Source organism: Bradysia coprophila, unplaced genomic scaffold, assembly GCF_014529535.1.
Source record: "Bradysia coprophila strain Holo2 unplaced genomic scaffold, BU_Bcop_v1 contig_232, whole genome shotgun sequence".
Lineage (NCBI taxonomy): Eukaryota > Metazoa > Arthropoda > Insecta > Diptera > Sciaridae > Bradysia > Bradysia coprophila.
In genome coordinates, this window is record NW_023503493.1 from 5,347,475 (window position 1) to 5,635,832 (window position 288,358).

General features: G+C 35.5%; 3 protein-coding genes and 3 long non-coding RNA genes across 7 annotated transcripts; 3 read left to right on the forward strand and 3 right to left on the reverse strand.

Annotated features, from left to right (window-relative positions):
• Window positions 1–37,093: 37,093 nt before the first annotated feature.
• Window positions 37,094–188,490, reverse strand: LOC119076040 (hemicentin-2). Of its 2 annotated transcripts, XM_037182664.1 has the most exons (16): window positions 187,818–188,490; window positions 178,129–178,844; window positions 109,723–109,850; window positions 108,434–108,632; window positions 93,370–93,513; window positions 92,520–92,714; window positions 89,795–89,943; window positions 89,612–89,723; window positions 85,704–85,790; window positions 85,117–85,150; window positions 84,727–85,049; window positions 84,481–84,654; window positions 82,916–83,029; window positions 81,857–81,890; window positions 66,911–67,037; window positions 37,094–37,398 (listed from the first exon to the last, which is right to left on the reverse strand). In XM_037182664.1, the coding sequence occupies exons 2-16, from the start codon at window positions 178,181–178,183 to the stop codon at window positions 37,357–37,359; spliced, it is 1,917 nt and encodes a 638-aa protein (XP_037038559.1). In that variant the 5' UTR covers window positions 178,184–178,844; window positions 187,818–188,490; the 3' UTR covers window positions 37,094–37,356. The 2 variants fall into 2 exon arrangements, with proteins under 2 accessions (XP_037038559.1, XP_037038558.1); XM_037182663.1 differs by lacking the exon at window positions 37,094–37,398 and having other exon boundaries at window positions 66,842–67,037.
• Window positions 38,295–49,222, forward strand: LOC119076198. Its single transcript, XR_005087567.1, has 3 exons — window positions 38,295–38,305; window positions 40,652–40,658; window positions 49,080–49,222. It is a non-coding gene; the product is annotated as an uncharacterized LOC119076198 (long non-coding RNA).
• Window positions 132,414–150,258, reverse strand: LOC119076192. Its single transcript, XR_005087561.1, has 3 exons — window positions 150,247–150,258; window positions 145,712–145,715; window positions 132,414–132,451 (listed from the first exon to the last, which is right to left on the reverse strand). It is a non-coding gene; the product is annotated as an uncharacterized LOC119076192 (long non-coding RNA).
• Window positions 156,877–159,025, forward strand: LOC119076177. Its single transcript, XR_005087545.1, has 3 exons — window positions 156,877–157,089; window positions 158,541–158,733; window positions 158,841–159,025. It is a non-coding gene; the product is annotated as an uncharacterized LOC119076177 (long non-coding RNA).
• Window positions 188,491–221,492: 33,002 nt separating the features above from the next.
• LOC119076151 lies at window positions 221,493–222,370 on the forward strand. Its single transcript, XM_037182835.1, has 4 exons — window positions 221,493–221,637; window positions 221,700–221,846; window positions 221,912–222,103; window positions 222,165–222,370. Exons 1-4 carry the CDS (start codon window positions 221,545–221,547, stop codon window positions 222,312–222,314), a joined length of 582 nt encoding a protein of 193 aa, XP_037038730.1. The 5' UTR covers window positions 221,493–221,544; the 3' UTR covers window positions 222,315–222,370.
• Window positions 222,371–227,765: 5,395 nt separating this feature from the next.
• Window positions 227,766–229,816, reverse strand: LOC119076060 (uncharacterized MFS-type transporter YhjX-like). Its single transcript, XM_037182697.1, has 2 exons — window positions 229,227–229,816; window positions 227,766–229,125 (listed from the first exon to the last, which is right to left on the reverse strand). The coding sequence occupies exons 1-2, from the start codon at window positions 229,538–229,540 to the stop codon at window positions 227,856–227,858; spliced, it is 1,584 nt and encodes a 527-aa protein (XP_037038592.1). The 5' UTR covers window positions 229,541–229,816; the 3' UTR covers window positions 227,766–227,855.
• Between the last annotated feature and the right edge of the window lie 58,542 nt (window positions 229,817–288,358).

Sequence of the window (288,358 nt, forward strand, 5' to 3'; positions counted from 1 at the left end):
TTTTACGAACTATTGCGCAAAATCAATTACGGCGTGAATCGAAAAACAAAAAATTACTCGTTTACATTCTGAAAATATATCTTAGCACAACATAATTGGGACAATTGGGGACATTAATATTTCTCGTTACGAATAACGATTTTCGAAACAATTTTTGTCGTTAAATTAGATATTTGATTATTTTGATGGTGGATATGATTGGGTCTAGAAAACTTATACTTATTAGATAAATTATACCAATTATTAGACAAAATAGCTTTACCAACAACACTCACCGAAAACACATTTTCGGCAAATTTTTTCCAAAACTCGAAAATTTTACTCACGTCGATTTTTCGCCATTTTTCTTTTAAATTGATTTCTGACATCTGTGGAAGACAAAAATTGTTTTTGTACCCTTTCCGTTCCATTTCTCGAACCATCGCACACCCCTATTGTGTAATGTACATCGATTGTAAGCACATCAATCAAAACCAGTTTAATATTGGATTCAGGTTAATACCTACCACCAGTGTTAGTTTGACAATGGATTGTAAATAATGGTCGAACATTCTAAGAAAGTTTGTACAATTCAAGTGAACAAAACGATTCAGCAAATTATCAAAATATTTTACCGAAGTGGAATATGGCAGAGTGATATAGAATCTAACTCGCATAAAATCGGAAAAAAATTATTTTACACTTTCTTCGGTGCTTTGCTTCCGATATTCTTAGCAACCAATGGTTTTCTATGTGCCGATCGAAATGAATCTATTTTTTCTGCTCAGACTGCAATTTTAGACGCGGTTGTATACCTGAAATTTTTGTACCTTCTGTTCAATGAGCAAAAAATCCTCGCATTTTTATATGATCCAATCGTTGTTCATTCAATTGAAAATCGTGACGAATGTGAGCAAACAAGCAAAAGAATAAATAAAATTATGGAATTCGTGCGGGCATATTGTTCCGCAATCTTTATAAGTGCCGTTTTGGTTATTGTTTTTAAGCTACCAGTATTCTCCTCCAAGAAGGGGCTGCCTGTTTTTATCAGTTTCGCGTGGAACGAGTCCGAAATCGTTTATTGGTTGGCGTATTTGTTCTTATCATTGGAAACTCCCTTGTACGTAATAGTTAACTTAATAACACCCTTAATTTGGTACATAATGCTGAATTATTCCATCGAGTACGAATTGCTGGGAAATAAAATAAGAAAATTGGGAGTGGGAAAGAAAACTGTGGAGACAGGAGCCAAGAACCAGAAAGTTTTCAGATCGAACCAAAGAAGTATGTTCATTGAAGATTTAACTGGCTTGATAAAAGCTCATCGCAACGTGACGCAGTACGACTTTTCACCATTGGCCATAAATTTCAAATAATTTTTTTTTGTCCTACAAAAAAGCAGAACAATCGAGCGATTCAGATCCTGTTTCTCAATATTGTTTTTGGGTCAAATCATAACCAGTGGCATTGCTATTTGTACTTCAGTTTACAGTTTAGCCTTTGTGAGTACAACTGAAATACTAAAAGACATAGAAATGCTTAACTCGCAGTCTCATCTCAATTGAGGTTTCGAAGGAGAATATTGTTCAAGCAGAAGTGCATGTTGTTATATTGCTCTATGGAATTTTTGATATATTTTTGGTCACGTACCTGGGAAACGAAATTACCATCGCCAGTGACCGACTGTCTTACTGCTTATTTGAGTCAAATTGGATTGAGCAGACAGAAACAAATAAAAAGTATGTTCTCATCATGGGCGAAGTCTTAAAGCAACCGCAAGAACTGGTGGTCTTGATATACCTAATGAACTTAGATACTTTCATAAAGGTGAGTGAAAGTCTGCTTATTTTTGTCAGCCTATAAATACATTTCTCCGTTACGAACAGATAATCAATGGTGCCTACCGCATGTTCCACATCTTAAAAAGCTTTCGGTGAATTACCAACACTTATAATGTCGCACAACATTCTCTCACTGCATTGATGCACTGCAACTGCACATTCCTAAAATTCAAACTGTCGAACTTACGATGCCTAAACGTATAAAATAACCGAAAATCGATTACAGTTTGTGGAATATTCGAGGGACCACATCTTATTTTTCGTCAATTTTGTGATTTATTTATGGATTATGAATTTTTGCATAAAGTAACTAGGTCCCACCTGTTGGATGGGGTAGATCCTTGACTGTCAGAACTTCTCAAAAGTTTTCTTTTTTAATTATGATGATTTATTGGGTAATTTCAATCAAATATAATCATTCCCGCACGTTAGTAAGCGGACGTGACGCAAGTCGACTACCAAATTTTTTGGGGACGACAGAACATATTTACAGCAACTTTTTGACTTCTTGCCTTTGGCTCCAATGGCCCTCAAACTAGGATATCTGGAATCTCGGAATCCATACGAGTTCAACGAGCTATCAGAGCTGCAGCTTCAAAATTGGCCGAGATACTGAACTTCAAAATATTGATGTTTGTACGAAAATAAGCAAAATTTGGAATTTTCAGATAATGCAAATCACCAACGTTAGTTAGTTAGTTCCTATGGAAAAGAGGATCCAACAACTCCTACACGTTTCGCTGAATTTTCCTGAAACTTTGGTTGTAGGATAATAATGGCCCAAAAATAAGAATGGAATTTTCAAAAGTTGGAAAAAATCCATATCTTGGGAGCTGGACCTTCCCAAAGTCATATAGCCAATTTGTATGTGTGTGTGTGTTGTATATTTTTGTGCTTGATATGGATGGTCATGTGGTGAAAGGCGTGTGTTGTTTTGGGATGTGTTTCTTGTTGGAAATTGTGGGGATTATTAAGTTTTACCTTCCACTACGTTTGTTTCTAAAATTTGGGATGACAGATGATTCCTCTGGCGCTTCCTAACTTCCGTCTGTTATTTTGATGGATTTGCATTGTTAATCGATAAATCGTTACAAAAACTATTGAGAAGTTTAGAAAGGCAATGGATCTGACAACCCATTTAGACAGTCAATGAATCTGACAACTCATTTTCTACCCATAATATCGTTTATGAAAATGGACGGTAAATGCATTCAGTAAGTAAGTTACCCTTGGCAGAAGTCAGTATTTTCTTCTTTTTGCTGTTTTGTTGAGGCAGGGGAACCCTTAAAAGCTCGTTGATGTAGTTGTCGGGAAATATTCTGAGCAATATCTGAATCTATCATCAAGCTTCGGTATGGCATTGCTGCTTTGTGTTCAAAAACCTTTTGGTGTCGGGGGTTCGATTTCTGGTCAATGCAAGATTTTTATTTATAAAAATTTAGACTTCGTTGAAGGTAATAGGTTCCTTAGCGTGCGAAAAAAAAGATGATATCGCACTGTGTCCAGGAATACAGTGAAATAAATACCTTCAAAACGACATTAAATGGATGCATGGAAAGGTGATGATTATGGACCGGAATTGCGAAAAATGAAAATATAACAAAACACTATGTTCAGTATGAGTGGGGTAAAATCGAAAATGTAATAAAGGTCTGTGGGGAAGAAGCAAACCAAGAACTGCGAATACCTGATGTGAGGTCCTGAGGGGTCCCTCCATCGAGAACACCAATCATTTTTTGGGTTCATTTTCATAAAACTTCTTTTTGGTTCAGGACCACCGTGTTTGTTCAATTGATTTTACGTATCTGTTGATTTAAACGTAAACATATTGGAACATATTGTAAACATATTACATTCAGAAGAATTCCTTTAAGTATCAGTACCTCGCTGAAATTCCGCTCTGCTTCAAAATAAAACTGCTGTGTTTAGTAATTGAATTCCTTTTTTTATTTTTTTTTTATTAATTAATAAATTGTTTTCCAGTTATACACCTTTTAATGATTCAACATTTAATTATATTAAATTCACATTCATTTAATCATTTTAATTGTTAATTTTATATGAATAGATTTTTTTTACTTTTTTTTAGGTTTAAATTTTTCTTCTTTTTCTATTTTATTAATAAAACCCAACATAATTATAAAGAGAAACTCGTAATTAAAATAAAAAATATTTTTCATTATTTTTTTGGTAAATTAAACATACAAAAAGTTAGTAGAAACAATTTGTTCTCAATATATTTTGTACATGAACCGTATGTGTTCAATAAAAAAGTTTTTTTTGGTAAAGAAATTGTCATTTTCATAAAATTTCAAAAAATGGCAGTTGACCCGATAATTTTTTTATTCGTTTTGTTTGATTTTTTATTTATTTACTTAAAAAACCCGTTGACCCTGTAATTTAAAAAATTAATAAACAAAATTCACTGCGCTAATTTCCACTGTTTTATTACAAAATGTTGACAGAGATATTATTTTTGTTCGAGATAAATGCAAATGTTTGTTTTTTGTGTGTAATTATTTTTTACTTTTTATTCAAATCAATGTTTTTCAGCACAATTTTCTGTTTTATTTTAATGATAAAAATAAATACAAAAAAAAAATCATTTCGGTGTTTCGATACTTAATGTGTTTGTTTCATATTGTGTAAATAATGAGCTTATTAACATCGTTATGGGCTCTTAAATATGTTTGGTATATTTTAACATTTATTTTTGTTTTTATTTTAATGTGAATATTGAAATTTATGATTTTCAATACAATAATAATAACATTACATCGAACAATAAATATTATTAATCTGGAGAATTAAAAACCAAAAATATTTTTACCAAAATTAATTTCCTTTTATTTTTGTTCTCATCATTTTTATGCTTTTATAATGCACACGTCCATAGGTAAAATACTATTTTCCGGGTGTGCATTTCGTTTCATTTTATTATTATACCATGTTTGAAGAGAAGTTACATTTTATTATCATAAGTATCACAATTAATATACAAATCAAATTTTCATTTATTATGTCGGAAAAACAAGTTCTTTTCGATATCTCCATTTTCTTTTCTTTCTTCTACCCATTCATCCGCCAACAACACATCCAGTTCATTTATTTCTTCGTTTGCTTTGTTATTTTTCTTTTAAATCTTTATCATGGTACACCAGGGCTCATTTTTCAAATTGATTTTCTAACACGAGGAAAGTAAAAAAAAACGAAAATTTGAGTGGCCAAAATAGATCTTTTAAGTTCAAAAATCACTGAACGCACACCTATAATAGGCAGCAGTCCGAAATTCTCATATATTTTTTTTTCCTTTAATGATGGTATATGCCACTGCGCTACTGGCGTTCCGTACAAAATAAAAGGCCTAAAAAAATCGGTTACTCTGTTCCTGTTATTGGAATGGGTTGACTGGATGGTCTGGGGGATGAATTCACGCCGTAGGCGCGGTTGAAATTCAAAAACTTTCTCACACAAGTCTTTCTAACGCAGCGTAATTTCCATACAAGAAAGGGTTGAAATGTGATTTTCGGTTCACTTTTTCATCGACTCGTTCACTTGAAATTCAAATTTTAGGCACACTTACAGCATGAGTTAACAGCTGACAGCTGTAATCGGTTCGCCTACTTTCGTTAAGTTTCGTTGAATGAAAGATGATAAGTGAACGAAAGTGATGAAAAGCGAACCGAATACAGCTGTCAATTCATCCCTCCAGACCATCAAGTCTTTTTTTGAACTTAAAAGGTCTATTAAAGTTACATCCTTTCGTTCGTGAATCACGTGAACACGAGACAGTGTCCTGGTTATAATGAGACTTCGGTTGTTTTGAAACTTTGTCAAATTTTATGGGTCAAACACAAAATTGTAGTACGAAAGGATCCAAGTTCATTACTGGCCATTGTAAGAATTTTTATTGTTTGAACTTATATGGTAAAACTACCAAAAACGAGCCCACTATCTTCTTCGAATAATAAAAAAAAAAAACAAATGCTAGAGCGCTTCGGATACAGTAGGTGGCCGTATTCGGTGGTTTCACCCGATGTTTTCCTACTTTCAAACTTAATGGTATTTCCCCTCCAGTTGTAATTAGTTATATTCTGGATTCAACTGAATTAAGTCGTTATTGTCGTCGAGACTTTGATTTTATTTAACAATCTGATTTTTCGGCTTACTCACAGCTAATATTTCTATTAAAAAACATTTTAAGTAAACGAATTTTACAAAAGGAAATAATTTTCAATCCGATGTCGTACGGTTTTATTGGGAAAAACAACAAAGTTTCCCGAAACAAATTTGAAAACAAAATTATTTGCTTTGCATCGAACCGTATAAAGTGTTTAGAAAGTTTTTGATAACTTTCCCATTTACAATGGCTTATTAAGTAGCGTTAGCGCTACTCTATGGAAAAGGTGTCGTTGTCCGTCTACGGTAACGCTTCAACAATAATCTATGCGAGAGCTACTCGCCTCATCGTATCCTTTTTCCAAAGTTGAGAGACAATTTTGATGACTTATTGAGAGTTGTGAGTGCTAGAGAGTAATACACTTTTCCAGTGACTATTTTTGGGAAAATATTTTACTCTATTTTCATACACTTTTCCTCTTTTTCTTAAATTTTCCGGCAACTTCCAAAAAAAGCTCACTTATTTACTGAAAAACATTTTCCAAAATTTCCCTAATTTTCCAAAAAGAAAATTTTTTTTTTGGAAAGTTTTGAGAAATCTGAGTAATGAATCTTCAAGAAATAGGAATCTTCGAAAAGAAGAAGAAGAAGGAATCTTCGAGAACTGCTAATGCTCGAATGTCTTTGATGCTTTTTTTAAAGAATCCTCGAGAGTTACGAATACCTAGCGTTATTTCAAAACATATTGATCTCAAACATTGAAAATGAAAAATTTACGGTACCGCTACTGTTCCGACGAGTGGTTCAATTTGAATAGACAATATGACAAAATATGCAGCACGTGATTTTCTATTATTTCCACTCGAAACACAAGCTTTATTAAAACTTGTGGGTTTCCACATTTATTGTGCTGAAGTTAATCTTAACCTTCCTCAACCAAAAATCTACTTATTGTTCGTCCACTCCTTTGCCTGTATATAAATAAACAAGTGTGAACGTAAGGGTGTAGTAGGTAGCTTTGTACAGATTTTCTCGACTAAATTACCACTGAAACCGCACAATATTAAAGCGAATTCACTTTACACCTTGTAGAAATGCTTATTTCCTTTGTAATAATGCGGTGGCGGAGAGTGTGTTTGTTGGATCTGAACGTTTGGATGGGTTAGTCCCTTGACAAAAATTTGGTTTTTCGCCTTTTCAAAGAAAATCCGTAGGAAATTACGTACACAATCAAATGAAAGGAAAACGATTCACTGGAGAATCATTAATAGGTCAGCAGACTTATTGTGCTCAGCTGGTTCGATTAAACTTTCACAAACGGCAAGCTTATTGGATCTATTACTCCTCTTGATGTTAGCATTTTAAAGAGAATGAAAGATAAAACAGATGATATCCGTCTGTAAGAGGTATAAAAGCATTAATTTTTTGATGACATTCCGAATGATAACAAACGTTTCAGTCTCGAATGATTCGCAAAAATCATTTTCTTAAATTGAACTCATCTAAATGCACAAAGGGGATGTGTCTAATTGGCGAATTATAGGAAAAATGAAATTTCGCTTGGATCCGTCTGACGACGTTAATAGACGTTTTTTGATACTTCAGACTAAACACAGACAGACATTCTATTGGGAACGAAACTAAATCAATGAAGTTTCATTTTTGTTATAATTTGCTAATGATGGACATATCCCTTTAGATATTAATATGACGTGAATGCATATTGAATGAATTCCAGCAGTCGCAATTAGCCAATCCAGTTAATGAAACGACTATTTTTTGCTCAACTTCCATTTACAAGTTGTAATAGCCCAATCGACCGTTAAATACTATCGAATAGTCTGTGTCATTCACCCTATTGTAATGACGACGTAAAAAGAATTTTCTGAAAGTCTTTAAAAACAGTTTTCCAATATTTTTTCTTCATTTTGTTGTACGTCTATACATACACTCACATTCAGCTCATTGAATTTAGAACTTCAAACAGTTTGCGATAAAGACAAAGTATATTTTCTTTCTGTTACCAAATTCACTCGAATTCACTCGTATTCGGCGTTGTTTCTACGACGAGCAGCAACACAAAAGAGGATATTGAATAACTGTAATTTAAAACTTAAATGTCAATGGAAAATTGGCAAAGTTTTTTTTTGTTGTATTTCAATTGTACGAACTGTAACAAGAACCGGCGTTTGTAATGGAAGATAAAAGAATTCTCTTTTTTCTGTGGATTAATTAGCATGAGAAGGAATTTGTGGTTGAATGGAATTGTTTGCAAGGATGAAATCAATTTTTTTTTACTCGAAAGGTTTTGCCATTTTATTTGCTCAATCAATTAAGGATTTTCAGAATAAACGTTAAAAATGAACGGAAATTCAATTAATTTTGCACGAAAATGAAAAACATAGAAAATGATCAAAAAAATGCGACCCACTACATCATTTGGCTCAATTAATGCGTAAGTACCGAGAATTCCATCGCGTTTACGTAACCCCCAACAATTCAACAGGAACAACAACAAAAAAATATTAATTCACATACACCTCAATACACGTCTCTTCACGCAGCGAAGAACAAACGGATATACAAAATATTTATTTAGTAGCTCGCATGTTGTGGAGGAGTTTTTGTGTGTTTCAGTTAATTACGGGACGTTGCAAAATGTTCTCGTCGTTTATTATTGCCGGTATTAATTTTATGATGAAAATGTTTAATATCAAATTTATTGTTCGGCATGAACCACACTGTTCTGTCTAATAATGATGCTTTTGTTGTTGGGGAAATTGGCGGCGTTTTACGTAATGAAGGGTAATCTTTAATAACATTTCGCCTTTCGCTAGAACGGATTTCGTATGTCGCTTCAGTAATTATTTTCTAATTTATGAAAATGATTTCCAGCGGCACACTGGAATTACCTTAAGAAATTTTAATGCAAATGTTTTTCCGTTGAGGAAAGTCTGCATCTCAGAGAAATATTTTCTTAATTTTCTTAAACTTTTCCCAAACTTCTTTAAACGAAATTTGTTTGGGTAGTCTCTTCGGTAAGTCAGGTTAAAATCAGATTATCTCAATCGATTTGTAGAGGTCTTAGCAAGTGATCGAAATTAGTATGATTTCCCCAGAGAGATCCTCAATTTGTCGAAAGAAGAAGTGTGAAGATTACATAGATTTGCACAATCTGCAAAGGTTTCTCCAAATGACCTAATGTATCAACCACAAACCAGTTTTTCCTTTAAAAATAACGCACTTTTGTGTTCCTTAACTGTTTCACTTTATCAAAAAAAGATTTTGGTTCAAAGAAATCATCAAAAAACTAATATTTCTCCGTCTGAATGTAGGCTACAAATTTGCAAAAGGTTCATTTTGCTTAAGGACCTAACTTTCCTCAGAGAATTTGCATACAACTAGGCGTGGTTTGGAAGTTAAGCTAATTTGGTGGTCCAGACTACACTATTGTTATTGGCGGTTAGTGAGGTCTCTCAACGAACAAGTCAATTGATCTGATTTTCATGACCAAAATTCAACATGTTACAAACCTTACCCTCTGCCTTACCTTCTACAAAAGGTAAGCAATAAATGAAGTAAAAGATTTGAAAGCATTCTCTTGAAAATATTTAAATAAATTGAAGTAATAGATCCGATAGCATAATTTGATGATGGGCTTGTCGTCTGTGAAATGTTAAGCTTATGAAACGTACACTTCAATAACATTAAATTTTCTCAAGTTTTTCTCAATTATCTAACATTTTTTCGAATTTTCCCATTCTCTCAAAAATAGTCCCTGTAAAAAAACGGTTCGCCATCACATCGACGAAGCTTTAAGAACTGCTCGTTTTGAGTTTAAAACATCTATAATACACAACACAACAACTCAAAACTCATAAATTTCTAAATATCTCTCTAGCATATGCTTTCGTGCTAAACGCTGTTTCCATTCATATTCGATGGCAAATCGACAACTTTTTTTTTATATCCCCGATTCAATGCAAAACTTTTAATGTTTTTCAAATTTTATTAGAAAATTTTCCGTCTTATGTTGGAAGAATGTAAATCATTTCCTTGTGAAAAGTTTAAATAAACAGCAGGAGGAAAATAAAAATATGCAAAACTTTGACTTATAACAGGGTAGATGCGGTGTAGGAGAAATATCTTCTTTCTCTCTCTCTCGTTTCTTAATAAAAATAAATAATTCGAATTAATTGCCATTTACGGTCTCATATTAAGAAGAATTTCTTTTTTAAATTTAATTAAATCAACTTGTTTTGAACTCAGTTCGTTTCTAGTTGAGAGAGCCCTTCAACTGTACATGTAATCGTTTTTGCATTCATCTCACTATTTCAATTAATTCCTGTTTTCAATCTTACAAATTCAAAAATACCGAGATTCTATTTACAGTTTTATTTTTTCGTAATTATATTTTACGTTCATTTACTTGCTAACAAAATTTTTTATTTTTTTTTTATTTTTTTTCTACATCAAGTCTTTCACATTAAAACTGTTTGGTAATTTCTTTTTATTTCTCTAATTTTAAATATTTTTTTTTTTTTTAATTTTATTTTCCTAGTTGCATTCATTCCATTTACTAGTTCATCAATTTTATTGTCGATAGCACAGAACGTAGTCAGACATGTTTTTCCTTTCAATTTCCATTCGATAAACAGTTCTTTAGCTCGGAGGTTTCGTATCAAATATTTCTTTTTTTTTGTTTGTCATTTGTTTGCATAGCAATTTGCTTTCTTCGTTTGTGTGTATAAATTGCAAACATTCAAACAAAATAGAGGAGATTGAACCCACCCATTCTATGTCATAGGCAAGCTGATAGAACTTTACCTCCACACTTATTGGATGGTAAATCATTTCATTAATTTCTCCAACGAAAACTGTCGTAATTATTTCAACGCAAAAAGGAACTACTCTGGATGAAAAACGAAAATTACGAAAATGATGAAAATTTTTGTTACTCAAAGGCGACACGATTTTATTTTCATCTGGTGACTACTTTTCGACTAAAATCAAGAACGATAATCCAATTTCTGTTTTAACAAAATTTAATTAAAAACTTTCATTTGCCGTTTTTTAAAGATGAATTCATTATAATGAACGTCTAAATGCAGAAAAGGTGACATGTCCAAAGTTAGTGAATTATTTGAAAAATGAATTTTGAATAAACTTTCGTTTTTCCTATAATTCACTAACGATGGACATGTCCTCTTTTTGTAAATAGATTTTCAAAAGCAAGTGTCTTTCACTGAACATTTATATGTATTTTTCACCTGTGATTCTTTTACCATTATTTTACTACTTTTGTATATCCACCCATCGACCACAAGTATCTGTTAATCCGGTCAAAGAAAAACTTCTCGCGGTTTATATTATGTACACTGCTTGATTACACTTGTTACCAATTTGAACAAAACGAATCAAATTTTCGATGTCCTTTCAATGAGTATGTGTAGTACACCTTCGCTAACCGTAAATCTATTTTCTGAAGGACTGGATCGAAACAGTCCCTCGGGCAAATATACAACTCATTTGTAAAAGGCCCAGAAATGTAACATTTTTATACAAAAATCCAAAAAGCCTTACTGGAACCCACCCGAGTTAACAGTATGGCTAGTCCGAGCTATTTTCATTCTCGTTCATTGATAGAACGTCAAAATAAACCAAATGAAATTTTTGTTCTTCTTTTGACCCATAATAGTTAGTTCTGTTGAAGCAATTATATCACTCGGATATATGTGAAAGCTCAACGGAATTTCTTTTAAATTTTAAGCTTTGGCGATAGTCGGAAACTTCGTGCGGTGGTTAAAGTGGTTTTTTAGGATATATGAATTGACGCTTTTATGCGATCACAAAAATGGCATAGCATTTCCAACGAAACTGCCACTCGAAAAGTTACCTAACGAAAAATCCACTTCTACGTTGCAGTCACTGTTTTCCAGCTGTGTTTGAAAAACTTGGTCTATAGTAATCAGACTCAGGTAATTATTTTTCGTATTCCACCAAATTCACCCAAATTAAATCAAATTTTAAATTAAATGCCAAAACCGCAAGCGAAAAGTTAAAGTAACAACGAAACACATTCAATTTTTACGAATGAAAGGGACACTTTTCCCTTTGAATTAATTTAAACTATGCTCAGAGGTTCACGAGTGTAAATACCAACAAAAGTCGTGAGCGCTGTTTTTTTTCCGTTTTGTGTGTTAGTCGTAATTCTGATTGAAATGCAGTTTGTATACTTCGAGCAATCGTATTACACTAAAAACTCAATTAAAAATTCATAAAATACTCCTGGATGGCGGGAGATGTACGAACGTTTTCATTTATGTTTGATTGTTGAAGTCCATGATTCGATGATTATGCACGATACGAAGGAAAGTTGTTCTAAAGTTTCGTCGGAAAATTTGAACCACATAATTGAATCAGAGGGAAAACACGGTTTGTTTGTAACATTTCATCAACGGTGGTATATAAATATAATTCCAACAAAAAGAATAAGTTGTTCGAGGGGGTTACCATTGGAAATGTGAAATTATGAGAGCTTGATGTATCAAAGGACCGTTTGGTCGGGGATTTACGATTTTTTTTGTATTATTAATTGGGCGAAATATTACATAAAATGGAAACTCAATTTGTTCGAAATAATTATCATTTTTTTCCCTACCGTGTACTCCGAACTTCAAAGAACAAACGTTACAATTTCGATAATATTGCGGCTGGTTTTCCGACAATTATCCGAAAATAATTGAGGCTGTCGCTATTATCAACGAGTACACGAGAGATATACGGTAGCGGAAGCCGTTAAGCTGAGCGAATATATTTTGCAAAATAATGGAACGGTTCGTTGAATTGCTAATTGAATTTGTTTTAATAAATTTGAACATATCAGTTACCATAAGATAAGTGCTAGTCGCACATTGTGCTAATATCCACTTTATAATACTTTAGCTATTCGCAAATTAGTCTCGTCTTTCGCTATTCGCACATTCTGAAGAAAATAGTATTGTCTCAAGTTGGAAAAAACGTTTAGGGAGTGTCCAGTCCATAACAATTACCACGTTGATAACTCGAGAACAACTGATTTTTATCAAGTGAAATGTATGACCAACACTTCAATAGATCCCTAATCTGGAGGTAGACTTAAAATGTAACACACGGCAAACATATGACCAGTATTATTGTCGGGTCTATTACTTCTATCGATCAAAATATTTTCAATCTGTTGATTTCAAAAATCTTGTACTTCAATTTTTTTAACATGTATTTTACTACATAAAGGACCATATAGATCTCTTCGTTTGGTGAAACTGATGACAGAAACGTGAGGAATATTTGGAAAAGTGTGCAAACTAATCGAAACTTCACAATTTCACAAAGTAATGAATAAGTGAGTGCGTCCAATTCTTTGAAATGAATGCAAATGAACTAAATACGGGGAATTCCCTTAGAAGCAAAGTTTGCACACAAAACCGAACCGTCGATCATCACGCCAGCGGTCATTTTAGTGATCTATTGCCCAGAGCTTGTCATTATTTTTGTCGTCGTTATCGATAACAGCTGAATAGCCGTTTTTGACAGGTTTATACATCTTTTTTCATGTTACTGGTGATTTAAATGTACTGACAACACTGACAACAGTGACACTTTGTCAACGGCTACTAAATTCAATAAGATCGCACCCAATGTCTTCCCTACAACATTTGATTTTTCGTTGCTCTATAACGTTTCTGTATTTAAATTTGGAAAAACCAACCAACTTCTCTTACAGCGTGTAAATGACAAAGGAGACACTATTACGAATGGCCTCTTCTTTGATATTCGCCCACTGTAAGAAAAAGTGCTGTTGAGCGAATAGCCAAAGTATTATAAGGTTGCACAATGCGAGAATATCATTGTCGTTAACATAACGCCTGGATGATAGACAAGTTAACGGAAAAGCGGTGTATCATTATTGTTGTAATCGACAACACACCCAACAGAAACCCAGAGTAAATCTATTTCGAAATGATATAAAAACAGAAAAACATCTCATTTCGCCTGTTAATATTGTCTTTATACCATTTTCACAAACACACACACCAACAACGAAAAGTTGTGCCGCTTAGGGGTCGATGTGAATTTGCATTTAAAGTGGAAAGTCTTGTTATATTGTACGCTAACATACTCAAATGTTTATAATCGTCTTGAGGTACATGTACTAAACATTTTGCGTTATATTATTTACCCACTTGTTTCTCATGCACTCCACCTTCGCCGACGAAGAGAAATTCTGTGAAAGAACCTCATTTCCATTTGGGAGTGAAATGCGCGAAACTATTAAAATAATTACAACCAGTTACTTTAGGAGTTCCTGCCGTACACCCAGAGATTAGTCATTCCATATTATATCTAGATAGAATTGTAACAATGTTTTCTTCGTGCAAAAGCAACCCCCGGTGTTATATAATAAGTGTATGTTGTACGTTGTACATCTCAACTCTATCTAGTGTATATGCACATCGTTAATGCGCTATACAAGTAGGAAATGGTTTCAAGATAAAGTCGGAAATTGTTTTCCTCGAAACAGAGATGTTTTCATTGATATATATGTATGTTCATGCCACACTCACAGCCTATAGTTTATTGATTGTGTCCTTACATTATGCATACAAATAAAATTAATTAATTTATTTATGGGCAATTAGTATTCAAAACATTTTATTGACAACCGAATTTCAGACGAAGGCAAATTATTAACCATAATTTATGAGCGCACATCAAACGCGCTAGTAGGTAATACACTATACCATAAACCATTCGCTGGAGAATTTATAATTTTAATTGATTCATTATTCATAAAACATTTTAGGAGTTTAATTTGCATGGATCCTGCCAGCTGGATAAAATGTTTTATTAAACCGAAAAGTAGGACGATAACGACGATAAATTTGTTTGAAGATGTTCGGGTAGGTCGGTTACGGGAATTGTTACGATTCTTGTTATGTATTTATTTACATAGGGAGTGTATATTATCTCTCGCATATCAATAAAAATTCGGAGAAAATGGTTTTTGAATGAAGTAAAAGAGGAAAGAAAAACATTTCCATTCATTCGACTTTTAATGACTTTTCTCGGTGAAATCGGCCGAAATCAAAGCACCTAGCATAGTAGTGGGAATGGGAAATAACAGTAGAGTTGAAAAGTCGAGTCTTCGCAATGAGGTCTGTTCATCTGAGGCGAAGCCGAGGTCAATATTGTGACTTTTCATTATAATCACGAGTTATTTCACTGGGAATATGCCAATAAATTGTTCGGAACTTTTTATTTTGCCAAATATCAGTGGTGGCAGAGCCGTAAGGCTGAAAAAGGACTACTATTACGTAAGTTGTTTACTTACCGAGACTTTGGTTTTCCACTTTTCTACTCATTTTTCCAAAACAATTTTCGGGAAAACAGAGAAAATTCTAAGGAAAATTTGGAAAATTCGAGTAAAATTGATTAAAATTGGGAAAACGTTTTCCCGAAAATAGCTCCTCAATGGTGTGAGAATTTGCAAGAAAAGTAAAAATGTTATCGAGAGCAAGCGGTTAACTGGAAGTTTATATGTTCAAATATAATCATCTCGACGACTCCCTCACTTAAGAGTCAATTCGCCAATTCGTCAGTATAATTTTCAATTTTTGAAACAAGCTATCTCCGATATTATTGAGTTATAGCTCATTCGATTCGTCGTTCAATTCTAGCGAACGGGTGTCTGCCATTTAAAAAAAAATAAAATCCATTTTGAGTGTAATGTGTCTAAATGTCATGTGATGTCAGAGGGTGGTCAAAACATTTTTTTAGCATTAACTTGAGGAAGGAGCAACACAAAAAGTTGAAACTTTGTAGGATTGTTGGCCTATCCACGGCCGACAGTTTGAGCCCACTCTGACGTCCGCACTCACCACCCATGGCCAGCCATCAGTCAAAGTATGGTCAATTTTCAAATAGTACTGTGTACCTCTGCAATATCATTGTTCTGATGGGCCGACCACATATTATGTTAGCTGACCTCAGCCACTATCACATATCAAAATATTACCTCTGAAGTTTTGTGTTGCAGGATTTGCGGACCATTTGAAAAAAAGTTGACCTTTACGGCTGGAATAAAAGAGTAGAAAGCTGGAATTGAACGACGAATCGAATGAGCTATAACTCAATAATATCGGAGCGAGCTTGTTTTCCAAGTGGTCAAAACTCGTGATAAAACTGGCTTTATTTGACATACGCAACAATCTACTACTATGCTAGGTGTTTTGCCGAAATTCTTACGTATGAAGGCAAAACGATTTTCGGAAAATCATAAAAAATTTCCACGAAATAAAATGGGCGAAAAAAAAGGTTTATCACCCACACATACAATGTCTGCCATACGAACACCGCAACAATTTAATATATGTGCGACAAACCATACCAAATATTTATAGTGAAACCCCCCTGACAATCTTCCGCAACTCATTTGAGCCTTGCTTCATATTTTTTTTGGTTCTTTCCATATTTAAGGAAAATTAAAGATTTTCTTATCTAAACATTATGTGTCATTCATAAGCGTTTGTCGCCTTTCCCATGAGAATGAATGGTGTGTGGAGAAAAGAAAAACGGGAAATTCTTTTTTTTTTTGCTAAATAAGATAAAAACAGCCATGGCATATAAAGACCAAAATGTGTATTCTCTTGCTTTAAATTGCTCTAACCCGATTGTGTGGGGATTGACTCGGCATATATATATATGTGGTATGACACACACATAGAGACGAAACAACCAACAACAATCTTAATTTTTTTTTTCTTTGCGACGACGTTTTTTTGATGACTACAAATTTAGATATTTCGTCTGATAAGTCAAAATTGCATAAAAGAAAGTATAACATCAGAACATAAGGTCTTGTTGGAACGTACACACAGCAGACGAACGATGAATATTTTTTTTGCTTCAATTTTTTTTTTCGTTCGTTCGTTCGTTGAACATTTTCCACTGATAAAATTTATTCCCAACATATTATTATCATATAGTTTATGCTCCGAATAGAAGGGAATAATAAGTCTATTGGGATTAAAGTATTTTCTTCTTCTTCTTCTTAAAAAAAAAAGAAAACGAAAAAAATGAGAAGAATAATTTGAAGTAAATTCCCGTTTGTTTTGCGGTGGGTTCTGGTGTGCGTTTTTACTCTTTGTGAATCGAAATTCTCCTATGGGGAAATGGTTGCCATTTATTTTTTCTTCTTTTTTTTTACAAAAGGCATATTGTGTATAATATTCCATAAAGTTAATGTAACCGCATAGCTTTGTGCTTCATCATAATGGAATATATTTTTTATTGATAATGCGATTTTGAAGCTTTAATTTCGGTATGGCAGAGAAAAGAAATTGAGACAAAAATGGAACTTCGTACAAGCGGAGCTTTTCTCTATTTTTTTTTTCATCCTTCGTCTTTTTTGTGCAAGATTTCGAATTGGCACAGGGATAATATAATTTGTATGCATACGTAGCAATATTATCTCGTGCTTCATTTGCATATCGCACAGAAAAATAACAGCCCCGGATAAATGGTGCAATTCGCCATGTTTTCTATAGCCATTCACCTATTTGTGAGAGTTAGAGCAGGTCATTTGAAAACATGAAAAACCTGACCTGAATCCGTACCGGAAATTTCGTTTTTTTCCAAAAAGATTTGTTTGAGTTGTGGCAACGTCGGATTTTCCTGCGTTCGAATTGAATTTGACTCGCTTAAATTCAGATCTGCTGATTAACACACAACTTATCGACCGAACGATTAATTTTGTTTAAATAGATTTAAAGCGATTGCAGGTTATTCCCTTATCGATCACCCATACCCAATACAGCCTTGAATTTTCATCAATTTTCTTTAAATTTAAAAAATTTTCTTTCGTTCAATTTTTCGTTGAAAATTCGATGTTCTAAATTTTCTCGTTGAATTTTCTCAACTTCCTTGGTGTTATCAAAACTGTCCTAATTTTATCGATTTTCTTAAATATGCTAGGGAAAATCAAAGAAATTGAAAAATTTTCTTGTTTTTTTCGAAGTATTTTCGATTTTGTTGAGAAAAAATTTCTCAAACGGAGGCAGTGCCTGTCTCAAGTTCGGATTTCAAAAATTGTATTTCTTTTCGGTTACAATTTCTCGAATTTCTCTCGGGTTCGTCATATTAGCAATTCAAAAATTTGATCCGGGATCAGACTTCGAAAAAAGACCGAACTCTATAGTTTTCGACATATTTCGACTGCATATTCCCCGTTTTCATTTCATGCTATAAAAACAATATGAAATCGGAAAATGCACAAGTAAATTGATATGAGAGGAACGGTTGTGCATTGTTGCTAATAATAAGTTTGAAATGAGATCGAAGTCGAATTAATTTCACTTAATCGCAACATTTCACATTATCCAAACGTTTTATCGATATCTGCGATTTGACGATATAATGAACACAAAGTTCCGACAGTCTTTCTATATAAGTGCAGTCTGACACAATTTTTGTTCATAATTCGTTCGTCGCTCGATGAAATGAACGATAAAACTTTGCGTTTGAGTTTGAAGAGGAAAAAAAATGTCGTTCTACAATCTGCTGGATAATATTTGAGTTACGAATGTTTTATCATTGCTATTGACATTTTGTGTTTATCTTACTTTTATGTACTGAGTCACAGAAACAGACGAAGTAAGAAAAATAAATCTCTTCCCATAATGAGAACGTCTTCTTCAATAGTGAACGCAGAAAAGAGAATCGAAAGTCAATGCACGTTTGAGTTTATTCCCCATTCCCTTGTCGTCTTTTTATTTGGAAATTTATGCCGCATATTAAAGCATTTTAACCAAAGTATCCCCCCCAAACAACACAATATCCAACGGAATCAATTTCAATTGATTTTAAACTCAAGAGAATTTACGTGACGTTTGTTGTAGCGCTCCCACCATTCCAATAAAATGGTATACGCATTACTCATTTTTATAAATCTATTTAAATCGGAAAACGGCTGGTCGATGCGAAACAATGCCACGTTATTATAAAGGACAGGGAAAATAGGAAACCGAAGGGAAAAAGTCTACAAGGAATTTAGACGGGTCCCTCTAAATATACAGAAGACCAATTGAATGTAGCGAAAAGAAAGGGAAAAGGAATCGCAAGATTTTTTTTTTGATTTAAAATTAAGAAGAAAAAAAAATTCGAGGAAAATTCTATAAATTTCTGTGCATAACAATTCATCGCGTAAATCGGGTGTATTGCGAATGTTAGTTGATGGAATATAAATTGCTCCATAGAAACGTAAATTTTCATCATTAGACCCCCTTCTATATAAGACTACGAAGAATGTAAAATAAAAAAAAATCAGAACAAACACAATGAACGAACGAAGTAGTGGAGGGAAATAATTTTAATCGTTCCGTTCGATTCGATTTTCCTTTAAAAATTGTTTGTTTTTTTCTCTCTAAATGTAAACAGCCAAATAATTCCTTGTTATACGAATGGGACACACCATTTTCCCAACCGAAATAAAAAACCGATCCAATAAATCTTTTGTGCGGTTCTGCAGACGATTTATTTACCCTCGATGAATTTTGGAATGTTTCAGCGAAATGAGTGGCCTCTTCACTATACTAAATAAATTGTGTGTGCATGTTTTGGCGGGGGTGGGATGGGAGAGAATATGTTTCTGGATAATTAATATAAAATTACAGGCAAAAAAAAACATTTTGAAAGAACGGCAACGAACTGAATTGGATACAAATTTTCACATAAATTAAATATTTTAACGAAAAACCTATGGGTGGTCGTATCTTCAGGAAATAGTCTTGTGTAAGTAGTGACAATGCATTTGAATTGTTTCCATAAACTGCATTTAAAATGAAATTCTTTAAAGTTTGGGTACTGTCACGGAGGAGATTTGTTAAGAATTGTACAGGGTCTCGGGCTGGTTATAACATATGACAAAGGCTTGTTAGGTAATTTTCATAGCTTTCAAATGACATCAATTGACATTATTTGTCACTGCAACTGGACTTGAAGAATAATTTTCGAATGTTAAACCTCTGACTTTGTACAGCCATAAAAGTTCAGAGGGAAGTCGAAGCATAGCAAGATGGGGCTCTTTTGAAAGCTTCTGCAATTACCTTTCGATTGACACTATAATGATGACATGCTTAATCTGACTGACAGATGGGGACATTTTTCGTATTTTCGAAATATTTTTTGACTTTGGGTCAGTGCCGGTGCCGTGACGTGAGGAGTATAGTGTTTCGAATGTGATAGGTGGACTTTTAAAAAGTTACAGTGCGAACATCACGGAAATTTTCAAGAATTTTGGGCAATGTCCTCGCTGTTGGAATTGCCAATATGATGAGGAAAACCTTTGTGAGCTCTTTGTGAGACAATTTCAACAAAAAATGGGCTGAGTGCCTGAAACAGTTTGTAGGCGCGACCAAAAAATGACTGCCCGGAAAATTTTGGTCCATCCTTACTTTGTAGCGTCGGGCATTGGTCAGCCTGAAATTATGGGCTCACCTCTAGTCAATGTCATTTTTGGAAACTTCCCGGAAGAGTAGTGGTAGTAGGTACACTTGTTGTTTATGGTTTTCCGGTGCGTTTAAAACAAAATAAAATTTGCATACTCTGGTTTTCCCCAGGGTCGAAAGTGACTTATTACAACCCTAGTGATGAAAACTAAAGTGAATTTAAGCTCAAAAGCATGTAATATTATGCTAAAACTACATGTAGTAGATAACGAGACGTTTACGAGGGCTTACCCGAGTACATTTCGAGTAAAATACTTCGTGACATTTCGGATCGAAAGTTGTTCTATTCCAACTGTCAAAGTGACGTTTTAAACGTCAAACTAAAATAAATATGGGGTACACCGCTAATCGTTATCGTCAAATTAATAGAAGATTAAAATTGACGTGGCCACCCTGAGCTTCACAAAAATGTAATTGCTAATGCCAATCAACAACTACAAAACTGCCGAACCAATACGCGCGATTATTGTATCAAAACTGTCCGATTTGATATGTTTATTTTGCGCATTGGTTGCAGAAATCATTTTAGATTTCAAATTATTGCCCAAAACATTTCGTTTCGTTTATATACAAAAAAAAGTTATTATTTTGATTGTGCAACGTGTATGCGGTTTCATAATGCAATTTATTTATTTTATCGAAATTAAATATTCATTTTGTGTGTGGCTTTTATCTTTTAAAACATTTTTGTGCAGCTTTTTTCCTCTCTGGTCAAGTCTCTGGACTGTGTCACCCAAATGCGTGTTTTAGCATGTGCAAGAGACGTCGATTATTATTAAGTATAAATGTTATGGGGAGATTGGGCGGGCACAAAAGTATTATTTTCGATATAAAGTTAAACTGGGGGTGATACAGTTCTGTGGCTTATTGCATAACATTTTGTTCGGATGAAAATATTTTGTGCATAAATTTCGGGTGCAAAAAGTGACAAAAATATGCGGAAAATTGTTCAAATTTTCATGGCGCCACGTTAGTAAGGCGCCGTGACGCAAGCCCACCCACAAAAAATGTAAAAAACATTTTTTAGGGACGGAACTTTTTGACTTTTACTTCTTGCCTCTAATGACTCGCACAGTAATTTGAGCTTCAGTACGAGTTCAACGAGCTATCGCACGTCAAAATTGGCTAAGATTTGGTCGAGATATTTCAAAGTTTAGCTTTTCGTATGAAAATGGTCAAATTTGACCCATTTTGCGATGATGATTTTTATCAACCTTTGTTTGGTCAATTTCATCTCGAGATTTGAGCAATCAATTTTGATGAAATTTTGGGCGGAGTTCGGGCTTGATTGTAAGACATTTGGCAAAAAAAGAAAATGAGGGTCTACAGGATCTCGTTTAAGAGTTAGGGCTCTCGGACGTTGTCATAGAACCCTTGTAAATACATGTAAAAATTAGGTGACTCAAAGAAGTAGAACGATTTGCCATTCGCAAAAAATGTCGGGCAATTTAGAAAAGTGTTTCAATTTGATGGCTTTAGGTTATTCTTGGAACTATCGCAGCTAGAGTATTGGTTTCTTCGACAAAGTCTCAGAGGTTTGATAGTAGAACGGTGTAACATTCGTGAAAAATATCGTTCAGCTGAAAAAGTGTTTTAATTTTAGACAAACACCCTCAATCACCACAAACTTACGAAAGAGATGAATAATCTGCCATTTGTGACCACCTAGAGGATTTATTACCCGAAATTCATTGAAAAATTATATCACACACACCCACCACTAATACGAAAACGTCAACTTTGCTTTGCTTTTGACGTTATGAGTCACTTTACTTTTGACATTAAGAGTCCCTTTTTACTGTCTGTAGTGTACACGGAGCCGTCACACACACTTTAAAATATATGATTTTTCATTTTAATTTGACAGTTTGTTCTATTGAGAGGGCCCTAGTGCCTGGTTTATTTTTCTCTGCCGTGTTTATGACGTAATCTTTGGTTGTAAAGCTAAATTTTCGCGTATCTGAGCTTTTGAGCGTCACACTTTCTGACAGCATTGCTGTTTTTAAGTGAATGACTTGCGTCACGCTTTCTTCTTCCAAGTGTTTTTTGTCTGATATGCAATATACGCCAGATTGTGATATATACGACGAGCGCATTGTTCATTATATTATATGGTTTGGCATAAATAAATATGTCAATTCATTTAAATTTGTGAATATTTTACATATTAAAAAAAGAGGCAAACTGCAACCGAAACTAATTTCCATGACCAAAAAATAAAAATTGGTTTTAATAGTTGAACTGGAAAATAACCCTTAAATGCAGTTATATGCTAATTAAATGAAAATGAAAAAAAAAATGGTACAGTTCCATGTACACGCAGATATGTGTGTACAGTAAACATTTCCAATAAAAATTTAAAATTGATGTTACATTTCAATTTTATGCACCAAACTCAGTCAATTGGATATTGTATTTGCACGGGGAAAAAATTTATTTTATTTTTTATATTGCCAATGGCAAATATAGTCCAACTTATATATTCATGGCTCCACAGTCAATTCTAAATATTGATTTAACTCGGATTTCAGTTTTTGGTTTTACATGAAATATTTTTTTTTTTGATTCATTATGGGAACGCAAATATTTTCGTCGTTTTTAGTCTACTTTCCGCGGAACCATCAATTCATTATAATTTGTGTCAATCCGGAAAATGTCATATTTACTCGGAACATCGATTTTTTTCATCTACATAAAAATGACAATTAATTCAACCCGCTAATCAACAGTCGAACATTGATTGACATATATTTTAACGTAATAGCTCTCGAGTCTACAATCGAATAGGCATATAGAACAAGCTAATAATAATGATCCTGCCCCGAATCCATATCGTGGTTTTGACAGGTAATTCTGTTTGTAAGGAAAAATATGGATTGATCCGAACCTGAATTAGGATTTTAATTTGGACTTGAATAAGGCCTGTACCTGAATTTACAATGTCTCGGGTTCGACATGATCTGGATCAAACCGACCTTAAACTGATTTTTCAATTTCTGGTTTAACCCAAATCTGACGAACGCTGCGTGACGCAAGTTCTTATGTCTAACTAACAAATATCTAATATTGCTATGGGTAATGCATTCTGAGTCTGAGTTACGCAGGAAGATTTTTCAACAAAGAAATTGCGTCAAAAGTGGCAGATGAACCTCTTCTTAAAGTTTCTTGAAAGTACTGAGGATTCAAAAACATCTGCCGCTTCTGACGTAATTTTTTGAGTCAATCATAGCGATATTAGCTATTTTGTGAGTTAAAACACAAGGACTTGCGTCACCTTACTCGGTAAGGCTTACCGGAACGATCATCAGCTCCGACCGTTTCGACACTACAAAACCTAACACTGGTCTTCAATTACGTTTCGTGCAACTTAAACCGAAGAGAAATCGTTATGTCTACTTAGCGGATCGATTAGTCATAAACTAATCCGATACTGTTGTCCACTTCAATACAATTAAATTAAATGTCACCTTATGGCCGCCGTTAAGCTCTTCAAAATAACTGACCAACGTAGTAAACTCTCCATAACGATGCCAGTTAAGTTTATCTCAAGATGCTCAAACATATCGTTTACCAGTCTCCGGATGTTATGGCGATATCATTTATAGAGTTTCAGATGAACACACCATGAGAACACATTTGAAAATGAAAACCGTCCACAAAGGACAACTTACAAAGAAGTTACTTGTTAAAACTTACGAGCTCTCTGGGCGATAAAAATAGAAAAAAAATTCAAATTCTTTTGCAAAAACTCGAATGAAATTCAAATGGAACACAAAGAGCCACATTTCTATTTAAAGGAACAAAAAAAAAAACTTTTTGTGGAAACAACAAGACAGTCAGTCGTCTTTCTGACGTTATAAATTCTTTATTAAGTTTGTGCGACCATATAAATAACACATAAAATCGGGTCAATTACAACGAAACCACATATTCCCGCCATAACCCAACAAACACCATAAGTTTATGTGTTGGCTTGGCAGTTTTTTTTACTTCTCCTTCTTCCTTTTTTGGTGTGGTGGAGCAAAATATAAAACTTTTTATTTATCCCTTTTAAACGGGAAGACGAAAACTATACGGAGATGAAGAAAAAAAAATTGTTTTTTTCGTGTCGTTTTTTTACTTGCACACATCATCGTAAAAATTTAATGGCATAAGCGGAAAATATTTATCACACACATTTTTGCTCCTTGAAGAATATATTAGGTGATGGTATATTGTATTGCGACTACACAATTTTTCTTTTTTCGTAAGTGCGGTGTGATTACCTTTATTTTCTCCACTCAAAATGCCATGAGAAAACGATGTTTTGTTGACGCTTTGTCTGATGACAGTTCGAGAGAGAAAATGTCTATTTTCTCACCACTTTTCTTAACTATGGAGAAAATAGATATTTTCTTCCCCGAACTAGAGCTGTACTTCGGTCAATTTTTTTTTACCGACGTGAGCCTCGACAATGGTTCTAGATGACTGTTTAGAGCATTCAAGTCTTCACAAGACTTGTGGGTACACAATAAGGAATTAATTTTTTCAGCTTACACTGATCATACAAAATTCAAAAGGTATAGATTGGGGCAGGTCATTTTTGAGGAAAATCTCAAAAAATTGCAGCCAATCAGGGTAAGCTGAAAAAATAAATTCTTTAGAGCACTTCGCACGAGCTTTCTGAAGACTTGAATGCTTTAAACAGTCATCTAAAAACATCGGAAGCTAGATTTTGAAAAAGATTTGACCGGCTCACACCTCTTCATCGAACTGTCACCTTTGTTTTTGTTTTGAACGAATCTGCAACAATCTGATTGTTTCGAGAAAGAAACGACTAATCACACTTCGAACATACGAAAAAACGTTGTGTTCGCCTCTCGCTCCGCCCTGTCAACACTCTGGTTGGTATTTCCATTTTTCGTCCCTCGGTAAACAAATAACTATTTTTCGTTGTGTTCGCACACAAACAACAGGCAAGAAGAAACTTTTCTGAATGTGCCATTCGTCCCGGTCCTGATATATTTATTGTGGATGAACGGATATAATCTTTTGTATGGTTTTAAGTTCATATATAAACTGAATGGGTGTTTGTGTGTGCGGTGGCTGTGACTGTCTACCGCAAACGGTAAACAGCAAACAATAATTCGTTTGAAGAAGTTTTAGAAATTTTGCTTACTTTTAACAATATCCAGTCGAGAAGCTATGGACGGAAATGGGAAGCGTGTGTGCGGACATAAAATACTGTATTATCATCACCTAATACATTTTCCCATTTTCGTAATGTTTCTTCCCCCCGAACCAAACGTGACGGCAAAAAACATAAATATTTTTTTTTATGAAGTTATTTGGTCTGACTGTAATATCGTTTTTTGCATAGATACGTCCGTGTTCGTTTTTTACTCATCATTTTCGAAGCCGAGATATTATATCACATCCGATGAATATGCATAAGTAGAATGTGTTCGTTTATTGCAAAACTTTCTATGATTCCATCTCGGAGTGAAGGAAGAAAAAAAAGATACCAACAAATGACAAAGCAGAAAAAATAACGAAATAAAATCCAATTTTACTCGTGTACATGTTGGTTCGGGTTAAGGGATAGTAAAAAAGTTAGAAAAGCAAAAAAAATCCGAAAATATATTTTGGTGTTTACGAAAGGATTTTTTTTAGTTTAAATATTTGCATACACCGTACGACCGTATACTCAGTGTTAGCTGTGTCGGTACAGAGTCAAAGTCAAAGCTATACAAACAAGAGGCTTTCATTTATAGTTGCGTTCTCGTTCTCTACTCTCTTTGAATTGGAAATTATGAAGGAGCTTTTCATCGTGTAATTGGATTGAACGGCTTTAATGGGCAAATCTACTATAGTCTAGCAAAAACCATTCAAAATGATGATTTTGAACACAACGAAAACGTTGATTTTGTCACACAACTCTATCGATATTAAGTATATCTGTGAGACGCAGGACGTTTTATCGTATTGACTGTTCACACGCGTGTGCTAGTCAATTGAAACAATTCGCATAGATGTGAAATTAATGAAAGATTTCGTGGAGATCAATGTCTTTGATACGTCAGTAAAAGCTCTTCATATTAACTTCGTCACAAAAGGAGCTTCTGTAACAAAAGGAGCTTCTGTAACAAAAGGAGCTTCTGTAACAAAAGGAGCTTCTGTAACAAAGAGGAGCTTCTGTAACAAAGAGGAGCTTCTGTAACAAAGAGGAGCTTCTGTAACAAAAAAAGCTTCTGTAACAAAGAGGAGCTTCTGTAACAAAAGGAGCTTCTGTAACAAAAGAAGCTTCGGTAACACCAGGATCTTCAGTAACACAAGGGGCTTCGGTAACACAAGGGGCTTCGGTATCACAAGGGGCTTCGGTAACACAAGGGGCTTCGGTAACACAAGGGGCTTCGGTAACACAAGGGGCTTCGGTAACACAAGGGGCTTCGGTAACACAAGGGGCTTTTGTAATAGAATGAGCTTCTTCTGCTTTACAAAATATTGTACCAACTGAATATTGACGAGCGTGTTCCAATAATGTGTAAATTGACTATTCGCACGCGGGTGCGAATAACGACGTCTAAGTTCTATTGCAATACTTATTTTGCAATGCGATAAAAGAATTATTTTTTTGTCAGACATTATACAACCATGAAGCTCTTCATTTCCCATCCAGGAGAAATAGGTCAAAGAAAATTAGAATTCGAAGAATTAAAATACAGTTCCAGTGCATCAAATGCCACCAACAACAACTTAGCTTAGTAGTACTCCGAATTTCAAATAGAAATTGCTTTGGGAATGAATGGACCCAAGATGTTTTACTAAGAAAAATCTCCTTTTCCGCAACAGAATTAACATCACAGACGCACAGTGTTCACCAATCAGAGTTAATCAAACTGTGCCTGAAGATACAATAAACTTTACATTCAAATACAAAGTAGCACAATGGGACATTTTCTCATTTTTTATTGTTAAACGAATCAAAAGAATCCAATTATAAAACAATATACCCACCCAATCCAGGCTGATCTTTTATAGATTTTAATAATATAAAATCGAAACGACATTCACTACGATTTTTATTGAGTTCACGTGTTGTGTGTGGTGCGGTGATGGTATTATAATGGTGCACATTTCCGTAGAAAAACCGAATTAAAATTTAATGTTTTTCTTTTTGTTTATTAATATTGGATAAATGGATTGCCCGAGGGAAATAAACAGATCGACGACTTAATAACATTTTCATTTATTTTTCCCGAGTTTCCTATTTAATGGAATGACATTTCGGTCGTCGTTTTATTTTCATTCTGAGCAGACACATTTTGTTGAGGAGCCATAGAAATAAATCGAAAACGAAGACATTCCGGTCAGTTTATCGAATGGCTAACGTAAGTGACAATGTACGCTGTTACGATTTAGAGTTCCGATTTTCCAGATTTTTTGACGCTCTGTCACGTTTCAGTACTCTGTTTAGAGTATACCACTCATGTTTGAAGTGCGTTGCTTACATCCATCCATTTATATGGTCTGGCTAACAACGTCAAAAAGTTAATCACATAAGTTGCTTGAAACGTATCCGAAAACTAATATCTGGGGTGAACGGAAGCATATCTGGACTGAAATTGTGATAGTACGGGTAACTTAATCGGTAAGACGATGAACTCACTGCATTTGTGGCTTGAGTTCGATACCAAAGGTGGAACATGATCATATTGTTTTCCTACTGATGGATGGTTAGTAACATCAAATTGGCTCTACTGACTCTGAAAGGTCGCACAAAGGAAATTCAGATTTTTCGACACCATAATGAACACCACGTCATTTTCAACATCTACATTAAACGAACTTTCTACTTCAAAAAATGAAAAGAAATTTTCTATCTATGACGATACACAACAGGTTCATTGGTGACCTAGGTGCCAAGGAAAGATTGCTTTCCTTACACACTAATTCTAGGTGGAATTAATAGGCCAAAGTATGCATTTCAAGCAACTTAAATATTTAAATTGTACAATTTCTTACACAATCGTGTACCGAACAAAAGTACAGTTTAGGTAAATCTAGCTCCTCATTTGTTTAAAGAACATATCTAATCCACAACCATACACCACACTACAGTTATTCTGTTGTTTTTCACAATTTTTCTCGTATTTCCAATTGTTTCTGCCCAGATCCATTCATTCCACCTCATGTGTTTTTGATGTTACCAATGTGTACCATACATATGTCCATTCCCCTATCTTTAATATGAGGTATGTAATGTGTTGGATTGGTATGTATCTGCGATTCCACAGAATATTGCATAATGACAATAAAAACCTGAGTAATACCAGAATAAATTTTGTAGAACAATAACATCTCTGATCCGTCATATATGAAATAGATAACGAAATGAGGAAGAAGAGTATGCATTTTTCGTGCAGGGCATATTACTGAAATTACTGACAATATTCTGGAATTCACTTAAAAAAAACATTTTTGTGCTGGTGCTTAGGTTAAGATTGTAGAATGAAATTGTAGTTTGGTCAGAATTGTCCAATTTCAATGGAAAGAGAACCCATTCTATCTTTTAAAAAATTTGTCGATAAATTTTCGTTAAATTGTCCGGTTTTTCGTTAAATTTTCTGATAATTTTTCGTTAAATTTTCTAGTAAATTTCTGGTACATTTTTCTGTTAATTTTTCTAGTAAATTTTCGTTAAATTTTCCAGTAAATTTTCTGTTAATTTTTGTAGTAAATTTTCGTTAAATTTTCTATTAAATTTTCGTTAAATTTTCTAGTCAATTTTCTATTAAATTTTCGTTAAATTTTCTAGTAAATTTTCTATTAAATTTTCGTTAAATTTTCTAGTAAATTTTCGTTAAATTTTCTAGTAAATTTTCGTTAAATTTTCTAGTAAATTTTCGTTAAATTTTCTAGTAAATTTCCGGTACATTTTTCTGTTAATTTTTCGCAAATTTCAGTATATAATAGTCCTGTTTTCGAAACTAATTCACGTTTCTGTGCACTAACTGAATCCATGGCTTGATTATTATTTTGGAATGTCCATTGGTCTAATTTCGTATTTCGAAATTCAAATTATTTTCCAGCTGAGCATCAAATTACGCTTTTGTTCATTATAGCAGTCCACTGTTCCACTACAAATAAATCAAATTTTCAAAACAAAATGATTGGGAAAGCATCTCGAGAAGCATATTAATCTCAGTACTAATGTGTCGCATCAATACTAAAAAATGAAATCTTTACAAACAAAATTTGTATTTTCTGTTTCTCAAATCACGTTCCAAAATTTTCATTTGTCAGTGTATGGTTGTCGGAGGAAAATGCGAATTCTTCGAAAATTAAATTTACCATTCAGCAATGTGAAAGCCATTTTATCGAAGAACGGTTGCTATACTATTGAATCGAACGAACGACGTGGTGTGTTTTTTTTTTTGTTCTTTCTTTAAATAAAATTTTCATTTAGCTTTCAGAATATTACCACAAAACACACAGCAATGAAAATAGTAGCTTTAATTTGCACGTATACCATTTGTGAAGGAATGAGTAGCAGAATAGACTGAATGGTCACGTATCCATTGGAAAATTATTATTGTGGCAAGTTAATAATAATCTTAATGGCTTCTGTGTGTGCCGCCGAGCGCGCTCTGTTGTATCTCGTCTCTCGTTATATCATTTTACTGTTTTCGCCTAAAGTACACGTATAATTACGTCTGCATTCCGGGGCGTTTGCAGTGCTTTTATTATTGTATAGATACAAAAAGTTGTAAAATTATTAATCGACGAAAAGTTTGCGTATTATTATTGATGGAACGGCGATACAAACTAATATATTATACAAGTAATTGGTAGACGCTCAATATCGAATGCTTTGCTACGTTTTGCAGTGAGTGAAATATTTATCAGGGGTGTGTGCGCTGGATTATGTTAGAGAGCTGAAACACCATGTAACATCGATATAAGCACACGGATAACATTCCAATTTCATCCATAAATCATAAACAGAAATTCAACTATTTATTGAGCAATTTAATTAATGTTTTGTTTGCAGATTAAATTTGGTTATACATTTCGTATACAGCGGGCTGTGCGTACGTAACTATATGACTGGAGTAAACATAAAGAAGCAACAAAAAAACGTAAAAAGTTTCGCTTTTATGATGTCTCTGGATCTTAGTCCAATCCCTTGTGTCACAAAAAGTCGACTCCCCCGACTCCCTCGCTCTAAGGTTTTCAATTATTTTTTACATCTCATGTGATTGAGCATGGAAAATTGGGGAATTTTGTTCCGGAAAAATGGAAAATCCCGCCGGAAAAGCGGTTCATATGAAAATATTAAAAGTGAAATATCTACCGAATGTGACAGCTTTTTCGATTTTTTTTTCTCTTAAAAGCCTGATCAAGTACCAACATTCCGTGGAACATTTTGTTTTCATGTGAAACATAATGGCGTCGATATGGGAATTCCCCAATAAATGACCGGAAAATTCCTAAACTTTGAATTCACTTCACCTCACACCTCGTCAGTTCGAAACCAAATTTATTAAATGAATGCTTGTTGGAAAGCCGATTCAGCCTTTTGAATGCTGCGACTTTGCGCCGCCGTTTCCTGAATGTCGAGATATAAGCGAGGATTTCCACCGGAAAACCGAATTTTCGTGTTCCAGAAACAAAATTCAGAAATACTGAAAAGCACGAGGGACCCGACTATCTACCATAAAACTCAATTCAGAATCGCAACAACGTTGATCCTATTTTAATACTCTCAAACACATTGCTCTTCCAATGCTACCAGCCAACGAGCATTATAAATAATGTTTAAATTACATAAATCGTTTTATATGTGGCCCGATCAGTAAAAGCTAACGTACGGTACCGTTTCAGCGTTCATTCAGTGAAGAGATGGTGTTAAAAAATGCAAAATCAAACCGCATTAAGAGTTAAATGTTTACCATAAAAGTTAAATTCATCATTTAACGGTTAAACAAAATGGATTGGAGGAAAAGCGAAACGTGTGCTTCATTCACTCAAGTGTACATTACAAACACTTCAGCAGAATTAAATCGTAAGCACTTTTTCGTGCATACATTCGGCAATCGATGTTCCGTTACAGTGAAAATTTAAATGCGAAATTTAGAGTTTCGTGCGGAGCTGGTATATTCAGAAGCTTTCGGTTGAGTTTTTTTATCTTGTTTCTATTAATGCAGTCGATGTAAGCTTTCAAATGAATAGTATTTCGTACCTGGGACTAAAAGTCTTTTTTAGCGTGTGAGAAGTGAGAAAAAGTGCTTTTGGTCCCAGGTATGAAATAGAACATTTTCTCGAGTTAAACAGTGTGTTCTCGAACGGTATCAGTTGATGCATTCACAATTCCATCAATAGCCAGACGGAAGGAATCGTTTAGCTCTATATTTTACGAATGAGTTGCTTAATCACATCTGGAAAATGCACGCTGGCAATTCTGGAAAGGTTAACTTTTCAACTGCATGTGAAAAGTGAAATAAAGTAATTTTGCATTTGGAAAAGTCGTAAACCCACTCTGTTACTGGTGTTAAATCGAGCACGGAAAAGGTAGCGCAAAAAATGTGTTTGTAAGAACATAATCCATAACAATTACGATTTAATTAACGGGAGAGCTTTTAAATTTTATATAATTCTCAAAAAGCACTGCCACCTTTCATAATAATGTCTACATTCGGTTGTTGTTGTTGTTGTTTTAATGTACACCGATTTTTCTTAACGAAAATCACGCTACTTTTAACCTGTGAGTTTCTAACGCAATTTGCATTTTAACAGCCACTCACTATGTGCTCTACACTAAGACTCTTAAAGTGACACGCTTTTTTATGTAAATTTCTCATATTTTTTTGCGTTGCGTTCTCGTTGTTGTATCCCAAATGCAAACACCAAAAGAATATCATTTCAGTTTGTTACGGTAAATTAGCACCGAATTATAATTGCAAATTGTATTCCAAAGCTGTACTGTGTGTGTCGCTTTAATGCAACGGTGTACTGTGAGGATTATTACAAATAAAAAGATTTTCCACATTTGGCAATGTTCAGATGGTTGTTTGTTTTAGGTACGGACAAACACGAGCTAACTTTTGAATTAAGATTTTAATTGGGGCGAATTTGTTCGTTATTAATCAGTAATTAGTTAGTCTATAGGAAACCAGACAATGCTTTTGTGGCTTCATTAAAATTGGATTACACAAATAACTCGCACGAACATTTTTCGGGAAATTGAGGAAAATTTCTAGATTTTTCTCAAAATTTTTCCTATTTTCCAGAAAAATGTTTTATGGAAAAAAGCGGAAAAAAGAATTCAAATAGTGGAATGTGGCCCGAATTCAAATAAAAAAAAAGAAAATCTTTTCTATTCAAACGATGATGTCGTTGCTACGAAACAATCAAATGTCTGACTCTCCACGCACTTCAATTTCGTTTGAAAACGAAAAAGAATTCCGGCCTAATTTAAAGGAATGTTTCCGCTGCGGTGAGGTGAGAATCTGTACAGCAACAACAATGGTATGACTGGCAGTGTAACGGAAGGAGAAAAAATTGAGTTAAAAAAGAAATCTGAGACTGAGACAAACACCATGCAGCAGATAATTGAATTGTTTCTAAGCACCACCAATTTAATCGCTGTCTCTGGTGTGTATCAAATAGCAGCAAATGGTGAATGGTATGCCTCCTGTGTATAAATGGAAAACAGACGAGACATAATTTCGTCAAAGAACATCTCCACAATTTTCAATTTGAATAATAATTTTCGAGCGGCAAGAAATAAGGAGACTTAAATGAGTTTTGAAGTTACGTAGTCCCTTACAGCGAAACAGCGAACATCATATGTATCCATTCGTATATCGAACAATTGAAAATCATATGTCTACGAAACATAACATGAGTGGAATGTTCATGCAAAATGTTCCATAATGATAAAAGATTATTCATCATTGTCGAGGACGACGACGTCGTCGTTATCTTTTCATCTATACACAGAGATATACATAAAATGCCAGTTTGTGCACCAAATAATATGAATTCATCTGAAATTTCGCAAAGCATCAAATACCTTTAAACATTAATTAAATTCAAATTACGGCCCTATCAATGGTCCTTGGCTTGAACGATTGTCGTTTCGTTGAATTTCTTCCATCGAAATTCTCATTATAATTATATCTTGTCTTCCATTCATCCGACAGCTCATTAGCCGATTTCTGTCGCTTATTACTTTTACTATGATTGCTATTGTTCGAACTATTGAACATTCTATCGTGCTTGAAACCGTTCGAGGTGCTTGACGTCGACGAAATTGGATTATTTTTCTGATTTTTCACATTTTTTATGAACGACTGACTCACCGTCGAACCCCGTAAAAACGTTGGATCGTCATCATACTCGTTAGTGAAATTAAAATTGTCATTGTAATGGTCGTCGTGCATCAGTGCGGACTGGGGACGTTTTTGCGCCGGTTTGCCATAAAACACTTCCGGATTTCGGGAGTGTTTCTGGCGCGATTTCGTTTCAATGGCCGAGAATGGCCGTTGATTCTTTGTACGATTCAAATCAATGAAATTAACAATATCGTAATTGCCATTCGTCTGGCTATGAAATATTCTACCGTCCACGTTGGTCACAGTTGGATGGTTGCCAAATAAATTTTTGCGATAATCGTCCGTATTGAACGAATCGAAATTGCTTGCATCATTTTCCAATTCAGGATGGTAGAATATTTCACCAGTCTTTACATACCCGTCTCCAGTTGTTAGCTTTTGCCGTTGTTGCAATGTGCCACGACTTTCCGATACGGGAATGTTAAATGTATGGCTTTGTTTGGATGACGGTGGGTGGATGTGGTGATGATGGTGCTGATGCGGCTCCAAGTTGTACTGGGAAATGGTATGGCGTTGCTGTTGTAGCTGCTGCTGATGCTGTTGTTGTTCAAACTTTTCGGACATAATTTTGTGCATATTTTCACTCGATTTTTTCGGTACATTACTACTACTACAACTGCTCGTATTAATACATTTCCGTTGACTAGAACTATTTACGTTTGGACTTTGAAAACTTTTATTCGTAACACTACCAAATAATTCATACGGTTTTTCGCCCGTCTCCAACACGCTACTACGGTTCTGTGCCATCGACTCGAATGCATGTATAACACTTCCGACATGTGTCGTAACATCAGGTATACCCAGACCCAGCGACCCAGTGAACAGATCACGATGATGGCGCTGATGCTGTCCGACCAAGACCAGATCTGCTGATGATGCATTGCCGTTATTGGCGTCATAGTTGCTGTAGTTGGGCAAACCAGTGTTGATTGTATTCGGTAGACCGTTTTGTGTGGTCGACTGCACGTATTTATTTTTGAATATTTTACAAAGTTTATTTGTGTAATGAAGTCAAATTTTTTGTTTTTTTTTTTGGGCTTTTTGTTTTTATATATAATAGTCGAACAACAACAAAATAAAGGAGGAAGAGAGGAGAAGTAGGACACACACCGACACAGAAAATAATAATACATTTTTTGAATTGCTCCATCAGAAAGCATAAATATTTATGTAGATTTACCATTTAGTGTGTGTAGAGAGTACATGAATGCACAGAGAGGGTTTTTACATATTTTTTTCGTTCGGAATTTATAATAATATCACATTGAACACACAAAAAATAATGAACCAACTTTGCCATATACAGCTCTACAACAATATTTTTGATTATTATTTTGCTCTTCTTTTTTCTCGTTTCTCTTTCTCTTCATTCTTTCTTTGTTCATATAAAAACAATTATTTAAATTTAAAAATAATTTATGATACAATTAAAATAAAAAAAGAAGTTTCTTTGTGGAATATATTACAAGTGTATAGATGTGGTGGTGGTGGTTGGTTGTTGTTATTAATGCTCAGGGGGTTGTATGTGTGTAGTATAGGTATTTATATCGTAACTAAAAACGTTTAATGTGCAATTTTGTGTGGATATATATTTCACAAACCGAAAAAGAAAATTTCCATTTTTTTTTCAAGATATTAAAAACTTTAAAAAATAATAATAAGAAAACCAACAAAACCAAAAATAAAAAAAATAACCGAAGACTAATGGTGATGATGGTTTTTTGTGTTATATATTGAAGCCATAGCGACACACAGTGTTTATAATATAATAGTTAACACGCGATTCTCCTTGCACATGTGTATATACAGAATAAATAGTTAATTGATGACTGATATATGAAGTGTCAATAATGGTTAAGTACCTCAAATTTTGTAATTTTTTTTTACTGCACCCCTGGAAAATGAGGCAATACTTCATTGAGTGTTAAGATTCATTTCCCATGGGGTGACTAAAATATCTTACGTCAGTGTTTCGAACTTTGTATTTTGCCAGAGAGTTGCTAATATGACGACTGGGTCGTTCCGTCGAAACGACCCAGTCATCATATTAGCATCTCTCTGTATTTTGCTTAGTATGATTGCAGCCCTTACCTTTGGTTCGGGCTTCAATCGTCACACTTGACCAAAACACCTTGCATAGTAGTGGAATATCGCTGATCTGTTATTTGTCTTTATTGTTTCGTTAGATGAGAAACAAAAATTTCAAAAATAATTGTCACAAAAATAAGTCTGTGTGGAACGGCTGCATTAGACGTCGGCTTGGAAATGAGACACATTTGACATTTAACAGTTGGGCGAAAATTTTGTTTTCCAAGTGATGATAGAGTCACGCCTACAATTATGCAAACACACTCTGAGCCAAGTACGGTGCTCAATTGATTCGAAAATATAAAAAAACAGAATGATTTGAAACCTTTATTGAATTAAAATTCCCACAAATGTGTCCTGTACTCTATGAGGAAAGTTCGGTGCTTCATTGATATCTCGCCTAAATGTAGGCAAGATATATTGCACAAAAAATTCATCGTGTTTTGGGTTTCGTCGTAAGATTCACTAAAGCCGCTGCAACTTTTAAAACTGTGAAGCTTTGAGTAAAACGTTTTGGTCGTTGCTAGACATCATCGATGGGAAAAATTGGTACGGTATTCGAACCAGTGTATGGTTAATGTACGCAACCATTTAGCCATTTTAAACCGAATGTCAAAAAGAGCAATAAATTACTCGATAATTTGCCATTTTTACACTGTTTCAAGATCATGCTGTTATGTTTATAGTTAATTGCTTATAATTAGCGAATTATAAGAAAAATAAAATTTAATTCCTTTTTAGATCCACATCAATTAGGCTGGTAAAAGAAGTTTTTTTTAGTTAGTCAGCAACAAAAGATCATGAACCTATTCGAAACGGGACTAAAAGAAGAAAATTTCATTTTTCTTATAATTCACTAATGTGACACGAGACGTTTCTGCATTTATCTGTTCAAATATTACTCTATTTGACATAAAGTAATATTCTACTACCATGCTAGGTGCTTTGACCTGGCCAAATAAAAAGTAGTGAACAAGGACGTAATCTACTAATTTCGTTTCAATCCCAATCAAATCATCATATACTGTCATATCGTCAGACTATTTATTTTTCTTACTAGGACATTTAATTAATAAATTTGTTTGTCAAAGTTAGTGGGTGACTAATAAAAATGTTTTTTTTTTTATCTTTCTTGTATTATATACAAAATATGTCTAAAAAAATAAATAATAAAAAAAGAATTGGCGCATATAGTACAACGAGGCTCTGATTTCTTTGTTTCTTGTTCGTTTTTTTTTAAAGGAGTTTGGTTAATTAAATTAAATTAATTTTTCTCTTTCTTTTCAAATTGTGAGTGATGGTCTGTTTTTAGTAAAGTTCAGTAGCACTTTTATTTGCAGTTTTGTTAGGTTGATTGTGATGGTGGTATTGGTGATGGTGGTTATTAGGTACGCGTTCCCGCTACGCTACGTGGTTGCCAAATGTACGCAGAACGGGTACAGTCTACGGTGAAAAAGCAAAAAAGAATGTGGGTAGAATAATAAATGTTTATTTTGTGAGAGTATAAAAAGAAAGAAAACCGAAAAAAAACCGTTTATGTGTCGGAAACGGAAAAGAATGGAAAAATAATAGAAAAGAAAAGAAAAATTCAAAAAAAAAAATCAAAAAACTGTGCGAAAAAAATCATTGGAAAACTATATTTGGCAAAAATGTGAATACGATGTAAAGTTTGGATAATCAGAGAGAGAGGGGGGGGGGGAGAGCCATAGAAGTTATTCCCGATGTACAGAATTTTTTTTTCGATTTCAAATTCTTTACGCTCGGTGTACACACTGGCATTATATCGCAAAAATATGAATTTTGAAAACTAAAAGTCGATTGTTCCCTAAAAACAGCAATGTACATTGAGTTTGAACAAATCACACATATTATGCATGGTTTTTACGTCTCTATGTAAAGATATGGGAAACGCTGGTGATAACACAAAAGCAGCAATGTTACAACTCTCTTTCCACACACGACAAAGAAGAATTCCCTGTTTTACACATACGGGTCGGGGTGTACGTATATGCACGGGATATAGATGTAAGTATATAAATCTGATATGGAACTGCTTTTTAAATATTTGCATATTGAATGTCGGATTTTATGTTGTCGATTCCCGCTCTCTGTTGGAATAGTTTTTAATAATTTAGTGGGAAAGTTGGATTCGTTTACAATGGTTCTTGATATGCCATCACATGAATTTGGATGTTTTGCAAAGACATTGGGTGCATAATGGTTTTCGAACGTACGAACCGTTTTCCTCTGGCTGAAAGAGTTTCGAAATCCGAATACTTTAGAAATTTTGCGATTCATTCATTTTTCGCCGCCCCTCCCCCCAGGTGCAGCTGGTTTTGGAGTTTTATTTGTTTTTATTGCAATTTGTTTGGAAATGGAAAGAAAGTTTAATTAATTGCGAAACAACTTTCAAAGGGCAGTTCAGATTTCAGAGCAAAACTATCCAGGGAAACTTGTGAAGCCTCATGAACAATTGGATTTAATGAATGAGTAAATCGACGAGAGATGGTTCAACGTATTTCCACGGAAAATTAAATTATGTGCGGGGAGATACGTTACACGGTTGATTTTATTGGAATTTTTACGTTTACAATTGAATGAAGTGGAAAATTCAAACGTAAATTCAAACGCTTGAAGGTAGTAGCTAGAGTGCACTTGGCAACGCGAAACGATTTATGATGCAAGATTATGTTACCGAAAACATAAATTTCCCAACACATCTTAAATATGTCATGGGACTGTATTTTATTACAATCATAATAAATTTGTATGCAAAAATACGACGTGTCGTAAATGTTTAGAGACATAATATGGAGGTGTTCCACTTGATGTATGAATAAAACGGCAAAAAAAAACATATTTTATTTAGCGTTCAGACTAAGTGAATCAGTTGGATAATTTTTGTTTCTTTTTTGGTTTATTCAATTTCGAGATTTCAGATGTGATACAGAGATTTGGATGTGTTTAAAGCGCGTGTGTCTATGCAAATAAAAAATGAAATGTTGCCTAACATTATTGCCATAAATAATCATAAAAAATTGAGTCTTCTGTGTGGGTGGTAAACTCGAAGGGTGTACACTTGGAGAAAATGGTCCAACAGATGCTAGTTCCATTTGAATTGAAGGTAAATGTATTTAACCATTTGATCACATAGATTCATAACATTTTTGATCAAATTGTCATCATAGCAGATAAAATAGGATAAAGCTGACACAGGGTAATTGGCGTTCCACAACAAACTGAGACTATTTCTGGGAAAACGTTCTTCAGTTTTCTTCTATATATTTTCCAAAATTTTCCACATTTTTCCAAAAAAAAAAAAATTAGAAAAATAGTAAAAAGGTGGAGAATCTTTTGTCTAGTTCACTTCAGGTAATGTTCTTCTGTAGAGAAAAAAAAAATCGAATTCTGCGCATCAAAATCGAGACACTATCACTATATCTGTTCCAAAGAGCGTACTCTTGCGTGGTAATGCAATGTGTTCCTGTGTCATTGCTTTAGCATTCCGAATAACATACTGAACATTTCCTTCACTAGTTTCCGTTGTTGTCCTTCCATTTTTACCAATTCAACAAGTAGAGTGAATTGAAGTTTCTATATTGAACAATTCGTTTGGGGATTGCAGAGTAGATGGTACGCTAACAAACTAATTTGAAATGTCAAAGTGAAAGGTCCTGATAGGGTTCTGGTTAATCTGTCATTTAGTTCAGGTTAAGTCGAAGCCTGTTCTTGCACTGAATCTGAGTTTTCAATTTCCAAATTTGATACAAAATCTTTTACTTCGTTTGCTTTCATACAGATTGACAACAACAACAAAAAAACACCAACCATAGAGTCTGTCGTTTATTTTGTTGATAACATATGATTAAACTCATTCCTTCATCGACCATAATTACTGTGTCAGACGCTATCTACAGTGAGTTTAACGACATCATAAGACATTAATACAATAAGCTTTTTATAGGGAATCGTTCATAATAATTCTGCAATAAAACTGGTTTGGAAGAAGATCTTCATAAACTACGATAAAATTTGTTTAAAATGGAATTAACTCACAAATTGACTCCCGCTACACGAATACAGTTGCCTGTTTTACGTGTATATAAATGTGTGGATAAAAATGAAGCAATTTAAAAGTCCAAGATATGGAAAGTTGATTAAAATTGTATGACATTTGTTATAGGTATACCACCACCATCCTCTATCCCTTCTATCCCTTAATGAGTTCTTATTCATAATTTTATACCAATTTTCTCTATTACGGTTCGTAAGTATATTGAGTTCTCGATTTGATGGGGATTCACGGTGGCAATTCTGTCAGCTTTTTTCTTCTTCTCCTTCTTCGTTACAGTGATTCAATAATTTGGAACAGATTTTTTTTTTTTTGTATATTTTTGCAATATTGTCAGAGATAAAAGTTTAACAGCAAAAATTTAAAGTTCTGTGGATTAAGTGGATTCATGTGTTCGAAATTTGTCCGACTTTAGCGAATTTAATTGCAAAATGGAAAAATCAAGATTTTGTTCTATTGCACGGAAATAACTTCTGCTCACACTGTAGCACCTCGTATCTACCTATCAGTTTGAGAAAGAATAAAAAAAAACGAGAGAAAATCTAAAAGGACTGACGGAAACTTCTCGCAACTTTTTTTTTTCTGCGCCAATTTAAGTGCACATTTTTGCAACAACATTAAAAGTGAAAAGGTCTTTTAAGTAATTGAAAAGTATAATTATAATTGTGCGACGAACATAAAATGTTTCTCGAGTAAAAAGACTTGAAAGGCTACAACAGAACTCTCCAACTTTGTATACTTGAACTGTGCAACATAATAAAGGTAAAATATTACGGAATTCATTAAGTGAAGTTACGGCGAAATATTGAAATAAACTGTTCCTCTATTAAATGTGAACAATTTCAAAATGTTGCTCATTGCTCATGCTCACGTTCTGTCTATTTAAATAGCAGATGGATGTAATTTTGTGCATACATTAATGTGAGATTTGAATGAATTATCATATCGAAAATATTGATAAACAGCAGGTGTGTAAAGCTCGCAATGGGTAATTACCAAACATCGCTAAGAAAAACCATATTACAATACTAGGGAGGTAATGTGGCATTTCCCTCACAAGTGAAAATCGTGGATCTTGTCATGTGGATAAGTAAGGCAATGAGGGAGACCTGATCCTGAAACTTATCAGTTCAAATTACTTAAACAATGTTGGTTGAAAACTTTGGTTGAAAACTTTGGTTGGAAACTTTGGTTGGCTAAAACGTTACTGAACGTTACTGAAAGCTACAAGTCGTCCTTCGTTTCAGTTGTAGAACCACGAATTATTTTCTATCTGAGCTGAGGGAAGGTGTGGACATTTCTTTTTCTACGATGGGCTAACTTCGAGCTATGGACACAAAAATGTGGTACGCCCATTCATCTCTATCAACCATGACAAGATCTGGACAAGAATAATGTTAAAATAAGAAATTTGATGTTATGTTGAATGCAGGTCCACATCTAAGTGGTTGTCTCACAGTTCAATGCTCTTTTTTACATGCAAATATGATTAAGCATAAAGGCAACACAACATGTAATGTGCGACCCTGTGATACTAGCCCGCCCTGTATGGGGGAGTAAAATGAAGGCTAGATATTCTGTTAACATCTATGTGGGATTGAATGTGGGAACATCAACATTTGTCTACGACACAAATATATGCAAACATTTAGCGTGAAATTTATGTAATGAATGAAAACGATTTCTCTAAACTCTCCTATGTTATTTCAAGTTTTTGTTGCATTATTTAGCAGAATTATAAATATCGATTTAAGTCACAACGGTCTTCAATGAAATATGTTTTCATATGTCAATTGTACATATGACATGATATCTACTACACATAGTGAAAGTTAGAGATACTTTCTCCGAATTCGTCTTGAAATATTCTCAGATAGGTAAAGACGTCAATCATTTTAGAAACGGTTAATCAGCTGCTGTCAATACAAAACGGCAAGATAAGCAAACGACTTCGGCTATCCCTTCTACCTACAAGTAGTAAAAGTGATGAAGTAAAAGATTTTGTACGCCTAGAAAAACTGCATTTGAAACTTTTTCTCGTTTAACAGATTCCACAAGTTCCATAGTGTGGAATTTACACATTTACTGGTCTTTCTTAGTCATTGAAGTAGTAGATCAGCTATTTACTCATGTAGACTTACACTGTACAGTGGACAGTGTCCACAGAATTTTTCTAAATCTAGTACTTCGACGACAATAATATTTGTGGATTGAAAAAATAAATAGATTAAGCAACATAAGAAACAGATTCAATGATTGTACCATCATCTCTCTTCTTAAACAGTTTTTACAAATTAAATCTAACGACATTCACAAATTTCCGCTATAATTTTAGAACTTTTCCATCATTTCAGTCAAATACTTTCCGACCGGACATGTCACATTATCAAATTGTAAGAAAAGTGAAATTTCATTAATTTTGCTACGTTTTGAATAGACTTGCGATGTTATAGTTTCAGCTTATAAACGAAGGAAATTTCATTTTTCTTATAATTCGCTAATGTGCCATGTTCCGTTTCTGCATTTAACTATTCATGTTATTTAGAACCGCGGAATTTTTAGCCAAAGGGACCGAGTTAAAAGGTTTATTTGGAGCTATGGTAACAGAGATTGATGAATCTGATCCGGCATCGCATTCAAAATATTATCAATGGAAGCAAAGGTACTGCGGTTTTCTCTAATTTCAAACTCGATTTTAAATAAAAACAAAAAATTAGTTTGTGTTTGATGTTGATAAATAAAATCGTAATTTCACTAAATAAAAAATAAAATCAAAAAAATTCGGGTTATGTAAAATAGTACAAACTCAAAACGTATCTGTTTCGGTTGGAGGATTTATTCCCATTATTTTTTCTGTTCAAAGCCAAAGTTGTAATTACATTTTTCAGTTCAAAGGAATTAAATACCGAATACGAATATCCAACAGAGATAAATTCAACACAAAATGAAATAAAAAAAAATCGAGAGAAAAGTTAATTAAAAAAGTGGTTGGAAAAAGCGTTTTTTTATTCGGGATTAATTGAAAAGCATCAAAATAATCATTTTATTGACTACATGATGACACTGTAAATATGTGTAACATAGGTAGACAGAGAGCCGGTGTCCAAATCTGTTCCCCATTATGTTACGGTTTGGGTTACGGTTTGGGTCATCGTGCAACGTTAGAACGGCCCTGTCAAGCTAGGTAGCTTAATTTAGTTACTATTGATGGAGAGTTGTTATGCCAGATGAAAGTTAGACGTACATTCCAATTGAACTTATCTTAAGCTAACATTTTCCCAAATATTTATTTAGGAAAAATGTGTCACAACCATTACAATGTGTTAAAAATCATGAAAATCTAGAAAATTCCATGAAAATTCAGGAAAATCTGTAAAAGTACAGGAAAATCTGGAAAATGTCCGAAATGTTGGAAAATCCAGAGAAATGTGGGACAACCATTACAATGTGGGAAAAATTAAGAAAATCTAAAAAAATCCATGAAAATTCCGGAAAATCTGGAACAGTACAGTAAAATCTTGAAGAATCTACGAAAATGTTGAAAAATCGAGGAAAAAAGATGCAGGAAAATGGTTTCCCAGATCATGAACACAATATTTCGCAACATTTGTGAATCAATTGTAATTAATGTGAAAATTTCATACTGCATTTTGTCGTTCCTTTTGTTATTGTAGAATAATAAAATTTATTTACAAATAACCATAACGCTTCGAGAGGTACTTACACACTCTCTCTGTGGAGCTTTTACCGTTTGGTGAGAGTGTAATAAAAGCTGAAAAATGTCTGTGATAAATTCCACTTAGAAGTAGAAAAGAAAACGAATTAACCAAAGAAGTGAAAATGAAATAAAAAGTAAAAAAAGAAAAAAAAAAGAAAAAAAAAAAGAAAAAAAAACGGAAAACGTAAAGCATAAAAAACGAAAACATTTTAATTGAGAATGCGTGACAGTTTGCATTGTAATTTATTATAATTTTTATTAATAGCATATTACTCGACGTAGACTCATTAAAAACAAAATGAGAAAAACGTTTTATGCGTCGCATTGTTTGTAAGAGAGAACTATAAAGAAAGTGTGTATATACACCACCGACAGAGACATATAATCGTAGTCAATGTTATAATAGTAAGGGGGATGAAATAATGTGATTACCGCACGAAAAAATGCAATAAATTTTCTCTTTAATTTTGCCATCAAGTTTAAGGCGAAGACAGTAAAATTAGATGTATTAAAACAAAGTGAATTATCTCGATTGTTTCGACACATTATGGAAGGGAAAATTATTGTCATTTTAATTAGTTTAGTTCGTCCTGTTTTTTTTCAGTTTTTTGCTTTCTTCCTTTCTTTTAAATTAATTAAGTTAATTGGGCTAGAATTTATGTTTTACATCAAACGCACGGAAACTATTCAGTACTTTCCAAGTGAAATCATATCCTATTCAACCAGCAACGGAAGGCTGATGAAAAATAAAACGAGTAAACGAAAACCGATTGGTTGGTGGCTAATCAAAGGGACATTTGTAACCTGAATTTGATCCATTTCTCTTCGCAACACTTTTTCAATCGACCGGTGCATTTGATTCGAAAAGTTGTCTATAAGCAACACGTACATCACTTAGACCGAGGGATGAATGACTCTGACATTATTGTGATTCTAAGAGAAATTCTTCGATATATCCTTAATTTAGAATCATTCCAGTATTTTCCGGATGTGACGTCCATTTTTCCTATGATTCCCTTGACTCCCAATGATTAAGTATTATTGTCCTCCATCTCAGGGCCTAATTTTGTAAATTTTAATTTCAAATAACTCTGAAAAAGTTCCGAAAATTTTTTGAATCTTCTTTTTAGCAACTTTCAGGAGTTTTTCAGAAATAAAATTCTTAAAAATGGTCTTCTCCTTCTTCATCAGATAAAATTTCGGATATAATTTTCAATGCTCAGAAATCGAATCCTGTCTGGAAAATCCCGCCACCTTTGTTTAGAAAAAATGACGTAACTTTTCAGGTAGATTGATCTAAACAGCCTCGATGAAGCTGTTTAGATTGATCCACGAGGTATTGATAATACGAACGAACATGAATTGATATTATTGAGATTTTTTTAATAATTCTAAAACTTTAGTGCTTTTCACATGATTCTCGCGATTATCGTGATTCTAGTGATGCTCGTGATTCTAGTGATGCTCGTGATTCTCGCGATTCTCATGGTTCTCGCGATACTCGTGGTCCTCTAGATGCTCGTGATTCTCTTGATTCTCATGATTCCCTTGATACTCTAACTTCATCTGTGATTCTTACGACTATTTTCTAATTCTTTCTATATTGTGACACGATTCTCCGGAACGGCTACCCCTCAGCCTAGACATAGGCTAAATTTGAATGTTGAGATAGTTTGATGATTTCTTGTTAGTACTACATTACAGCAATAATTTCTTCTATACCACAACCAAACAACAAAATTGTTTAAAGCAAATTCTTCTACCTAACTTCCAACTTGTTATTATATTGTTGGTAGAGTTTGCCAGGCAAACATTGCCCGCAAATAATACTGCCTGGGATAGCAAAAAACCTGTTACCACATTTTTTTTAACGAAACAAATTCCGTAAGAAATAAACAATCAAAATTATCGAACATACCCTACGGGACGTCGATCGACGACCGACATTATTCCGTAAACTTTATCATAATTTCTAAATTTATTCGCCCAAATAACTTCTTGCCGATGTACTGTGTTCGGTAGAAGGCAGCAAATATTTTCGAAATAACTTTGAGTTAGTTATACTGATATTTATGCCCATAATACAAAATGAAAGGCTAACAGCTTGACCGAATTGCATATTTTGAGGCAATGATTTGCGATGAGTGGTACGGAAATATTTTCTCATAAATTGCAATTCCAAATCGAACACAAGAAAAAATTCTAAATATTTTATTAAACCCTCGATAAAACCGCTAGACGTTAGACTATACCTAACATGGAAATAAGGTCCGCCGATTGAAACTGCTGCGGTAATAAATATCGAATTTCACTTAAAGCTGACCATCAGCAAACTTTTCGTCCTAAATCGCTATCCTAAATTGTTCATTAGAAATTCTAACTATTCTTACCGATAAACAGGCGAATTATCCACAATGAATCCATTTTCCGGAAAATTATTGATGAAAATTTCCATTGAAAACAAATCTTTTTCTGATTATCCCTTGCACTGAGTCGTGACTATTTTCATATATTTAATCCTCTTAACCACTAATCGCTGGGCTGATGCACATGCAAAATTTAATTCGCGTTTGTATAACCACGGTTCGAACGAAACATTATGCTTAAATCTGCTTCGACAGATTTTATTGTTTTGTAACATCCATAGACGATCGAACTGTAAAATTGTGTGAAATAAAGGGAAACACATCAAGTAATCCAAAAACCGAAAAGAATGGATGAATTTCCAGCAGCCATACAGAAACGTAAGTCTCCTCACTACAATTTTATGAAATATTTTCCGCAGGTTTTTTTTTGTGTCATTGCTGGGATACTTTGCGGTGAATTGAAGTGGGAGATATTATTCACACTGCAGAGGCAAGCCATTTTATAATATGCAAACTTTATATCCCATTATTCAATATACATGGAAGTGGTTATACACCCTATATCGGAGGCAGATAGTTTGTTATAATATGACAAGAATTTGGTGTGAAATGTATAGAGAGCCTGGGCTTTGTTTCAAACGCTCAGAATTTTCCATCTTTTTTTATAATATATTCGAAATGATCGATAATCAGAATAATGTGGAATTTCTGTCTTCGGAAATATGAAATCGATTCGGGCTACTCTCTGTTCGTAATTTAGGTTTTTTTTACGTTTTCTATATACAAAATAAAAGTCATTTATTCGGTTGGAGAGGGACTATTCAACCGAATGGCATGAGAAAAAAACCTTTATATGGATCGGCGTTTAAGTGATTCTGGCAGTAATGGATATCCGGTTATGAGAACAACGGAATTGTGCTTTATGTATTGTAATGTGATACAATATGGAAACTATTATCTACCGTCAAGTTTGCAATTTTAATAGCTGTTTTCAGTCATGGCTTCTTTCCAGGGACTACTTTTGGTACAGAACTTTCACAGATTTTCCTAGCTCTTCCCATAGTTCACAAAATTTAAAAAAAGGAAGAAATTCCGTAAAATGTGGAAAGCTATGTAAACTATGGAAAGCTAGGAAAATGTGAAAAAGCTGAGGAAATGTCGGAAAACGTTTTTTTTTTTCAAAAATAGTCCCTGTTTCTCTCTGAATAATGAAATTTTGAACATGTCGGAGCTCATTAAATTTCTCGTTAGGCCATGCAAATTTAATGAAAATTTGAAATAACTTGGAAAGTATACATTAATGGATCCATTAGATGATCTGACCCGAATCACCGACAGTGTCTATATTTGGAGTAAATTATCCTGTACAAGAAGTTCGTTTAAATAACTCGAAATCATCTGAGCAAATCATCTGGTACGTTTTCCAATGCATGCTTAGACACGAACTCGGTTTTTGTTTTCACCATACGCGTTTTACATTTATAATACTATCACTTAGAATGTGCGCTCGTGAATCAATAGCTCAAAATTGGATACCACTCACTTAATCTTAAGAGCGTACAAGGGTTTAGCTTCGGACAAGAACCAAAATTGCGCGAAAAATAGGGAATGTTTAGGAACATGATTCTCAGGATGCAAAGAGATGGAATACAACAAAAAATCGATGAACGGTTAATTTGACAAAAATGTGTTTTCACATTTATAATATTGTTTCATTTTCACGAATATTTTTCACAATTAAAACACGTCTGCAAGGCAAAAATTTGTACCACTTTAGTTACATTTTTTCGGCAGTACATCGATAATAACTACATAAGTTGCTATATCAAAACCGTTTCTTATGTCACGAACCACGAAATTATGTTTTCAATTTTTTGAAATAAGTTTTTTTTCCAGAAATTAACCAAAAACAATTTTGTTTCTATCACGGCGGCCCAGAGCCTAATATTTGGGAATTAATTCTCTAAATTCCCAAAATTCCCAAAAATTCCCTAAAATTCTCAAAAATTCCCAAAAATTCCCTAAATTCCCAAAAATTCCCAAAAAACCCAACAAATATTTCAGAACATATTGAATATAATATATCCAGTAAATTGAGCTTAAGCGGCATATCGCCAAAACTGGAGGTGATGGTGATAGGGGAACAAGTGGTCTCCGATTTTAAGGAGTGATAGATTCATCTTCAATTCTAGAGAATCGTATCTTTAATTTTTTTCGAACATTTTTTTAAATTTTCGGTTAAAGTGTTCAAAGGTGAAAGCATGTCAGAGGGTACCGAAAACCTTTTTGCGGCTATAACTCAAAAATAATTATTTTAAGAGCAGTCTACACTCCGACCTTCTATGAAAAACATTTTCGATGATAACTTCTTCTTAGAATATTTTTTGAAAAAAGTGGTTTCATCGTTTGGTGCCACAACATATAAAGTTTCGATAGCCACCAGAATAAACCACGAGCTTTTTTTTAATAAACGTTTATTTTTGTTATAAAAACTTTTTATATTTTTTATAGAAATTAATTAAAAAAATCACTGCCATGATGAACTCACGTGCGGAAACTCTAAAGAATCGAAATGTGAAATGTGATATTAGGTATTTGTCAGCTGATAGGAATATTTTGTTTGTTAGTGTTGGTTTTTTGGTTATCTCGGTGATCACAATTAAAACAAACTGTCAACAAATAAAACATCCCAATTTGTTAGGTCACGAAATTGTTTTTTTTTCAAGCGCGAGATTTTTTGAAAATTGGAGCGGCTTTTCAAACTGAAATTAAGAATTTCAAATATCCACTTTTCCAATATCAATATACAATTTCAGTGTGTTTTTGATGTGTTCATTGAAATAAAAATAATATGGACTAACGCTCGCGGTTTATTGTCAAAATTGATGCAGTCTACGCCGAGAAAACTCAAAAGTCCAAAAAATATCACAAAAAACACAAATTTTAGGAGTTTTGAGTCTTTTCTCAGTACACTACATCAATCTGGACAATTCCAGTGGCTATCGAAACCTTATATGTTCTGGCACCAAACGATGAGGCCACTTTTTTCAAAAATAATTCGAATAAAAAGTTATCATCAAAAATGTATTTCATAGGGGGTCGGAGTGTAGATTGCTCTTAAACTATTGTAGTGTTGTACTAATGTCGGCTTTGGAGAGACCTACAAGTAGAGTATACGCCCTGGCTGGTGCGAGTACATCGACAAGAATTATATCCTTCAGAGCATAATATTTGGGAACCAATTCTCAAAAGTTCACTAAAATTCCAAAAAAAATCCAATTTTTTTTTTTTGCTTGTTCATAGTCTTTAAAGGTTTTTGAACTTTTCCTGATCTTTTACGAGCATTTAATTATAAAAATGCAAAGAAAAGAAATTTTTTGGGAATTTTAGGGAATTTTTGGGAATTAATTCACAAAAATTCCCTAAATTCACGAAAATTCCCCAAATTACCAAAAATTCCCTAAAATTCCCAAAAATTCTCAAAAACGATTCACAAATATTAGGCTCTGGCGGCCATTTTGTTTTCACTATATTTCTATGATGGGTGTCTTCGATGTTCGATTTTCTATTGTTATTGAAGACCCAACACAAGTTTCATTTCAGTTAAACGAGAGTATTTTGTTTTTGTCCAAAGCTAAACTCTTGTACGCTCTTAAAGAGACTCTCTTTCGTCGTAACGATTTTCAAACTACGCTTAAATGGTGACTGGAATCGCTTTAGATCAAGCGCAATTAAGTTTAGCGAGGCTTGCCGGTAGGGACATTGTTGAATAAACCGATATTCGATTTGTACTACAGTGTGTACATCTTTAAAAACAGTGCCGCCTTTTACATATGGGCCAAATGGGCAAATGCCCGTGGCGCCCGAAGTGGAGCAGCTTTACTAAATTGGCGCCTATTTTTCTAATTGCCCGATGGCGCCCAAAAGCTAAAAGCGGCACTGTTTAAAAACCACAATTTTAGTTTTATCAGAGTTCTAAAAGTCATCGATCGATGTTCCCAGTGAATTAAGTGATTCCTAGTCTTTGATATTTTTGAACTATTCGGAATCTTCAGAACTAAAACTACAAATAATTCTTAAAGTCAATGGTCTGACGTCAGAAAATATGTCTTGAAGTTCACTATGAACGATTTTATAAAAGGTACGGAGTGCTAGGGAAAAAAAAAACGGAAAATCCCGAAATGTCTGTGATGGAACGATAACTTGAGTAATGCTTAACCGATTTTAAAAAATTTGTCTTCAATCGACGAGGAAGATTGTCTTCAATCGAGAATAGAGATCACGTTCGGCGTTGAACAATATCGGACTAATTACGTAGGACTTCTAACAAGAGTGCTAAAAATGTTCCTTATTTTTTAATGATCATCCACTTCCAGTGGTAAGACCTCTCAATCTATGCCCTCGATTGTGTTGTTTCTTTTTACAGTCCATTTAAGGAATAAAGATTTGGAGTTAAAATTAAAGGATGTTTCAATGTCTTTTACTGTCAAGGGACCTGACCGACCCCATTGAGTAGATTCTGCGTTTAGCTTACCACAGTCACATCAAAATATCCCGGTAAAAAATGAGTCTCAAAGAGTAGAACCACAAGCAGCAAAACTAATATAGTACATGTTATCTCAATCGGTTGGAGCATCACCCCGACAAGGTGAAATAGAGTGATACATAGCCTTAAGCCAATTGTGGGTTATTAAAGCAGATTGCTATTTAAATCAAACGAAATTTTAGAGAGAAATTTTGGAGAATAACAACTTTTCGCGTAGCTAGGCTCTCACGTTTTTCCGATTATTTCATTTCAATTTTCGAATTGACAAACTGAAAACACTTCACGTTCTATGCACAAACCAGCCTCATCATTTGTCCTTGCTTAACATTGCGTAACAAATCTGCCGCTAATTATTGCTGTTAAATCAAAACTTTGCCAATCATCATCCAGCTAATTATAAATGATGAAAGGAAATTCAAAATTTAAATTAAAATTCAATGCAAAATTCATTTAAAAAAAAAAAACTTTCATCACCTGTGACAAGCCGCACAAATATTATTAAATTGAAATCTTTTACATTGTCGCGGGCGGTGTTAAACAACATAGTAAAATGTTTGATCGATAATTATTTTTCAGTTCTCTCTCGTAATGAGGTTTTAAAATTTATAATTTTTCGCATTTAAATCAATTAAAAAATTATGGAAATCATGATTCCCTTGAAAATAATTTAATTCAATGTAAATTGATGAATCGAATTAAAAATTAATCAATTTCATTCGCGTGTCATTTCTTCTCTGTTTTTTTGGTGTTTTGTTATGAGTTTTTAATTACAATATTTTCAGCTGGATCACCGGTCTGTCGGTGTATATGTTTGTTTTTGTGTGCATTATCATCTGAGCAATTTAACAAGCCATAGACGAAAAACGTTGAGACTTGAGACGGAAGCGCTACAACTTTATATAATCATTTTGCGCGAATTTAATGAGTTAAGCAATTAGGCTGGCTGTATGCAAAAGAACATTTTACTGAGCCAATTATGAAAATATTGATTTAATATCCACGAAATTTTAAAATAATTTTTTGGCACGGATTGTTCATCAACGAAGGAAAATTTCATTTTGTTTTATTTTCATGGTTATATAATGGTATTTAATACGTTCCCAACGTAATAATTACGGATAATTCATTAATAATGCGTGTTTTGGCTGATGTAATCGGATTTGCAATAAATGCAGCACAAACGAAATTCACTAGTTCGTCGAAAGTATTTTGTTTTCGGTTAATTAATCGTCTATTGGTTCAAATAGAAATGTTAAAGCCCCTTGTGTGGTGCTGACTGAAAGAGGACTAAATGTAAATATATTACAAAATTGGGCTTTCCATTAATATTAAATATAGAAAATGGCTCAAATAACCATCCGGTATCAATAACAGTCCGTTGCCATCGTACATCAACGTTAATGGATTAAAAAGGCGGTATTTCACATCAATGAAAGTTTCATCAGTTGCCATTAACAGGTATGGAAAGATTTAATTTAACGAATTTCATCATCGACATAGAATCAAGAGAAGTACGAGAATCTCTAGAATAGAGAATAGTTATTTATGCTAGCGAGTGCCTGCGACCTCGAGTGATAATCTACACATGTAGTGCCTAATAAAGCGTTTATCACAACGTTTCTTTCTCAAAAAAGCGAGCGAAAGTTTTACTTTTCGTCGCTCAGTTGAGGTGTTGAAGAAACGATTTCTTTTACACGCGCTGGATCACGAAAGCGTCAAAAGTTATGCGAAACAACACATTTTTATGTCCTTCTTTTTATGAACGCTGGGACACTTCTAGGACACTCGCAATGCCTGAATATTAACATTGCGAATATCCAAACGAGATGGATGTGACAGATTTTTTTTTCTCGAGCTAAAGGCGAGACTTTATGTATGTGCGCATGTAAAACTACGTAAAGTCGGATCTGTTGAAGGCTGGGTACGGAATTTTCTCTAATTCGTACCCAAAATCCCGTTTTGTCTCGGTGAGTCTTTAATTGAGAATTACTCTCGGAGGGAATTATTTCTTTGCCGGAAAAAATTGCCTGTGGACCAAGAAGTAATCCAGAAAAGAAATTATTGAAATCATCGAAAATCTATGCCATCATGCCCTACTAACCTAATCATTCCAATTTGCTGTTGGCTTTGAACTTTCACTCGTTCGGTCGTTATGAACAGAAATATATTCGTAAAAGACAAACTTTTCATTCAACGCAAATATCGTTTCTTATCTTGAATTGTAAAGTTTAACTCGACTTGCAAACTCTTGCCACGCTCCAAAAAGTACTTTTCGTTATGATTCTTGTGTAAAGTAAACAACAAAAAATCAGTCAACTATGAAACTATCCCAGATCACAAATGTCCTCGAGATTAACTTACGAAAAAAGATGAATTATTCGAATTTAAACTTTCATTCTTCTTCAATTGCAAACAAAACTAATTTAATTAAATAGAAAAAAAAGATTTCGGTAACGAAATCGGTTTTCATCAAAGTAAAAGCCAACAATGAAAAGATAAGGGTATGTGGACGAACGAATAGATTTTAGTTATGGTAAATGGAACTTTGGTAATTTGGCTGCGAAAAGACTGCTTCTGGTGTGTCATTCTAATATAGAAACGAAGATAATTTTCGTCAGCGATTAAATAATTATTGTCTCAACTCAGTGACGAAAAAGAGCCATCACTCAGTTGCAAAATAACTATTTATTTTTGACCTGAACCTAAATATTTCACATCTGCAACGTCAGGTTTCAGGTTGACCTGAAAATTTCATACTTTATTCAGGTTTCAGGTAAATTCAGGTCAGGTCATAATTGGTCGAATCAGGTCCAGGTGAAAATAGGTCGAGGTATTTTCAGTTTAGGTTTCAGGTAAACCTGACCTGTTCCGAACTTTAGTTTTACTTTTTGTCACTGAGTTGAGAAAAGAACGTTTTAATGCTACAGTCCGGATATGAAAAGGTGCAGAAGTGCTGTGAATGCTTTTGCTCTTTTTTTAACCAACAACTAGTTCTTTCGATACACGGAACATGAATGAAGCTACTTCGACGAATGTGTCGAAAATAGTGGTAAACTCACTCACACATGGCGTTTTTAGACATTGGTAACATTATAGTCATACGAAGAATCTAACACCAGATCGATAACTGTATTGAAAGTAGCTATTAACCAACTTAGCGAACTTACATTATGAACCGGCAAATTACACTGCCAAGTGTTATTGGTGTCGTTACTGAATGTAGCACGTAATTATCCAACATGGAACATTTAAGATAATTGATGATGATATAGTCCGGACACCGATTTGAAATATTTGATAAACATAGAGAGAAATACGTATTAATGAAGAATAGTGATCTTAAGGGTGTGTCGTAGGGACACACGTCCCATAGTCATTTACATAACTAGAACACAGAAAATGTTTAATAAGTTCAAATTTGTATGAAGTTTGTTATTGCGAGGCGAGGCGAAGCCGACATCAATAAGCACACGAATACTTGTCCATTCTATCCCGAGTTGTGTAACGAATTTTACATGCTGTGGGTCATAGTTCAAAATTCGGAGGCGATTTCCGAACGATATCCTTCGGAAAATTTTAGTTAATTAGCTATTTTCGACCGCAGGGCAAACTAATGGCATGTTAAAGACACTTTCACAATGAATTTTTCATGAATCATCATGCGATTAATGGATTTATTATTTTCGAATATGTTGTGAGCGGCCGTTGAAAAATGTCGGTTAAGTGAATATCAACAGTCGATGGTGGTCAAATGAACCATAAAATTTTAATTGAAAAATCCTATTGCCAAAACGACTTTCAATTGCAAACAATTAATTGTAGATGTTGGCATTCATCCACTTCATAGATTTGAGCGGCAGCTCTTTTGCCCTTATAACCGTCTTTCAGCTTATAACAATGGTGAATAACTGGAAACTTGATTGAAAAGTTTCTTTAAAAAAAAAGAAAGAAAAAATATGAAAAAAGGAATTCACCCGTCGATTGTATGCACTAGTGATCATTTAATAAAAATTCTAAAATTAATAAAAACTGAAAAATAAATTTATGAAGAGGATCTGAAGAAATCAGTGAATAAAATCAGATGAAAATATGTTAAAAAGGTTGAAGGAATTTCGAAACACATAAAATATAATAGGGAAATGTGTATATAGGAAACGAAAACAACTTTTGCTCGCTCCGTTCTGTTGCCCATATTATATTCGTTATAAACAGAAAACATTTCATAGTAAAAAGGATGAGAAATTATCACACGGCTGTACGTAAACGTTAAATTTTATGTAGAAAAATGAAAATTGTAAACAAAAAAAAATCATTTTTTTTTTATTCTACGAGAGGCAGGTTATATATGTTGGTGCAGAAAAATGCAAATTGTGAATATATATATAAGTATGTCTTGATATACGCAAACACTCATTTATCATAGATATAAAAAAGTGCAAAAAAAATTGTTGGTTGTTAAGGTGCATAAATGTTAAACATTTCTGTTGCCTAGAACATTTTTTATACAGTGCTTCCATATAAATATTAGAAATTTAAAAAAAAAATATTTTTTGCTTAGTAATATAAAGTTATAGAGAGAAAATATGATAAAAAAAAGGAAAAGAAAATGTTTGTGCTCTTGTATATATAGGTACTGAAATGTAGCGAATCAGTATAAGGAAATACACTTGCATTGCAATAAGAATATTTTTTTGTTGTTGTTGCTGTTGTTGCTGTTGTTGCACCCTCAATGCAACGGAGGAATTTTTTTATTTTTATTATTTTCCTTGTTATTTAGGAACTTAATGCTCTTACAGAAAACCATTCAAATGTTAGTCATTTTCCATTTTATTTACCATATTTTTTAGCATTCACTTGTGTGTTTTATGTTATTTCACTCGACTGTTCACTCGCGGCTTTTCTTTCAATTTTTCTTTTTCAAAATATACTTGTCGTATGACTTTGACAACATGATAAGTGACTTCGCGAAAAGTGGCTGCGAAAAGAGAGTACGAAGCGGTTGCTTACATTTAATACTTTAAAAGCATGGAAATACGAAAAATTGGGTGACTACAATTTTATTTGTGTCGGAAAATGGTTTGCATTCGAGAATTTGATTTTTTTCTTTTTTTTTTATTCGCGTAAGTTATTTGAATGCACTTGTTGGCGGTTAAATGAACCCATCAAAATTCAGACATTAATTTCGAAATTGCGAACAAAAACGAACATTCTTAATGTAGCGAACAAACATTTCCGCTTCGAAATTCATATTAACTTGGTTCATATCACTGTTTGTGTGACGAAGTGAGAAAAAATATGAATGAAACCGCGTGGCACAAAGTAGACGTGTGTAATTTGCAGGAAAATTTTGTGGAAAATGTTTTATTTTTTGTGCATTTATTCACATTTCGTGGATTATCAATTTTTCCGATGAAGTGGAAGTTGATGATACATCTCTAGTATGGGGCTAATCGCAATTTTATTTTTGATTGGTTCGATTGATTCGAGAGTCAACACCGTATTTCATCGAATTCGGTATGAATTACATTTTGTTAATTTTCCTGTCGCTTTAAAATGCATTTATTAACGGCGATTATGATCGACGAGTGGACTCTGTAAATTGTTCAAAATCCACTGACAGCAGAAAAAGGATTGAAAATTTTCCGTTTTTTTTAAACCATTTTTTTCGGTTGTTTGTTCATTCATTAAATGATGGAATTGAGGCCTTGAAGACGTGACCGGATCAAGAATTGAAATATTTGTGTAATACCGTCACCGACTGTGGGAGAGAATTTTATGCTGGTGAAGCAAGGGTTTGCTTATCACATGAAAGCTTTTTCTTCAAAAACTTTCATAAGTCACACATTCCCACGAGAAGGAAGCTTTTATTGTTCTATCTATAATATACCACTGCCACCACACACTAGCCACGAGTTAGCAAGTTTATTTAAATTTAATTTCAACTGTGATTCGCTAGAGTTGTTGGCGTGCAAAATGGTATAGAGCATTGTACCGATACATGCTATGAAATGGTATTTCTGAACGGCACATTGTTTCAAAAAGTCAAAGATCGAAGCAGTGGTCGAATGTCTAACCGGTACGTATGTGCAGCGAAATACACCATCAAGACTTGTCAGGACAAGAAAATTTAGCATGCTTCTAACAATTGAGCACTGATCGATAGGAAGGGAGCACTAGTCTTCGGTCATGCATCAGTAGTCTGTTCTTTTATAGAAAGCGATCGCATCGCAACTTTCCAGAAGTCATGTTACAATAACCCACAAAATGCATTTGATCAAAAACCGCACAGGTTTATTAACCTGTCACATTCATCTGTTATCGATAACGACGACCAAAATAATGACAGGCTCTGGGAAATATGGTCCTTTATAAAGTAAAATGCATGTTAAAAAAATTGAAGTACAAGATTTGAAATCAACCGATTAAAAATACCTTGATAGATGGAAGTAATAGAACCGATAATAACACTTGCCGTCTGTGACAGGTCTGTGACTACTTTGAATACGAATCTGATCTGAATCTGAAAGTTTCAGATAGGGTTTCTTCAGATTCAGTTCAGAACAATCTGTTCCGATACCTAATACAGGTGGATCCGAACCTGATTTCGACCCGAACCGGAACTAAAATGTTCGACCCGAACATTTTTGTGAACCTGAAATTTTCGATTTCGGGTTCAATACAAACCGGAGCAATTCGTTAAAAATGTTCTTCTGGAAACTATTTAGACATTGTGCGTTTATGTTTCGATATTTTATTTGGCGTCAATCATATGTGTGTTTGTCTATACAATTTGTTAGTTTTATTTTAAATAATTATTTGACTGACTACATTAATCGTAAATCGTTTCGATGCAATTTTATCCATCGAATTATGTGGGGAAAAAATAATTCCTTCGAATGAAAGTGTATTTCCATCTAAAAAAAATTGGGTAAAAACACAAAAAAGAAAGGAGTCAGAATTAATGTGTGTGTGCGTTATTAACATGAATAACAACAATTCGGTTGGTTAAACAACATAAAAATAATTTGCTTCAAATAACAATTGCAATTCCAAAATGAAAAGAGAGAAATTTGAATTTGAACAAAAAAAGAGAGAAACACTACGGATATAAAAGAAATCATTCATCTTACAAGATATCAATAATTGGAAATTAAAAATTAAAAAATGTGCAATTTGGTGCAGTCAACAACACACAAAACATGTTCTTTTGGTTCCCAAATACTTTGTACTTAAAAGTTTTTTTATTTCTTTTAAATTTATTTTCGGTTTTTTGGTTCGGTTTTAATATTTTTTTTTTAGTAAATTCATAGCAGAAACTGGTCGAGGATGACATCTTTGGTTATACAGAATAATTTTTTTTTGGTTTTTATATAAGTAAATGGATAAATTTAAACAGAAATCAAAATCAATGGTTTGCTGGGTGATTTTTAATTGGTAAATAACAATTAAATATAATAATGAAAATTTTAATGAATGAATAAATATTAATGTAAATATACCGTCAGCCTTTAGTTGCTTGCATTCGTTAGTCAATAAAACACAATAATTAAAATGTAATATTAAAAGGTAATAAGTAAAGATACACAAAAAATAAATAAATAAAAATAATTTTAAAAAACAAACAAAAATTTAAAACAAAAAAAAAATATTTATTTTCTCTAAACAAACGCTAATGCCTTTTGAAGGCACACAAAATATGAGAGATCAAACAATGTGTATTTAATATTCTAAAGTGAAGTTGCCAATTTATTTCCATCTTTATTCTATCGTTTCATAAAATAAAGTTAGTTGGAAATGTACGACACACACACACGACAAGACAGCATAGCAGAACATATTTTTTTCTTTCTCGATTTATTTTAACCGGAATATACTTCAGAAAATGCTTCAAAGTCTCTTGATATGTCGTCGCACAAGAAAAAAGCGCCACTTTTTATGAAACATCAAATAAGCTTTAAGCTTATTTTATCAAGTACCATGTCAACGTAAAGACTCGTTTCTCATTTTTTATGTATTTCATTTTCTGTATACGTTGATTGTGTCGGATCTTTCTGGTTGCAAAACTGTATCCTTATGAGGACAGTTAACTGAGTGGTTGGAGTGGCAGTTGAAAAGCATCTTTTTTTCATTCGAGATGATTTAGTTACAGGTAGGAATCGTGAATGGAAATGAAAGTGGCTGAGCTTTTGCATTTTTACGAAATACTTCCATTGTAGGTTGTTTTTTACTTGAATAAAACACCGGGCTGTGATTCTCGGAGGAATAATGGAGAGCTCCACAAACAGTCGAAGAAAATACAAAAATCGCTTCTGAGCTGTGACCGGATCCGAAGCCCATTCTCTCGAAATTTCTATTGTGAAAGTTGATGGAAATTCTCGAAATTCACGGAAATTCGATCTTCATGGATATTCTAGAACTTCTTGGAAATTCATCAAAAATCCTCTAAATTTTTGGAAATTCTTGGAATATTCCGAGATTCATTTCAATTCTTGCAAATTCTAGAAATCCTTGTAAATTCTAGAAATCCTTGGAAATTCTAGAAATCCTTGGAAATTCACGAAATTATTTGAAATTATCGAAATCCTTGAAAGTTCTAGAAATCCTTGAAAATTCTAGAAATCCTTGGAAGTTCTAGAAATTCTTGGAAATTATCGAAATTGTTGGATGTTCTAGAAATCATTAGAAATTCTTGGAAGCTCCAGAAATCCTTCGAAATTCTAGAATTTCTTGGAAAATATCGAAATTCTTTAAAGCTCTAGAAATTCTTGGAAGTTCTAGAAATCCTTGGAAATTCAAGAAATTCTTGGAAATTATCGAAATTTGTAAAAGTTCTAGAAATCTTTGGAAATTCTAGAATCCTTGGAAATTATCGAAATTTGTAAAAGTTCTAGAAATCTTTGGAAATTCTAGAATCCTTGGAAATTCTAGATATTCTTGGAAATTGTCGAAATTTTTAAAAGTTCTAGAAATCCTTGGGAGCTTTAGAAATCCTTTAAAAATTATAGAAATGCTTGGAAGTTCAAAAAATCCTCGGAAATTCTAGAATCCTTGGAAATTGTCGAACTTCATTGAAGTTTTAGAAATTTTTGGATAGACTCGAAATTCTTGACTCCAAGCTTCCAACCACTATCCTCAATTTCTAATTTGAATTGTTGACAACCACTCAATCAAACGCATCAATCTATTATTCCGATCTCCACCACCATCCTTCCTCCCATCAAACATGAACCCGTCAGTCACTCTTTTATGAAATAAATTGAACGAATTTATTCAAAGAAAAAGATTATCCCGTAGACAGTCTCTAATGACATGACATCACAGCCACTTTGTTTGCATACATAAAAATAAAATTGTCCCATTACAACGTGATATTCCGCCGCATATAGCTGGAAAGCTAAAGCTTAAATAGCTTTGAACTGTACCCGATTAACCTTTTTATTTTGATGAATCGAACTCTGGGTGAACATTTTGCCAAGCCAGAATGTGATATCCGACTCAGAGGAAACGTATATAAACTTTGAATCTTGCTGAAGCATATTCCGTTTAAAATAATAATAGAAAAATTACCGCAAAATGTGTCGGTTGTGACGGTGTACTTTATTTCCGTGTGTACTCGTTTCACGTCTCTCTTTTTTTTTGGGAAATAATTTTTTGTTTTTGTTTTAAAATGAAAAGGCACACAACAATTTTTTCCACCCATAAAATTCGGTGCAGTTTTTTTCCCCCACATTAAACTTAAATAAAAACAAAGTTTAGTTATAAGTATAAAATAAACAAGTTTCAAAAAAAAATCTCATTAAAAAAAAACACTCGTGCAGGAAAATGCATGATAATGATATCCATTATTCGCAAGGAAATGCATTGTGAGAGAGATATGTCATTTCATATATTTTTTAGACGTTTTTTTTATATGTATGCGAGAGAGAATGAATCAAATAAAAAAAAAAAGAATTGCACTAGAAGACACATAAATCTTCTTTAATGGATTTTTCGTTGGTATATATATGAAAATGGAAAATATAAAATTGGATATGTAGATTCTTTTGCGTTGCATTGTAAAAGTGGTCATAATGTGAAGCATTCTCGTTTGTTTGTTTTTTTTTTTTCTCGCAATTCCTTTTCCCCCATTTTTTTTCTTTGTAATTTTATATTTACATTAACTATAAAATGCGATATTATGAGTTGAATCTTTTTAAAAGGTCAGTTTAATGATAAAAGGTTTTTTTTTGGTTCGAATTTTAAATTCATTTGCGAATGGTTTCTGTGGTATTTTCGGGACGATTTATTTTAATTGATTTTTTTTTTGGTTATGTTAAATTACACATCTATATCACGATCCAACATTTATTTAAATAGTTCAACGAGAAAAAATATATGTTTTTTTGTCACCAATTAAATTTATGTTTCTACACCCAGTAACTATTTATATCGACATCGATATGCCATTGGTTTATCGACGTTTTTTTTATTTATTTAATTTTTTCATTATTATTGACCAAAATCGAATAAAATTTCTTTTTTCTATATAACAAAAATCCAATCGACATTAAAGCACCATAATTCACCATTCTACATATTCGTCGTTCAGATAACTCCATAAATCGATTCGATTTTCGATTTTATGCACACACTAAAAACAAAACGAGAGATAGAAATCTGTTCACACCACCGGATGACGGTGATATTCGTAAATCGAGTTAAATGTCGCCCATAATGTGGGGCCTTTTTTACAATGCAGCAAGAACAGCAATTTCTAATTTAATTTAAATTTATCAGTCGATTCTTCTTTAACTGTATCGTTAAGGGCATTCGTGTTTAATTTACTCAGTTATTGAAAGGAAGACGGAAGAGTTCATCACAAAAAAAAACGAAAAACTGAATCAAAAACGTCATTTGTGTTTACTCTGAATAAGAAATTTTAGCAGAGACTCTAATTTTCCACAATTTTCCGACATTTTCCTAATTTTCCAAAAATATTTTTTTGATAAAATTAAGTAAAATGTTGGAAAACAAACTGTCACTGACTACAAAGGCCTTCAATGTTGAAATTGTCAATTATACTAGGCCCTGAATATGGAACACACCTCCGTTCGTTCCAGTGACGTCTGTGTTCAGAGGTAACCAACTCGAATATATGACAATGAAAGTCACAGATAGGTGAACGAGACCAATGGAGTTGTTATTTGAACTCAGGAGGTCCAAATACCTTACCACACCAACGACCGACCGGATCGGTGCACTTTCATTGTCATATATTCGAGTTGGTAACCTCTCCACACAGACGTCACTGGGACGAACGGAGGTGTGTTCCCCTTGTGTCGTCAGATCTGCAAGTGGAGTGTCAGTAAAAACTTAGGTACAGTCTACCGAGCACAGATATTTCTCCATGATCTTTAGATGGTTTGTTGGAGGAGCCGTACTCCTCAAAATTCAGAGTAATTGCTCAGATCTGAGAAAAAAACTTTTTTTTTGTGACAAAATTCACTCACAAAGGTTTTGAAATGGAGTATCGATTATCTAGGAAAAGAAGTCGCAGCGGTAAACTATGTTAAAGTTAGTAACTTTACCCTGCCGCCACGGTATATAGTAAATGTTTGCGTTTATTAACATTTGTATCAATCGACATCGATATTGTTCGCCGCAAAGTTGAACCAATTATTTCTATTAATAATTGAAGAACTGAAGCAGCCAGACTAATAGTCTACCGTCGTGACAGGGATATCTATACCAAATTGCTTTCAGTTTTCATATTTTGTGTAATGTTTGTTGCATACCATAGTTGAGAGATGGCTTGTTGGCGTTGTCATTTTTAAACATGGCTGACCGACGGGCTGATAAAACGTCGAAAATTCTTTTGCGCTCAAAGGAAAATCCTTTGTTAAAAATCAAAGGCAGAAATCTTTGAAAGTCAACTCCTTGATCCAGGAAGATCAAAAGAAAATTCTTTCTCTCTGCAGATTTTCGAAAGTCTGACCCAAAAGCAGCCCGAATAAATTTTTTTAAACCAGATAACCCAAAACCCGATGAAACTGAAACCCGACCCGAATTACATTTTTAAGACCCGAGAACCAAAACGCACGGTAAAATCAAATCGGATAGGGTAAGGTTTTTTTTACCGAGTGCGGGTAAGTCACTCTTCTCTAGCAAAACACTGATAGAAAAGAGTTGAAAATCTTACCTGTTGCAGGTAACTTTTTCTCCAGGTAACCTAAAATAGCTGCCACAGCTGTAGCTCTCCATACGAAAAATACAGCTGTAGCAGATAACTTAGATTACCTGGAGACAAAGTTACCTGTAACAGGTAAGATTTTCAATTCTTTTCTTTTAGTGAGACTCATCCGATTTTCAATTTGAATAACTTGTAAAAGTGAATGCTCTTAACGTCACAAACCTAATTTACCTACGTCTGCTTGATGCGAAAACTTATTCGTCCGGTTTTCTGCATAACTTGTTTGTAATTAACTATATTCTCCTGTCGTCGTCGTCGAACCGATTAACATTTAATTTGGTCTTTGATTTATAATCTCAAAAGTATTTTCAACATTTAATTATCTATTCACATCCAACCCCAACGCTATATAACCACCGAAAATACCACAGAAAGCTTAAATGATCGAGACTGAATTCCAAAGATTTTTTTTTCTCTTTTTCCGTAGCTTTATATAAATTGGGTTTCTAATAGACTCTGTAAAACATGGAAGCTCAAATTTAATTTCGTATGATACGTTCTCTCCGATAATTTTTTTTCATTTTTAATACTTAAATCTAATTTACAAATATACTTACGGTTACCGTAAAAATTCCTCTCTTTATACTCTGCCTCCCTCTCTCCCTATATCTCTCTCTCTCTCTTTCTCTCTCTAACACAATTATTGTCATCATTATTATTACAAGAAATTTTTTACAAAAATTCAGTTTGAATTAGTCGGAAAATTAGATTTTATCTAACCTCTCGCTCGCCCTTCCTTCCAACAACTCTACTGGTTGTCGGTGTATTGTCGCCGTCTTTTTATCGCTGTTTGTGCTGCATATTATATTCACATTTATTTAACAAAATCGTACATGGAAATGTCGCCATGAATCGAATGAATCGAATGTTGCAAACGTTAACATTCATATTCCAATACGACCTCACCCCGTTGCTTCCTCGACTTGGACACAATCACCCGATGTGCATAATTCTGATTCGGTGTTGGCGTTACAACTGTTGTGCCCGTTGTGGTCGCATTCGTTTGATAATGATGATGCTGATGATGATGGCCATAAGATGAACCATTGCTCATTGACGCATTTCGATAATTTGTGTACGAATTGTGGGACGGAAAATTTGTTATCGATCCGACTGTTGATTTGGACAATTGCTGGTAGTGTTTCAGATAGTCTTCGTGATAGGGCAGTTGATTTTCGTATTGATATTTGATTTTGTCATGGATGTCCGGTTGAGTGATTTCGAAATGGTCAATGGAACGATGGTTTGACGAATGGGGTAGTGGTGTGGTTGCGGGTAGAAATGGTTTGTCGATGTTAAGGAAATTATCGGTTGAATTGGTGAGGGACCGTTTCTCGTAACGTGACGACGACGATGATGATGTGGTCGCGTTCATTTGTAATTGCTTTTCGATTAAGTCCAAGCGTTGCTGGTCGTACGACGTTTTCTGACGATGATCGGCGAACGGATGATACGCGGAACCGGAGGGACTGTATACGGATGCGTAGTCACTGCTCAGGGAACTGGATGTCGTGTTACTCTTTCCACTTTTGTCGCCATTCATTATTTCCATCGAGTAAATCATTTCCTTGGTCGGTTTCGTGTGGACTTTGGATTTCTTGGAGTTGTACGTGCTGAATGAGTCGCTACTGCTGACATTATTCGGTGGTTTCATTCGCAGATTATTCGGTCTGTAATAGTAGGACGAGGTTGTGGTTGAAGCGGGAAATGTTATTTTCAAATTGTCCTCGTCTTGGAAGCGAGTGAATTCTGTTTGCTTCGGTAACACAGTCGGGTCAGCAGTGTCCGATAGATCAACATCAAAATTGATGAATTCTTTGTCAGAGTCCATGTTCTTCGAACACGATTTGGCGCGCTTATGTCCGTACCTCTTTCTGCGTGTAATTTTTCCAATCGAATAGCTGCCCTTCGGCTGCGATATTTTGTCGAAATTTTCGTTCAAAAATGCGTCCAAATAGTGAAGATTTCGCGTTAAATCAATCTCTGATTTATAGCTTTTGTAAGCGGCTTTCGTGTGTGATTCATTGGCCTGTGTTGTGGTGGATGATGTTGATGTGCTTGCAGTCGCATCGAAATGATTTTCCACGACTTTCGGCCGATCGAATAACTTTTTCTCGGGTGATTTATTCAGACGCAAGCCACACTTCTGACCTATTTTGATTAAGCTTTTCTTGAACAGTTTCTTATCGACATCTCTCACCGACGTGTCGTCACTGTTTTTCGTCTTATTCGGTAAACCGATATTGAATTTCTTTATACTTGGCACCGCTTTTCCGCCACATTTATCACGATGCAATGAAAATCCGAACAAATCTTTTCTCTCTCGTTTCGATTTTTTCGTTGAATTAGCGTCAATGTTATTGGTATCGATTTCTGTGTCATCGTCGGCGGGCTTTGAATAATCTTGTCGCTGGAATGGACATGTCGGTATACCACCGATAGTCGAATAGCTTTGATGATGGTGCTGGCGATAATTATTGCTGCCATTCACAATCGTCTTAATTGCATCGCTGTCGGCGATAAGACGACGATTGAATTCGGTGATGAATTTGTCCAATTTTTCGTTTTTCTTATTTTCATCGTTTATCGAATTTGTCTCATGCTTCGGTGAGTGCACAGCACGACGATGATTTACATTGCTTACGGTTATGATGTTGTCGGTGCTGGTACGAAATTCCTTATTTCGGCTGTGTTTACGTGTTCGATGTTTGGTTGTTTTTCTATCTAAATCATTTGTTGGAAATAAACTCGTACAAGATTTATGATTGTGTGATGGATTTGTCGTAAAGTTATTTCGGCTACTGTTCTGTACCAATTCCGAACAACATACATCATCATCATCATCATCATCATCATCGTTCAAAGACAATGAATCATCGGCATGTGTACGAACGATTGAAATTGCTTTTTCTACCTCGATTGGCAGCAAGATTTTATCGCTCGGTTCGGATTTTTCCAAATTGAAGAACACATTGCCAACAGGAACTGCAGCCGACTCATTTCCTATGTATTCCGACCCATTGAATTTGTGATTTGAATTTGTCGTTTCATTCAGTTCCAGAAATGGATTCGTATTCTTCGACATGCTGAAATTACTCGACGACTTTCCGATTACGGTAATGCCATTGTCACCGCTATTGCTGCGGGCTGTTGTCGCAGCATTCGCTAAATTTATGTCGCATTCGGTGTTATCGCCGATATAATTCACCTTCCTAATAACTTCCGTTTCGTTTACGTCTAATACAATCGTACATAATGTGTTGGGCGTTGCAAACAACGACGAATTTTCGCCCGTTATGCCACCATTACCCCGACCACCACCACCACCACTCGCACTGCCATCGTTGTACGTCTCATCCACTTGAATTTCATTGTCCAAATTTATTTCGTTTAAGCTAACTAAATCCACTCGGGTACTTGAATCTTGTGATAAATCTTCTCTTAAACTTTTAGCTTCGTTATTTACACTAATGCTAGCCAATGTCGTTTTGCTTTCGTTTGAGCTTTTAAAATTTTCCATTAAATTACATACTTGAAACGACCCGTTGCTTATACCCGTACTCGATTTCGACCTACGAATGACTACAGTCTTCTCATTATCATTATACGCGACATTACTACTACACGAGCTTAAATGTACCAGAGAATTTGAATTTCGAAATGTTTGGAATTTTTCATATTTACAATATTTTACGGTTGAGCAACGTTTCAATTGAAATTCAACTCTAATGTCAACATTTCGCGATTTACCATTACCGTTTACGGTAATGTATTCAGCGTTAGCATTGCTTGTCTTACAAGCACCACCACCACTGTCGATGATGCTATCGCTCACCCCGATTTCTTTTAAAATGTCATCCATTTTATCTACATTCGCATCATCATTATGACCACTTTTCGGGAAAGTTTTCTGATTTGATTTGTAAATTTGATGGGACGTATAATCGTTACGGTTATGTGTCCCACTAATGGGTGCCTGCTAGACTCGCGTCGGTGGTTGTAAAACCATAGCAGCCATTCTTACTTTCATTGCCTCTGGTGAGTGGCCCTGTGCATGTCCCTGTGTGTGGAAACCAGCTGGTGTCGTATAAATGGAATCCAATTGAGGACCGTTTGTGCTATCTGAACGTGATTTTAAATCAGCCTTTTCACTGCAAAAAAATTGAGAGAAATGTTCGTTACTGTTAAAAGTCTCGTTTTATTAGAGGCAGTGGAAACATTTTTATTTTCATTTTTGCTATTTAGATATATAAATGTGGAAAGGAAGGAAATTTACTTTTTTTTCTTCAATTTTTGTACATTTTAAAATGAAAAATGATTTTTCTACCTTTGAAAGCATTTGGTGTAATTTGGAGAAAATTTGCATTTTTGTCGCTACGACGATGTATACAATAATGTTGATTGATAATGTTGTACTATTATTTACGACGAATGATAGAACGTTTACTGTTGATTGGATACAGTTTCGTGTGGAATTTTTACAATAAAACAGAAATTAGGATGAAGCGCAAATGACGATGTCCAATGTAGTATTATTTGGTGTGCACTGTCGCTCGCATGGACTTACAGTCTTTTTCATGTGCGTGGTTTTGTATTAACCTTATTTTCTTCAATCAATAGGTCATGAGAAAATGACGTTTCGTCGACACTTCGTCTGATGACAGATTGGGTAAGAAAATGTTAATTTTCTCCACTCTAATTTTGGCAGGAGAGAAAATATACCTTTTATACCCCGAACTGCCACCGTTGTTTTTGTTTTGAAAAATTGTGTAATTTATGAAATACGTTGTGTTCACCTCTGGGAGGAAAGGCAAATTTCAACTCGAGTGATACGTGGCACTCGTACAATTTTGCTCTGCTAGAAATTTCGTATATACTTCCTTACGATTTCTGATAATTATTGTACCAGTTCTAATTACTTTAACTAACCATTAGTCAATATATATATTCTTCCCTCGTTAAACAAATAACTGTTACGGATGTCAGTAATGCATACGATGGATTCTGTTGAAAAACAGTCTACTGAAATCGGACGCATTTTCTAGTGGAATTTTCTATGTGTACATAGAGAGGACTTCGACCCTAGATACCAAAAACACTTTTTAAAAAAATTCGAAGCTTGGTTGGTTAGCGAGACGTTATCCAAAACCGAAAACTTGCACTTTTCTTTAAAAAAAATATCCCCAATCACACGAGCTGTACAGGGTCGTGTGGGGTGTCATTAGAAAGGTTCAATACTTTATCCCTAGCAAGGGCAAATATTCAAGAAAATCTTAAAAATTATAGAAAATCCCTAAAAAGGCTCAATAAAATCAAATCAAAAGAAGAAAAACCTTGGAAACCTTACATCACAATAATCAAATCCCAATAGTAAGTAACTTGCTACCAACCTGCCTTCTTGGATTTTAAAATTTTCAGCAGTGTCGATGAATTTTAAACACAATAAGACCCTATTCGGCTCAATAGTACGTGTGATTACCTTTCTAATGACACCCCACACGACCCTGTACGGCTCGCGTAACTGGAGAAATTTTTGTAAGAAAAGATCAAGTTTTCGGTTTTTGATCACCTTTCACCAGCCACACAAACTTCGCAGAATTTTTTTGAAAGTGGTTTTGGCTTCTAGGGTCGAATGAATACCTTTCTAGACACATATAAAAAAGTCCACTGGAAAATGCGTCCGATTTCGGTAGGCTGTTTTTCAATAGAATCCCTCATCATAGTTCGGAGGTGCTTCTGCATACATCGTGATGATGTTGTGTCTAAGTTCCCAAACCTAAGAATAAATGGAAGCAGCCTAGTTCCAGGATGAAAACTACTTTCTCATAAAAAGTTTTACTCGCTGCTCTACCAGAAAATGAGTCATTACTTCATTGACTTGAGCGTTAAAAGTCAATCCTCTAAGAGAGTTATTTTACACAGCAAGGGATAAAAAGAGGAAAAGTTGAGTTTTCGTGTGTATTTTGTTGATCCGCGGCGAAGCCGAGGGTAATAAACACACAAAAACGAGACTCTGTTAACCACCCCCTGAAGATTGACTTTTAAAGCTCAAGTCAATGAAGTAATGACATGACTTGAATGTAATGTTTACAAGCTGAGGGCGTCAAAAGTGTAGTGCTTGAAACATGAAAAGAACGATTTGCGACGCATATAGCGTGTGAATTAACTTACGTATGGAACTTTCAAACAAGAACGTAATCTAAAGATTCCATCATTTCATGCACTACATAAAAAATGACTCTTGTGCATAAAAGACACCGGCCTCGGCATCTTCGTATTTTCACGATTTTGTTTTGACAAAAAGTGAGTAGCTTTTTTGCGATAATAAAATAATTTCCGAGAAACGGATTCTGAGCAATCTTTGTCTCTCAGCCAGTTCAAACGATGAAGAAAATTGGAAAAATTTACTGTTGATGTTGATACTGACGTGAAATGAGTTTTTATGATTAAAATTAACAGGAAAATGATAAATAAAAACGTAAAAGAACCGGGGAATCTCAAAGATAAACTGTAAACAAGTTAGAAGTTGTGCAGTGTCATGTTCGGTCTTATATAAATACTCCAATATCCGCTGTTGACAGCACCTCCAGAGATAAGGTATGTTACACACACGGAAAATATAAAATCCTCCTCATTTATCACTTGTTATGATCCGGTTGGCTTGTTTATCATCTCGAACTATTTTTATTTCTTCGTAAAGGAAAACGGATGGGGATGCGAAAGCAATGCTTCTTGTTGGCGAATTAAAAAGACTTTTTTTTTGCCTTTCTCGTGAAATTGCTCCTTTGTAAAACAATAAATCCTTTCAAGTCAATGGCACACATGCTTTAATAGATCGCATATTTTAAACCATCTGCATCCCCATATATGCTGGCAGATACAAAGCATTTTGCTTGAAGCAATGACACATCGAAAGTATTAGGACGATTTGTAAATGTCCGCTCCGAATGCAATGGTCTGTGCAAAGCTTAGAAAAAATTGCATTTTCTCGACAAGATTTTCTACATAATTGTTGTACACATTCTGTAAGCAACAGTGTCTCTGTCTTCTACATATATATTGAAGAAGAAAGCTCTCATTTCGTTCGTTAAATTTCTTCAATTTCTAAAACAAACAATTTCTCTTGATATAAATTCCATTTCACTCAGCACTGGTGTGTACATTATACTATATGACGCCAGCGAACGGTGGCAATATTACATGTGCTTGGTCTGACACATTGACACATTCAACTATAAATCGTGTGCTTTATAATTACGTGTTCTATTTGAACAAGAGGCAATGCACATTGCACATAAACACAATACAACATGACATACCATATATGGCATGGCATCCATCCATATATATATATGAATGTTGCACTTCTGTACACATTTTCGAAAAGTTTATGGTGGCAATGCATTATGTGTAGTTTAAGGTAGCGAGCTGTAGTTTTTTTTCTATTTTTCTTTTCTTTTTTTAACTTCTTCCGTTTCCTTTCGGTTTGTAATTATCAGTCACGAAAGGTTTCCAATGTAAGAAGTGAAATATTTCCTGATAAAAGATATGTTTAAACAAGGGAATTTTAACTAGGATGTAGAGGTAGCAATATCATAATCGATCTAAAATGGTGTTTAACATGGTAAACATTTGCAAAATGATGGTGAAAAAGCAATTACAGTGAAACGTATGTGACGTGCGTTGTCAGTTGACCTCGTTGTGACATTAATTGACATGCGACGCTGTTTGTCATTTCATTCAAGCAGTTTTCATTCGAATGCTAAGCAAGATATGGTCGGTGATAAATCGCTGCTTCATACGTATTTGATAGAAGTGATGCGAACAAATCAAGGGAAAGTACTTTACTTTCTTGAGGGGAAGGTAGATTAGCGACACCTCTTCAATCCTTACTTCGGAAATTCCTCAAAATCGAAGAAAATCGTTGGAAAGTAAAAAAAGTCCTTGGAAATCTAAGAAAATCCTCAAATCTTTAAAGGAAACTCCGAGTGACAAATATTCAAAGAAAATCATTTGTCAGTGCACCTTAGAGCTACGAAAGAAAATCCTTCAATCAGTAGAAAATCCTTTAATTGAAAATGAATTCTGGTGGAACGTTATCATCAAAAGTAAACTAAAATCCAGTATTTAAAAAACGCCCGAATGTATGCTTTTCAGCAAAGAATCGATGTCCCTTAACCTACTTGGACTTGGAGAAAAATGTGCAGTCATAAATTTACACAGTCCGCAAAGATGTCTCCAATTATATAAGTTATGACCAAAAAACCAATTTTTCCTTTAAAAGCAACACTTTTTTGTGTGCTTTAAAACCGTGAAAATGCTTTTAAAAAAAATTTGGTTCAGAGAAATCATCCAAACCGAATATTTTTCCGTCTTAATGTAGGCTACAAAATTGCAATGCTCATTGCTCTTAAATAAAGCTCAAGTTTTTTTACTGCAAATTTTAAGGTTAGTACGATGAGTACACAGTTTGTAAAAAATGACTGAAAAATCAACACTCTGCAACAGTGCCTATATTCGCGACAATATTTTCACAAATTTTCTCAAATTTTCGCGACTTTCTAAAATTTTCACAAAAAACTTTTTGCGAAAATTCACGAAAATTTGAGAAAATCGTGAAAATTTGAGAAAATTCGTGAAAATATTTTCGCGAATATAGGCACTGCTCTGCAAAATGATTAAAAAATTACGGTGCGAACTTTTGAACATGCGAAATAAAGTTTCTTATGTAATTAATTGATAATAATTTCTTAGTTGATGTTCAATATTTCGCATCCCAGAACGAAAAGCAAACATTTTCAACTAATAACTAATCAATAAAACAGAAATTTTATTTCGAATGTTCAAAACTTTGCGCCGTAATTTTTCGATCATTTTGCGGAGTGTTGATTTTTCAACCATTTTTCACGAATTGTGTACTCAACTTTACGATGAACATTTTTCCTAAATCGGAAAGTTAGCGACTGAATTTCCTAGTTTCTCCACGAACTCTCATGTCACAACGAAAATTTCGTACAAAATACAACTGACATAGATATAACAATTCGATATTCAACACTGTTAACACTCAGTAATGATTCTATGTTTCAATTTGCCTTCTTATTAATATTTTGCAGAAAATGCAGAGGGTCCACTCATAGTTTGGCGTTCTTATATTTAAAGAAGAGAGAGAGAGAGAGAGAGAGCAATATTTCGTGGACAAGAAATTCTAGCTTTTATCCTAATTTCCCAGGGTGTCCTGGATTTCCCAATTGCAATAAGTTGTCAAAGAAATAAGGTGACTTCTCCTCGCGAGATTTAATTTTGTAGGTTGAATTCGTAAGAAAATGATAGTTTTCTGTAGTAAAACCGGTAATCAAAGTTTTATTTACCGGGTAACAGCCATTACCGGTTTTTTCATTACCGGTTGCATTCACTAACAAAAAACTTTCAAATTGAAAAAAAAAACAACCGTCAAATCCATCCAGAATCAGTATAATAATCCTAAAAACCAATATGAAAATTCTTGAAAATCGTCAAAGGATTTTCTTTTTAAAAATCCTTTGTCAACAAAATTGACAAATAATTGCACCTCGGAACCGTTCTAATTTGGCAGTAGAGATATAGCCAAATGAGAAATATATGATTTTATAAAGATTTTTGGAGAAAGGAATTGGAATGGTTTGGAAGCCGTGGAACGTTTGGAAACAGTGTCATTGAATTTTTCCGCGAAGTGAAGATCGAGTTTAAAGAAAATTTGTAAAGAAATATTGTCAAAGACAATACGTATTAACAACCATGCTTATGGTACATGACGAAGCTAATATGCAGATTCAATTTTGCAACTTTGTTTTCCTGTCAAACAGGATTTGATCTTTATGTTTGTATTGACGACATACGAGGATTGTATGAATATGCTCTGTATTAGAGCAACACTGAGCGAAATTTCCTACGTGCTATGCGTATATCATTCGTGCCCCCTGTTAAAAAGTGTGGTAGGGTAGTTATACAGCGGTCTCGAATATAATACGTGCGAGACGTATTTTGCTTTGACAGAGATTTAAAAATATGAATTTTATTGAATTCACCTACGATATACACACCATATTAACAGTTTACCGTTGTTATTATACATTTTAGAAGTTATTAGTAACAAATATTTGAAATTAAAAATTGACTTCTTCGGGAGTTGAACCGGGGACCTCTGGATCATGAGCCAACGATCTTTCTAATGTTGCAGTACAGTAGTGTTGGTTGACATTTCTTATTGTTGAAGGGTACTTTGAAAGTCATAAACGTGTGTGGCGTTTAAGTTACGTAGAGCACGTTATAACACAGCGCACATAAACAATGATATGACGTTTGTACGCCCTCACTGGGAAGGGCTGACATTTAGGGTTTAGCAAAATGTCAGGATTCGGCACATTTCAAGTGAATGCGTTCATAATTTATTTTAAGTTCATAAAGAATGAGGAATTGTTACGACTTGATGGCAGGATAGTTAAGGACCAGGATCAATTATAATCGAAAGGATTTTGTCGAGAATTTTTCGAATTTACAAAAATATTTTTTTTTGTAGTTTATCTTCTTCGTGTTAAGAAATATAAATATGGTTCCAATTCAATATTCAAGACCAACATCCACTGTATACGTTTGACATACGTGATCAGCGTTTAACTTCTGTCCCACTCGTAAGTTATTCACATTCCAAGTACATGACCACAATACGTACCACATGAATATTTAAATGTGACAATCGAAATACGTAACTACGTTTTCAATGTAGCTCACGTATAAGGAACAGTGCCCATGTATCATATACGTCAGTGAAGTATATTACACCTCTCCGAGAAATTTTACACATGCCCGGAGTATTGTCTGAATTTTCTTTTTCTGGGTGAACTTGCATTATGTAAGCAATAGTGATGGTAACACATATAATCTCAGTGTCTTCTGAAATTCCGAGTGTACTGAGAACACTCTCTGTGTTAGAGGTGCCATCCCAGCAAAGATTTTTTATAATAAGAAATACACGTCCTGAAGCCCGAAAGATGTCTGCCCGATGAAGTGCACGAAATCTGTTGCCAGCCCACCCGAAATTTCCACTGACATGATCGTATCAAATACATAACACGTGTCAGAAAGGGTATTTCATACGGGTCTAACGAACAAAAATGACTTCGTTCTTTACCTCTCTCCAGTATTCTGCTTTTCACCGTAATTCGGGTCACTGTTTTCGAGCTCGTCAACTTTTCTACCTCAACAACCTGCCTGCAAACGTTTCTCTGGGACATTTTGATGAAGTAATGTGAATTGGAAAGTATATAGTCACAGACATTCTTCTATTTATTGTACTGTTCTACACCCACCCCTACAACTTTTCTTGTCTTTTTATTCTAAAATCAAACCAATGACAATGATGAATATGGAGTATATGAATAGAAGCGCAAAGTAACCCGAAAATAATTCACCTGTGTAATTCAATTCTGAAATGTTCGTCGTAATTTATGTTGTCATACCATTAAAACGAAACAAACTTTCCCATCGAACTTTGAATTATTTATCACAAAAAGACTTAATCCCTTAAAAACATTCTGCACAAAACTAAACTAACTTTCAATCCCACTCGTCTCTATTTTATGTGCTGTGTACGGCGACGTATTTATAGATGTTCTTGTCTCATACTCTTCAGCATAATATTGTATTCTGCTTTATGCATTGACCCAAAAATAAGTTAAATGATTTGTCTTATCTAAATACACAAACAGTGAGAGAGAGAGGATGAGTCAAACAAATTATTATTTTGTTTGTGCAAAATTTTCGAAATTCAAAAAATAAAATTTATTTTCAACTCAAGCACACAATCATCATATTCAATCGCCAGATAAAATATTTTCACTAAATTTGAAAGTGATATTCTACTGCGCTCAGCAACTGATCTCTAAACTGTGTACACACAACATAATCGGAGGAAGAAAAAAAAGGAAATTTGAGCAAACAAATCCTTTACATTTTCGGCGATGAATAAACATTTTCTGTGTTTAAAAAAACGTTTCTTCCATTTTTCACGCTCAAATTGAATCCTCAAATTACTTATCGTTTCGGTTTGATTAAATATTTCTTATTTTCGGATCAGCTAAAACAATGGAAGATAAGAAAATCGGGTAGGGGGAAAAAACGGTTTATATAGATCTGAATCCGACGATGTTTACTCTCCCTTCCAGACGCTACCAGTGCAAACAATAATCGAATCACCACAAAATATCTTTGTTTCGGCTGGCGCATTTACAATTTATTTAGAGAAAAAGAAAAACCAATTCACGCAAAAGTAGTTCAAATGAAAGCTCAGCTCGGCTGAACATTTGCCCAGTGGAATATATTTATTGGAAGGAGTCAAAGTTCAACAATTTGTTGAAAGTAAACATTAATCAGACCGTACACAACGATCCGTATTGAATATAGGAATCCTTGTTATAATGAAATGGTAGACTGTTGTAGGAAATATTGCGAACTGGCTAACAGTTCTTTGAACAAACATCATACGTAACCGATTCATTAGATTTATTTCCATGCATCCTATTCGTTAGCTTCATTTCGCATTTACGAATTTTCATATCTTATTGAATCCATGTTGGAAATATGGAGTGGAACATTTACAGGAGACGACAACGAATTTTTGACATGACTTTGCTTCAGCTGTTTTTCAACTGGTGCACTCATACAAACAAAACTGTTCATACGTTTTTAAACGGTTTTACCATTACCTTGTCGTTTGTATTAGTGGACCAGCTGCAGCAAATTCATGTCTAAATTTCACTGACGTCCTTTGTATGTGAAAAGATGCACAAATGCACGAATGGTAAAAAAATTGCTTTCGGCATTTTACCGGAATCTTTACGTTTTTGTAATTTTTATGAATTAAATTGAAAGAGTTGGAACTTAAAGGAGTTTTCACCTATTAAGAATGAAGAGTACCAGCACAACAATATAAGATATCAAACAAAAACATCAATACGAATTCTGTAAATTATACGAAATTTTCGTTAAACATGTTTTTTCCCGTTGTTTGTTAGACTCGAACGATACGGAGAATCGTAACAGTCTATGAGGTGTACGCATCATCGTGTCGCTTTGAGGATTGACGTACGTTTTAGACTAAATGGAATACGTAAGCAGATAGCAGAGTGATATTGAAAATCTGATTTTATCGAAGTGGATCTAGTGTCTCACACTAATTTTCAACTTGACACCAATCTATCCCTACCCTGTACATTATTCGGTCTAAAATTAAAGAAAGAGGCTTGTTGGAAACTAGACATTAAAATAATTTCGAATCATATAGTTTCAACCGAAATGGAGACCTTCGCTTTGATAGCCCATGTTTAACCTAACAAAAAATTGTCTATTCTAAAGCTCACTTCTTCTAAAAAGCACAAAAGCTCACTTCTTTACTCGGGTATAAATTGCAGATTTTGCATGGAAAACTTACCGATAGTGTCGGTTTTTCACTAAAATATTATTCAAATCCGATTATAATCCAATTTTCTTTTCAAAATATAATTGAAACATTTGGTTTCACTCCAGTTAGTTTTGAAATTAGTTGGTTTTGAGGTTACTAAGTACTAAAAGCACTAAAAGTTGTGCGAAATCGGTTCTTACGACTTTTAGCATACGATTTTTATTTAGTTCAAAGTTATGTAAACAGTCCAAGGATCGGAAACGACATTTTCCTTAAGAGGGCAGACTAGGTGTGAAGTAGGCTATATATTGAAAAATTGGTTTTAAAATTAATGTAGACCATTTAATGAAAATCTGTTCCAGCAATTAGATGAGCAATATGTTTATCTATCTCTAAAAAATGAAAAACGATTTACAATAAGCAACAGTTGAAAGAAAACCGTTTTCCAAAAAAATATTGCATAGCCTAACTTTAAGCGACGTTCATATTTTGGAAATCGGTTTTCTTCCAACTGTTGCTTATTGTAAATCGTTTTTCGTTTTTTAGAGATAGATAAACATATTGCTCATCTAATTGCTGGAACAGATTTTCATTAAATGGTCTACATTAATTTTAAAACCAATTTTTCAATTACAGCCTACTTCACACCTAGTCTGCCCTCTTAACTCGCTCCTTGTTTTGAATAGATTCTTCATACTTACGAAGGCGGAGTTAAATCTCTCTCACCCACACACACACAAACACACAAAAAGTACTTCGTGTGAGAGTTGTGAGAGAGCGAGCTATCAAGTAAACAAAGCAAAAATCAAAAAATTCAAATTTTTCTCTCGCACGACTCCGACTTTGACTTCACTATATCCAACGAGTGTTCAAAGTACACATCCAAAGATCTCTATAATAGAGACTCTATTTGAGATTTACCGTCATTTTGGTGTCAATATTCTCGATAACCCGTGGGAGATTCACCATGGACATGGACACATGTGCAATTATGCAAAAGTGACAAAAGAGATGGGGAAAGGATCATTCGTATACAAATCAGCATCTAGATTACGACTTCCAACCTTTGAAAAGTCCATCAGAATGTCCACTAATCAATTTTTTCTCTCAAACGGAGAATTGTAAGTGGAAATCAAGCCTCAGAGATCATTCATAAATGATCCGCTTTTTTCAGTGCTGCCAGCAGATTTAAATCACTAATAACTCGCCTAATATGCGCTCCGAGAAGTCGAATATGTGTTCTACTCTCCAATTATGGGTCTATATGTGGGGTGGAACACATATTTGACTCACGAAAATGTATTTTTATCGAATTATTAACGATTTAAATCTGCTGGCAGCACTGAAAAAATCGGACGTCATTATTTATAAATGATCCCTTATGCTGCAATTACGTGGTTTTCCCCTCTTTACGATGCCAAATGACTAGTTATTTGCATCACAGGATTGACACCACAAAATCACAGTATACGTGTGAGTTTCAAAGACCAGTTAATTATAAGTTTCCTTGGGGTAGTTGTCATTGCATATGTTCATATAAATTTTTTAAATATTCCGCAAGGCTAGTCTAAATTATATTTTCATCCTGTAACAACATTCTCATTCTCTCACCAAATTTAGTTCCAAAACAGCAACATTCTCCATCATTTTTTCCCTTTTATGTCATTTTCATCATTTTTTCCCAGATGTGTCATGTCGTTGTACTGCCTTTGGCATTCATACGGTGCTTTCGGCATCCAATCCATACAGTTTTTTGGCATTCATACCGAGGGGGAAACGACTAGGGTAATTGACTACACACCCTTAAAGGAATTGCCGGAGCATCCGGTAAATAATTGTAATTCAAGGAAATGATAGAAATTGATGGAATTACAAGGAATTGACTGGAAGTAAAAGAAATTTATAGTATTTGAAACTAATTACGAGGAAATACGGATGAGTATAATGATCAAAAGAAAACCAATCCTAAAAAAAATTGCTCTTCTCACTCGCCGCACGTTTCGCGAATAACGATCATGTCGATTTGGATCGTTGAGCTTTTTGAAACGCTAAAACGGAATCTGATTATCGGCTTTGGTATTTAAAATTTAAAGCAAAAGAAAACACAGTTCAGTCGCTGGTTGTTTCGTTCATCATATTTATCCGAATTTCTTTTCATTTACTTGCAATTTCTATTATTTCCAGTCAATTCCTTGTAATTCCATCAACTTCTAATATTTCCTTCAATTGTGATTATTTACCGGATGCTCTGGCCAAGGTAAATATAGTGAGGAGGTAATGCCATATATAACCGAATGAGATGTGCGGTGACACGAAAGTTCGATACAAACGCCATCTCATCCCTTCGTTGAGAGTAAAAAATGGAAAAGAAAGTCGGGCCATCTGTTGTGAGATGGCGAAAATATTTTTGTGAAATACAAGTAAATCGTAGTCAACCATTTAAAAAAAAGATGTCATTGGCATCGAACTTATGTGCTAGGCCGCACGTCTAAATGGCATTACCTCCTCGCTATATTTACCTTGGCTCTGGCAACTACGAAACTGCACTAAATTCGATGGTTTTTGTAAATTTTCTTTACATTTGAACGGAATTAATCCGTTAATAAGAAAATAATCTGGTAATTGAATGAATTGAAAGAAATTATTAATTACTTGCCACTATTTTGGTCGGTGAGTTTCTCCTCGATTCATTCTAATTGCTTTCGCACTACTCTACAATATGTTTACTGGTTACATTAGCAAAATATTCAGTTCGATTTTAAGTTTTTTGGAATGTGACTTTTTGGTACTCTAGGATGGAAATTAGTATACTTCGATGAAATTTGTATTTGGCGCCCCTAGCATAGGCCTATTTGCGCCCTTTTGTCGATATGCCCACCCACAGAAAAATCCTTAGGTTAGTCCCTGGTTTCCGGTAACTTTTGACGCGTGATATTCAGTGTTTTCATGGTTTGGCGAGTGTAAAGGCTATTTCGTGCGAGTCCATCTTGCAAACACTAGGCATTTTTGCCTTCTCAAGCTTGTTCTTTTATTGTTATTTCGCTGCTTATAATACTTTTTAATAATCCTGTTTGATGCTAAGCAAAAAAAAAGGAAAGAAGATTTTCATGAGAAATCATCTTTCCCATGTATACCATAAATTTTACAGTTCTTTTTTACGACTGAACACAACATAAGGGGTGTGTTATATAATCATGTTCTACACTATAATGGAAAATGCTAAATAAATATATTTTTGTTTCGTTTCGTTATTTTATGGGTAGAAAATTCTTGCCTCTTGCATAAAATCGAATAAAGGAAAATATTTATAAAATGTCCAGTGTGCATGTATATACAACATATAATGTATATGCACAGGGCAATACAATACAACGTACAACATATGAAAACGAAATGGCTTTTGTTATAACGTAGACGAAAAACCCAGAATGCATGTATTATATCGAGAGTTGTATTAAGCGAGAACGGGAACAGGGCTTTTGCAAAAGTGCACCATAATATTAAAATGATAAAAAAAAAGAACCGGCGAAGAAAAAGAGTGTACGGTTGGTGTAGCATATTCAGTGTGGGTAATACTATAAGTATGTACATATATAGAGTGAGATTCATGCATCTAAATACTTTATGTATGTACCAAAAGAGTACATAAATAATGGATAATATCTTTCCATATAATACACAAAGTAGATCCATTATTATGTATTTTCCCAAAGCGCCAATATTCCGATAAAAATGAGAAAAATATCTTCTTAAATTGCTGCCATTAGCTTATCTGCATACAAGTCGTACACATACACACACACATCTACACAAATATGTATGTATCCGTAAAAGCGTAACGGATAATAGTACATAACGAGCACCAATTTATAATATCCAACTGATCTAACTATAAGAAAAATGTTTCCCATTTATTCGCCATGAATCAGTATCTGTCATGCTCAAGTTCAACGTTGAATATTTTGTTGTTGTTGGTGTTGTCAAAGAAATAATTGCATTGACTTGAAAGCGCATTACATCATAGGGAGCAATATTTTTTCGTTGACAATGTCATTATGGGTGCTTGAGCATTTCGTCGGAAGAAGATTGCATGAAAAAGTAAATAAGAAAGTAACTCTTTGACTATCTTATCATATCCAACGTTTAACGATATTTCCGTTTAAATAAATTCAATCAGTCCACCATTTGAATATTGTATAGGAAGCAGAGACAAGTGGTGGTTGATGAGTCGCAGAAGTGTATGCAGAAATGGATGCAGTAGGTAACAGTTTAACAACTGATTTTCGTCTCATTGAATAGTGTAATAAGTCGGAACCTCCACGAACAATTTGACGCAAACTCAACGGATGAAACCCTTTCTGGCCCGTCAGGAGAAGAAGGGACTGTTCATAAATGACATTGAAAAACAGAAGGTTTGGAAAATGTAGAAGAGATGCAAACTATCCAATGTTTTCGACCGCTGGAGTGAGGGGCAGATATTTGTAAATTTTGATGAGTAGGTGGTCGTGTCGCATTTTTTTTTTTGAATTGATGAGGACATTCAGGGATAGAGAACAGGAGACACAGAGATGATTTTGTATAATCGAGTAACTTAGTGCCAATCAGTTAATTTTAAACTTTCAACGAAGAAACGTTGATCGTTTATACTTCCGAACTTTTTTTCAATTTTTTCTTTTTTATTAAATTTTTGTTGAAGAAATCGTCTTTTATTTGAATGATTGAACGGCAGAGAGATTACTTGATTCTACATTACTAATGCGGCATTTATAGTAATCTACTGACTGTAATAAATCTATCACAATTAGTCGTAAACTAATGGCAGTGCTCTAATCTCTTATGCACCAACTTTACTGCTATTTCATGGATATTTACCAGAATGAAGTTATTTAACCAAAAAATAGGGAATGAAGTACCGGAAAAAAAATGTGGTGCCTCTACAGGCCAACGGAGATTTTCTATTAAATTGATGCAAAACTCTGCGATTATGACTACAACTAAGAAATCTGTTTTGGAATACTACAGACGACTGTCATCTGTTATCGACAACGACAGAAATAATAAACGACAAGCTCTGACTAATGAGGTCTTATATAGCAAAAAGCATGTTCAAAACAAGTGAAGTAAAAGATTTCTGAAATCAATCTATGAAAATCTTCGATCAAATGAGTTAATAGATCCGATGGTAAAACTGTTAATATGCCTTCCGTCTGTGACAGATTAACATTCGCTGAACACACCTAAACCTAACTACATCTAGGCCTCGAGGCCAATTCTTATAAAGTAGGTAGAATGGAGAATGTTTACATTAACATCGAATCAGAATAGCAGTTCAAAGGTAATTTCGTTAGATGTATCTCTTGTTTTCTTCGTCTTTCTTTTTAAATCTCATCCAATTTATAAGATACTGGACTGAATAATAAACTTAAGTGCTCCATTACAATCAAGTACTTTCAAAGCTTTCATTTCACTGACTAAACTTAAACAGTAAACAGAAAGGTAAATAAAAACAACTTAAAGTGATGGTGTACGTACCTATCTTTGTCTGATGATTTAAAGTTTCCTCTACCTGTGAAGGGAAAAGAATTTAAATTAGTTTGCAAATGGATTTTCTTTCGTCGAATTCAAGACTCGGAAGACCAGGTTTATCATTATTAATGGCCGAACATCAAAGATTTTAATAGAAAAATATTGGTCAGATGTAAAACCTTTGGCCAGCGACACGGACTCCGGATGAATAAATAAAGAGAAACACAAAAATGGATGCATCAGTCAACTTTCTTAGAAATTGCACAAAAGATGGAGCTGTTCAAAATGCATTCAATCGTGATTAACAGCGCCATCTGAAGTCATTTTATATTTTTTTTAAATAGCGAAAGACATCTTGAGGAAATGAAAATGAATTTCGTTGAATGAATTTTAGTTGTACGCATCATCTTTAGTAACTAGCGATCCGCTTGCAACACCTGATAAAATGTCCTCTGTTTTAGGAATTGACGACAAAAGTGAGAGGATATTTTTGGCAAATGCGGTCTTCAGATTGAGACACATCTGAGTTGATCACGAAGGCAGTGGCACCCAAATGTTCTAGTGACACCAACACAAAAACTTAGACAGGAATTTTCTGTGTACTAAAAATGTGATGGAACGTGTCACTGAACCGTAAAAAACTGCCAGCTAGCTGTCCCGGTTCTTTCAGAACCTAGAAAATTTGACGTTGAAACTAGTGAAGTAAAAGATTCTGTTTCAATCTTTTAAAATTACTTCAATCGAAAGTCGCATTGGATGTTTATGTAGAAGATATGCTTGCCATCTGCGACGATTTATAAGCCAATTACAATTGACTCAACTGTAACGAACAGTAACGAAAAAAGAACTCATAATTGGATACACATCTTTTGTGGCAGGGTTGACGAGTATAAATACAAATTATGAAAACTTGCTCTGCCTTTTCATGTTCTACCGAGAATTCCACAACAGAACGGAACAAAGAATTTTTTTTTTAAATAACAAAATTGGTTTTTTCATCTCTGTTCCATTTCAATGTATTTAAAGTTTCCCAACCCGCACATTCAGACCGCTAAATTTACTTACTTCTGAAACAGCATTTTCTCGTTCGCACACCGTAAATGCATAAGCAAATGAGTATTAAAAGTGCAGCCAGACTACCAACAGCGATTCCCATGAGGTAGCTCAATTCTAACGGATCTGTTTAAGAGAAGATAGTTTTTACTTTTGGTATTAGGAAATAAAAAAACGGGAAAATTGTGAATGTTGAATGGGCGGGAAGTGAATTTTTTTTTTCATTTAAAGTTTGTATCAAAAGACTCCAAATTCAATTAACGCAGACTTGATGAGAATTTCACCATCATCATCATGCACACTATAAACTACAATCCACTACCAACATACTTTTCTCTCGTTTTAAATACGTTCGGTAGTTGAGTTAACCTTGTGAACGAGACGTGATTACAATATCTTTGAAGCATTCCTTTGCATATGCATTTAGAGTCTGATTAAAATGTAAAACCAATTTTCCGGTCTTCCCTTGATGGTTTAGGGATATTTTAGACAGGAATTTTCAATGAAAAAAGAATATTTTAATGTTCACGTCCGTCCACCAAGTTAATATCAGCTGTTTCTCTAATACTTAAAGGTATAGTTGGAGGGTGCCCTTCTCGGAACGATTTTAGTATTTTTCATACAAAAATAACAGCTGACAAATGTGCGAGAGTTGAATTAAACTATTTTTAAAATTTTACTAAATTTTTAAAGTCGTTGAAACAACGCTCTACTGGTAATAAACCAGACGGAAACATCAATAAGTAAGAGAAAATTTGTGTGTAGTTTTAACAGTATATATGTCGTTCGACACACTGTCCGACTTCACTCAGATGGATGCTTTTCAGAAAGGTATTCGACCCTAGAAGCCAAAACCACTTTCCCAAAAAATTCTTCGAAGCTTGTGTGGCTAGTCACTAGCCTAGTGGGAGGTGATTTAAAACCTTCAACAGGCACTTTTCTTACAGAAATTTCTCTAGTTACACGAGCCGTACAGGGTCGTGTGGGGTTACATAACAATGGTAGTTTTATGTTGTTTCAGGGCATGATGTTTCTTATGGGGGTTTGGAAGCATCTACGATGAATTATGAGAGGTTGAAGTGTTTCTGTGTTCATATTTCATCGGATATGCTCATGTGACTGGAGAAATTTCTGTGAGAGAAGTGCATGTTTCCGGTTTTCAATCGCCTCTCACTAGCCACAAAAGCTTCGAAGAATTTTTTCGAAAGTGATTTTGCCTTCCAGAGTCGAATACCTTTCTGGGCAAATATAACGAATTCCACTGGAAAATGCGTCGGCTGTTTTTCAAAAGAATTCCTCTCACTTGACATGTCAGTCTACCTTAATGCCAGCAGTTCGTTGGTTGAAGTTAAAAGTAAAATTCAATGAAGTAGGGTGATGTCAATGCACCCATGTTTCGCAATCAAACCATCATTATAATCGTTATGCATAGAATATTGTGTTTGTGTACTTACGTCACCAATTTTAGCTTTTAATACTTTCGAAAACTATGAACACTATTCCTACTATATTTACGATAGCTTATTTCAAACAAATGTTGTGTATAAAAAGCGAAAAAAAACTCTGTTTAAATGCACCTGTGAACGTACCCTCCACACTCAAGTGAATGGCATGCCGGTCAATACCACGATCATTTTCTACCACCAAATAGTAGGGCCGTGAATCATGCGAATCGGTTGCTTTTATATGCAATGTAGCCAAGTAGCAATCCTCACGAGGATCTTGTGTTACGTCATCGACACTGTAGCGGTCTGTTAACAAAATTAACCAAAAAAAAACTCGTTTCAAGGACGAACTCGATTTCTACGGTCATCACATCTCACCAAAACTGTTACCAGCCTCCAATCGCATTGAACCCCATTCCCATGCGATGTGACGTGGTCGCGGATCAGCGCATACTACTAACGATAAGTTTGCATCGTCACCGCGGCGCACCGGCACATTATTCGTGCTGGGATTCGATCGTAGCACCAGAGGAGCACCAACCACTTGCAACGATATCGGATCGGAGGCTACATGACGCTCTTGTCCGTTTATGATGTTCGATGCGCGACATTCGTATTCGCCCTGGTAATCGTACGTAACATTGTCGATGACAAGACGAGATTCCCGGCCTCGTTCGAGATATGTGGAGCCGTGGTTGAATCTATTATGAAATGGAAATTAATTAGGTGATGGGTGACTGAGAGGATGGAGGACAAAATTTTAATTACTTTTGGACCCATTTGTATGTAGGTGGTGGATTGCCTGCAATTGGAATTGGGGAAATGATTAGCGAAGTTAGTAAAACAAGAATTTATAGCAAAAGGGCCTAAATTAGTGAAAATGTTGTCTTGAATTTTCACGACTTTTCACGAATTTGCGTGAACTTTTCACGAATTGTTCATGAATTTTGTGAAATTTTACGAATTCTCGCCAATTTTTGTGGATTCTCACGAATTTTCAAGATTCCTGTGACTTGTGAAAATCGCTAAATTAAAGAAAATCCATGAAATTTCACACGAAAAGACGGAAGTCGAAATTCCACCATCGAAAGAAGTACAGTCAAAGGCAGTCAATTTTCAGCATGAATTTGCTTCAGCTGTTTTTCAGCTGATCCACACAAACAATCACAACCGTTTATAAGTCTTTATACGGTTTTAACACTACCACGCGCGTGCGTGTAGCAGCTTCAACCGTTTAAACAAGGAAAACCAGTTTTGATTGTATGTGTGGATCAGCTGAAAAACAGCTGAAGCAAATTCATGCTGAAAATTGACTGCCTTTGACTGTATAAAACAAAGCTTCAAAAATGATGTACCTTCTCCTACACATTCGAATGCTGCCGGACTGAATAGCGGAGCTGTGGTCAATCGATCGGGTCCTGCTGACAATATTCTTGGAGGATCTGAGGAAACAAATGTTTCAATGTTAAATTCATCGACAATAGAACGGTATGCATCCAGTACAATCAAACAAAATCGTAAAGCTAAAACGAATTGTTAATTAAACAAGAAACATTCGTCTCTCGAACAAGTGCCAGGTAATTTCATAATCAAAAACAAGCGACGTAAATTGTTAATACCGTTCCCGAATTAGCAGGAAATGCTGTGCATCCACGGCTAGAAAACCTACTTCATTCTGACTAAGCTCATAATTTCATTATTTAACTCGGCGTTTGTTTATTAAGCGCTTCAATTGTACAATCCATTCGGTCTCTGGTTCAAGTTTCCGCACAACACCGATAAACAATTCAATAATTTGATTTATCACATTTCTCACTGACGACGAGTTTATTAGATTTAAGTGCATTGGGGAAACCGGGAAGAAGGCATACAAATAGAACCGTGTTTTTGTTGGCTTAAGCTGAGAAATTAAAATTTATTTAGGAAATTAGCTAAAGAAAGACGAGTAAACAATTGGTCCTTAGTGAAAATTGAATTGCAGAAATTCAAAAACGTTTTCAAATGTAAATGGCAAGGAAATCAATTTCGTTTGGAGAAAATACGGTTTTTAACTCCATTATTAAAATATGCCACTCGCATCGTATCACCAACGGAACACAATTAGTTATTTATGAAACAAGAATCGTATGAAGTATGTTCGAATGAACTCTTCCTATGCCAAGACAGTGATCATTATACGACAATACTGGTTTGGGCACCGTTGCATTCCTGAGAGAATAGTGTGCAATACAAATGTTAGCGACAAAAAAAATCGTAAGCATTTGTCACATCTCAACAGGCAGTGGCAAAAACAATTCACAATATAAGGTGACTAGTTCTAGCTTTATGCATGGACATGTTAAGAGGGATTCTTTTGAAAAACAGCCTACCGAAATCGGACGCATTTTCCAGGGGACTTTTTTATATGTGCCTAGAAAGGTATTCGACCCTAGAAGCCAAAACCACTTTCAAAAAAATTCTTCGAAGTTTGTGTGGCTGGTGAAAGGTGATCAAAAACCGAAAACTTGCACTTTTATTACAACAATTTCTCCAGTTACACGAACCGTACAGGGTCGTGTGGGGTGTCATTAGAAAGGTAATAACATGTACTATTGAGTCGTATAAGACTCTTTGGGTTTAAAATTCATCGACACTGAAATATGTGTAGTTGAAGTTTTCAACCGAAGACTTACACTGTTCTTACTGAAATTTCTCGAGGTACACAAAACGTATATGGTCGTGTGGGGTATCATTTGAAAGGTAATTTAATGTGCTTTTGGGCCAATTAGGGTCCTTTGACGTTTGGATGCATCTATGATGAAATATGTACACCTAAACATTTCAACTTCTATTTCATCGTAGATGCATCCAAACCACATAAGACCCTATTTGGCCCAAAAGCACATTAAATTACCTGCCAAATGACACCCTACACGACCATGTACTTTTTATGTACCTCGAGAAATTTCAGTAAGAACAGTGTAAGTAAGGCTCGGAACGGGTCGGGTTCGGTCAGACCGGAACCCGAACTTGATTTAACCCGAACCTGAAAAATTATTTCGGGTTCAACCCGAACTTCACCCGAACTTGAATTTTCGATTTCGGGTTTAACCCGAAGCTGACCTGAACCCGAAATTGTTCAACCCGAATTTGATCCGAACCTGAATTTTCAATTTCGAGTTCGACCCGAACCTGAACTGAACCCGAAATTTTAAATTTAATCAGGTCGGGTTCGGGTAACCCGAAATTTTTGACTTTTTTTAGTGTAATAAACGCTCAAAATTTCGGGCTACCCGAACCCGACCTGATTAAATTTAAAATTTCGGGTTCAGTTCAGGTTCGGGTCGAACTCGAAATTGAAAATTCAGGTTCAGGTAAAATTCGGGTTGAACAATTTCGGGTTCAGGTCAGGTTCGGGTTAAACCCGAAATCCAAAATTGATGTTCGAGTCAAGTTCGGGTTGAACCCGAAATAATTTTTCAGGTTCGGGTCATGAATCCGGTTCAGGTCAACCTGAACTAAAACAGGTCAACCCGAACCCGTTCCGAGCCTTAAGTGTAAGTCTTCGGTTGAAAACTTTAACTGCACATATTTCAGTGTCGATGAATTTTAAACCCAATATGTCCCTAATCGGCTCAATAATACAAGTGATTACCTTTCTAATGACACCCCACACGACCCTGTACGGCTCGTGTAACTGGAGAAATTTTTGTAAGAAAAGTGCAAGTTTTCGGTTTTTGATCACCTTTCACCAGCCACACAAACTTCGCAGAATTTTTTGGAAAGTGGTTTTGGTCTCTAGGGTCGAATACCTTTCTAGGCACATATAAAAAAGTCCACTGAAAAATGCGTCCGATTTCGGTAGGCTGTTTTTCAAAAGGCGTTATATGTAGTAAAAGGACGCATACCCCTTCACTAACTTGTAGCCTACATTTAGGCGGGAAAATATTCGTTTTTTGATGATTTCTCTGAACAAAAATGTGTTACTTTTAAAGGAAATATTGGTTTGTGGGTGATAGCTAATCCCACTTGGAGAAACCTTTGCAGATTGTGTAAATTTGTGTAATCTTCACATGTTTTTCCAAGTGGGATTAGATATCACCCACAAACCAATTTTTCCTTTAAAAGTAACACATTTTTAAGTGTTTTAATGGTTGTACTTTAATGGTTTATCAAAAAACGAATATTTTTTCGCCCAAATGTGGGCTACAAATTTACAAATGGTCCGTTCCTCTTAATGTGAAAAACGTTGTGTTGACCTCGCCACACTCTGGCCACAAACACCACACTCGAAATAAAATTTCCAACATTTTTCCCCTTGGTTAACAAATAACTATTGACTTTCTATGTAAAAATGTGTTCCATTTTTCTTATGATTCGCTTAACATTTACGTGTTCTCTTAATACTGTACATTTGAGCACATGGTAATAGTTAGGAAAAAACTATTTTCCCACTTGTGCGGAAAACGCTTTTTCGCACTCTAAAGGAACACTCTTTTTTCCGTGTACTATAATAATCCTCCTCATTGCGATGTAACAAAGAGGCAAGAAACAGTTCAATTCTGTCACTTCAATTAAAAAAATAAAATTAAATCGGCGACTGAACGATGATCCAGCCGAATTTAATTTCATATTAAATTTCCCATTTGAATACGACGGAGATGAGACCCCCGATTATGGAATGGTAAAATTCATATAATAGGTCATTGTTTGTTTACATTGAGTGTTTATAAACTCCCCGGTGGATTTATGGGTTCTATTTAAAATGTCCATTTGAATTATTCATCAAAAGCATGCATTTTGTTGCAAACATTTTCGTTTTATTTTTTCTCTGCTCTGGATTTTTTATTCCGTATTTGTTTTTGTGTACTGGGTATATTAGTAGTATGGGCACTTTTGATTAAATAATTCTCGTTTTGTTGCATTTGAAAACCACGCGCGTTCACCAGATTATTATAATAATGTACACAATGCATAACACTCACACACACACACACCCACCCAAAACAAAACGTGGTGCATGTGAAATGTGGATCGCTCAAGCGGTTCATATAAACTACCAAACAATAAATTATGTAGATTTATGATATGATGGCGAGTTTAATTTTATTATTTTAATTAAATCATAAATTTTGAAATGAGAGAAATATAATTAGTTTAGGAATACAAAACAATGTCGTTACAGTGTTATAATAGATGTTGTGTTGCATAGTGCAGCCATGCATTTTATACTCATTGAATACAATAATATTGTTGCATGTCGAACACTTAAGGCGATACTCACATTTGATGTCCAATTGAACGGATAGTTGTTCCGACGATCCAACCGAATTTTGTGCTTGGCATGTATACAGACCAGCATCTCGTCGGCCAACTGGGCGCAATTGGAGAGTTTCCTATTTTTTGGAATATTTTTTTGTTTTTTTTTTTATGATTTCAAATTAATTGGCGCCAAATATCTTCTCACCTGTAAACTGGCTATTTCCGAGCGACCGGCTCGTCGCCATACTATACTTGCAGGTGGATTGGCGTCAGCCTCACACCGAAGTATCAACGAATCCTTGCCTTCCTCTAAGTCGATTTGTGGGGCACCGAGTAAACGGATGGTAGGAGCATCTGGAAATTGTATTAATTGCTAGTTGAATGAAATGTTTTACGGAATTTTGATAGTTCGAAATCATTGACATTTCGAATGATATGGCCAGAATCAATGATTTTCAACAGGAACGCCGAATTGTGTAAAATTTTCACTTAACAGCATGAGAAATGACATGGGACACTGTTGTAAATTATGACTCTATTTGACATGAGCGATATTCTACTGGTATGCTAGGTGCGTCGGCAATGCATATCTTGTCATATTGATGAGTACTGTCTTTTGTTTCACTGACCTCATGAATTTGGCAAACTCTATTAACATTCATTAACAGTTTTCGCGAGCTTTAAGCTTGGCTTCCAATTTTCCTATCGACATCCAAAATAATCCGAAAAATCTAGTGTTTATTTGTGGAAATCACTTTGCCTTATTTTCTTGAATTTTCCCGCCTTTTACTAAATTTTCCTTTATTTAAAGGCCCGTCATTGGGAAATGACAGGACAGTTTCCCGAAAATGTATGTAAAATTTTATCACAAAAATTCACCGAAAAAATTCAAAGAAACTCACCCATGATGCTTTCCATTGTATTCGTGCACCGTCTCTTTATGTCCCCAAGGCATATTTAAACACTAAAACACTTTTTACTCGATGCAAAAACAAAAAGTTTTTTTTGTTTTGTCGTGACAAAAACACAGAAAATATTTCGACACAACTGTGACACTCCGCTACTATAAGTACTAGAATCAATGTTTGCTGTGTTCACTTCGGCGGTAAAATATTTTCATTCAAAAAAGTGTCGGACATTTAAAAACAATCATCAAACGGTTGACAAAGGGTAGCGTATACATTTAATAATGCTCATCGACCATTTTTTAAAGCTTTACGAGAGCTCAGCGGACATTCTCTCAACGATGGGAGAGCATTTATTAAAAATGTAGCCTCTCGTAAGACTGCGCTGAGCGTAAATAAATGTTCGTTCCTCTTTAGTAAGCTAAGAAGACTTCGCGAAGTCTAATTATGCCACCTCTTTGAATAAAAATATCGGCTGAGTTCTAATAATTCTCCGCTGAGCTTTAACAAACCTCCGCTGAGCTCTAATAATTCTCCGCTAGGCTTCAGGAAGTGTCCGTTAGGCCTATGCAAGTTGCAGGAAGGCTTAATGGAGCGAATCGGACACTCAGCGGAGATTTGGCTAAGTGGAGTCTTATTAAATCATAGCAACAATTATTAGGTATCCGCTGATGCTTATTGACTGTTCGCTTAGCTTCATTGCCTTACTACAACGTGCTAAGGTCTGACGGACTCTTACTGAAGCCTAGTGGAGAATTATTAGAACTCATTAGAGGTTTGTCAAAGCTCAGCGGACAATTATTCGACCTCAGCCGATATTTTTGTTCGAAGAGGTGGCATAATTAGACTCAGCGAAGTCTTGTTAGCTTACTAAAGAAGTGGGAGAGGTTACAATTTTAATAAATGTCTACCATCGTTGAAGTGTCGGACACTTTTTTGAATTAAAATATTTTACCGCCGAAGTGAACACAGCAAACATTCATTCTAGTCCTTATAATAGCGGAGTGTCACAGTTGTGTCGAAATATTTTCTGTGTTTTATCGCGACAAAACGAAAAACAAAATTTTGTTTTTGCATCGAGTAAAAAGTGTTTTAGTGTTTAAATATGCCTTGGGGACATAAAGAGACGGTGCACGAATACAATGGAAAGCATCATGGGTGAGTTTCTTTGAATCTTTTCGGTGAATTTTTGTGATAAAATTTTCCATACATTTCCGGGAAACTGTCCTGTCATTTCCCAACGACGGGCCTTAAGAAAATTTGAAAAAATTTGGGAAAATTCAGGAAAAAATCGGGAAAATTTAGGAAAAATTTAAGGGAAAGGAAAATTTTGGGAAAGACTGGTTCACTGAAAAGCTAGCAAAAGTAACCTACATTGTTCCAACTGAAGAAACAAATTAGTAGATAAGTGTTCGCTACATTTAGAAAGTAGAATTTCCAACAGGACCGACCGATATGGGTCGAAAAAAGCTCTTTGGGAAAATTTGTAATTTACCTTTCATTCATACAAAAAAAAACCTTCGAGCATCGCCCAAACACCAATAGAGCCAGATCGTGCCTGATTCCAAAAAAAAAATATTTTCATGAAATATCACTGAAAAGCCGGATTCTGAAGAAGTTACAATAAAACACTCAATTATTAATGGGACAGACGAAGCGAGACAGTTTCTACGTATGAAGAACATTGCCTTGCACGGTCATAACGCATTTAACCTTAATTTATGGCGTGCACATGACTTCTGAATCGAATTGGTCGGAGTATATTTTACTGAGTGTCTGGGAGAATGAAAATTATTGGCGCAAATACAATGGAGCTAAAACAGTTTGTGTACGTACACTCATCACTCAACTGGAATATGAAAAATAAAAATGCAACAAAGGAACAACCTGCTAATAACGACGTTCTCGAATGTGTAATTCACCAATGACCCGGCGTACATAGTAAAACCAACTTAATATTCTGATCCTGGCCGAATCCTAAAGCCCTTAAAACCATATATCCATTTGCAATAAAATAACACTCACACTTGACATCCATTTTCGCTTCGACCACAACCGATTTTGCTGCATATGACTCATGTATTGCCAAGCACTTTAATATTTCACCATGTCGTTCTCTCGTTGTTGGAATTTGAACAACAGATGCAGCTGACCATGTTCGCGGATTATCTGGTTCTGTTGCGTTCGTTTGCGGATGAAGTGGTGATACTTCTTGGTCGCCTGGGTATAAAATTGTTCAAAATTATCTGGGCACAATTTGCATGCAAATTGAAATATGAAACGGAATAAATTTGTTGGAAAATTAATTAAATTTTATCTCTCACACTTTTTCCCAACAATAATAATACCGACGACGCGGAACGCATTTAAGCTTACAAAAAAAAAGGGAAAGAGCTTACTGAGGATATTCCTTTCGGCCTTTTTTTATTCCGTCTTTATTTGCAACGTTAATTAATATATTCAAGTGAAAATAGGTCCGACACTGTATTAGGGACTTATTATTGGGGGATTATATTTCATTTTAAGTACACTTTCGAGTGTCTCTCTCTCTGTTTTAATTCTAATTCGCGATTCTGTTTGAGCGAACCATATAATCAGAATGATACTCGTCGCCTATTTAAGAGCTTCAAACACAATTTGTTTACAGTAAAAGAATGCTAAATAGGTAGACAAGAAAATGGATTTCAACGAGAAAAATAATATTTGAAAAAGTCCACTTTATACAGTCAATTTATTGTGGGAAGTATGTATTTGCACAGATGCTGTGCAGCACATACTTTAATAAATGATTCGAATAATAAAAGCCAAGTTATTTTTTTATGAAATCTTAATTGAGTTGAATATATAAACACAGCACAGACGTAGAAACACTTACCCAGAAACCATCGAAGCAAAGCAGGTGGATTGCCGTAGTGAGAAACACATTTTACCGTAGCCATTGCCTTTGATTCAACAGTTACATTATGTCCGGGAGGCACATGTACACCCTCATGTTCTAAACGAGGACGTTGCGGTGCCACTGAAATGAAATAAATGAAAAAAAAAAGTGAATCAATGGAATAGTTTATTGGATTTGTCGGTGGGAATTAGTCTGGTTTGAATTAGGAGCTTATTGGGAATTCATTTTTCTAATTTGTTCGATTGAAAGCTCAAACAAAGAATCCAATTTTAAAGGATTTGAACTGCTGTTGATGTGTTTAGTATAAACATTAAACCGAAGTGACTATTTGCACCTGAGTACAAATAGTATTATTGTAGATGCTATTTGCACACGCTCTGTATGTTTTTGTAGAGAGCTGCGGGAAAGGAACAAGAAAATCACATCACAGACCATTATTTTCATATGTGACAGTGCCACAAAAATGATAAACTTGAGAGAAAATCTCCTCTTCATCTAAATCATTTAATTTAAACAAATGGAGGTTCTTAGGAAAGCTCTCGAAGAGCTCTGGGAAATATCATCATTTTTAGACCCGTACGAAGTACTGGGGTCTTATAGGTTTACGCTTACGTTTGTAACACGTCGAATTGGACTCCCTGAGTAATGGGAAACCTATTGTGGTTGTCTAGAGATGCCAAATCAGTGAAAAAAAATGTCCGTCTGTCCGTCTGTCTGCACGATAACTTGAGTAAAACGCATCCGATTTTGAAAATTCTTTTTCGCAATTCCGGTCCATAATCATCACCTTTCCATGCATCCACTTAATGTCGTTTTGAAGGTATTTATTTCACTGTATTTCTGGACACAGTGCGATATTAACTTTTTTTCGCACGCAATGCGATATCAACTTTTTTTTGGCACGCTAAAGAACCTATTACCTTCAACAAAGGCTAAATTTTTATAAATAAAAATCTTGCATTGACCAGAAATCGAACCCCCGACACCCAAAGGTTTTTGAACACAAAGCAGCGACTACAGCCATTCAGCTATAGAGTCACACAATTATACCGAACGTATTGTTGAAGCGTATACACAAAGCATTGACTAAGCATCTTCGAACTTAGCCTGTCTTTTGACATTACCAAACGGGAAAAAATAGTTATTTATCTACCAAGGTAGGTATGCCGGTATTTTTTCGCACACGACGTCTTGTCGACCTCGGCTTCGCCTCGGGTCGTCAATCGACATCTAGTGCGAAAAAATACCTTCATACCTACCTTGGTAGATAAATAACTATTTTTTCCCGTTTGGTAATGTTAAAAGACAGGCTAAGTTCGAAGATGAGTGATTTTGGATCGACCCCTCCCGAGCTGTGGCCCAATAAGTGCTTCATGGTTTTTCGAAGATATCTCCGGACATTCAAACGTTACACTTGTCAGTGATACGTCAAATAAAAGGTATTTACAATACCGATCGACAAAAAAAAAGTTTATGGAAATCGGATGACCGACTCGTGAGTTAGACCCCTTGGTGTGAAACAGGCACAGGGCGGCAAGCAGTTTTTGCTTGTAGGTCGGCCACATTTGAACATATTTCGTCTGTTTAACTTAATTAGATAGGTATTGACCGTACCAATCATGGAAAAATTTTGTTCTCCGGAGCGTGAGCTAGGTCTCTTGGAGTGAGCTCTTATCTGGCTACTCGGCCGTACAGTGAACGTGGAGTATTTTGTCAATATCTCGAGTAAATTTTGACCGAATTTCATGATTTTTTTTTGTTTGAAAGGTATTAACGAATGTAAAGCGTCGGTAAAATTTCCGGTCTCCTAACAAAATGGCTGCCGGCGGCCATATTGGATTTTATTAAAAGTGATATAAAGTGGGAAAAATGATGCTTAGAGAGTTTCTGTTAACATGGAAATAATGTGTTAACTGTGAGGGGTTTCAGGGATTCCATATATGGACATCTATATATACCTATATACAGCTATATTGAGCTATATACAGGCATATAGAGCTATATAATAGCATATTCATCTGTGAAATGTTTATTTATAGTGAAATATAGTTAAATATAGCGGTATATAGCTGTTTAAATAGGAATTTATGAAAGTTGACTTCGTACGGGGCTGTCTATATTGCCTCCGGCAATTTATTTGTATATGATAACAAGGCAAAGAGTGGATAATGCAAGTGATTTTAAAGCGCAAATAGCTTTTCAGTAGAGAATAAAGTAAAAGAAATGAAGAGTTTCACAGTAAAGGCTTTTGATACAAATAAGTGTTTCGTACGGGTCGGTGTTAGCTATGTTTTATACTATTTTTAAGCGACTATATCTTTGCACCTATTGGTCGGATTTCGATTTTTTTTTTGTAGGAGCTGTCGACATTTGTGAGATTTGTGAGTGCTATATAAAGTCAATCTAACCAATGGTTCGAAAGATATATTCGTTTAAAAAACGGTAGGATCAGTGATGTTGCCGACGATATGTCAAAAATATCTGAAAGTTTTCAGAGTTTTATAGGTGAGGAATGTACAGATACGATGTTATCAGAGTACAGAGTTACAGTGCTGAGGGAAGCATTATGAAGATATTTGTTCTAGCGTGATGCATTCAATTCTTAAGTGCAATGGACCCTTGCAAATTTGTATCCTACATTTATGAGGAAAATATTCGTTTTTATGAGTAAAACCATTAAAGCACGCAAAAATGTGTTACTTTTAAAGGAAAAATCGGTTTGTGGGATAACTTATCCCACTTGGAGAAACCTTTGCAGATTGTGTAAATTTATGTAATCTGCACAGGTTTCTCCAAGTGATGAGTTATCTCCCACAAACCGATTTTTGCGTGACTGAATGGTTTGACATTTTCAAAATATGATTTCGGTTCAGAGAAATCATCAACAAACGAATATTTTTACGCCTAAATGTAGGCTTCAAATTTGCAAAGGGTCCGTTGCTCTTAACTTGTTTTAATTATGTTAGTGAAAGTGTACATAAGACATTGAAATATGGCTCTGTTATGTAAGAATAGAATAATGAGAGAGGAGCATCACATATAGACATGAATAGCATGGAGATTCTTCAGTGCACTTCCAGTTGAAGGATTTAAAAAAAATGCGAAAACATTAAAGTGATGGTCTAAGGTGGTTTGCTTGGTATATTCCCGCAGGTCAACTCGATATATTTTTCAGACGATTATTTCGCATTCCTGCGACAATTTACAACCGGATACAAATCTACCAAGTGAAAACTGGTACGCAGCGGACGTCAGATACAAATAACATTCAAGGTCACACCGCTAAGGTAGAACATATCTTACAAAATTTCTGTCCAAGAGATCCTTCAGCTGTTCAGTCTACGCAGACTGGTGTTGCATTATTTACTGGTAACGCAAAGCTTACTAAATTTTTGTAGGTGAATGTTGCTCACATGACACAGAACAATCAAAGTTGTTTAATGGCTGTACACAGCACTGGGAACTATAATGTTTCCGTTTATCATCCAGCAGCGATCTGAGTAACCTGATTACATAAGACCTTGGGCTATCTGCATGATTTCCTCCATTTCCTCTGGAACATCACTTGCTACAACTACATGTAATGCAAATGTTCATTGTGCCTTTGTTGTGTAACAGCAAAAAGGAGAAACACGAAAATCGCGATGGTAAGTGATACTCGTGTAAATTTTTCGCTTTACACTCGTGAGCAATTTTCCATCAATTTAATCGTTTTATGTATACAATGTATTGTATGTGCCTTTAGTTGATGCATCAAATTTATGTGATACGAGTAGCGAGCTTTTTTTTATGGCATCATATAACTTGCGTATAGGGTAAAACCACCAAATACGGGCCCACTAGTGTAATACGATCCATCAACACACTTCAACGAAGTCCATCTATGGTCTTTTCTTTTGTTTGTTCGAATGAACAAACGAAACGACAATAAATGTATCTCATTACAACAGGGAGCTCTTATTTGGTAGTTTTACCCTATATGAACAACACTTTCGTTCGTATAATTTGGTTCAAACACATTTATTAGAGAGCTCCATCAAAGCGACGAGAAGTAGGGAATAAAATGTCGCGTAAAATGAGTCGTATGCTGTTGATGTTAATTATGGAATTACTGATGAGCATTCTTTCCAATTAAATTCCTTTTTGCAGGATCCAGTGAAAATGTGAAATGATGACTGGGAAATTGAAAAAAGTTGCAAATTTGTGATACGATAGAGTGGGTTGCTAATTCATTTATGACTTCTGTTTACGAAGGAAGGGTAGACATTTTGATTGATTTAATTCGAAAGGTAAAATTGACTTATCGGTTACATTGTCACACAGAACGGCCAATGCGTGGTAATAGAAAAATAGAGTAGCACGTCATGACAGTGTACGATGTAATTACACATTTTTGCAGTGTTTCAAGATCATGTGATTAGAGTAAGAACTATTTTATGGACATAGGCAATATTTTGTTAGTATGCCAGGTGCTTTGGCAGGACACAAATGTTTCTTCAATTTCTTTCTAATTGAAAATTCATTGGAGAAGTAGTAGATTCTCAAGTTATTATTTTGATGAGACTTAAAAATCGGCCTACCAACTACTTAGGAAAAGTTCGGATGAGCTCTGGAAGGATGTTCGAAACACCATTCTTTAACCGGGGAAACATTTTTGAAAACGCATGAAATTTTTACGCGCGAAAATATTTAAATATTTCGTCATGATAGTCATCCCGAGCAAAGCCGGTGACACCCCACTAGACAATAACAATACAAATGATTCGTTAAAAGATTCTCCTTTAAATGTTATTAATAGGTCTGACAATCGAAAAACACCTACCAGATTCAAGTTGATGTAATTATAGACATGTGCACAGCCTTCAATCTACCCATTAGTTTAATGACTGTATTCCGTTCCAGATATATTAAATTGTAGTGTGACAGTTATAGTGTGAGTATAATCTAATATAAAATAGACAAAACCCGAAATATATTTTAACGTCGTCATATCAACTTAAGTTATCGTCAAGGCGATGTACGTTCTGCTTGTTTTTGTTCGAAGGAATATTTTAAGCGACCGATAAACCATACAACAACAAAAGTATTTTAGGATATTCTTTTCGAATCCAATATCAACCGATAAATGTCTAAAGCTTATACGGATAGGCTAAAAAATAGGATTTTTTTTAGCTCGATTTGGTAGCCCTTGAATTTAACAAAGGAAATATTTCCTAACAAAAGTGGACTGAATGAGAAGTGTTTGGTCAATTGCCTTTGGTCTTTGGCTACATAGCAAGGGAGGGTGAGGATTCAGACTCAAATTAGGTAGCCCTTAAATTTAACAAAGAAAATATTTCTTTACAAAAGTGGACTGAATGAGAAGTGTTTGGTCAATTGCTTTTGGTCTTTGACTGCATAGCAAGGGTAAGGACTCAGACTCAAATTAAAGTTACATTTAACTGAAGCAGATGGAGTGGCAGTCCGATCAGCTGGATCTTCTTGGACTTTATTGCCGATATTGCTTTTCAATAGGTCAAGATACGCAGTCAATGTCAATATATTATTTACAAAGATTATAGAACTCATGAAAAACGTTTAAATTTTTAAATTTTTAGCCCCGTACGAAGTACAAAGGGGCTTATAGGATTACGATGCCGTGCGTAATTGATGGAATTCGAAGCAGACGGTAAGGGCAAAGTGTTTGCCTATGTTCATATATAACGAATCCGCAATAAAAATTTTGTCTGGCCGTCTGTCCGTCTGTCTGTCCGTCACGTCGATATCTTGAGTAAATCAAATCCGATTTCAAAATTTTGAGTGGACCGTGAGTTAGGGCCTTAGAAGTGAAATGCTTCTAGGGCCCTATGTGTATTTTTCATAGAACTCGAGTAAATTTCATCCATTTTTCGTAATTTTTGTTCCATTTGGAAATGTTTTCAATTTACTTTGCCGTGATCGCACAATGTTTTCTTGTTGACCTGGGATATAGCGGCGGATTGAAAAGACAGTTTTAATTTTGGTGCAATATTTCGCTCTGTTTATTTAGAGCTTCTTCAGGCATCAACTTATTTACTAAAAATTTAACTAACTGATTGCACTTGCATGAAAATATCACAGAGTCATTTCGGTTTGTAAACAAAAACATTGACAACTCCTGAGTTGCCAGGAGTTGTCAATGTTTTTGTTTACAAACCGAAATGACTCTGTGATATTTTCATGCAAGTGCAATCAGTTAGTTAAATTTTTAGTAAATAAGTTGATGCCTGAAGAAGCTCTAAATAAACAGAGCGAAATATTGCACCAAAATTAAAACTGTCTTTTCAATCCGCCGCTATATCCCAGGTCAACAAGAAAACATCGTTCCATTTGGAAGGTAATCAAAGGCCGAATAGAATGTTGTTGAAAAAAAATTAAATTTGGGTCCTTGGACTAAGGCCACTACTAGGGCCCTATGTGTATTTTACATAGAACTCGAGTAAATTTCATTCGTTTTTTGTAATTTTTGTTTGATTTGGAAGGTAATCAAAGGCCGAATAGAATGTTGTTGAAAAAAAAATTAAATTTGGGGCCTTGGACTAAGGCCACCACTAGCGCCCTATGTGTATTTTACATAGAATTCGAGTAAATTTCATCCGTTTTTCGTAATTTTTGTTTCATTTGGAAGGTAATCAAAGGCCGAATAGAAAGTTGTTGAAAAAAATTAAATTTGGGTCCTTGGACTAAGCCGCTACTAGGGCCCTATGTGTATTTTACATATAACTCGAGCAAATTTCATCCGTTTTTCGTAATTTTGGTTTCATTTGGAAGGTAATCAAAGGCCGAATAGAATGTAGTTGAAAAAAAATTAAAATTTGGGTCCTCGGACTGAGGCCGATACTAGGCCCTATGTGTATTTATACACAAAAAATTAAAATTTTAGGGCTATTTGAAATTTTTGTTTTATTTGAAAGGAACGTCGTACGGGGCTTCGTAATTGCGCTATGCGCAATTTTTAAGATGTACACATTTCATAATAATTTTACTTTAACTACATTAACCGGCGCAATAGGCTTACGGTCAAAGTAGGGTGACAGACGCACTAGGGTCACGTACGCAATAGATATACGGGTTTGTACGGGGCTCAGTCGCAGCAAACGCTCCGACTGTTCTGATGGCTCGTTTTGAACTCCTTTCCTCCGCTACGAGTTTTTCAACCCATTGTCCAAAATTGTTAGACACTCCCTCCCAAAACTAGACGAAATTTGTTTACTGGGCGATACATCTCATCTCATCTATTTGTTCCAAAACAACCATCCTGATGTATTTCTCTAAATTGAGATCTTTCATAAGAAAAAGTCAAAAAGTCACTAAAGACCAGTTCAATATGAAACCAACTTTCACCAGACGATGAAAGTCGAATTTAAGGTTAAATTTTGATACAAACTTCCCAGTTGTGACTATTTTTAAGAAAACATTTTCCAATCTTTCGTTAAATTTTCACATATTTCCTTGAATTTCCCAATATTTATCGGGATTTTCACAAGTTTTCCCAAATTTTTTTAAACATTAAGGAAAATATGGGAAATTCTAGAAAAGTTTTCCTCAATTTTTGGGAAAATTTGGAAAGATTTAGGAAAATGCCGTAAAGTGGCAGATATTTGTAAGTTTCGTTGACAAAGGATTTTCAAAAAGACAATCCTCTGATGGTTTTCCTATAGTTTTCAATGGATTTTCAGATGATTTTTTATTGATCCTGGATCAAGTATTATATTCTTTTCATTTGATTTTTTTGTTCATTTTAAAGTATTTTCTGTAATTTTGTGGGTTTTATTTTGGATTTTCTACGAATTTGAGTATTTTCGTTCGTAAAATTTTGAAAGACTTTATAAGGATTTTCTTTTGGCTGACAAAGTATTTTCTATTAATTTTTGTACCTCTAAAAATTCAAAGAAAAGATGAGAAAATAGTCCCTGATAGCCAGTCCAGCCACTTTTCTCAGCTTGGATATATTGTAAAAAGCAAAAGAGTTCATTTGAAAATATTAAGATTCTTTGAGACCACCAAATAACTGAAACAATCGCCCATTCCCTGTTTTCGATTTTGTGGCCCCACATAAACATATGGACAAGGACATCAAAACTTCACTAAATAATCGTAAATCAACAAACAGAAAATAATAATATCATCAATTTTGCTTCTGTTTTTTTTTCTATTCTTTGTAGATTATAGATCCGTTATTTACATATGATAACTCAATATGGATTTGTTGTTCTGATATTATAATACATCGTAGAGATATATAAAGGCTGTTGGTGCTTCAAGGAAATATATTAGTCGTATATTTCCCAGCCATAGGATTTACGTGTATTACAATACCATGTATAGAATAAATCAACCCAATGAATATATTTGCTGAAAGAGGATTTTGCTTCGTCGAGGAAGAATGTCGGTTCATATTTCAAATTTGAATGGAAATGAATTTTTTGGGGGATTTTTCTTGTTGCCATTAATTTCGAAAAGTTTTGGCCTTAATTCAGGCTTTTCATTTTCGTAAAACGAATGTGTCTGCTCAACAAAACATCACCTGGATTTCATACATTTAATTCCAGAAGGTGGTGTCACACAAAAGTGTCTTCACTAGTGGTCTAACGGTTTTGATTATAAAGGCCGTTGCGTACGTACGCCAGAGATTTCGCTTACGTATTACCGCCGGTATTCTACTCCTACTAATTTCGCTCCCAGTACACTAGATGGCACTAGGTCTGTCGCATAGCTTATCACTGAGCACTGTAGTAGAACCGATCCGGTATGAAATAATTTCACCGAAAAAAATGTTTCGGTCAAACACTTTGGCTTTTCACGCATTCCCTTGAAATGTGCCGAATCCTAACATTTTGCTAAACCCTAAATGTCAGCCCTTCCAAGTGAGGGCGTTAACTGCGTTGAATTAATTTTTCTGTCAGTTAGGACTAAGTTCAATTTAGGTGCACTTATAGAGGGACCTCATAAGGTCACGATTGATGAAGGTGGACCTTGTGTATATCTCCGCCGTGACACATCGCAGAAAATCCGAATTGGTATTAAAATGAACGTGTTAGAGCCGCATGAAGACTGCAATTGAAAAGCGAAATTTTTGTCAAATTTCAATACGTCCATTTTGGCAACAATTAGAATTTTCTGCGGTGTGCGACGGCCAAGATGTCTCCAGGGCTATTCTCGTAGAGATCGTTAGAAAAGTCGTGGGACAAATGGGAAAGGTGACAATGTGGCATCGGTTTCAGTGGTAGTATGAGGGACTGATGAACACACAGGCTCTCAGTCTATTACCATATGTTTTGTAATTCAAAAGAAAATGTATCTTCGCCGTACCCTGCCAATTTTATGATAATCCTTAGGGAGAGTCGCATAATAGCAAAGATTATCTGCTTTCAACAGAAACGAATAACTTTCATATCTCATCTAATCTTCACTAACTACGCCTACTCTGGAAATATGATTCCGCGAGAATTAGCATGCCCTTTATAGAAAAACCAATAGTTTCGGGTTTGATCTTATTTACTAAACTTTCCATTACATTACCATCATTTTCTACTTCAATTCTCTGGAATTGAATGGGTTTATAACACGCAACGCCCAAATTGATAATCAGCTTTTGTCGAAATTGGATGCTGTGTGTTCCGTTGCTTTCAGTTAATTTAAGTTTATTTATTCCCACTCATTTTGCGAAATTCTTTAGAACATTTATCATGAAGGGCATTTGAACGCAATTGGATCGTTGATGGAATGAAACCTCTAAGCTATCACCATCAGATCATCTTAATCAAAAAATAATTTTTTTGTTTTGCATTTTATGCGTTAAAGACGACAATTTGGTTTTTATAGTAAATTTGGGTTAGAGGATAGACGTATATACAATCTCTCGTCACTGTCGAACCACTTCAATCTAAATAATATTCTCGATTCCTTTCCACACTTATTCTTTGTGTGTGTCTTCTTCGTCTCTTACTTCGTCTAAATAGAAAACATACGGAAAATCGTGCTTTATCCACATGTTTACACAAACAACCGGAATGGTTATAAAGATAAATTTACTTATCAAATTACATTGCGGGCGGAGGAGCAGACAATAAAACAAATCGCTGAAAATAGTCATGGTGTATTGATGTTGGTGTGTGGTTCTATTAGAATAAAAGCGAGGTAGATGAAGTGGAGTTTTATGGGTGAAAATTTTTAGGGTTTCTCCGTTTATATTCGCATAAAACACATCACAGACATTTCCCATTCGAATAGAAATCTATATAAAAGCGAAAAGCATCTTCTACTCTTCATCGTTGGGTTGCTGTTTTTTTTCTTCTTCTTCTTTCGTTATTCCTTCTTGCGGAGGGTCGATGTGAATCTAACAACGTTTGCGAAAGGCAGAAGAAAAAAAATGAATTTTAGATTCATGTCGTTTCAAATTCGGCAGAAATTCCTTTGCTTATTGAAAAACTTTGTTAAACTTTTGCGAAAACTTTTTGAAAACGGAAGTCACACCACATTAAACAATGTTGTTAAGCATTTTCCTTGATTTTTATTTTTATGTAATATCGGTCGCCTACGGGTATTACAGCGGCGAGAGCAAATAAAATTTATTTATAATAATGAGGTTATTTAATCACACACAAAAAAGTGGATGATATTTTAAGGATGGGAACGCTTTTCGGTCGGAGGAAACGATACGACGAAATGCGTAAGGATTCAATGGTTAATAATTTGAACGAATAGAACATGCTGACGCTATAAAAGATTATGCCTTTCGGAGTGGAATAAGATAATGAATTTATAGATACAAATTTGTTTAACAAATAGGGGTTCGGGAATGGCAAGAATAGAAAATGGGATTTTCGTACATATAAAAATGATTATTCACAAAACCGAGACATTGGAAAAAGGTCAAGTACAAACACAGTGTACAAAAATGATTGTGGGGGTGTGGGCGTGACGGGTTGAATGGAAATTGTATTATCGATAACTCCAAAGAAAAACAATTCAAATTGGAAGGGTAATCCGTGTATTTAAAGGAATCGGTAACCATTTCGGTGAAATTGGATCGAAATCAAAACCAGTCGAAGATTAATGCTTCCACTTTGCATGGATCTTAACGGTTAGGTGATTTTGAGCGTTCAGCTGGATGTTTGTAAATTAAATTAAATTAACAATTCGTGAACAGCTAGCGTATCGAGAATCTATTACTTCTTTTGGTGAAGTACATGAGTAGTACATGAAACCTCGTAATATTGTGTTGAATATTGTGATTTACCTACACGTATATCTTCATGTAACATCGATATGCATCGGCATATCTCTCTATCATTGTTATCAGTTAGTTCTTTAGTTGACACTGTTCAATAAACATCTTATTGAGATCACCACTGGTTTTACATATTTTAACAGGTTATGGGCCCAGTTCACGTAAAATAAATAATTTTTCGTCGGTGAAAAACATTTTGTATAATTAAACAAAGTCAAAAGTTTTTTAGTTTGGATAGATAGTTTTGGACGAAATTATTATTTATTCATTGCCAAAGTGGTTGATAAAACGTTATTGAACGGTTGGTTTTTGTCTGTATATTGTGTAAAGAACCTGTTTGGCTTGATTAATGGAGGATTGTTGAAATTCAGGACCGTTGGACTCGTGAAAGTCAGGCTATTTGAGATCGTGAGATAGAGAGATAGTAAATTACATCTTGGTACGTGAAAATAGTGGATTTTTGATACGAAACGGTGAATTTTGGTTGCACGAAAATTTAATTGATTTGGTGTATGCAATGGAAGTTTCCGGAGGCAACAAATAGCGGCAATCAAGGACGTTTGGTTCGCAATTAGCAAAGAACAAAGAACTCAGTAAAGCTCATCATCAAGGTCACTCGGACAACACGTTGCTGAGTATTGAAAGCGTCATCGACTATTTTTTTTCATCGCAGTTCATGTAACTTCATAGTCTGGAAGAACAATGGTTTTCATAGTCTATCCGCAAATAACATTAGACGATGTGGTGTATGGCGCTTGGCTCGTCATAGGTGTACAAAATGGAACGTTTGTCAAAGTGTTGTTCAACATTGGAAACGCTGGCATTTCGGACAACATTTTGCAGGAGATATGTCCAAGATTGGAAAACAGTTCATGGGAGACTCGTGACGAAGTTCGTACAATTTCATTGGCTTTAGTCACATTAAATGAATCAGCTTGGATGCTTGGCATTAAGTACGCAGAGGATGTTAGTGTGCTGTTCGAGAAGGATTCAGAGGACAAATCAGGGAAATCTGGCGAGATTTTAAGGGTGAAGTCCAAATGAATGAATCAAAAGCGATAAGTGACATCGAGTACGAGAAATATGCAAGTGAAATGACTGATAAGGATTCAAAAGACAAAGACAAACGGGAATTTCAGTTTTCAATGTTTTGTGTTCCTAAAGTTGAATATTTTTTTTATATTTTTCCGTTAGATAGTGTGCGATCAATTTGTTTTTTTCTTTCGTAAAAGTTTTTTAATTGATGAAGAAGGTCAATAAATAGGGAGAGTAAAGGTAATTTAAAATTTATTTGACCGTACGTTGTTTGTGTAATTTTTGATTTATATAAGTGTAGATAAATAGGGAGAGTGTTGAATATTGTGATTTACCTACACATATATCTTCATGTAACATCGATATGCATCGGCATATCTCTCTATCATTGTTATCAGTTAGTTCTTTAGTTGACACTGTTCAATAAACATCTTATTGAGATCACCACTGGTTTTACATATATTAACATATTGGAAAATCGAATCTGGTACTTCATTTGATTTACTATACGTTTTTGTATAAGAAAGAAACCCCAAGCTAGAGATCGTCATTCATTATTGAAGTCGTTATCAATAACAGATGATTAGCCGTTTATAAAGGAATAGGTTGTGACGACGGGAGTCAGACTGGCGTTGGCATGTGGACTTTTTTTAATTTTGATTGCGATTCTATTGTTCGCATGTTCAACGGCTTTCTGAGTGCACTGTATATTTTACTGAAAAAACTGTAGCGCGTCAAAAACATAACGAATGACAGCTGGATTGTTTGCGAGAGTATCAATGCATTTTCTATAGATTTTTGAGATAATACTCTTTCATGCAGCTAGAGGTGTGCGCCGGTCAAAAATTCTCGGCGGCGGCTAGCCGAGTGTAGATGTGTCGGCGGCGGCGCGCTGAAAACGATATTTCCCGGCGGCTCGGCTCAGCCGCGGCGCGCCGATTTATTTTGAATAATTTAAAAAAAATTTAAAAATTCATAGAAAAGTCAATGTTTTTACAGTTACTCATAAGAATACCTACTTCATCTCTAATCTAATACAAGATTTATGAGTTCCTGTGAACTCTGGTGGAAAACCAACAAAGTTTAATTTTTATTTAGTGAAACATACTAGACATCAAAATCTGAAGTGAAAGCATTTTTGCTCATAATGTCCACAGCTGGGCTTGAACTAGCAACCTCTGGTTTATAAATCCAGCGCCTATCCAACTCGACTAACTTCATTTCTTTCAAATTTTGAATCTTTGAAAATTTAATTCGAAGATACCAATAAAATGGGTTTGCTAATAGTCGAAAGAACAACGAAACTTCTAAAGTTCGTTGTTAAAAACTAATTGCTTTAGTGGTACGACTCGAGTTTATTTTTCAAAAAATGCAGAGGTAAGAGGAAAGTAAGTAACTCGAAAGAGTCACAGGTAGGTCTGGACATATTGTTACAGATAGTGCAAAATATTCAGAACTATATGGAAACTTAATTACGAGATATAATGATAAGTCTGGAAAATGCAGATTTTGTGGATCGCCCCAGAGCTTTAAAAAGTTTAGTTTAATTTACAATCCAATCGACGATATTCATTCCACATACGATTTACACGTTATAATACATACGTAAATGTCATAAAGTTGGAAATGCATGTGGAATGAATAGCGCTGATTGGATTGTAATAGTTACTTCTTATAATTCCGAGACTGTCCTATGACTAGTGACTCACTAGAGAGTAAAAAAAACTCTTCTTGAAATGCAAGGTGAGGTAAGAGTCGACTAAAATTTCTTTTAAAAAAATACAGATTCAACACAAGATATTTGTAATATGACATTAAGGCAGATTGCGATTTCTATTTAATTTAATTTAATTTAGTTTTAAGTTGACGTAAAACGAGGAAATTATAAGGAATTTTTCCATACAAAATGTATTGTCAATCGACTTATAAATCGATTATAAAACATTTACGTCAAATTATAATAATAAGTAAAAATCGCAATTTTCTTATCATTCCACGTGGTTTCTCAGAAGGAAGTTTACGTTAAACATACATGATGTTTTACAGCACTCATCGAACCCTTTTAAATCGATGGAATATTCCATATACCTAAACAATAATAGAAATTATGCTTTTAGAAGACATTACGTGTTAAGAACGAAGATTTGCGATTGCTACCATTCAAAGAAACGCTAAGCTCCATCGGAGAAATTGAAAATAGTGATATTTAGTGGAATGAGGCCCTAAACTTATTTTGTTGTCCAGCCGATGAAAACAGTCGGCGGCTGGCGGCGGCTGATGTCATATTTTTGTATCGGCGGCGGCGCTCGGCTGAGTACCTCCAGCCGGCGGCGCGCCGGCTGAACTCGGCGGCGCACACCTCTACATGCAGCCCAGTTACGATTCATAGGATAATGATGTTTAGAAACTGAGAGGAAATGTAATAGAGTTTTCCCATATTTTAGTACATTATGCCATAAAATTACTGCTGTCACAGCGCTTATTTTCATGTGAACCAACTTCATATGGTGACATTTGTTCTGTATTGACAAATGTGAAGTTGGTTCACATGAAAATCAGCCGCAGAGAATGAAGTACTATGAAAAAAATGTGGCGCCTCTACAGGCCAACCCACTTGTCCCATATGCGCGTTCTACATTGCAGAAATAGAGAGATGTTATGACGGCTAATTTCACGATATCATTTATCTGAATTACGATGATTGTATGTTTCGATAATAATTAAAATGAATTTTTGAATTTTTCGATTTCTTACCTCTAACCACCAGTCTGACCGGTTGACTGGTAAGTGCATCTTGTGTTGTAAAATCGCTAGACGTCACCTGACATTCCCATTGACCATCATCGAAATCTAATGTTGCCGAACGAATCCACAGTGAACAGTCGCCGCCAACGTGCGGTGAATGTATCGATCCACCAACCCATTCGTATTTCTTTGGGTAGATACCAACCGGCTGGAAAAAAGAACGAATTTAGATTATTGAGTGACACTATGTCTGGACATTGTAGGCAATTCATTATTTAAGTGGATGGAAATGGAGTGGGGGTATTTGATAACGGTTCGTTTTATCCCTTTTACAGGTTTTTTATGCAAAACATTTCATAGTACGTGTTCTTATGAACATCCGTGAGCTGGGGAACTTATCGACAATTTGACAATGGGATATGATACCAATGAGAGAGGGGTAAAATTTGTGGAACTAATTTTTTTTGTGGGTGTCGCGAACCGGTAAAATAACCGGTTGAGCGTAAAACTAACTATTCGGGAACTTAAATGGGGTCGAATTTTTTCATACTCTTCAGTACCATTCGGTCAAACTTACCGACTACACAGACTATAAATAGCTAGTATGTGTCGCGTATCGATCACCTATTTCATCGAAACACTCCTTATCACTAAAACCAGCTATGTTTGCGTGCAAATATAAGCGCAATTCGCCAATATTCCAAAAATTTTAACGAAAACAATTAATTAGCGAAGCCAATAAGGATTTCCCGAATAACTTTTTCATTTAAGTTTTAAACCCCATTAGACCTAATCTAATGCCATCCAAATAAAACTTTTTTTTTTCGTTTCCTATATTACGAGCCTGAGCGTAACCGTACCTCCAACATAATTGCCAGAAAAAATTACTTGAGCGCTGAGATTGAATAAATCGATAAATTATTTGAAATACTTTGCAAAACAAACCTAAACCGTGATATCAATCAAAGTCAAATTTATAGATGAACGACCCCTCTATATCGTCAAGTTTATTCTTTGGTGTGTACGCTAGAGGAAAGTGCATTTGCAAAAAAAAATGTCGAAAATTTACAGAAAACGTAGAAGTAGAAGACAATCTAAAACAAATTTATGATGTAGGTTCAACCCTTGGTGATTTATGTTTGTGGTGTCAAGGCACAAGATAGAATTTTGATAAAAAAAACAACACAGAACACTAATAATGCTTTAGGGCTTTCGCTTTCTTATATATCATTGAGAAACACAAGTTTTTTTTTCACAGCCTCCACACGCACTCTGTTCGTTTGTTTGTTAACATTTACCTTATTATCCTTTTGCCACGAACAAGTTCCTCGTTTGTCAATAATTTTACATGTGAGCAGGGCATCTTGGCCGGGATTTACTTCGGTGTATTTCGGTTGTTCGGCGAAACGTTGAAAGCATAGAGTGTCTGGAAAAGTAAGAAAAGTTAAAGGTTAAAGTGGTAGAGATGAATCGTTAGTACTATGGGAGTTAATCTCGATTTATATGATCTATATGGGACTACAGTCAACTGTCTACTATCTAATCTATAAGAGAACGACGTAGAGATGTTGCCTCGGCTGAAGACGGATAGTGAATGCTCTATTGTCGCAATGTACACGGTATATATAGGCTGGAGCACAGGCTACTTGATGGTTGACAATTCAATGGTAAACTGTGATCACCACAGTACTTTAATGTTCGTATGATGAACACAACAACTTTGCTTAAATTGGAATTTGTCAATCGAAGTTCACTTACAGATTCCTATTTTACATGCTTATGTATTCCCTAGAGTCGAAAGTGGCTTAAAAAGTAACGTTTTCGTGTGATTGTTGACCACGGCTTCGCCTCGACTTTTCAACTTTTTATCCCTTGTCATGTGAATGACTATTAAACGCTTCTGCACTGAAAATTGTATATTTCATCAATGAAGCATTTTTTCCCTCGGCAAGTAAAATATTGTACGTAACTTGGACAGAAAAGTTGAAAAGTCACGTTTTTGATTGATTATTAACCTCGGCTTCGCCTCGGATCAACAAACTTCACGCGAAAACTCGACTTTTCAACTTTCCCGTCCTTGTGACCTCAATATCTATTTCTCAAGTCAGTGACGAAAAGTAGCAACTTTTGTTGTATGCAACAAGCTGCGAAATTGAGCTTTTTTGACACACGATGTGGTTATCAAACGAACGAAGCGACATCTAGTGACAGAGACAAACCAATTTGGTAACTTGTTGCGCTAAGAGGTTTTTTTTCTAGTGATTGAGAGTTTTCAAGCACTACCCAGCGATGAGTTCAGTAATAGAATTTCCTTAAAAAAAACCTCTTAGCATGGGTTAGAAACAACATTTCCTCTCACATGTTTCACAATATGAGTGAAAATTTCTAGGTAGATTTGCCTTTTGATAAAGCCATTTCTTAGATCAATTTCTGAGAAACTGAAATTATAAGAATTAATCCTTCGGCAAAAATATAACGTTTGCAACGAGCTTCCTTTCCTCTAAGATAGTAGGTAGCTTAACCATTCCATCAACACATTGTTGCGTAAATTTCAAAGTGAAATTCACTTTTACGTCGACTCTGATACAATAATAACTGTGTTCGCCATCTTCTAAGATCTATTTTATTTCTCGGTAATTAGATAATTAATAACAGAGCAACACCTTAACGTATTTACGTACAGGAGCATTAACGAACAGTAAAAGTAAGCGAATCAGTTTATTTGTATAGAGCAGGATCTGTATTCACAGGTATTTTAATCACGAGTTGGTTGGATTAATTTTCCGTATAATTTTCATAAACAGCTTGAGAGCATAATTTGTTGTTGTTGAATGGAAACGAAGAAAAAGTGAAAAGGATTTCCTTTGTGCTGAATTTTTTTATGAAAAAGGTATGCCGTTAATTAAGTATATTGCGTCGTGGCCAACATTATTTTATAGTTTGTCGGGAGCGAAAATGGTCCATTATTTGTCGAATACCTTTGGTTTATTTTAAGTGAATTCGTTTATGATATTCAACGTTCGCGATAAATTCATCATAACAAAATGACAATTTTCAGCCCATGAGCTATGGACCTCTTCGAAATCTCGAGATGAATTAGCTTTAGAGTAATGACGTTAGATGGCACTGTCCATCATTTCAGCTATAATTCGCTAGACCCAGTTTTACGGAGACTGTACATATAGTAAATCAAAACATCTCGGTTCATCATCCCCCAACATATCAAGTTGAATGACTTGACTGACGATTGGAAGAATATTCCAAAATGTTGGCTTTTCTGATATGCTCTTCAACTCGACTGTTCTAGTTGAGTTATATCTGTCATTACAAACTAATTCCATTAAAAATTATCTCTCAAGATCTCAGCTTGTGCTTTAATTGACCGCTATGAAATTGCTGTTGTCACAAAATTGTTTCCTCATGTTAACGAATTACGCAGCATCCATTGGATGCCAGCCAATGTTATCTACTATTACATTCGATAGACTCAGGGACTAAAATAAGGATTTCTGTGCAGGTGGGAAACTTTTCGAGGGGCGCCTAAACACAAAATCTTGGGCGCCAAAGTAACAATTTTTTATCCAAAAATAATATCATGAATTCAGGACGTTTAATTATTCCCCTGACCGTAAGTCTAGGGTATTTCATCCAAAAAATCATTTAAAATGTCAAAATTTAAAGTCTAGTCAAGTTGCCGATCATACCTGATAATAATCTGCAATTTTCTGGAATTTAATTTTTCGGTCATGTTAGGGGTGTATTTTTACCTGTGGAAAATGCGTCCACAATATGACCTAAAAATAAAATTCCAGAAAATTGCGTATAATTATCGGCTTACTGGACTAAAAGGTGTTTTTGGTAGAATATCAGCCCAAAAAATCACAATAGTGGTGAGTTTTTGGGTATGAGGGTGAGTTTTGTCTATAATTTATATATCTCAATAGATGTAACTGAAAAAATTCTCAAGTAATTTGATTTTTGCAGAATTTTTGGACCCCTACTTATAGGTAAAAATATTTATTCAAATATTCTTCGTTAAATTAGGGTGTGTTCCGCCATTTTAAAAAATCTGAGTAAATTACATAATCTAGGCATATTCCATGAAGACAAATCAAGTGACCAAAAACGGTAGTAGCACTTTTGTCTAGCATATGGAAAAAAATCATTGAATTTTTTCATCGTTAAATAGGGTCCAAAAAATCTGAAAAAATCTCGGATGTTAACCCTCCATATACAGACATTTTTTGAGAATTTCTACCGATTTTTACGTTAACACACCAGAGAGAAATAAATGAGAAACAAAATTCACATTTTTGTCAATAACTCCATTTTAGAGTTTCATACGCCACTCCACTGAAACTCTAGGCCAAGGTCTTTCGAATGATTTAGTTCCTTTAGTTCCTTTAGTGTCACTTTTTACATGCCAACCCTATTTTCTTTCCATTTTTTTTAGTTTTTAGTAAAGTGAAAGCCACAAATGTGAAATACTTTGATTCTGTATCTGTATCTCCATCTAAATGATGATAAAAGATTAAAAAAAAAACTGATATCGACAATGCCATTATCATTTTCCAACTAGGTTCAATGCGCCGCAGGCAAAATTTGTATTAAAATTACATTCATTTGACTATTTCAAGTCAGATAATTGTAATTTTTCTTGTGGGCAGATCTGGATTCGCAGGTGGGAATTAGAGGGGCGCAGGTGGGAGAATTCCCACCTGTGATGTTCCTTAGTTTAGTCCCTGGATAGACTTATGTTGCGTCATACATACTGACTGTTACAATCAGCCTGCCCGAAGTAAAAAATGCAAAAATAATTGGAATTAAATACACGGACATTGCATCATAAACCGAAGCGATAGCGGAGGTTTGTGACGCTAGTCCACTTCCCTAAAAAAGAAGAAGAACAACCAACGGGGAGAACTAAGGAACCTATATAGGCGAACATTTTAACTTTTCCATACTGAACCGAATCAAAAAAGAAATTATGTTCAAACGAAAGTACTCTCCAAAGGAGCTTGCAAAATATTTGACAGATAGCTCATACATTTTGTGTCATATTTTGCAAGCATTTTGCAGAGTTCGATTTTGCATGCATTTTTCACGAACTCTGTACTAGCCTTGATGATTGTGTAGTAGATCAGTGTTGCCGTGCTTCATATATATATATATATAGACAAAAAAAATTGCTTCACATGTGGCAGATGCTGAGGAAACCCCTCATAAGACAATAATCATCTGCCACTTGTAAAATCTCATCGGTAAAATTCTCGTCGACACATTTCCTTGTTTAATTTTGATTACGTTCAGGCGCAGAATGCGTCACCAAAACTGATATCAAAAGTTTTGGAAGTTTAACTCTCACTAGACTATCGTCACCTTTTACTCTTTTGAGGTTTTTGTGGGATTGTATTTTAGATACGAATTCAAAATGCAAATGCACTGCACATATTAGCCGAGTCCATAACAAATATCGCACCTAAATCACCACCAAAAATCCATCCATCTGTCCTAAACTTCAAAACTAATAGATACATCGAATTGACAGCCGGCAGCATCACCGCTGGGCATATTTTTGAGGAATCATCTATTCGAAATTAATTTCTTTTTATTTTTGATCAGATGGGATGATGGTGTGTGTGTTTGTGTGTATCTGGCGGGCGTTTATATTTCAATCAAAGTATTGATTAATTTCGCCAATTTAATTAAACCCTAAAATGGTTTTCATTATATTTTCCATGACGGGATTACCGCTGTGCGTAATTTTGATTAGAATATTATTAATAATTTTGACATTAAAAGGCAACCAACCAGCAATTTCATAAAATAACCAAAAATTATTTGTGTTTGTTCCAAATATCAGGCTGCAAATATAATCCGCTTTCGTTAAAACTATACCCCGGAAATTTCGGTAAATTTAATATCAAAAGGGATTAGAAATTATCAATGCTTAAACAACTTTTTCAACAGAATATTCGGATGTCGATGATTATAGATGGTATGAAAGCCCCCAAAATTTCCGCGATTTTATTGTTTTACGTTATTAATCGCGACTTATGAAATTAAAATTTGAAATGATTTTGCGCTCGAAGCAGCATATCCATAAACGATGCATCAAAATGAATCCAATGTAGCTCAACTATTCATATTCGGTAATTAGTAACAGATTCGTCAAATTATTTTTTTTTTGACAACTAGTCGTTTTTGTTCAAGCTTTTTCTCAGACGTTCCTCATGTATTCATACGCCTTTTCCATTAAAATATGTTTTTGACGCCTGAACTATTCAAATTTGATAGAAGCTCCGTTTGTGGTCACTTACTTCTAATTTCGTTGTAAGTCGGAGTCGATTCGTTTCTTACAGGAAAATGTAACGGCAGCTCACGTGAGGTCGGCGTATCAGCTGCCCTTATAATTTCTCTAGCGTTGTCAGAATGTGATTGAGCTGGCGTATCCGAATTTAATTTTAATTTCTCCAGAGTGTTAACAGAGAGAACGATTTATGACTAGTTTACTTCAACACTAACGTGTGACTTGTCAAAATGAGAGAAATCGCATACAAATTGGACTTTGATTTGAATTCATTTTCTCATTCACACATTTTTGACAACTGTGCCCAAGATCAGTTAAATGTAACTACGTTTGAAAGTCAGTTAGACATTTTATATGCTGTATGGCGATTTGCAACAAAGGATGCGTACTTATGTCCGATATTCAAATCGCGAATGATTCATTCGCACATATCGCAGCTAATCTATGTGCATACATTGTTTAATGAGAGTAAGTTATTATGTTGTTAAAAAACACATTATCACAGTCACAAACAGAACGCTTTTCTTCCAATTAATTCCGCTAGAATGTAATACACAGAGGAAAATTTTGGAGTAGACACAATTCTTGCTTCATCGTCTCTACAATGGAATGGGAATGGGTGTGATGTGTATACGACTATGTTCTCGTTAATTGACAATGGAATAAATTCAAAAATTTATTGCTTGTCTCTAGTACTTTGCCTTAATACAAATAGACTGAGAAAGTGAATGTAGTCTTTGGAAGTTAGGCTGCTAGTGAATTAATTCCACTAAGAGTTTGTCTCTAAGTTTCTATTCACAGAGTAAAGACTGTCGATCTACTTCGAGAATTTTCTCCGTGTTACTGTAGATTACCGTAAGTGTAATTGGTTCATTTGAAACTACTGCTCATACTATATGAAATTAAAAGTTCAATGTGATGCGTTGAAAACGTACGGTGTTTACGGGCTGCTGATTTCTTATCTTTTACTGTCAATTGACGATAACAAATGAAAGAATCACTTAGTATACGAGCTTCCATCCAGCATTATGCGACGTTAATTATGTCGCTTTTATCAGGGCCTATTATTGGTAATAGTACATTGCTGCTATAAGGCTGTATATAAGAGATGTGTACGTATACGAGCGCTTGCGCGAGTATTATTACGAGTCTCTCATATACAGCCTTATATCAGTGAGGTATTTTATCGCAGTAGGCAAACATCTCTTGTTCTAGTGATATAATTTTGCTTGCAAAACCTTTACCTCTCTAAGGTAAATTTGTTTACGCTTATATAGCGCACAATGCACACACACCGTATGCGATAAATGCATTTAAAGAAATTTACTGAAATTTACCGAAAATTTACCGAATTGATTTTTCGGTAAATTCATTAAATTTTCGGTAAATTTAAGTAAATGACTTTACCAATAATAGGCCCTGGCTTTTATGCACAATATTTATTTACGTGGAATTTAACTGTATGCACATTAACACCAACAGAACGTAAACTGCGCGTGCCAGTGTGAATTCCATTATTTTGAAAATCGTTGAACTCAACAATCGCGTTGAGAAGGACAAGTTGAAATGGAATCTAAATGTGTTCTTTTCCTAAACGAAAGATTAAAGCTTTTTTACCGACAGAGCTCAGAAAAATTATTTGCAACAAAAAAGAGCCGTACGTCCTCAATCGACAAATGACAATCACATGTATAAGTAAAAACCATACTAAACAAATTAAATCCTCAAACTTGTCATGTCCCAAATTCGTGACAAACTGCTGTTAAGGACCTTACATCCGCATTCATTCCAAATAAATATATTGGATTAGGTTAAATCATGTTCAAAATTGGCTGTTGACACATAATTGGCATAACAAATCCTAGAAAAACAACGTGAAAAGTCGAAGACATACACATATACATTATGCGGTAAAGTTAAAATGACAATAATTTCGTTTAGTTTTGTTTCAGATTCAGGGATACCGAACGAAATTTAGGTGGCTTTTATACGTTCGTTCGTACAGTCGTTGTCTGAGTAATATAAAGTAGGAGGATTCGATCGTGTGTTATCGTGTGTTTAATGGCCTACGAAAAATAAACTGGCGAATGTTTATGACGGTGATTTAACAGGATATTTATTGGGGTTAGTCATTTAGTCGGCTATATGCAGCGAGGAAATAGATGGAATTGACTTGATTAAATAGAAAAATGGAGATTTTTTTGCGGATTTTCTTGATTTTTTTTTATTGCAGGCCATAGCGTAGCGAACAATAATTCGTTGTAATTTTGTAGACAATTTGTTGAGCAAGTCTAATTGGATCCAACCATTGTTTCGATCTAGCAGTTGTTTTCGTCATTATTTTGGAGAAATGTTTCAATTTCTGTTTATGAATTAACTGCATGGAAAATGTTGTCATTTCGACAGAATCAGTTCCAGGGAGGCACTAAGCAAAGTAATGGAGAAAAATAGAGTAGCAAGTCACGTAAGTGTATCACATATTTACCCTGTTGCAAGGTCATACGATTAGAGTAGAAATTACTCTATTTGGCATTTACGAACTTTGGTTCCACACCTTGGTGTCGTTTTTTAAGGTGGGATGTAAAATTCATTTTTTTTTATTTGTCACCTGATCAACGAAAATCTTGAAAAGCTGTAATTTTTATTGAAAAGTGGCATGTTCCATTGGTGAATTATAGGAAAAATGAAAATTCTTTGATTTAACTTAGTTTCGAATAGTTTGGTGATGCCTCAGAAGTTTTTTGATGCTGCAGAAGAAAAAGAGTCTTCGGACTATTGGGAAAGAAGTCAAATTTCCGAAATTTCTTTCAATTCGCTAATTGGACATGTCTTTTTTGTGCATTTTGGCTACAAGTTGTTGATAGGAAATACCTCAAATTGAAGATCTTTTAATTACCATTCTAACGACACCATAATTACTATATTATTATTGCCAGGTCAAAACCACCTCAAAACACTTAGCCATATTAATTCGCCTCTCTGTTCTCTTAGTCCCCCACGTTCCATACGTTTCTCAAAAATTTCAATTTGCTGGGTTAAGGCCCGTCATAGAAGAAAATATTTCGACACAACTGTGACACTCCGCTAATATAAGGACTAGAATGAATGTTTGCTGTGTTTACTTCGGCGGTAAAATATTTTCATTCAAAAAAGTGTCCGACACTTCAACATTTATTAAAATTGTAACCTCTCCCACTTCTTTAGTAAGCTAACAAGACTTCGCTGAGTCTAATTATGCCACCTCTTCGAACAAAAATATCGGCTGAGGTCGAATAATTCTCCGCTGAGCTTTAACAAACCTCCGCTGAGCTCCAATAATTCTCCGCTGAGCTTTAACAAACCTCCGCTGAGCTCCAATAATTCTCCGCTGAGCTTTGAAAAACCTCTAATGAGTTCTAATAATTCTCCGCTAGGCTTCAGTAAGAGTCCGTCAGACCTTAGCACGTTGTAGTAAGGCAATGAAGCTAAGCGAACACTCAATAAGCATCAGCGGATACCTAATAATTGTTGCTATGATTTAATAAAACTCCACTTAGCTTTGGAAGATCTCCGCTGAGTGTCCGATTCGCTACATTAAGCCTTCCTGCAACTTGCTTAGGCCTACCGGACACTTCCTGAAGCCTAGCGGAGAATTATTAGAGCTCAGCGAAGGTTTGTTAAAGCTCAGCGAAGAATTATTAGAGCTCAGCGGAGAATTATTAGAACTCAGCCGATATTTTTATTCAAAGAGGTGGCATAATTAGACTTCGCGAAGTCTTCTTAGCTTACTAAAGAGAAACGAATATTTATTTACGCTCAGCGCAGTCTTACGAGAGGCTAAATTTTTAATAAATGCTCTCCCATCGTTGAGAGAATGTCCGCTGAGCTCTCGTAAAGCTTTAAAAAATGGTCGATGAGCATTATTAAATGTATACGCTACCCTTTGTCAACCGTGTGATGATTGTTTTTAAATGTCCGACACTTTTTTGAATGAAAATATTTTACCGCCGAAGTGAACACAGCAAACATTGATTCTAGTACTTATAGTAGCGGAGTGTCACAGTTGTGTCGAAATATTTTCTGTGTTTTTGTCGCGACAAAACAAAAAAAACTTTTTGTTTTGCATCGAGTAAAAAGTGTTTTAGTGTTCAAATATGCCTTTGCGACCTAAAGAGACTATGCCCGAATACAATGGAAAGCATAAGAGGTGAGTTTCTTTGAATTTTTTCGGTGAATTTTTGTGATAAAATTTTACTTACATTTTCGGGAAACTGTCCTGTCATTTCCCAATGACGGGCCTTAAAACACTTAGCCATATTAATTCGCCTCTCTGTTCTCTTAGTCCCCCACTTTCCAAACGTTTCTCAAAAATTTCAATTTGCTGGATTAAGTGTTGACATTTCATTAAAAAAAAAATTACCGCAGTGTCATCCATAGGACACCCACATATCGACTGGCGACTTAAGAAACATTTTTTACACAAAGAAAGAATTGTGAACTGAGTGTCAATGTGCTAAGCTATTTTGTAAGTCAAAAGCTCTGAGCCTTCAATTTCATTAGAAAAATTAAGTAAATTTGAGTTCTCATTTTCACTTACGATGTTTTAGCTTAGCACGCCATGGGTGTCATAGTTGTGTCGTTGGACTCTTTTTATGTGTAAAAGTCGAAATATTCGAAAATTTAATGACCACATTTGGGATGAAAAGCTTTTTTATGACAAAGCTCTGCACCAACAGAGGTGGAAGTTAAGAAGGTTCCTTTGCACCGACTAAATGCTTCAATACTTTTCTTCGAAGAGTTTTTCTTTTCAACGAAGTACGACTGTTTCAGGTGAGTTTCCGCTAAATTCGCTACCTCAGCAACACATTTCCGCATATCTCAGACAAAAATGTTCATAAAAGACTTGCCAAAAATCCATTAAATTGAAATTGAAATTCTCTTCTTTTTCTTGAATTTCTTTTTCTTTCGCCTGAATTAAGCATTACATTTGTTACAGTTGTCGATACAATTTTTTTTTAGAAAATAATTGAAACAAATCATTATCGTCGACATACGCACGCACGTAACGATAACATGGCAATGTCTTCACATATCCGTTTCCTATCCAATTTCATGATATTGTTATTGCCATGACAGAGAATAAAATAGAAATGAAATGTAATTTATGAACATTTTCCAGAACATCCTTTTTAACTGAACATAAACCTAATGCTCGGAATATATTCACACATACGACTTTCTCGAAATAGAAAACACGTAAACAAGACAAGTGAACACATAATAATATTAAAAGCATTCAGCAGCAGGAACAGAATTTGTGCAATGAAAAACATTCTGGGAATATTATACCAACAAGGAAAAAGCTCCAAACAATTTATGGTTTTTGGAGACTAGCAAAATCGATGCGACTTCTGTTCACTGTTTTTCGTATAAAATTTCTAAAGAAAGGAAGCGACGAGATGAAGAGGGAAAAAAAACCAACCACCAACCGACACGTCTCTCTTGTTGTCATATTTTCACTTGTTATACAGTGGCAGTGTTCACTTGAAAACATGTTTATTTAACAATTTGTGTTATGCCGTCTTCGGCCAAGATTATTAAACACCATCCAAATTTTGATATAATATTGTGGTAAAACATCCCAGAGGCACAGTTTCATATATCATTTTGTGAAGATAAACTCAGTAGCATATATTAACAATGGCAAATGTCTACATCATGCCGTATAACTGGTCTATACGTACAGTTAGGTAATAACACAACATATCTACAGTGGGAAGGGCGGGAAATCACAGTTACAATGGTTACAATGAAATACAACTTGAACAAAAAAAAATTCTACGAAACATCCCAAAAATTTAAACAACCGTCAAAAATGGAAAATTGCGCCACCTGTAATGAAGAATGGAACACATCTATTTTAACGTTTACGGCTGTCTAAAGATTCTGTCGTATATTTCAAGGCTCTGAGCGCTCTGAGCACAGGTTAAGACACTTCTGAGTTGATCACGAAGGCGGTAAAATACAAATTTTGACAAGTTTTCTTAAACACACTCATTACAAATGGCAACTTGATAAAAATAAATTCGTTTCTTCAAGTTTTCTTTTCATTCAATCTATGATTAGTGTGTTTAACAAAACATGTCTAAATTGTCAAAATTTGTGTTTCAATCGCCTTCGTAAGTCTTAACCTGTTCTTTTAGAACCTTGCAATTTTCACACAATATGTAATGAGTGAGTTTAACAAATGAGATGCGATGCCACCCATGTCTTACCCTGCTCTTTCAGAACCTTGATATTACGATGTCAGTGGTAGGGATCCTATTCGTCCTCTTTTAGGAGGACATGCCCTCTTATTTTGCCACGTACTGTTTTCACTGTTTTTATTAAATATCTTTTCAAAACAAACTACCCACCAGAGCGAAAAATTTTCCCTGCGCGGACTCAGCTAATTACTTTCTATAAAAAGGAATTTTCCAAACAAGAAATTCTTTTGTCCGAAAAATTTCCACTCGCTCCGCTCGCGTTGTACTCTACGTACGTTTTGAGAGACACCCAAATTTCCGCAAGAAAGAAAATATTCGGTGGGTGACATCATCAACAAAAGAATGTCGTCTTTGCACAGCGAATTAGAATTCTCGGCTGACAACATGCATTGAAGTGTGAGTTACACAAGACCTGGACATATGGCATGAAAAGGTTGTAATTCCTCCTACTTTTCGTCTTCTTTTTCGATAGTAACGTCCTTTCTCTATCCTCTTTTTCATGCCAAAATGTCATCTATTTCAAAATTCAAAAATGGTAGCCCCATGTACCAATGAGATTATGTCGGAATTATATTTTAAGTTTCATAGTTAAGAACTGTACATTCCCGCAGCTCCCTAGAGACGTACACATAGTTTAAAGATGTATTATAACTTTACGTGACCAGTTTTAGTTGAGTGAGGTTACAACCGGAGTGTAATACGTGTTTGTTTGCCGAATAAGTTCGGTTTATGTTTTCGGCGTGGTTTAATTTGCTTGGCACAAAGATAACTGATAAAGCCAGTATTACATTCTTGTGTTAGATTATAAAGTTAGTTGTAATTTCCCCATTTGCCGAACTTTCGCCCTGTGTACACTGGGGTACCATCCGACTCATATCGTTTTAAATTAATTTCCGAAAATTCATCCGGCAAAACATGTACACTGGTCAGATGTGTCGATATATTTTGTGTATCAACAAAATTCAGAACTTCGAGATGGAAACTTTATTATCAAACTTGTGTGTTGCGTATCTCGAAGCACTTTACGTAGGTAGGCTACACCATTACGATATGATAAATCTTTCAATCAAATACGTCGAAGGAAATAATCTCTATCGGAATTGACATATTAAAGGAAGGAGATAGATTCGAGAGAAATGATGTTAAGACTTGTTCTCGAAAATAATCGGCTGTTGTTGACGTGGGTTGTGTTGGAAAACACGGGTGGTTCAAATTTTGAAATAATAATTCCCGGTAGTTGTTTATGGTGAAAGTTTTGTTGCAGGTAGAGATTTTACAATTTGTTGGAATGGAACAATTGACCCAATCTGTTGAAATGTTTCGAGTTTCCTTTTTAGATAAATCTGTTTGTTCGGACGTACTTAGACTTACAGGAGTTCCACCTCTGATAAATGTGTTCTGCAAAATTTCAAGCAGCATTGTTTCGACAACTGCCCATGTCCGATCACTGCTGGTTGAACTCGTTAGTTACGAGATTGGTTTTTCTCGTTTTCAAACGTAGGTCATCCAACTATAGTTGGAGACAGTGTAGTTGGGGAGCTATTGAAGGAAGCCAGTCTCAATTACGCTGTAAAATGCAACCAGTAAGGATTTTCCAAATGTAGAATAAGGTATCACGCTCAGTCAAAATGAAGTAAAGGACTCTGTACCAAAAAACCAAACAAAAGGTACTGTTACTTGCAGACCATGTGTGTAAGCTAAGCCAGTGGATTTTCATCACTATCTGAAAGACTGTATCTCTAATTCGTCACCTCATCAAGCCATGGCGACAATTGCAAAGAGACAGCCAACCGAAAGAGGCTAGTCATACTTTCGTGCATGGAAAAGTGTAGCGAATTGTAAGTGAAATGAAAGTATGTTTGTGGCAAAGCCTTTCGATTCTTTCGTTTTGTTGTGAATTTCTTACTGCGAAAATTTAGTTGCAAAATTCAACAGCAAGACTCAACCATATCTTCAATGGGTGTTGAGAGGGTGTGTAATTTTGAAGGAGCTATCGGTTAAATGTAACTTGAACGATTCACAGTTGAACATCTTCGAATTCATCATATACATCTTGTTCATGTTACCGTAAGAACCACAAATGTAAATTCATCAACCAACAATTTTGGGAATATGTGCGATCAACAGAGCATGATGTGTTTACCTTCAACCTACCTCACCTTGTTACAACACAGAAACTTAACAGTTGGGAGCGCTCTTTACTAGTAATTGTAACAAACATAACAGCAAGCATATCCGAAACAATTTTGTGGCTCATCAATTCAATATAATAAGAAAAGCTCGTTAATGCAAATGGCAATTCACATCAATTATTTTTTACGATTTTTTTTCGGAGCGCAAAATAAACATCAGCCAAGTTTACCTCATTATTATGCTCTATCGTGTACATGGAACAATAACGACTAATGACTGAGGTGTGCGCTCCCTATATTGCCCTTTTTTCCATATCGTTGCATGCACATATGGGATAGACAATTACTTTCAGAACTGAAATTCTGTTCTATATACGGAGCCGTAACCGTAATAGTGTGCCGTAAAAATGATAAAATTATAAATATGAAAAATATGAGAGAAATTTCTGCAAAATGCAGAAAAAACGGAGCCCATAACGAGAGCGAGATAGCCAGCTTTCCGATTAATACTTTCCTTCAGTTTCTTGTTGTCTGTACTCTAGTAGTTGCGGGAATCGACCAAGAGAACCACACATTTTGCAATTATTATCCTTCGCTCATCTCAAATTTTATTTTAGAGCTCGTCGCGACCTTTCTAAAGAACCCCCATTCGTTGAAATTGGACCACTTTTAAATGAAATTTGAGGAGATTTTCGGTCAAATTTATCACTTTTTGTAGCGCTTTATGTAGCGCTGCAGCGAAATTGAAATGCTCAAATGTAATAGTACGGTAAAAGAGGAGCACCACCCTTTTCAGGTTCAGCTCCACTTGAGATTCTGCAGTTCAATTCAAGTTGAAGGAATCAAGGTAAATTACAAAAATATTGATTTAAAATATGGTTTTCATGGTTCATTCCCGCAGCTCCTTATAATCGGCGTCTGTTTGAATCGTAGGATTTCTTTTAAATATTAGGGCTGCTTTTAGTTTTTATTTCCATTTAACTACAACTAGTGTTTCAACTTAATTATGATTCACATGCCACATGCGTCGGAGCCCGTACATTTCATGTTGTAAGCACTACTTCCGACGCGACGCCCGAAGCATGTAAAATCCCCGGCAGAACTAGGGATAAAAGTGAAAAGTCTCATGTGTTCATACACCTCAGCTTCGCCTCGGATCAACAAAACTCACACGAAAATTCTATTTTTCATCATTTTATTCCCAGTTATGTAAACAATTGTATTTGTTTGCATTCGTACCGTCTGATCCAGTTTATGGGAAATTGCCCTGTACCCGAAAATCTTTGCTTTAGTCGTAGAGCGGCTCAACTCTCATATCAACCGTACGTTGTGCATCTTCGTGCGTTTTAAATACGAAAAGATCGATTTCAACCTGACCCAAAATGTCGTTTTTATCGTCCTCAACGTTATACACAACACCAAGTTGACCATCGGTTTGTTCTCCTTCATGTACAGCACCACCCTCTATACCTTCGCCCGGTACAAGATCGACGCCTCTAACCACCGACTCGCTCATGTATCTTGTAGAGTCGACATAATGTTTGTTAGCGCTTCCGTCTAGATATGAAATAAATCTCCAAACTTTAACGGTTAAGCGACGATATCCGATAGCCGCTTGGGATGGAATGTCCAGGTCCTTAAACGAGACGATTTCGATAGCTTTTCTTGATTCTTGATAAAAGGATATGCCATTTCTAGAGGACAGTGAATATAAACCAGAGACGATGGGATCTCCTTCTCGTGTTGTGATACTGTAGCCGAATCCGTTGTGGCCTTTAACCGTAATAGCAAAACCTACTGCTGTTCCCCTTTCACACAGAACAACGTTCTGAAAATTTGCCACGACTGCTGGGTTGGTGGTCTTAACACTTTGCATCATTATTGGTTGAAATTTGTCGTTTGTAACGCTACGATTCAGTGTGACTTGAACCTCAACATTTCTATCTGTTAGTTTGTTCGCGCCAGCACCAATAAGATCGGGATTTTTTTTGCTCCTAATATTGGTCATACGCACTTTGTTGTTGCCAAACAGAAAATCTTTGACCTTAATCAATTTTTCGCTTCCGTCCAGACCGATGATTGCTTCGGAAATATCCCCATCTGGATTTTCGACATTCGGTGATACGAATCGCCAGCCGTGAGTGTCATCGTCCTTAACAATGAGACCTTTTGCCACCAATGTCGTTCGTAAATCCACCAGCAGTTTACTGACATCGAAATCGAAATATTCACGTGATGTGCCAGCGAAGAATTGGAGTGGTTTGTCCAGACCGACCATACGTATTCGGTTTTTGTCGTAGACGAATTCGGTGATCTGAATATACTTCTCGACTTCCAACTCAACCGATTCACCTACTTGACCGTCCACTACTTTTGTGAAAAGCAAGTGCTCGCTTGTAATGTGATTTTTGTCGATCAGAAATTTCCGTAAATCGCTCAATTTCTGAGAGAAATCAAATTCAATTTTCACTTCGCGTTTATCAATTACAACGATTAGGCTTTGCACTCCCATTTTACACTTTGCACTCGTCTTATTTTGTAGAAATTGTACTCCAAACGTTGTGTTACAACAGTTGGTAATGTTCTGTTTAAAAATCACCAAAGGTCAGACTTTATATAGAAATTCAAATCATACCGTTTGGCACTATCATCACCTAAAAAAAAAAACTAATCTAACGCACAAAATTGATATTCACATTTCCTTCACAATGATCAGGCCAGTGCGCCGGCGCCATAAAAGTAGCTAAGAATGTTGCCAATTTAAAACAGTTGGTTGCACAAACAAAACCCTCCAACTACTGTGTAGGACCGTAGAAACTCCGAAACATGCCAAGTAGATCTGTGAGTTAATAGTATTTTTCGTAACGGAAAAGTGGAATTAACGAGGTAACGAAGTAACAAGACAAAGCCGAAAGACATCGTTTTCATCACGAGATCCGAACGACGTTTTTGTGCCTTAAGGATCATATTGAGACGGAACCACAACAAATCACTCTGCAACAATTTCAGCAACTACCGCGCACACTCGATTGCGGTCGAACAAGTTTATATGAAATTAGACTGTATGTTGCTCTCTCCAGCCGAAAAAGTTACTTTACACTCGCGAAACCATGAAAACACTGAATATCACGCGTCAAAAGTTATCGGAAACCACACTTTTTTAGTTCTCTCTCAGCAGACCTTGCAAACAGGTCTAGGGATCCAGGCGATGTTTTCCTTAATGGTCGAGTTTGTTTATGTTATTCGTCAAAGAGAGAAATTTGATACGAAGGCGGAGCTTACTCTCCGTATCAACAAGTAGTGTGATGCACATCGAACGATCAACTCGTTCGGCTTTATATCGCGTATTTTCGGTTTCGTTTTTATTCTCATTCTTCTTCTATACATTCAAGTTCAACCTTGAACGGTGTGTATTACATTTGGTTTTGTTGTTTGTGTATTTCATGGTGTGACGAGTGTAAAATTGTGTGCACCACAGGATTGAAACCACTCAATCATAGTATATGTGTGAATTCGTATACCGAGAGAATAATTTTTGCATAAGTAAGTTTCGTCAGAAGTCGAAACGAAATAATTTCATGGTTTCAATCCAAGTGATGCAAATAACTATTTTCGTTCGCAAATACGTCTCTCTGAGAAGTACTGAAAAGTGGAATTTTTTGATCGTGTAGTTGCAGTGGCGAAAAACGTCGAGTTATGATCCTAATGCAATAAATATCCCAGCAATACAGTAAAATGTGTATTGCTGGGATATTTGTTGTTAAGACGTGTGTGCAGTTTGTATTTTGAGCCAAAGGCAATGATTACATCCCACCCGACGAAACAACAAATTTCCCAACAAGACAGTACGGGGCTTTGTCTGCTTGCGGCTAGAAAATACGAACAACCGGTTTTGAGCCGGTTATGACGCATTTTCTAGCCGCAAGCAAATAAAAACATTTGTTCAAGAAAAAAAAGTCCAAACACTAAAATGTTAGATGTTTGTTGTTTATATTGTGAGTTCATAGGTCAAATTCAAAATTGAAATATTTTCTTACATAAGAGGTAATAAGAGGTATAAGATAAGTCTATTTTAGGGACTTGAAATTATTTTTTTTCCGTTAATTGCAAGAAAAGTGTACAAAAGATCATCTCGTCTTAACTTTGTTATTATCTCTTACTTACTCATACCTAATTTAGAAAAAAAAGGAAATATTTGTGTGCATGCAGAAGAAGAATAAATGCGAAATTCGACCACATGAAAATCATTTGCAATTCCGATAAGCAACGTAAAACGAAGAATCGCAGCAAGGTAGGTTATTACTTTGTTGACGACTTCTACTAATGTTTAATAATTGCAAAGTGGACGGATTACATAATACTAATCCCAACAAAAATCTCTTCGAGAAAAGTGTGACGCAGTCTTTGAAGTACAATTTCTAAAATGAATGATATCGCTAGAGTTGACGATTTCAGCTTCGTTACGCAAAAATTAAATTTTACACCCAATTTTAGTTCAAACAAGCTGGCTTAGTTTTTCTCATCATCTGCCAAATAATTTTACAAAAAAAAAATTTGACTGGAAACAACCAAAATTTTACCAAAAAAATCTGCGTCGCAAAGTGGCAAATGTTCAGGAACCAGCAAGAAAATTTATCTGCCACATGCGACGCAGATTTTTTTGGTAAAATTTTGGTTGTTTCCAGTCAAATTTTTTTTTTTGTAAAAAACGTTTGAACGAAAATCGATAATTTGACGAAATTCGAAATTTGACGAAAATCGAAAATTTGACGAAAATCAAAAATTTGACGAAATTCGAAAATTTGCCGAAGAAAGTAACTCTCTATCTGCCACCATTCAAGAAATACCTCTAAAAACATAATTGACCCACCCATTTCCAACTTTCGACATTTTTCACATATGCCCCAAGCCCCTCTGTTCTACTCGTAAAACTCTGAGACTTTGCCGAAGAAAGTAACTCTCTATCTGTCATAACCCAAAAAAATATTAGTCCTTTCATCCTACGCTCGAGTAGCTCAAAATTTGGTCGCTCTAATGCTCAAAACAAACGAGGCACTGAAAACGGGTTTTGGTCCTATTTTTCATGACGAAATTTTCGAAACTGTCAAATGAAGTTAGAACTTTTTCTATTCAAAATCGCGATTGCTGCATCTGTCAATGAAAACTAGGACCAAAACACGTTTTCAATGCCTCGTTTGTTTTGAGCATAATCACTCTAGCTCAAACGAATCTGTCCCGATTTTTTTAATTATTTTTTTGTTCGAATCGTGTTACGAATACCTTTCATTTGATGGGTCGCACGCCTCTGTAGGTTTCAATACAGCTAAGCTACAGCCGAAAACGCGTTCCCGACCCTCGAAAACCACACTCAGAAACCACTTCGAGGCCAATAAAACAAAATTCTGGTTTTTCCTGGGGTAATGGCGTATCACATTTTCATTTTTATGCCCACCCTGAGGTTCCTGCAAAATTTCATGGAGATTGGCTGACTAGTTTCCGAGATCGACCGTCGATAGATAGACAGATAGACAGATAGACAGAGTAAGTTGAAAGATTTTGATTGTCTGGAAAACGTTAATTTGGTGCATTTTCTATCAAAATGACCAACTTCAAAACGATGTATCGGCAATTTTAAAGTTACATAGTCGAGTGATAGCTCGTTTTGCTCGTATTTGAAGCGCGATAGAATACGATTTGTGGTGGTACAGGCCAAAGGAAAGAAACTTAAATTCTCGCCTATATATAGTTGCCGCGTCTCAAAAAAATTTCTTCGTTCTTTTTTTGGAAGTTAGACTGTGTCAAGTCCTCCGCTATCGCTCCGGACATGATTCAAGTAGACGGCAGTTTTACGATACAGCGCTCTTCAATTTCAAACAAGCTGTTACATTGGTGTGAAACAACGCACTTCAAGCGAAAGTGATTCGAGTGACAGCTGCCAAATAAATTACTATTTTGTATGCAAATTTTTTGCACATTTTTTACAGAGCCAAAATTTTCGTTTTATACACTGCCCTGTCCGTTTCAGTACTCATGTCTGAAGTGCATTGTGTGATATCAACAAACTTTTTTTGAACGTCCAGAGGTGTAACGCCATTTCCTAGAGTCGTAAGAGGTCCGAGATTAAATGCGGTTACTCTGTTAAGTTGACTCGTTGGAGAGTGGTGAAAGACCTGAGAATCCTGGGTGAGAAATTGACATTTGGTATCGAATATGTCGCATCTTACTCCATGCTCGGTCTTGTTATATTACCTTATCAGGACTTGTAAGAAGTTTAAGACCGTCAACACTCTCTATTTTTTCTGTATTTCGTACACATGCTTAGAATATGCTTCTATTCGTTCGTTTGGCATCTCATCTTTATGAGATGCTTTTGATGATCGAAATGAATCTATTCAGTCGAAATTTTTAATGTTCGCACACAGGCGAACGGAGAACGAAAGACTTCCACCTGATTGCCGAAATATTTTACTGTGTCCATGGTAATCTGAATGACAAACTCAGTGTCATCTGTGTGGTGCATATGTGTCTCTTTGCGCTTATTTTTTTACATCTCTATGTAATGCGACAATCTGGGAAGCAAGTCATATTTTTCGTATGGCTTCTGTATAATGTGTATGCTGTTCTGTACGGCAGCGAAAATATTTAATAAAATCGCACCGAAATGAGGAAATTTTATTCGGTTCGGATGATGAACTGAGTCGATTTAGCATAAATTTAAATATTATTAAAAAAATTACCGTTGCTTCAGCTGAAACTTGTCAAAAAATCCACCACATAATAGAACGATACACAAAAGCTCATTTATTACACTTAAATTCCATCGTACATGCATAACATTACCATCCATACATTATGCTTAAATATTTCGTATAAAACCCCCAGCTATACTAGAAAATAATCTCATGTTTTATATCGCGAATTTATTTCATGACAAAAACGCTCATATCTCTCCTCGTTGCCAGTGTGATAAATACATGGACAAATAGATATACAGAACCAACTGTGATAGTGTCTGTGTGTAGCATAGTGTATATTTATGTGTGTAGATACTAAACGAAGAAGGAATAATTCCAGAATGTATGCTTTCCATCTATACTTCCACCCGAAACAAAAATTTTATGTTTTGCAAATAAGCAACACAAAATGCAAATCACTGTGTGTTACAACTTTTTTTTTGTCCCCCCTCTCTCTCTCTCTCGTCCTCTTTTCAAACACAAAAACTTTGTCCTTAAGTTTAAATTAAATTGCTTGACAGATGCCGCACATTCCAAAGTTAAAACTAAGTTACCCACCGAACAAAGTGAAACAATACTTATGGAAGAGGGAACGATAGTTTTCGGTCGCAAGTGGAAACTGTTTATGTAATTGCAATTGGATAGTTTTTGGAATGGAATACAAAAAATTAAATAAGTTATTCAAAAAAGTGGGTGTTGGGAATGAGACAGTAAGTGCAAGGAATTCATGGGACAATGGGAAAATGTGATGGGTGAATTCATTTCGAGTGAAATAACCAGAAATAAGCCACTTCTATGCACTTTTGTATCAACACCAAGAATTTCACTTATGCATAAGTAGAGCTACACAAACAAACAGATTGAGCTTATTGAGATTTATTAGGAACAAACATCAATTCTGTAGAAAATTGATACAGTACACTCTAATAGGGAGATTGCGACTTCGGAACATAGTTGAGATTTTTTAAAGTTTTAAAAGTCATTGATGTTCCCAGTCAATGAAGTGTTTCCAGGTTATGATATTTTGGCGCAAAATTTGCAAATCTCTTAGAAAATTCAAATTTTGCGCCAAAATGACTTTTAAAACTTTAATAAATCTAAAATTGTGTTTTTTAAAGGTGAACAAACTGTAAGTTGACTCTCCATATACCTACTTTGTTCGGAGAAGCGAGGGACAGAAGCGAGGATTTTCAGAGAGAAATTTCTCTGAGGATTTTCTACGGTTTTGAGAGAATTTCCTATGCCGTTTTTGCTGTATTTTCCAAGGTTTTGAAAGAACTGGCTTACGAAGGCGGGTGAAACACAAATTTTGACAATTTACACATGTTTTGTTAAATACACTCAGCATAGATTGAATGAAAAGAAAACTTGAAGAAGAAAAAGGTTTTTTTTTATCAAGTTGTCATTTCAAACAATCTGTAATGAGTGAGTTTAACAAAACTTGTCTAAATTGTCAAAATTTGTATTTCACCCGCCTTCTTGATCAATTCAGAAGTGTCTTAACCTGTTCTTTCAGAACCTTGGTGCTTTTAAGGATTTCCTTCGATTTTTATGGATTTACTTTTGTTTTGAGGATTTTCTTGGATTTCCAAGGATTTTTTTTGTTTCTCTGAGAATTTTGTGAGGATTCCTTGATGAAAGGATTTTTTAGTTAAAAATGTTTTAAGGATTTATTTCGGTTGACATAGAATCTACTAGTAAGATCGCCTCTTGTGGAAGTTTTACGTCAACCTATAATAATAAGTGAAATTTGCAATCTCCCTTATAGTGGATGATGCAATATGTATTTTTTAAGTGTTTACGATAAAAGCAACGACCGGAAATAAATGCAAATGCAATATCTACTGTTTACGTTCGCAGAAAAAAAGACTAAATTCCATATTCCAGCCACAGTTAAACTGCATATGACGTGCCTCGGGGGAATATTTCATAAATGCAACACTTCGTTTGAATTTAAAAATATTTTCATTTGAAAATGGATTTAAATTCAAAAATTGATATTCAATTGAATTTCGTTACAGTTTGTCGCTTTGAAAAATACATTTCACCCACAGCAAGGAGCCGTTCATAAGTTACGTAACGGAAAAGTATATGTCTCCCCTGCGCAACGCAATTTTTTGAACGACCCCTAACTGCTTTCTAGTTCTGCATTCTTTATTGTTACATGATGTACCTTAAAAATGGGGATAACAGTAGATTACATCAGGTGCTGCGAAAGTAATTCATTACATGAGGTAACAATTTTTTGATAAAAGTGAAATCTGAAGTGTGTTTTTGAGCAAGAAGCAATAATTTTTTTTTCGATGCCATCGTTCTGGGCGATGACACTTGGCTTGGGCGTTTTACGGACAACCTGTATCATCTGTTGTCGATGCCAAAAATAATCAGTGATCTCCAGCTGATGTTGTGTTATGTATAGCAAATGTAACGAATGAAATGAGCGATGATTTTACTTCAATGCTGTTCAATGAAGTAGTAGATCTCCATACCTTTTTCTCTTAATGTCATTCCAAAATTACCACTAAGGCTGCTAATGGTATTATTGGTATCAAAATACTACTCTGTTTGACGTGGTAAAACCTCTATTACTCTACTAGGTGCTTTGGCTATGGCGTTCATGAAAAATATGGGCGAAATTGTCACATAATAACGCTAATATTTCTAATGTTCTTATATACGTAATGTAATGGCAACAAGTAGTATCTACTGGTCCTCCTACTAAAAATGATTGTTTTTACTTAATGCATTGTTTCCCTAGGGAGATTGAGACATTATTTCTTGCTGTCCAATTACGTTGAGTAAAATAGCGTACGTATCTATAATATTATGATGGAAAATGGAATTACTCGGGTGAATTTTTCACTTGCCCAAGGGCTCTGTGACACAACCATCTTCGTATACATTTTTCATCATTTCTATTTATATTTACTCTCTAGTTTTGCAAAGGGGTTGTAAATTACACAGTCATTTCATTGTATGCAATGGTTTTGGAAATAAATGAAAATTGAAAAAAAAAAATGAAAAAATTGCTAGTATACAATGGTTATTTATGACATCGAGTGCGAAGTACTTTATTAGGCTTTAGATGTGTAATTATGACACGAGGCCGCAGTAGTTATACTATTTTATATTATATACCAAAGTGAAAGAGTCCTCTAATCGTTCCACATTCGCATCTTTTACTTCTGATTACTTCAACAATAACACTATGAAACTGAATAATAGACAATTTATACGAGTGGGAAGTTTGCGGGCAGAGCGGAGCGAGGGCCGTAATTCACACGAGTCTATTTCTCCTGTCTATTTATGATTTATTGTTGATTAAAAATCTGGCCGCAAATTTACAAGAAAATGGAGAACGGAAAAAGTACTTTTCCAAAGAATTTGTACTCAAGCGAAGGTTTTTATATCAGTTATTTGTGATGTTACCTTACCCTATTAAGCAAACATATTTTTGCTTTCTTCATTAAATTTTTGTTTAGAATTTTCCGAATCAAAAATCATATTCATGTGATTATCAACACACTGACAGAAGAATTTGAGCCATTTATCTCCTCTGAACATGTAACTTTTCACAGAGATTTATTTACCAAACCGCTAAAGGAATTTTTCTCGGGATGGATATGATGTTTAAATTTCTGAGAATAAAGTGTACTGCAAATATTGTTATCTGTTTTCGCTAAATAAGTAGATTAAATCAAATATTTTTTGCTTCTTGCTTGAACTCTAAAGTATACAAAGTCCTTCCTTTGACGAAGGGAAAAGAAATTACGTCTTTGATGTAAAACCATCGTAGACTATGTATGTAGAATATAGTCTGTTTACGTCAATAAACGAAATATACTATGGCAGTGTCTGCGTCTGCTTTATGTGGAACTGATTTCTATCCACTGTAGTAACGAACGTATGTCTGATGTGTGTATAGGTACAGCCAACGCACTTCAAGCATGATGATAGTGGCCAGCTGCAAAAAGTACTGTATTTTACATGAAAATGTTTTTACAATGTTTTACATTTGTATGATACACTGTCCAGTTTCAGTACTCTATTTAGAGTACCACTCATACCCGAAGTGCGTTGGTACAGCGCATCAAATTTTTTTTATCGTGTCTCATCAATAAACATTTGTTTCATTGGAAATTCATTGGTAAATTCAAGATTTTTGTTTTATTTTTTCTTCAAAAATATTACATTGCAAAATGTCACTACTGTCAATTATAATTTGAGTTACGCTATATGTGCCAGGGACTGAAACTCGTATTTTAAGGGCTCATTTAAAGAAAAAGTGACGACGTGCGTATTATCAATAAAAAAATCTTTTTTTCGATATGGGAAAAGGTTTTATATGAAATGCTGAAAAAATCTTTTCGTTTCGCAGGCATCAGCTTTTTATTAGACATTCGAAGAATAGGAGCACTACTGATGATGGAAAATTTTCATTGGAAATGACACTTTTTGTGTAAAACGTTTTTCGATTGAAGGATAAGGTATTTGTTTAACATTGTTGAAAACATAAACAAAGTGACAGTTCAAGTGAGAAAAGTTCTATTTTCTCAACACGGGAGAGTAAGTGATGCATTTTTCTTACTACAAATGCCATTCGACCGATCGTCACCGCACAAAGAGAAAATAACCACTTTTTTACTTCACGGACGCTAGCGTTAAAACTCGTTTTCGGTGGTCTTCGCTAGTGTAAAATAATACTTCGAAATATTTCGGAGATTTTTATTTCAACTGATTCGTTCTTGCAGCACTCACCTTCGGCTCGAGCTGCGGCACACTTATCAAAATAAAAATCTCCAAACCATTATGTAATATTAATGAATACGATTAGAGTGGGAAGGAAGGAATTTTACTGCATGCTCTTCGCGAAAGTTCAACATTACATAACAATTTGCAACTTGCGTGAATTTTTATGGAAAATTTTACTATCGCATGTCGTAAGCTGTAAAACCGTATACATTGGATGCTGCAACGTAATACATTCTATTCGGAAACAATTGTGTTATGCTCGCAAATTCACTAGCGTATTTTTGAGCAACTCTCTTCGGTGACTGTTTTTCGACCGGATATGAAATTCTAAACTTCTTGAAAAGAGAGTTACAGAGATCTGCACTGACAAAAAAGTTTCGAAAAACTCACCTCTCGCAGGTAACTTTGTCTCCAGGTAATCTACATTATCTGCCACAGCTGTATTTTTTGTATGGTGCGCTACAGCTGTGGCAGCTATTGTACCTGGAGACAAAGTTACCTGCAACAGTTGAGTTTTTCGAAACTTTTTTGTCAGTGTGGTTGCTCAAAAACACACCTGGGTGTTTTCTTTAATCACAAAACTGGGACCTCACGTAAAGAATTACTTTCGAAGCATCCAATGTAATCTACTACTACTCACCCCGGTTCGCAGTGAGTAATTGCAGATTACGTATCTATGGAAGAAATTATGGAAAATGGTGACGAAGGTGATTGTGACATGGGGGTGAGAGACACAGGCCCCCGAATAGATGCGTACGCTATTTTACTCAACAAAGCAAGAGAAAGTTTAACAGAATGTTATATTTATCCAAAAGAAACACTGCGTTCAGTAAAGTAAAATGAACAACAGCATTAGCCGGCTTAGTGCCTACGCACAGTGTACAGACTCTGTAGTACAGAGGATTACAATTGCCAGAAGTAACAGTTATAGAACTTAATCAATTACCATTTCAATGAACCAAAGCACTTAATTGTTGGATGAATTGTATATGATTATTCTCGGAAATTGGCGTTGGTTGCGCCATTCGCCTCATGAAGTTCTGCAAATATGTCCAAGAAATATTCTTTTTTTGGTCAGTACGTGATTCAAGAAAGCCCACACCAGAGTTCCAACAAATTTGTTCATATCGGAGATCATAGTTCTCCCTAACTCTCTTTCAGCAACCAACCAGAGTTTCAAGAAAAAAATAAATAAATTACAAACAGTGAATCTAATAACATAATTTTAAACGATTTTTTCTTTCCTTCTTCGTTTCAACATTTTTATAAATACTACGCGACATTCTACGCGTAGGTAGGTATACATGGAAGATTTTTCTTCTTTTTAGACCCGTACGAAGTACTGGGGTCTTATAGGTTTACGCATACGTTTGTAACACGTCGAATTGGACTCCCTGAGTAAGGGGAAACCTATTGTGGTTGTCCAGAGATGCCAAATCAGCAAGAAAAAAAATGTCCGTCTGTCCGTCCGTCTGTCTGCACGATAACTTGAGTAAAACGCATCCGATTTTGAAAATTCTTTTTTTCTCCGTTTGGTAATGTCAAAAGACAGGCTAAGTTCGAAGATGAGTGATTTTGGATCGACCCCTCCTGAGCTGGGGCCCAATAAGTGCTTTACGGTTTTTCGAAGATATCTCCGGACATTTAAACGCTATACTCGTAAATGATACATCGAATAAAAGGTATTTACAATACCGATCGACAAAAAAAAGTTTATGGAATTCGGATGACCGACTCGTGAGTTAGACCCCTTGGTGTGAAACAGGCACAGGGCGGCAAGCAGTTTTTGCTTGTAGCTTTATTAGATAGGTATTGACCGTACCAATCAGGGAAAAAAAAGTTTATGAAATTATGTTCTCCGGAGCGTGAGCTAGGTCTCTTGGAGTGAGCTCTTATCTGGCTACTCGGCCGTACAGTGAACGTGGAGTATTTTGTCAATATCTCGAGTAAATTTTGACCGAATTTCACGATTTTTTTTTGTTTGAAAGGTATTAACGAATGTAAAGCGTCGGTACTATTTTCGGTTTCCTAACAAAATGGCTGCCGGCGGCCATATTGGATTTTATTAAAAGTGATATAAAGTGGGAAAAATGATGCTTAGAGAGTTTCTGTTAACATGGAAATAATGTGTTAATTGTGAGGGGTTTCAGGGATTCCATATATGGACATCTATATATACCTATATACAGCTATATTGAGCTATATACAGGCATATAGAGCTATATAATAGCATATTCCTCTGTGAAATGTTTATTTACAGTGAAATATAGGTAAATATAGCGGTATATAGCTGTTTTAATAGGAATTTATGAAATTTGACTTCGTACGGGGCTGTCTATATTGCCTCCGGCAATTTAATTGTATATGATAACAAGGCAAAGAGTGGATAATGTAAGTGATTTAAAAGGAAGAATAGTTTTTCAGCAGAGAAGAAAATGAAGTAAGAGAAATGAAGAGTTTCACATTAAAGGCTTTTGATACGAATAGGTGTTTCGTACGGGTCGGCGTTAGCTATGTTTTTTTAAAATACAAGTCTCTCTATATTTATAAATTTGAAGTAGATTAGATGTTACTTCGGTAAGCTTTATGCAAATTTATATTATAATTAGAATGAAGTATTTTGATGAGGGTCACAGAGGTAATTTAGATTATGTTTTAAGTTGATTGGCAGCATTAGACATGATTATTAAATTAATGTTCAACATTATATTAAGGATTTTTTAATCAAATGTCTGTGCCACAGGATGTTAAAATATTTCCAGATACGACATAAATGATCACATTAGGGAAAAGAAAAATAACATGTCTGGGACGATGTGTCCGTAAATCGATAAACATCTGGGAGGTGCGGGAAAAAAAGGAAAATTAGGAAAATATGCAGTTTTGTTTGCTTTCTCGCGAATAACTACTGTTGTATGTACAAGCCCGATTTTCTTAAAAATTAAATATTTTGTCTCGGCTCGTCGTTTCGCTCAAAAATGGTGTGCGATATGTCAAATGAAAGGTATTCCCGAGACTCAACAAAATATTTAATTTAAAGAAAATCGGGTTTGTACATACAACAGTAGCTACTCGCGAGAAAGCAAGGAAAACTGCATATTCCACTAATTTTCCTGTTTTCCCGCATCTCACACTGTAAAAACAAAATCATATCGAGTCATCATTATTGTCTATGTGGAATTTAAAATTGTCAATATTGCGGAAATATTGTCTGTGCAACGTTCGTAGCAAGACACACAATTCGTCATTGATAATACCTTGGCACAGGAATTCTATTTAATTTTATGAATTTCTATGAATTGCTGGTGTGTACATCATAAATCAGCTCCAATCAAATGCTATTACTCATACCAATTGTTTGTTCAATTACCTTCTTCCGGGTTAATACCATCAAAGTGGATGCCTGTTTCGATGCATGGAATACATGTTACGTTTAATTAAAGTGTCGATCATGTTAAATTAATTTAAGGATATTTCTACGATGTATTCACATTCATGTTTATGGCGTAATACGTAGTTAATTATAAGGAAATTAATTTTAGATTCGTATTAAAACAAAATATCTTTTACGTTGGATTTTATTTCTAATAGCAGGGATGGATGGTGCTTTCACTTAGTTGAAAATTCTTTTGTGTGCTTTTTCAGCCAAGAAGTATTACGGTCGATAGAGCTGACTAATCACTTACGATTAGGAAAAACTTTCCAAAGCGGGTCCTCACTTTCTTCTCAAAAGCAGCGGTAATTATTTGAAAATAGGTCTTTAAGAAAAACAAAGATTCTGAACACAGTTCTCATAGGTCACATATCTAAGTCCCAATCGTGATTCTAAAATATCAGCTACTAGCGCCACCTATGTTCTAATAGATAAATCATACCATTTACAATTCATAATTGTAAAATATCTCAAAAATATGGGTATGTACATAGTATGTACTACATACAACAAGATCATTTGCTGACCTTCCACCAAAATGATCCAGGATCGATGCATGCCCGTGATAATGAATTTTTCTAGCGCATCTATCGCATTGGTAATTTGACATTAATCTCCAACCAAATACAATTGGAGCTGGACTGACTCATAAAAGCCATTCGGTCGTTGCATGACGAAAATGTTAAAAAGAGCTCTCCCTCCATTGCATTTCATTCATATAAAAGTCAAGAAGCTCTTGGGACATCGCTTGAATACCCATAGAGCCTGCAACAAGCCATAACTGTCGAATGAGATAACTAGACGGATTTGATCTGTCTTGTAGTATACTTTGCCGGTAAAAGGAGGTGAAATCCATTGAAATAAATATTTTTCACTCAAACCCAGAACCTGCTTTACAAATGTCGTGGTACGTACACACGCTCAATTTGATTGCAAGAATAAATTTCAATTGTCGTGACATCATCAAACTCCGAGCATTTATCCGAAAGCTTTTGTGAATCTATTGCTTCGTCCTTTATAAACTGCACCTAATTCGTTCGAAAGCATTTCCACACATGTTTTAATGTGGACGTTCGAGCACATGAAAGATAACTACAATTTGACTTCATTTAAGCCTGTCTTCATCTGTATTCCCAACTAGCAAAGTTTAAAGAAACGTGTCAGTTAATGTCGACAACGATAAAATGTAACTTAGCTTCAACCACCCATCGTAGACCAACAACTTTCTTTCATGTAACGAAGAAAAAACCATAAATCTTCATTCACAAACACGAAACAAAAGTCCTAGATGTTGATGATGCGTACATATTTATGTCTAGTTACCCTAGTTACACACACCCATCTTACTATTTATTATATCCAAAAACATTCCGGAACAACAACAAAAAATCTCTTTTCATAAATAAATGTACTGTACAAAGCTAGGCATCAGCATCACACACAGAAAGCTATGATAATAATATTAGCCAGTCGGTAGATGAAATGGAAAAAGGTACAGAAATAATACACACGAAAAAAATGCCATAGAAAATCCGCCCAGGTGTTGTTATAATGTAACTATGCGTGATTTGAAAAACCCTCAATTCCTCTCTCACTCACCTCGCAAAATAGGCATATCCCCGGTCGTTGAATCGTCATCAACATCATCATCAAGGTATATTTTAAAGGGTCATCATCATTATCATCATCATCATCTTCATCACGATAATAACTACGGAAAATTTTCCGAAAGGCACATTGTTCCGTACACATAACGTTTTGTTACGATAGAGAGGAGATATAAAAGGGAAACTTTTCACTGGCATTCATATGAGGCATCTGACACCTTTATTATTGTAATTGGCAATATCAGAATGTTTTGTGTGAAACCCATATCTCCGTGACAATGTTTTTGGGGTTAAGTTTCGGTCAATGGGTTGTGGATTGTAGATTTGATATGTATTTCCTGCGAGGGGGAACCAGAAAAGTTAAACGAACTTAACGGTCCATACATTTACCGGTGGTCTGTTCGGCGAAGGTTTTGCTGCAACGAAAATTTTTGCCGAAAATATTTCCCGGTTATGAGGTTACCAGAATACCGCATTTTTTCGTTGACCGGAAATAGATCCGGAAAGTCATGTCTCAGGATCGAGAAAAAAGTCTCAAATTTATCAGGAATAAATCAAAAAGACAATTAACCTGTTACAGACGGCTGTCATCTGTTATCGACAACGACAAGCTCTGACTAATGAGGTCTAATATAGCAAAAATCATGTTCAAAACAAATGAAGTAAAAGATTTCTGAAATCAATCTACGAAAATCTTCGATCAAATGAAGTAATAGATCAGATAGTAAAACTGTTACTATATGCTTGCCGTTTCTGACTGGTTAAAGGCACGTCACGAAATTCAGAAAACGGATCTGAAAGTCACGGAAACTCACTTAAATTACGAAAAGTCACGGAAATTAGCGGAAAGTGACGTTACAGAAAGTCACGAAAAAGTCACGAAGTCGGTAAAATTCGGCGATATCCGGAAGATCACGGGTCTATTGAAAAAACCACGGGAGTACAAAAAAGTCATGCAAAGTCAAATTCCTGGCCGCCGTTTTTCGAAGTAGTTTCCCCCTCGATTTCCAGGACATTGTGAACATTGAAAAAATAATATTTATTGCAATGTTGTACAGTTCCTCTAGATTAGCATCGGCAGATGAAGTGTGAATATGTCAGAATTTGTGTATACGTTAGCAGGAAACATATTGTACACAATTTAGATGCCACCGTTAATAATTTGTTACGTTTGGTGGTATAACCGCATATATCTCGACGTATGATGATCGTATACGTATACAGTTTGACAAGTTATACGTGCTATACTTATTTACTGTACCTAGCTACCTAGAATCAAATTTAATCAACATGTCTCGCACATCCATACATGTTCCAGTAAACAAGTTTATGTCGTTTGTCAGTAAGTATGTTATAATGCCCTTTGTGTGGTTGACAAATAGAGAGCAAAAAAAAAAAGGATTCGGTTGACCGATCACCATTATTGTTATGGTTCGATGAGCACCTCGTCTGCCGTAAATCCTATGTCGTGTGCTTAAACATTTTCAAGTTGTTTTCTCGCTTCACTGTTTCGTACAATATTTTTCTACTTTCCTTTCATTTCTATTATTTTTATGAAATTTAATGTACTGTGTATGCAACCGCTTCTATGGATACGTGTACATATATCTGCCATATCCACTGATGTATAGTTAGTCTGTGTTTTGTGTGTTATTGTGTTTATTCGACGTCAGATAAACTCTTTCGCTTGTATTTTGCACATTTCATCAAGTCCAATTTTGAGGAAAAATATTGGTTTTTTGGCTGGATTCGTTGGAACGAGAACTAAAGGGCATATGTCAGAGCTTATCTCATCTGTAAAAGTTTATCGGCAGAGATTTATGAAAATATTTGTTTCTGTACACTGAAAATGGTTATGTTGGAACAATGCGTTGACTTGGATACTTTGCGAGCATCAACTCAATTTTATAATGTTGTTGGAGTCGTAAGTGTAGCTTGGAATTCAGAGAATGTTTTCTTATTTCGCCCCGAGCGCGCTCGAGTGCAATTGCTGGGAATGTAAGTCTCACATATGACAACACTGTAAATACTCGGTAGCATAAGTACTCAACTCTGTTTGACATTTTGACAATTAATAAATTCACTTCCTTTCTTGTACAGCATTAAACGAGACGTGTTCTTATTCAGTTCCTTCGACCCTCTATCATCGCTTCGAGACCAACAATGATAAAGGATTTTGGGAAGAACGTTCACCTTGCAACTGTTTTCTTTGAATTGTTCGAATTTGGAATTGAAGTCCTAGATGTGTAACTCATATTCGTACTAGGGATCGCTACCTAGTTTTTGCAAGTAATTTTCATTTGAATCCGAGATGTTGGCAGGTTATGCGCCGTTTTTAAATTAGGAAACGCAAAAATCAACATTTTTATGACCTGCAACGCTCCTATATTACACAAAATCCACCACAAAAAATGTATTAACACGCTAAGTTGTAGACACTGAGTGTCACTCTCATATCTTAATTTATGACCGAACCTCTACGCAGACTACCATTATTCAGTATAAGAGAACAACGCAAAAAAAAACGTTCGTTTTCACTACATATTCTAATGCAAAATTTCCACTCAACTCAAATTATGCATGAAACAAAGCTAATGCCGACCCGTACGAAACACCTATTCGTATCAAAAGCCTTTACTGTGAAACTCTTCATTTCTTTTACTTCATTCTCTACTGAAAAGCTATTCGCCCTTTAAAATCACTTGCATTATCCACTCTTTGCCTTGTTATCATATACAAATAAATTGCCGGAGGCAATATAGACAGCCCCGTACGAAGTCAACTTTCATAAATTCCTATTTGAACAGCTATATACCGCTATATTTACCTATATTTCACTGTAAATAAACATTTCACAGAGGAATATGCAATTATATAGCTCTATATGCCTGTATATAGCTCAATATAGGTGAATATATATAGATGTCCATATATGGAATGCCTGAAACACCCCACACACATAACAAATTATTTCCATGTTAACAGAAACTCTGTAAGCATCATTTTTCCCAAGATCTTTTATTAAAATCCAACAATATGGCCACCGGCAGCCATTTTGTTAGGAGACCGGAAATTTTACCGACGCTTTACATTCGTTAATACCTTTCAAACAAAAAAAAATTCATGAAATTCGGTGAAAATTTACTCGAGATATTGACAAAATACTCCACGTTCACTGTACGGCCGAGTAGCCAGATAAGAGCTCACTCCAAGAGACCTAGCTCACGCTCCGGAGAACATAATTTCAAAAACTTTTTTTCCCTGATTGGTACGGTCAATACCTATCTAATAAAGCTAAAACAGACGAAATATGTTCAAATGTGGCCGACCTACAAGCAAAAACTGCTTGCCGCCCTGTGCCTGTTTCACACCAAGGGGTCTAACTCACGAGTCGGTCATCTGATTTCCATAAACTTTTTTTTGTCGATTAGTATTGTAAATACCTTTCATTTGACGTATCACTTACAAGTGTAACGTTTAAATGTCCGGATATATCTTCGAAAAACCGTAAAGCACTTATTGGGCCACAGCTCGGGAGGGGTCGATCCAAAACCACTCATCTTCGAACTTAGCCTGTCTTTTGACATTACCAAACGGGAAAAAAAAGAATTTTCAAAATCGGATGTGTTTTACTCAAGTTATCGTGCAGACAGACGGACAGACGGACTATTTTTTTTCACTGATTTGGCATCTCTAGACAACCACAATAGGTTTCCCCTTACTCAGGGAGTCCAATTCGACGTGTTACAAACGTATGCGTAAACCTATAAGACCCCAGTACTTCGTACGGGTCTAAAAATACAGCTAAACCAACCGACATTTATAAGATAACTAACTGCTTCAGCAGTCTGCGTAACTTCCATACATGGGATAGGATAAGTGGGTTGACTCCAGCAGGATTTTGGCTAGTTATCAAAACCTTGATCTGAGTCGTGTGATGTTCCAGCCGAAGATTGTAGGAAACATGTGAATATCTAATTACAAAAATGTAACGTGTCCAATTAGCGAATTATAAGAAAAATTAAATTTCATTCATTTAGCTTCACTTCCGATGACGATGTCAAAAAAAAATCTTTTGATTCACAAATTGGACACGTTCCCTTTCTGCACTTAGATATTCATATCAGTGACCGATAAATAGTATTTTGCATGACAAATGAAAGATGAAAAGTAGAGCTTTCGTGTGAATTTTGTTCATTCGAGACGTAGCCGAGGTCAATAAACACACAAAAACGAGACTTTTCATCTTCCGAGGTATATGTAATGGATTTTACATGCTGAAGGCGTCGAGAGCAGTGCTTGAAACGCATGTAGCATGTAAATACTATTTAAAAATCGAATCGAATTGCTGCCACGACTGTCAGACCTGAATCGAGTTTGTTTTTCATATCCTGGCCATGTTTCCTTATTCGATGTACAAAGCATCCAATTCAATTACAACGACAGACACAGATGTGTAAGACCAAACGAAATATATATGACCATGTCAGTTGATTGACAGTATGTAGTCACTTCAAAGATTCCTCAACCCCTTACACGCTTACCCTTTATCGGTCAGTTTCTATTTGTAGCATTTCATAACACTGTTCGAAGACATCGAAATCAACTCTGTTCATTCCGATGGCAGACTCTAACCATTCAATTTAAAAAGCCATTTTTTATCCAACATTTTTTCAATTACACAGTTGATTTGCTGTAATTTATTATTATTGGTTGACATCTTTTGTCGCCGGATATTAATTTTATTTTCTAATTAATTTCCATTCGGTGGCAAAATATGCAAATAAGACGAAAGACGAGAAGAAGTGTTTCAGAATATGATCTCCGCATATTAAACTGACAGTACACACTGTCACATTTTACACCGTAAAAGTGTCTGTTCTCTTGTTAACTTTCTTCATAATAACCAAGACACCCCGAGAAAATTGAATTTGAAAACTATACGCAGCTTCATTTTTCATTGACACAATGCCAACAAACGATGCGACATAATTCATATAGTTAAATCCATCATATCGTTCAAGATTTTGTATTTTACACACGCTCCCCATCTACCTATACAATATGATGATATGTCTTTTCTTTGGTTTATAAGGCACCACGTATAGACAGATATAATATGCAATGCATGGCGGTGTATGTGTATACCGATAGATAAGTCCCTTTACATCGGATGAAAGACGACAACATAAGAGATAAAATTAAATCAAATATGCCTAAGTAAGTTTATTTTACCATAAATACACATAATAGAGAGAAAATCTTTGCTGAATTAAACTCAAAACTTCGTTCACCCTAATTAATCATCAAACCAACGCTGTCGTTGAATGTATACATATACGTAACATAATATAGCCAACCAAAACCAACCTATATATGTTCACAGAATTTATATATTATTATTATAACCGGCGATGGTATACGATGTACAATTTCATATCATAAATTAAGTGCATTGAAGTGCTCAATTGTATGATTGAAATAATATTTTCACATTCCATTTTCAGTTTCGTACGCATGCACAAACAGTCGTATGGCAAATTTGTAACAGAAACCACACTCAAGTTAATGGTCAATTAGAGTTTTGACCGCTCTGTCTAAATAAAGTTATTCGGACATATTTTCACTTGATTGAGCTGAATGCTACGGTCATACTTGGCATTGCCAGCATGAAACATTTCCTACCGCAGCCGCAACGAACAATCTGGTAATATTTTAAGGCGCTTTTTCAAACTTAAGAGCAATGAATTCACTTATCTTGGACACAAATGTAGGTGGACCCCGTGTAGTAAAGGTAATAGAGAAAATTATTCACTAAACTGAGTGTGTGTTGAGGTTGCACCGAATTTGTAACCATCAACCATTAACGCAACACATGGACAGTCTTTCGTTGATTGTCGTTTGAGATTTTCTTCATTTTTAGCCCCGTACGAAGTACTGGTGGCTTATAAGATTAATATGCCGTTTGTAACACGTCGAATTGGAAGCAGACAGTAAGGGCAAAGCATTTGGTTATGTTCATAGATGACGAATCCGCAATAAAAAAAATGTCCGTCCGTCCGTCCGTCTGTGACCCCTCTAGCTTGAGCAAATCACAACCTTTTTTCAAAATTCTTTTTTTCCCAAAGTAAGGTCAAGTTCGAAAATGGGCATGGTGGGGTCGGTCGGCCCTTCCAGAGCTAGGGCCCTGTAGGTGTTTTTCAGTCTTTCGACGATATCTACCGAAATACGCACGCAATAGCTGCTTGTGATATATCAAATGAAAGGTATTGACGAGTAGAACAAAGCTGAACATTGTTTTTGTGTAGGATGCAACGCGAGCTTGTTGGGAGGGCTCAAAGGTCGTTACTCGGCCCTAAGTGTTTTTTCCACATAAATCGAGTAAATCTCATCCGATTTTGCCAAATTTAGTTTTTTATGGAAAGTAATTGAATACCGAAAAGAACGTGGCGAAAAAAGTTACAAATTTGGGCCCTTGGACTAAGGCCGCTACTCGGCCCTAAGTGCTTTTTGCACATAAATCAAGTAAATCGAGTAAATCTCATCCGATTTTGCTAGTTTTTGTTTCATTTGAGAGGTAATTGAATACCCAATAGAAAGTTGGCAAAAAATTTTGGGTTTCTAAAATATTGTCGCAAATTGTTGGTTTTATTTGAGAGGTACTTCGTACGGGCTTTCGTAATTGCGCTAGCGCAATTTTAAAAATGAACACTTTCAGTAAATTTGACCATGCCCAACTTGACTTGCATTTTGGTAACAGACGCATTAGAGGGTTGTAGACGTATTAGGGTTCCGGGCGTATTACGGCTACGGACGTATTATGATATATTACGGCTACGGACGAAATAGGATTACGGGTCGTACGGGGCTAAGTCGCAGCAAACGCTCCGACTGTTCTGATGCCTTGTTTTTGTTTATTTTACTCAATCAATAATGATTCTCAATCTGCTTGTTATTCGGAAAGTAGATGATTGGACTTATGTCCTAACAAGGAAACTCATTGTTCACTGTCACTGCACTATTTCGAAAGCAATTTTCGCTTCACTTTTTGATAATACACTTAATGTCAACCGAATTTATGTCTACGTTTGATTCTCAGCTGTTATACCAGTTCACTCCATACAATCACTAAAGGCCCGACCTGATCATGTTGGGAAGTCGGGTGATTCCCGATGAACTTTTGGAATTTTTGAACCTTTTACCAGTGGCTTATTTGATCAAAATCTTCGCTGGTCACATATCGAATTTAGTGTTCATCGTGAACTTGCAATGTGAAGTCCGCGAAGAACGTTCATCGTGCACATTTCTATTCAGTTTGTTTGTTACTGACAGATTATCAACAGCCGATATGAAAGAGAATTGCGCAGAAGCGAAATATAATAAAGCTGCAGGCGTAGAGCATTCTCACAAAATTGAGCGTTGAATATTTAGTTAGACAAAATGTGTACACAGGGAAAATGTTTGCGACCGAGCTTTAGGGAATCATTGCTCTTAATTGAAAAATGGAAACTTTATGAGCTGTTAGATAGAATGGTAGATGTAGATAGCTAAGCCATGCTGAATGAAATATTTCTATTTCAGTAGTAAAACATTAATTAATTGCTTTGCAAAATGGAACGACAGCATAAATTTTGTTGATGATTGTTTAGCGATAAATGCACATTACACAACTTTAAGCTAAAGGCACATCACAAAGACGTCGCTTATACGCTAAATACACCGAACAATTTATTTCAATACGATTTCGGGATTCATAATCGCTAATTGAATTTTGGCTTATGAATTAATGGAAAGAACACGTTTGACTCTCTATATACCCAGCCCATTCATCGTGTTTGTTGAAATTATGCCATTTATTCGTAATTCGTATAAGGGGAAGCTTCCGTTCTAATGCATTTATCCGGAATTGTTTTGTGAAGTAGGTCATTCAATGCCTAACAAAAGGCAAGATTAATTGTATCAGGGATTAGAAATGGTGAATATCTGGTGATAACCTGATTTGTATGTTGTATGTTGAAATGAATAGTTTAACGCAGGCCCTTATTTCATCAGAAATTCTTACTTAGGTTATGAGTTACAATGCAAACAGCAAACATGAACCTGAAAACTCGATCTCTTGGATAACAACAGATCTAGCTGAAACTGCACTGACGAATGTCATGTTTCCAATAATATCAGATCAGGCAATATAAACCAAATCAGGCTCAGATCAACACCATGTTCGAGTCAACAGGTACTACCATGACTGTACTTCAATATCATAATCGTGAATGATATGTCTCTGCTGACAACAGAGACCACCATGCCTGTACTTCAATATCATAATCGTGAATGATATGTCTCTCCTGACTAGCCATATGTGGCTACCTGGAAAACCACAGGTGAGCTTTTGTATTTTTCCTGCCATTTGAAATATTGACACTTTTTGGAAGTGTTTTTCGCGCCTTATCATCTCTTCAAATCAATTTTACATATCACATATCAGAGCGCTTAGGTAGCCCGTTCAGTCCTGCATACATAAGTCACAATCGTGACTCTAAAATGTTAACTACTAGCGTCACCTATGTTCTAATGGATCAATCATACGATTTAAAATTTAAAATCTCTCTATGACCATTTGCAGCTTATAGGCCTATAGGTGCTTAGAAAGCATTGGTTTTCCTGCACATCCTATCCCATCATATACTAATTCCAAATTCCATCGCAACGATCAAAAAAAAATTATTTCCGAAGGGAGATTTCCGCATTTTTGTCGGAAATTTTTCAGACAAATTAACTTTTTGTGCGGAGTCGCTGTTTTCTCCCAAAAACAAAGTCATTTATGAACGCTCCCCAGACATAAAACAAAATTTCCTACCATAACTATTTACTATGCCCTTGACATATGCCAACAGACCATTCCGTAAGAATCTTCCGCTAGCATCAGATGTCACTGTACCGAAAAATCAAGAAAACATGTGCGAAAGGCACACTTCAAATGCGAAAGAGTCTTCCTTGCAAAATATGAACCAACTGTCCATACTGACAAATGCGTATGTATGAACAATTCCCGGAAAACTAGTTACACTTCATTTCACAGTTAACCTTTACTTACTGGTTTGTATGAAAACTCAAGTGATAATTCACTCTAACGAGCATACAGCAGTGAATCTCTAAGTAGATTATTACTGCCTTCTAATTTAGAAGTTCTAAATCTAAAGTGGATGAGTGTATGCCATCAATAATTTCTTAATCTGATTTTAACTTGATGAATGCATCCAATACTGCAAAAGCTTTGATACACAGAATTTCCGTCGGGCATAATTTTAGCAGCTAAAAGCTTTTACAGAGATAATAATACCACCGCTTTTCAAGAGCTAGTAAATACGATTCACTCGCATATGTGTGTGCATTAAATATAAGATAACACTGATGTGCAACTCGAAGCTGATGCTTCATCCCAAGATGACTAATAATAAAATGATTTGCTGCTAACAATTGAAAATCTCTCTGTTCATTTGAGATTCATAATTTGAATTTTCCTATGCTTATCTGAGTGGAAAATTTCATAAATTTGTCGCGTAAAAGTCGTACGAATTTTGATTAAATGTAGGATGTGGTTTCAGAAATGCATCATAAACCCAAGCACAATAGCGGAGGTTTGTGACGCTAGTTCGCCTTTTCTAAAAAAGAAAAAAGAACAACCAACGGGAGAACTGGGTTCTGAACCGAATCAAAAACAAAATTATATCCAATGCGAGTTCAACGAGCTATAGATCATTAAAAACGATTATCTACAACCGGAGAAACCCCTACTTGAAATTGAAGCATCTTCACACATTTATTTCACCATATTCGAGTCAATAGAAATGTTTCATGTGGGTATTGTAGCACTACATTTGTTTACGAAAACAGCACCGGCACTTTTTTTGTAAAACTTTCGTTGTAAAATCTCATCGGTAAACTTCTCGTTGACATATTTTCTTGTTAAAATTTCTTGGTCAAAATTGATTACGTTGAGGCGCAGAAATTTGATATCTAATGTTTTGGAAGTTTAACTTTTACAGTACTAGCGTCACCTCTTCCTCTTTTGAGTTTTTTGTGGGATATACCATTAATGAACACGCTCGTTGTCATAAATTTTATTGCTTGCCCCAAGCGAAAATTGATTCTTACATATCAATTTGGCCCCTGCGAAAATGGTCGATTACATGAGGGATATTTGTGTGACACTATCGTCAAGGAATCTCTATTTTCGCGGGGTGCACAGTCATTCACGTAAAACGAGTTTTCGCGGGGTGCAGCCAGATGAAGGAGAATGCATCATCTGAAATATTTAATGCCTTCCAACAGAAAAAAAGAAAATAATTTTTGATGTTTTGTGTTTTTGAACACAAATTTTCCAGTGGCATGAGTTGAATGTCGCAAAAGCATTTGAATTATTTCGAAAAGAAAATCACAAAACATTTTTTGCTCCAGCAATAAATTCAATGTTTGTAATGAACACATGGCAAACACTTTTAGTTGCGTATTTTTCACTTATATTCGAGAACACTAAACACTTTGCTTATGTTAGACATTATTCACTTCATTTCACTGCAAAATTTTTATTCTAAATAACGAAAACAACAAAATTAATGCATTATCCTGAAACGGAAAAACAATTCAGTGACAAGCCGACTGTTGTGACCGTTGTGACGTGTATTGAGATTACTGCTGTAACAATACCAACATAACATTAGTGTTGTTTTCGGGATTTTTTTCTTCGTAGACGTGTGAGCCAATTTCGGAGGGTTCGGCGGTATACTAGATTCGTTGTTACTGCGTTAAGGAATTGATATGTAAGAATCAATTTTCGCTTGGACAAGCAATAAAATAGAATACAGTGCAAGCTGCTGCCATGATTCATTACTTGGGGAAACAATTTTGAAACTCGCAACTCACGCGTGTGTGTTTAAGCGCCAAGGTTTGAAAACTGTTATTTTGACGCGGGTAGTTACATACCTCGCCTTCGGCTCGGATATGCAAACTCTACCCTTGTCAAAATAACAGTTTTCAAACCTTGGCGCTTAAACACACACTTGTGAGTTGCTCGTATCTCAAAATTGTTCCCCCATGTAATGAATCATTTTCGCAGCATGCACTGTAACCTACTATTCTTTGTTTAATATTTCATGTGTGAAACGTACTACCGTACAACTCATAAAAACCTTTGACAGGCGAATTTGTGAGACGATTTCATATATTTTCTATCACAAATTCGCCTCTCTAAGGTTTTTATGCGTTGTATGGTAGGGTAGACAAGACACGGTGTTCCTGAAATGAATTTAATTGACAATTTTTTTCTAATAGATTTTTCAACGGAAACTGCGTTCACATAACGTCATTTATCTCCTATAATGTGATAATATTCACAATTTGAGCGTCACTTTTAGAATCAAAATGGGCTAGATTTAAACACGTCATTCACAGGACGTTACATTTATTAACTGAAAATTTCGATAAATGGTCATTTGCGCACGGCTAACTTCGATAATGTGACATTTATTCACGGAAAACTTCGATAATTTCTCATTTATTCACTGAAAATTGACCAATTCTTGACAGTGTACTAGATGTGTGTTTTATTTGTGGGGAATATGAATGAGTGACGGTGTCATGGCGTGTTGATGTTTCAGTTTGATTTTTTTAAATTGGTTTTTATGGTGATTATGACATTACAGTAGATAAAACCTTGTTCCTAACACGGTAGTAAATGGGCGTTTTGCGCACACGATGTGTTGCCGAACTCGCTTCGCTCGTATCGGCAATCTCACATCTAGTGCACAAAACAATACCATTTACTACCTTATTATGAAAATAGCTATTGTGAACGGCGTTTTCCGTTGAAAAATCTATTAGAAAAAAATTGTCAATTTATCGGATTTTTGCCATGTAGACTGTTCAACCATCCATCGGTATCCATATCAACCGCTCAGTTCCTATTGAAAACCGCCATTTTTACATATAAATGAAACATTAACGATAGTTCCTACTTCATCAAAAAATTTGTCGTTCGTTCACATTCTGTTCGAAACACATTGTATCGCTGTAAAATATGCCATTCCATACATTTTAGGATAAGCATACTAAAAACCAATATATAAGCACAAATTTTTCATTTGAGAAAGCGAATATTGATTGGTTTTCTCTCCGACAAATGTTTATTGTGTGCCTAGAATAACAAATAATATCGAAAATTTCAATTTAAATCCTAGGTCGGGAATATTTTTTCTATCAAATAGAGAGCACATACACTGAAAAAATTAAAATTTCTCTACGTCCGATATGCATAAAAGTGACTTTAGAACACGGAACGTTCAGAATTACTGTGTTTTCAGTGGTTGAAGCGAGTAAAACTTACTTCGTACTGGTATGGAAGTTTTTACTTTGACTTTGTGACTGCATTTCTTGCCTTCGGCTCAGGCAGCAAACGCCACACTTGTCAAAATGAAAATTTGCCTAAAATTTTCTTGGTGTTTTTGTTGACACCCGCGGACTCTGTATACCAAAAATATTTTATTGACTGCCCCATGCGAAAGTGGTCCATTACATAACAGTTTGCCCCCTGCGAAAATGATCCATTACATCAATCGTGTGTTGTTGTTGACGAACTTGCTTTTTACAGAAACTGCGACGAATCGCTCATAAATGAACTACAGTTAATGTCAACCGAATTTGAGTCTAAATTTGCTCCAGTTGTTTTGTTAGCTGGTCCAGAGATTCACAATGGTATTTACGATTTTACGACTAACACGCGAGTGCATAAAGTCCATACAAAAAGGTGTGGACTTTGTAAAAGTGAACCAGCTAAAATTCTTGGTGATTCAGAATAAACTTCGACACGTCCGGTTGGTAGAATGATTTATTACAGAATGATTTTATGTTACAAAGTATGCCGACTATGTTTTCACGCAACATAATATGTACGACCAGCATACTAGGTATCAACGAACATAATCTGAGAGTGCATTCGATTGCCATAACTTAACACACCTCCTCAATCGTATGCTCGTCTATAAAGAACTATTACCGTCACCATCGCCATCGTCTCGACTTTCAGTTGTTTGTGCTTGATTAGCGCTGTGACAACAATTCTTGCATCCGGTACCATTGTTTCGGTAATGTCGATTCGCGTTTTCTGGACAATCATTTTGAAAATGACCAGTTTTGCCACAGATGTAACATTTGACATTCTTGTTATAACCAACCATTGCAGAGGTATCGTGAGTCCCATTGAAGTTGTTAGATTTATTTGCGCCCAAATGATTGCTTTGAATGGCATTGGTTTTTCTTTTCACATCACAATCGAGCAAACGTCCTTTGACAAACTCCAATGTAAGTTCTTCTGGCTTCATCGTTTCGAGTGCTGTTTCGACTGGATCATACATCTTGGGGAGTGAAATGAGCAGCTGACAAATAATGTCCTCTTCCTCCATATTGGCACCCACTGACTTCAGACTTCTAACGATTTTATCAAACTTTAGCAAATGGGTCTCCAAACTGTCGTTATCGTCCATTCTCAACGACGACAATTTACGCCGAAGGAACATGCGATTCGATACTCCTTTACGCTCGAACGCATCACACAATGATTGCCACGCCTCTTTCGGATTTGCCTTGTCCTTAACATATTCGAGGTAGTCGTTTCCAATTCGTTGCACAATCAATGAAAAACATTTCCGCTCTTTCTTACTCAACGTTTCCTTCAAGTTAGCTTTCCGCCTTAGATCAGCTGCAGTGTCGACATTCGTTATTACGATCGATTCGTGTTCATCCAATGCTTGGACGAGAAAGTTTTCAACGTCGTGTTCTTTGAGCAGCGTTTCGACCCAGAACTTCCAATTATTGAAGTCCTTTCCATTGAACAAGTACAGCTTCTTGATTTCATTCTTTTCGTCTTCCATTTCCATTTTGAATTTGTTGTGGCCCACTGCCGCAATCGATTTCAGCACACTGCTGTTCCAATGCAAATACGATAGCCCACTGCTAACGACTCTTCCAATCCAGATACGATAGCCCACTGCTAACGACTTTTTCAACACAAAACGCGACAGCCCTCTGCTACCGGCAATAGCCCACTGCTATTGTCTTTTCTTATTTCTGGTTAAGCTGGGCCCATAACCTCTTGGTGATTCAGAATAAACTTCGACACGTCCGGTTGGTAGAATGATTTATTACAGAATGATTTTATGTTACAAAGTATGCCGACTATGTTTTCACGCAACATAATATGTACGACCAGCATACTAGGTATCAACGAACATAATCTGAGAGTGCATTCGATTGCCATAACTTAACAAAAATGACTGAAACGAATTTATAAACAAATTTGCTTAACAACAGTGAAATGATAAATTGATACACCTGCGGCCAGCTGTCATTCACATACGCATTCCACCCGGCCATAGGCGTACCAACTTATCATTTCTCTGGTTATCAAATGTATTTTCAACTGATTGAATCATACTTTGGGTTGGTTCTTTGTAAACACTCTTCAAGCGGCTTTAACATTACTCCGAAGTACAACTGTGTGGAAAGCACAGTGAACTGCAGTAAACTGAACTTATTGTTTGACTTCATACAATTGCATTTCCAAGTTCAAAGGTTCAATTGCAAGTAAACACACAGCACACCTAAAAAGAAAGAACTATCCGTAATCCGTATAGTGTAAAAGAGTTAAGTACCAAATCCCATTGTAGTATGCCTCGGTAAATACATTCACCGTATACACATCGAGATCCTCTTAAGTATTTCACTTTGCCACGATTTATTATGACTAACATTATTTATTCGAACAACGGATTCGAGAATGCTTCTTATAGCGGAGCAGAGGAACACAGAACAGAACAGGGAAAATAAAAAAAAAAAACTTTTAGATTTAAAAGTCAAGAACTATACTTACATCCCAGACACCCAGAAGGAAACTTTTGGTTCCCATTTCGGTTATGCTGTGAGTGTGTATATAGGTAAATTTATGCTGATAACTCTTTAAACTTTCGTTTTCTGGATGTGTTCTTTTTCCCTTCACAGACACTGTGGTCCCAAACCATTTTCCTATCCCAAGCACAATTTTATATAGCTGAGTCGGATAACTTTGTTGCGAGAAAAAGAGTGTGTGTGGATGGAACATTTATATATCTAGAGGGATATTATATGTTCGAGGATTATTCTTTATACGACTTGCAACTTACATTTTAAATAAAAAAAGCACGAGAGAACAAAGAAAAAGAAAAATAAACTAATCTGTTGTTGGAAGCAATGGAAACAGAACTTTTTAATTTATGTGTTAAGCTGAGAGAATTTTCTTTTTACGGTTCATTATCATCGTGGTTAGGAAATAGGAAACAGGGTTTGCGGTACAGACATGAGCCAAATTTGATAATGTTTTTGTACTGCCACACACACACACATAGACAACACAATTCGCTGGCTAATAAGATTTATTTTCCTGCAAGTTATGGATGGGGGGGATGATGGGGGCTGTATCATTACTCATTACTTTATCTTCGTATTATTTTCGTATATGCCATTCATCAAACTGGGTTAACGAAAGGAATGAAGAAAAAAAAGAACTTTTTAAATTAAAAATGAATCGGAAAGGAAAGCTGCATTCATGCCATTTGCACATTTGAGATTTTGTTTACAGATCTGAAATCAAAGAAAATTATTCAACGCTTTTTCTATCATGAACTACGCTCTTTTTTCCCTCTGTAACTAACTCTAACTCACAAAGGTTCTTTTAACCCTGGAATCAGTTTTTGTTGTTGTTTTTTTTTTTCATTAAGCTCACTACAGGCTTATTGTTTTTGTTTTTCCAACATGAATATTCTTCACTCAGATTCCATCATCCTTTTTTCGTTCTGGGGTATAATATTTTCATGTTTAGCCTACTTTACATATTGGTAAACAAAAACAAAAGCTTTCATTTTCATAAAACTTTTCAGTTTCACACTGTTTGTTTACCGTTTAATTATATTCATTTCCTGCACCAAGAACATTAATTCACAAAATGGAGAGAATGGAAATGTGTGCTTGGTTTTATTCCGAAGCAAGGCTTTAAATGTATACGGAATATATATGCAAATCAATCAGTGTGTTCGGAATTTTCTCCTCTCTCTTTTTCCATTTTCATTTTCTGTTAACTTGTTCCGTATGCTTTAAGCTTTCTGTATACGTAACAATTAAGTTTTCACTTCCACGCATAAATAAATGTAATTAAACGTTGAACATGTACGTACAACGACCAATCTGTATATGTGCCGAGCTGTGATAAATGTAAAGTAGTTCGAACAGGCTTGTTCACGCCATAAGAGGGCGATCCACAAATTCAAAACGAAATAAAGTGCGAGATTGGAAACGCAGCGTTGAATCCACGGCAGATGAAAGTAAATCAGGCAGTAGCGCTTGATTTGACTAGGGACCTGAATGACCTAGTAGCCTTTGTGTCTTGCGAATAAAATTTTTCAATTTTTCAATTTATGTCAGTGTTCATTTGAGTTCACTATCATACAGGGATTCATACAGCAATGAACTGGAGAGAATTCATTTCCGGATGAATTTGTGTATGGTCAGCAGAAAATGTAATAGATTTCTGGATTTTTAGATTGCTGTAATCCCTGTACAGTGTATTAGGTTCATTGTTTGACGTTTCAAAAATGGACGATACTGCCTGGTTTATTTTACTCTGCCGTGTTGGATCACATTCACTCGAATCATTCTTGTATAAAGTTGTATCGAAATGTGTAATCACTTGAAATTCAAAGCTGTGGGAAAAAGTGTGAAAAACTGTTTTTATATAAACTTGCGGCCGCTCATATTAAAACACTGTTCGCGTTTTTCTGCGAATAGTGTCTCTTGGGTTTCATTTGCAGGTGTGTGCAAATAGCATCTAAGAGACATTATGTGCACGTGACAGCAAAATGTCCACAAGAGCCACTATTTGCAAGCGCCTGCAAATACAATCGGTCTATTAAAAATGTATTTTTTCAACTTTCCCGCAGCTTCCCCTATATTTACCTGCCATGTCTGGAAACAAATTTTTAAAAAGACATTTCGGTAAAACGAAAAATCGAATACCCGTTCGGGCATCATCCGATTGACAATATGACCAGTACGGGCCTGTCACTATTGCCGAAAAAACATCTGTATTATCAACATGTTATCAACATGTACACTGACCCAAGATATCGTTTTTCTCAGTCAGTGATGTGAAACCAAGCATTCATTCCATTTTTAGTTATTAATTAGAATATTCGTGTGAATAAAATTGAAATGAAGTCGGGTCGAGATTCAACCAAATCCAAATCGACAAATAACCAAAAATTGTCACCTTTCGTACGATTCATTCTGTACGGTTTGCTTGGTATTACGTTCGAGGTGTATTTTTATGCAATGCTGGATACTTTGCTTAAAGGGGAACTGGATCTTGTCGGTAAATTGAATGTAAAATAAGACGATTTACCTGCCTTAGAACGATAAAATTTCGTATATATCTCTCTAGGGATTTTTTTTTTATCTCGATATGTCTGTCCTCGACAGATAAAATAGCGTATGCACCTCTGTCCAAGATATTTATTTTGATGATTTGGATTATATACCACTCCTTCGGCTCGTCGCATAACTTCCAAATCGTCAAAATAAACATTTCGGACAGAGGTGCGTAATCTACTATTACAAAGAAAAAGAAATGTTTGTCGGTTAGTAATCGCGAGATGTGTCGGTGTGTATTCGGTCTGAATCTAATTTGTGTTATCTGGTTTTCAAGTATGATTGTGTGAGAAACGGCAACACAACCATCGAAACATAAATGAGATAATGAATGTTTTGTGTTCAAAATCGTCAATGAAGTGACGAGAGTATCTTGGCTTCACGTTATTATGACCAGTGGCAGTTAAACAAGTATTTCGTTGACAGGCCTGTCGTGTGAGATAATTGAAATTTTGGGATTTTTTTCAGCTTGTCTCGCATGACAGTCCCAAGGTTGGTTTCTAAATTTTGGGATGACAGTGATTCCTCTGGCACTACCTAACTTCCATCGGATTTTTTGATGGATTTGGGTTATTTTCGACATGGATGAGGTGTTCCAAGGCTGGTTCCTAAATTTTGGGATGACAGTGATTTCTCTAGAATTTTTAAATTTCCATCGGATTTTTCGACGGATTTGGTTTATTTTCGACATGAGTGAGGTGTTCCAAGGTCGGTTCCTAAATTTTGGAATGACAGATGATTCCTCTGGCACTTCCTAACTTCCATCGGATTTTTTGATGGATTTGAGTTATATTCGACATTAGTGAAGTGTTTCAAGGTTGGTTCCTAAAATTTGGGATGACAGATGATTCCTCTAGCACTTACTAACTTCCATCGGATCTTTCGATGGATTTGGGTTATTTTCGATATAATTGAGGGGTACCAAGATTGGTTTCTAGATTTTGGGATTGAGACTGATTTCTCTAGAATTTTTAAATTTCCATAAGGTTTTTTGATGTTGTCGAAATGACATACTTACAAAAGTGGTGATATCGGTCAAAAACCCTTAAAGGGTAAATGTGACGCAGGTCCTTTATCTTACTTACAAAATAACTGATATCGTTGAGGGTGACGTATTGTGCGTCGTACCCAAAAGTTTTATCAACAAAAAATTGACTCAAAAAATTTGTGAAAGAAAATTTTACAACAAGAAATTTGCGTCGCAAGTGGCAGATGTTAAGGACCGTATTGTTAGGAAAATGGTTGAAAAATGTACTGAAAGAATTTAAACGAAACTAATAACAAAAAATTGTCGCCCTGCGCCCGAGCCGCTCTGTACGGTCTGCTTGGCATCATGTTCGAAGTATACGCCAGAAAATCTTAATTTTTGAAAACGCTGGTTTCTTAATATTGCAGGTCGTACAAATGTCTTGATACTGCCCATTTATGGACTTGGTTTTCTACTGATGGAACGCATTGCACCGTACTTGCAACACAAAAATGTTTCGGTTTACATGCGTGGTCTAATATACACTGTGATGGGTTACACATTCGAATTTACGACCGGATATTTCCTGTTGATGATTGGTCAGGACTATTGGGATTACTCGTAAGTTGTTCAGAGCTCAATGTATTGATTGTCATCGGACAAATTTTCATCTAGAAATTTGAGCAGACCAGGTCCAGTAGTGGTATTCAAAATTGTTTTTATTTCAGTGATTTCGCATACAACTTGAAAGGACTTATAATGCCACACACAGGACTACTGTGGACTTTGCTCGGATTAATTGCGGAATCTTTTATTATCGATTGGGTTAAACGATTGACATTGTCATCAAAATGAAAATTCTAATGTCCCGAATCGAATAACTGAAAATATTACTAATTTGAGGAAGGGTAAACCGCAGTTTTTAAGGTATATAAGACCCCGATGTGACCATTGGTTAGTCCTATCTCCATTGGCATCAATAATCTAAAATGTATGATTGCTCACTGAGCGATGCTTAGCTTACTTCTCAAACTAAATCTCGCTGACTAACAAAGTCGACCAAATTTTTAACTGAAATCACCGAAAGCTCATTTCAAAATTCGCTGATATCGAAGGAATCAGGATGAGGCTTCGCCAAAGGAACAGATGTTTCTCCGAACTAAAGCAATCGTTTATGAGCACGTTAGTAGAAACTAGAAACACTAAACTTCGCCTCTATCCGATCCATTCCTACATATGCCTGCGAAACATGGTCCTTACCTCAAAAGTAGGAATCGAAGCTTTGAGCGTAAAGTATCGAGATCGATTCTATAAACGACCAAGGATGATGTAGGATGAGAACCATTGGTGAACTAAATGAAATCTTTGGGGAAGGTACAATTGTCGGAGCAATCACGTCAACCAGACTGTGATGGACATAACATGGATGATAGCCAAATTCCGAAGAAAGTTTTAGAGATGGATTGACGGTGTGGAAAAAGACTCACGAAATTTAGGTGTCCAACAATTGGAAAAGTTTGGCACTTGCTAAAACGGGGTGGAGACGAGTTGTGAAATTGGCTAAAATCCACTTACGTACGACTCATCAATTGTTTTCCAAACGAAGCAAATTTTACTGCTTCAAAAGAGTCATTTAATTCGAAAATCTAAATAACTTCACTGGCAAGACGATATGATAGATCTGTGCACCGAATTAAATGCAAACACTCTTGAGCGAATGGAATAAACATTCACCATACAACCGATATAAAGCTTATCCCAGAGAAAAAACGAATAAAATATATTCCTAATCACGTAGACGCGACTGATTTGAAAATTTTTATTCAAATTCTTTTCTCTTCGTGTTCTGGCTGAGTTATGTATATGATACCATATAACATTGAAGTACTTGCTGAGCCAGTCGACATCAATTTTATCATGTCTTTACCAATCATGCACGTTTTTTTGTCGCTTCTTTTAATAAATTTAAATAAATTTAGATTCTTGAATTGCTCAATGAAATAATGTAACTGACACAATGCAGACACAAAACGGAAAATCTGTGTGTACGCTTTCAATTGAATAAAAATGTTTACGACCAATGAGACACAACATATCAATAAGTACATTTTACTTGCAGTTTAGATTGGTAATTCATTCATCTGAGGAAATATTGCGCGATATGTGTCGGACTGTGCGAATACGCTAGTTCAGATCAATTATACGAACGTTGATCTGAGTTATTTCTGAAACGGTGCTGCGAAAAGTGAACTATTTCATGCGTCATTTGGGTGGCGTACAAAGGGTCTCGCTTCGCTCGTTTGATAATTTTATATCTAGTGACAAACAACTTTTTACAACTTGTTGCATAACTATTGTGAAATCGAGTGATAACGGCTTTTTTAGGCACAGGGTGCACAATCTTAACCAGAGTTAATTATCTGTCATCGACAGCGGCGATGATCAAGTGACGTAAGCGTCTAGTGTAAATTAAGTTGCCAAAGGCTGATACAATATATGCGTAAAATTAAGGGTACGAAGGGTAAACGCAATAGTGAGTAAGTTCATAGAAGTCGTGTAACTTGAAACTGTCGTGCATCATGTCCGGAGCGATAGCGGAGGACTTGACGCAGTCTAACTTCCAAAAAAAGAACGAAGAAATTTTTTTGAGACGCGGCAACTATATATAGGCGAGAATTTAAGTTTCTTTCCTTTGGCCTGTATCACCACAAATCCTATTCTATCTTATTCGCGCTTCAAATACGAGCAAAACGAGCTATCACTCGACTATGTAACTTTAAAATTGCCGGAGATACATCGTTTTGAAGTTGGTCATTTTGATAGAAAATGCACCAAATTAACGTTTTCCAAACAATCAAAATCTTTCAACTTACTCTGTATGTTTCTATCTATCTATCTGTCTATCTATCGACGGTCGATCTCGGAAACTAGTCAGCCAATCTCCATGAAATTTTGCAGGAACCTCAGGGTGGGCATAAAAATGAAAATGTGATACGCCATTACCCCAGGAAAAACCAGAATTTTGTTTTATTGGCCTCGAAGTGGTTTCTGAGTGTGGTTTTCGAGGGTCGGGAACGCGTTTTCGGCTGTAGCTTAGCTGTATTGAAACCTACAGAGGCGTGCGACCCATCAAATGAAAGGTATTCGTAACACGATTCGAACAAAAAATAATTAAATCAAAAATCGGGGCATATTCGTTTGAGCTAGAGTGATTAGAGTGACCAAATTTTGAGCTACTCGAGCGTAGGATGAAAGGAGTAACATTTTTTGGCTTATGAGAGATGGAGAGTTACTTTCTTCGGCAAAGTCTCATAGTTTTACGAGTAGAACAGAGGGGCATATGTGAAAAATGACGAAAGTTAGAAATAGGTGGGTCAATTAGGGTTTTAGAGGTATTTCTTGAATGGTGACAGATAGAGAGTTACTTTCTTCGGCAAAGTCTCAGAGTTTTACGAGTAGAACAGAGGGGCATATGTGAAAAATGTCGAAAGTTGGAAATGGTAGGGTCAATTGGGGTTTTAGAGATATTTCTTGAATGGTGGCAGATAGAGAATTACTTTCTTCGTCAAATTTTCGAATTCGTCAAATTTTCAATTTTCTTCAAATTTCGAATTTCGTCAAATTTTCGATTTTCGTCAAATTTTCGATTTTCGTCAAATTTTCGATTTTTGTCAAATTTTCGAATTTCGTCAAATTTTCGATTTTCGTCAAATTTTCGATTTTCGTCAAATTTTCGATTTTTGTCAAATTTTCTATTTTCGTCAAATTTTCAAATTTCGTCAGATTTTGGAATTTCGTCAAATTTTCAAATTTCGTCAAATTTTCGATTTTCGTAAAAATTTTTAATTAAAACTGTAAACTGTTATAAAAAGCAGTGTTGACTACACTTCTAAAACGACTGATATCCCAACAAAAATCTCTTCGAGAAAAGCAGATTTTTTTGGTAAAATTTTGGTTGTTTCCAGTCTAAATTTTTTTTTATAAAAATTATTTGGCAGATGATGAGAAAACCTAAGCCAGCTTGTTTGAACTAATTGGGTGTAAAATTTAATTTTTGCGTAACGAAGCTGAAAGCGTCAACTCTATCGATATCATTCATTTTAGAAATTGTATTTCAAAGACTGCATCACACTTTTCTCGAAGAGATTTTTGTTGGGATCTTTAAATCAGTCCATTAAAACTTCTCCTTTCTCACATTTAACTTGGAGTTAAGCGTCGTCGGTACTGTTTTCAGTTCACTAACAAAATTTTCAACAGTACTTAATATCTAGTCATATCTCATATTAAAAGGTCAACTATCTGTAACCGTCTCGTCGAGTAGTTTTTGTTTATTCAAAAAACGAGAGGTAAAGTTAACTTTACTTCACGGCGCCAAGACTTTAAATCAATTTTTTGAGTAAAATGTCTTACTTGGCAATGGTGATGGAAATGGTACTTCTTGTGTGTTTACTGAACTCGGTTCCGCCTCGATCGATAATTTTCGCACAAAAAGTACCATTTCCAGCATTTGCCCCATTGGTAAGTAATTTGCTATTTCCTTTCTCATTGATTCAATTTTTGGAAATATTGCGGAATAATATTCTTTGAAAAATGTTGTTGATCACGCAATTGTCCGGAAGTGAAAATAATAAAAAAAAACTTATTTCTGCTGAACATGATATTAAGTGGAAACCACCCTCTTAAGGTTAATTTAAGTTATGAACTGTAACAGAACAAAGGAAATCTCTCCGGTAATATCTTCGAATCAGATAACTTCCAATTGCTTACAAACTTGTAATGTTATGAGAACTACAAATGTTGCAATCATCGCTAAATAAACGCATAAACACAATTAATTAAAACAGATATGATATCAGCAATTAGATAAATCAAACATTGGTTTACATTAATTCATGACGTTGGTAATATCGACTGTGGAATGCTAGCAAAGATGTGAAGTTGATGTTGATATAGTTACACAAGTGCGGTATCTCAATTAGATATGAGTATTACTATTGCAGATTATTTTATTGATTAAAGATGTAAGTGTGGTATACACTCAGACTCAAAACCAACGTAAAACGGTTAAGGCCAGGTTAAGGTGTTTACCATCGCAAAATGTTTACATTGTGATGAAAAGCGCTTGAACCTGTCCTTAACGGCTTTATTAGCGCTTTTTGGAAGTGTTTTTTGGCCTATGTCACTTCAAGTGGTTGCTCCTAAACCTCACCTTTTGGTAGATAGTCCGGTCCAGAAAATTACTTAAATTTACATTTTTCTCTATTTAAAGTACAGCGAGTAGTGCGAGCAAAAACTGGGACGGGTGCTATTTGTTATGGGTGACCAATAAAAGGAAATATTAGCCAAATAGAAGGAAATATAGCAGGCCAATAGATGCGCCAATGAAATTAGATGGGACAAGATTTGTTCGAGTTGTTTCCCCTCGGCATTCAGGTAATGGAAAACACACAAGTTACAAATAAAAATTGATGTTGTTGATGCTAGTTTGTGTCCGTTCCTACTCAATCAGTTATAACTGACAAAAATAAGTTTTCAAATGACTTACAAATCCAACGTGGTAGAGCCTTCTCGTCATAAGAACCGTGTGTATCGTTCTATCACAGTCATGATAAAATGTTCGTAAGAAGGCCTCGTGACCGTATTTTTGCTTGTATGCCAGGGAGTATTTTTAAGAAACTTTTCCGTTCACCAGGAATTTTCTTTCGGTAGAAATAACTTTGTTGTCTGCTACTGTGACAAAACTTGTGGTTCGAATTCTATTTCTCTTTATCGTGAAAGTATTGCACTCATGCGCCAATGATTTTGGGCTCGATCCACCAGTGCAAACAATTCAGTGTCACTTTTTCACATCAGTGCGTGATTCAGTATTCGCTATTCGTTTGCGTTCACAAGATGTAGAAAGAGTCTGAAGTTAACATTTTGATGAAAAACTGTGTGGACGTCAACTTTAGTGTAAAAATTACACTTTGAACTCGTTTTATGTAACTAAGCTAAATTTGACAAAATCTAGGTACTTCAACAAAAACAGTACTAGTGCGAAAATCATTTATAAAAACAAATTTACTGGGAACGCACAACAGGTCTATCGAAGGACAAGGTGCATGGTGCATCCGGCTCAGATTGTCCTAATCGTAAAATGCCTTAGTGCTGAAAAGTACCCTTGATCATGATTATGAGACACACGCAAAATGCAATTTTTCACAAAAATTACTGAACTCCATAGCCTATTTATACCAATGGTATGCCCTGGGCTGATGGAAAATTTAAATGGCCAGCGATTTTTAACTCAGCTTCGTATGCTTATATCATTTGTAATATTTGATAATTCGTTCTGTTCACTGCAATTTAGCCAGTTTGTAACGCTGTTATAATATTTAAACATTTCATTGTCTGCAAAAGCCATATGACAGAAAGCGTATGTTTGCACTACATCGAATAAACGAAACCACATGTCTAAGAGCCACCTACTTCATTTCCAACCATCAGTAAACATGCAAGAGACAAAGAGACGCCATTCGAGTGGATTCAAAACAATGAATTGGATGGAAATGTTTTTCCAAGAAATTTATTCCGTATAAATTGCTTCTCTTCATTTTCATTTTGGTTAAGAAACGATTTTTTTTTTCTCCCTTATAGCCATTGTGTGTTGGAATGGAATGTATTTGAACGAATATTCATTTTATCACTTCAGACAAATAACCACTTCCAACATCCACTTAATGTAAGTGGTGAGTACATGTGAGTGCTGGAAATTACATGCAATTTTAACTGCGATTCTTTATACACATACATGGAAGATGGGATGTTTGAGTGATATTGTTGGAATATTTGCACTGAAATGATTTAAAATGAATTTCGATGGTGGAAAATTTAAACTCTTCAATGTCTCGATTAAAATGAATTTCACACAAAAAGTTAAGGCCGCTAGCGCAGTTAAACGGAGAGCTCTCCGTTTAGAAAACGGTTCATCCGTTTACTTGACATTTTGAATGTTTGAGTGTTTGTCAATCAAATTTTATTTTCACTTAAAATGTTCTATAAAAATATCATTTGACACTGAAAAAGTATTTATTATCAAATTTAATTGATATTTTAATTGATTGAAACTATTATCACCATTTATTTAACACATTTGAACGAAATAATTGATAAACAAAAAAACAGACATTCCACTATGAACATGTTGTTGCAAGTTTTGGTAACATTAAGTGAACGAAAATGAACTTAAAAGGAAAAAAAGAAACTTCGAAAGTTCGAACTGTCAAGTAAACGGAGAGAAAATTGAATCGAGTTCAATTTTATTTTTCTAAACGAAGGCAAAACGGAGTGAAAACGGACGTAAAACGGAACACTTTTTTATGTGCGCTCGCACCTTAATTGTTGTGCCGTTTCATTCAAGAACAGTGATGAACGAACGATCTTTTTGTACTTTGATTTCGTAGTGTCAATTTTTCAAGTCATTATGCAACTCAGCATCGTAATGTGCCAAATATGCTAAGTTTAGAAGACGCACCTCTGTTGCATAAATCGTTATATGAATCTCGGTGCAAAGTACTTTTTTAGCCCCTACGAAGTACAAAGAGGCTCATAGGATTACGATGCCGTGTGTAATTGATGGAAGTCGAAGCAGACCGTAAGGGCAAAGTGTTTGCCTATGTTCATAGATGACGAAACCACAATACATATTTTGTCTGTCCGTCACGTCAATATCTTGAGAAAATCCAATCCGATTTCAAAAAAACAATTTTCCCTGAAAGATAGTCCAAATAGTGATACTAAGTTCAAAGATGGACGTATTCGGGTCGGCCCTTCGTGAGTTAAGGCCACCTAAGTGTTTTAAGGTCTTTTGGGGATATCTATGGCAAAATAAACGATGGCAATGCAATTGACACGGCAAATCATAGGTATTCTCGATACCAATCCAGGCAAAAAAAGTTTTTCGAATCGGGTGAGTGGACGGTGAGTTAGGGCCTTAGAAGTGAAAGGCTACTCGGCCCTGAGTGTATTTTGCATATAACTCGAGTAAATTTCATCCGTTCTTCCGAATTTTTGTTTCATTTGGAAGGTTATTGACTACCGAATGGAATGTAGTTGAAAAAATGGTTAAATTTGGGTCCTTCGACTAAGGCCGCTACTAGGGCCCTATGTGTATTTTGCATATAACTCGAGTAAATGTCATCCGCTTTTCGCAATTTTTGTTTTATTTGGAATTGGAAGGTAATCGACCACCGAATAGAATGTTGTTGAAAAATTTTAAATTTGGGTCCTCGGACTGAGGCTATTTGAAATTTTTGTTACATTTGAAAGGAAAGTCGTACGGGGCTTCGTAACTGCGCTATGCGCAATTTCTAAGATTTTACTTTAACTACATTAACCGGCACAATAGGCTTACGGTCAAAGTATGGTGACAGACGCACTAGGGTCACATACGCAATAGATATACGGGTTTGTACGGGGCTCATTCGCAGTAAACGCTCCGACTGTTCTGATGGCTCGTTTAAGCTGTAGATGTTTAAATACAACACGATACCGAGTTCTTTGCAGTCGACATCATAAATAATTATTTCGATACTAAAAGAAGGTCTTTTTCACACTAGTGTTGAGGCAAAAATTTGCGTTAGGAAAATAGTTATTTGTTGAAGTACCTAGATTGTTATCAATTTTAGTTACACACAACGAGTTCAAAATGCAATTTCTACGAAAAAGTTGAAGTCCATACAATTTTAACTTCCGACTCCTCTTTTATGTTGCACGTATAGCACGATAATGACATCGAACCATCCATTATACTTATATCAATTAGGCCATGTTTCATTTTGTGTTTGCAATATTGACTTTCAACCCTTTCAACCAATCGCCGTAAAATATTCATGAGATTATCATGCGAACATTTCCATCTGCAATTTCTAAAGTTACGGTACAACTTGAAGCCGCTTGATGCCTTTCAAATCCGATTATCAGACATTACGAATTTATTGTCGCATATACGACACATTCAGTCGTAAGTGGACAACTTTTTAAGTATTTGAATCACGTTAGGGTTTTATAAATGTGTTTAATGTGTCAAATAATGTTTGAAAACTAAAATTTCGAAAAGAAAAATAGTTTTCTGTAGCGGAGGGAGTGTGTGTGTGCATGTAAGTTTTATTGGGAAACGAAACATATGTGCCCCGAATATTATATTTTGAGATATTTGGCTCATAATTCATGAGGCATTAGAATCCTTACACTTTTAGTTATACATGTACTGTACACCTACACCTCGGGTTGGCTTAAGTGAAAATGTATTAGACGTTTTACTTAAAAAGTATTTTTAAAGTATTAGTTCGATAGATTTATTTCATTTATTATTGCTGAATTATTATATCGCTCTCATGTGTGCCCGTGTGCGCTTCGAACCTTGCGTTATTCGTGAAGGTTTTGCAACGTCTAAAGACATTTACCACTTGCCATTTATTACCTATATGCCACAGCGTGTAGGAAGCTTAAATACAATAAGCTCGGGTTGTATCGCATTGATGGGTGAACAAATTGTCTATTTACGTAAGTCACAAACAGACTGGTTGTCTATGTACACCCGATTTACTTACTTAAGTTCTGTTATTGAATTTAAGTTTACGATCTGAGTGGAGATAAAATTAATTGCGTGTTCTGATTGCAAGCTTTTAAGTCCATGCAGAGAATAATACCAGTGAAAATGGGTAAATAGGGAACAATCGGACATTTCTATTTATGGAAAATTCATTACACTCAGACAATGAACTTCGTGTGCAGAATTAGCAACAGTTAGTTATCTACCAGCTCGGGCATCACCACAGGACTACAATATTTCGCATAAGCATCAATGATGGGAATTTGTGAGAGGTCAGCGACATCTGTACAACGTTTTTTTCCCATAATTTTTTCTACAATTCGAATTTGAAAACAATGTGCAGCTTGTTAGTCATTGTACACCAGCTGATCAGTAAGAAGCTGTTGCTAATTCTGCATATGAAATTCATTTACTAAATGGCAATTTCCAAACACAAACCAACTATTTTTAATCAACTCATTGTCTCAGGGGTCTCAGGTTACTAGCGCTGACGGTTCAAAATGGAAACCTCATCAAATGTTTAACGTAATCCTGAACAACATCACTAGTGCAGGTGGAATTAATTTGTCGGAATTTTTCGGAATTTTTAGCATTTCTTTGAACCGACTTCCCAGGCTAGCTGAGACAGATGCCCTCATCGACACATCTAATTATTATACTCATATTCTTCGTAAAACGTACTTTAGTTGCCTAAAATAAGCCTTACGCTCTCAATGAACCGAACGGAATTCAGCATCACTGTTTCGGAATTCAAATTCTCAAAAATAGGACCCGGTTTCTAGTCATGGTGGAAAGTCCTGGATAATTATTTTTTAGTAAAAAACAAACAGATCACGACAGAAACGATGTCATTTTCCAAAAAAAAAAATCGATCTCTAAGGGTCTGTCCATAAAATACGTCTGCTTTTTTATGGATTTGTGAAGGCTGCTGATGAAGATGCTTTTTCATTTCTTCCTATATAAGACAATGTGATTTCGCTTCAATAAGGTAAATTGGTGGCGGGACATATCCACACCGTCAATATCGTCAGGAACGATATTATCGTTTTTTTGGACGATACTATCGTCTAAAAAACGATACTATCGTCTAAAAAACGATACTATCGTCTAAAAAACGATAATATCGTTTTTAGACGATAGTATCGTCCAAAAAAACGATAATATCGTTTTTTGGACGATGGTATCGTCTCAAAATCGATATTATCGTTTTTAGACGATACTATCGTCCTAAAAAAACGATATTATCGCCCAAAAAATTTTCATCCAGGACGATAATATCGTCTAAATTGAAAAATTCTAAAATATTGTCTGGACGATAGTATCGTTTTCTTGTCGATATTATCGTTCAAAAAACGATATTATCGTTTTCTGGACGATATTACCGTTCTATAAAATCTAATGGATATTTTCGTTTTCTGTACGATAATATCGTCCAAAACGATAATATCGTCCTGGGCGATATTATCATTTTCTTAAACGATAATATCGTCCAGGACGATATTATCGTCCCAAAAATTATCGACCAGGACGATAATATCGTCCAAAATAACGATAAATTTGTTCAGAAAAAGAAAATAACGATAATATCGTCCAGCGGATATTTTCATCCAGGACGATATTATCGTCAAAAAAACGATAGTATCGTCCAAAAAAAACGATATTATCGTTTTTTTAAACGATAATATCGTAAAGAAAACGGTAATATCGTCCTGAAAATATTTTAAAATATATAATTTTAGACGATATTATCGTCCTGGATGAAATTTTTTTGGACGATAATATCTAAAAAACGATAACATCGTTCCTGACGATATTGACCGTGTAGTTATGTCGCCTCATCAGGCAAATTAGTTTGAGAATGCAGCTCAACTAAAAGAATTTTCCGAAAACAAACTGTGTACGGATCGCGTTGCTACCACAGATTAAAGAGATCCCTCGACTGTTCCTGCAAAACACGGATAATCGTTTGTATGTCAACATGTCACGACTTGTGATCCAATATTCCGTATATATATCGGTGCCATTCCGTTATTTACATTCATCCCATTTATTCGGAAAAACCGAATTGAAAAGTCAGAATGTTTTTTCATCTAATAAATAACAGTCTAGCAATGTAGGTATTACGTTCTGTGTATATATCAGCAAACTGCAAATAGTTTCGAAAATTAAGTTTATCGAGAGAGAAAGAAAAAAAAGGAGAAACCTTGTTCTGTGTGGATGGAATGCAGTTAAAATTGTATTTATTCCGAAAAGTTCGGTATCAGTTAAGTAACAGACAGCCAAACTATTTAAGTCGCCTCTGGTTAATGCATTAATCAAATATGGATAATTGTGCGTTATAATGTATACACACAAAACGTAAATACCGCTGCGTAAATTGTCGGTTGAATAACCACTGTTCGGTCCGTGTTAGCCCCTCCCTCCACTATACCAATTAACAAAAACACAAATTTCCATCTAAAATATCAAAATAATGAGCGTTAGCTTTCCTACATGTATGACAAATGGATACCTATACGCAGATACGGTCGTATAGGATATACATACATTGCGACTATCAAAAATGAATTCATACACTCTGTGAACCGGAAGTGAATAAATGCATTTTCATAAATGAATTTAAAAACGCCGTCAGGTAAATATACGAAGAGTGTGTAGTATACCTATTCGGCATATGTATCGATAAACATTTTTGTCATCATCTATAGATAACTACCTGTGTGCACCGTGTACACATATATGAGTTCACATTCGAAATATACGTACATTCTATACACAAAATGATAGTTTTGCCCATTTTATGGGTTAATGATTAGCGTCAAAGCAAAAGTAAATATTGGCACAGAGGGTGGGAAAGAGAGTGCACGGCATCATTGCAGAATCCTAACTGTATGTGTGGGAATATGGTTGATGCATTTGATGGTTTCCAATTTCGATTATCCCCCGATATTTTTGACTTTGCGTATGCTTTTGCCATGGTGCATCGATGCATCCCCCTGATGGTTGTTGGAACGATACATCATACAAATTACGTAATTGAATAATATATGAATGGCATACCCACCGTTACAAATAAATAATGGAATTGAGAGAGTTCATATCTACATCTAAAATAGCAACTATAGAAAATACATTTCGTTGGCAACGTCAGCTCATCCACAGTGCGTAAACCCGATATACACTATAAATTTGCTGGTATTTTGGAAATGAAAGAAAAACTCGGCATTTTGTTCACCTCATCGGAATAAATACAGTAAAACGAATACGGTGACTGTGTGTGCGCTCGGTTCATGTTCATCCATGCATATATGTGGAATTGTGTTCTGCCTCTATAACATACATGGTAACGCGCTAGGTTCTATCAAAAATAATTGGTTTGTTTTGCGTTTCGGGTTACATGCGAAACGTTTTTGGATAGCGCACAATAAAGTTCATTATAATGCAAAACAATACGGAAAGTATCGTTACCGGTTTGGTAATTAAACATCAAATAATTGTTACATTTCTCGAGGCGAAGTAAAATTGAATTATTTAAATGACGTACGGAACGGCTTTTGGATGGGGTGATGACGATTGACTAACTGTTGCCAGGTAATTTATAATAATGCACTGTCCCTGGAACCTCTACTCCCCGACGTTATTTATAGATGGTCTCTTGCTAGCTAAATGAATCAATGAATTATAAACTGCCAGGTATGGTCTAATGTCACCGCGGGGACAAATGGATTCAAATGCACTTATTTTCATGAATACCTAGTGTATGCGTTCAAGATAAATCGACAGATTTTGAAGCATCGGTCATAACTGGTATGCATGTACATTCATGTAAATATTTAACTGCAGAAACGGGACGTGTCACATTAGCGAATTATAAGAAAAATGAAATTTCGTTAATTTAGCTTCGCATCAATAGAAGTTAGTTTTTTTAAATGCAAAGTTTATCAAAGGAAATTTCATTTTTCCTATAATTCGCTAATGTGACACGTCCCAGTTCTGCATTTAACTGTTCATATAGCAACGACATATATTGTTTTGCACACGGAAAACATATCAGTTTCACGCCTAAGCCGTTCACTGTTTTCTCTCATTTTCCATTTGAAGTAGCAAACGAAATGAGAGAAATCATAGAAACCAAGAAAAACAGCTTAGATACGAAACTGAGATGTTTTCCGTGTGCAAAACAGTATTTATCAAATGTGCCGATTATTGGCTCCAGTCCAAGAACAAATAAAGTTCTTAATCTTAATATACTCAAACTACACACACGGAATTTTGAAAACCGACACATTTTCTGTTTTGTGGTTTACTGATTTTTTGTGAATTTTGCATGTACTTTTATATGGAGAAATCAAAAACTCAAGTAAAACCCAGAAACAGAAAATTTGTCGGTTTTCAAAATTCCGTGCGTGTATTGTGTGGTAAGAATCTCGTCCTAACATATACCCATCGCTGGTTCGGTTATAAAGGTGTTGACTAAGCCAAACAATTTTTTTAGGTCTTTTTTCCATAGGAAAAAAAGACCTATTGTGGGCACTTCATCTGTCCGTCCGTCCGTCCGTCTGTCTGTGTCACAAATAAAATGTGATTGATAAAAGTTAAAATTGCAATGCTACTATGAACAAACCAACACCAGGCAAATCAATTATTATTTGTTATCTGGTAACCAATCGCTCATAGCAGACATTGCAATTTGAAAGTTTGGTAGTTGTTGGTAGTTGGACCCCCAAAATATTTAGCAGCAAAGATGTTTCTTACTCGAGAGACGCACACCGACTGACGAAATTACTCTGCCTGCTGGTCTATTTATAACTCAAATATTTGGTAGTTGACTACCTCGGTGGTAAATTGCAATGCTACTATGAGCAAACCAACACCAGGCAAATCAATTATTATTTGTTATCTGGTAACCGATCGCTCATAGCAGACATTGCAATTTGGTAGTTGTTGGTAGGTAGACCCCCAAACTATATAGCAGCAAAGATGTTTCTTACTCGAGAGACGCACACCGACTGACGAAATTATTCGGCCTGCTGGTCTATTTATAAATCGAGTATTTCGTAGTTGACTACCAAAGTGGTAGTTGACTGACTACCAAAGTGGTAGTTGACTGACTACCAAAGTGGTAGTTGACTGACTACCAAAGTGGTAGTTGACTGACTACCAAAGTGGTAGTTGACTGACTACCAAAGTGGTAGTTGACTGACTACCAAAGTGGTAGTTGACTGACTACCAAAGTGGTAGTTGACTGACTACCAAAGTGGTAGTTGACTGACTACCAAAGTGGTAGTTGACTGACTACCAAAGTGGTAGTTGACTGACTACCAAAGTGGTAGTTGACTGACTACCAAAGTGGTAGTTGACTGACTGAAAAGGCACATTGGTAAATCAATGGCGAATGGTTTCTGCCACTTCGATTTGATAGACGAAAGAAATGCATTGTTGAAATGTTAACATCATTAAAATTTCCATCTCATCAGGTAATCATGGAAACAGTAACATTTGCTTTGGGTAATTTAATAATAAAAAAGGACGAGAAGAGCGTTATCCTGACCATAAAAATTTAAACTATTGTCCCAACGACTGGAGAAACGTCTGCCACGTTGGTCTTGCAATAATAAAACTTTAATCTATTGGACGCCGCTCCACGGGAAAAGCTCACAATAAGTATTTTTAGTCAAAGAAAGACATTATTACGTTGTATGTACAATTAGTTTAAGGGCATCATTAGGTAGTATCGCTTCTTTGGTAAAAAGACAATAAAGTAATCATTCGAACAGAACAGTGAAGGAACCGATTTTTGTTTAGCAACTTTCATTAGGAATTTAAACTTTATTTTCCGCAGCAAAAAATTATAAATTTTAATCATCAAACTTTTCGACTCTCTAAGAACTATAAAGGACATTGTCTCATTTAATCCTTCAGGGTTGACAATACAAGCGGCATTAATAGGCTTTTAGCATGTAACGTTGTAAAATAACCTCCTTTCAAGTAAATCTCAGTCATCAGTCTGTCTACTACGACTATAATAATGTAAGCACTGCATTAAGTAGTGTAATCTTATCTGGTTGCAACTATAATACACAGTATGTGTATAGCTGCTACAGAGTTAAACATTTATGCGAATCCTTAACTGCATTATTATGCACATTGTGCACATTGAACAATCGTGTATACCTCCACTGTATGTACATTATCTTTTAATGTAATTATCATTTATCTCTTCACTGCTACAAATTATGAATGGAATGTTTTGCCACTGGATAGTATCAAAGATGCATGCATATACACGCCAATACGTATAAATTTTGTGCTTCTGCATTACTTATATCGTTCTACGTTCTATGCATATCCTGACTCCGTTCTACCGCTGTTCTCTCATGTTCGTCACGTAATAAAAATTAATTAGGAACGGAATAGGAATTGGAACATAGGTCGAAATATGTCGTGCAAGGTTGTTAGCAGCCCTCGAATGTTTTTGTTTCAACAAATTATGTAAATATTTCAATGTATTTCCATGCATAATGCTCCAGTGCTGGGTGTGCACACAGTGTTGTCGTCCTCTTTTTTTAGAAAATATTCTTCGGGATAAATGCAACGTAATACATCGCACCCGATAATACATTGTCACATATATATGTATAGATATAAGACGAAACGACGACGACGCCGTTCCAAAAAGCAGAAAGTAATTTGACGAAAAGTTAATTTTCTCATGCTACGACGATTCCGTTTTAATAAGATAGTGACAAAGGAAAGTTTAATTGATATTAACGGAGGAATAAATTTGTGTAAAAAGTCCGGAAAAGCAATTTTGGAATTTTTAATTAATCTAAACGTGTAGCATCGAGTTTGAATGTACATCAAAACAGAAACTTCTAAAAAAAAACGTTTACAGAGCATCCACTTTGACAGACATAAGAGATAGGCATGCAGGGGCTTTGAGTGTAACATCAAAAAGCTTTTTTAAACATACATAATGTATCATGTGTTGTACTGTGTTGTATTATACGTGTCAAACGTCATATGAGTTAATTAGTGACAACTGACCAGTGACGTAGGATCTTCGAGATATTCACCAGGTCTAATTCGACATCTATCGAATGGATGGCGCATTTGCAATGGTGGATAGACCGAGAGCATGTCAGTCTATCATCGGATCACGACTTGAGTGTTGTTCAATATACAATGTCACCATGTGGACAATGGACCTGTTACGGACGGCTATCATCCGTTATCGATAATGACTGCACGAATCAACGACAAGCTCTGATTAAAGCAGTCTTATATAGCAATAAGCATGTTCAAAACAAATGAAGTAAAAGATTTTGTGCCAAACGAGAATTGAAATATGGCGGATTTCCATGTAGATAAGTAGATTGAAATGTCCAAAATTTCCACACCAGTTTGTATGGGTTATTTCAACACTCAAAAAAGTGTTGATATGGTATGAATTATTGTGCCACCGAGAATTGAAATACGACTCTTTTCAGCACTCATTTTAGTGTTGTAAAGTGACTTATTTCAGCACCCGTTTGATGGGATATTTCAACACTCAAAGCAGTGTTGTTATGGAATTTGTATGAGTTGTTACAACATTCGTTTTAGAAAATGCAAAGCAATGTGATCGATCAAATTTGAAGAGTGATTGTTTACCATGAAAATTATGATTTTTCGGGCATTTTTTTTTTTTTTTTTTTTTCAAAAACACCTTTTATTGGTATTAATAGTACAATCTTAACTTCCGTTAATTTATTACTACTGATGAGATGTACTGACTGTTATAGGGTAGAAGTCAGTAAGACGTGTGAGGGTTTATCAGTCCAGTGATTGATTCCCATGATTCTTCATTCTTCAGCTTTTGTGAGTTCCAGTTCCACTTTTTCCAATCGTTTTGAAAGCGTTTCGATGTTATTTTTGAATTCGGCTTGCATGTTGATGAGCATTTTTACAATATCTCCAAGAGACGGCTCGCTCGATTCTGGCAGTTGCGTGTCGTTTTTTGTCAGTTGTTTTGCATTTTTCGTAACTTGCGCATACGAAGTTCCTGTATTGTGATGAGTCGTTGAACTAGTTGAAATGTGGCAGTGTGTTTCACGAAGGCGATCCACTGCTGTTTTTGCTGGTTGATTTTGACTTTTTACCTTTTTCTGGTATATTGGACATCCCTTGTAGTTGGCTGTATGACCTTCTTGTTGGCAAAGGGCACATTTTGGAGTTGCATTTCGCTTTTTGGTACAAACGTTTGTTTCATGCATTTTCGGGCATTTGTCTAATTCAATTCGCGATTGAAAAAATCAACATTAAAGTACATCTGGAAAAAGTTGGAAATTGCATTTGCTCGATAGATTTATTTCATTTATTATTGCTGAATTATTATGTCGCTCTCATGTGTGCCCGTGTGCGCTTCGAACCTTGCGTTATTCGTAAAGGTTTTGCAACGTCTAAAGACATTTACCACTTGCCATTTATTACTTATATGCCACAGCGTGTGGGAAGCTCAGATATAATAAGCTCGGGTTGTATCGCATTGATAGGTGAACAAATTGTCTATTTACGTAAGTCACAAACAGCCCAATAGTCTATATATACACCAGAGTGAAGATAAAATTAATTGCGTGCTGTGATTGCAAGCTTTTAAGTCCATGCAGAGAGTAATACCAGTGAAAATGGGTAAATAAGGAACAATCGGACATTTCTATTTATGGAATATTCATTACACTCAGACAATGAACTTCGTGTGCAGAATTAGCAACAGTTGGTTATCTACCAGCTCGGGCATCACCACAGGACTAGTCACATCGAAGCTGGTGAAGGAATGTAAGGAATACCTGAACCTCCTTGGTCTGAGCAATCGGATCAATTTGGTCTGGGTACCAGGACATTCCGTCGTGGAGGGAAATGAGGAAGCGGATAAGCTGGCCAAAGAAGCCTCGGCGACTCAGGCAAACAGGCCAGAACCGTACCTTCCGATTCCCCTGTCGGGGTGTTGCACTGGAAGACTGGGTCAAGCGTAAACACGTAGAACGCTGGGAGGCGTATAATGGGGTCGTTCACACGAAATGCTTCTTCCCTAAGCCTAACGAAAAATGGGCCAAAGATTTGCTCAAAATGGATCGTAATCGCATTAGAAGAGTAGTAGGAGCGATTACGGGACATTGCGGGCTGAATCGGTACATGAATAAGTTGAGGCTTTCGGACACTCCGAGATGTTCCTAGAAGAAGAAACGGGTGCACACTTGATATGTGATTGCCCCAAATTTCTTCAACTAAGACGCAGGATGCTCGGAGACTACGAGGTGGTTCTTTGGAAATTGCTGCAATAGGACCTGACATCTTAGACAGATTCTTATCGTCAACAGGAAGCCTGCCATGATTTACATGATGACCGGGAGTGGAAACAAAGGATCAACAGATCTGTGTTTCGAGATCTTAACTGATCGTCCCAAACTGATAAATCAATCACCACAGGACTACACTATTTCGCATAAGCATTAATAATGGGAATTTGTGAGAGGTCAGCGACATCTGTACAACGTTTTTTTTTTCATTTTTTTTTCTACAATTTGAATTTGAAAACAATGTACAGCTTGTTAGTCATTGTACACCAACTGATGAGTAAGAAGCTGTTGCTAATTCTGCATATGAAATTGATTTGCTGAATGGCAATTTCCAAACACAATCTCATCAAATATTTACAAACTAACGACATTCTGAACTACATCATTGGTACAAAAGGAAAAAATTTGTCAGAATTTTCAGGAAGTTTCAGCATTTCTTTGAACAGACTTCCACGGTTATCTGAGACAGGCCCTCATCGACACATCAAATTATTATTATTATTTGCTGGGGTGACCTGTGGCACTCGCTGCGCTCTGACAACAACAACACCATCGAAATGCAATTTCCAACTTTTTTCCCTCGTTGAACATATTGCTTCGAACTCTTGAATCAATTCAGATCAAATGAAGTAATAGATGTGACAGTAGAACTTCTGATATTCTGATATTCATGAACACAGGAAATATTTCCGATGTCTACGCAATCACACAACGCATGCAATCGTACACGCAAACTTTAAGGCCTTTTGACGTTGGAGTTTGAGGCAGTGCTATGATAATGGGGAAATTGAGGTGTTTTCGATGTGTTAAAAATAAACAAAAGACGAATTGGAGAACCAAAAAACTTTACTGTTGGGATATAGGTACGCACATGGTCAACAAACAAATGCGTTCGGATAGGAAAACTCTTGTAATCTTAGGACTTATCTTAAGTATTGTGTTATTGTTGTTGTCGTTATAATACTTTGTTGTCTGTAGGGCTTTGACAAAAAAGTATAAAAAAACCTCTCACTTCGGAGCAACGAATTTAAATAAAATATTCCAACAATGTCAAATGTTACACAAATAAAATGAAAATTATCATACCTTTAATAGTGGTAAAGATGACGATCCAGACGATAAATCCTTTAAGCTGCGACATTTTCGTCGGTTGGGGTTTGGGTTCTTTTTTTTCTTCGTCTTTTTCTTTCGTCTTCGTACAAATATATATATCCAAAACTGCGTGTTAAACCACGCTCGTTCGACCCTATAATTTGTGGCCCGTTATCACTTCAATTCCCGTGTTTGCTTCGCAACATACACAATACTTTTTAGCATGCAGTGTTGTTCTTTCTTACGGCGTTGCTGAAACATTTATCAAGATTTTCGAAACATATTTCTCGCACATTCCAACACTATTTTAGCAACAGCAGCGCTTGGAACATTACTTAAACTTTTTTTTTATTATATATATCGTCTCAACGTAGTATATTTTGTGACGTATCTTACACCAACCGCATAAAACACATGTACACACCGAAAATAAATGTGGCACTTTTCGATGCTCACTATATCATATTTTGGTGTAATTTAAGCTTATTCGTAACATAAATTAATTGAAGCACTTTATGAACGATGTGTACTACACAACACACTCGTACTACAGTATATAACACCCAGCATTATAATACAACATTCAAAACATTGAAAGCTAATGTTTTTATAGGTTACAATAATCCACAGCGATTTTTCACAAAGGAAAACTGGTTTTTATGTTAGATATATATCCATCCACCGAAAAAGGGGTAAAACACACACTCTCTCTGTATAACAATGTAAAAACAGAAATGGAAATAAATAACATGGGAAAAACCTCTTCAAAATAGATTAGAGAGCTTAGATTTTCGATCAGCAAAAATCTAAACATCTGTTTCGATTTAAAAGCTCAATGGGATATATAGACATTGTACGTATCAGGGCCATTATTTGCCATGAAGCGTTACCCGTTCCAGCCCTCTCCCCCCTTCTCTATTACTATAATATAAAACTATTAACTCATCCCATATACGGCGGCATAGTCTCATTCAATGTGTATATACGGTTATTGTGTGCGAACGGATATTTACACGCACGTTTTCACGCATTTCAGACTATTTCCTGACGAATTTCTATTATTTTTTTTCGGAGGGAAAATCGAAACTTTTATTTTTCTTTCGGGGGTATAAGAAGTCAAAGAAAGGAAATACACGACGAAAGTGGTTCAGTTGAATGATTTTCAATTTTTATTTATTTATTTTTGTTACACATTTTTTTGTGTGTATGTTGGCTGGTTGTTGTTCAATGAATGAGAGAGGAACAAATGGTTTGGAAGGTGATGTAGAAATAATAAATTTTCATACACACGAGCAGGAAGGAAAGCGAATGCAATAAATTGTTGAGCTGTACAAATCGAATGGGATTCGGTTATTTGTTGCTCTGTTTTTCGCATAAAAAATACATATCCAGAGAACAGCTTCAGAACCGACAAAAATTTACAACTAGATCCCACGTCATGGGTGGGTCAGGAACCTTGAGTGACAAAGTCATCGAAAGATATTGAAAAACATTTTGTTATGTTAACTGAAAGACTCCATACTCTAAATTACACGGCTCTAAAGAGAATTATAAAGAAGAGGTCGATGCATGTGACGCTTGAGACATTAGAGCTATGATCGGAAAGTTAATTCGTGGTGCTTATCTTACCTCAAAATTTACAGAGGCTCGAGTGACTATTTAATATAAGAAGTGATAATAAAGAATTTATTTAAAAAAAAAGTGCAGCTCCGAAGTTAAGTCATTAAGAGTCATATCGCCAAGACTTCAGGTGATTGGGGAACAAGCCGACTCCGATTTGAATGAGTGATAGCTCGTTGGATTCGTCTTTCAATTCTAGGAAACACGTATCTTTCACTTTTTCTAAAAAAAAAATTTACTTTCTGTGAAAAGCACTCAAAAGTGATCACATGTCAGAGAGTACCGAAAACAGTTTTTCGGCATTAGCTCAAGAAAAAATTATTTTAAATTGTTGTAATGTTGTACGATTGTCGGCCTTGGAAAGACCTACATATAGAGTATACGCACTGCTTGGTGCTAGTTGATCCACGAGACTTAAACTCAAGTGGGAGCAAACGGTTTGCCAAACTCCTGTCACGTAGCAAATATTGGTCCAATTGAAAAACTAACTACTGTTCCGGAGTCCTGAGGTCATTTGCTATACGCTAACACTTTATTTGACTAAAATCCTCCGAGAAAAATTTGATAATTTTTCTCTTGATATTACTAACATTGGATCTGATATATTCGTGACATATCGAAGCGTTTTTCTATTGATAAGGTAAAAGAATAGTAGACGATAAAGAATGACTGCCATAGTACCGTTCCAGATGCTGTTCCAGCTGTAGAGCCCTCAGAAAGAAGAAAAAAATCTGCATTTTGGCACCAACTTTTTTTCTAACACTTCTGTGGGCTTGCAGCCCAAAAGTACTGGGCTCATTTATGTGTGGAACGATAGTGGGTGAGGCCAGCTACAACACCTCATACTTAGTTCCGTGGAACAACGAAGCTGCAGAGAAGCAGTACTCTCCGAACATTCACTATATTTTAAGTCATAGCTCTCGTGGATCAACTAGCACCAAGCAGTGCGTATACTCTATCTGTAGGTCTTTCCAAGGCCGACAATCGTACAACATTACAACAATTTAAAATAATTTTTTCTTGAGCTAATGCCGAAAAACTGTTTTCGGTACTCTCTGACATGTGATCACTTTTGAACACTTTTCACAGAAAACAATTTTTTTTAGAAAAAGTGAAAGATACGTGTTTCCTAGAATTGAAAGACGAATCCAACGAGCTATCACTCATTAAAATCGGAGTCGGCTTGTTCTAATTAATTTGGAACTCGTGTGAATGTCGGCCCTCACTTCGCTCTGGTACGCAATCACACTCATGTGGATGTCTTACTTTATTTGACACTTTCAGAAATAGCTATCACACATTTTGTCCGACATTTCTTATTTCCCATTACTTCTACCAAAACTTCTTGCATGAACAGCAGTTAGGGAAACGTTTATTAATGACGTCCGCTATTTTCAGTGTTGCCGTCAGATTTAAATGATGAATAACTCGATGTATTTCTTACATGACAAATGCGAGTCCGATCCTCATTTATGAGTTATTATTGACGGGTCGGCCATACATTTGTCCTCTAAAAATTGCATCCTGATCGAGTTATTGATGATTTTAATCTGACGGCAACACTGAAAGAAGTGGAAGTACAGCAACACTGAAAGAAGTGGACGTCATTTTTGAACGTTCCCTGTGTGGTTATACCCATTGAATTATTATTGCGGTGCGCCATTAAAAACGGGCAAAAACTATTTCGGAAATAAAGTCCCAGAAGATTAATTTTGCTCATTTGAGCGCTCATGAATTTGAATTTTCAATGAAGGAAAACAAAATTTGGACGACACTACCCAATTTTCCATCAAGAAAACGGACAAAAATTCTTTTTCGAAATTCTCCGAGGTTCTTAGTACCATATTGTCCATCTACGAACTTAATTTCCGGAATTTTATTCCTCGTTGACTGAAACCTTTGTGAAAATCGGTTCCCAAAATCGATCATACGGAACTTTAAGACGTATTTTCTGCCGTAAGATCCTTGACTTACCAGTTCAAGGGAATAAAACTAAAAAGCTTCGCCTCTCTCTCGGCGTGTTGTTGCTTTTTTCCCTTCAGACTCTGTGTTATTTTGAATATATATCTTTATGGGTTCATCGAGATTTTATTCCATACATCGGAATACATTATCCGTTTGGAAATGAAATTTTCATAGGTTTCATTATTCATCGCTTAAGGGGGTGGAAATTTTCTTATGTACACACACACACCTCCATATCCACATAAACACCGTGTGAATTGTGAATGGGATTTTATTGTAAACTTCGAAATTTGGATTGAGATCGGATAAAGGTGTTTTATTGCACAAACACCGACACAAACGTTGAATTATATTCCTATTTTTCTATTAACATTACAATGGGATCGACATTAGATGAATTTTTACCATCCTGAATTGGTTTTTGTTAACCTTTACGTCGGCTGCTCTGTGTATATATTCTGTGCCTTGTACAGTCTTTACGAGGAGTTTTTATTTTGTTGTTGTGTTGTGCACCAGCGCTGTAGGCAAATAAAATTTGATCTACGGCAGATAAATTCTCGACTCTTGACTTTGTCAAATAAATCGTTGAACTTGGATTTTCTCACCCTTCACCATTTGTTTTGCGACGTTTTTTTCCTCAATTCTTTTTATCGCTTTTCGAGCAATAGAAAATGTTAAATTTAAGCGAATGTTGTGTCATGAGAACTATGAACTCGACATCAATAAGTTTAATCTAACAATTCATCCAGCCGGTATCCAAGAAATCAGATTACAATAAAACATTTGGGGACGATTTCGTATCTAACAATTGAGGAATCTAAGAACAAATTAGCGAACAGATGAGAGAGCCTATGGTTGAGGCTAGGTTCGACGGACGACCCACCTTTTTCAAAAACGACCAGTCATCTGTTATCGAGTTGCCTCTTATAAATAGAAAAATGAATGTTGAAACTAATGAAGTACTAGATTTTGTATGAAAGACTGGGCGATACTTTTAACTGAAGAACTAACAGATTTGATGATTGTATGGTGATGTGAATGTCATTTAATAAAGGTGACCAGAATACTATTATAAAGTAAGATAAGAATGAAACTAACTGAGGCAATGATTGTTTGAGATTAGACTTGTAATTTTTACAAAATGTTTAGAAAATTGGTCATTAAGTTTTTAAATTTGTGCAATTTCCGATGTTGGTAACAAACAGTTGTACATTTCTCATTCAATGCCAATCTATTTTGGAATAGTGTTGGAATCGTCCCGTGCCAAACGCTTTCTGAATATTCACAGAACCTACATTGTGTTTTGGTGAATTAGTGCAGACAAATGTTTGTCAGAGGGTTAGATTCGTATAACTCTTAATTGAAATGAAAATTTTGCAAATTTCTAGCCTACATTTGGGAGGAAAAATATTCGCAAACGGAAACGCAAAATTGTGTTACTTTTAAAAGAAAAATTGGTTTGTGCGTATTAACTAAGCCACTTGGATAAGTGAAGATTACACATTTTTGCGTGCTTCAATGGTTTTACTTTTTCAAAATATGATTTTGATTTAGAGAAATCATCAAAAAACGAATATTTTTCCTCCCAAATGTAGGCTACAAAGTTGCGAAGCGATTTTTTTTATTATTTGATTGAATAAATCCTAAGAAACCATTCTGAATTAAACAATAAAGTGGCTGAAAGGTCCATATGAGTAATGCAGATTTTTAGGTTTTTTGGCTTTAGGGGGGTTCCAAAATGTTAAACAGTTACGACGAGTCTACACATGGCTAAATTGTTGCCTACTTTTCGGGGCAAAATTATTACTATTTCGATGATAGTTTTGGACTCGCAGTCTTTTTCGAAAAAGTACGACCATCGTTTGGTGTTAAATGTGTTAGTTTTCAGTAAAAATTTAAATGTTTGTAGTGATATAACCTCAGCCCGAGAAAACTCAATAATTCATGAAAATTGACACATATTTTGAGTTTTCTCGGAGTTAGGTAACATCACCACAAACATTTAAATTTTTGCTGAACACTAACACATTTGTACACCAAACGATGGTCTCGTACTTTTTCGAAAAAGACTTCGAGTCCAAAATTGTCATCAAAATAATAATAATTTTGCCCCGAAATGTAGGCAACAATTTAGCTATGTGTAGATTCGTCTTAATTTTTATAAGACGTTCAGTTAAATGATCAATCGACGATGTTCCTTTTCAATAAACACAACAAATCGAAAAACCCAACTCGGCTCAAGTTGTTCTCAAAGATATTGTTTTCAGAGATACTCAGGATCAGTTGGGAAAAATTTAGAATTCTTTGGTTTGTGTACGTTGTACGTTGTGTCTAAAAATAAAAAATTGAAACCATGCGTCCGACATAGATGATTCGAGAGTGAGAAAGATTATTGATACTTGCGACAACCCAAATAACAAAACTGCTCCTAGCATTAACATTGAAAATATTTGAAGGTTGAGGTATCAGAATAGGTTTTGCATTTCTTTCGTTAAAACACCCAACACATACAAGTGTACAAGTCTAAATATATGAATATTTGGAAGATTTCAGACGTCTCACATACGAGTGTAAATGCTGGAAACTTTTATTAAAATGTAAATAATTCGCTGCACTTACGACACCGACTAGTGGATGTATTCTTTTTGAAATTTGAGAGCGAGTTTAAAATTTTCGTGACTATAGTCGAAAATTCGTAAAAATTGTGGAAATTCGAGAAAACTGTGGAAATTTGAACTCGTGAAAACTCAGGAAAATTTCTTAAAAATTCTGCAGAATTTGTCAAAATTCAGGAAAAGTCTTGAAAACTCAGTAAAATTCGTGAAAAATCGCGATTTTTTTTAATTCGTAATAAGTTTTCAAGAGTTTTTAATAGACGACTGTCTAGGTTGCTGCATATTTCAACTTTTACAATGCGTCTTCGACCATACAATGTACCGGCGCGCGTAAAAAAAACAATTGAAACATAAAAATTCGAAAGAAAATTAGAAGTAAAAAAAGATCCAACGACAAATAATTCTTCTTTATTACAGCGCAACGAAGCTGTAAACGTAGCTATATAAAGACAAGCACCTCGTATATCACAACATTCATAAAAACGTACAAAGTAACAAAAACCAACCAACAATAACTCAGATTTTGAAAAGAAAAAAAAATCTCTTCCCCAATATTCTAAGGGTGTACGCTATGCATTAATGGCACGATAAATATTTCGATCTGAATGTGCATTTCATTCGGGTAATAAAATTCTGTAAATCTTAAATCGAACATCCTGCACATACGTACACAGATCACACACAGAAAAATGTGATCTGGGGCCTGATATATATGTAATATGGTGCCAATGTTCAATTCCAAAACTTTTTTATATTTCTATCATTTCCACCGTATACTGAGATAATGGAAGGATAATAAAAAAAAAAGTTTTCCAATAATAGTCTGGATAACACCGCATTTATCATTTTCGAAGTTGTACAAAAGTGAGAGAAGTATATCAAGGAAGGACTATGAGTATAAATACTATAGCCACTAAACTACCGATCAAATGTTTTGAGTATATGAAACGGAGCGTATTACATTGTTCGCTTACGATATTAATACGGTGATGTAGAGCTTATTAAAGTTGAAAGGAGAAAATCGAACTTATTTCTGTTAATTAAATGACTCGATTTTCGTTTCAAATTAAAGTGAATTTACTGCTACTACTAAGATCTACTCTCATTTTGAAATTGACTATGTGACGACCCTAATCCTTTGAAATCCTTTCATGAAACGCACATACAAAACCCTCTGCTTGCACATTATTTTCTATCTGATTCCCATTCGGCCTCTAATCGAACGAAAATATCTCTGGAAAATGTCCAGGTGCAACCGAAATTCCGTTAACCTTTAAATTATGTTGTTACACGGGACAGGACAACACTAAATTTATAGAGTTCAAACAGTTCGTAACTGATTGACCAATTATCCGTACGATAATATGTACGAATGCTTACAAAGGGTTCATGACCTATTCATCAAGTTACACGTTATTCAGTGCAATACAGAGGTCGGCGTTTATTTTAGAGTAATTAATGAAGGTGTACATGTGTGCTGCTACTATGTTGTAAGGCTAAATGAGGTCACTACCCGATAAAATCGAGAAAAAAACAAATTCCTTTTTGAATTAAAAACGTTTTTTTTTGTCAGCGGAAAACACTCGCGTAATAGATGTAATATAGATTCCCCGAGGCTATCAACAGTATTACGGTGGAACGGTAATGCTTAGCCATAGTAACACAGACTGTCATTATTTTTTCGTAATTTAGTAATTGTTATACACTGCCTCCGGCTCGGACTACAACAAATTTCGAAGAAAGTACCGTAATCTTAATACGAATAGAGTGCATGTCACAGCGTCGACAAAGGTTCATTTTGTATTAAATCTATGGGTCAAATGGCAGACAGGTTACGATTGTTGATCCGAGCCGTAGGTAGATGAAATTTATGATTTTGTGGAGAAAGACAGAATGTTATTCAATGAGGATGTGTTTGGAACACCATAAAAATCGTTTGTCGCCATTCCTCACCTCCTAATTAAATGCAAACGGTTTTCCTAATACTTTGAAAATGTACGAAAGGAATAAAATTGTGTTGCGATGAACAACTCGGAATGGAGACATCTGAAGAGACTGAAATGTAATCCGTCCTCTGATATAACTAGTAAATGGAGATTTGTGTGGAGACTTGAAGGTATTCCGGTTTCAAACAATGCTAGTTAAGAGTGATATCGCCAAATCTTCAGGTGATTTTTTTTAACTTTGGAAACAAGCGGTCTCCGATTTTAATGAGTGATTGGATTCGTCTTTCAATTCTAGGAAACACGTGTCTTTCACTTTTTCTTAAAAAAAATTGTTTTCTTTGAAAAGCGCTCAAAAGTGAAGACATGCCAGAGGGTACCGAAAACAGTTTTTTGGCAATAACTCAAGAAAAAATTATTTTAAATTGTTGTAATGTTGTACGATTGTCGACCTTGGACCTTGGACCTTGGACCTTGGAAAAGACAGGTGGAGTATACGCACCGCTTGGTGCTAGTTGATCCACTAGAGTTATGACTAGAAATATAGTGAATGTTCGGAGAGTCCGTCTTCTCTGCCTTCTCTGCAGTACTTTTGGGCTGCAAGCCTACAGAAGTCTTGAAAAAAAAAAGTTGGTGCCAAAATGTAGATTTTTTCCTTCTTTCTGAGGGCCCAACTGCCAGAAGAGCATCTGGAACGGTACTACGGCAATCATTTTTTATTGTCTACTATTGTCTACTCTGGGTCAACTAGCACCAAGTGGTGCGTATACTCTACCTGTAGGTCTTTTCAAGGCCGACAATCGTACAACATTACAACCATTTAAAATAATTTTTTCTTGAGTTATTGCCGAAAAACTGTTTTCGGTACCCTCTGGCATGTCTTCACTTTTGAGCGCTTTTCACAGAAAGTAAATTTTTTTTTCGAAAAAGTGAAAGATACGTGTTTCCTAGAATTGAAAGACGAATCCAACGAGCTATCACTCATTAAAATCGGAGACCGCTTGTTTCCCAATCACCTGAAGATTTGGCGATATCACTCTTACTGATAAACTGTGGTTGAAGTTTGAATATGGATTTCCAAGCATCCAAAGCAAATTACGAGGAAAATTTCTAGCTAAAAATCCGAATTCTCATTGTAAAGGTGTGCATGCTGCAGGACGAAAAAACACGAGCAATTATGCTGCGTTTTCCATTGTAATCTTTTCGGCCACGCATGTTGGGTGTAAAGGGTGTAAAGGGTATTCTAAACTAACATTGGGCTTCTGTCGCTATGAGTTAAAGTCAAATGAGCCTTTAAATCGAGTAGACAGTTACGGTAATAAACGGTTGAGAAATTCGAATAGCACTAAAAAGGTGATGAGGACAACAGCTGGACAGATTTTAGGTGTTTACCGAGTAGTCAACATTGACCGGTTAGTCGGTATTATAAATCTGACGGATCTGACGTCCTCAATCACGATTTAAAATTTTTATTGAATTTCTATTGAATCAATCAATCCGGCCTAAAATCACACCGAAATGTAATTCAAAATTCACTCACTGTATTTGTCCTATGTACTTTAACAAACGATGGTAATTCTTTCCACTCATGCACACATTGCCTTCATCTAATATCCGGGATAATAATCCCTCTCAAATTTATGACACACTTTTTTTAATATATATTTTAGCCGTGCACGAAATACACTTACATATTAAACCAATATTCCCGTAATTTAATCCATCTTTCATCCGAATAAATATTTCTCAAAAGCACACATCAACACTTCGTTCGCCCTTTCACATCAATTTCTTATTATTAAGTTTCTACGTACGTACGGCAAATATAACGATAAATATTATGAACGGCAAACGTTTCCTTTTTCAATTTTGAATTATATGAGAAAATTCACTCATTTCCCGTGCCGATTTCTCGTTTAGCCGTTTACAGTTTGTGTTCAGTTTTATGTATTTTGAAATCACTCCAAATATTTATTTATTTATTTTTTTGCACAACACCACTTCACTGCAGAATCATTATTGTCACTTTAGATCAAACGAAATTTCTGCATTTCCCATCGTAAAATATTCGATTCTCCTTTTTACCATCAAATGGAATTTCAACGATGTTCCAACAAAAACTACGTGGATTAATTTAAAGACTACCGCGATGGAAAGGATATACAATATACGCGAAAGGAGTGGCAGTTAATTCAACAAACGATGTGCTATGACTAACGTCGAATTTCAAACTGAACCGATTGAAAAATGTCATGCAAAAAATAACAACATTTCAGACGGGCGGAGAAATATAGCATTCGGAATTAGAGTGCATAAAGAGAGCAGAAAATGATATTTTTCGTAGGAGTAATATTATGTGATGGTTATATTCAGCTATTCAGCGCAGACCTCGTTGGATATGGTCATGGTTTATACTTCGGCGCAACCACATGGTCTGTAAAATGCATTGTTTGTATTACATGTTACAATTATCAGTCAAAAGCACTCAAAGAGTAAAAGTGACGCAAGTTCCTGGGCATACTTCCAAAACAACTGATATCGCTGGAGGTGACGCATTCTGAGCTTGTAGACAAAAATTGTCAAAGCAAAAATTTTACAAAAAAAGGTTTGCGTCACAAGTGGCAGATGTTGAAGAAAGTACTGTTAAGAAAATTGTTAACATAGGGAAAATACGTCCTGATGAAAGAATGTACAACTGAAAAATAGCTGAATCATCTGCCACTTTGTGACGCAAAATTTTTTTGGTAATATTTTTCTTCTAGAATTTTGTTGGCCTAATTTTTGCTTTGACAATTTTTGCGTACAAGCGCAGAATGCGTCACCTACAGCGATATCAGTTGTTTTGGAAGTATGCCCAGGAACTTCCGGTACTTTTACTCTTTGAGTGTTTTTGACTGATATCAGTTGTTTTGGAAGTTTGGTTTGATTTTCTGTTATGTCATTTGGTCGTAATTTATATCCTCTAAATGTTCCATCCGAAAACGCGAAAACCGCGAAATTTCACGAACACACTTGTTCCCAAAAAGTGTTTTCTCAACGTTTAAGAACGTTCTCTATCCGAATCTGCAATAAAAAATTGTGATCGCGAAAAAACGAAAATCGCGAAATTTCGCAAACACACTTTCTCCAAAAATGTGTTTTCTCGACGTTTCAGAAGGTACTCTATCTGAATCTGTAATAATTTGTTGAGCAATATGAAGTAATCTATCTAGCGACTTAAGCAATAACCGTTGCTCACCTTATTAATTACAAAATTACTCATGAATGAATCCTTTAAAATGCTTTTCATAAAAAAAATTTAAATTTAGGAAAATAGTTTGAGGTGAGCAGAGCTTCTGGTAAGCGAACAAATTTGTTTTACTATACACACACACACACACACACACTTAAAGGTGTTCTTATTTTGGGCTTATATGGGAACTTCGAGGAGCCCTAGCTCCCAAAAGAGGCCCGTTCCCCCCATTTTTTTTTCTGGAATATCTTAGAATGATGACTAGAATGTACTCCCAAAATTTCAAGAAATTCTAAAGAAGACTTTAGGCAAGGTAGGTTTAGTCCCAAACACACCGAGAACCACAAAGTAACGTAGGATTTTTTCATTTCGTTTAAAGTACTGTAAGAGACCAAAATGTATGGAAATAAGGCTTCTTGGAAGATTTATTGCTTGGCCAAATTTTAAGCTACAAGAACGTGTGATAGCTCGTTGAACTCGTACAGACGCCTAGTTTTTAAAGCTTATTCGGAGTCATTTGGATTTGAATTGTAGAACTTCAATATTTGCTGTATGTATGTATGTATCTGTCAAAAAACCCTCAAAGGGTGAATGTGACGCAAGTCCTTTGTCTTACTTACAAAATAACTGATATCGCTGAGGGTGACGCATTCTGCGCCTGCACGCAAAAGTTTTATCAACACAATATGAACCCAAAAAATTTTAGAAAGAAAATTTTACAAAAAAAAATTGCGTCACATAGTGGCAGATGATTCGGCTGTCTCCCGTTTAAATTTCATCTTTCAGGAGGTTACCATTTTATTATTATTTATTATTATTATTATTATTATTATTTTTACCATTTTCGTAACCGTTGTTTCCTCAACATCTGCCACTTGTATGGGACTTTGGGGAGCTCCAGCTCCCAAGATATGGGTTTTTTCCAACTTTTGAAAATTCCATTCTTATTTTTGGGCCATTATTAGCCTATAACCAAAATTTCAGGAAAATCTATAGAAACGTTTAGGAGTTCCTGGATCCTGGAACTAACTAACTAACGTAGGCGATTTCAGTTATCTGAAAATTCGAAATTTTGCTTATTTTCATACAAACATCAATATTTCGAAGTTCAATATCTCGGCCAATGTTGAAGCTGTAGTAACGTGTGATAGCTCGTTGAACTCGTATTGATGCCCAGATTCCAGTTTGGGGGTCGTTGGAGTTAAGGGGGAGAAGTAAAAAAGTTGCTGTAAATATGCTCCGCCGTCCTCAAAAAATTTTTGTTAAAACATTTTTGGTAGTGGACTTGCGTCACGCCCGCTAACTAACGTGCGGGCATGATGTAAAAAAAAATTTGACACCTTTTCTAGTAATAGGACCTGCGTCACGGGCACTATGCTAACGCGCGCCTATGATATGTCGAGTATTCTCCAGTGTTGATATACGAAAAGAGATAGAAATAGAGAAAAATGCATTCAATGTGAACCAGCCGAATTGGAGAATGTATATACATGCGAGCGGTGTATAAATCGTAACTTCACAAGGACAAAGGGGACTCGCTTATCTAAGGTATTTTGGGTAGATATTTATTTCAGGTATTTATGGCATGTGTGAGGTATCATACTCGTTAATGTGTTCGTGTTTTCAGTATTTGTAGAGTTGAATGAATCGGTCGGTGATACCAACGTATATAAACACTGATTATATACTTTGGGTGATACGGCTCGGTCGATGTGTTACCGACAACGACGACACGAAAAGCGAAACTAACGAAGTGAAATGTTTTGTGTTTACAAGACAAGTAGAACTAGTAAATACACACAAAATATTCACGCAAGTGATCATAGTCGACAGTTGCGAAATAGAATACTATTTTGTATGAAATGGTCACATGACACACTGCCAAGACTCAGTACCCTATTTAGTGTAACGCTCATGCTTGAAGTGCGTTGCTGCAACCAAAAAAATATAGAAAACCGACTAGAATTAGCACTAGGTTTTAGGTTTCAGTAAAAAATTGAAATTGTAACGGACTGATTTCCGCATTTTCACTGAGCAGCTATCTTATGCAACGAAAACGAGTTCGTTTTATATCCACCGGATAATACTGACACGTTATTTTACAGCCATTTCAAATTTCCAAAGCAACTTCATCAAAACCATCGTCGTCGATGTAGTAATCCTCGTTTGATTTCACGGATATTGGACCGTTGGACATATTGGATATGGGTTAATGAGCCATATTCGATAAATCCTTCAAATACTCGGTTTTGCAGTCTTGCGCTTGAAGAAATTCACATCGACGTTCCATTTTTGTGCGACATAATTCGTCATTCGTGTTCTGATGTTATCGACATAGATTTGAAGAATGTCTGTGCCAAAAGATACGAAATCTACTGTGAATCGAAGTCTTTTCAGCAGATTGTTGGAAAATCTTTTACTTCATTTGTTTTAACATGAATTTCTTTATTGAAATTCGTATTAAGCCATAGCTCTCATAGTTTGTTGATTAAGCCAGATGTTACGTAAAATCCGCCTTGCGTTAGACATTTCAAATCTAATTGATGGAGTTTGAAATGAATGTAATTGTAAAGGGTATTTTGTGTCCTCTATTAGCTGAATTTTGTACTAGTTTTTGTCTATTTAACCTGGTACATATTCTTCTGTTGTCGATAACGACGACAAAAACAATGACAAGCTCAGTGTAATATGGTCTTACATATAGTAAAACGCACGTTCAAAAAATTGAAGTACAAGATTTGAAATCAACAAATTAATCATACTTTGATCGATGGAAGTATTAGACCTGATACTTCTGATGCTCCAGGTGAATCCGTCAGGAAAATCAAAAATTTTTATTAATTTTTTTGATTCATTCGATTCGTTGACTTATTTTAAGACAAAAGTTGTTCAACGATATATGGAAAAAACGCATTTTTAGGTGGCTAAAAGTGAAATCAAAACTCACAACATTTTCTGTTTTAAAAAACGCCGAAACACTGTGTCAACAAAATGTATCGACTTTTTTTTAGTACGGCTATGGTATCGCTTTATATTCATGACATTTCAATTTGTATTTGTATACGTGTATTGGTGTTAGCAACTTACTGCCTGCTGACAGTCTGCTGACAGTTTCCTAGACAGCATTAACAAAAATGTCGTTTCGTTTGGTTCGAGAGTGAGAAATAATTTAGAAATGAATTTATAAAAAAATTCGTTCGTTTTAAATTGTTTCTAATGATGCGAATATTTTTTATTTTGGTTGTAGAACCAAAATAAATTATAAAAAAAAAATCATTTTCCCGACGGATTGAACAGAGAATTTCCTCGAATTTCGCTATGTAAAGTCACGATACCCCGAGAATGCGATTCGCAGAAAAAGTCTTTGAAAATTGAATTTATTGAATGATTAATGAAAGAACAAAGGCCTTTAAGTGCAGATGCATGCTTCGTCCTTGCGTTTCATCACCGTGAATTGAAAAAGCTTTGTTCTACGGTCATTTCGAAATGTCAAATTTCATCCACAGCAGGCAACTCAGTCTCAACTTTCAGGCCAACTAAAATTTTAAGGAAATTTGTTGACGTTCAGGTTTTGTTAGTCTCTGTGGATAAAATAGTTGCCGTTCGTGTTGTCAAAGTTCGGGCTTACAGTTCATGGAAACAAACCTATTAAATAGAGAATTTTCACAAATTCGTCGTTTGTTTTTATAGATCATCTTCAACGTCGTTTGAAATGCCATCCCCATTTAAAAAAATCTCAAACAAATGAACGAATGAACGAAACATTTAACGAAACTTAAGTGAGGTTACGTCTAAAAGTACCGTATCTTGAAGATGATCTATACTCACAGCCAACAAGACACGAGACAGCAGATTCTTTTTACGCAAGGACACAAAACTTTTCAATGAAATAAAATTCATTCGCTTCTAAGCAAAACATTTACTTTCAAAGGGGGATTCAATCGCATTTACCACACATCGTATACATAAACGTTTCAGACATCTACATGGTTATACACAGAAAATGGACTCCACATTTAAAGTTAGTTGAACCGTGTTCGAAGTCTAATTTATTTCAGCCTACCAGAAGTTATTTATGTGCTTCAGACACTCAAATCGCTATCGAACTATTTCGATATCATCGGTCATTAACCACATTGGCAATTAACAATACGATTCCATATTAACCTCAATACATCCCTCAATATATATCTCCCAAAAACTTTCGCATTTGTTCCAAGCGTCGTATACACACACACACAATATAATATCTATTACTTTGGTGCAATGCTACCACAAATAAACGTATGGCACAGAGCGATCCACTTTGAATCATTTAATTGATTCATCTGCTAGACGAGACCAGACAATCGGATTTTTTTCCCGTTTGTTACAAAAAGAGTAAATTACACCAGATAGAAACACCAACAAATTGTATACAAACACACACGACAGTGATGTGATTCCATATACTGGAAAATCTCGCATATTCTCAACCGGGGACAAAAAAACCAGTGACAAATGAACAAAATAAAGAAATAGGTCGACCAAGTCAGACACCGAGTCAGATATTGTCAGTCAAAACTGTTTATGGTGATGGATACATATGATACTCTGAAGCCAGCATATCCCTCACTCAGTTCGCGTACCGATGACTGTACACTATTAAATACGTGATGAAACATTTAGCTCTCTCGCAGTATATACCGCATTTATAGAGCTGGAATTATTACGTCAATTTTTTCGGTTGTGTTGTTGCTGTTGTTTTGTACAACATAAGAAACACGAAAAAAAAGAACGTTTCGGTTGACCGACCATGTGTTTGTTATGGTTTGGTAGGTACGTTCTGTACCATGATTCCTTTGTCGTGTGCCTTTGATTCAAAACAATTGGAGAGTAGAAAATGTCTTTAACTTTTTTACCCAGACAATATGATATCATTTAACTGTTTAATCTTTTATTACTCGAATTGTAATGGCTTAAGTATATAATATAGCGTAGTCGTTTATACCTTTTTGCCAAAACGTAATTTATAATTGAATCTGGAAGTGAATGAATGAATGAATGAGCGAACGAATGAATGACTGATCGAAATGGCTTTATTGTATTACATTCCATTCTATCCTAATTGAACTATATTTAAATGCAGACGAATTTGAAATGCTTTCGAATCTACGCTTTCCGAGAAAAGACTAAAACAAAAATGATTTGTTCGATTCTTTCTTCGATTCGACAAAGTTCGCATGGTAGAAAGTCTAATTTTAAAAGTGATTTCTGGAAAATAATATGAAAATTAAAAGATAATTGATTGAATTGACTCCATAGTACTAGGCCCCACCACTTGGGTGGGTCAGGTCCCTTGACTGCTTCTCTATATTTATAAAATATATAATACTAAAAACGCTGCATTGAGTTAAAGACAACTCTAAAACTAAACAATGAAATTGAATGCATATGCTAGGAGAGGGATTCTTTTGAAAAACAGCCTACCGAAATCGGGCGTGTTTTCTAGTAGAACTTTTTATAGGTACCTAGAAAGGACTTCGACCATAGAAGCGAAAACGGTGTCGGGGAATCTCGCACACGCGATCATAGTATGCTTCCTTTTACGACATGTAACGAAAAGTCATGATTGTGCGAGATTCACCACTTAGAGTTGAATCTCGCACACCAATAATTTGTGTGGTGTGCGAGACTACCCTACCCCGCGAAAACCACTCTCAAAAAAATTCTTCGAAGCTTTTATGGCTGGTGAAAGGTGATCGAAAGCCGAAAATTTGCACTTTTCTTACCAACATTTCTCCAGGTACACGAGCCGTACAGGGTCGTGTGGGGTGTCATTAGAAAGGTAATCACATGTACTATTGAGCCGAATAGAGACTAATTGGTTTTAAAATTAATCCGCACTGAAATATGTGCAGTTGAAGTTTTCAACAGAAAACTTGCACTTTTCTTACTGAAATTTCTCTAGTTACACGAGCCGTACATGGTGGTGTGGGGTATCATTTGAAAGGTAATTTTATGTGCTTTTGGGCCAAATAGGGTCTTATGGGGTTTGGATGCATATACGATGAAATATGGGCACTTAAACATTTCAACTTCTCATTGGGGACATAAACTTAACATTTCAGTGAAATATGATCGAGTATATCAAAATTCATTTTCTGGGACCACAGATCCTATTTGAAAGATTTAAATTAGTAAAAATATGGAGAATATTTTTCATTTTTAGATATTTGTTATGGTCTTCGAGTATGAATGTGGCTTAAAATTCATAATCTCGAATTGACAACTCATTTATTATCGTTATTCAGTCAAGGGATCTTATTCACCCAGTCACCGTCACCAAGAAGTATGTACTCATCGACCATCAAATGACAAAACACTTCTGGGAATAACTCCCAGAACATTAGATCGAATTTGATTTTCTGTGAACCAGCCTTCATACACTGGAATGAAGGCAGCAGAAATTTCTAAAGTCGGGTCAGAACTACCCCAGTTGTTGTCCTAATAAGAAAATGAGAAAGAAATTCTAAAAACTAACGTTTCGAAAATCGGTTCAAGATTGCTCAAGTTTTCGTGCCAACAAAAAACAGTCAGAAAATTCTTTCTGTAATTCCTCCCAGAATCGCTTCAGAATAGATCAGTGTCAAATAGCGGTATCATCTCTCAAAATGAGTCAAATGAGCTGTCAATTTCACAAAGCTAACCTCAAAAGATGTTTCGTTCACAAAGCCGCCGCTTAAAATGTATGAAAATTTGTGTGGCGTCTCACCATCCAATACTTTTTTTGTTCGATTTGCGGTTATCTTTGTGAATTTGACAACTTATTTGACAGCTCAAACGACATTGACAATGATCTATTACTTATGTTATCATGCCATCAAGCGCTACAGACATTTCAGTATTTTCCATTTTTTGCTAACATTTTATACATTTCACAAAATCGATCATAGTGAACATAATGAATGTATACGCGGCAAAGGCGTAAATACGTCTTTTAAGAGAAGTGAAATTTGTAGGCCGATAATTCGGTAATAACTCCTAGATCCATCTGATCGATTTTGTTCATCTGTTAAGCAGACCTAATAAATTGGATTCTTCAAAGTAGGAAAAAAATTCGAACATCAGATTAGACATACCCAAGCTATCATCCCATCGAGAAAATAGGCAAAAATGCTTTTGGGAATAACTCAGAGATCATTGATCCCATATTGTCCACCTACGAAATTGAACCCAAAAATGTTATTACTCATCGAATAAACCAAAAATTCCCATATGAGGTTCAGGATTTCTCGAGTTTTCGTGCAATCCAAAAATCAGACAAAATTGCTTTTAGGAATTACTTCCAGATCATGAGTCCAACATTGACCATCTACGAACTTGACCTCAGAAATGTCATTCTTCGTCGATTAAAATTAAAATTACTAAAATTGGTTCCGGATTTTTCAAGTTATCGTGCTATCAAAAAATTAGAAAAATAAACTTCTGGGAATTACTCCCAGATCAGTAGGTTGATATTGCCCATTTACGAACTTGACTTGAGGAATTTTATTACTCATTGATTCAAACCAAAATTTCCGAAATCGGTTCAGATTTACTCAAGTTATCGTGCTATCAAAAAACCAGAAAAAAAACTCTTTTGGGAATAACTCCCAGATCAGTAGGTTTATATTGCCCATCTGCGAATTTGATCTGAGCAACTTTATTCCTCGTCGATTGAAACGAAATTTGTGAAAATCGATTCAGAATTACTCAAGTTATCGTGCTATCAAGCGTTACATACATTTCAGAATTTTCCGTTTTTTGCTAACATTTCATACATTTCACAAAATTGATCTACACCTATAAAAAAATATTTGGGTATGGTACCCGTGCAGTTCTTTTTACTACACAGCTGAACATTAGTTTTCAGCATATCTGTATATTGTACGTAATTGCTGAATTTTGAACGTAATGACAGTACTATGTACAGCTAAGATGTACTACTGTTCTGTTACGTTAACAAATATACTGGTACGTTAACAAATGTACTTGTCCCGAGTTTGTACAGCAGAGCAGTACATGATTTGTGACAGATTCAAAGTACCATTCAGCTGAATGAATGCCAGTTTGAATGTAGTGGTCGTGAAAACTTCCATAATGTTAAATGAGACTAAACACTGCACGAACTTTCGAGACAATTTAGGAACTATTTGTAATTAGTAGAGGGGCATTTGGTGTCTAGCCATCCTAAATTATTAGCGAAAATGTTTTGATGGGATTATTTTGAGTATTATTATTAGTAGTCAAAAAAACACTAATTAGAAATTTTTTAGGTCGCGGATCAACAAGGTTTTTTTAACAAACAAAATTTCGACGGCCAATATAAAATCGGCGGTACAATATAAACAATCCGTTTCTTCGGCGACATTCCATGATTTTCAACAGAGATTGTATATAAAATATAAAATTAATTAAATAACGCGACACTTACGTGGAATCCGAAATATGAACGTTCGCGAGCTTTGTTAACGTAAGTACAAGATGCACTTAATGACGATTCTTCTTCTTCTTCTATACGTCGGTTCTTCATTCATGCGTGCATTTGTACATACGAATAAAGAACCGACGTATATGTAGAAGAAGAAGAAGAATCGTTTTTTCGAATCTAGTACCTACGTTAACAAAGTACGCGAAAGTTTAATTTTCGATGATGATTCCACGTAAATGTCGTGTTGTTTAATTAATTTTATATTTTATACACAATCTCCGTTGAAAATAATGGAAGAAATGAAGTGTTTATATTGTACCGCTGATTTTATATTGGCGGGTGAAATTTTGTTTGTTAAAAAAAACCTTGTTGACCTTGAATTTTTCTAATTAGCGTTTTTTTGACTACTAATAATACTCAAAATAATGCCATCAAAACATTTTTTATAAAACCATAGGAAGGCAAATCACTTTTTTTGACGAAATGCCCCCCTACTAAATTCAGAAATTCAAGCTTTGAATAATAACGTATTTGAATAATGAAGGCTCAAGAAATTTTTTTAATAAATGACTTGGTAAATGATTTTGTTACACTATAAACCTATTTTTTGACATTCGTAAATATCAATCTTTCTCTTCTGTTCGAAAGTTAGCACTTAAGGAGCACACGTTATTCCACGAATTTTGTCATAAATGTAGCCGGCGAAAGAACTCAGCCTCGATGCTTGTGAGAAAAAGGCACTGATTAAGTAAATCCACGCAATCGATTCTTAACACATTTTCAAACAGTTTGCTCAAAAAAATGAATAAACAGCTTTTCCTAAGAAAAATTTCTCACTTTTAGTTTTCATTCGCATACAAAATCATGAAATGAAAAAACTGAAGTCTGCAAACAAAGGATAATAAATTTGACGTACACATGTGTTGCAAATTACCAAAAAAATCTGCGTCGCATGTGGCAGATAAATTTTCTTGCTGGTCTGTTCCTGAACATCTGCCACTTTGCGACGCAGATTTTTTTGGTAAAATTTTGGTTGTTTCCAGTCAAATTTTTTTTTTGGTAAAAATTATTTGGCAGATGATGAGAAAACCTAAGCCAGCTTGTTGAGCGCGCAGCGCGACGCGCTGCGCTCTTAATACATGACTTTACAATAATCTAAAAAACGATGTCCGAAGGGCATCGTCGATTTTAAAAATCTAAAAAGTAGGTAGGAGTGTTTTTTAGGTTGGAGAGATGGGAAAAAGTCGAGTTCGGACCTAGGTTAGGACTGAGGCCGTACCTCGGACCTAATGATTTTATCATTGGTTTCGGTAGTGCTTTTAATGCTGATTCAGGAAATGTGGGTCAAATTTTTTTTTTATGCGTCGCTTGGCCGCTAGGTGGCTTCAAAGTCGGAATTTTTGAAAGTTAAAATAGCTGTCATTTCGCGTAAAATCAATGGATTGGCGTGATAGTTGCGTCTAAAGGGTTTTTGAGGCGCTTCCAATAGAACACATTTGAGAGCTGCCAGAAGCCTGTGAGCTGCCGCAAATAGCAAAAGACTGCTTTTTCTGACAGTTTTTCTCGATTTTCTCCAAAATTTGTCGATGGATTTTTTTGATATGTACATCAATCGATAGCCACTGGAAATACCTATCGATTGATGTGCATATCAAAAAAATCGTCGGAAGCGTTTTTGAGAAATGTCGAAAAATGTGCCAAAACATAGCAACAACTTCGACGTTGGTACGGCGACAAGATGGCGTCGTAGAGTTTTGGTTTCTTGGGAGAAAAGGTTCACACAAGAAAGTTGAGGGGGGTCCCAGAACAAATTTTTGATGGCCGAGGTCAGTAGACCGATTTGAGATTTTAAGTCACTCGATGTTCCAAGAGTCTCAATGTGCGGCACCAAAATTTCATTTTACAGTAGAAATCTTTATGTCGCTTGGATTTTTTATACAACAATATCATCATAACGCATCGATTCTAAGACAAAAATCTATTTCCCAAAGTTTGGACCGTCAATAATCTGATCTAATCTAATGTAAACAGTTGATGCTGGATCATTTTCCTAAAAGAATTCGAAAATTTCAATCAGTGCATCTTTCGATGCATGTTTATGAATTAAATTACCTGCTTAAAGATAAGACCTATCAATTCCACAACATTTCGTCATCAAACACTAAATATTTTATATTAAAATATTTAAGTTTTGATTCCAACTCTTACTTACAGAATTCCATTAATACAACGAACCATTTTGTAAACATCAACAATGTTTTTCATTTCGCTTTCTCAATACGTCAAAATGGCAGTACTGAACGTACTAGATCAAGAGGTGCAACAAATCGTCAAAGCGCTAAAATTCGAAAAAGTTCATAAGTTCACATGCAACGGGATACTGATTGATTGCTTTACTGTTTTGCCATTCAATACGTTTAAGTTGACGTACACAAAATTAAAATTTCTAATTTTTAAATCTAATGTAAAAAACATCAAATTTTTACGGTAATTTGCTGTACATCGATTACATGGGATCGCTATGACGATTGCAAATTGTTTGACACCATCTATTTTACTACACTTTCAATATTTCTAAAGTGAAATATTTGCTTTGGTTCAACTGAATTCATCCTTTTACGAATTGTTATAGGAAAACAGTTTTGCCTTTAAAAATTTGGAACAAATAGATGGTTTCGTGGATTGATCTAAATTTTAAATAATCTTTTGCGACGTTCGAACGGATCTTAAATAAATGGCCACGTTACCCCGTTACATGGCGAAGGAATCGCATCGGCTATTAGTGTAAAACTTCTTGAACCAATTTTCCGAAGATTAAGAATTTTCAGTCAATTTTTTAAACGAAAGAAGAAAGAATCATGGCCTTCGTGTGTCCATTTTCTCTTTCATTTTCAATCTTCAACGGAGTCACTATGTAAAACGTCGTTAATAGTTAGGACTCTAAATTATGGAGCGGTTATCCAAAGAAAGAAACGCGGGTGGGTGACACACTAGATCTAATGATAATTATTGCTGATTTCAATACAAATAATTTACCTACCGAGATGATTAGGGTCGCCGTGATGATGGATTGGATTTTATTTTTATGTAAAATCGCCAAAGGTCCTACCCAAAAGTAGATTATAAGTATTGAAGGATTAATTTAAACAGATTATGCAAACTGTAGTTTCTGCACTGGGTCAGTAATGCAAGAGTGTCTGCATTAAAGTTTTTCACAAACGATTTATCTAACTCATGAAGAAAACCTAGGATGATGGTTAAGCAGCTTTAGCTGCTTAAGATGTGCCTCCTTTTGAGGTTACAACTTTGTTTGGATCATCAGCAGCGAATGAGATATATAAGAGACTAGTTTGAACTAATTGGGTGTAAAATTTAATTTTTGCGTAACGAAGCTGAAAGCGTCAACTCTAGCGATATCATTCATTTTAGAAATTGTATTTCAAAGACTGCGTCACACTTTTCTCGAAGAGATTTTTGTTGGGATCGCGAATACTCTTGATTTCCACTTACGAAAAAAGCAATCCGTTTACTTTTTAAACAATAGAAAAGAGGCTTTGTTTAGCTGAACGGTGGAAATCAAGCCTATTTTTTAATTTTTGCTTTGTATACTTGACGGCTCGTTGAGTGGAAGCGAATAGCTACGAACTCCGAAAAATCGGTACCAAAATCGGTGGGGGCATATTTTCGAGAAAGAATTTTCTGCATTTTCTCGAATTTTCTTAAGGCCAGGTTAAGTAAGACGTTAAACATGGCCTTAAAAAGTCTTTTATAGAAATTCGAGAAAATACGCTGATTCAACGCTACGTTAGCTAGTCCCTTCTAACTTTACATTTCCATTTTTTGGCGTACTTATGGCGTGAATTGGAATTTCAGTCGATTTTCGTAAAAAAAAACAAAATGTGGCCTCGGGGTTGTCGTACCAAACACGAGGATTTAAATATAAAATGGATTTGAGTTTCAAAAAGTTACGAACGCAAATATGATGTGGATAATAAGAAACTCACATAACAACACACACAGCCAGACACAAAAACATTTCAACCCCATATGGAAAATTTTATGACAACACAAGACGTTGAACTAGTCGAGTCTTCATTTCCTTTTCTCCCAAGTTTTCAATTAGAATTTAATTGAACTCATCTTCCAGCTTTTCACTTTACAGACATTTAATTTCAAAAATGAATGGAGTTTGGTAATGAAACATGTAACCGAAAGTTCTACGTAGGTATATCCATATATATCCCGGCACCACCATGTGCCTGTAAACCGATTCTAAGCATATTTTATATAATATTAAAATCGTCCCTTTATAATATTCCATTACATGACATTTTGTTGAGACATATGTTGACTTTCTTTGTACACATTGTACCCTCCCCCCGTACAATGCTCGTACATTACATGATGATTTGTACGAAATTATTATTCATAAAACCGTAATGTACCTAACACGAGATTCGTCATGGCTCTGATTTTTCTTTCGTATAAATCCTAAGATTTTCAAAAATTTAATTAAATAATGTTCCATTCTTCATACATGCTATTATATACATATACGAACGTGCTGATATGGAAAAGAATCCGAAGAGAAACGGATTACGATACTTTTTATTAGAATGATAGAATGATGCTCTTCCTCGTCGTTTCAATGCTTCTGTACACATAAAACACATGCCATCAGCGTGACACAGATGGAAATTAAAATATAATCAAATGTAATGTGTTTATGTTTCAATCTTACACAGATAGAGAGAAGCAAATTTCTTTCATTTCGATTCGAATGGGAAAAGATGAGCTTCTGGTGTAATTACTTCTTCGCAAACAAAATTGTCGGATTGGGCGCAGTAAATGAAATTAGCTTGCTTCCCTCTTCTTACCACAAATTGCCAACCAACAAAAAATCCACTGCCGCATATGTACTTAAATATTGTTAAATACTTGGCACATCACATGAACATTACACCATCGTATACGAGTTCTGAGAGCCTTATCTGGTTATACGATAATATAACAAGGTCGTCACTTATGGTCCAAAATGATGGACTATGTATGAAGAAAGAGGAAAAACGGTTTCTAAGTTATTGTGGACTGGTGTATTCTAAAGATTCTAATGATATCCAAGGTCACTTTAAGGACTCGAAGGAGATATCCTTTCGGATAGTATAGTGGAATAGTAATCATACAAGACAATCCCAACAAAAATCTCTTCGAGAAAAGTGTGACGCAGTCTTGGAAGTACAATTTCCAAAATGAATGATATCGCTAGAGTTGACGCTTTCAGCTTCGTTACGCAAAAATTAAATTTTACACCCAATTTTAGTTCAAACAAGCTGGCTTAGATTTTCTCATTATCTGCCAAATAATTTTTATCAAAAAAAAATTTGACTGGAAACAACCAAAATTTTACCAAAAAAATCTGCGTCGCATGCGGCAGATAAATTTTCTTGCTGGTCTGTTCCTGAACATTTGCCACTTTGCGACGCAGATTTTTTTGGTAAAATTTTGGTTGTCTCCAGCCAAATTTTTTTTGGTAAAAATTATTTGGCAGATGATGAGAAAACCTAAGCCAGCTTGTTTGAACTAAAATTGGGTGTAAAATTTAATTTTTGCGTAACGAAGCTGAAAGCGTCAACTCTGGCGATATCATTCATTTTAGAAATTGTACTTCAAAGACTGCGTCACACTTTTCTCGAAGAGATTTTTGTTGGGATATCAGTCGTTTTAGAAGTTTAGTCTACACTGCTTTTCATAACAGTTTATAACAGAAATTCGGAAATTTGGCAAAATTTGAAAATTTGACGAAATTCGAAAATTTGACGAAAATCAAAAATTTGATGAAAATCGAAAATTTGGCGAAAATCGAAAATTTGACGAAATTTGAAAATTTGACGAAATTTGACGAAATTCGAAAATTTGACGAAAATCGAAAATTTGACGAAAGTAACTCTCTATCTGTCACCATTCAAGAAATACCTCTAAAACCCTAATTGACCCACCCATTTCCAACTTTCGACATTTTTCACAAATGCCCTTCTTTTCTACTCGTAAAACTCTGAGACTTTGCCGAAGAAAGTAACTCTCTATCTGCCACCATTCAAGAAATACCTCTAAAAACATAATTGACCACCCCTCACCCATTTCCAACTTTCGACATTTTTCACATATGCCCCTCTGTTCTACTCGTAAAACTCTGAGACTTTGCCGAAGAAAGTAACTCTCAAAATTTGGTCACTCTAATCACTCTAGCTCCAACGAATCTGCCCCGATTTTTTTAATTATTTTTTTTTTTGAATCGTGTTACGAATACCTTTCATTTGATGGGTCGCACGCCTCTGTAGGTTTCAATACAGTTAAGCTACAGCCGAAGACGCGTTCCAGACCCTCGAAAACCACACTCAGAAACCACTTCGAGACCAATAAAACAAAATTCTGGTTTTTCCTGGGGTAATGGAGTATCGCAATTTCATTTTTACCTTGAGGTTCCTGCAAAATTTCATGGAGATTGGCTGACTAGTTTCCGAGATCGTCCGTCGATAGATAGATAGATAGAAACATACAGAGTAAGTTGAAAGATTTTGATTGTTTGGGAAAAGTCAATTTGGTGTATTTTCTATGAAAAGTGCCAATTTCAAAACGATGTATCTCCGGTAATTTTAAAGCTACTACTCGAGTGATAGCTCGTTTTGCTCGTATTTGAAGCGCGAATAAGATAGAATAGGATTTGTGGTGATACAGGCCAAAGGAAAGAAACTTAAATTCTCGCCTATATATAGTTGCCGCGTCTCAAAAAATTTTCTTCGTTCTGTTTTTGGAAGTTAGAATGCGTCAAGTCCTCCGCTAACGCTCCGGACATGGTGTTACAAATATTCTTAAAGACGAGCGCAGTATGGCGCTGGAAAACCTACCTGTTTGGTTTGACTATTCACACAGCTCGAGTCGAGCCATTTAATTTTTTTAATGACTATGCGTCCGCTCATTGGCCATCTTGGCCATCATGGTTTTTACCCAATATAGTGCTGTAATTCTTTCACATAAAGACTCGGAATACATTTGTTCTCGCTTCGCGTTGGCCACAAATATTTCTTTGAAATTTCGTATTTTCTCCCCTCTGTAACAAATAACTATTTCTTGCGTGCTGTGTGAATAACCCTATTTTATTCCCCCCCAATAGACCATTAGAAAGTTGAGTTTTCTTTACCTCTCTTTCCATTTATTTATTTTCTCTCAAATTCATCTACCTTCCCGCATAACTCACTTACTCACTCGCATAATTCGTTTAAATTTACTTCAGAATTCACTTATTCATCCCGCACTGCCTAATGAGAGATCGGCTAAGATCCGATTTAAGATCGTCGAAATCTTATCAGAGATTTTCCTATGTGCTCCAGACATGTGCGAGTAATAAGCTCCACATAAATGGGAATTTACAAGATTATTGATTCGTACAATGGGATTGGTACAGAAAAAAATATGTAGAAACTCAAATATCTGAGACTTTTATACGATTTTTATATTAAATGGAATTTCATCATCATGTTGATGATACACACGGCATTATGCAAGACTGAAAATGTATGAATTCTTCTTTTTGTGCATGACAGCGTGACTTTCTCGGTTTATTATTTATTATTTTTTGATGATACACTTTTATGGATATTCTTTTTTAACATCGTGTTTTATTATATGAACTCCATTCATATAAGTTGGAAGTAAAAAAAAAAATTGTGACTTTATTCGAACACAAATCTATTGTGAGCGTGGATTTGTCTGAAAATGATTCAGTTTATATGCTGGAAGAATCATTTATCGAATGGATAGTAATAAACGGGAGATATAAAAATCAAAAAAGGAAATATAAAAATCAAAAAAGGAGATATAAAAATCAAAAAAGGAGATATAAAAAACAGAAATGGAGGTATAAAATTAAAAGTCGAAGATAAAATATTTGAAATTGCAGATAAATAATTAAAAACAGGAGATAATAAAATTAAATTTGGAGTCATACCGTCTCCTTTTTTGAATTTAATATCTTCATTTTAATTATTTTTTATCTCCATTTTTGTAATATCGTTATCTCCAATTTTTAATTTAAAATTTTCATTTTAATATATATTTATCTTCAAAATTAAATTTTTTATCTGTAAAATATATTCATTTATCTCCAAAACTAAATTTTTCATTTTCAGAATTTAGTTTTTTATCATCTTTTTTATTTTATTTATTTCCAAAATTAATTTTTTTAATTCCAAAATTTAGTGAAAATTATCTCAATTTTCGAATTTTATTACGTCATGTAATGTGCATACAAATTTTTGAAACTGGAGTCAGTTTTCATAGCAAGCGCTCTAATTGTGCAAAATTGTAGTGGCAGGCACAGTGCCGCATCCAGCATATTCAGCGCCCTGGACCATTTTGGTTTCTAGGGCCTCTTTTTATGAAACACCTTTTTAGTTTTCATGATGTAAAATAGATTGAGGAAATTGCTCTCGTCACTCCTTCGAGTCAGTCTTTCCAATGTCCATACAATCCGGAGGAAATAGCGATTTTATCTAAAAAATTCACCTCTCAATGAAAATCATTGAAAGGTGAGTTTGTTTATATGAAATTGCTATTTCCTACACTCCATAGAAATTTTGACATTAGACCATACCTGGGAAATTCCAGCGTAAGTCATGTTACCAAAACAGAATTTTGTCTCTTTTCAATGTACGAATATGCACCAAAGAAGATGCGAAAAAACACACCGTAAGTCATGTTACCAAATGTGAAAATGGATATTGTAGAGCGCTATCGCTACAATACAGAGGTGATGTTGTGAGAGTGAAAGAGAAAAATCACTGTCACAAAATACGTGGATTTACCCACCTATTGAGTATACTTTCATTGGGTTTTTACTGTACGATGAAAGAAACCTATAAACAGTTTTGTTTTTATATTTGGATTAGCTTAAAAACAGCTGAAGCAAATTCATCCTGAAATTGCATTGTCTCTAACTGTATTGATACAATATAAAATTTCTAAGAATCTATACCTTAAAGTATTGGTTTTAGTAATAGTTGTTCGACTTTATAAAAAGCCTAAACTTTTAAAGTTTGACCCTCACCGCAAAATCTTACTTTTTTTCTTTTTTCGTTTTTGTAAAAAAAAGTTGAAGATCGTTATCATTAGAGACGAATCTAGCACACATGAGTGGTAAATCGAAACATCTTAAAAAATTAGCCTGCAGCGCTTCAAGTTGTTTACTTGAGTTAGAACAGTGGAACTATATATCTTAAGATGGATATTAAGGTGAATTGTGTTAACCCATTCACAAGGGTTTGTATCTGGATTTTGAACAACGACTCACATTTGTAACTATTTTATCTTCCTTGAGTTCGAAAACTAGAAAACAGACCGCAGCTGAAATGAAGTTGCAACCTTACAACTCTTCAATAACTAGTCTGCATCCACGTCGCATCCTAGCAAGCTAGACCGGGCAGACACCTGTTATTGAGAAACACCTGTTCGAAAGCAACTCTACATTTGCTTAAAAGAGATATACGAAAATCGAGGGGGTGGTCAGTAACACACAATAGCTCAATAGCTTACACTTTGGTCCCTTCCACACAACCACTCTTTCAATACAGAATAATTCTTTGCCGAAGAAACTAACTCTGCATCTGCTCGAGGGAATGGTCACTAAAAGCTGACTTTGCTTTATGTAAAAAGGCCCTTTAAGGGTTTGTGACTAATAAACACTCCATCTGCCAGTCGCAGTAATTTCAGCACATTTCTGCCCCGGAAAAATTATTAGACGAAGCGAGAGAAAAAAAATTAACACCTAAGTTACCGACACCGTTCCGGCGCCCGGCTCGCATTGCGGCCCTCCGCTGCGCTCCGGGGCAATGGGCCGGATCGCTCGGCGTGTTAAAACGCTTTTTATTTGCAATGAGTTACACAGACTAATTATTAGACGAAGCGAGAGAAAACAAATTAACACCTAAGTTACCGACACCGCTCCACAATTGTAAACGCGTTAAATATTTATCTGCAATTTCGAATTTTTTATCTTCGATTTTTACTTCCATTACTAATTTTTTTATCTCCATTTTTTGAATTTTATATCTCCACTTTGAATTTATTTTATCTCCATTTTATTAATTTCGGTATCTCCCTTTTTAAATTAAATATTTCCATTTTAATATATATTTATCTCCTCTTTTATGTTTTTTAACTTCATTTTCAATTAATTTATCTCTTTTACTATTTTAATTATTTCCAAAATTTAAATATTTATCTCCAAAACGAAATTATTATCTCCAAGATTGTATTTTCTATCTCGAAATTTGATTTTTATATCTCCTATATTAATTGTTTTTAACTCCTTTTATGAATTTCATATCTCCAACTGTGAATTTTTTATCTCCAAAAATATTTCCCTTTTTGATTTTTTTATCTCCCGGTTTAATATAATCCTTTATCGAATATGGATTCAAAGATACCATGACAAAGTTACGAGTTCTATTTCGCGATTTATTTCTTTTGTAGACCCGGATGAATTACGACGGTCTCACTGGATCACTGTCACGACGTGACAGTGTCACGTGTGTAATTAAAATATTTCTTTTGTTCTGCTGATAGCAGAACAAACGAAAAGTTTGAATTAGGTCTCTTTCCGGTGGCTATGTGCAGCTAGAGTTATACTGGAAATTCAATGCCGAAGAGAGAGTAAGGTAAACTTTTTGTAATTGCCCAAAGTTTACATCCTTGTTTCTCATCGGCAACAACCAAGGTAAATATGTGGACGGAGGTAATTCCATTCAGACGCGCGGTCCAGCACATTACTTAGATGCTAATGGCATCTTCTTGACTATGATTTCCTTGTGTTTCAAAAAATATGCGGCTATCAGAAAACAGATGTCCCAGATTTCTAGAAAACTTTGTATTTTTAAAGAAAGCGAGAGATGGCATTACCTCAGCTCATATATCTTGGTTTACCTTGGTTTACCTCAAGTCCGCAGACATTTTTTCGTCAATTTGTCTCTGAGCAACAAAAGGTTTACCTTACCTTACTCCCTCTTCGGCAGTCGAATTCCCCGATTATCGATCCGGAAGAGACCTAATTCAAATTTTCTAAAAGACCTTGGACAGTTATTTGACACTGCATTATGTGCAACATGGAGAAACTGCCAATCAACATCATGCAAATAATAATTATATGATAACTGACAGCTGACAGTTAACATTTCAATTCAATGAGGTTATAGTTGATAGCTCACTACCAAGATTATTATTGACTACTAAACGTAATTTTCGGCAGAGATGTCTTACCACTCGAGAACTACGCCCCGACTGACGAAACTATTCTGCCCGCTTGCTTATTTTAAGCTTGAATTAGAGATGTTTACAGTAAACAGTTTACTGTTCAGCAGCTGGATATTGACTGATGAAACTATTCTTCCTGCCTATAGCTCAAGTATTTGGTAATTCCAAAAAGAAATTGAGAAAAAGAAAAGACAGGCTTTAGCCGGTTCTGCTCTTGTTTGCCTATATCTCAAGTAAATTTTAACTCCCCAACAAAATGGCCGATTGTCGTCATATTGGATCTTAATAAAAATTAAATATTTCGTTGAAAATGAGACTTACAGAGTTTCTGTCAAAGGGGAAGTGATTGGTAGGGCTGGGTGTGTTTCAAGATACACGAGTCCCACTAATATACAAACTTGTTCCACCATATTGAGACTGCCGACGTTTAGGTACATATAGAGCTCCAAGTAGCTGTTCAGGGTTTCAAAATACATGACTTTTATGGACAACTAACTATTCAGTACACCCTTCTTACGGGTCTTTTTATGCCTTTTATATGACTTGAAGACATCAAATGAATTTCTTTTCAAATGATCTAGGTCACCACCACCGTCACAGCATACATTTTATAACTTCTGTTTGCAAATACTTTAGGGTTAACATTTCCTTGTAAGAAATATCGACGTTTAATGACTGTTGAGAAAATATCAGAACATTCCCTGTCTATCGCTGATTTATCGACTCTCGACGAATACTCAAAGAAAAAGAGAAAATTCAATGATATGAACCGACCGGGATACCTAGTTACATATAGCATTAAAGTTTATTTCACCGTAGCCATTATGATTCAATTTAGTCAAATTCGATTTTCCTTTCAATCTAGAACTGCAACTGCATTGAATTGAAATGGAATACCTGGCAAATCAAATCAATGAAGAAAAAAAAAAGAGAAGAGAACTCATTTCTCCCAAAGCTTATGGAACAGAAACACTGGAAACAAATTTTTATTCGTGTGCCCATTTAAAAAGGTAGCATTGGTAGTGGATGTGCCAAATGTAATAGTAAAATATTCAGACCGAAAACCTTTTTATCAAATCGCTTCAATCTCACTGATTAAACACTCGACGATGTGCAAGAAGTCGTTACATTTGCATAAATGTTTTATTTTACATTTTTGCTTATTTATTTTCTGTTGAAAAATGTTCTGCAATCGGAATGATTGTACTTGTACACACCGTGTTTTAGTGAGCTGTTGCAGTTCAATGTTTGAATGGATACGTGTGTAGTGTATCGGTAAGCAGAGTCGTCAGTCTATACGAGAATGAAGTTTAGAAACTGAGGGTAAAATCTATTACAATTTAGTACTTTTCTTCATCAAAAGTCTGCTGTCACTGAATTTTTTTTTCATGAACAAACTTCACTGCAGTGACATTTCATGGAAATGAATCAATGTGAAGTTGTTACACAAAAAATAGTCCAGTGAGAATGAAGTACTATAAAAAAATGTGGCGCCTATACAGGCCAACCAACTAGGCAAATATAAGAATTACTTTACGACTGCAATAGATCATTGTCAATGGCGTTTGAGCTGTCATTTTTACAAAGCTAATCACAATGTTACAAAAATGTATATGAAGCAGTCACTGTTTGAGGTTAGCTTTGTGAAATTGACAACTCATTTGACACAATTTGAGAGACGAAACCGTTATTTGACACTGATCTATACTGGTGAGGTGAACATTGTTCTCCAGTATAGATCACTAAAATGACCGCTGGCGTGACGATCGATGGTTCGGTTTTGTGTGCAAACTAATGACAACCAACTTTGCTTCTAAGGGAATTCCCCGTATTTAGTTCATTTACATTCATTTCAAAGAATTGGACGCACTCACTTATTCATTACTATGTGAAATTGTGAAGTTGGTTTCAATTAGTTTGCACACTTTTCCCCACTATTCCTCACGTTTCCGTCATCAGTTTCACCAAACGAAGAGATCTATTCACATTAGAAAATATGTCTTTTGCGATCCCATATTTGTTCTTTGGATGCACGTGAATAATACTACCATTGATCCCAATTTTCCGTTTTTTTAATTTTAATTTTGGCTACTCTCCTGTACAAGCTTTATGCGCGACGGTCTTAAGAATGAATTCGCGAAAACTGTTTTTATGAAACTGAAATTAATGGGAGTTCCGATTCGAATGATTAATAACATGATTTGGAACGGGATGGCTCAGTGGTTACGAGTTACGTAAATACTAGCACTGCACCAAAACGATGTGGGTTCGATACCCGTGTCAGACAATTACACATGATTTTTTTAGAGATTACATCGCGTTGGTACGTCCTAAAGTTTACTCAAGCTTCATAATTTGGGTAGTTGTATTCGCGATGTGTTTGGTGACTGCAATGATATACACACTGAATGACTAGTATGACTCAAGTGCGATGAATTTATTATCTAGTCTACATTTAGGCGAAATATCAATCAAGCACTTAACGTTTCTTAGAGAGTACTTATTTACATACTTCGAGGCGTGGTTCGGAAGTCACGTCAAATCGGTGGTCCAGTTTAGACTGCACTTGTTATTGGCCGTAAAAAGGCTGTTAGTGTGGTCTCGAAACAAATCAAATCAAGTAAACTCAATGGATTTTGCCTGTTGCTTCTTTTCTTCGGGTGTAGTAAAAGAAGGCAATCTATGCGGTTAAAGTTGAATAAGTTGGTCAACAAGCCGTCGATTGATTTGGATATTTAAGGGGTTGTAGGGAATTTCTTGAACGGCGGATAACACATAATTTTGTGGTAATATGTGACCAGAGCGGGATTGCTTGACTCTACCACTCTACAGTTGAAGAGAAACAGTAACCGAAGAAAAGGTGTTCCATAAATTAGTAAGGACATTCCTACGAGCTGCTGGTCAATCAAATCAACGATGCCTTAGATCTTGATTTTAATAATGATTTCGCGAGTTTATTCTTAAGACAAACTCTGGCCTCACACACACTGGATGCATTGTAAGTCAATGCTGGTCATTACTGGTAAACTAAATTACTGAATTACGAAAACATTGTGAGAAAAACGATTTTTAGTGCTCTCTTTACTGCACACCTTACGTTCATCGACATGCATGACGACAATCTTCCGTCGTTTGCTGAAGAACTTTCCCGTCTTATATCAATGCTACTCAATAAACATCGAAGTTACAGACATAACATGCCATGGTTCTGATGACAACGCTACAAAACAAATACATTTAATCCTCCGACACAAAATATCAAACATTCGGAGAGACAAGCAGAAAGGAAGAGAAATAGTTGAAGCAAACCTATTTCGACTCCAATTGACTAAATTAACTAGATACCATATTATTGCTCGCATTTACATAATATTATTGGAGGGTTGCAGGAATAAAACACAACCGAATTGAGAACGTAGAACATGATACATATGTAGGAGCCATAAATACGTATTATTTTTTGGTAAACAGCTTCCCATTGACGAAAAACGATTTAGCACGTGACATGAATTTGAGTTTCAGTCCGACACAAGGAATGTAATAGGTATACATATGTACACACGAAAGGCTGCACCCATCACACAGTTATACCGAAACCATCCAGATATGATTTTATTTCATGCCACTACTATACCTTTCGTTTAACTCAACTGAATTTATTCGTCGATTTATTCGATTAGGGTTGCTCTTAATCGACTATTCGAAAGAAAGTGGAATTTTGTTCAATGATTTCTGTGCAGACGTTTGAGTACTCGTACATTGTATTGGTAGTTTTACAATATTAATGAATGGAGATTCTAAAGTGCGCGGTGTATATTGATAGGCAATTCATTGTTCGAATTATTAAACTCAACGATATTGCTCGTTGAAGTATTAAATGCTATCGGTTAAGATACGCACGTAATATGCCTGGTTGAATGGTAGAATTGAAGTGGTTAAGTAATCAGAAACATCGATTGCCTCGCTGGCTTCGTTGGTTGGTGCCTGTCGAAACCAAGGTAACGTATTACAGCTACACAGTGACTGCAGCACCCAAGCGTTCGCTCACCAACTTTGCAAGTATCATCCCTTGATGCCTTCATATCCACTAACTTCCTTGTCATACTTAACCCAAGTATTATGAAGTTTAGAATTACTGAACCGAGATTGAATTTTAGCTCTGATGATTTCTGTATTCGCTCGATAAATAAAAAATTCCAAACTCGTTGCTTTCCTTCATGTGCTGATCTACATACTTTTCCCCTGTAGATATTTGATACGGACCCAAGGTGATTCGCATTAGGTTGTCCATGGACAAAGTAGGGAGATCGGAAATGGTACTTTCTGACGTGTTTTTCCAGCATTCTAGCTATCCCTAGACGCTCGATTTCTTCTTTTAATTGATTTACAGCAGACGTCTTCTTTCTGGTTTCACTGAGGATTGTGTCGTGGAATCCGGTATTACTGAACAATGGAAGACAATACTTGTTGATCATAGCACAAGCTATTCGGTTGAAACGCTTTATTTTAGGGACATAACTTCCTTCAATGGTGTGCTTGAAGAATGGAAAAATGTACTTCATCCTTCCGTTCACGTGTTGTCAAAAGTTTGCGTTGGTTGGTCGTAAATTTCTTGATAATTTCTTGAAACGTTCTAAATGAATTGTTTAAGTTGATGAAGGCTGGAAAGTTGAGAAAATTTTGAGTAAATCTAACCAAATTATTTCTTTATGACAGGGAACTTGAGTAATTCGTAATGTATTTCCAGCAAAATGTCTTATCCGACGAGTAATTCTGAGGCAACGGCAGATGTGAAAACATTTTGTTATAATTTCATTCAAAACGGAGTTCTGAAGCTAAGTTTAAGCATGGCTTGACAAAAGTTATTAAGTGTTCTGTGGTGGTTTTGACCAGTAGCTTTGAAGATAGGATTTCTTTTGGACTAGTAATCGGGGCTGTAAGACAATTGTATTCTTAAAAGAATTTTTCTTGCTAAAAACGTTATGAAAGAGAACATTTAACGGATGTAAACTTTGCGCACAGAGCGAAGCGAGGACAGTAATTCACTAGAGCTTCATTCATTCAATAGGTAGGCAAGAATACGCCACATTTTAAGCGCTTTTTCGTGAACAATATAGGCGACTCACATTAGTAGTAAAACGTCGCTCCCTGAACCTTTACCTCGCTCTTTTATTTGTTCAGAAAATTAAATTAAATTTCACGCATGATAGATCAATAAATTGTCGGCATGAGTAAAGAAACTACATGCAAGTGGAAATTAAAAAATTTTCGCCTTCGCCGAAGTTACGCTACTATTAAAAATTCATTCACTTTTTATAATATTGTGTTGGGGCATTGCCCCCTCTATAGTTCATCCTGGCTACGAGCCTGTATCAATCAGTTTCGATAGAGGTGCTCAAACTGCGAAATATGGCATCAAGTAACAATACTATGATTTGACATAACTCAAGCCCTTTTGCTGACAGCAAAGTTCAGGTTACGTCCATTGAATGTAAGGGGCCATTCAAATAGTGCGCACGCACTTAAGGGGGGAGGGGGGGTCTGAAATTGGAACTTTTTATATGGAAAATCGCGTGCGAAACGGGGGGAGGGGGTCAAAAAATGACCGCACACTGCGTGCGCACTTTATGGATGGCCCCTAACCATGCAGTAAAATATTTGAAGATCGAATCTTCATAGCACAAGCGTTGGTTCTGATTGTACCAGTTTACAGTTTCGTTCAAATATAATCCGATTGATGAGGGGGTGATTGGCTAACGGTTTTTTCAAGTATGGGGTATTTGTCTTCTCATTTGAATATTGATGAGGTTATGTCTCTATGTATGAAATTTGACAATTCGAATGGCCTTGGAACAGACCTATTGATCAAGAATCACGAAAGAAATTAAAAAAAAAAAAAAAATTCATCAGCACAACATCGCATCGGTGAAGTAAAATTTTCGAGGTTTGGGTCAACAAATCAATCGACACGAACACACGACACGAAAGGTTTTCTTTGAGATATTTTGTGGCTGTATCTGATACAGTGTACCACTTTAATTCTACTAACACGAACCAGATAATAATATAACTTGAATAATTGTGATCTAAAAAAACCATTTATCTACCAAGGTAGGTATGAAGGTATTTTTTCGCACTAGATGTCGATTGTCGATCCGAGGCGAAGCCGAGGTCGACAAGACGTCGTGTGCGAAAAAATACCGGCATACCTACCGTGGTAGATACAACGTTTTTCGCAATTTCGGGCCATAATCACCTTTCCAATACAAAATATTACCAAAATTTCTACCAAACATTCACATGCAAACATGAATTCATTTGAACGATCAAGCAACCTGTTCTATATACACATTGCAATGTGATGTATAGAGACGCGCTAAATAAAATCAAGTAGTCAATGCTTAGTATGTACGCTTCAACGATACGTTCTGTATAATTGTGTGACTCTGCCGAATGGGTATGGTCGTTGCTTGGTGTTTGGAAGAATTTTGGTGTTGGATGTTCAAATCCTGGTCTGTGCAAAGTTTTTATTTATAAAATTTAGTCTTTCTTAAAGGTACTGAGCTATGTAGCGTGCGAAAAAAATGTGAAAAAGCCCAAGTGCGAAAAAATAATCAAAAACGCACTGTGAAATAAATACCTTCAAAACGACATTAAATGGATGCATGATGATTATGGACCGGAATTGCGAAAAATACTATTCTCTGCCTAAAACGATAATCTCGATGTTATCCCTCCCTTTTTAAATTAATGCAAAATACTGAGGGAGTTGCGGGAAGTAGAACAACTACATGAGTAGTAAGACTTAAATTATTTGCCGCAGCATTTACGTGTACCGATTGTTCAATATACAATTACTAGGTCCCACCTTTTGGGCGGGTCAGGTCCCTTGACTGACACTTTTCTAAATGTATTTTTGACATATTCATGAAATCTTGTCACATTTAATACCAATGAAAGTAGATAAGTAGGTATGGCCAGTCCATACAAGTCGGAGCACATACGGATTTGCATGGCGCCACCTCAAACAAACTCATTTCTAGTGGAAATTTGCACTAGAAATGAGTTCGTTTGAGGTGGCGCCATGCAAATCCGTATGTGCTCCGGCTAGAACAAATTTGAACGTTTGGCCATACCTATCCATTTACTTTCATTGTTTAATACATAATATATTTACTATATTAATGACTCCACGCAAATGACAGTAAAATTTGACAATTTTTTTTTTCACTTTTTGAGCTCTCAATTTTCTTTAAAATTTTCAATTTTCAAGATTTTCAATCAACCTCAAATCATAAATAAAATATGACTCGTGTAGATTACGACCCTCGCTTCGCTCTGGCCGTAAACTTACCACTCGTATGAGCTGTCTATTATTCTGTTTGATTGCCTTTTTGTTACATCAGAGTAGATGCGAAGCTTGTTTTGTGAATGTGGAACGAGGACTTTTTCACAAAAAAAGTGCGATAGATGTTCTTCTCTTACACTTTTGCGTAAAAAAAGGAAGTTCCCCGGTACTTAATATACCTTCACATGGTGACATGGTAATAAATGAACTAATTAGTTTTTGGTTCATCGTTAAAAATAACTCAGTTTACCAATATTTTCGGTAAATTGGTACCACTCTATAATGGTAAAGGGATTAAAAATATTTCTAAAAGGAGAAATTTATTGGTAGACCGAGAAAAAATAATCCCTCGATTTCCCATTCACAAAACCTTCAATCGTGAATAAAATGTCACGACTCGTGTGAATTACGGCCCTCGCTTCGTTCTGGCCGCAAACTTCACACTCGTAAAATTTTTACAATATTCTTTTTGATTCATTTAATTCCATGTATTTAAAAAAAATCTTCAAAAATTGAAAGTAGCATTTAAATGATTTAAAAGTAAACATGTACAGGCTCTGAGCCTTCAATGTTTTGAATGGAGAATGAATAATAAAAAAAAAATAGTTGAGATAATTCATCTTATATTGCCTGCAAAAATCTAACTTTTTATTAAAATTTCTCACACTTTTTAATCAAAGTGTGCTTATTCGATAACAGGCATTTTGCTGGCGTAAGATGTGGTTGTAAAGGGAGTAAAAAACTACCTACTTGATAAATGGCAAACAACTTGATAGTCAACTATCAAATTTGATAGTCAACTATCAAGTTTTTAGTCAACTATCAAGTTTTTAGTCAACTATCAAGTTGTTAGTCAACTATCAAATTTGATAGTCAACTATCAAATTTGATAGTCCACTATCAAATTTGTTAGTCAACTATCAAATTTGTTAGTCAACTATCACGTTTTTAGTCAACTATCAAGTTTTTAGTCAACTATCAAGTTTTTAGTCAACTATCAAATTTGATAGTCAACTATCAAATTTGATAGTCCACTATCAAATTTGTTAGTCAACTATCAAGTTTTTAGTCAACTATCACGTTTTTAGTCAACTATCAAGTTTTTAGTCAACTATCAAATTTGATAGTCAACTATCAAATTTGTTAGTCAACTATCAAATTTGATAGCCAACTATCAAATTTGATAGTCAACTATCAAATTTGTTAGTCAACTATCAAGTTTTTAGTCAACTATCAAGTTTTTAGTCAACTATCAAGTTTTTAGTCAACTATCAAGTTTTTAGTCAACTATCAAGTTTTTAGTCAACTATCAAGTTTTTAGTCAACTATCAAGTTTTTAGTCAACTATCAAGTTTTTAGTCAACTATCAAGTTTTTAGTCAACTATCAAATTTTAATCAACTATCAAATTTGTTAGTCAACTATCAAATTTGATAGTCAACTATCAAATTTGATAGTCAACTATCAAATTTGTTAGTCAACTATCAAGTTTTTAGTCAACTATCAAGTTTTTAGTCAACTATCAAGTTTTTAGTCAACTATCAAGTTTTTAGTCAACTATCAAGTTTTTAGTCAACTATCAAATTTGTTAGTCAACTATCAAATTTGATAGTCAACTATCAAATTTGTTAGTCAACTATCAAGTTTTTAGTCAACTATCAAGTTTTTAGTCAACTATCAAGTTTTTAGTCAACTATCAAGTTTTTAGTCAACTATCAAATTTGATAGTCCACTATCAAATTTGTTAGTCAACTATCAAGTTTTTAGTCAACTATCAAGTTTTTAGTCAACTATCAAATTTGTTAGTCAACTATAAAATTTGATAGTCCACTATCAAATTTGTTAGTCAACTATCAAATTTGATAGTCAACTATCAAATTTGTTAGTCAACTATCAAGTTTTTAGTCAACTATCAAGTTTTTAGTCAACTATCAAGTTTTTAGTCAACTATCACGTTTTTAGTCAACTATCAAGTTTGATAGTCAACTATCAAATTTGTTAGTCAACTATCAAATTTGATAGTCCACTATCAAATTTGTTAGTCAACTATCAAGTTTTTAGTCAACTATCACGTTTTTAGTCAACTATCAAGTTTTTAGTCAACTATCAAATTTGATAGTCAACTATCAAATTTGATAGTCAACTATCAAATTTGTTAGTCAACTATCAAATTTGATAGTCCACTATCAAATTTGTTAGTCAACTATCAAGTTTTTAGTCAACTATCACGTTTTTAGTCAACTATCAAGTTTTTAGTCAACTATCAAATTTGATAGTCAACTATCAAATTTGTTAGTCAACTATCAAATTTGATAGTCCACTATCAAATTTGATAGTCAACTATCAAATTTGTTAGTCAACTATCAAGTTTTTAGTCAACTATCAAGTTTTTAGTCAACCATCAAATTTGTTAGTCAACTATCAAGTTTTTAGTCAACTATCAAGTTTTTAGTCAACTATCAAGTTTTTAGTCAACTATCAAGTTTTTAGTCAACTATCAAGTTTTTAGTCAACTATCAAGTTTTTAGTCAACTATCAAGTTTTTAGTCAACTATCAAGTTTTTAGTCAACTATCAAGTTTTTAGTCAACTATCAAATTTGTTAGTCAACTATCAAATTTGTTAGTCAACTATCAAGTTGTTAGGAATAGATGTTTACAAGTTAGAAGATGGGCATCGAATGATGAAATTATTCTTCCCACAAGTTTCATGCACGTCGAAAACAAACTTATATGATTTACCAACACTACCAAACAAAATCAAATTTCATCAAAGTAATCTTTTTTAATTGAGGCTATGATCAACAGTATAAAATCCCGTATTTCTCGGATAGCTTCCAGAACCTTAGTCTTACATAGCCCATCTTCGAACTTAGCCTCGGGATTTTAATTCCACGTATTTAAAAAAAAGAATCATCCAAATTGGTTAAAAATTACTCAAGTTATCGTGCCCTCAACGATTTTTTGTTACCCACATTTAACGTTTTTCTTAGCATTTCATACATTTTCAATCACAGTGAACCTTTTTGTTACCCACATTTTTCGGTATTTTCTGGTGTAAGACCCTGACTTTCAGTCAAAGGAATAACCAAAATTCATACAACAGTACCGAATAATTTAAGTCTTACTACTCATGTAGTTGTTCTACTTTCCGCAACTTCCTGAAATGTTGACTTAGTTTTAACATAGGAAATAATTGGTCCATTAAATCATCCAATTTAATTTATTTATTTAAACTTTTTATGCAAAGTTAATCATTTCGAAAAGAACACAAAATAGAAACTACAAAGTAAGCGATTTTTCTTCTTTTTTACTTTTTTTTTTTAATTGACGTTAATTTGCTAAAGTTATCACGGCGGGGCTGAACCATTTTTTTTTAAGTTTGTGAACATGGATAAATTTTGTTGGAAATGATTACAGTGCCGAACTGGCTCAAAAAGGCCCTTCGGGACAAAGTCCATAGGGCCCATCTTTTCATTCTTGGATCATACGACTGATCGTATACGAAAAGGTAGATGCTATTTGCGCAGGGTACAAATATCGTGTTACTCAGATTGTATATAACAGTTCTCATATCGCGAGTGGAGCGAGCGAAACAAATTTTCTTTAAAATAGCGAAAAATCAAGAATAAGTGTGATCGATTTTCCGTCATCAGGATTACAAAAACAATCTTCTTCTTCTTCTTCTTTTTCAGCCTGTTTCTATCCACTGCTGGATGTAGGCCTCTCCAACTTCTTTCCATTTCGTACGATCCATTGCCATTTGCTGCCAGTTTGTACCTGCAATATTCTTAATTCCGTTTGTCCATCTCTCTGGTGGTCTACCTATAGCTCGTCTTTTATATGGTCGCCAGTTCATGATCTTTTTGGTCCAACGTTCGTCTGTCCTTCTTGCAATATGTCCCGCCCAACTCCAGGACAACCAGACTGCAGAAATAAGACGTAGGATTGGTCTTGCATGGGCAGCGTTCGGAAAACTCAGACTAATTTTCAAAAGCAAAATGAATAATAGTCTGAAACGCAAAGTTTTCGACACTTGTGTCCTTCCAGTGCTCACTTATGGAGCGGAAACGTTAACTTTAACGAAAGCATCCGAAGATAAATTGAGAGTGACACAAAGAGCCATGGAACGGAGTATGCTTGGAATAACATTCAGAGACAGAATGACGAATAAATGGATTCGACAACAAACCAGGGTCGTTGATGTCATGGAAAGAATAGCATCTCTGAAAAACAATCTGGACGTCAAATAATGTTTAAAAAATTTCGATCACACGACAAGTTTCATTGAGTTGTGTTTGTAGACTATGCTATGGTTCGAATATCTTCACAAAAAAAACGATTTTGACACAAAAAATCGATTTCCCGTCTACCGTCAAATCTAGGTTCATTTGCTTATCATAACGGCCGTTCATAAAATCGTCATTTTTTGGACTTAAAGTACTCAACCAACATTTTTTCGAAACATAGAAACGTTGCGCGAAAATCACGTGTTTCCTGAGTCACCCATGTGGAAACAGTTTTTCTTGTTCCAAATAACTGTAAACAGGAATTTTATCTGCCGAACGAACACAATTTCATTGATAGATATTGGTTTTCATATAAGTATTGTTTAGGTTATGTCTCCTAGAATGAAATTTGACAATTCGTAAGGGCTTGGAGTTGAAATAGCATTTCAAATGAAATGTATCACTTGCTTGCTAGATACATTTCCATTTGTTTATCAAAATTTTGTAACTACTTTGCAACACGCTCTTTTTATTTAAAAAAAAAAACGTTTTTCAGACCTTGCGTGATTCGTCTATCAAATGTGATAATAATGATCGTAAAAGTACGTAATTACAGTCAGCATTAACACGTTTCATATAAGTTTTCAGATCAATCAATTTCATTTAGAGTCTAAATGTGTTTGGGTCAGGAACGAGGTCCAGATCATGATCGAATTACAATCTAAAATGTGGCTCAGTTTATTCTTCACATTAACTTTAGTGGTGATTGCGAATTCCATAGGTTTATCGTTCCTTCCAGTAAGTAAAAACTATTAATTGAACGTGTTACGGAAAAGGGAATTTTTCTCGATTTCGTTTAGAAATTATGGACGTACATGGACATACTAACAATACAAAACATAAAAAACGGCGCCCTTGAAACTGATTTTAAAACAAAACGATTCAATCGAACAACATTGGTTATATGTGGTACATTTACGATTAATGAAGATCTCTCCAACATTGATGTACATTGATGCAATACATAGAGGTCATGGCATCGAAAAATACATTTTCAGATCTTTTCTTTCAGTTCAGTATGAAGTTTTTCTTTAGTCCCCTGGGAAACAATCAGTTCATGTTGATACCATACATGTGGCGAAGAGAACCGCTGTGCGATTTTTTCAACAAAAGTTTTCAGAAAAATATTCAACCCGGTTTAGAAAAGGTTTCAGATGTTCCGAAGGCTGTAAAAGGTCAACCAGTGTGTCCGCTGTACGTCAAAGTAAGAGACAATTTTTATGTTGTGATCTCGCAGAGAATGGATCTTCTTTCTAATTTATTAGAAGACGTATACTATTGAAGAGTATTATTTGCCTGAAGATATGTTTCCGCACCATTTCCAACCTGGATCGTACAGATGTGACATACATTTCTATAAAGCTAATGGGAAGGAAATCCAAGAAACTATGGTCGTCGTAGTAAAATTGTATTGATATTTTTACGTTTTGTGAATTGAATCAATGTTTTATCAATATATTCTAAAGCATATACAAGGAGCTATTGCTTTAATGCCATTGTTGCAGTTGCCGGTGTCGATTATGCAATCAGAAAATGCTTAAATAAGCACATGCATAGGGCAATTATACGAGACGCCTACGAAGGTCCTTTCAATTTTAGGAACCAACTCAATATCATCTTAATGATCCCAAACGTCCAGAAGGAACCAAATTAAAACTTACAAATCCTGCTACTTCTTTGAACTCTAGAACTGGTAAGACAGTGGCCCTTGTGGAGTGACTAAATTCTGGGAACCAACCTACTTCCACCTCAAAATTTCAGAAGGGAGCCTAAAGAAACTGAAGATTCCTCGCAAATTCCTCGAAAACCATCAGTTCTAGAAATGCGGAGTGCTGGATTTTTTGAAGCAATATGCTGCCGCCTCAATAATCGCAAAAATACAGAAGGGAACCCCGCAAATCCAGTTAATTCCTCGAATTGTAGAACTGGTAAGCCAGTGTAGAGAGGACTTTGAGAAATGACGAAATTCAAGGAATCAACCTACTACCACTTGGTATAATCACTGGTGATGATTCTAAATTTCAGAAAAGTCAGAATTTTATGCTTGACCCAACATACCGATAATTTCAATCAAACCATGAAAACACTGAATATCACGCGTCAAAAGTTATCGGAAACCACACGTTTTTAGTTCTCTCTCAGCAGACCTTGCAAACAGGTCTAGGGATCCAGGCGATGTTTTCCTTAATGGTGGAGTTTGTTTATGTTATTCGTCAAAGAGAAATTTGATACGAAGGCGGAGCTTACTCTCCGTATCAACGAGATGCACATCGAACGATCAACTCGTTCGGCTTTATATCGCGTATTTTCTTCTTCTTCTTCTTCTATACATTCAAGTTAAACCTTGAACAGTGTATATTACATTTGGTTTTGTTGTTTGTGTATTTCATGGTGTGACAAGTGTAAAATTGTGTGCACCACGGGATTGAAACCACTCAATTACAGTATATGTGTGAATTCGTATACCACGAGAAACATACATACTTATGCAAAAATTATTCTCTCGGTATGCGAATTCACACGTATACTATGATCCAAATTTTTCTTCACATCTGCAAATTTATTGTGTATTTTTGTAAGCAATTTTTAGCTACAAAATTATTGTATACTAAGCAAAAACATGGCATGTCGTTTCGCATTAGCTTTTAAAAGCTTTCGAATTTTTTTTTTGAGCTTCGAGCTTCTTTTGAATTTCAATGGAATGTTCCACTTTTTGAATGGAATCTATAAGAAGCTCAAAGTTTACAGAAGCTTTCGAAAGCTTTTAAAAGCTAATGAGAAAAGACATGCAATGTTTTTGGTTAACACGGCAGCGTTTGAATCTGTTAACAAAAAATTCGCAGGATCAACGTCAGATTTTTTTAACGCTAAATCCCACACGCTAACGCTTAATCCGTACGGTAATGGCAAATGCCGACGATAAAGGCAATAGGGAACATTACCGTACTGATTTAGCGTTAGCGTTAGTGTGTGGCATTTAGCGAAAAATCTGACGTTCTCTAATAACTAAATGAGCTTTACCTTTACACGTCTACAATGTACCGCGCTACCGAGCGATCGTAGCGAAGCGAAAAATGTGACGCTCTCAATTTTTTCTTCTTCATATTTTACGAAATGTAGCGTAATCGCTAATGGAGCGATCCCTTACGAGTTTCTCCTTCAACGAACTGTAATGTCATCTCTAATAGAGCGATCCCATATGATTTTCTCTGACGAACTGTAACGGAGTCTATAATGGCTTAATGCTTAATGGCTAACGAAACGATGCTAACGATCCCATAGTACCCTTACAAAATGTTGGTATAGGCTATTGGAACGGCGCGGCGCCATATAATTATGATGACTTTCCTGTTATATGTTGTAAAACCAATCGGTGCATTGAATAAACAAGAAATATCTCGTATCACGATGAGTAAAAGTATCAGAGGGCTTCAGCCCGAGGTACTTTTACTCATCGTGATACGAGATATCAAATTACTTCACGTGTAAAGTATAACGTTTTACTTACGAGTGAGGGAAAAGGTTTTCACTAGTGAGGGAATAGCCACATTACCTCACTAGTAAAGTAAAATTCCCTTATCGCATTCAGTTGTAGGCATTGAGAGCAGCTAAAATATACTAGTTGAAGTATTAATGTTATCGGTTAAGATACGCACGTAATAGGTTGAATGGACGAATTGAAGTGGTTAAATAATCAGAAACATCGATTTGATCTATAAAATTATTTCTTTGGTAAAATTGCCTCCGAGGAAAACAAAATCATTTTAATTTTCGGTTCAGTAATTTTGTAACTTTCAGATTAGGATTCAGATATCCGAAATGAATTCACGAAAAGACTAAAAAATTCGGCTCCTTTCGAAAAAAATGTTCCATCTCTTGTGTCCATCTGATATCTAAGTCTCATGACTTTGACTGACTATTTTAGAACGCTTACTCTCGGATTAAGCTAAAAGATCGTTTGGCATTGTTTGTGTTCTTTAAAGGGCTTTCGACAGCTCTAAGCTTATTTTTGATTCGATTCGGTTTTCTTTTTAACGGAAGAATTTTTTTAAATTTCCAGAAATTCCCATCAAGGTGCAAAGACTTCGTTTTTTCTTCTCAGGACTTCTTCTTCTTTTATTTGTTTCACATAATCGTTGAATTGCAGCTGTTAGAACTCTCTGTGACTTAATCAAGTAACATTTGTCCACGGTTTCTTTGGAATTTATAGCTTCGCTCAAACATTTGTTACTGGCGGTCAACAGCTTTGCCAATACCTGACCAATGGATTTATTGATTTACCTTATCTTGTCGTCCTTCGCATTTTTGTCCTTTATGTTCAAAATCAGTCTTTTCGTCCTGCAGTCCTGCTGCTTCTTTTTCTCCTACTGTTCAGCTTTTAGTTTTTAGCCCCGTACGAAGTACAAAGGGGCTTATAGGATTACGATGCCGTGTGTAATTGATGGAATTCGAAGCAGACGGTAAGGGCAAAGTGTTTGCCTATGTTCATAGATGACGAATCTGCAATAAAAATTTTGTCTGTCCGTCTGTCCGTCTGTCACGTCGATATCTTGAGTAAATCAAATCCGATTTCAAAATTTTTTTTTTCCCTGAAAGATAGTCGAAATAGTGAGGCTAAGTTCGAAGATGGGCATATTCGGGTCGGCCCTTCGTGAGTTAGGGCCACCTAAGTGATTTAAGGTCTTTTGGTGATATTTATGGCAAAATAAACGATGGAAATGTAAATGACACGGCAAATGATAGGTATTGTCAATACCAATCCAGGAAAAAAAAGTTTTTTAAAATCGGGTGAGTGGACCGTGAGTTAGGGCCTTAGAAGTGAAATGCTACTAGGGCCCTATGTGTATTTTACATAGAACTCGAGTAAATTTCATTCGTTTTTCGTAATTTTTGTTTGATTTAGAAGGTAATCGAATGCCGAATAGAATGTTGTTGAAAAAAAATTAAATTTGGGTCCTTGGCCTAAGGCCGCTACTAGGGCCCTATGTGTATTTCACATATAACTCGAGTAAATTTCATCCGTTTTTCGTAATTTTTGTTTCATTTGGAAGGTAATCAAAGGCCGAATAGAATGTTGTTGAAAAAAAATTAAATTTGGGTCCTTGGACTAAGGCCGTTACTAGGGCCCTATGTGTATTTTACATATAACTCGAGCAAATTTCATCAGTTTTTAGTAATTTTTGTTTCATTTGGAAGGTAATCAAAGGCCGAATAGAATGTTGTTGAAAAAAAAATAAATTTGGGTCCTCGGACTGAGGCCGATACTAGGGCCCTATGTGTATTTTACATACAGTGAACGACATCTCAAATGTCTCACTGTCAAATTTTTCTGAGAATTTTATTGTGTCATTGCAAATTCACAATGACATTCTCTGAAAAAAATGACAGTGAGACATTTGAGATGTCGTTCACTGTATAACACGAGCAAATTTCATTCGTTTTTCGTAATTTTTGTTTCATTTGGAAGGTAATCAAAGGCCGAATAGAATGTTGTTGAAAAAAAATTAAATTTGGGTCCTTGGACTAAGGCCACTACTAGGGCCCTATGTGTATTTTATATATAACTCGAGCAAATTTTATCCGTTTTTCGTAATTTTTGTTTCATTTGGGAGGTAATCAAAGGCCGAATAGAATGTAGTTGAAAAAATTTTTAAATTTGGGTCCTCGGACTGAGGCCGATACTAGGCCCTTCAAAAAAATAAAATTTTAGGGCGATTTGAAATTTTTGTTTCTTTTGAAAGGAACGTCGTACGGGGCTTCGTAATTGCGCTATGCGCAATTTGTAAGATGTACATATTACATAATAATTTTACTTTAACTACATTAACCGGCGCAATAGGCTTACGGTCAAAGTAGGGTGACAGACGCACTAGGGTCACGTACGCAGTAGATATACGGGTTTGTACGGGGCTCAGTCGCAGCAAACGCTCCGACTGTCCTGATGGCTCGTTTAAGATTTAAATGAGTCTGATACTTGTGACGTATACTTCGACAAAATGACGGAAGACGATCAGTTATGGGAATATTCATAACATCATTGTATGCGTCAATGTCGTCATTGACCAATCGGAGAACAACAATTGCTGTTCCTTGTAGCAACTCTTTATCTTTCAGAAGGGTTTTGTTTGTACTTCAGTTACAAAATGTAGATTTATAAGGCACAGTCATCGTCTAATTTTAAACATTTCAATATAAATAAGTCAACCGTTCTTTCCCTGCCTCTGCCTCTGTTATATCCTCCGTACTACGTTATTTCTTGAAAATAGAATGCTCAACCAAAAAGCCCATTAAATGTAAATGTGACGCAAATCCTTGTCTTTTGACTTACAAAATAGCTTAGATCCCTAACGGTGACGTATTTTGCGTCGGAATTGAAAAGTTTAACGAAAACATATTCACAAAAGAAATTGAGTGCGAATAGCCAAACTGGTATAAACAGAATGTTCGCCCTCACGGGTAATGGTACTTACCTAATGAGAACCTAGATATTGGCAAGGTATGGACTCTATACTATATACTACGTGGACAATCATCTTGATTCCATCACTTTTTGCAATTTCTACAGCGGAATTGAGAAGCGCTACTGCACTTAAATAAGTATCAGTATAAATTCCAAAAATTTAGATTTTCTTTACCTATCAACGTTTTGTCACTACCAGAATACGAAACCAAAAATTTCAAACATTGCCCCGTTCATCGTCATTACCCCATTGCAAAGTACAAAATTTATTCCAATTTGTGGCATAAATTCTCATTCCGTAAACAAACAATGAAATACAAACGTAGCCAACAGCCATATACACCACGGCTATAAACGATTAATAAGACCGATGATATCTGTCTCCGCAGCACACAAAATAATCTGAAGAGTTTAATTGGCATTTCTTATTGCTGCAATGAAAGTCAAACGACAGAACAAACACGCAGTCATACACACAGTTTAATTGCGATTGAAATCACTCTGTTTCCACATTCAACATTTTGTGTTCACTTTTACCATCAATTTCATCATCAGGTGGTGTTAAGGACTGCAGATATCTTTCCCACTCTTCGTCATACTTGTCTGAACTTACCACTTCCACTTCTGGCAAAATGGCCACTCTTTTGATCCGGATCACTTTGCCAAAGATTCTGAATTTAAAACATTCTCCGTCCACCGGCGGCAATTTTCTATCTTTTATTGTCGTTCGAACAAGCACCGTTGACAGGAGACCCGCAATGATGAACGCTAATATCCAATACGAATTGATGATGTACGGATATGCGTCTTCTGTGCTCCAGCCATGCGACTGTATCAGATGATTATAAATTGCGGTGAATGTTAGACCGCCAACGACACCGCCAATCGACCATGCGGTTAAAATCAATCCGAAACAGACGCCAACATTGCTGGATCCGAACATATCCGCTAAAAATGCGGGTATAACACCGAAACCGCCACCGTAGCACATCGTGAGCAAGAACATACACAGCAGGAACGTTCCGTACATTTTGTGTTCCGTGTAAATGGGAAACGTAACGACAACGATGGTCTGTGTCGTCAGCATTATGAGAAAACATGTTTTCCTTCCAATTTTATCCGAAATGGTTGAAAAGAACAGTCTCCCGAAGAGATTCAGTGCGCCATTGATGGAAACCATCGTTGCGGCTTCATTGGGATCTTTGGAAAAGAGTTGCGTTATCATATTCGACAAACGGGAAATTACCACCAGTCCGAACAGTATGTTCGACAAAAGCATCAAATAGATGAGACAATAGTCCAGCGATGTAATTGATTCCATGGCAGACAATTTGATTTCGGGTTGATTCGTCAAAGTCTCCATTTTTTCCACTTCTTCACGAGGGAACGGCGAATAATCGGGAGGTGGAAGTCGGAATATGAATGCCGTCGATATCATTGCAATGAAATAACAAGAACCCAATACAACGAAAGTCATTGACAGTCCGACGGATTGAATGAGTGGCAATATAACTTTCCCGATTACTATTGACCCTCCACCGAATCCACACACCCCGAAACCCGCAGCTAATCCACGTTTGTGAGGAAACCATTTTTGTAGAGCCGACACCGGAGTTACGTAACTGATTCCGATAGCAAATCCGCCAATAATACCGTAGCCGAGGTATAACAGCCACATAAATTTCAAATGAATTGCCAGGGCGGACAGTAAATTACCAAAGAAGAATAACGTCGACGATACAATCAGTGCTTTCCTGGGACCATTTCTATCAATTCGAAATAAAAGTCAGTTAAAAACTACAATTGCCCTAACGACGCCAGCACCCTAAGAACCCACAGCACTTCAAGAACCCACAGCACCAATTACCTTTCAATCCACGGTCCCATGGATGCAGCCGAAAAGCCGAGTATTCCAACTGCAATGTAAAAGGTTATAGGCGCCTGAGATGACTTAGCACTTCCGGTGATTGCTTCATCTATCGGTGCGTTAAATACCGACCATGCATACAGTGAACCGCAACAAAACTGCACAATCACCGCTGCTGGCATTAAGATCCATGGATTGAATTTCGAATTTTTGTCGAACGGTTGTATGTGTCCCGTGTACTTTGTATTACCGAAATGCCATAAAAATGCGCGAACAATTGGATTCTTATGGTTTTGACTTTTTGACTGTTCCATTACGTTTTTTTTTGTCGATGAACCAACTGTTGCACAAGTCACTACTAACGTGCAGGTTTTTTTTTCTCTCCGATTGGTTTTCGATTCTATACCATAACCGATTATAATTCGTTTAAAATTAAATTAATTTATCAGCGTCAACCACTATCACTACACACGCTCGTGTTAAATTAAAACACATCCGAGTCTCTTACCAAAACCAACCATTCTAGCGCATATTGCACACAGGTATAAATAAAAAAGACCAGCCGTTTCATCGAACACGCGAATGCATAATACTTAAGGTTTTGTCGTCCAAATTATACATTTATGGAAATGCTCCTTAGTCACTTTTACATCGAAATAGAGTTCAATGTTCCTCAGCAAAAATTAGTATTTTATGCACCGAGTAGTACAAAGTCGACAATTGACAGCGTTTGTTGTAAGTTTTCCGTTTACGAGGCACATCCAGGCACCCAATAGGTGGAACAAACTTAAGTGATTTACGACAAAATTTTAGTTAAAATCTAATGGATATATATCAACGCACTACATGAAGATGTCTCAGCATAATCTATCATATTTATATCTAATCTTGACTCGTAAACATGCAGTAAACTATACGACTTGAACGAGTAAATAACGTTACGTATACCGGCTGGATATAATGTAATGTTATACCTGCTTGATTTGATATACTAAACTGTGACAGAACATGTGTTATAATTAAAACAATTCGAAATTTGCATGGAAGCCAGACGTGGTGAAGAACATTGTGATGAAAACGGCGCAAAATTAACATGCAGGTTGAAAAGATCTACAATTGCCTTTGGATTGGTAAAGTGGGCTCAGGGTCACTATAATGAGTATAAAATGTAAATGTAAGTTAGGCAAAAATGTGTTTTGCGGAAGGGAAAATAAATTAGCGAAACGTTTAGAGTAATCGGCTTGTTATCTATAGAAACACTCAGACTGTCGCTTTGAGTCCTAGCATTAACATAGAAAATATTTGGAGGCCGATGGTATCCGAATTGGCTTTGCACTTCTCACACTACACATGCAAGTGGTAAAATGAACTTTTGACAGAAAATGCATGGACTAACTGTCATTATTTCGGTGCAGGGGAAGAAAGTGACAGAAAGTCTATACATTTTCTGTCAAAATTTCATTTCACTGCTGACTGTATACTAGGCTTAACTTTAGCGTATGGTATTATCGCCCAAAACCACTTACAGTGGAGGTGTGACGCAAGTCCTGTTATCCACTTACAAAAGAACTGATATCGGTGTAGGTGACGCTTACAGATTCTACACGCAAAAAGGTATGCGTCACAAATGGCAGCTGATGAGGAAAGTACGCGAAAGTTTTATCAACAAAAATCTTACCAGAAAAATTTTAGAAAGAAAATTATAATAAAAAAGTTTGCGTCACAAGTGGCAGATGTTGAGATGTTGATTCGGCTTTCTTCCGTTTGAATTCCATTCTTTAAAAGAATATATTTCACAATTTTAAAAATTTTCCTTCCTCAACATCTGCCACTTGTGACGCAAACTTTTTTATTATAATTTTCTTTCTAAAATTTTTCTGGTAAGATTTTTGTTGATAAGACTTTCGCGTACTTTCCTCATCAGCTGCCATTTGTGACGTATACCTTTTTGCGTGTAGAATCTGTAAGCGTCACCTACACCGATATCAGTTCTTTTGTAAGTGGATAACAGGACTTGCGTCACACCTCCACTGTAAGTGGTTTTGGGCGATATCAGCTCTTTTGTAAGTTGTGATTTTTTAGAATTTGGTCGCAGATAATAGACAATCATATTATGCAGTTTTAACGAAAATATTCTTCTTACAAAACTGTATAACTTTCTCTTTGATTTGAACCTTCCAGCTTTCATTTGACGAAAATCGAAAATTTGACAAAATTCGAAAATTTTGACGGAGTTTGAAAATTTGACGAAAATCAAAACTTTGATAAAAATCGAAAATTTGAATAAAATCTAAAAATTGACGAATATCGAAAATTTGACAAAAATCGAAAATTTGACGAAAATCGAAAATTTGACGCGCTTAAAACGCTCATAGCTCCCAAATAGTCGACTTTTTAGTAAAACCATGAAACACGTGTCGACGAGAATGTGAAACTCTATAAAATTGTCCTTTAAACGAACTTTCTATCTGCCATATTTTCCGAGTTATAGGTCCCATAGCTCAATAGGTTAACACGCTCATAGCTCCGAAATTATAAGCTTTTATAAAAATTCCTTCAAATTAGTTTCTTAGAATTACGTCCTTAACATACCCTGAAAATTTCAGCCAAATTCACCGGTAAATTCAAAAGTTTCGTTGTAACAGAGTAACAGAGTGACAAAGTAACAAAGGTTGGTAAATTTCATCAATTTCAAAATGTATGAAAATGAATTTCTTCATACAAATTTCTGCAAATTTCCAAGTTTTGAAATTTAATATCTCGGCCAAATTTTAACCTTATGAGGCGTGTGATAGCTTGTTGAACTCGTATGGACGCCCAGATTCCGAATAAAATACTTTGGGGGTAGTAGGAGCAAAGGGGGAAAAGTCAAAAAGTTCGTGTATATATGTTCCTCAGTCCTGCGGAAAAGTTTTTTTTGTCAAATTTTTCAGTGTGAACGGACTTGCGTCACGGCCCTTCACTAACGTAGGGCCATGATTATGGAAAGAAAACTAAGGTTCTTAAAGTAAATATTGTGATACAGGCATGTGCTTCATATATTTAAATGTATATAGAATGACAATTTCAGTTCAATAATTTAAATTATCATTTTAAATTAGTTCTCGAATACTTTTGTCTGTTTGTTTTTTTTAATGGACAGTTCAATGATGTCATAGATGCATGTATGCTTATCGCAACCATGTGTGTGTGTGCGTGGATGTGTAACGGCTAGTTTGTTGACTTTAGTTTGTTTATACTGTACTGTTTATGGGAAGTATCGAAATACAACAAGTACGCAATCTCAATAATGCGTATTATTTAGCGACACTAAATGAGCTTTATGTATCACATTTTTGAACAGTAATTACGTCTTCAGCGAGAATTACTATTGAGGTACTTTCTCCTTTCGAGTAGCACGACTCTGGGTCGTTTCAAGTTCAGCCAAAAATCAATTTCTTGTTCAAATACGTCGTGTGGGGTATAGTTGCAAACAGAGCCTAATATTTGGGAATTAATTCTCTAAATTCCCAAAAATTCCCTAAATTCCCAAAAATTCCCTAAAATTCCCTAAAATTAAAAAAACCCAACAAATATTTCAGAACATATTGAATATAATATATTCAGTAAATTGAGCTTAAGCGGCATATCGCCAAAACTGGAGGTGATGGTGATAGGGGAACAAGTGGTCTCCGATTTTAAGGAGTGATAGATTCGTCTTCAATTCTAGAGAATCGTATCTTTCATTTTTTTCGAACATTTTTTTAAATTTTCGGTTAAAGTGTTCAAAGGTGAAAGCATGTCAGAGGGTACCGAAAACCCTTTTTCGGCTATAACTCAAAAATAATTATTTTAAGAGCAATCTACACTCCGACCTTCTATGAAAAACATTTTCGATGATAACTTCTTATTAGAATATTTTTTGAAAAAATTGGTTTCATCGTTTGGTGCCACAACATATAAAGTTTCGATAGCCACCAGAATAAACCGCGAGCCTTTTTTAATAAAAGTTTATTTTTGTTATAAAAACTTTTTATATTTTTTATAGAAATTAATTAAAAAAATCACTGCCATGATGAACTCACGTGCGGAAACTCTAAAGAATCGAAATGTGATATTAGGTATTTGTCAGTTGATAGGAATATTTTGTTTGTTAGTGTTGGTTTTTTGGAATGGAATGCCAGAGGAAATTAAAGGTGAAAATGATTTTAAAATATTTAAAAGACTGTTACGTGATGAAATAAAAAATAAATTTGTGATTTAATGAACCTGTAAAATGAATAAATAAATGATTAAACGATAAAATTAAATAAGAATCAATATGATTAAAATACAAAATGAAATAATGAATGAATTAAAATAAAATTAAGAATTATAATAATTGTAAACTAAGAGAAAGGAGAAACGGAAAATGTAAAAAAGGAAAATAGCAAGGCTAAATAAATAAACATACATACATACATATCACAATTAAAACAAACTGTCAACAAATAAAACATCCCAATTTGTTAGGTCACGAAAATGTTTTCTTTTTCAAGCGAGAGATTTTTTGAAAATTGGAGCGGCTTTTTAAACTGAAATTAAAAATTTCATATTCCACTTTTCCAATATCAATATACATTTTCAGTGTGTTTTTGATGTGTTCATTGAAATAAAAATAATATGGACAAAGGCTCGCGGTTTATTGTCAAGATTGATGCAGTCTACGCCGAGAAAACTCAAAAGTCCAAAAAATATCATAAAAAACACAAATTTTAGGAGTTTTGAGTTTTTTCGCATCAATCTGGACAATTCCAGTGGCTATCGAAACCTTATATGTTCTCTGGCACCAAACGATGAGGCCAGTTTTTTCAAAAATAATTCGAATAAAAAGTTATCATCAAAAATGTATTTCATAGGGGGTCGGAGTGTAGATTGCTCTTAAATTATTGTGGTGTTGTACTAATGTCGGCTTTGGAGAGACCTATACAAGTAGAGTATACGCCCTGGCTGGTGCGAGTACATCGACAAGAATTATATCCTTCAGAGCATAATATTTGGGAACCAATTCTCAAAAGTTCACTAAAATTCTAAAAAAAATCCCATTTTTTTCTTTGCTTGTTCATAGTCTTTAAAGGTTTTTGAAGTTTTCCTGATCTTTTACGAGCATTTAATTATAAAAATGCAAAGAAAAGAAATTTTTTGGGAATTTTAGCGAATTTACGGGAATTAATTCCCAAAATACCCAAAAATCCCTAAATTCCCAAAAATTCCCTAAATTCTCAAAAACGATTCACAAATATTAGGCTCTGGTTGCAAAGGTGATGAAATAAAGTTTCAAATAAAATTAAATTTTGGACAGTAAAATGAATTGAGTGCGCTACAGGTTGGTTCAAAGTTCGCCGAGATATATCGGTTTTTTTCGGATTCTGGGTACCTAAACGTTTTTCGAAAATTAAAAAAAATGGGCAGGATTTACTTATTTTACCAGTTCACGCCATTTAAAAACGAAAAAACCAAAAAAAATTGACAAATTCTGTTTGACACTTTTGAAATACCATATGAAAAAGTGCACTCTAGGCGGGATATCTCTTGAAGTTTTTGACCGATTTAAATTTTCTTAAAGCATAAAGTATAGGATTTTGAATTGGTTACAAACTTTCCGGAGAATGTTTTCAGGATTTTTTACTATTTCGATTGGATTTCAAGGTTTTAAGCAGAAAAAATGAACCTCCAACTTCCGCCATTTTTTTCGGCCATTTTGAATTTTTTGTCAACAAAACAAATATTCTAAAAAAAAACTTTGAACATTTAAGAATATTTTACAGCTTATTCCTAATCAAAATCTGTTTGGAAATTGACATTAAAAATTCAGTGAAGCCAAAGTGACATAACGACCGCTCCCGGCGGAACGAGTGAGCTGCCGGAGTTGCTCCTGATGATTTTCGAATCAGCATTCCGTACAGATCATAATCAAATCATAAAATCAATTTTACCTCAATTTGCACAATCTTTTGTCTTAGCGGACACACTAATCGAGATTTCTGAAAATTTAGGGTCAGACAACAGTCTGAATCTGTTGAAATAACTTGACGTAACAGGTTCGATAGGTGACACAGTTAAAGGTTACAGAAATACGACAGCTTGATTTAGAGAAACATGATCTTACGGGTTCAATGCATTTCTGTGGCTAAATTAAGGTTAATTGGTTAAAGTAATGAAGTAAAAGATTTTCCATTTTAGATCCAAATAACTAATAGATTCAATGATTTTAATGGTGCTCGTGGTGGCTGTAACAAATTAACGAAACTACCAACAAAACAGAACTTTTTTACTGTTGATATGTATGGGGTTCGAAGCTTTTTTTGTTGAAAATATCGAGCGTGAACCGGAGGAGATTACTTTATTTTCAGAAAATTCCTCATTTCTGTCATTGCTGTAGGCATTAATACACCGCATTTTCCTCGTTGCTGTTTATACGTTTACGATTGTGTTCAGCGATTGTATTTTACGATATTCACGTACACGTACACGTAATTCGATGTCACGATTTTTTCTTCCGCCTCTGCTGTGGATCAATACAAAATTTATGTACCAGATCTTGTAAATTTGTCAATAATGAACTTCAATTACTTGATGAGACTGGTGTTATCAGATTCAAAATGTGTATCGTCAACCGGAGAAAAATATTTAGAGAGTAGATAGAGCGGTATTGTGATTGTATGATTGTATATTTGATTAATCAACTTTCTTTTTGTGTTTCCCACAGCAATTCAGTTGTTGATATAAAAGTTCCATCCACTCATATACCGAACAAATCTGACTTGTTTACCACTCCAGAAATTCAAGGAAAAGTTTGCCTAATTAGTCTCTTAGGTATAATTAGCATAACCGATATTATTTTGTATTTACTTAATTTTAAGCTATTTTAAGCTTTCCTTGTATGCATCCATCAAAATTGTCCGTCAAAATTATAACGGTTCGTTTGAGTTTAATTCAAATTCCGAATCATCGACTTTGCATGTATGTACACTAGTGGAGTATATCCGGCTTTGCTCGGGATTATTATAATGCCAAAATGTTTAAATATTTTCACGCGTCAAATAACGCATTAAAGTGAAAAATATTCGAACGTTCGGCCTTTTTTTTCTTAGTAGTCGGTATTTCAAGTCACGTTTGAAAAAAAAAACTTTACTTGCAGCACCCTACGAACACGAAATTTTCTTGTAAGGGGCACACCGTTGACACTTGCGATAATTTTCATTTTTGTAGAGCTTCGCATGTAAAATACCTTACGGAATTGTTGCGAGAATTGTTATTTTGCCACGAACCTCCCTTTCGGCAAAACAAAAATCTCCAAACAAGGACGTAATGTACTATTACCCAAAGGTAAATAATTCTACACGTCAAAAATATATTTTTCACAGAAACTGTTACCACGCGTCATACAATCGCTAAACCGAACTGGTGTGCATACGTTATTTTGCACCAGCTGGTCACATACAATTCCAAATGGGACCAGCTGGTGCAAAATAACGTATGCACACCAGTTCGGTTTAGCGATTGTAATCATTTTCTATTTAAAGAATTCACGCGTCAAATAACGCACGAAAATGAAGAAAAAAATCACGAGTTCTTCCTCAGTTGATGTGCCACGTTTTATGTCTGCAGGACTTTTAGTATTGGCTTCTATAGGTTTCTTCCAAGCAACACTGACAAAAAAGTTTCGAAAAACTAACCTGTCGCCTCAGGTACCTTTGTCTCACGGTAATCTACATTATCTGCCGCCAGCTGTATTTTTTGTATGGGGCGCTACAGCTGTGTCAGCTATTGTAGATTAACTGGAGACAAAGTTACCTGCAACAGCTGAGTTTTTCGGAACTTTTTTGCAGTGAACTGGTAAGCCGAACACGAACCGGTGTCACCCATAGAACTTAGTTCCCTATGTTATTTTGACAATTGCATTGTTAATAGTGTTTAGGTTATTATGGCTCTATGGACATCTCGTTTCACCTTGGAAGAAGCCGAACAAACAAACAACAAACTTTATATTATAAATGTATAGGACAGTACTACTATCACCGATAGGGGCTGGTGTATCTCAATTTAAGTTCCATATAATAAAAAAAAATGATTAAGTCTAAAATGCCCAAATAAACATAAATTATTGAAGTTTGAATTGGCGAACAAATAATAATTCCAAATCTATGAAAATATCTGTCAATATTGTATTCATATTCAAATTTTGGGGACGCTCGCATTTGCCATATTCAAAACAAACAATGGGAGCAATTAATTTCGATTCAGTTTTGGCATCGCCGGGGTTATCTTTATTGCCGTATGATGATGTTGATGATGATGATGTTGTTGTGTACCGTTAGTACCGATTTGGGAATAATTTGGAGAGTTTTTTTTTGTGAATTACATTCGAAACGAACGAAAATCGATTATTTTCGTGAAGGGTGTGTGATAGGTTAAGGTATTTTAAGTGGAGCGAGAAACGTTTAAAGCCGAAAATGTGTTTAGGGTTGAAAATTTGATGTGGTATCGATATACCCTAAGCTTCACATTTAAATATTTAAAGTTTTTGTTGTGAAATCGATGTGAATAAGTGATGAGGATTTTCACACAGACTTCGTAGGCTGCAAAATTAAAGTTTGTGTAGTTGGTACAAAATGTAAAATGATGAAATTTGTGTCAATCATGCCCACGTGAATCGGTAAGTAATTTTTGTATGAGAAACTTGTCATCCTACTACGTTTGACCACAGTTTCTATCTGAGAGAAAATTAAATATGTCTTTCGACGTTTTGCATTAATATGCAGTTCAAAAATACCATTTCTCATCAGGCCATGGCGACAGTGGTACTTGATACAGTGCTCTAGGAACACCATATCAATTTGCACACGAACAAGTATAGCGAATCATGATCGGAATGAAATTCCAATTCATCACTATCCTTGCAGACAAACCTTAAACTTGTGTAGTTTTGGAATAAGAGGTCTAAAATCATGAACCGAAGCGATAGCGGAGGTTCGTGACGCTAGTCGACTCCCTAAGAAAAGAAAACAACCAACGGGAGACTAAGGAACCTATATATAGGCGAACATTTTAACTTTTCCATACTGAAACAAATCAAAAAAAAATTATGTTCAAACGAAAGTGCTCGTCAATACGAGTTCAACGAGCTGTAGATCATTAAAAACGGTGGTCCACATCCGGAGAAAACACAACTTGAAAACCACTTGAAATGAAGCATCTTCACACATTTTCAGCACATTCTCCATATTCGAGTTAATAGAAATGTTTCATATGGGTTTGATATACGTATCGAACCACTACATCTGTTTGCGAAAACTGCGGTCGCACTTTTGCTAAAACTTATATTAATTCAATCTTAACACTTTTTCATCGGCAAATCAATAAATTTTATTTAAGTTTGTTACCTAATTTCTGTAAATTTAATTAAAACATTTTCATGTAAAAAACCAAAAAACACACTTATATGAAAGCCATTATTTCATTCATAAGACAAAAATATGACAGCTACATTTCTATTATAATGATTGTGTAGTAGATCAGTGTTGCCGTGCTTCATATAAAATGTGCGCGAAATTACGAATTTGAAAAATTTGTTTGTTCGCAAAATTTTTGGATCATTTTGGAGTTTCAGGTTTCAGGTTTCAATGTGGAATTTGTTTTAGGGTTAGAATGTCCAACAAAATGGTGGAAAGCAGCCATCTTGGAAATTCTTTGAATTTTTTGTATTTATTGTATTTAGGCCTATATGGCACATACACAGTTGCAGTAAATTGATAATCATAGAGTTTCGTTGACGGATAACTTTTTCCGGCATTTCAAGAAAATAGCGGCCATCTTGAAATTTCGTATTTTTTTAGATATTTTCGGCTATAGAGAGTTGGGAAAAGTATCGCTTGTACAGTTTCGTTGATGGAAGACTTTTTTCGATATTTCAAGATCATGGCGGCCATCTTGAAATTTCGTATTTTTGAGATATTTCCTGCTGTACGGCATGTAGAGAGTTAGGATAAAGTGTCGCTTGTACAGTTTCGTTGGTGGAAAACTTTTTTCGATATTTCAAGAAAATGGCGGCCATCTTGAAATTTCGTATTTTTGAGATATTTCCGGCTGTACGGCATATAGATAGTTGTGACAAAGTGTCACTTGTACAGTTTCGTTGGTGTAAATCTTTTTTCGATATTTCGGCTATACGGCATGTAGAGAGTTGGGATAAAGTATCGTTTGTTCAGTTTCGTTGGTGGAAAACTTTTATCGATATTTCCAGAAAATGGCGGCCATCTTGAAATTTCGTATTTTTGAGATATTTCCTGCTGTACGGCATGTAGAGAGTTAGGATAAAGTGTCGCTTGTACAGTTTCGTTGGTGGAAAACTTTTATCGATATTTCCAGAAAATTGCGGCCATCTTGAAATTTCGTATTTTTGAGATATTTCCGGCTATACGGCATGTAGAGAGTTGGGATAAAGTGTCACTTGTACAGTTTCGTTGACGGTAAACTTTTATCGACATTTCAAGAATACGGCGATTATCTTGAAATTTCATATTTTTGAAATATTTTTGGCGATACTGCATGTGCTACTTAAGAAAACACAATTTTAGATCATTTATCAGAGTTTTAATGTCCATCGACGCACCCAGTGCATTAAGTCATTTCCAGTGTTTGATAACTTGGCGCAAGATATCATAAGTGGAAACAACTTAATTGACTGGGAACATCGATGACTGTTAAAATTCGAAAATGTCTCAAAATGTTCCGAACCAAAAAAAGCCCACTGTAATTGTACGGTATGTAGACTTGGGATAAATTGTCACTTGTAGAGCTTGCTTAACTCTATGCATTTACCCAAAACTTCCAAAACAATTGATATCCCACAAACACCTCAAAGAGGAAAAGGTGACGCTAGTGTAGTAAACTTCCAAAACATTTGATATCGGTTTTGGTGACGCATTCAGCGCCTCAACGTAATCAATTTTCACCAAGAAAATTTTAACAAGAAAATATGTCGACTAGAAGTTTACCGATGAGATTTTACAACGAAAGTTTTACAAAAAAAATGCGTCACAACCCCTCATACGACAATAATCATCTGCCACTTTGTGACGCATTTTTTTTGTAAAACTTTCGTTGTAAAATCTCATCGGTAAACTTCTCGTTGACATATTTTCTTGTTAAAATTTTCTTGGTGAAAATTGATTACGTTGAGGCGCAGAATGCGTCACCAAAACCGATATCAAATGTTTTGGAAGTTTACTACACTAGCGTCACCTTTTCCTCTTTGAGGTTTTTGTGGGATTTTATTTTAGGACAAGAAATTAGGTCCTTAAATTATCGTCGAGATTGTCATGCTTTGCGTGAGAGGTGAGAGGTACATACCAGGTACCTTTCGTCGAATATCGACCAGGAAAATCACCATGAGCTATCGGTTTGTAAAACAATTAGTACCAGTGATGGTTGTTTGATTTTGTTTTCACTACAAGTTCCACATGTGATGTGTAGTACATTTACATTGTGGACAGTACCTCCAATCGATGTCATTGCGGTTCAGCTAATAAAAGCTTTCATGACAAATATTAAAATTTGTTATTCAAATGAATGAAAAACTTTCGTTTTATATTCAAAGTTCACGTATTTAAAACCGAATTTAAACATCAAAGGATGGAACTAAACATAACGTTAAGTTATAATACCTACCTTCAAAACATATATATTTGTTTGTACACATGCATACACAGCAAATCCATCAAACATTAAATAAATAAAATTTTCATAAGCATAAGGTTTAACTAAACAGAACATTTACCGGTCACCCGTGCACTGTAAGTCAACAGTTCACCGAAAACTAAATAAATAAATGAATGAATAATGTCATGTCAAAGAATTCTTTTTTTTTATTTAAAAACAAGCAACAAAATCCAAAAGTAAAGTTTTCGTAAAGAAAAGTCTACCAAAAAGCACATTAGTGAGCAATAATTTTCCGACGACGGAAAAGTATGGTGAAACGGAGAACAGACACAGACAAAACGTATGGAAAAAGAAATATTTTTTTTTTCAACCAACTGTTAAATGTACTGTGACTTCTGGTTGGAATAGAGACGAACGAAAAAAATAACAGAAACTTTCGTACACAAAGTAAAAGTTTTTAAGTTTAAGTTTTGGATAAATTCCTTCTTTTTTTTGTGTTGCTGTCGAACTCTTAGCGTCGATAATGTGGTAAATGAAGAAAAATAGTTAATGGGAAAAACAACTTCTCGAAAATAAAAACAACCCCGCCTGTGTCTGTGCCGGTATTGTATGAATAAAAGAACAGGGAAAATTTAATATTTTCTTCCCTTAACTTGAGTAATATGGATTTGAGTGCCGTGGCATGTTGACTATGCAAAGCACGAACTTCGAATTGAAAACTTTAATTCGACGAAATGAATTAAGTGAAGCAAAAATGCATTTGGAATGAATGTTAGACGGAATTCTGACCTATAAATCAAATGTTTTTCTGTGGGGAAACATGAGTGTTGTGATTGTCAGCAATTTGGAAATATTTTCCCTACTTTTCAAGAAATAACAGTATTTAGCCAGCAACGTGAGCATATACTCGGTTCTGTCACGCTCCATACTTTTATGGATCAGTCACGCTGCATACACTCGGTTCGGTTCAGTCACATTCCATATACTCGGTTTCCATGCCTTTTGGTTCAGTCGCGTTGTACATACTCGGTTCAGTCACATTCCACATACTCGGTTTAGTAACATGGCATACACTCCCCGTTCGACAATTTTCCATTCATTTTGGTTCAGTCACGTTCCACATACTCGGTTCAGTCACGTTCCACATACTCTGTTCAGTCACGTTCCACATACTCTGTTCAGTCACGTTACACATACTCTGTTCAGTCACATTCCATATACTCGGTTTCCATGCCTTTTGGATCAGTCGCGTTGTACATACTCGGTTCAGTCACATTCCACATACTCGGTTTAGTAACATGCCATACACTCCGTTCGACAATTTTCCATTCATTTTGGTTCAGTCACGTTCCACATACTCTGTTCAGTCACGTTCCACATACTCTGTTCAGTCACGTTCCACATACTCTGTTCAGTCACGTTACACATACTCTGTTCAGTCACATTCCATATACTCGGTTTCCATGCCTTTTGGATCAGTCGCGTTGTACATACTCGGTTCAGTCACATTCCACATACTCGGTTTAGTAACATGGCATACACTCCCCGTTCGACAATTTTCCATTCATTTTGGTTCAGTCACGTTCCACATACTCTGTTCAGTCACGTTCCACATACTCTGTTCAGTCACGTTCCACATACTCTGTTCAGTCACGTTACACATACTCTGTTCAGTCACATTCCATATACTCGGTTTCCATGCCTTTTGGATCAGTCGCGTTGTACATACTCGGTTCAGTCACATTCCACATACTCGGTTTAGTAACATGCCATACACTCCGTTCGACAATTTTCCATTCATTTTGGTTCAGTCACGTTCCACATACTCGGTTCAGTCACGTTCCACATACTCTGTTCAGTCACGTTCCACATACTCGGCTCTATCACATTCCATATACTAGGCTTACATGCATTTTGGTTCAGTCACGTTCCACATACTATGTTCAATCACGTTACACATACTCTGTTCAGTCACGTTCCACATACTCTGTTCAGTCACGTTCCACATACTCTGTTCAGTCACGTTCAACATACTCGGTTCAATCACATTCCACATACTCGGATTACATACATTTTGGTTCAGTCACGTTCCACATACTCGGTTCAGTGACGCTCCATACATTCGCTTCGACAATTTTCTATGTATTTTGGTTTAGTCACGCAATTGTCCTACTTGCAATTTTAACCTGACATGCTGACCTATTTGAAGCCTTGTCGTAACAACTTAGATCACCTTTGGCCGGGTAATGAAATTTCAAACCGAATGGAACATTATTTGCCCCCTCGAAAGCATAATGTACTGTGAACCGTCCTTTATGTAAGGCAACTGTTTTAAATCGAAATAACTTTTAAATAGAACCGATACATATCTGTAAAATGTTGTAAGATACTTCAGTTTCAGTATATTTAAGAGAAACTTTTACTGCTATTAAACGCAACATTCCATTATTATCCGACGAGTAGCAAAGTGGTGAAAAGTTTTCCATTTATTCAAATCTTCTCCATTTCCTTGTGCTTTCAGACGGGTATATATACAGGCAGTACATAGCAACGTAAACCGTACGGCAAATTTAATGCTCAAATAGTTTTTCTGCCCAGATGGCTTCCAACATAGAATAGAACTTGGATAACAAAAAAGAATTTTAAAGAAAAAAAAAAAAACTTTCCAATAGATACACCGACCCATTAACACCCCATTTCCTATTACAACACACTTATGGAACCAAAATATTTTCATTCTTCATCAAACTAAAGATTATCACGATCAACAAATTTTAAATTTTAAGTTCAGTGAACCGAAGCGACAATATTTCCGGTGGTTTATCATCGCTTCCACATATACTAAATGCTAGCGAGAGTAATAAAATTGATTTTGCACAAGACTTTGTGTTTATTACATGAACATGAACAATGAAGTGATTTATATTTTCTCCCAACCAAAGTCGTGTTAACTCTGGACTGGAACGTACGAAACACACTAAAAAATATACATGATGATGCTGGATGCTCGCATCCATCCAACAAAAGGCGAGTAATAAATTTTTGGATGAAATTTAATATTTTCACATCCATCTGATATTTGGATAAACAAAAAATTTGTATTTTATTGACTGGCAATAATGTTTTCATTGGAATTTTCGGTTTTTCACGATAGGGCAACCCGAGGGGAAGATCACTGCAGAAATTGGTGAAATTGTGTCATTTTGTCTGATTTATTAGGGCGTATTGGAAATCGAGGCTTTTCATTTAACAAACGAAGAACTAGATTTACATTTTCTTACTATTTCTGGGCATCACATCGACGAAATGTGGAATAAAGTTTTTGGAATTGAGGAATGAAGAGTGGAATGTGAATTTCTGGAAAATATTTTTGGGAGTGATTTTCCTCTCGCATCAACTTAGAACACGGTGTGGTTGAATGGAGTTTAATTAAACATGTCGTCGCAAATTTGATATTTTTGGATATTCTCAGTCTGCTTGTGACCCTGAACAACGTTCCACAAATTTTTTTTATTTTCATCCGTGCACCCGGACCAAGGCCCCTTAGAGTGCTCTGTGGGTGCGATAGAACTGATTGGGGTTGCAATCGATAGGGAATGAAATTTTAATAGTCATAGTACAAAAAAAATTTCCCATGGATTCAAGGTGGGCAGGTGGCGACTCATTGAAGTTGAAAAATGACGACGATCTTTGAAAGGTTCTACAGGCGTGGATACTTGAGTCACAGAGGTGGTAATTACTTGTACAAGTAGAGAACATTAGCTCTACCAATATCCAAAAAATTACTTTTCCAAATTTTCAACATAGCAACTTTATAGTGGCTCAAAAATTTTCTCACTTTTTTGGCCATATTTGTGAAACTCAGCAACACCTCAGTCACACTCTTGATAGTTTTTCGCAGCCAAACTGCATGGATTTGTTTTGCTGTTAGTCTCAGCTTTCCAACAACACCCCACTTGCTATATCTCTGGTCAACAGTGCCGTTCCATTGAGTGCCTAAGTGAGGTAAGTCCATCTACGACGAAATTTTAAGCATGACTTCAGAAAACGGTAATAGAGGCCAAATATCAGTAATATTTTGCTTTTTTTATGTAGTTTAATAATTCTATTTATAAATCGCAATCAAACAAATCACCCCACCGTTTTCTGAAGTCATGCTTAAAATTTCGTCGTAGATGGACTTACCTCACTTAGGCACTCAATAGAACGGCACTGTTGACCAGAGATATAGCAAGTGGGGTGTTGTTGGAAAGCTGAGACTAACAGCAAAACAAATCTAAGCAGTTAGGTTGCGAAAAACTATCATGAGTGTGACTTGGGTGTTGCTGAGTTTCCCAACTATAGCCAAAAAAGTGAGAAAAATTTTGAACCACTATAAAGTTGCTATGTAGAAAATTTGGAAAAGTAATTTTTTGGATATTGGTAGAGCTAATGTCCATCTACTTGTACAACTAATTACCACCTCTGTGACTCAAGTATCCACGCCTGTAGAACCTTTCAAAGATCGTCATTTTTCAACTTCAATGAGGCGCCACCTGCCCACCTTGAATCCATGGGAATTTTTTTTGGTACTATGACTATTAAAATTTCATTCGCTATCGATTGCAACCCCAATCAGTTCTATCGCACCCACAGAGCACTCTAGGGAGCCTTGGTACGGGTGCTCCGGACTGCACGGATGAAAATCAAAAAATTTTGTGGAACGTTGTTCAGGGTCACAAGCAGACTAAGAATATCCAAAAATATCAAATTTGCGACGACATGTTTAATTAAACTCCATTCAACCACACCATGAGAAGAGTTGCGTAATAAGTGAGTTCTACACTCACGGAATTTTGAAAACCGACAAAGTTTCTGTTTTTTGTGTTTTACTTGACTTTCCGATTTCTCAAAAATTCACAAAAAACCAATAAACCACGAAACAGAAAATGTGTTGGTTTTCAAAATTCCACGAGTGTAATGCCTTTCAAGTGACATCACCTACAGTCATAAACATCTACAAGATTCATGTAGTGTTACAAATCTCTTATTTATTTAGTCCATTTTGTTCCACACATTAATATCTCGTGACTCATACACATGTAAAACACGGCATAAAGTGCAAGAATACTTTACTCACTAAGCCCCCGGGAAATGAGTCATTATTTAACTGACATGAACGTTTAAACATATTTCCCGATGGCTTAGTGAGTGGAGTAACTTACGTGATTGTTTTCAACTTTGTATTTTGCTTTGTTTGAACGCTAATCTGAGCTTCACTCCGTTTACTCACCATTTTAAAAAGAACAATGAAAACGCGAGGGGTGACGCACTTCCATTTAATCCATTTAATCCATTAAATCCATTTAATCCATTTAATCCAAAAAAAAAATTCTTAGTTTTACAGAAATAATTAGGCTACCCACCTGAAAAATTTGTAAAGTAATTGCGAAAAATAGATTTGCACGATCACCAGCTCGTTTAAGTACTCGTGAGGTAAAGGAATTTTTTTTTTGTTAAAAATGGTATTAAATTTATTTAATCCATTTAATCCATTTAATCAACTTTACACCAAAAACTCCTAAAAGTGGATTTTTTTCGCTTTTTAACATTGTAGTATGAGTTGTAGTACGTGGTTCGATCAAAATCAACAATTTTTAAGACTTTTACAGTATTTTGTAAAATGAAGTTTTTTCGTATTTAATCCATTTAATCCAATTTTTATTCCATTTAATCCATTAAATCCATTTAATCCATTTAATCCATTTAATCCATTTAATCCATTTAATCCATTTAATCCATTTAATCTATAAGTAAGTTACCCCTCGTGAAAACGACTCTATCTTACCACCAAACGGTGAGTAAACGAAATAAAATTAAAACGAAAACGCAAATGAAACCATTGTCAATTATTCTGTCGAGATATCCATTTATTTGACAGTTTGTTAAAACGACGAAAACGCCACCGTTTTTCTAATGTTTGAACGAACTGCCAAGTCAACGGAGAGCTAAATCGTTCAGTTTAACATTCATAAAAAAGTCTGTTTTCCCGCAACTCCACTCAAAAAAATGGTTCTTGCAATTTTCATGAAAAAAAACCCCGAAAAATGACACAAATTCTCTAGAGATTGGTGATATAGAATGTTCACGGAGGTCGATTTCTGACAAGTTAATCTTAACTAATCTGTGGATCACACGTCAAAATGAGAGGAATTACACACAAATTTAAACTGGGCTTTTACCAAGGTAAGGAGCCTCACTATATTTACCTTGGCTTTTACCACATAAAAAGAGTGACATTCAACTAGCTCAAAATCAGTGTGACCAACATATAAAATTCTAGCCCACGTTCTCTTCTACATGTCGCATATTATATCTCTTTTACTATCAGTGTTCTTTGAATGAATGAATGAATTTTTGACAGCTGATTCATTCAAATTTAATTGGTTTTCTCTCTCCGGGAACACTATACTAAATTTTGTTGATTTTCTTTACATTTATAATATAGAAGAGTCGCATGCAAAAAAGAAAATTGCAACCGGAGTGGTTCACCCCTCCCTTTTTCATTAAATCAGCCAAATTAAAATTTCAAATTTTTACCATTTTATTCGTCGAACCCAAAAGATCACCATTATGTGTGACGACGACAACAGCATTAGATAACAACAATTCGAACTTGTAACATGAAAATTAATGGAATCAGTGAATCGGAAAAATTCATAAATAGTTTACTGGTGGTATTGCCGGTCATGACAAACTATCATAAACATACAATTGACCATTTCCGGCGAACATATAATATTGCGGACATAGAGAGAATAAAAATAAGGAAAGGAAACCGTTGTGTTTTGTCTGAAAAGGGTACTTTCGTTCGATTTTTATTCATCGTACTTTTTGTCTTGAGTAATTGAATTCGGTCGGAGATTTTTTTTTTATATTTCATTTTATTGAGCAAAGGGTCTGGCATACGTTGCGTATGTGTGGGAGACATCGTTTACCGTAATGGCATAATGAAAATGAATGGCTAACATGTACTTCATTAACTATACAGGAAATGGCCGACTGTAGATTCATTGGCAATCCAATTATCATTATAAAAGCAGACGAAAGTGGACAAAAAGGATGGTAGCACTTCATCTGAACCACTTTAGTTTTTAAACTTTATGCACGGCCATGTAATTGCATCACAGAAAAAAGTTCTCAACACACATCAAAGCTTCAAAGCACGTAAATGAAATAATTTCTGAAACGGTACGGTATTTCCGCTTTCACAGAATATTTTTGTACGGGGCTAATAATGTCGTAATTACAAAGTTCTGGGCTAACAACATTTAACATGCGTGCGACTCACCTTATTTTCTCCGCTCAAAAACCCATGAGAAAATGACATTTTGCTTCTTTGACGCTTAACGAAACTGTAACAAAGAGAAATTTGATCGAAACACTACGTGTGTTTCCACGATCGGACGAATGACATTGTGTGAAAAGCTCAGCACTTTCTCTCCCGTTGTGGGGAAAAAAATATAACTTTTCCGACTTGAACTGTCGCTTGGTTGATGTTTTCAAAAATGGTGTAGCTCCTCGATATTTTCGGGTAGATCACACCTCGCACATATGAAAAAGGCTGTGTTCACTTCTGTGAGAAAAATGAAATTCAAACTCGAGCTCGCTTCGCTCTTGTGGAAATTTCATATCTTCTCCCCTCGGTAAACAAATAACTATTTTATTGAAATATCGTACAAGGAAAAAACAATTTTTTTTGCAAAATAATTTAATCTAAAGGTAAATCAGTCACTTAGCAAATAAACAACACAAATTCATAAATAATTACCGAACCATGTGCACTGGAATTTCATTCACAAAAGGCCACAAACACTAAACCAAATTCAATTTCAATAAACCACCCGAACCGCCCGTGTCGGTACTAAACAAACTGTTCAACAAAGTTATTCCCGTTTGAAGTGTCATACCGTTGCCAGAACCAATCGTATTCTGTATTAATGGACGCAGGAATCCGCCACGTTTTCCGAACAGTCCCAATAAGTCGAATGCATTCAAGTTCAGTGTTCTTGCTCGGTCAATTTGATCGGAACGATCAACCAGAATTGCAGGAAATGTCTATTATGAGCGGAAAGTCGATTAGAAAATGAATGTTTCGAATTTAATTTTGCAAACTTTATACCCATACTGCGACCGCATTGACAATCAACAACAATAGTACGCTGATTAAAAGCTTCATTGTTCGAATGTTGTTGATGATGATGATGATAGCTACTCTATACGGTGATTGTGATTGATGGCTTTACAATGAAAATCTTTTGTTTTATATAATTTTTATCGATTGATGTAATACAATTACTTTGAATGGATGTAACATCCATCGGTAATAATGGTCGCTTATGAATTATGCGGCATTTAAAAAACTTATCCAAACATTAGTCGGGGGACAAATTTTTGCTACGGCTATACTTTTGTCGCCGTACTTTACATAAATAAGAATAGGTGAAGTCAGTACTTACCATAGCAATATTGCCCTGTCCTATTCCGTGAATCATTTACCGTTCACAGAGCAAGCGAGAAAATAGTCATTTTTTAATGTCAGCTGATAATTCGGGAGCCTTTGTTGTGAATAAAATGGTATTCAACTTGGGAAAAAAGTGGGAGATTAAATTTTCTCGGGAGGCTCTCACGTTTCACTAGGCTCTGGCAACAAACAACACCCTCAAAATGGAAGCTGCAACTATTTTCCCCCCGTTGAACAAATTTCAATTTCAATTTCAATTTCATTTATTTCCAAGAAAAAACTTCTAACATTAAACACACAGCGTAGCTCCAGTATGCGTTACAATTCTAAGGAGCTACAACAGTTTAACATAAAATCAAATTAATAAAGTTGATATAAATCTAGACAACAAGGACAGCTAGCAAGGCGAAAAGTACCATGAGGTGATGGTTGTATCTTAAATCTTCATATTAAATTCTTAAACAGATAGAAGTGATATTTGCTCTTTATTCGATCGTGATTTTCGTTTACAGCTGATTTACTTTAATTAGAATCGAGTCGCGTCAGTAAATACGCTTTCAACGAACGACAAAATTGATTGAGGGTAAGTGAATTTCTGATCGTTGGCGGAAGGCCATTAAATAGAGTCGGACCAGAATAAAGCAGGCAACGTTTACCATAGTTCGACGAAATCTTAGGTTTCTTCAGCAAGTATGAATACCTTGTTTGGTAGCAATTAAGATTGTCCGAGAACTGCAGCGAGTGATGTTTCAGATCATTGATGCAACAAAAAACGAATTTGCAGACCGCGTATTCGTACATACGCTGTACCGTTAATACATTCGGAAATTGCTCGCCAAAAAGACGCTCAGTTGGGTACCTCAATGGCAGTCGGTGGGTGGCTTTTAGCGCTCTCTTGTGCAAACCGTGAAGCCTTTCAATCAATGACTTTTTGGCAGAACCCCACACGCCAACACAATACGTCAAATGGCAATGAACAGTAGAAAAGTATATCAGGCGAAGGATATTTTTGGGCAAGAAGCGTAGACGCTTAAGTACTCCAATTCGCTTGGACACAATCGAACACAAATTGGAAATGTGATCGTCCCAACTCACAAACTGATCAAGAGTCAAGCCGAGACATTTGACCGAGGAAAAAACATTAATCTCAACGCCGTTAAAGGTTAAAACTGGCTGACCGTCAACCTTCACATGAGGCTTGCGAAAGTGAACCAGCTTCGTCTTATTCAGGTTGAGAGTAAGCTTGTTCAAACGGAAATACTCAGCAACAACCCGCAAGTCTTCGGATAGATCGGAAACGTTTTGAGCGACGACTGCAGAAGAGACGAACATATTCGTATCGTCGGCAAATCCGAAGGGAGTGGAATGGATCGGCAGCTTGAAAAAATCGTTAATGAACACTACAAAAAGCAAAGGTGACAGGACGCCACCTTGCGGAACACCGATCGTCACATCAACCAACGGACTAGTGACTCCATTACACACCGTGCACTGCTTTCTATCGGTCAGATAGCTTCTGATCAAATCGTGTGCAACACCCCTCACCCCAGCACGCTCTAACTTGATGAGAAGCAGCTTGTGGACAACTGTGTCAAACGCTTTGGACAGGTCTATAAACAGTCCAGAGACCACCTTCTTATCATCAATGTCCTTATTAATCACATTGATCAGCTCAAACAAAGCAGTGTGCGTACCGCTCCCATCCCTAAATCCATACTGGCGTACATTGAAAAAGTTGCAATTCTTGAGGAAGCGAGTGAGAGCGCGTTGAATGACAATTTCTAAAATCTTATTAACCGCTGGTAGCAGCGAAATTGGTCGATAGTTTCCTACTTCATCTTCCAAACCCTTTTTATAAGCAGGCACGACCAAGGCAACCTTAAGCCCGTCAGGATACTTGCCATAGAATAAACAGAGATTGAATATATCGCACAAAAATGGTGCAATCGCGGACGAACAACACTTTAAGGAACCAACCGATATCCCATCGTGTCCTGGAGCCTTGTCTACTTCCATCTTGGCAATAATCGCCACGATTTCATCGTCAGTCACAGGGTCAAAAAAAATGGACAACGGATTATCCGTCAAAGTGTTAAACTCATTTAGATCATCTTGATCAGTCGCCGGAATACTATCGGCTAAATCTTCACCCACCTTCGCGAAAAACTCGTTAAAATATCGAGATACCAAGCTTTCACTAATGGCCGATCCATTACTCCTCAGAGAAACCGTTTGCTTTTTACGTTTCGATCTACCCAATAGACCGTTTATATTCTTCCACATGCGCCTGGAATCATCGCATTCCCTGAACAAGTCTTCGTAATAACACTCTTTGTACTGAGTCCGGTACCTCTCAAATTCAACCTTCAGTACTTCAAGTTTGCTGTCTAGGTGAGAGAAATCGAGCCGCGAACGACGCTTCTTCTTAATCTTTCTCCTCAAGTTACCAATCTTTCGAGTCAAATACTCAAGGTGTTCATTCATAAACGGACAGTTCAAGTGCTTTCTTTTAACCCTAAGTTTCCTGGCGCAGGAGTATTGGGAAACCGTTGATTTGAAAGAAGAAGAAAAGAAAGAATAAAGCACATTGACATCATCCGACTGAGGCAAAGCTGCCGGATCATAAAGCTGTGAAAGTTTAGCAGTGACTTTATCATAATCGGTGACAGTTTTGGTGACATAGACATACTTGTCACTTGCCGGGAGTGGCACAGTAGAGATAACGACGTTGTGGTCACTGTATTGATGTGCAATAGTTGCACAGTGGAAGGTGACAGCCTTGTCACAATTAAAAACTGCATGGTCTAGCATCGTCTTACTTTGTGGCCTAGTCACCTTGTTATTACCAATGGCATAGTTACAACTCTCCAAAATGTTGGCATAGCGTCGTTTGACTGAAGACACACGGCGAAGACTGTTACTCAACATGTCAATGTTTAAATCGCCTGCTATCATACCGAACTTATCTTCATCAATGGCTTTTGCCAAGTGGTCAAGAAACTCATCTGCATTAGATTCAACAGGAGGCCTGTAGTAGGAATGAATCTTAAACTTGGAAGCTATGTCGTTCGCCGGCAAACGAACAGTCAAAGAAATGGAAAAAAAGGAAGTACTGACGATCTCATCAACCGAAAAACTCAAACTGTCCAGAACAAAGACAGCTAAGCCACCACCAAAGCCATTTTTAGACGCAAAACAAGCGTTATAGCCCAGCAAAACGTAAAGATCTTCTTCATCAACTCCTATCCAGGATTCTCCAATAATAATCACATCATAGATACTGGGAAATTTTCCCACGAAGCTTACAAACAAGTCGAACCGATTCAAATCTTTTATGCTTCTAAAATTTACTTGAAAAACACGTAGTCCGTCTATCAGAGCAGCGGACGACTTACAAAATTTCGTTACACTATCAAATTCGTCGTTCAGAAATATCGGTAATTCACCGATGGAACTCATAGTGAGTGTTGTGAAAATTCAAAAAATAATTTCAGAATAGAATAAACAAAAAATTAAAAAAAAAAAAAAAAAATATAATTCAAAAACAAATTCAACGAAAAATCAACATGAAACGATCGAATGCATGTAATGAAGCTAATCACTTCCATGAAGCCTGTCAAAATTGGTGTAAAAATTTACGTTAATCGCCTGACAACCATCATTCTTCCTCAGATATATTTTTCCCTTGCTTGTCCATAAATACTTAAAGTTGTTTGCACTTTTGAATAGCTTTGCCGTATAAAATAATTTCTTTCTCGCTCTAGTCAAATGTTCATTAACAAAAATAAAGGTTTCTTTGCAATTCATACCGAGTACCTTAAATAACCATTCAATTGAAAAATCTTCTTTTTTCCATTCCCGGCTGTCAGCAATTTTTGAAGGAGCCACCTCATAATCTCCCAGCCACGTGCGTCTTAATTGAAGAAATTAGGTGCGACCGCATATTAAATGTGTGTGTTCGTTTCTTCTTCAGAAAGTCTCAACTTATTCAGGTGTAGATTCAGCCCGCAATGCCCTGTAATCGCTCTTACCACCTATCAATCTATAACCGTTGAAGTACTAGATTTACCAGGGACTAAACTAAGGAACATCGCAGGTGGGAATTCTCCCACCTGCGCCCCTCTAATTCCCACCTGCGAATCCAGATCTGCCACAAGAAAAATTACAATTATCTGACTTGAAATAGTCAAATGAATGTAATTTTAATACAAATTTTACCTGCGGCGCATTGAACCTAGTTGGAAAATGATAATGGCATTGTCGATATCAGTTTTTTTTTAATCTTTTATCATCATTTAGATGGAGATACAGATACAGAATCAAAGTATTTCACATTTGTGGCTTTCACTTTACTAAAAACTAAAAAAAAATGGAAAGAAAATAGGGTTGGCATGTAAAAAGTGACACTAAAGGAACTAAAGGAACTAAATCATTCGAAAGACCTTGGCCTAGAGTTTCAGTGGAGTGGCGTATGAAACTCTAAAATGGAGTTATTGACAAAAATGTGAATTTTGTTTCTCATTTATTTCTCTCTGGTGTGTTAACGTAAAAATCGGTAGAAATTCTCAAAAAATGTCTGTATATGGAGGGTTAACATCCGAGATTTTTTCAGATTTTTTGGACCCTATTTAACGATGAAAAAATTCAATGATTTTTTTCCATATGCTAGACAAAAGTGCTACTACCGTTTTTGGTCACTTGATTTGTCTTCATGGAATATGCCTAGATTATGTAATTTACTCAGATTTTTTAAAATGGCGGAACACACCCTAATTTAACGAAGAATATTTGAATAAACATTTTTACCTATAAGTAGGGGTCCAAAAATTCTGCAAAAATCAAATTACTTGAGAATTTTTTCAGTTACATCTATTGAGATATATAAATTATAGACAAAACTCACCCTCATACCCAAAAACTCACCACTATTGTGATTTTTTGGGCTGATATTCTACCAAAAACACCTTTTAGTCCAGTAAGCCGATAATTATCTGCAATTTTCTGGAATTTTATTTTTAGGTCATATTGTGGACGCATTTTCCACAGGTAAAAATACACCCCTAACATGACCGAAAAATTAAATTCCAGAAAATTGCAGATTATTATCAGGTATGATCGGCAACTTGACTAGACTTTAAATTTTGACATTTTAAATGATTTTTTGGATGAAATACCCTAGACTTACGGTCAGGGGAATAATTCCCTTTAAATCGTAAAATATATTTACGTAAACGTCCTGAATTCATGATATTATTTTTGGATAAAAAATTGTTACTTTGGCGCCCAAGATTTTGTGTTTAGGCGCCCCTTCGAAAAGTTTCCCACCTGCACAGAAATCCTTATTTTAGTCCCTGAGATTTACCGTGAAACTCGTGCACGCTATGTATGTGTGTGTTTTAAATAAATATCGCATCTAGTACTTTTACATTTAAGAAAAACAAATAAGAAAACCTTCTACAGAAGTCGCTAAGTGTCTATTGGAATTTTCTAGTTTTTGTGTTAAGCTTTCACACACAATTCCATCTCCTTCCTTTCGTATCTTACTAGTTTTGACGACACCATCAGTCTCTAACAAAGTAATGCCTGCACTAATGGTTACGTTTCGGACGAAACTTTAAAATTGTGTTTTTTAAGCGCTCTCAGCGCCATCTAATGTAATTTGTATAGAACTTTTTGCTTATCATATGGTAAGTGTGTCCACTGGTGCCAATGGTGCCGATGAACTATAAAAAAACCACTTCTTGTGCAGTCGTCGTAGAATGTAGTCAACTAAGCAAATAAATCAAGTTTGTAAAAAAATCAGCTTTATCAATACCCAACCCACCCAAGTCGCACCAAAGTTATTAACGGCTGCAAAAGGAATTTGGAATAAGTCTGAGTCGATAAATAGTAATTCGGTCAAGACTATTCATGTAGCGACTGTATGCACTCCCCGACTATAATTCAATTTCATTCGAAGAAACATTTTGCAATCAATTTGAAATTGCAGTAGGTATTTTCTTGTAATCGGATTTGCCATGCAAGGTCATATTCGATCATTGTCATACAAAATTTAATAACATGTAGGCATATCGAAGTCTCGCAATAATTTGTTTTTAAAATTAAATTTCTAAATCTTTTTATTAAATTTGATGGATGGATTTCTTTCGAGATTACAATGTCAGCTGCTCGAAAGGGTCCAACGGCATGAATAAGAAATTGCTCTTTATGATTTTAAATGAAGTCACAAATGCTCTACACAAGTTTAAGTTGATCAGAAGTGAGTTTTTTAAGTCCTAAATTGTCAAACTCGCCTCCGGTTTGTACGGACAAAATTAGGACTAGTGCTGAAACAACACGATACTCAAATTTAACGTTAATTCAGTACTTGTGTTTCTTTCTTCACCTTTTTTCAGTTTTGCTATTTTATTGATACAGGGTATAAGGAAGGGTATAAGAGCAGCTGAAACAACACAAAAAATGATGGATTTTTTAGAGGCCTGCCTGCAAAAAGGAACAAAATTCGGCAATAAATTATGAAAATCCATAACTTTCTTCCCAGAAAAAACAAAACAATAAAAGCAATCCGTTATGCGTCGTTTCATGTGCGTTAGATCGTATACATACTATACTGTGTGGATCAACCAAAATATTTATTTTTTGTTCGATGAATAACAAACAGTGTGTCAAAGCCATCAACATATTGAGGTTTATGTAAAAGTTCATTTCGTAGAGGTACAGTTTGTTCAAAAATGAAATGCACAGTTTTTAGTATTTCGAGACATTTCAAAATTGCAATCTGTCAGATAGTAAAGGATGCGTTTAATTACCCGGCGCATTAAAATATTTGAAATTTGAATGATTTTTTCCACAGCTACAGATTTTTGCATGTTTGCATTTTTTGCAGATAGCATTTTAATAGTAGGAAACTTAGATTTCGTAGGAAGAATTCGCGGACGGAAAAATGTAAATTTATTTTGAGTCTGAGTATTGTTCTACATCTATGATTTCTCTTCACGGAAAAAAAAAAGATTTGGAAAGAATTGTTTGCTAGAAATATATTTATAGTTGTGACAAATATATTTATATTTGTCACAAAATTTCAGGTAATTTGCTTGTCACAATTATATTTAATTATTTGTGACAAATTATTTCAAAATATATTCGTTACAAATATATAAATATTTGTAACAAATATGTAAATATTTGTTACAAATATATTTAATTATTTATGACGAATTATTAAAAAAATATTTGTGGCAAATAATTAAATATATTTCGGACAAATATTTATATATTTGTAACGAATATAGTTAATTATTTGCTACAAATGTTTATCTAATATATTCGCCACAAATATTTATATATTCGATACCAATTTTTTACATTAAATTGGTATTGAATATTTCTTTTTTTTTTCGTGTTAGATCGTGTTTCTATTCAAACAAATCGATGGTCTTTGAATACTCAAATCTGTAGAAAGACCGTCTGCTTCATACATTTAGCAAATTTTTTACAAGAAGTTTTATCGGCGCTTGAAGTGACGAATAAGCATCAGGGAAAAAAATTTGTCAACAATTATTTTCTACAAACATATAAATATTTGGCACAAATATGTAAATATTTGTAACAAATATATAAATTATAAAATAATTTTAAATTATTTGTTATAAATATTTTAAATATTTGTGACAAATAAATTCCAAATTTATTGTGACAAATATTTTATAAATTTGCAACAAATATTTAAATTATTTATTAGAAATAAATTCAAAATTATTTGTCATAAATATTTAAAAAAAATTGTGACAAATAATTTAAAATATTTGTCACAAATAATTTTGAATTTATTTCTCATAAATATTTGAAATATTTGTGACAAATATTTAAATATTCGAACCAAATTTTCAACATTAAATTTGCTTCGAATAATTGAATTTTTTTCCGTGATGATTTTTTGCTGCTAATTGAAGTTGAACAGTTAGCCGCTGTACAACACCATCGATTTCTTTGAATAAAGACACGATCTAAGAGAAATTATAGATGTAGAACAATACTCAGACTAAAAATAAATTTACATTTTTCCGTTCGCAAATTCTTCTGACGAAATCTAAGTTTCCTACTATTAAAATGCTGTCTGAAAAAAATGTGAGAAACTTAACATGCAAAAATATGTAGCTGTGGAAAAAACCATTCAAATTTCAAATCTGTTAATTAAACGCATCCTTTACTATCTGACAGATTGAAATTTTCAACTGTCTCGAAATACTAAAAACTGTGCATTTCATTTTTGAACAAACTGTATTTCCGCGCAGGTATTTCACAGAAGCAAACTTTTCAACAACAAGTTTTGCGACGGTGTACGAGACGACAGAATATGTTGTCAAAACGCATTCCGTCAACGCACTACATCTAACAAATTAATGCATCAGCATCACACTACTTTGGAATATATTACTAAAGATTTCTAAAGAACAATTTTCGTTTTCTAATGAAATGAATGTTGGAATTTCTATAACAATGGAATGTTGTGCATAGTCTAACGTGACAACGATTTCTTTGAAAATTATGCTAGAGCTATTTTAGCAATTAACTCTATTCAAGTGAAGTGATGTGTTACTTCCGACGAAAATCAAGGCAGGTGGGTAATTGTTCATGTATGCGTACGTCGAATCGTTCTCAGTTCATAAATTATTTAAGTATTTTTTAGCGGTTAACCTTATTTTCTCAACTCAAAAAGCTGAGAGAAAATGACGTTTTATGAGATCTGTTGACACTTCGGGTGGGAAATTTTTCTTTTCTCAACTACTGTTTTGACAGTGGAGAAAATAGACGTTTTCTACACCAAACTGTCACTTTGGTTTTCGTTTTAAAAAATTGTGTAACACGTTGATTTTGTGAAGAAAAACAGTTAATCATATCTCGCACATTTAAAAAACGTTGTGTTCATCTCTTTAAAAAAAAATCAACTCGAGCTATTCGCTGCGCTCGCTCCGCTCTTGTTTGAATTTTCTATTTCCTTCCTTCGATAAGCAAATAACTAGCTTTTGTGACACACCATCATGTCAGTTAGGAGTTCATTTCCTACAATTCTTCGACTTAAATTTTCATATTCAATTTTCATAGGTGATTCGAACCCACCACCTTACATTCAAGAGTTCAGTTCTACCACTTTTTTCAACCTTTTCTTTGATGAAAAAAGAGCGTCGAACAGCACTTGGCAATAGGGGTGTCCAAAATTGTATGGAAAAATTAAAGTGCCAAAATGTTTGGGGCACAGGGCAGAAAATCAATCTATATGGTCCCCTGATAAAAAGTGTCTATGGGACCGACTCGATCCGAAGATATGAAAAAAATTGAAAATTTCGAATTTCATGATTTTCGGAAGTTTGACGAAACAGAGCTTATTTACGAAACTAAATGAGAATAATACTTCAAAATAATACACCTTGAAAGTGTTTTAGAAAATAAATTTCATCTTTCGTATTTTTTTATATTGAAATTTTCGAGAAATGCGACATGGGCACACATTAGGTCTCGTCGATGTCGACTTAGTTTGTACCTTATGACAAATTTGGTTTATTTTGAATGGCCACATGGTAAGCTATCAAGAAATGATAAAACAAGATTGGAACAATTGGCTGGACATCCAGTACAACTCATCAAAGTTCGCCGAGGGTACCCAGTATTAAGTTTTATCTGAAAATTGTCAAACAAATCTGAAATAATTAAACTTTTTTTTGCATTATCTTGAAGCCCTCGCTTCTCTGAACATTTCCACACAATAATTTTTTGAGTGTCGCTCGTCACCAATACGGACTCGCTCTCAGAATATACGCTATGAATCTGATCTTTGACAAGCGCTGCCTGGACAGAGTAGGTGTCGATACATGGGAAAAGTTGAAAAATGTTTTCTCGTGATGATTTTACACTAATATAAACGAAGATGTCTTAACATCACTCTTCATCATCAGTCCGAAATAAATTTTTTTCTAAAAACCTGGTTTGCAAGTGATTTTGGCTATTTTTCACATACTTCGTCACTGAGCGACCCCTAAATCGATTCGGATCGAGTCGGTCCCATAGACACTTTTTATCAGGGGACCATATAGATTGATTTTCTGCCCTGTGCCCCAAACATTTTGGCACTTTAGTTTTTTGGACACCCCTACTTGGCAAGTACGGTTTACGCTCGGCTTTACAATGAACTGAGAAAAACTTAGCTTCCCATCCTAGGTCGTGAAAGCATCAAAATACGACCGAAATGAATGCGCATTAACATGGAAAAATTTCAGTTCAACATGTTACCTCTGTAACTCTCAGACGACATGCCGTAGATTGTTCTGTAGATCCAAATTTTTCCGTTAATTGCTACTGATTCAATTTTAGTTTTGGGTATGGGGTTTTTCCTCACAAAGAATTTGAGCGACGGACCACAATTCTCCAACGCGGAAAGAAATGTAAATTAACTTTTAATTAAAATTCCATTGCAAAAGTTCATTTTGGTGCATCCAAATATCTAACATTCCTTTTCCTTCTGTAAACTTGAAGGGAATTTCGCAAAGAGAAAAAACTTTTACCCAGCGCTGTATACCACACGAAATCCCTTCAGCGATCTGTATATCAACTCCAATTGAAAATAATGGGTAAACATATATCTACGTAATGCATTACCATATCTCCTCTAGATCTCGGGGTGTTTTCAGGACAGACCAATGAAAGATGTAAACGAACACTCTCCGTGTTTCTATCAATGTAAATACGGACGAAATTAGCATTTCCATCGACCACCCACCGTTCACATATTATCCAATAAATAAACCATGACCAATCTATTCATTTTGAATGTCCCTACGGTTCGGCAAATTGCCTATTATTCTATATATCATTTTACGTACAAATCGATAGATTTTTCCATTAGTAGCTCTAATTAATGAATATATTTGTGTACAACACATACACCACCAAGGTAATTAACTTTGAGTGATTGATTTCTGAATATTTAATTCTCTGCTAATCACATCGCACACACTTTAGGGAGTAAACATACAACGTCTGTATAACATGCCCAAGCTGTTATCATGTGTGTACTCTGTTTTATACAAAAAAAAAGAAATTCCATCCGACACATATAGTGACACAGTGTGACCTATCGTTTTACAATTACCAAAAAAAAAAACACCGAAACATTGGAGCAGTGGAGGAAAAACCCATTAATGAACGTATTCGGTGTATCTGTTTGACCTAATGCAGGAACTGTGTCACGTATGCGCAGACTAGTTCTCTCAGTTGTAATATTTCAATGCATTTCCAATTCCCCTTCAAATTCAGCAAAGCTGAGAGACTACGAAATTAATAGGGAAAGAGAGAATCGAGAGAGATTTCCGAGCAAGTTGTAAAGGAGAATGAGGCATCCCAAAAAACTTTTCCGGAATGAAATTTCACATCATCAACAGTTCCCCTTCAGTCTGCATATATTTGTTCCATCACATGCACCAACCTAATTTTTATTGCGTTGCATGCTTGCTAATGTCTGTTAGATGATTTGCAGCAAAAAAAATTTGAAAGTTTCGGATGCTCTTTTTCCTTTATTCTTTCATAATTTGGTATTGCAAAGCGATGCACACTTATAAAGTCATTAATGAAAACCGAAACTATTAAAACCGTAGTAAGACTTCTACCAATTTGCAGAGAAACTTTATCGAAATTCAAGTACCTGGAGCTAGTAATTTATTTCCTTCACTACTCAACGGTTACAGTGTTACGAAGATTGGATATATCGTATTCGTTCTGGAATGTTATTCAAGTAATTTTAAACAGAGTACGCGGTTGGTTTAAAACAAATTATAACACTGAAGGTAGCGGTAGTTAATCAGCAATTTTCGATCAAATTATCTGAAACTGTTAATCGGCGGAATTTTAACACGAAGGTAAAATTTAAGATAGTTGCTCTCCATATTGTATTGTTTGCATTTAAATAAAAGTTTTGATAAGCCAGATCACCATATCGCAAGGTTTGTGTGCTTTGAAGAACTTTCGAAAGCTTTTTGAGTCGCATCGGAAAAATTGGGATATTTCAGAGGAACGGAAAAAAAGCTCTCGAAAGCTCGTTAAAATCAAATGTACTGTCAACAGGCTGACGTTAAGTTAGAAAGTATCGTAATTCGGAAGTGGTCATCCTGATTCCATGCAGATAAAAATCTCGAATCAAAATTGTTGGTCCGAGAGGTATTAATGAAGGAAATGGAAATCTTCTGTAGATTAAAATTGTGATGAAAATGATAATTGTGACCCATACAGACGACCTAAGCTTTTGTTTCGTCTGACAACTGTTTTTTCTATGAGTAATAACAGATTTCACCACATCAGATAATTCTTTGGACTTTGAAGCAAGGGCTATAAGGATTAAAATGTAATCTATCTAGAACTTTGGATATTCGGCGAGGGGGTTACCAGCGCCCTGGGCATAATAACTCAACGTCGACAACTCTTCAAAGTAAATTGACTATATCCAATTTGTAACAACCAAAAATTTATTGATTTCTTATCATTTATCAAATTCTTTGAAAACAATAGAGAGAGAGAGAGAGAGAGACCTTTAAAAAGGTTTCAATTTAAACAAAACGTTTTCTATCTTTCGCTGCCACGAATTTGTCGATCATCAAATCGACATCCAGTTGTTTCAATATATCATTTTCGATATACAAAATCGCCACTCTGTTAAGTTTTTTTCCCGTCACTGTTGAACGCTGGAAATTTTTTACTCTTTTTAATGCGTTGAATGACTTTTCACCACTGCAATTATAGATATATTCTTAAGAGCGCTCATCCCTTGGCAAATTTTTAGCCTACATTTGTGCGCAAAAATATTCGTTTTTTGATGATTTCTCTGAATCAAAATCTTTTTTTGAAAAAGTGAAACCATTAAAGCATGCAAAAATGTGTTACTTTTAAAGGAAAAATTGGTTTGTGGTTGATAACTTATTCCACTTGGAGAAACATTTGCAAAATGTGTAAATTACACATTTTGCAATGTTTTCTCCCAGTAGGTAAAGTTTTGACTCACAAACCAAATTTTCCCTTAGAAGTAACACATTTTTGCATGCTTTAATGGTTTTACTTTTTCAAAAAAAGATTTTGATTCAGAGAAATCATCAAAAAACGAATATTTTTGCGCACAAATGTAGGCTAAAAATTTGCCAAGGGGTGAGCGCTCTTAAAGCTACTTCAATGTTCGGAAATGTTGAGGCGATTCTGTGCATCTTGATGTACGCAAACATTTTCGCCGGTTTTGACACCTTTTTCTTTTTCTTAGGCAATGATTCAGCCGTTTCTTCATCGTCAGGCGCCGATTCTTCTTGGAATGTTTGCACTCTTCAATGAAGTCTTCGTCTAAGTCGTCGAAATAAATGTTCTTCAATTCCATAGCCCCTTTACGCCTTTACGAATATCAGAATCGATAGTCGTTTCCAAATTAATCAGAAAATCGAGTAAAAAACCTTTTAAAAATTTTCAGCATTGGTCTCAAGGTCGCTTATCATCGAATCCAGCGTCGTGTAGAAAATTGTGATTCTGAACTGTTTCGAATCTTTGTCAATTGCACTAGGTTGCGTGGTGGAAATTTTGCGTAGATTGACTGAAACAATGAAAATTTGTAGAGCTGCATTCAGGCCACGAAGATTCAGGACCTTCATACCTTCTCGTGCACCCACATCAACCAAACTTTCGTCGACGGATTTATTATTTTCGTCGCCCTGCTGATCAGATCGCTCATCTCTGTCCAAAATTCAAAACAAATTTTACGCGCCTTATTGTTCCAACATTAAAATTTTTTATTCGGGAAAAAATTCCCCGAAAACGACAATTTTATAAAACGATTTTAATGACACAATCCAAAAGGTAAAACAAACATTTCTTCCCTCGAACACTCCAGAAAATGTAACCGATCACAATATTACACAATAAACTACAAATTTACGCTGATTTCGTCTTTATAAGACTCATCAGTGCACCTTTGTTGCTTGCAACCATGTGCATATCAGCGTGTTCAAATTCAAACTAAAAAATAATTTGAATTTGATCACAACACAACACAGTCTGAACAGCATATTGCGAAACAAAGGATCGTGACGTCACATATAGAGGTTTCTCGAAGGAAAAAAATGTTTGTTTTTTGTCAGTCTGAGTGTACTGAAAACCTAATTCTTTCTATCCAAGATAGCAAAATAAATTCGGATAAATAGACACTCTACTCAATCTTGCTTGGCAGCTAAATCAAATTAAAAATTTTTCTTTACCGTGAATTACTCAACGAAAAGAAAACTCTTTCGAGTACTGTGGAACGACAACAAATTCAAAACAAATTTTACGCGCCTTATTGTTCCAACATTAAAATTTTTTATTCGGGAAAAAATTCCCCGAAAACGACAATTTTATAAAACGATTTTAATGACACAATCCAAAAGGTAAAACAAACATTTCTTCCCTCGAACACTCCAGAAAATGTAACCGATCACAATATTACACAATAAACTACAAATTTACGCTGATTTCGTCTTTATAAGACTCATCAGTGCACCTTTGTTGCTTGCAACCATGTGCATATCAGCGTGTTCAAATTCAAACTAAAAAATAATTTGAATTTGATCACAACACAACACAGTCTGAACAGCATATTGCGAAACAAAGGATCGTGACGTCACATATAGAGGTTTCTCGAAGGAAAAAAATGTTTGTTTTTTGTCAGTCTGAGTGTACTGAAAACCTAATTCTTTCTATCCAAGATAGCAAAATAAATTCGGATAAATAGACACTCTACTCAATCTTGCTTGGCAGCTAAATCAAATTAAAAATTTTTCTTTACCGTGAATTACTCAACGAAAAGAAAACTCTTTCGAGTACTGTGGAACGACAACAAATTCAAAACAAATTTTACGCGCCTTATTGTTCCAACATTAAAATTTTTTATTCGGGAAAAAATTCCCCGAAAACGACAATTTTATAAAACGATTTTAATGACACAATCCAAAAGGTAAAACAAACATTTCTTCCCTCGAACATTTTTATTTTTTAGTTTGAATTTGAACACGCTGATATGCACATGGTTGCAAGCAACAAAGGTGCACTGATGAGTCTTATAAAGACGAAATCAGCGTAAATTTGTAGTTTATTGTGTAATATTGTGATCGGTTACATTTTCTGGAGTGTTCGAGGGAAGAAATGTTTGTTTTACCTTTTGGATTGTGTCATTAAAATCGTTTTATAAAATTGTCGTTTTCGGGGAATTTTTTCCCGAATAAAAAATTTTAATGTTGGAACAATAAGGCGCGTAAAATTTGTTTTGAATTTGTTGTCGTTCCACAGTACTCGAAAGAGTTTTCTTTTCGTTGAGTAATTCACGGTAAAGAAAAATTTTTAATTTGATTTAGCTGCCAAGCAAGATTGAGTAGAGTGTCTATTTATCCGAATTTATTTTGCTATCTTGGATAGAAAGAATTAGGTTTTCAGTACACTCAGACTGACAAAAAACAAACATTTTTTTCCTTCGAGAAACCTCTATATGTGACGTCACGATCCTTTGTTTCGCAATATGCTGTTCAGACTGTGTTGTGTTGTGATCAAATTCAAATTATTTTTTAGTTTGAATTTGAACACGCTGATATGCACATGGTTGCAAGCAACAAAGGTGCACTGATGAGTCTTATAAAGACGAAATCAGCGTAAATTTGTAGTTTATTGTGTAATATTGTGATCGGTTACATTTTCTGGAGTGTTCGAGGGAAGAAATGTTTGTTTTACCTTTTGGATTGTGTCATTAAAATCGTTTTATAAAATTGTCGTTTTCGGGGAATTTTTTCCCGAATAAAAAATTTTAATGTTGGAACAATAAGGCGCGTAAAATTTGTTTTGAATTTGTTGTCGTTCCACAGTACTCGAAAGAGTTTTCTTTTCGTTGAGTAATTCACGGTAAAGAAAAATTTTTAATCTGTCCAAAATGTTTCGAAAATTCGAGAACTCCATACCAATTTGTTCTCCTACACCCGCATCAACCAAATTTTCGTCGATGGAACTTTGTCAATTCGTTTGTCGACGAAGCTCGTTCTCGTCATAACACCTTTGAATTCCTCTTTTTTTAGCCCTAGCTTTCCGGAACTCAAAACCCGATTTTTTAGAAATTGGCTCGCTAATTTCATAAAAAGATGACAAAGCACATCACTATGAAATATGATCAACACCAAACTGATATTTGTTTTGAAAGCTTTTACAAATCTGATTAAACCAAGCTCAACGAAACGTGTCATGTCAAGGAAGCGAAATCGATGGGGGTCTTTCTATCTGTACGCATTGTATTGACAGACCTTTGTTCGGAAGATGCCTCCTGAATTCCCAATTCTGAAGTAAAAGGAAGCTTTCTAGTTCCAAGTTGGAAAGCAATTGTAATCCACGCCATTAGTCGTATAAATTTATACGTCAGAGAGAGCTTTTTTCTCCTTTGTTACGATCTGTCAATTTTTCTTTTTTACGATTTAGTATGGAAATGAAAACTAAAATTGAGATATCTTTGATGTTTTAAGTGGTTTTTCATATTTTTTTTTGACCAAAATGTTTTAAAATGTGTTTGGAATCGATTGGCATTAATAAAATATTAAAATAGAAAATAATATTTACACACAATATGTTAATGCCAATCGATTCCAAACACATTTTAAAACATTTTGGACCAAAAAAATATGAAAAACCACTTAAAACAGCAAAGATATCTCAATTTTAGTTTTTATTTCCATACTAAATCGCAAAATAGAAAAACTGACAGATTGTAACAAAGGAGAAAAAAGCTCTCTCTGACGTATAAATTTATACGACTAATGGTGTGGATTGACGTAAGAGGTACTAGCCCCACTTCGACATAAAAAGATTTACGACACTCACGGTGCATTGGCTATAAAATGCAGACCTGCGTTAATTGTAACTTTCTCGTGATCCTGTAACCGGATGTCAAGTCTCCATCATTTCATACACTAGATAAAGGGTCACCTTAGTGTATAAAAGTCAGTTTGATAATCAAACTGACGTCGTAGTATCTTCGGTTCTACTTTCGTTTTATGACACAAATTTGAGTAGCTTTCCCATGAGCAAAATCAATTGGCGATACGAAGCATTTAAAGGGATCCAAATGTTGAATCTAATAAAAGAAACAGGTGAAACGAATTCAGCACAACATTGACGCTAAGTGTCCCATTACAGATTCAACGAAGAAAGAAAGAAAATAAACAGATAACCCATAGTTCAAACAACGAATAATGTAACGTCTTCCAACCACCTATTTTTATACTAAATCCACACGAGAAGTGTGTAACACAAAGGCAATAAAAAAGCAATAACTATTATACCGACACTCGGAATATGTATTCAATCCAACATTCACATAATCGCAAAGAGCGAAATAATAAGTTTTCGAACAAAAAAAAAATGAAAAAAAGCTCACGCGCCCAACCCCAAAATCACATCGGAAATCCCACAAAAATATTTCTATTTCATTTTATGTTATGCATAGGTGTGATACTTTTTACGCCACGAATTGTCACAATGAGGTGAAATGTCTGACAAACTTGTGAAATTTATGGCACAAAGTGTAGTATTAAATATATATATATATGTGTGTGTGTGTGGATGCGAGGGTGTCTGTACACCTATCCAACCAAACTGTAATATGTATATGTATGGTATATGATATATGATATACCTACGGAGTGTTATTAATCTCATTTCAAAAGAAAAGTACTTTCTTTTGTGTTTCACCATTCTATGTAATTGTGTGTAATGTAAAATGTTTGGGAGGTATGGAAGATGGGTAGTTGTTGTTTATGTGAACTTATATTCGTATATATAACATGTTAATGCTTAATATTTGAGCTGCTTTCTTCCTGCTAAGAAATGCTTAAGCATTACACACGAACGACAGTGAAGCCCACAAGGGAAAAATAAATTTATGTTTTGGACATTGGTGGTACAGGATTTGGACATAAAAAAAAGTTTCTTTTTATTTCATTTCGGGTTTTTTTTTGTGGACAATTTTTAAGTTTTTCCCTTTCCTCCTTCGAAATGATTATTTTCGTAATAACAAAGGCCATTTTGACGAGTGGTAAGTATTCATAAAATATTTTTATGACGCTTATGGCAAGAGATAAGGCAAAGCCATAAAAAGTACTGATTTATTCATACCGCTCGTAGATATAAATTCTGCTTTCAGTCGTCTTACTATTTATTTTGTGCAAAGGATCTTTGTGATGGACATTACGAACTCTAATAAACAATTTCTTGTCGAAAGTTTTTTTCTTCTTCTTCTTTTTGTCTCCATACTTTTCCTAGAAATCTTTCGATGATAGAATGGCGTATTAGATTCATCTAAAAATAACTTTTCGTCTCATTTTTCAAAAAAGTTTTTAAATCAAAATTACCAGCAGCACAAGAAAAGAAGAATTAAATTTCTACGTTTTTTTTGTTCTGTTCTCTCCCACCGTCCAACATCACTTTCGTATGTTGGCTTGCCAAGTATAATAGTTTGAATTCAGTTCATTTTATGAAGAGTTCGTTACATGAAACTAGACACCAACTCTCCAAACTCAAGTTGGATTACATGCAGCAATTTTCTACTGTTCTGCCATCAAAGTTAACATTATGAAAATTATTTTTTAACAGGACGTGGTTGTTGTTCGCAACTTCCCTACTTGTCAGCAATCGTCAGCTTTTTATGTAGTTGCTGCTTGTGGAAATGGAAATTTCATTTTAGCGGATGCAGGGCTTATTATTCGGAATTTGTTTAAGAATAAATATAAATTTTATGAATTCTAATTATAATACGCTTGACTCAAAGTCAGGGTCTAACGGCAAAAAATCACTCGTCAAATGTCCGGAACAATATGGTATTTTGAAAAATTTCTACATTGGCAAAAACGCTTAATACAAATAAGCTTCCGGAGAACTTGTTCTCACGATAACTCTGTAGTAATTCTGAACCGATTTTCAAGATTTTTGTTTGAGAAAAAACAAAGAAAGAAATTCTTGAGGTTGAGTTCGCAGAATAAAATGGAAGTTAAGAGATTGGAGTAATTCTTCACAGACGTTACTCCGTTTAACCACGTTAACTTGAGTAATTCCGTCCCGATTTTCAATTTTGCTTGAGGACGACAGACGAAATACTTGAGGTTGAGCTATAGCCCGTTCTGTGACCAATGCGGTGAAACTGAAACCGCGGAACACTTACTCTGCCAATGTCCTGCTTACATAATGAAGCGAGCCAGATTTTTTGGTTCGTACACTATTAAAGCCAGCTAAAAAACTACTCACCCAGAACAATACTGAATTATCTTAACCAAATTAAAAGGATGATAACCCTCTAAATTCTGTGGGTAAGCACAACAGACCCATCGGCGGCTTAGGTGCAAGGAATGACATTAGTGTTATCCTAGCCACTTTATCCTACCCTATCCTATAGCTCGAAGAATTAGATACGTTTGAGGCCAGATAGTAGAGCTGTGCGGGCAGCCCAAAAAATTGGCCCGCCCGATGCCGCTCTCGCCCAATAGCACCAGGCACGGGCGGGCATCGGGCAGTCATCGAAAATTGGTCGGTCGTCGGGCTAGAGAGGGCTCAATAAATTTCTCAAAAACAACATCTTTTTTGGATACAATTCATACAAAGAAGGAACAAGCAACCTAAATTCGACGAAATACTGCGTTATGATTTGATAAAATTGCATAAACAAGGCCCCCAGTCTCAGCTACTGAACAATTTTGGTACTATTTTGCTTGTATTAGTATTATTGGGCGGTCATCAGGCGGGCGCCAAAAACTTGAAAAGAAAATGGGCGGGCATCAGGCGGGCGTCAAAAAATTGTCAGGCGGGCGGGCATATATTTCACTGCTTAACATCGGTCACGGGCGGGCGGGCATAAAAGTTAGGTACGCCCGCACAGCTCTACCAGATAGATGCATTGTTTAGTAGACAAAATAAAACTGAAATACAAATAATGTGAAGAGTGTCGCTACTTTGATGTATATGGACGAATAGAGTGAATAGTGTGTCACGGGTTGCGGTCCCTTACTACTGTTGTTATTAAAAAACTTTCAGTTAAGTGACTTGGTCTGGCTCCTAAAAATCCCTAAAATTTAAATATCTCAGCCACATTTAAACTCAACGCAACGCAAATAAACCTTTTATGGAGAACATCTATATTTTTATCACATGTTCCACATCGTTTCACATCGTTCCACATGTTCCACATCGTTTCACATATTCCACATATTCCACGTGTTACACATATTCCACGTGTTCCACATCGGTCCACATATTCCACATATTTCACATATTCCACATGTTCCACATCGTTCCACGATCCACATGTCAATGACAACAAATAGAACGTAAGTTAACTTATCTGGGTCCGTGCTATCAAAAAATGATCTTGGTTCGCTTATGGGAATTTACATGCAAAAACTTTGATAGCACGAACTTTGATTGGATGTATCTAGTTTCATGCTATGACTTTCGTATGGCAGCACGAAGTAAGATTCAAACAATAACGAACCGCGATCAACATAGCACGAAGCTGCATCATCGATAAAATATAAAGTTGCTCTTAATTATTAAACCTTTTTCATGAAATTATTGATTTAATCGTTAATTAATTAAACATACTTCAAGTTGACACTTAGTCTAACCCAATTCCATCAACACTTTCCATGTGATCAATGCTCAAACTCAAAATTTTGTGCAATAGCACGAACTAAGATAAATTACCTTAAATAGAAAAACTCTCAAATTTAGTTTTTTTTCTTCAGAATTTATGTATGAAAATTACTGCTGTCTTGAAGAACGCAATTTTATTGTTTTAAATTGAATTTCGGAGCATATAGACAAATCAGAACTCTGAAAGTTTCTGTTGCGAAATTGGAAGCTTTTCAATAATCCGCACGGAAAAACCCTCCCGAGTAAGATCGTTTACCGATGAACATTAAACAAAAATTATCAATTCCCTAATGCACCCGAGTAATTAGTTTATTTTTTAACTGATTTAACGCTGTTACACCAGTTTCTGTGTTGCCATAATCTTGTTATAAAATTGATAGGCTAAAACAAGGCATAAAGAAAGAAAGAAGAAGAGGAGGGGAAAAAAACTCTTCCTAAGTTGATTTACGATGCCGTGGCATCCAGAAACCCATATAGACATAGACGTGTAGCTATTTAACTCAAACAGAAGAAAATAATGAGAAAAACAGCAGACAAATAATTGAATTGTGAATAAAAGAGAAGAAATGGGAAAAAAGGCGAACGAAATAAACAACACACAGCATTCGTTTCCCAAGGAGTTGGCCATAAAAGACAAGGGTAAAATCTAATTACAATAGGTTAACCCCGGAGAGTTTTATTTTTTAACTTTATCCCTAATAAATTTTCTGCATTGAATTGATGTGATAATGGATGTGGTGCGAGTTCCAACTTCCAACTTTTTTTTTGCTTCTCTTCTGGCTTCGTTCTTTTCGTACCAAATTTCAAAACTTATGATGTGTTGTTTGGTGTCACAAAAATCTGCTAAAATCTGATTAAAACTTGACATCATTCTCAGTGTCGAAACAATTGCCAATGAATTTTGGATTGAATTACTGAAAATTGATATTCCGAAAATGGTTGCATGTTTCGGGTATAAGAGGAGGGATGGTGTGGTGCTCAAAATCTCGAACAAAACTTTTCGACAATGTGCATAGTCTAATCTCTTCGTACATAATATTAGCGGCAAGAGTACCATTTACATGTGTGCACTACATATAGTACACCTAGAGACACACTTGAAAAGTTGTCGACCCACATAAAAATAAGTTACTTTTCGTCAGGAAAGCTGCTCAAATGTGTGGGGAGTGTGTGATGTAATTCATCGGTACAATGGGTTTGCCATTATTATATGCCGGTGGTGCTACTTCTCTTCATACCGTTTTTTGTTTGAAACGTGTGTATAGTGTAATGTACAGTGTACAGTGTAATGGGTTTTGTTCAAATTCCTTTGCACAATGAATAAGTTAAAAAAAAAGAGTTTATTTTAATGAATCCAATTTTACTGCAAATGCATCGTAATTTTAATCACGGAGATTTCTGTAGAACGACATGCATATACATGGCTGCATACTACACATATATGCTCGACCAGATAGCTATTTCCACAATTACATCCGATTCAATCTCTTTGTGGAAGCTTCATTAAATTTCGTTCGACATGGAATAAGGACAATGACAGCATCCTCTTGCATTGAAGTGAATCATTTTTCCTCGCACGAACGACATATTAAAAATACCGTCGAAATATGATCACCATGAAGTAGCAACTAAATTTCGGTGGATTTGCTAACTGGCACATAAAATCTGTTGTTAAAAGTTTTACCAATTAGCGCAGTTATCCATGCCGTATAAATTGATGGAAGCTCTTTACATCATTAAACTTTTAATGGAAAATCAAAAAATGAACGACACACACATGACGCTATTTATGAAACTGGAAATACGGCTAATTTTTCGAGAGAAAATCCTTTCATAAATTTGAAAATGAGGGATTCTTTTGAATTTCGACTCACCGAATTCGGCGCTATTTATTCCGGGACTTTGTTATATATGCCCAGTTAGGCCTTGGTGCCTAGCCCCCAAAACCAGTCTCAGATATTTTTCATCCGTTACGTAGTCACGTGACATCACTCGTCACTCGACATCAGAGTTCCAACGAACCCATACACGCCCGTGTCCTCGCCGCCTTACGGAAATGAAATCCGGACTACGAAACCCTATTTTTCGACTTTTGGCCACTTACAACCAGCCAGGTATCACTGGCCTGACACTATTCACGCTATTCCTCATTTTTTAAATGCTGCTATTCATAGAGTGTCCAGCCAGTGCCAGGTATGGAAGATCAAAAATATCTGAGACTGGTTTTGGGGCCTAGACACCAAGGCCTAACTAGGCATATATAACAAAGTCCCGGAATAAAAAGCGCCGATTTCGGTCAGTCGAAAATTAAAAGAATCCCTCAATGTGTTGTCTGTTTCGTGTGAATTGGTACTACACGATAAAATAGAGGACATGTAAACGCGTATTTAAAAGTTCATCGAAAATGTTGCAGTCTCACAACGTTCGTTTGTAGTGATGAGAATATGAAAGAGGATTTCCGGCTAAGCGAAATTATAAATTTCAAAGAACATTCAAAAAATATGTCAGATTTTTACTTGAATTTTCAGACCCACTACGAAGGTTTGATAACAAAATGACTATTCGCATTTGATTGTCAATAGTAAAATTGACACTAAAGTGGAAGCAAATTAAAATGATCGACTCTGAGTGTATACAGATTCGAAAGCCAGTATAGTCTTTCATACTGCCCATTTGAATTGTTTATATTGCATTTGTAAGGTTTATTATCTGTAAACAGTTCCAATGCCCACGTATAAGCTCGACTTCGAAGCTCTTCTTCTTCTTCTTTTTCAGCCTGTTTCTGTCCACTGCTGGACGTAGGCCTTTCCAATTCTTTTCCATTCCGAACGATTAGTTGCCACTTGTTGCCAATTTGCGCCTGCAATTCTCTTTATACCATTACTCCATCTCTCTGGTGGTCTACCTCTAGGTCGTGTTTTAGGTGGTCTCCAGTTCATGATCTTTTTGGTCCAACGTTCGTCCGTCCTTCTTGCAATATGTCCCGCCCAGCTCCACTTTAAAGATGCTATTCTTTCCATGACATCAACGACTTTTGTTTGTTGTCGAATCCATTGATTTGTCATTCTATCTCTGAGCGTAATTCCAAGCATACTCCGTTCCATGGCTCTTTGTGCCACTCTTAATTTTTTTTCGGAAGCTTTTGTTAACGTTAACGTTTCCGCTCCATATGTGAGCACAGGAAGGACACACGTATCGAACACTTTACGTTTCAGACTATTGTTCATTTTGCTTTTGAAAATTAGCCTGAGTTTTCCGAACGCTGCCCATGCAAGACCAATTCTACGTTTTATTTCTGCAGTTTGGTTGTCTAGACCCAACTTCAATTTGTGACCTAGGTACACATAACTGTCGACTCGTTCAATGACAGTATCACTGATTTTAATGTCTCTGTCGTCGTCAATGTTTGTCATGATTTTCGTTTTCGACAAATTCATCTTGAGGCCGATTTTGTTTGACTCCTCATTCAGCTGTTGCAACATAATTTGCGCCTGATCTAGATCAGCTGCCATCAGGGAGATGTCATCTGCGAAACGGAGATTACTCAGGTACTCTCCATTTATGTTGATACCCATTTCACTCCAGTCTAATTTCTTAAAAACACTCTCCAGAATCGATGTGAATAACTTAGGTGATATGGTGTCACCCTGTCGTACACCTCTGCCAATTCTGAATTTTTCAGTGCTTTTATGAAGTTTTATACACGACGTAGCGTTTTTATAGACGTATCGAATTGTGTTGGAGTATCTTGAGTCTACTCTGCACTCGTCTAATGAGTCCAATATCGACCATGTTTCCACTGAATCAAAAGCTTTTTCAAAGTCTATGAATATCAAGACCACAGCAATCTTGTATTCATTGCATTTCTCAATTAGCGTTCTCATCACATGTAAGTGGTCGTTTGTGCTGAATCCTGATCTAAATGCAGCTTGTTCAACAGGTTGGTAGAAGTCGAGCTTCTTGGTGTTCCTCTTCGTAACTATTTTCATGAACAACTTGTAGAGTGTTGATAAGAGACTTATGGGTCGATAGTTTTCCAACTTTGTTATGTCTCCTTTTTTATGCAGCAATGTTATCACTGCATTTTGCCATGCTTCTGGTACTTCTTCCCATTGAAGACATTGATTAAACAAAGTCGTTATTGCACCCAATAATGAGTCGCCACCTAGTTTAATGGCTTCCACTGGAACACCATCTTCACCGGGAGACTTTTTGTTCTTCATTTCGGCTACTGCAGCCTGTACTTCATCAATAGTTATGTCAGGCATATCTTCCGATCCTACATTTCTTATTATTGGTCTATCTTCGTTGGTATTCGTCGGATCTGGTCGAACTGATGAGAATAAATCTTCGTAAAATTCCTTTGCGATATTTAATAACGCATTTCGATCCGTTTGAATTGTTCCTGTTTTGTCTCGTAATTTGAAGATTTCTTTCTTTGCGTTCGTCATTTTTGACCGTAGGACCTTCATGTTGCAATTAGCTTCAATTGTGTTTTGAGCCAGTTGGACATTATATTTTCTTAGATCTGATTTCACCGCTTTGTTGATAATTTTTGTCAAGTCCTGGTATTCTACCGAATCTCTTTTTCCGTCTTTTATCAACTGTACTCGGCTCAATGCACCGAAAAAACATTGTGAATGTTATACAAATTGATCGAAAGCTTCTTATTTAGTTCTATACTCGTTTTCAAATCACGATACGCTAAAAAAGCTTCATAATCGATCATTTCAATTTACCCTGCCTTTAATCGCACTCAACATTTAATTTTGGAAATACTAGGGAATTTCGGAGAATGCAGCTAGTGTTGGGAAGTCTTTTGTGAATTTTGTGGAATATTTCGGAAATTTTAGGAACCCTGGTGGGAATTAGTTCTTCAGTGTAAGGGAATGAGTGAGTTGCAAGCAATGGTTTTCTCAAAAAGCCAATGAAAGTGTTATTTTTTTCACTGAGTTGCGAAATAGTTATTAGCCTCACGCATGTTAAAAGACCTTTTTTTAGTGAATTTGCTATATTAATAGCTACTTTGCTAACTAGTTAGTATTTGGGTGTTTTGCGCACACGATGTCACGCCGAACTCGCTTAGCTCGTATCAGCAATTTCACATGCTGCGAAATAATGATTCCATGTGTCGGAAACAATCTTGAGATACCCGCAAACTCGCTCGGGTGTTGTTGAGCAACTTGCTTTGATAACTGTCAGTTTCGATAAGTGTAGTCCTATACCTCGTCTTCGGCTCGAATATGTAAACTCTACATTTGCCTCAACTAACAGTTACCGAAGCTTGTTGCTCAACAACATACTTGTGCCGTTGGTCTTATCTCAAAACTGTCCCATCATGTAATGAATCATTTTCGCAGCATGCGGTGAACGCTATAATATCAACTGAATAGAAAAGCTTCTGTTCGTACTCTAGGTGTACTATTGATCGTTTAACGCTTTACACGAGGTATACATGCAATACCTCAAACAAAAAATAACAATTTTCTTTAGATGAAAGGTATTTTATGCGAACAATATTGGGTTACACGAGATAGTTGTCTTATGCGTCGCGTCCTAGTAAAATAACGTTTGAAGTTCGTTTTGCTATTTATTTTCATAGAAAACGGTTTTTGAGTGTAAACAACATAGAAACAACACTGCACAAAATGTGTTGTAATTCAAAAGAGCAGTTTTACAGTTGCCGTGCAACCATTTTAAAATTTTCATATGCTCATCCAACAAATTTGGCGGAGATAAATGGTAAAAAGCTATGCATACAAATTATAATGTAAAATGCTAATAAAAATTTGCTTTGATGTGGAAGGCTGAATACATGAAATGATAAATAACAATTGTGTATGAGCTTTCGTGCAGGTCGTGAAGAATGCAGAACGTTTTCATTACAAAGTGATCCTTTGGTTAAAAAATAATTTCATAAAATTTTTGTGTAGCTTTTCATTAAAATGTATTCTTGAAGAGCAGCGCATTTATTTATTAATGTGCTCCAAGTTCCATAGCTCTTTGTGCCACTCTTGCTTGGAATTACGCTCAGAGATAGAATGACAAATCAATGGATTCGACAACAAACAAAAGTCGTTGATGTCATGGAAAGAATAGCATCTTTAAAGTGGAGCTGGGCGGGACATATTGCAAGAAGGACGGACGAACGTTGGACCAAAAAGATCATGAACTGGAGACCACCTAAAACACGACCTAGAGGTAGACCACCAGAGAGATGGAGTAATGGTATAAAGAGAATTGCAGGCGCAAATTGGAAACAAGTTGCAACTAATCGTTCGGAATGGAAAAGAATTGGGGAGGCCTACGTCCAGCAGTGGACAGAAACAGGCTGAAAAAGAAGAAGAAGAAGTGCTCCAAGTGAATTTTATTGCGTTGCGGCGAATGTATCGACGCATAAACACTGTTTTTCGGAGTATTAAATATACCGAACATACCTTCGCAAGACAAGTGAATGGTGAAGTGGTCAACAGGAACGATGAGATGGGTTCGCTAGACGTTTCATCTATGTATCCCAACATACCGATTGACTTTACTCTGAAGATTCTTATGGCATGGTTAATTGAGAATGGTGTTTGCGCACCAATGGCACTGGTCTACACAGAACTTGCTGTATGCATGAAACACAACTGAGGAATCGTACATAAAAAATTTGATGGAGCTGGGATCGGCAACTCGCTGACCGGTTTCATGGCGGAATTGTTTATGTGTTTCTTCGAGACCAAACTTGAAAAACATCCGTTGTTCCGATGATTCTATAGGAGATAATATATAGACGACACTTTCGTGATTCGAAATAGGAGGAAATTGGACGCTATAAAGAAGCTTTTTGAAGATGAAATGGATAAAATCAAGAAAGGTGCAATTCGTTTCACAATATAGCGGCAAACAGATGATGTGGCAGACTCCCATTCTTAAACGTAATGTGCGAAATAGTTGATGGACAGGTGAGAGTGGATGTGTACAGAAAGCCGATGAAAACGATGAGGCTGATTACTAGCGATTCTTTCGATGACATGAAGCATAAAATTGCTGCGTATCATTCGATGGCCGACTATGGTTAACCTTCCGCTGAATGAGAAACAAATCGAGAGAGAAACCGAAAAGATCTTGGAAATTGGTTCGGTGAATGGCTTCAAGAGATCAGCAATCATGGAAATCATCGATAAGCATAAGAAGAATAACCTGTTAAGAGAGTCAGTTTCAGATACTATCCAAAAGTAACCCGTGGTTTGGGACTAGTCTACAAGAATTTTAGTCCACAGAAATGAAGGATCACTGCGTGATTTGCTTGGCACCGCAAATCTGATATCTACAAACATAAGCACGAGAACCTTTTGAACGTCGATGATGGAAATATAAGAAATGTTGATGAGAGAATCACTGACCAGATCGATATGTCGAAAAAAATGGCTCCATTCGATTTATTAAGAAATTTTCTTTGTCTTATCTTGTTTGCCATAAAAAGTTGTGGAACAAAATTTTTTACGGAAAATGGAAAACCGTTTTTCCGGTCGGAAAAGCCATTCATATGAAAACCTTCAAAGTCGAATATCTCCGAAAATGTTTTTTTTTGAAAAATTTCTTCTGTTGTGGTAAGTCTGGCTCATTACCGGTATTTTATGGAAGAACTTTTTTTGGAGGAGACGGAATGGAGTCGGTATTAGGGTTCTACCAAAAAGTGTCCCGGAAAATTCATTAACTTTGAGGTCATTTTTGCTGGCCATTTCAAATTTATTTTTCATAAAAGCAACATTCGAGTACTTTTTGTGACGGTTTATGGAGTAAACCATCCAAAATAATGTCGATTCCCGCCGTTACTAGCGCTTCCTTGTTCTAGACACTAGATATTTCTTACGTTCTTACGTTCTTACGTGGCCACTTTTTCGGCTAACATTTGGACTTTTTACGAGTTTGAAGTCACCAGAGGAGAGAATTCAGGAACCAGACAGGAACCAGAAAAATCGTCAGAATTCCCTGCAGTTCTATAGTTCCAGGATTGGGAAGAAACGTCAGGATTCGACATTATTTTGGATAAGTTACTCCATAAACAGTCACAAAAAGAATTTCCTCCTGGAACGGGACCAATAAAATGTTGGAGTTCACTTGATAATAACTGTGTTCTGTGATTGAACGTAGTGAGCCGAATGAATTGTAAGATCTAGTAAGCTTAGTTAAGAAAAGAGTTGTCTCAAGTCACTTACAAATAAACACCCGAAAGGGAAACACGGAATTTTATTTGTAGTCCGGATATTAGTTGATATCCGTTAGTCGCAGTCAATTCCTGCTCTGCTAACATAAAATAGTTATGTCACACGAAAAAGCTTTCGTAAATGGATATTGAATTTTTTATAGGGAAAATCGTCAATAACATCCAATATATGGAACTTCCCATAATCCTTGAACCGAAATCAAGAAGAGGGGAAGTAATGACGAAATATATGTGCAAGAAACATTTGAATTAGTATCCCAAACTATAGCGACGTATGTTATCTTGATCTAGAAATAACTTACAAAATCCTTAAAAGGACATGCATGACTTTCCCAGGCCATATCTCAGGCACTTGAACATGGATCATGGCCGACTGGCTGAAATCAGAAGTAATTGAATGTAGCTTTCAAATGACACCACTTTTATGAAAAATAAATTGGAAATGGCCGGTGGAAATGGCCCCAAAGTTCCGGGACACTTTTTGGTAGAACCCTAATACCGACTACATTCCGACTCCTCCAAAAAAAAGTTCTTCCATAAAATATCGGTAATGAGATGAGCCATACTTACCAGAACAGAAGAAATTTTTCAAAAAAAAAATTGTTTTTCGACTTCGAAGGTTTTCATATGAATGGCTTTTCCGGCCGGAAAAACGATTTTCCTTTTTCCGGAAAAATTTTTTGTGTCACAACTTTTCGTGGCAAACAAGATTGTAATCGACCAATGGTACAAAACTTTATTTTCCAGGAAGCCAGACTAACTCCAGGGGTGGCGTTATCTAATATGCACTGATAAAAAAGATTTTGGCGGTGTACTTCGGATATGTATGATATACTTCTGTTATGCATAGTATGCGTTGGGTATGTATGGCAAACCTGTCGTATGTAAGTTTACGTACGATATGTGTGCCACACATCTCACGCGTGTAGTCGACGTAGGACATGTGTAAAATTTTGGTATGTGTAACTTCATCGCAAAATTACCTCATACGCCCAACACGTTTGAGAAAGCACACGTTTAGGATGTTTGTATACGCATGGTAAGTATGATGTCAAAAGATCGTACTTGTTGTGCGTTAACATTCGTACACTGTGCATTTTATATTAATAGCAACTATGTCAAGTCCTTTACGTACATGAGATGAATGTATCTGTATCAGGATTTTAGGATTCACTTAAAAACAGAAATATTAAATTCAGTCATTTAAATTTCAAAACGTTTTATTCCCTGAGTTCCAATCTCATACTGTTGAAATATCGAAATATTACGCAAAAAGAAGAAGAAGGAATTACGATTACGATTCTCGATATTAGGTCATTGTCATATACCATAGTTCTAAATAGAATAAAAAAAAATATTTTCAAAGTTTCATATGTGTGTCATGCAAGTAAACGTATAGCATGTATAAGTACTTTGTGTGCAAACGTGCTCCACGTTCACCTACTTCTACCAACGCTTCACAATACAACTATCAATGCAGTATGTCTTAATTGCAACATTGGTTGAAGCGCCGCTTTGAGATCAAGAGGTCCCCAGTTCAAACCCAGCACCAAACATGGAGAAAATTTTTATCTAAGAAAAAGTTACGATATAAATGAATAAAAACACGAAAAATAAAAAAATTAAAATTAAAAAGAACGAAATTTGACGAAATAATGTACATCAAAATTTCATTTTATTTCGGATACCAGAGCAAACGTACTGGACGTTTACTGACGCAGTGGCACGTGTACTAAACGTTCCCGAAGTTCGATCCAAAAATAGCTGTCTGCCAGCCAATTTACACGTCCACTACGTACAGTACACGTCCAGCGCGTTAACTTTTCTATCAGTGTGCAGAACAATCACCAAAACAAACAAACAAACAGAGCACAATTACTCTTCCCTTTCCCATGGATCGCGTGAAGCGAAAGTGGAGATAAAATGCTGTTTCGACCTCCGGAACCAGTGGCGGTCAGAGGTTAGCGTGGTCTAACCATCTTCAGTCGTTTCCACTGGTCCGTTACACGAGACAGCAGTAAATTTTCTGATTGAACTAGTAATTTGAAAATTTACAATAAAAGTTCTGCCACCTTTCGATGGAAATTTCGAAACTTAGTGAGAAGCTACTACGAAAACGTACCCACAAAACGTAGCTCAACAAAGAGAAAATTTATTTCAATCAAAAAACAAACACGGAAAAAAAACCTACGTAAAAACAAACTAAAACATAGCTAACGCCGACCCGTACGAAACACCTATTCGTGTCAAAAGCCTTTAAAATCACTTACATTATCCACTCTTTGCCTTGTTATCATATACAAATTAATTGCCGGAGGCAATATAGACAGCCCCGTACGAAAGCAAATTTCATAAATTCCTATTTAAACAGCTATATACCGCTATATTTACCTATATTTCACTGTAAATAAACATTTCACAGAAAAATATGATATTATATAGCTCTATATGCCTGTATATAGCTCAATATAGCTGTATATAGGTATATATAGATGTCCATATATGGAATCCCTGAAACCCCACACACATAACAAATTATTTCCATATTAACAGAAACTCTCTAAGTACCATTTTTCCCAAGATATATCACTTTTAATAAAATCCAATATGGCCGCCGGCAGCCATTTTGTTAGGAGACCGGAAATAGTACCGATGCTTTACATTCGTTAATACCTTTCAAACAAAAAAAAAATTCATGAAATTCGGTCAAAATTTACTCGAGATATTGTCAAAATACACCACGTTCACTGTACTTCCGAGTAGCCAGATAAGAGCTCACTTCAAGAGACCTAGCTCACGCTCCGGAGAACATAATTTCATGAACTTTTTTTTTCCTGATTGGTACGGTCAATACCTATCTAATAAAGCTAAAACAGACGAAATATGTTCAAATGTGGCCGACCTACAAGCAAAAACTGCTTGCCGCCCTGTGCCTGTTTCACACCAAGGGGTCTAACTCACGAGTCGGTCATCCGATTTCCATAATCTTTTTTTTTGTCGATCGGTATTGTAAATATCTTTCATTCGATGTATCATTTACGAGTATAGCGTTTAAATGTCCGGAGATATCTTCGAAAAACCGTAAAGCACTTATTGGGCCACAGCTCGGGAGGGGTCGATCCAAAATCACTCATCTTCGAACTTAGCCTGTCTTTTGACATTACCAAACGGAAAAAAAAAGAATTTTCAAAATCGGATGCGTTTTACTCAAGTTATCGTGCAGACAGACAGACGGACAGACGGACATTTTTTTTTCGCGGATTTGGCATCTCTAGACAACCACAATAGGTTTCCCCTTACTCAGGGAGTCCAATTCGACGTGTTACAAACGTATGCGTAAACCTATAAGACCCCAGTACTTCGTACGGGTGTAATCACTCACCCCACCAGCTCACACACATGCTTCTTGGTTTTTTTTTTTTTTTTTAACCATGTATATATCGCTTTATTTATTTATATTGATGCGACAAAAAAGACTGCTCGCAATAGTGGCGCAGCCAGTAAAAAATCGATCTTTTCATATAAAAAAAAATTACAATAAATAAAAATCATCAATTTTCTTCTTCCCTAATGTTCCCAAAATGCAAGCGGCATTTCCACGTTGTATCGCGATTGATAATCTTTGTAAAAGATAATCTTTCGATTTAGCTTCACCAGTTGCTTTTTTCATTAAAGAACCCAATTTGTCTATGAATTTCTTTGTTTCTGGGCCCATACAACCTAGCGTCTCGAAAGCGAGTGGTGTTAGTAAATAATTTTGTTTTAGAGAAATATAATGGTTATGCTTATGTCTCTCAGCTTTGTCTGCTATTGTGCGAGCTTTCTTTGAAGAATCATTAATATAAGAAGCAGCCATAGTATCCCTCACAGTCACATCCCACAAGAGTGATTTACCATGACTCCACGGTATCAACGTCATGCCGTCTGGTCTTTTACCATCATCTCTTGACACACCTGGGGGCTGTATAATATTTGGGACACCTGCACTAGAGAAAGCATGAGCGAAGATGTTATTCATAGTATCATGTCTAGCAAATTTTCCTTCTGCGCATTTAGCGCAAGATAGACCATGTAAACCATCTCTTTCTACCATTTTACCGCAAATACATTTGTGTTCCTCACATAATTTTGAACCTACTCTAAGTCCAACAGCAATTCTGGCAGAGTTGTTATCCAATAACAATCCCAATTGACTCGATGGGATCACTTGCAGCCACTTTGAAGATTCTTTAGTTGATGACGCAAGTAATCGTGCACGAGTCCTAAGATCACCATTTTCAAACAACTCATCGAATCGATGTTTGATCTTCGGAAGATCCCAATTCCTTTGTTCTTTTTTAAGCGTATCGGTTTCTGGAACAAAATTGCGTGGAATTTCATCGATTAATTGTAAAATCTGATCATTAATTATTTTTAAGTTAAACTTTTGGAGTATGACATCACACAATTCTGACGATGAATAAACAGATGATAAATAGGCCGGTATTGCCAAATCCTCAACTCTCCTAATACCTATACCACCATAAGACAAAGGAAGAGATGCCTGATCCCATGACAAACCTTCTAATCTCACATTCGTAATAGCCTCCAATGTCGACCGAAACATCTCATCAACAGATCTAAGATGATCGGGTAACAAGTAGGCTCTAGAAGTACGCATCAAGTAATTAAATCTACAACCACTCAACGACTTCCTGAAAACACACAAAGCAGGATGGACATCCATCAGTTTAAGTCGGTCACACATCAACTTAACTGATTCGGTCTTAGAAGAAAACATCCTCTTTAAACCTGTCTCAAAGATTGGCGTACCTAACAACTCTAAAGAAGATTCATCAACCTTCTTAATACCTGGTAACAAAGCTGATATTTCAGCGTACATATGCGCTTCTTCATCAGGGGTCGCATTTATAAAGAAAACCTCACATTTGTTCGTATTCAGGCGTAGTCCTGAAACGTCATAAAACGATAATACTTTCTGAATATCAACTAAAACAGTTGATAATTCATCACCTATAGTACCATCGTCCAAATACCAGCCATTAAATCGCGACAAAAGGGAATGCGTCATTCGCATTATACCTATACAGAAACCTGTAGGACCTAATGGGTCTCCCTGCTGATAGCCTCTTTGAGACAACAAAGGATTATCGGCGAAATACAGATTTGAAACAAGTCGATATGCTTGCTGTAGCAAGGGAAACAACTCTGGGCAAACATCTTTTACCTCTCCTAACATAAACTTCCTAAAAAGCATATTAAATGCATTCTCAAAGTCAAACTTAACAAGAGCCATCGGCTTATCATGCCTAGTCTTACAAAATTCACGCACAGCGTGAACTAAAGCTTCAGCTCCCCCTTTAATTCCGAATCCAAACTGAAAAGGTTTCAGTTTCCTCACCAACTGTTCCCTAATCTTATAATTTTAAATCTTCCCTGCAACACGTCTCCAAACTAAACCTACAGCAATTGGTCTTACATCGTTCTCTCCTTTATTAAGAGCAGTTAACGATGCACCAAAGAAAACCTTCAAAACATCCTTTTGCACTAGACCTGATCTAATAATATCTATCAAGGAAGACACAGCTTTAAGCAATTCATTAGCTGAATCACCACAAGTGAAAGATGTCAAATCTTTTAAGTGTCTCGGTCTTAAACCCCCTATCCCTCCTGACGAACTTAAAGGGAAGCTCCTAATAGCCTTAACTACATCTCCTACCTCAGTCGGTGATATCTCGAAGTCTAATTTCACCTCTTCGAAAGTACCCCCTTCATCTACTGGGTGTTTAGTCTGAAGCTTAGCAGCAGTCTCAACAGTCTGCGGAGCCAATGACTCATTTGAGCACAAAACTCTCAAAGCACCCTTAACATCTCCCTCACTCACTTTTCTAGTCGCCGTCTTAATGACAGAACTCTCCTTATCCACAGCCTTAAAGCTAAAAGGCACTCCCTTAGTTTCTAAAACCTTAGACAGAGCCTGGTTAACATCAGTACACTCTACAAAAGCAACTAAATTCTTCCTGATAACATTTATGCCATCACTTCCTCTAGACTTACTACTAAGAACGATATATGGAAAAGCCATAAGCTTCATCCAAGAATCAAGGTCGTTCTTTCTAACTAGATCCCTAATAACCCGTGTGAGCTCCTGACAAACTACAGTCCTAACCGATTTCTGTATAACACGAGTCAACGGCACTGACAACCTACACTGATTGAGCAACAAACCAAATTCACCTAAAACATCTGAAACATTAACCTCAACAGAAGGATGAAGCACTTCATCTTTCGAAAATACGTTGCTATCAACACTAGCACGCTCATGTATCCTCATATGGATTTTTAATCCACGACTATTTTTCGCTAATAAACCACATATCTCACATGAAACCCTATCATCTATACTACTTCCAAATAAAAGGCCCGAAGGAAGTGTAACGTTCTCGTTTCTACATTTCCTTTTAGGGCCTCGTCTAACTAAACCTTCCTCATTACTCGCTACTAAGTCTGCCAATCCCTGACACTTTAAATTTGAACAATACCAATCACCTTTCTCACTGATTATTCTGTCATACTCCTCATCTGAAATAAAATTGCATATTTGATGAAATAAAATTTTACATCCCTTGCAAAGAATCCATTTTTCCATTTCCATGTTGCGGTCATTCATATCCACCAAACATAAGCAATATTTGTCCGTGTTTTCAGACATACCACCAGAAGCTTGTCCCATAACGTCCTATGACAAGCGAAAGTAAGTCTATGTGAACGATCAGCACGAAATATTCAATTGAAATCGTTTGTTTGCAATTTGATCAACTTATAGATTGCGATATATTATATTTTCATCTCAAAATTCATTCAAATATTAAAATTTTCTTAAAATTTTCGTGGAGCAAAATTTTTGCACGTCGTTTCTCTTGCAACGCCTACTCGTAGTTCATTACACTCGGAATCAATTTTATGAACTCGCGAACTCACTCGTGTGGTTTTAAGCAACTCGCTTTGGAAACGGTTATTTTGATTCGTGTAGTTGCATACCTCGCCTTCGGCTCGGATATGCAAACTCTACACTTGTCAAAATAACTGTTTCCAAAGCTTGTTGCTTAAAACCACACTTGTGAGTTCGGCTCGTATCACAAAATTGATACCTCATGTAATGAACTACCTCCGCAGCATCCAATGTAATCTACTATTCTTAACAACGTTTAATCGCACTACCTTCGTAAAGGAAAACGTCATACTACAATCGGGAAATAATTTGATATCTCGTATTACGATAAGTAAAAGTACCTTGGGCTAAAGCTCTCGGACATCAAATTCCTTCCCTTAGTAATATACTATTTCTGTGCAAACCTTTCCTATTTTCGTTCAATTCATCCGCTGCTGATGCCGTTGCATTAACAAAATAAGTATTTGAGAAATATGAAACCAGATAATCATCGGAATACCTACCCTGTCATTACTTTCATCGTTTCCGATTCAGCATAAAATGTCCTATTTACGCTCTATGTTATTCATTCAATCTACACCGAAGGAATTTTATGTTTTTTGTTACAAAATGACGAGGTTTATGTACAGTGTACACAAAGCAAAACGTGCACATATTTTGCTGGCATTGTGCCAGTGTAACCGAAACCATTGTTTTTCGATCGTCTTAAATCAAATTTTCATTACATTATTGAAAGTATATTGGAAAATTCAGTGCCACAGTGAGCCGACCGTTGAGATCAATATTCTGGAATGAATTTCGCTTCGTGATTTTATTTCATCGCTTGCTCGTTGAATTTTTTTTTGTTTCATCGAAATACAAACAACATTTTATCAGATTTATAAGCGATTTTCCTACGGTTATTCGTATAAATTGTCCTTTGAACCGTTTCATATTCTGATGCTTTCGTGACAATAAAATTTGGTTAATTGATGTGACAATCATATGGAATATTTGAGGTTTTGCTTTCTATCTATAATTAATCCCTTGACATAGGTTAAGGTCTTACGTCACAAAATTAATTTACACGTCTCCTACAGTGGGGTCATGGATTTTCAAACATTTTCCCTTGGCCGTAAATTTCGGAATTTTTGTCGTAATTTAGGACCTCGATTGTAATTTGTAATAATTCACACAATTTTAGTTTCTTACATTTTGCATACGACAATATGATCGATATCGTATGATTTATCTATTAGAACATAGGTGTCGCTAGTAAATAACATTTTTTTAGAATTACGGTTGACGTATGTGACGTATGAGAACTGTGTTCAGCATTTTTTGTTTTCTTAGAGACCTAATACGGTCGATAGAGCTTACTAGTGGTAACTAACAGCAGAGACTAATCATTTACGATTAGGAAAAACCCTATGAACTATGTCTGACACGGGAGTCGAACCCGTAACAAGTAGAGCGTGAGTCCATTGCTCTACCTATTGAGCTACCTGGACAGTAAACGACTATTTACATTCTATATGCGACGAAAAACGTACTTTTCATGTTTTAAGCACTTCGACGCCCTCAGCGTGTTAAATCCTTTACATAAGTGGGGAAGACAATGAAAAGTCTCGTTTTCGTGTGTTTATTGACCTCGGATTCGCCTCGTGTCCATTGCTATGTAAAAGACGATTTACCAGGTTGTGAAACACAATAGCTCGTGAATCAATAGAAACAATAGAAACAAAAGTAAAGTACGTGAAATTGGTGAATCAAGCGCACGTACTTTATGGATCTTCCGCTTACTTTTCTTGCTGAACTGAAAGCATCTCCTTGATGCCACGTAAAGAAATCGTTTCAATTTCGCCTTTTTTTCTACGTTAAAAATGTTCAATTTTCTCCAAATGAATGAAATTGACCGCACACATTTGCCATGTGCAACGGTCGAATGGGCTGACACACACTTAACCCATTTCCAACGAAATGCATCAGTTAAAAGACTGACTATATTCCACACGTAAGGAATATCAATACAATTCGTTTCCATCACTAAAAGGATTTCGTTTTCTGGCTGAAATTTCTATTACAGCAATGCAAACACCGAGTTAATGTAAAGGAAAGAAAAAAGCTCTAACCATCAGATTACTACCAATTGAAGAGTAAAATGCACTGTAACAATGAGAACAACAAAAATTAAGCTCTCCAGCTCTCCAAAAAATATTTTTGAACAAAGATGTAATGGAATAACACTTATATCCTTTCTGGATTCACGAAAACGTGCTTCAATGATATTCAATATAAACTAACAATATCCCATAGGAGGTAATCCGGTCATTTCTGTTGTTTTGTCATTACATTGTAAAGAGTTACCATGCAGCAGCAACAAAATGTGCTTCCGTTCTCATATTTCACATCTTTTCCAGCGATGATTGGCCATACAAATTTTCCTTTTATCAAATATTTTATTTATCCGAGAAAAATATACATTTGTCCAGTCCACTCATTCATAACTGGAAATAATTGCTTCAATTGAAGTCATAATGGTACCCATATGACATTTTCACGAAATAGTTTCCATTGTATAGAAAATATTTGGTGGCTGATGGTATGAGAATAAGTTTGTTTCAAGGCTATTTGAATTGTCAAACCTCTGTCAAATTACATCCATAGACAACATAACCTACACGGCTTTTTAAACAAAATCGTGTAGGTTATGTTGTCTGTAGATGAAATTGTCTTCGTTCGTGTTGTCAAAGTTCGTTTTTAAAGCTACTTGGAACGAACCAATATGCTTTACGTTTCTTTTGTTAAAACAGGTGTTTAAGTAGGGAAGCAACGCCATCTGTTATCAACTCTCTGACAAAAATATTTAAAATTATGCAAATGATGACATTGTCTGCCCAGTTCATCTAGTCTTTTTCCAAACCTTAAACAGTCCATAGTTCGTGTCAGGTAAAACGGAGAAAACACACAGCCCATGCAAGCTAGCAAGCGTACCCGCATACATGTAACCAAAATTTGAAGGCTTTTTGACGTCTTTTGACGACGGTGTATACAAGGCTCTGTACAAGGCTCTGTGA

Bases quoted from the DNA above. Each gene is read 5' to 3' on its own strand.
- LOC119076040 (XM_037182663.1), bottom strand. From the start codon at position 178,183: ATGTCGCAGCTTAAAGGATTTATCGTCTGGATCGTCATCTTTACCACT. The intron at 108,633-109,722 runs GTAAATGTTAAC...TCTTTTTTCCAG, and splicing joins CGTGGCAAAAGGATAATAAG to CCGGTTGGTATCTACCCAAA. The intron at 93,514-108,433 runs GTAAGAAATCGA...ATTTCATTTCAG, and splicing joins GGTCAGACTGGTGGTTAGAG to TGGCACCGCAACGTCCTCGT.
- LOC119076151 (XM_037182835.1), top strand. From the start codon at position 221,545: ATGATCGAATTACAATCTAAAATGTGGCTCAGTTTATTCTTCACATTA. The intron at 221,638-221,699 runs GTAAGTAAAAAC...GATTTCGTTTAG, and splicing joins TAGGTTTATCGTTCCTTCCA to AAATTATGGACGTACATGGA. The intron at 221,847-221,911 runs GTACATTGATGC...CTTTTCTTTCAG, and splicing joins AAGATCTCTCCAACATTGAT to TTCAGTATGAAGTTTTTCTT.
- LOC119076060 (XM_037182697.1), bottom strand. From the start codon at position 229,540: ATGGAACAGTCAAAAAGTCAAAACCATAAGAATCCAATTGTTCGCGCA. The intron at 229,126-229,226 runs GTAATTGGTGCT...TCGAATTGATAG, and splicing joins ATGGGACCGTGGATTGAAAG to AAATGGTCCCAGGAAAGCAC.